General features: G+C 36.1%; 1 long non-coding RNA gene and 1 pseudogene across 1 annotated transcript; both read right to left on the bottom strand.

The window, feature by feature from the left end:
• Positions 1-45,659: 45,659 nt before the first annotated feature.
• On the bottom strand, positions 45,660-46,736 carry LOC103217048 (chloride intracellular channel protein 1 pseudogene; annotated as a pseudogene).
• Positions 46,737-102,693: 55,957 nt separating this feature from the next.
• Positions 102,694-236,790, bottom strand: LOC140712670 (uncharacterized). Its single transcript, XR_012094384.1, has 3 exons — positions 236,530-236,790; positions 203,093-203,131; positions 102,694-103,185 (listed from the first exon to the last, which is right to left on the bottom strand). It is a non-coding gene; the product is annotated as an uncharacterized lncRNA (long non-coding RNA).
• Between the last annotated feature and the right edge of the window lie 51,568 nt (positions 236,791-288,358).

The raw sequence follows: 288,358 nt of genomic DNA, 5'->3' as shown, positions 1-288,358 counted from the left end.
TCTTTTAATAGCTTTGCAATATTCTGTTGTAGGACTGTTTTCTACTGATAGATATTTAGAGTTTTTCCAGTATTTTATAATACAAAGTTACAATGAGTATTTGTCATTTTGGAATATGCTGGGATATATGTATTAATATGAAAATTATGTGAAAGTGCTGGGTTGATGGTTCTAGGTACTTATAATTTTGATAGATATTGCTAATTTGCCTCAACTGAAGTCGTACTATTTTACCGCTAGAAATTCTTGAGGGTGTCAATGTATCCTAAGGAGCATGGCAGAAAACAGATGCATGAATTGGGTAATATGAAGAAGACTAAGTAAAGAAATTATTTACAAAGTATGCGCAGGATACAGAAACCCCAAGGCTTTCCGTGGAATATATAGAGAGGTGGGGGTGAGGGGTTGAGGTTACCACTATGGGACCTGAGGGTGCAAGAGGAGGAAATACTCACAGGGAACTGAAGGCAGAGAGGGTTGTGTTCAGAGGGCCGCCTTAAAGGGGCTGTGAATTGGGGACATGGAGGCAGCCAGCCAGAAGCAAATCCTCAGAAAGGAAGCCTAGGGAGTAAATAATTTCAACTACACTCTCCTTCCTCACTCTGATGCCTTGCTGATACCATCCTTTGCCCAAACTTGACAGATGGCTAGAGATTAAACCAGACCCTTAATGTAATCCCCACAGGTCAGCCACCTGAATTACAGAGCAGCGTGGAGAAATGGGACTAGAAGTACAAACAGTACATCTCCAACTCAGTTGACCTCTTCACACTGTCACCGACACACTGGTCTACACTATTATTCATACTATGAACCTGAGCGGTGAGATATTATGTATACATTTGTCTTAATATGAGTGGGCAGTGAATCTTGTGAAATAAGTAAGAGATAATTTCATATCTTTTTTCTTTTTCTGGGTAGTATCTATTTCTAACCTTCCTCTTTTACATTTATATGTATTTTACTTTTTATTTTTGAAATGATTTTACATTTCAGAAGTTGCAAAACCAGTATGAAAAATAGTCAGAGTTCCTGTGTAGCTTTCATCCATATATGCAAATTGTTAACATTTTGGCATACTTGCCTTATCATTTCCGTTTTCTTTATCTCTCACTTTCTCTCTCTTCTTATATGTATGTGTAATTATATATCAGTTGGTCAGTCTAGTATGTGTGTACATATATACAAACATATCACTTGATGTGGTGAACCACTTTAGAATGGTTGCAAACATGATACCCTTTAAGTGAGTATTTTCTGAAACAAGGCATTTTTTTCCCACTTAGCTGTGAGTACAAAAATCAGGAAATCAATATTGTTCCATCATTACCATCCAATACTCAGACTCTATTCAAATTTGTCCTGTTGTCAACATAGGGTTATTCTTGTATTTGAATGTTGTTTCTCTTTAGTGTCCTTCAATCTGGTATAGTTCTTCAGTCTTTTCTTGTCTTTCATGATTGTATTAGTCAGAGTTCTCTAGAGAAACAGAACGAGTAGGATACTTATAGAGGTGTTTCTCTGACATTGCAACTTTGGTTCCAGACCACCACAGTATATTGCAATAAAGCGAGTCACACTTTTTTTGTTTTGTTTTTTCAGTGCACATAAAAGTTATATTTACACTTTGCTGTGGTGTATTGTGTGCAGTAGCTTTAGGTCTACAAAAGCAATGTGCATACCTTAATTAAAACATGCTTTATTACTAAAAAACGCCAGCAATAATCGAGGCTTCAGTCAGTTGTAATCTTTTGCTTGTGGAGGGTCTTGCCTCAATGACTGCTGAGTTATCAGAGTGGTTGTTGCTGAAGGTTAGACAGTTGTAGTAATTTCTTAAAATAAGACAACAATGAGTTTGTAGCACCAATGAACTCTTTCTTACATGAGAGATTTCTCTGTAGCATGAAATACTCTTTGATAGCATTTTACCCACAGTAAAACTTTCAAAATAGGAGCCAATCCTCTCAAACCCTGCTGCTGTTTTATCAAGTAAGTTTATGTAATATTCTAAAACCTTTGTCGTGATTTCAACAGTGTTCATAGCATCTTCACCAAAGGTAGACTTCATCTCAAGACACCACTTTCTTTGCTCATCCATAAGAAATAACTCCTCATCCACTCAAGTTTAAATGAGATTGCAGCAATTTGGTCACATCTTTAGTCTCCACTTGTAATTTTACATCTCTTGCACTTTCCACCACAACTGTAGTTACTACCTCTACTAAAGTCTTGAACCCCTCAAAGTCATCCATGAGCTTTGGAAGCAACTTCTCTCAAACTCCGGTTAATGTTGATATTTTGAACTCCTCCAATAAATCATGAATGTTCTTACTGGCATCTAGAATGGTGACTCATTTCCAGAAGATTTTCAATTAACTGCCCAGATCCATCAGAGAAATCCCTCCCTAAGGCAGCTATAGCCTTATGAAAAGTATTTCCTAAGTAATAAGACTTGAAAGCCAAAATTACTCCTTGATCTATGGGTTGCATAATGGGTATTGTGTTAACAGGTATGAAAACAGTATTAATTTCCTTGTACATGTCCATCAGAGCTCTTGGGTGACTAGGTATATTGTCAATGAGCAGTAATATTTAGAAAGAAAGCTTAATTTCTAAGTGGTAGGTCTCAATAGTGGGCTCAAAATATTCCTGTAAACAATGTGCTATAGAGCAGATGTGTCGTCATTCATGCTTTGTTGTTCCATTTATGGAGCACAAGCGGAGTATATTTAGCATCAGTCTTAAGGGTCTAAGATTTTTAGAATGGCAAATGAGAATTGGCTTTAACTTAAAGTCACCAGCTACATTAGCTTCTAAAAAGAGTGTTAGCCTAGTTTTTTTTGTTTGTTTGTTTGTTTGTTTTTGAAGCTTTGATGCCAGGCATTGACTTCTCTAGCTATGAAAGTCCCATATAAAGGATTTCTTTCAATAGAAGGGTGTTTCATCTACACTGAAAATCTGTTGTATATTGAAGCCTCCGTCACCAGCAATCTTAGCTAGATCTTCTGGATCACTTGATGCTGTTTTTACTTCAGGACTTGCTATTTTACCTTGCACTTTTATGTTATAAAGGCCTTTTTTTTCCCTTAAACCTCCAGAACCAAACTTTTCTAGCTGCAGCCTTTTCTTCTGCAACTTCCTCACCTCTCTCAGCTTTCATAAAATTGATAAGAGTTGGGACCTTTCTCTGGATCAGGCTTTGGCTTCAGAGAATGTTGTGGCTGCTTTGATCTTCTATCTAGACCACTAAGACTTTTTCCTTATCAGCAATGAGGCTGTTTTGCTTTCTTATCATTTGAGCATTCACTGGAGAAGCACTTTTAATTTCCTTCAAGAACTTTGCCTTTGCATTCACAACTTGGCTAACCATTTGGCACAAGAGGCCTAGCTTTCTGCCTGTCTCAGATTTTGACATACCTTCCTCACTGAGCTTAATTATTTCTAGCTTTTGATTTAATGTAAGAGAAATGTGATTCTTCCTTTCACTTGAACATTTAGAGGTCATTGTAGGGTTATTACTTGGCCTTATTTAAATATTGTTGTGTCTTCAGAAATAGGGAGGCCTGAGCAGAGGGAGAGAGATGGAGGAAAATAACCAGTTGGTGGAGTAGTCAGAACACACACAATATTTAACGATTAAATTCACCATATTTTATGGGCATGGTTCATGGCACCCCATCCCCCGCAGTTACAAAAGTAACATCAAAAATCACTGATCATGGATCACCATAACAGATATAACAGTAATGACAAAGTTTGAAATACTCCAAGAGTTGACAAAATGTGGCCCAGAGACACAAAGTGAGCATATGCTGTTGGAAAAAATGGCACCAATAGGCTTGCTTGATGCAATGTTGCCATAGACCTTTAATTTCTTAAATACACACACACACACACACACACACACACACACAAAATCTGTGGAGTGTAATAAAGCAAAGTGCAATAAAACAAGGTATACCTGGCCAGGCGCAGTGGCTCAGGCCTGTAATCCCAGCACTTTGGCCGAGGTGGGTGGATCATGAGGTCAGCAGATCGAGACCATCCTGGCTAATATGGTGAAACCCCGCCTCTACTAAAAATACAGAAATCAGCCAGGCGTGGTTGTGGGCGCCTGTGGTCCCAGCTACTCAGGAGGCTGAAGCAGGAGAATCGCTTGAACCTGGGAGGCAGAGGTTGTATGAGCCAAGATCACGCCACTGCACTCCAGCCTGGGTGACAGAGCGAGACTCCGTCTCAAAACAAACAAACAAAAAACAAACAAAAACAAAAAACAAAGTATACCTGAAAGGTATGCCTACTGAAACCTTACTTTCAGCAGGTTTACCTCAAAAACAATGCTGTGTTTATCTCATTATATCACATCAGGTTGTACGCAACATTGGTAATGTTACTACTACTGGTAGTTAAATTTTATTACTTGAGTAATACAGCTTCTGCTAGGCTTCTTCACTGTAGAGCTAATTAATAAAAATTTGTGCTCATTGATTAATGAATAACTAAGTATCTTGTGGGAATATGCTTTGAGATTTTCACTGAACAGTACAGTCCTTCCTTCCTTCCTGCCTTCCTTCTCTTCCTTCCTTCCTCTCTCCCTTTTTTCTTCCTTCTCCCCTTACTTCTTTTCTTCCTCCTTTCCTTCTTTTCTCTCTTCCCTACTTCATTCCTTTTGTCCCTCCCTCCATCCTTCCTTTATCCTTCCTTTTGTCCTTTCTTCATGTATTTGTGCTGATCAGGTTTTGTGCAGAGAAACAAGACACTAGGATATATATACACACAGACACACACACACACACATATATATATATGATTTATTATAAGAATATCACCAAATGCAATAGTGGAAACTGGTTGCACAGTCTTGTGAACCTTTTGTTTCTGTGTCTGGAGCTGGATTCTGAATCCTACAGGCCAATCAGGAAAGGTCAATGAACATAAAGTCGAGGAAGCAAGGATAAGCTAGAATCTATAGGGATAGAATGGAGTCCCTTGGTCTCTCATCACCTCCAAGCCTCCAACTTAGATTTTGGGATGTTCTGTGAGAAGAGTCAGTGCCCTTGACCATGTACCTCTCCAGGCACCAGAGAGATGGAGGCCAAAGATCTCACAGGAATTGGTGACCTGCAGACCTGGTTGCACCCTCTTGACACAAGGTGAGCCAATAATCTGAATGAGCTGTAACAGCATCTTGTTCCTTGCACCAACCTTTTAAGCATAAAGGAATACTTCTGTTCATATACTGGCTCATGCTAATTCAGAATTATGCAGGGAAGGGACTTCTTGGAAATGTAGTTACAGATTGGCCAGGTTGACACAATACAAACCCACCATGGTATTTATAACAGTATGAATTGATGAATTCCTATTTTACTCAAAGGATTACTATCTATTACAGCTATTATTTATTTTGATGCTCAAATTATTTCAGACTTGTCCACTGGAAGCCTTTCATACTAACCCCCATATTCTTTTGACATTTTTTCCCATTATTATTTTAGTATTTCTTTACTTTCTGGCACAAAAAGATGTTCCAGGCTTGTACCATTTGACCCAGCAATCCCATTACTGGGTATATACCCAGAGGATTATAAATCATTCTACTATAAAGACACATACTATGTATGTTTATTGCAGCACTGTTCACAATAGCAAAGACTTGGAACCAACTCAAATGCCCATCAATGATAGACTGGATAAAGAAAATGTGGCACGTATACACCATGGAATATTATGCAACCATAAAAAAGATGAGGTCGTGTCCTTTGCAGGGACATGGATGAAGTTGGAAACCATCATTCTCAGCAAACTAACCCAAAAACAGAAAATTGAACACTGCCTGTTCTCACTTATAAGTGGGAGTTGAACAATGAGAACATATAGACACAGGGAGGGGAACATCACACACTGGGGATTGTTGGGGGCTAGGGGGCTAGGGAAGGGATAGCGTTGGGAGAAATACCAATGTAGATGACAGGTTGATGAGTGCAGCAAACCACAATGCATCAAATATATCATATCAAAAATATATTTTTTCATGTAAAGTTTATATATTTATATGTTTATATATTCATAAATATATATAAACTTTATATTAAAATATTTTAATATAAATTTTGTGGCTTTTGTGCCTCAGAATTTAGGGTAGAAAAATGAGACAGTGAATATAATATTTGAGAATAATTTGAAAACTCAAATCAGAAGCCACAGAAAGTTACATGTGGAGTATGTAGGAGCTGCTTTGAGCCCAGTTCTTCATTCTGTTATATTTCTTCTAATATTTCCTCGCAAGGTTTTCTCTGTATCATAAGACTGGGAACTACTCACCTGTTGAGACTCAAAGCCTCTCCTTCTGGAGGAAGTCTGTGTAAATTCTATCACCAGCCAATTATGAATAATAATTCTCTCCATTATGCTCAGCTCTGCCTTGTATTTCTATAATATCATCTCTGTTAAGAATATATTTCATTTATGTGTTTTCATGTCATAGCCTCTACAAGACTAATTTACCGTAGGACAGAGATTATATCTTATTTCTCTTTGTGTTTCCAATGTCAAGTTCAGTGCCTGGCAAATGGTAAGTGCTCAATAAATGTTTGTAAGATGAATGAAAGAATTTGCCAGTTTCCCTTCAATATTATTGGCTTTTGGGTAATGAAAAGGGAGCATGTTTCCAGTCTAACCATTTAATCTATATTAATCTCTTCATTCCAACTATTAATGCAATGGTAAACCTGACTATCTTGGTTTTGTTCATGTAGTTCATTTTTTTGGCATGGAAAGGGTGGAGAGATGAGTTTCACGTGCTGGTTCTATGCCGTCCATCAGACATCTCCTGTCCCATGCCATGTACAGACACATTCTGTTCACCAGCTGCTGATTTCTGTTCATTCTCAGCACATTGTTTCCTGGGTCAATGGTGGCGGAGCTGCTGCTGCTGCTGCTACTGGTCTCTTTTCTGCTACAGTGTCCCCTAATCACATCACACAGATATAAAATGTGTTATCTATCCTCCCTTCTGTCCTCCGCCTTTCCCCCCCCACCCTTGAGAAATAATAGGGAAAAAGGAATATGCCTGCCAGTGTATGTTTTGTAAACTTTCCCAGTCCTCATGATTTAACCCCTAGTTTCTCTGTGAAGAGGATTAGGCACTCCTTAGAGACACCGCCAGAATTTGGAATTGGAGCTAGTGCTTGGAGCAGATTTAAAAAATCACTCTGGGGATTTAAATTTGCATATATTTAAATATTGGGGTCACAAGGTTTTACCACTAAGCCTGTAAAGGTGAATGCACTACAATTAATTAATTATTGCAGCAACAATGTTCACATTATAATTTGCTGATAAGGAAAGGAAAAAATGGTATGAAACTTAGAAATTTAATCTGTCATCTTTGTCACAACCTGGCTTATGAGGGGCGGCCTCATGAGATTCTCTTAATATTACTTTTCTCCCCTTGAGCTATTAAGATACTTGCCTCCCAAAATCTACCTGAAATTTCTAGCACTTCAACCAGTATAACCTTTGAGTAGACGTGGCCTCTCCTGGCATCTTAAGTCCTCCCTACCTTCCAGGCAGTGAAGAAAGGATACTTTTGGGAATTCTTCATTCAAATACTAGTATAGTCTTGAGGGGGTGGAGTGGGGAGGCAGACACTTAGATTTCATGTCTACTTGCCTCTATTTTAAAGCCAAAGCACGGTTGGCATATGCTCTCTGATCATCATTAATTCATTTTTTAAAAGTTTATTACTGTTATTAAGGAACTTAGCAGTCAATAGGCACTGAGGCTATGCAGAGACAGGGCATAGTGCCTGCTTGCCCTGAAGAGCTGCAGTCTGGAAGGAAAGGTGTATATGCAAACCAGCTTTTGATTGCCCTCCACAAAGATCAAATTTTAATGTGCCCTCTACAGAGCAAGCACTGCAGGAACAATGAGCAGCTTCTTTCAGTCTAAAGTCATCAACGAGGTCTTCCTCAAGGGAGTAGCTCGTAGGCTAAGTGTCAAAATGAGTTAGTAAGGAAGAGTACAGGTAAGTGTTTAGATATATGTATGGTGTTCGGATATGGATTGTTCAACAACTGTAGATCTTGTATGTCTATTGGGTAGGGGTCATAGCAATAACTGAGATTTATTAAATACATAATAGTAGATCCCTTATGATGATATCTTTACTTCTCTTCCAAAACATTGATGGCAGGTATTTTTTATCATAATCTACCCATTTTAAAACATAAGGAAATTGATTTCAGAGTGGTTCAGCAACTTGACAAAAACTAAGTGTATAGAAGAATCAGGATTTGAATTTAGAACTTTCTTTTTAACCATAAATGTTTTAGTATTACAAATATATGTTAGGGAAAAGAATTTAAGAGGGGGTTAGAAATGTAGAGAGATGAAGTAAAAGAAGAAGGAAGTAGCATATCATGAAGTATTTTGTGGACCAAATTGGGAATCTTGGCTTCTATCCTGAGAGTAACAAAGTGCCTCTAGAGAGCTTTCAGCTAGTCAATGGCATGATCTGAATTTAGAAAGGTGTCTCTGGCTACAGGTTTAGGAGGGCCAAGCTCATAGGCAAGGAGACTTGTTATTGAATTGATTCAGTTGAGGTATGACAGATGAGTTTGCATAGCTCATTAGTAGCAGATAAGCCACACCAAAAAGTCATCTGCTTTTATAATCATCTTGATCTTACTTCCTATTCAGGTCTTTGGTATCAGCTTGTTCCTCTTATTCCACTCTAAGCCATTCCTTCCGTTTTTTAATTGATTTCCTTCCAACCTGCTGAAGAGCTCTTGCTTCTGGAGCCTTGCATTGGACTTCTTATTAATTTGGCATTGCCAAACCAGCAGTTGTCATTTTGATAATTTAATATTTACCTCACTGAAGTAACCTAGGATTTGTGATCTAACTTGAATGTATTACTTTTAATTTAAATATATATCAATCATAGATTTGAAAAATGTGCTTGCATAATTCTTTTTACCTTGTAAAAACATGTGATGCTTATCTCTATATGCAATTACACCTACTGCCTGTGCAACACAGAGAACATTAAGACTCTACTAGCTCAATTCTTTTCAAGAGAATGACAGTAAACTACCATTTTGAACATGGGAAAAAGGAAGCTGTTACATAGCATAGCTGGCCAAGGATAAGATCTAGAAATCTAAGTGGTAGGAGCATGGCAGTAGGTGGTAAGTCAGACTGGATCCAGAGTTAGGGGTCTGCAAAGGATTTGGTGGCTATGGGTGATAAGGAAAGCCATAAATTCAACCCAAGAATTACATGAAGGTTGGAAGGTTCAGAAAAGCTTTGGGAGATCAAAGCATCAGTTAGGCAAGCTGTTAGAAGTAGACCTAGAACTTTAAATGGGGGGAGGATGGTTTACTTTGTTTCCTCTTCTGTGTTGGCTTTTAGGTATGAGCTGCTCAGAGTCCACAGCTGTGGCTATGGACAGTGGACAAGTTAGTGTTCTCAATGTATAGCTTGATCCTCATGGAGTGAGACCAGAGCTCTTGGGTGGCTGGTCAGGAGCCTCTCACTGAGAAGACAACTGAACTTACTTCTTACAGTGGTGCCAAGATGATTGGTCTATTCTGAAAATGCAAGTCACAACCGGACAACCCAAATAAGTGTATGACAAGTCCTAAAGATCTTTATATAGAGCTCTGCAGTTTATAAAACTCTTTTCATAGACAGTATGTCATTTGATCCTTATATCACATCTGTAAAAATCTGTCTTTAATATTAATGCCATTATATTAATAGAAGGGCTTGGGCCACATCCTCTAACAACAAATCCTGTCTCTCATTGAAAGACTCTGGTGGGAGGGATAGTGTGGGAATGCTGATTGGTTTTCCTGGATCATTGGAATTATTATTTGGGAATGAATACCATTTTTTTGTTAGCTCTTACACATTTCTGACTCTTCCATATCTTACAGAAGAACTGTCTCAAGTATTAACTGCTTTATATCCCCTGAAACATTTCTAGTCAGAAGTGATTGCTCTCCTCTTTGGCCTTCCATAGCACACTTCCTTTGTGTCTTTCTGTGGCAGTTATATTATTTTGCCATGTGTCATTGATTTTGTATATGCCCATAAGCAAAGTTTATATCTTCTTCCCAAACCCAGATATAGTAATATGCTTAACACCATGAATATATGCCAGCTGTATTCAACAAATATGTGAACATGTCAGAAAATTCCAACTGTATTTGATTCTTCTTCTAGTGTTGAAGGCTGGGATTGAAATACCAAAAAGCATTAAAAAAAAAAAAAAAAAAAAAAGACCAAGATAGAGTTAGAGATGTATTGATAAAAATGTCTACTTTGTTTTTCATTCTCGTACTTGAGGAGTTTAATACATCACCTTTTAGAATTGAATATGTTTAGTTAACACTAGCACATGCAGACTCATTCATACGTATGAAGATTTTATTTGACTTAAATGCTCACGGTGTTCAATAATATCATAACTTTCTTTTCGTTGGCAGAAAGGTGGCCAAAGGAGATGAGATATAAAGGGATACAAAGCTAGAAGTTAGTTATACAGGTGGGAGAGAGGTCCTGATATAAATAATTTTTACCAGGCTGGGCGCTGTGGCTCATGCCTGAAATCCCAGCACTTTGGGAGGCCGAGGCGAGCGGATCACAAGGTCAAGAGTTCAAGACCAGCCTGACAAACATGGTGAAACCCCATCTCTACTGAAAATACAAAAATTAGCCGGGTGTGGTGGTGTGCACCTGTAATCCCAGCTACTCAGTCAGGAGGCTGAGGCAGGAGAATCTCTTGAACCCGTGAGGCGGACGTTGCAGTGAGCCAAGATTGCGCCACTGCACTCCAGCCTGGGTGACAGAGTGAGACACCGTCTCAAAAAAAAAAAAAAAAAAAAAAGAAAGAAAAGAATTTTTACCTAAGGGATCACAGGAGAAACTAACACTGGGAAGGAGACCTGAAGGATGTGGGAGGACAGCCATGCCTAAAAAGCTCAGAAAGGCCTTTGGATGTGGTCTTCACATCTAGCAACCCTGTACTATGTGTAGAGAATCAACCTGTGGATCAAGATTGAGTAAAAACAGCAGATTGCCAGCTCCAGGTGCAGGTTATTGAAGTCGCCAGCTTCACTGGGAAATCAGGTAGGGATTTTTCTGTTTTGTTTTGTTTTGTTTTGTTTTGTGTGTGTGTGTGTGTGTGCGTGTGTGTGTCTGTGTGTGTGTGTCTCAGATGGGGTCTCACTCTATCGCCCAGGCTAGAGTGCAGTTGTATGATTTCGGCTCCCTGAAACCTCTACCTCCTGGGTTCAAGCGATTCTCCCCCTTCATCCTCCCAAGTAGCTGGGATTATAGGCACCCACCACAATGCCCAGCTAATTTTTGTACTTTTAGTAGACACGGGGTTTCACCATGTTGGCCAGGCTAGTCTCGAACTTCTGACCTCAGGTGATCCACCTGCCTCAGCCTCCCAAAGTGCTGGGATTAAAGGCGTGACTCACCTCACCTGGCTCAGGTAGGGATTTCTATGTTCTCTCTGGTGGGTTTGATAGTATTTATTTGTAATTCTTTAAACTCTGGTTTCAGGACCAACAGCTTCAGCATCAGCTGAAACTTGTTAGCAAAGTAAATGCTCAGGTCCCACACTAGACTTACAAATCAAAAACTTAGGCTGGAGCCCAATAAGTGGGTTTAACAAGCCTTCATAGTGATTCTTATGCTCACTACAGTATGAAAGCTAGTGAACTAGAAGAGAGTTTACAAAGTGGGTTGGGGTAAGGCTAGGGAAGGGGATAAGTGTTTAATTAGAGATGCATAGGAAAAGAGTTTTTAAAAAATTAGACTGAATGAGTTAATTCCAAGCAGAAGGCCATGACCCTTAAAGCTCTTGGTTAATTTGATGATGAGAAAATCAGAATTAGATGCTTTCATATATTGGCTATCCCTCCTTCTTTAGCCAGGCATCTTGAAGTCTCTGGGTGAAGCCAATATGGAAAGTCCAGTTAGGTTAATTTTCTAACTCTTGGCCCTTGTGTTTCATAAGACAGCATTTCATTTGGCATCCCCTCTGAGGCTCTGGTCACTCACTGATTCAATTAAAATCTAAATTTGGATGAGGCAACTTTTCCATAAAATACTATAATACTGATACATGTAGAATGCATTCTTCTTGGTGTTGACTTCTCAGGATTGGATCTGTCTACTTACTGGATTAGGCTGTGGTAGGGGAGTGGCCTGCCCTGGGTACCAAGGAAAAGCTTGACATGGAGAAAAATCTTCTCTCATTTGGAAATAGGACGATGACAACAAAAATGTTGAAAATATTTTTAAAATTTAGTTTGATGGAAGGTCAAGCAGAGATGCATAGGTTCAGAAATATTTACATCTGAGAACCAGAAAATAATTGGAACAGAAATGCCTCTGCCCCCTCCCACCTTTTCTGACTGCTGCTTAGTCATGTCCAAATAGTCTGAAGTTTCTGTACAATCATCTTGCTAATGACTGTAATTCATCACAAGAGGTGTGTAGTTTTGAAAATGAAATATGACTATATATTTTGGAGATTGATAGTGAGTGCTTATTTATTGATTATACTCCTAGTGTAAAAAAAAACAAATATTGCAGAGAAAAATGTATTTTTCAAGGTCCATCACAATAGCTGATATAACTTGATACGTGAAACTACCTGTGACTTTACTTAAAAGATAAAAGAAAGCTGATTTTAGCTGTCATTATGCACCTTTTTTTCAAAAACAATTTTGAGAAAACTTAAAGACATATAGGTCAAATATTAGTAACAAGAATTAAATCAATATAAAGGAAACAAATCAATATTCTGACCATGAAGTTTCATACATTTGCTATCAATGGGCATTAGTTTGCTTGTGAGTTTCCTAGTAACTGTGGTCAAATATATATATATAATATATAATATATATGAGAAGTCTCAAAATTGTCAATGAACAACTGATTTTAAAATCAAATTTAAAAAACAAATTTATTGTTTGGAATTTTATGTAGAAAGTGCAGAGTAATATAATGAATATTGCTCTTTACAGTAGTTTTAAAATAAATGCAGAAATGACTGTCATGTGGCTTTTTTTTAAAAAAAAAAAGAGAGATGGGTAAATTTAAGGTCAGAGCATTTAAGAGTATAATTCAGAGATGGGGAATTATTACATGGGAAGTTAAATGAATAAAGTTCAAATATGGAAGCTTCCTGTGATTCTTAGGAGATATAAGATCAAAACAGAGAATACGTATATTCGTTAGAACCTCTTCTCTATTGCTTCTCTCCAGAAAACTTTAATTAGAAGTTAAAGTGGTATCAGTTTAAAGTCATTCTAATTTCTGATGTGCAGATATGATATGATACTGGCTTAATATAATTTCATATAATACAACTTCATAGACTTTTTAGACCAGAAGGACCTTAGGTAGGGTTGTCATTCTGTTAATGAAAATGAGAAGGTGAAGTGTATTCTCGGCCAGTAGAAAAACATTCTACCATTAAGGGAGAGGAAACTATGAGGAAAATATCTTCAGGTTTTTTTTATTTTTATTTATTTATTTATTTATTTTTACAGCACTTGCTAAAGCACTGTAACTATGGACTAGTGGCAGAGAAAAGTTTGACCAACATAATTCTCTCTTTTTTTTTTTTTTTTTTTTTGAGAGGGAGTAGTCTTGCTCTGTCCCCTAGGCCAGAGTGCAGTGCCACTATCTTGGCTCACTCGCCTGCTGGGTTCAAGTGATTCTCTTGCCTCAGCCTCCCAAGTAGCTGGGATTACAGGCTCCGCACCACCATGCTGGACTCTTTTCTTGTATTTTTTTCCAGCGGATACAGGGGTTTCTCCATGTTGGCCAGGCTGGCCTCAGTTCCTCCTGACCTCAGGTGATCTGCCCATGTAGGCCTCCCAAAGTACTGGGATTACAGGTGTGAGCCACCGCACCTGGCCCAACCGACATAATTCTTTAAGCAGTGCCTCTCCCTTCTCAACAGAAAAACCAAGAGTTTATTTCCACATAAATGACACTAAGACATTATTTAAAGCTTTCTTTAATCAAAAGTTAGTTTTATTAACTTGTGATAGTGAGATGGGTTTTCATTCACACCAGGAGCGGTGGCTTACTCCTGTAATCCCAAAACTTTGAGAGGCCGAGGCAGGCAGATCACTTGAGGTCAGAAGTTTGAGACCAGCCTGGCCAATATGGTGAAACCCCGTCTCTACAAAAATACAAAAAATTGGCCGGGTGTGATGGCACGTGCCTGTAATCCTAGCAACTCAGGAGGCTGAGGCAGGAGAATCTCTTGAACCCAGGAGGTAGAGGTCACAGTGAGCTGAGATCCTGCCACTGCACTCCAGCCTGGGCGACAGAACGAGACTCTGTCTCAAAAAAGAAAAAAAAAAATCACTCACTTGGGACAGTGGGATAAATAGACAAACGAATGCATTGATGGGGGACTTTCAGAGAAAGCTGAATCTTTGGTTAAACTAAGCCAGTCCAACTCTTGTTTCTCTTTTTAATCCCTTAAGAATTCCACATTCTTCAAATAAAAGCAACTTCCTCCCAAATGACTTTTCTTTTCCATATGCATTGAAAATCATCCAGTCCTAGAGAATGTTTCAGGAAATTTAAGGAATTGTCAGCAGTATGCTTAACTTACTAATTAATTGTACAAAAAAGAAAAAAAAAAAAAAACCAAAAAAAAAAAAAAAAAAACTATTTGTCCTGATGATTGGAATGTTCACATTTAATTTGCCAAACAAAAGTTTAAAAAATATATCGTTAGAAATGCTACAGGCTTTGTAGTGTGGCTTTCCACTGGCTGAATGTTAGAGCAAAACCAAATGTTTATTAATTCTGTCACACTGCTAATAGAACTGTTCTTTTGATTCAACAAACAGAAGCCTGTGTTCTTTGGATGGTTATTTTATTTCCCATGGAGTCTGCATGCTGTTGGCTGACAATCATAATGGCTATGTATCTATTTGGCTCTACTGGAAAATAAAAAAGCAATTTTTAAAATTTGTTTTTGCAATAGTTCTGAAATACATATTCAAAAAGTCTTGAGAAAGTTTCTGGAAATTATTTTTTTTTCCTGAGACACATTTTTTTTAAAATTGTAGAACTGCTAAAAATCCTAAGATAAAGACCAGTGATGGACAGATGAAGTCTCGAGTGTTTTTCCAGTTGCATTTAAGATACCCGCTTGAATCAATCATTGTCTTCTTTAATATATTGTTTTAACTATTTTTTTATATATATATATATAGAGAGAGAGAGAGAGAGAAATTGAGAGAGACAGAGAAAAACATTAACCTACCTACCACCCTCCACCCATATATACACCACATTCCATGGTTACCGTCTTACTCAAGAGGATAGGAATAATTAATAACAAAGCTGCCATGACAGGACAGGTATAGAGTGTGGTCAGTCACACAGAGTGGAGCACAACTCTTAGGTTCAAATGTCCTCTCTGCCCTTTTGGCCGTGTGATTTTGGACAGATTACTTAATCTCTCCATCCTTTATTTTCCTCATCTATGAAGTGAGCATAAAGATAATATAACTGTGACTCTTCTGCAAAAGTGATATGAAGATTAAAAGTTAGTTCATGGAAGAGCACCAGCAGCCCATAAGTTGTATCCTTGCCCTTGATGCCTTAATGCGATGCGTTTCTGTCCTACAGTTTAACTTTGCCTGGATGCACCTTTTCCTAGGAGCATTCAAATGTAAGTGTACTAAAGTTTTTCACCTCTTAAATTCTTCTGTTTTCTTTTTCTTTCTCTCTTTTTTTTTTTTTTCTGAGACAGGGTCTCAATCTGTTACGCAGGCTGGGGTGGTATAGTGGCGCAATCTCGGCTCACTGCAACCTCCGCCTCCTGGGTTCAAACAGTTTTCCCACCTCAATCTCCCAAGTAGCTGGGACTACAGGTACACACCCCCACGTCCAGCTAATTTTTGTATTGTTTGGTAGAGACGAGGTTTCACCATGTTGACCAGGCTGGTCTCAAACTCCTGACCTCGAGTGATCCACCCAGTTCGGCTTCCCAAAGTGCCGGTATTACAGGCATGAGCCACCATGCCTGGCCACTTCTGTTTGCTTTTTATCATTATTTTTGCTCTACTTTTAAACCATTAGCTTTCATTTTTTATTTCCTTTATTAATTGCTCACCCTGCAATTTTCTGATTTTAATCTGCTGCAAACTGAGAAATCAGATTATCAACCCAGTTAAAATTTTAAATAAATTGGGAGTAATTTGATTTGGAGTAAGAACTTGAAGGCTTCCCTCTGAGTAAAGCAAATCCTCTTGACCACATAAATTTTGTACTTAGTGTTTTCTATTTCACTTTCCAGGAAATTTTTTGCTTTTAAAAGTAAAGGTGTTGCTATTGAAATGAAATATGGAAATTTTTTTTTAAGTGAAGTGTTAGATAAGTCACTTTGGAGAAAATGAGGTGTTGTAATATTAAAATAAATTTCCTTCTGAATTTACTTTTGTTCATAGAAAGCCTGGCTACAGAGTGAAAATGAGCTAGAAGAGGTAGTAAGTCACGTGTAACAATATTTGCTACAGGAGTATATGAGCAACCTAACAAATAAATGAATTTAAATATCACTTTGACTACATTTGAAATCCTGTGTGGCAATAGGTTCACTACCTCCCACTTCGCTTCCAGAAAATAGAATTGATCACTAGGGATCACTACAAAAATTCTCAGATTGTCTTCCCAGACCAGGAGCGGCTAAATTTTGGAAATGCAGATTTTCTGCCTCATCTTAGACCTATTGACTCAGAAACTCAGGGTGGGTCCAGCAATCTGTATTGTAACAGTCCTTCTAGGTAATTCTGATGCAGGCTAAAGTTTAAGACCCAATGGCCAAGGCTGGCAGTGATCAAGCCTGATTACATATTAGAATCACCTGAGGAACTCACAGCCCCATAAATTCAATTATTTTAAGAGAACAATCAAACGCCTCAGGTGATTTCACTTTAAACAAAGTCAACGTCTCTAGACCATGCTTACAAGCACCGAGCAAAGTAAGTCACTGTTGCTTAAAAGCTATACTTTAAAAAGGCTCTGCAATAGATTGAAAGTTTGTATTTCTGGAAATTCATATGTTGAAATCCTAACCCAAGTGATGGTAATAGGTTGGGCCTTTGGGAAGCTCTTAGGTCATGAGGGTGGAGCCCTTATGAAAGGCATAAAAAGCGCCCTTATAAAAGAGGCCCAAGAAAGCTCACTAGCTCACCATTTGAGGACACAGCAAAAGACAGCACCTGTGACCCAGGAAGTGGCCATTCATCAGACACGGAACCTACCAGTGCCTTGATTTTGAACTTCTCATTCTCTACAACTGTAAGACATAAAATTATGTTATTTATAAGCCACTTAGTCTATGGTAATCTTTGGTCCGTGCACTTTTTATACTAACATTTTACTATGTTTGCTTCAGCATGGAAGATATCTATTAAAATGCAAATATTATCCGTGAGAGCTGATATCCAGAATTAATATGCATTAATATATTTTATCCTACTAATCTAGCAGTTCTGTAGCAGTGTTTCTCAAATATTAGAGTACATCAAAATCATGCGGAGGCGAGGTTAAACAAAGCTTGCTATGCCCCACCTTCATTTAGAAGGTCTGCAGAGAGACTCAACCATTTGCATTTCTAGTAAGTTCCAGGTGAGATAGTGATGCTGGTCCTGGGAGTATAAAAACTATTGCTCCTTGTAAATTTGTTTAGGTTCCTTGTAGATTCTGGATATTAGACCTTTGTCAGATGGATAGATAGATTACAAAAATTTTCTTCTATTCCGTAGGTTGTCTTTTCACTCCGATGATAGTTTCTTCTGCTGTGCAGAAGTTCTTTAGTTTAATTGGGTACCATTTGTCAATTTTTGCTTCTGTTGTAATTGCCTTTCATGTTTTTGTCATGAAATCTTTGCCCGTGCCTCTGTCCTGAATGGTATTGCCTAGATTTTCTTCTAGGGTTTTTATAGTTTTGGGTTTTACATTTAAGTCTTTAATCCACCTTGAGTTAATTTTTGTATAAAGTGTTAAGAAATAGGTCCGGTTTCAACTTTCTGCATATGGCTAGTTTTCCCAGAACTGTTTATTAAATAGGGAATTATTTCCCCATTGCTTGTTTTTGGCAGGTTTGTTAAAGATGAGATGGTTGTAGATGTGCAGTCTTATTTCTGAGATCTCTATTCTGTTCCATTGGTCTATGTGTCTGTTTTGGTACTAGTACAATGCTGTTTTGGTTACTGTAGCCTTGTAGTATAGTTTAAAGTCAGGAAGTGTGATGGCTCCAGCTTTGTTCTTTCTCCTTAGGATTGTCTTGGCTTTATGGCCTCTTATTTGGTTCCATATGAATTTGAAAGTACTCTTTTTTTCTAGTTCTGCGAATAATGTCAATGGTAGTTTCATGGGAATAGCAGTGAATCTATAAATTGCTTTGGTCAGTTTGGCCATTTTCATGATATCAATTCTTCCTATCCATGAGCATGGAATGCTTTTCCATTTGTTTGTGTCCTTTCTGATTTCCTTGAGCAGTGCTTTTAAGTTGTCCTTGAAGAGGTCCTTCAAAAAGTGGGCAAAGGACATGAATAGACACTTCTCAAAAGAAGACATTTATGCAGCCAACAAACATATGGAAAAAAGCTCAACATCACTGATCATTAGAGAAATGCAAATTAGAACCACAGTGAGATAGCATCTTATGCCAGTCAGAATGGCAATTATTCAGAAGTCAAGAAACAACAGATTCTGATGAGGCTGTGGAGAAATAGGAACACTTTTAGCTGTTGGTGGGAATGTAAATTAGTTCAACCACTGTGGAAGACAGTGTGGCAATTCCTCAAGGTTCTAGAACCAGAAATATCATTTGACTCAGCAATTCCATTACTAGGTATGTAACCAAAGTACTATAAATCATTCTGGAATATAATCATAAAGATACAGGCATGCATATGTTCATTGCAGCACTATTCACAAGAGCAAGACATGGAATAAACCCAAATGCCCATCAATGATAGACTGGATAAAGAAAATGTGGTACATATACACAATGAAATACTGTGAACTCATAGAAAGGAATGAGATCATATTCTTTGCAAGTACATGATTGGAGAGGCAAGCCATTATCCTCAGCAAACTAACACAGGAATAGAAATCAAACACTGCACGTTCTCACTTATAAGTGGGAGCTGAACAATGAGAACACATGAACCCAGGGAGAGGAACAATGTACACTGGGGCCTGTTGGGCCCAGGGTAGGAGGGAGAGCATCAGGCTAAATAGCTCATGCATGTTGGGCTTAATACCTAGGTGGTGGGTTGATAGGTGTAGCAAACCACCATGGCACACGTTTACCTATGTAACAAACCTGCACATCCTGCACATGTATCCCAGAACTTAAAATAAAATTCGAAAACAAAACAAAAAAGCATTGCTCCTAGGAAACACAGACCTTGACAACTGGGATTCAAAACAAGCTTTTCTGAGAGGGAAAGGAAGTTACCATGATGATCTCCAAATAGGAGACCTGAGCAACAGGGAGGTCACCCTGGGGCAAAGAAATAGAAGAGTAGCTATAAAAGAACCCAGTTTAATAGAAAACCATAAAATATTAATGTACCTTATAAGTTTTCAACCATGTAGAAATTTAAAAATCATTTTTGCCCAATAACTATACAGAAATTGGTAGTGGGCCAGATTTGGTCTGGGGAATATGGTTTGCCTACTTTTGAATTAAAATATTCTGCCAGTGTTGACATTTCAACCTTTTTTTTTTTTAATTTAATTTTTTTTAAGTTTTGTTTTCATTTTGCTTAGTTATATTACTAGTAAATCCCTAACAGGGAACCTACACTGATCCTATGCACTCAATGGATATTACTTATTTCTTTTTTTTTTTTTTTTTTTTTGAGACGGAGTCTCGCTCTGTCGCCCAGGCTGGAGTGCAGTGGCGCAATCTCAGCTCACTGCAAGCTCCGCCTCCCGGGTTCACGCCATTCTCCTGCCTCAGCCTCCCGAGTAGCTGGGACTACAGGCGCCCGCCACTGCGCCCGGCTAATTTTTTCTATTTTTAGTAGAGACGGGGTTTCACCATGGTCTCGATCTCCTGACCTTGTGATCCGCCCGCCTCGGCCTCCCAAAGTGCTGGGATTACAGGCGTGAGCCACCGTGCCCGGCCTGGATATTACTTATTTCTAAAAAGCTAATTTAAATAATATCTATTGGATATGCATGGATTTCTGAGAGGGAAAGGAAGATATCATGATGCTCTTAGGTGGATTTTAAAAAGTCTTTTTTTTTTTTTTGAAATTATATGCTCTCATGCTTGTATTTGATAAACTTTCCTATTGTTTCTAAAAAAGAAAATTACATGATTATGATTAAAATAGTTTAGCTAATAGCATTAATTTCTGATTTCCAAATTTTTATCCAGTATTTTCCAAAATGTATAGTGTAGCAAAATGGAAATAGAAGCATGCTTAAAAATGCAGACACCTGGGCCTTAGTTTTGTAAAATTTTTTTAGTAAACCTGGGATAAAGCCCAGAAATGAGCAATCCAGGTGATTTTGCTGAAAATGATCTTTTTTTTTTTTTTTCTTTGGTGGTGTTTTAAAAAAACTTTTTTTTGCTTTATATATTTAGGTGCTCTGATGTCAGATGTATGTATTTATAATTGTTAGGTCCTCCTGGTGAGGGTGGAATTTCTTATTCAGGATAACTCATGGCCTTTCCTACTAAATATCTCTGAAGATTTAGAGGTAAAATAGAAATATTTTTCTTTCTGAAAGTAATTCAAGTATACATTTGCTTTGCTCACGGGATGATCTTTTGAGACCTCATCAGAAAAATAAAAACAAAAATTGTTTAATTTTCTATGTTAAGATCTTAAGATCAGATTCTTTTAAATTGAACACTTTTTAAAAAAAGATATAATGCTCAGGTTTATCTAAATTTAGGAGAGATGAGAAACTTTTTATAGGTCCACTACTCCCAGCTGTAGAAATCAATTCAGTTGGCAAAGAGTACATGGGAACATGCACTCAGCTGCATTCTAGCGATTCTCATGACTGTTCAGCTTTCCATGTGATGATAGCTATCATATTCCTGCAATACTAATGGAAATGTCTACTGATAGTGGTGCTATTACGCTGTTGACAGACTAGTGTGATCAGAAAACATATAGCACTTCTAAAAAAGAAAAGAAAAGAAAAAGAAAAACTATCAGCAGTTGTTGGGTTACTTTTAATTTTCTTGTTCCTTTTGTAAACTCCAGTCTAGGACCCAACATACATTTTTATGCCAAGGTAGTAGCAAGTTTATAATGAGCCTTGAGTCTCCCGGCATAGGAGCAAAGATTGCTTTCCCAGGTATCTTCAAATAAGAGTTTGGTCAGTTAATTTTCAGGGGAGTTGGGGTGAGGGTGTGGGTGGCGGTGGTTCCCCTAAGAGACATAGCTGTCATATTTAAACAGTTAAGCGAATTAGGAAAGCTCTTGTAGTATCTACTCACTGGGAAGGAAGAAAGGAGTCCAGTTCTCAGAATCTTTTGTTTTATTAAAAACAAGTTTAGCAAATATATCTATTATGAAAGAATACTACCAGAGGAAGCCCTTCTTTCTAGAAATCTATGCCTATCGAATCATAAAAGGTTTCAGTTGAGGATATTTAGACAAGACTATAAAGACATGCTTGATGTTTTAAAAATGTGTAATGTATTAACTCAAAATTTTCACCTACATAAAATATTGTGCTTCATGAAAGCCTAGTGATATGCCTACAGAATAGCCCATCATGTTCTGGGAGATGTTCTGGGAGAGTTTCCTCCAAATCCTCTCTTCATTCATTTAATCTGTCTGTGAATTGTACTAAAAGTTGGTGTGCAACTGAAATGGGCATGTCATAGGTTGGCTGTAAGGGGCGCTGTGTTGGAGTCACTTCCTTAAACTGCACATCAGTTTGAATGGGCTGCCTCTTGTCTTAGTTGGCTTTGGGAACATTCTTTTTTTAATAATCATGTTTACTCAGACATTCAACCTTGTCCTCATATTTGGTTCCTATATTCAGCATAGAGAAAGATAGAAGTAGCTGCTTGTTGAGACAGTTTGCCAAGTTTCAGGGTCCCCAGGGAAATGTCTTCAGTAGAACACTCCAGAATATTTCCTAATTTTGATGCTGTAAAACAGTTAGTATTCAGCTCAGGCTGATAGGCAATTCTTGTATTCACGCCATACTAGGTGTTATACTATAGAAGGCATAAAAACACGTTTCAAGCAGTATGTTTTCCTTCCTGGCATTTAGGAAAAACTAAACTCGGAAAGTTTTAAATGTCACTCTGGATTTGCTTGTTTTCTATAGCAGAGGGTTATTTGTTAAGATCATAAAGATACTTCTGTGAATGGTACCTTATCAAAAAAAGAATATTACTACCTCTCATTTTGCTACCGTGCCTCTTTTTCAGCAATAATATACTTCTGATCTTGGTATAAATGTCATATTGTGTGAATATGCAAACATCACATCCGCCTACATATGTTCTGTTGCTTAGTAATTCTTGGCATTGGAGCACAGTGAATTCTGTGCCTAATAAATGAGATATCCATCAGAATGAAAAATGAACTATGTTAGTCTCTTGAATAAGATATCTCTATTTCAGATTTTAGTTTTGAAAGTAGGTTGCATTGTTGTGTATGGTAGTAAAGAAATTCAGAAGGGAATTGAATTCAAGGCTAACATTTGTTTACTTATTCATGAAAAAATGCCCACCATTTCTTAAGACAGCCAATATTTCATTTAAAGTACTTAGATTTTTAGATAGATGAGGTTTTATTTGGAAAATTTAAAATTTACTTTAATCTGTAAAAATATTTCACAGTAAAATACCTATATAATTATTATTGTCACCCTTTTCAACTCTAAGCCCATGTCCCTTTTTTGTAACGTTCATTCATAAATCTCTGTAATATGAGGTTTTCACTAGGGATCCATCAGCAATTTCAAATCATTGAATTAAAAGATATCTCTCTATTAACACAATTTATTATTTCTCTGAATTGGAGAGACACTACCTCTGCCCAATTAAATATACTTTTCTCTAATTGGGACTTTGAATCTACCAAACAGGGTACCAGATTTCATATTTTAAAATGTCACCCTCCCCACCGAGATGACTTGATCATCCCTGTTTTCTCAGTCTTCACCTTGTGCTAAAGACGGGTGACACAAAGATGAAAAGATACCACCCCTCTCATTCAGAGTCTCATGCTCTTGTGAAAAAGACAGATCTGTACTTTGTTACAGTAGACAATGTGACCAAGCCACCAAAAAACAACAAAACAGATACAGAATCATTTTAAAAAGAAAACAAGAATCAGATGACTCATGAAGCCCTTGTTCATGCTGAGAAACATTAAAATAAATAAGTAAATAAAATATTAAAAATAAAAGACAGGAGATTGAGGAAAACAGTTTGGAGGGAGTTGTTTGTTAATAATACTTTGAGTCATAACCTCTTCCAAGGTGGGAGAAGTATAGGGTGTTCCCCACTCTACCACAAATCAAGAGCAGGGCCTTTAAAAGGACTACTAAGAATCTGATACATGAATTCTTCAGTGTTTGGAAAGGGTGTAGAGTATACTGCTGGGAAAATCGAAACAGAGGTTCACCTCAACTCCCTGAGTTTGCAAAGTCTTCAGTAGATCAGCTGTTTACCATGTCATAGGATAAAGCCAACAACAACCTTAACTAAATACATATTTTATATCCCTTACCTCAAGAGAACATGGAGTAAAACTATGTATTATCTTTTATAGCCAAGTTATTTTTACTTCAGCTGAAATACTGTGCTTCTATGCCCTGGCCTGAGTTCTGAATGCTGAAAATCCTGCTCTTTCTCTTCACACGTTGTCTGTTGGGTACTTTACCCCTTCTCATAGTTCCAGCTACCTACTATGGGAAGATGGTTTTCAATTCTTTATCAATATACTCTTGACTCATATCTAATGACATATGTGACTGTTATAATTGGCTGTCCCATGGGTACTTCAGATTTCCATTTATACAAGCCTGAACTAATAATTTTAAAATAATTCTTCAATTTGTTTCTCCTTTTATGTTCTATCTCACACGGATAACACAATTATCCACCCAGCTGTCACCAAATCTAGAAGAGTAAGAGCCAAATTTAATACATAGGTACTTCTTCACCTTTCAGTTCCTATAAATTACTACCTAATGTTATGTCTCCCATTCCCTTTTCCTCTCTTATCTTCATCACAACTAGGATAGTCTAACTTGTCATCACTTGTCTAGACTCTCCCTTAACAACCTTCTTGCCTCCATTCCTGTTCTGCTAAAATTTATCTTTAATAATATTTCTAGAGTAAGGACTTTTCACAGAACAAAAATCTGAACATGAAATTCCCTTGATTAAAATTTATTCAGTAATTTGTTAAAATTTAAGCTCTGGAGGTGATAAACATTGCTTTTTTGAATTTGCTCCTTCCTGTACTCTCGCCAGATCTCCTATTACCCTTTGCCTTTTACTTTATGCTCATGCAACCTATACACCGTCTGTAGTTCCCACCTACATCATGCTTATGTTCCTCCTGTGTTCCTGTTCTCATGCCATTTTCTTTGCCTGAAATGCCCTCTCCACTGATACTCAGGTTAATGCTATGAAGCTCTCACTAAATGTCCTGTGTGCAGTGGTAAAATTTACTCTGAACACTTTTATTTTTATCTTTGCACTGTCTTAATTTTTGTATTTATTTGCTTGGGTCCCTGCCAGACAGTGTTGCTTTTGAATAACCAGTGCATAACTAAGAACTTAATATATTAGAAGTGTTAGATGATTGAATGAGTTAATACATAAATGTCTACTATCCTGCTTGGTCTTTTATGCTCTACATGTATACTTCCTGTGAAGGTATAGAGAGGTAATATTTGAACCAGTAGGCCCAAAAGAAACTCTAGGTAGTTGATCAGATAGAATACACCAGTGCCATGACAGAAGTGATACTGAAAGAATTGTAATTTTGAAATTATCTGTGATATGGGTAAAAAGAAAGAAATATGAGTCAAGAACAAGAGTCAGGAGATCTTGGCAGTTGTCCAAGATGAGTATATTTAAAGGGGGATTGGAAAAGGAAATAAGTGTATTTGAGATACTATCAGGAAACATTCAGCCAGAAAAACTGAGTATATCAGCTGTAAGTGGTAGTGAAGAAAAGTCTTCACTATGCTAAGAAGGCTTAACTATATGATTTGTGACTTCTTAAACATGGGTGAGTTATTGAGAAAAGATGTTTAATCTCCCTGGACTTGGAAAGATTCTAATTTATATGGAATTAACACTATTAGACATATTGACATTTGTAGTTTTTCTATTTCTACCATGATGGAGTAACTGGTATTGATCCTGCCCTTTTGCTGTAGATGATTAAAAAAATAGATCAAATACAAAACAACTGATTTCAGATATTGGACAAAAGATGACAGAACTGTTAAGCCTAAGAGAAAGGAAATAAGTGAGCTCTATAATATCCCTAGCTTTCTTCATGGAGTCACTTTCTGAATCATAGCATGGGGGATGGAGGGATTCAGGAGAGAAAGAAATCATAATTTGGGAAATTGGGTTGGGATGAGGCAGCTTGAATTTGCAGGATAGAATACCGAGGAGCAAGAAACTAGAAGGAAAGAGCTTCTGAAATATGCACAAAAGTTGCCTTCAACCTGTCACTGAATCATAATGTATGCATGTACAGAGAGAAACTTTATGAAACAAACTATGATCAACTATCAAGGAGCTATAAGTTGAACAATTCCCAGAGCTCACAAAAAACTGCGAGTTTCCATTATGCAGAACGGAAAGACCTCGTTGGGTAACTGAGGCATTAGATAGTACCCCAGAAAGGTGGAAGCAGACTACGCTTGAGTAAAGCCTACTCTAAATCAATTTCAAAAACATGTTATGAATATATTAGGCTGATTCATGAGTAATAAAGTGAAAGATACAAAGTTAAAATGGATAATACTTAAGGTGAATATTAGATGAAAACTCCCTAAAATGCAAACTGACCCAAGGGGAAAAAAAGTAAAAAAGGAAAAAAAATGACCAAAAGCCCCCCCCCCAAAAAATAGCAAAATTAGCACAAAATTATAAAAATTAAAAATCAAAATGTAAAATTGTTTAATAAAAATTTTAATAAAAGTTAAATTAAGTATTTACAAAATTTAAAAGTAAAAAAGAGCAAAAAGGAAAAGGAAAAACTGAAGGAAAAAAAAACATTTATAAACAAATGGCTTTATATCCAATAATGAAATTGAATTTACAATTAAAAATGTTTTCACAAGGCCAGGCGCCGTAGCTCAAGCCTGTAATCCCAGCACTTTGGGAGGCCGAGACAGGCGGATCACGAGGTCAGGAGATCGAGACCATCCTGGCTAACACGGTGAAACCCCATCTCTACTAAAAAATACAAAAGAAAAAAAACCTAGCCAGGCGAGGTGGCCGGCACCTGTAGTCCCAGCTACTCGGAGGCCGAGGCAGGAGAATGGCTTAAACCCGGGAGGCGGAGCTTGCAGTGAGCTGAGATCCGGCCACTGCACTCCAGCCTGGGTGACAGAGTGAGACTCCGTCTCAAAAAAAAAAAAAAGTTTTCACAAAAGAATTCCAGTCATATCATAGATGGTGACACCGATGAATTCTATCAAAGGTAAAGAAAAAAAATACCAATTCTATAAATTCATTTTTCCAGTAATAGAATGTAAGTGAATACTTTCTAGCTCATCTAATGAGGGCAGTATCAACCTTAAACTAAAACTAGGCAAAAACATTACAAGAAAACAGTATTAGAGTTTGATATCCGTATGAACTGAAATTAGATGTAAAAATCTTTAAATATTAGGAAATCAAGCCCAGCAATATATCAAAAAGATAATAAATCTTGATCAATTGGAATTTGTACCAGAAACACAAAATTGGATTAACCACTGAAGATTTATTAATGTAATTTAACTTGTTAATAAGATAAATAAGAAAAAGTAATAAACAATTCTAGTCAGCTTACAGGCCAGTCACCAATTTTTGTAAATAAAATTTTGCTATAACCCAGACATACTAGTTTAAGTGTTGTTTATGGTTTTGTGTTACAATGGTAGAGCTGAATATCTGCAACAGAGCTTGTAACTTGTTAGCCTAAAATGTTTACTACTGGGCCCTTTAAGAACGAATTTACCAGTTGGCGCGGTGGTTCAGGCCTGTAATCCCAGCACTTTGGGAGGGCAGAGGCAGGCGGATCATGAGGTCAGGAGATCCGGACCATCCTGGCTAACACGGTGAAACCCCATCTCTACTAAAAATACAAAAAAAAAAAAAAAAAAAAAAAAAATTAGCTGGGCGTGGTGACGGGCACCTGTAGTCCCAGCTATTCTGGAGGCTGAGGCAGGAGAATGGTGGGAACCCAGGAGGTGGGGCTTGCAGTGAACCGAGATTTCGCCGCTGCACTCCAGCCTGGGCGACAGAGGGAGACTCCGTCTCAAAAAAAGTGAAAAACAAATAAAAAACAACTTTTCCAACTCCTGCACTAAAGAGTAGGACAGAAAGAAAGGGAAATATTATACAGAGATTGGAAAGGAAGAAGTAAATTGTCTTTATTTCAGACAACGTAATTATATAATCATATACAAAGAAAATCCTAGCTATTCTATAAAAACGCGCCTAGAAATAGTCAGTGAAAGTCACAGGAAACATGGTCTAATTTTAAAACTCAGTCTCTTTTTAATATTTTAGCCAGAAAGGCTTTAACTTTAAACACTTAACAAATCGTATTATTTTATGATAGCACTGAAAAACCCAAAAAACTTAGGTATACATAAATTAACAAAATATTTACAAGACCTGTAGAGTAAAAAGAACCATACAATGTTAACAGAAATAAACTAAATACAAAAATAAAAATAAAGAGACATACCATGCTCATGGATTGGAAGACTCAGAATTGTTAAACGTGGCAGTTTTTTCCAACTAATTTATAGATCCAATGCAATACCAATGAAACCTATGAGCAAGTTTTTAAATTATTTTTATTTTTTGGTGACAATTTATAAACTGAATCCAAATTCTAAAGAAAAGCAGAATTGGAAAATAATACTATCTAGTTTTAAGACTTACCAAAAAATTACATTAATGGAGTGAGTAGTGTTATTTGGTGTAAAAATCAATGAAATAGAATACAAAATTCAGAAATAGACCTTTTTTGACAGGAAGAGTTACATCCTTGGAGTTCAAGTTACAGATAGAAATTGCAGATATTACGTTTCTGGCACAATACCCTAAATATCTGTCTGGCAGTGGCACACATGTTTCACATATATGTTAAACATAACAATATGCTGGGAATTTATAGTACCTCTCCTTACTTAATTTATTTGAATTTGTTATAATCTTAACCAGACACTGAATCTGTAATTTGATTACATGAAAGTAGATGAACATCATTCTTTTGGGTAAATAAGATTTACCCAACTAACAATTCACATTGTACATTCTTACAAAAAAGTATATTGTTATATTGACAATTTAAATATAGCACACAAAAATCCTGTGATTTTCGTGTATATTAAATTATTTTTGAAATATGTATTCAATGTAAATGTGGAAGCCATAATTAGTAAAACTTTTACAAATATTTCTGATTTTTTATATTTACTCTAAGTTGCAAGAACAATTTACTTAACATATTACCAAATGTAAATTTAAAAAAACCGATTATCTTGAAAGCAACAAGAGAACAATACTTTACATACAGAGAAAAGGCAATTTGAATTCTGGCTGACAGCTTTTCAGAGACAGTGGAGATCAGAAGACAAACTAAATGTTTAAAGTGTTAAAAGAAAGTAAGTAAATCAGTGTTCTATATTCAGTGAAAATATCTTGCCAAATATTTAAGTTCAAACTTTAACTTGCGACCTTGTTTCTTCTACTTTTTTAATCAAAAAAAGAGGTTTAAAGAGTTGTTTTTTTTTAATCACCCAGACTGGAGTTCAGTGGTGCAATCTCGGCTCACTGCAACCTCCACCTCCCAGGTTCAAACTATTCCCCTGTCTCAGCCTCCGCAGTAGCTGGGATTACAGGCATGTGCCATCATGCCTGGCTAATTTTTGTATTTTTAGTAGAGACAGGGTTTCACTATGTTGCCCAGGCTGGTCTCCTGACCTCAGGTGATCCTCCCACCTAGGCCTCCGAAAGTGCTAGGATTACAAGTGCAAGCTACCTACCACACCCAACCAATAATCAGTAACAGAGTATTATTAGCAATCTTGAAAATAAGTCCTAATTTTCCAGACTGGACAGGAGTCTAAAATATATACATACACTCTACAGGCTGGATCTAAGCAAGAACCCCCTGACACTGAGTTTATTTGTAAAATCAAGCATAATATGTATAATTAATTCTAGGCAAAAAATAGATAAATAAAATAAATGTCTCCCCACTAAGAAGAATGTGGAAATAAATAGTGTGTTAGCCTTTCAGTATCTGAACATTAAACATCTGATACACTCAAACAACTCTGCATGCTCTGAAACCCTGCTCACAAAGCAGTTGTCAGATAATTAAGTGGTTTTCCATGTATATCTGCCAAGAAGAAAAATGTAACAAATATGCTCACACAAATCTTACATCTCATTTAGCAATATCAATTTTTGTTGTTAATTAATAAACTGGCATTCTACTTGATATATCAGTTTCTCAGAAGCTTGGTTAACACAAGTTGGCCTCCTTGAACATTATAATTTTATCCCCGAATGATCAATTTTCTGTATCTTTGAGACTTCTCTGAAACCTGGTTTTGCCATCCAAGAAATCTGTAAAGGATGAATAAAACCCTACACTCCTGATTATTATTTTTTACTTTTTATTTTATATAACTTTAAACTTACAAAAGAGTTGACAGAAGAATCCAAGGGACTCTTATTATACTGTTTCCCCAAATTTAGAAATTGTACATTTTTTTGTCATTTGTTTTATCATTTTTCTCTGTATACAACCTACAGATCTATGTGCACATGTGTGCATATCAAGCATTGTTTCTAATAATGTATTGGAAATGTTGAGTTCCCTTTCTCTTAAATATTTGTGTATATTTCTTAGGAAAATGGGTAGTCTTTCATGTAACAGTCCTATTAGCAAAATCAGTAATTATCTATTATCTAATCTATAGTCTATGTTCAAATTGTTAATCATTACAATGATGTTCTTTATAGCCTGTTGTCCCATCCCCCTGTCCAGTGTCAATCCATTTAGTAGTAATATCTTCTTTAATTTTATTATATCTAATAGTTTTTCATTCATTTTTTTCCTTTTTAAGTTTGACATTTTTGCAGTATGCAAAATGTACAGTATAATATCTCTTAAAGATTGCTTGATATCTCCCTATGCATTTTTACTAAACCACAGAAGTGATGTGCCATTCTTAGTCAAGAGGCATTATGATATAATGTCTCAATTACAGTTATATAAATTTTGATCACTTTTTAAGGTGGTGTCTAAGAGATTTCCTTTTTGTGAAGTTACTGTTTTAACTTTTGAAATTATCCAATCACTACATCTCCAATGGCAATGCACTGTCCTTTAACATCATAGACTGGTTGTGTAGGTTTTTAAATCTATGTATCAATCATACAGTATGTATTCCCCTTGTATGCATTCTTTCGGTTTACATTTTTTGCGAGACTCATCCATGTAAGTATGGCATTGCTATTTGATTATTCTCATTGCTATATAGTATTTCTGTGGTGTGATATACCATTTGTTTAATCACATTACTATATAGATTATATTATTGTGCTGTATAGGATTTCATTGTTGTGATATGTATGCATTCATGAGCAATTGGTACATTTCCAGGCTTCATTATTAAAAATGTGCTCTGTAAACGTTCTTATAAACATCATTTGGAGAATCCATGTACACATTTCTGTTGGGTATATATGTCTAGAAATGAATTGTTGAGTTGTACAGTATCCATATATTTAGCACTGGTAGATAATTTCAGAGATATTCTGAAGGGCTTGCATTAAAATTACATGAGAGTTTCAGGATGTCTGAAATAATACCATTTGTATTTCCTTTCAATTTTGTCTTTTCTTTCTTGCCTTGTTTTTGCTAGGACCTCCAAAAAATGTTAAGTAGCACATTTGTCATGAATGAGATTTGAATTTTTATTAAAGGCATTTTCTTTATCTATCGAGATGACAATAGCTTTTTCACCTTTTTTATCTTAATGCATTAAATTATATGATTTGATTTTCAAGTGTTAAGTCAACCTAGAATTACGAGATTGAAACTACTGAAAATAATGAATTATCCTTTTTGTATATATCTAGATTTCGTTTGTTAATATTTTATTAAAGATTTTTGTATCTTTGTTCAGGAGAGAGATTGCCTTCTAATTTTTTTTCCCTATAATGTCCGTGTCAGTTTGGTATCAAAGTTATGCTGGTTTCATAAAAAGTTATGAAAGGGTTCTCTCTTTTTCTGTTTTCAGAAGTGTATATGTCATATGAGAGAATTTTTTTAAATTTGAAAAAACTCAATGCTAAAACTGTTTGGACTCTGGGTATTATATATAGGTTTCCAATAATTGATTCAATTTATTTGTTTGAGATAAGAATATTCAAATGTATCATTTCACTTTCTGCAAATTTTGGTAAATTGTATTATGTGATAATACAGGTCAATGAAATTGTTATTTTTTGCGTAAATTTTATAATATATTTCTAAAAAATTGTCCTAGGGTCTCTAGTGATTTCTACTTTTTTTTTCTGATATTGATAATTTGCATTGTCACCTTTTTCTTATCATTCATGCTAATTAGTTATCAGTTTTATTAGTATGTTCAAAGAGCCAACTTTGGTTTTTCCCTATTGCAACTTTATTTTGTACTGTTAATTTCAAATGTATTATTTTCTTTTTGTATATATTTAATTTGCATTTTTTAAAGATTCTATTCATTTATATTTCTTTCTGGTGCTTTCACTGAAGACTATACATTTCTCTTTGTTTAACTGTATTCACAAGGTTTAGTGTGTCATATGTAATTCTTAGTTTTCATTTGATTTAAAATATATTTTAACCACTAATGTGACTTATTCATAGACAGAAGTTTGGAAGCATATTGTTTAATTTCTAGTTTTAATTTCCACTTTCTGTGATTATGGAAATTTTCTATATCTGAACTGTCACCTCTAGTAATTATTACCCATTTATGGCTACTGAACTCTTGATACATGATTGGTGCAACTGAGAAGCTGAATTTTAAATTTTCTTCTAAATTTTTAAAAATTAAATATAAATAGTTACATGTAGTTAATGGCTTCTCTATTTGTCAGTATAGCTAGGGCTTTCAGCAGTCTAACTTCTACACTGATATACTGAAGAGTGTGTTTACTAGATTTAGAAAAAAAAAAAAGACAAAAAACTGAGATTGGTGTTTTAAAATCTCTTGATCTGGGGGAGAATGCAAAGTATACTGTGGAGGCCAGATACAATTCTAATTTTAGAGTCAGAATGGGAATTAAGAGATCCCTGATTAAACCTTGACTACTCTCCTATGGAGTAGCTGATTTTGTGATCAATAATGATATAGTAAAATAATATCCATTGTGTTAAACAGCTCTGGTTACGTGATTTATAAACCTTAAGTATGATAATTTGATAAATGGAGGAATGGGAATTAAGTCTAGTATGACCTAAGAATGCACTGCCAAAAACATCAAAGCCGTCCTTCAATTTTTGTATGTATTTTGTCCCTACCTTTCAAATTCAGCATTTAGAAGAGAGATCTTATTTCTCCTTGCTCCAGGTTGTAAATTTTCCTAGAGTAATATCTAGGGAAAAAAATAAATGAGAGAGGAACAGGAAGGACAAAGAAGAAGGAAAGGTTGAATTCAGTAAATAACTGGGTTTGCAATTAGAAACTATGACATATGGGCTGCATATAAATTAGAATTCAATTATCTTTTTGAGGAAACCATGATTACAATCCTCCTACCTTATAATTATCATTATACTCTTCTTTGTTATTGGTTAAATATTTCAATGACTTACTATATCAGAGTTTCTGTAATGTTGAGTAAATAAATGATTTGCACTGATGTAGACCTTCAGTAGCTGAGAAAATATTATCTTTCACCGAACTGAAGGTGATTATAATTATTTCCAAGGAAAACTCATAAAATTATCACCTTCTTGAAAAGGAACTCTAGCAAGTCCTAAGTTTCAGAGAATAAAATCAAATCTTCCAGTTATAAAAATAAAAAGAAAAAATCCTCAGGGGCCCTGTGAACAATACTTTCCAAAAATAAGGCTCTTGTCTTTTGGTAACACATCAAAATTTCACCATAGTGTTGGTAACAGCACAGGGAAAAGGATGAAATAACTTTAAGAATACTTTAGAGCTTGGGGATAAAAAGTCCTTTCAGGATAAAAGTCCTTTAGGATATTGTCACATTGGTAGAATACCAACATTACCGTTCCTTTATGAAATGTCACCGTCAGAGAGATTAACTTTAGAAGTATAGGATCACAGAAATGTTTCTATTGATGTTGGCTACTTTGTTGAACTCCAAAAATGTGTCAAGAGTAACAAATCTATCTGACATGTCCAGTCAAGGATCTGTTTTAAGCAGAAACCATGGCTTGCAGGACATTGTTACATTTTAATTTTGTTTTCCAATCACAAAAAGGAGTCTTTGTTTGCAGTCAAGATGAACACCTGTGTAATCCCTAAACGTTTACAGACATGTCTTTAAAAGTTCTATGGTACAGTTAAGATTTAATCTATCAAAGTGGTATAAATAATGCAGACATAGCCTTGGGTGCCAATTTTTCCCACAGTAGATAGAAAAACATAACAGTAAGAACTTCTTTGCTGATTTTCCTATAGCTCAAATAACACTGCCAAGAAGGGCAGAGGAGAGCAGTGTAATTCTAGAGATATAGCCTTGACGTTATTAATAATGTGCTAAAGTCTAGAAAATGAAAATATGGTCTGCAAAGCTAAAATTATGCAGAAGAAATAAGAATCAGATGGTTTCATGCTCAAAACCTTGGATCTCATTTTGAAATTTTTATAATTGAAAAGAAGTGGTTTTAAGAATGGTCAAGCTATTTTGTACCTAAGTACTGACCTTTCATATTCTTTCCATGTAATCTGAGGGCATTTCAGTGTTTATCCAATCTATAAAAACACTTCTGTTTTCATGAATGTGGAGATACAACCTAAATTTCAAACCAACCATTAATTAAATATGAAATCAGATGTGCAAAGCACTGTGTTGACTACTACAATGGATAGTGAGAAGTGTAACATGATTATGAGAGGTGAAGCTAGCTTGACTTCCTGGGTCAAGTGGAGACTTGGAGAACTTTTCTGTCTAGCTAGAGGACTATGAATGCACCAATCAGCACTCTGGGTCTAGCTAAAGATTGTAAATGCACCAATCAGCACTCTGTAAAAACTCACCAATCAGCGCTTTGTGTCTAGCTAAAGGTTTGTAAATGCACCAATCAGCACTCTGTAAAAACGCACCAATCAGCGCTCTGTGTCTAGCTAAAGGATTGTAAATGCACCAGTCAGCACTCTGTGAGAAGGACCAATCAGCACTCTGTGTCTAGCTAAAGGTTTGCAAACACACCAATCAGCACTCTGTAAAAACAGACCAATCAGCACTTTGTGTCTAGCTAAAGGTTTGTAAACACAACAATCAGCACTCTGTAAAAACACACCAATCAGTGCTCTGTGTGTAGCTAAAGGTTTGTAAGTGCACCAGTCAGCACTCTGTAAAATGGACCAATCAGCAGGAAGTGGGTGGGTCCAAATAAGGGAATAAAAGCTGGCTCCTTGAGCCCCCAGTGGCAACCCGCTTGGGTCCCTTTCCACACTGTGGAAGCTTTGTTCTTTCGCTCTTCACAATAAATCTTGCTGCTGCTCACTCTTTGGGTCCTCATTACCTTTAAGAGCTGTAACACTGGGAAAGTCTGCAGCTTCACTCCTGAAGTTGGCGCGACTATGAACCCATCGGAAGGAAGAAACTCCAGACACATCTGAATACCTGGAAGGAACAAACTCCGGACACACCATCTTTTTTTTTTTTTTTTTTTTTTTTTGAGGCGGAGTTTCGCTCTGTCGCCCAGGCTGGAGTGCAGTGGCCGGATCTCAGCTCACTGCAAGCTCCGCCTCCTGGGTTCACGCCATTCTCCTGCCTCAGCCTCCCGAGTAGCTGGGACTACAGGCGCCCGCCACCTCGCCCGGCTAGATTTTTGTATTTTTTTAGTAGAGACGGGGTTTCACCGGGTTAGCCAGGATGGTCTCGATCTCCTGACCTCGTGATCCGCCCGTCTCGGCCTCCCAAAGTGCTGGGATTACAGGCTTGAGCCACCGCGCCCGGCCCACACCATCTTTAAGGGCTGTAACACTCACCGTGAGGTTCCTTGGCTTCAGTCTTGAAGTCATGGAGACCAAGAACCCACCAGAAGGAACTAATTCTGGACACAATTACACTTACACATTAGGTTCTAATCCTAAAGATGATTAATATCTAGGAAGAAAGATAAGGAGAAAGTATTTGAATAGTAACTAAGATTCAAGGCAGGAGATTTGAAAGGGAAAGAAAACAATTGTTTTGGGTTGGGTTGTTCTAGAAAAATCTCCTTGGTGAAAGAAAACGTGAGATTTGATAAACAAAAAGGTTAGTGCTTTTACAGTCATGTATCTCATAATGACGTTTCAGTCAACAACAGACCACATATGTGACAGTGGTCTGAAGGATTCTAATACTGTGTTTCTACTGTACTTTTTCTGTGTTCAGATACACAAATATTTATCATTGTGTTAAAATTGCCTGCAGTATTCAGTACAGCAACATGCTGTACAGGTTTGTAGCTTAGAAACAGTAGGCTGTATCACATAGCCTAGATGTGTAGTAGACTACACCATCTAGGTTTGTGGAAGTGATGTTCATATAATGATGAAGTTGCCTAACAATATGCCTCAAAAACATATCGCCATTGTTAGGTGATAGATTATTGTAGATGAGATGGCAGAGACATTCTCGACAGGAGCACTGATGCAGAGTTGGAGAAACCGAGCAACAGAAGATAGCCAATTTTAGCTAGAGGAATGGATTTATTAGCGGAATAGAGAAATTTCTTTGAAGATATTCACCGCCCCCCCCCCACCCCAAAGAGTGTAGAAGGGCTGTGTAGTAAATTTAAGACATTTAAAGGCCAGATGCGGTGACTTACGCCTGAAATCCCAGCACTTTGGGAGGCCGAGGCGGGCAGATCATGAGGTCAAGAGATTGAGATCATCTTGGCTAACATGGTGAAACCCCATCTCTACTAAAAATACAAAACATTAGCCAGGCATGGTGGTACGCACCTGTAGTCCCAGCTACTCAGGAGGCTGAGGCAGGCGAATCGCTTGAACCCGGGAGGCACAGGTTGCAGTGAGCCAAAATTGTGCCACTGCACTCCAGCCTGCGTGACAGAGCGAGACTCCGTCTCAAAAAATAATAATAATAATAATAATTAACTAAATAAGTCTTTGAAATGATCACCTTTACAGATAGAAACCAGCACAAATATTTATTGAATAAATAGATTATCACTGGATATTTATTATCAGTAAAGGTCTGTATAGAAACAAAAATAGGCTAACCTATAGCAGATACATTTACAGTAGAATTAGAGTCAAGGTGAGGTGCTAAAAGAATGCAACTGCTCCTTCTGTGGCTACACATGCAGGAGATGGAAATAAGATAGCAGTCCAATTCTCTTCTTGTAGAATGAAAAACCTTAAGTTTTCTTGAAATTCTCTTTTACCTAGTGCCTGCAAATTCCTGTTGCTTAGCACACGATCTTCCCTTCTGAAGATAACCTTATATTTCTTTCTTCTGTCTGGAGGACAGACATCTATGTTGCAGGTCACCTTCTGAAAAACTATCTCTTGATCCCTCTCAGGTAATGTTAATTACCTCCTTTTTTGCACAAAGAAAGTAGGCACTGCTCTTGTTATATTGCACATTCCGAAGTACGACTTATTCTTTCAAATGTTTATGTCCCGTACTTGAGTCTTTCTAAAAATTAATCTATTCTTGGCACAATATATACTTGCTGAATATTTATTGAATTAAAAGCTTTCCAGTAACATAATGCCAATAGCATAGGAGAAACTTACAAAACAAGTTATCCCTAGAAAATGAAAGATTAAAAAATGGCCGAAGGATTACTGGCCCTTTGATAATGGTTCCTTAGTATCTGCACAGAATAAAGATGGAAGTGCCCATTCCAGCTTTACTTGGGAATTCTAGATTCAGCCATTTACTAAAATACTTTCATTTTATACATCTGTATTTCGTAATGTGTAATATATAATGTAGATATAGATCTATATTTCATATATCTATATGTATACACATGCATATATGTTCATATGTATACATTATGTGTATATATGCATGCATGTGTATTATATATAATATCGATGATCTCTCATTTTCTATACATATGCATTTTTAGTTGATAGGGGTATCTGTATAAATGCTGTGCTTCTGCCAGCATGGCTCTCCAAACAGGTTCCACAGAAACAAATGAAATAATCAAAACAACCCCTGTTCCTCCTTCAGCCACGTTGTTAGTTACCTGTTGAGTAATTTATTTTGCTGAGGATTTCAGAATCCTAAGATTTAGAAATGAACAATAAATAGATAATCTATAGAACAAATCATACAATAAAGTTAATAATTTAAAACAAGAAAAATACCCAGAATATTTCTACTTAAAGATAAGCTTTTCATATCTTAGGGCATTTTACTTTGTTTTGTTTCACTCTGAAGATCCACAGCTGGATTTCAAAGGTTTGTGCACTCCACTGAAATCATGTGCTACATTTTGCAATGTGTAATTTTTCTTAGGAAAGGTTTCTGGCCTTTGTTTTTGTAAAATTAAACTTTCAAGATCTATACCCTTCAAAATATTCTATTTTGTCCATTTAATGTGTTAGACAGTGGGATAAATATTTGATAATGATAGTAAATATAGTAATACTTTACATATAGATAATAATTTCAAATTATTCACTCTAAGAAGTAGGGTATTTTCAATATTCATTTTGATAATGAAGAAATTAAAATTCAGATATCAAGCATCTTGCCTAAGTAAAGTGAGTTTTTACATGGTAAACAATGAAACCATGTCTCCCATCTACAAATCTGCAGCTCATCTCAGTAGGCTTGTTCCTTGCCCCACCAGTCATGTGCTCTTCAGGAATTTCTCTTCCTCCATCTGTTTTCCTATACACATGAGCATGATCAGTTCTTGAACAGCTTGTCCAACTGCTCCCTGTCCCACTTCCTACCATGGTTCCAGGTCTTCTGAGCATAGAAAAAAAAAACAGATCAACAGAATTGATATTTTGAGCTGGCAATCTGGAAGTCAGAATGGTCACACTTCATTGTTGGGTCACAGTGGTGGCACAGAGGAGTGCAAACATAATTATCAGAAAGAGCTTTGTACTGGAAATTTGGAGGCAGAGGTACAAGAAAAGGAGTGAACTTAGAATAAAGCAGGGAGGAGAAAGGCAAAAAGAGAGATGTCAGCTGGTGTCATGGACCTAGGCTCAAATAGAAAAGATTCCTTTTCAGCACTAGAATTGTAAAACCTTACTAATGCTGGGAGAGCCTGTTCCCAGTAGCTTTTAGTGACTGTCTCTATCAGTAACTGCTCTTTAAATCATCCTCCCTAGACAAAAGAAATGCATCAAAGGAAGGAGTAAAGAAGTTGAGGCCAAAACCGTCCATCTGACCTAACTCCCTAGGGAAATCTAAAGCATCTTAACTCTGCAGTGCCACCTTTGTACTGCATGGATTCTAGTCCATTGCATCTTTGCAAGGCAAAATCATCTTTATTATTTTTCTCACGCAAACCTGACATCCTTTGTCAGAGTGGGAACATGAGTGTTCCTTCCTCCTTCTTCATCCTCTTCCTGGAAGCTTTCACCTGCCAAAACTAACAAAAGCTTTTGCAATGTAATGTAAGCCTGAAGGAGACAATACTGTGTTATGGTTCCTGAGGACCTGAGATGTATCTCATTCATTCTTTTTGTTTACATTAAGAAATTGAGGTCCAGAAATATCATATCACCTAATTGGAGGTACATGCCTTGGGCCTTTGGATCTCTAGCTCAGACATACCTGCTCTGTACTGTGAAATGTTCAGTACATACATTGTCAATAATATTGCTTAACTGACTGACAGAAAAGGAAGTTAGTCACTGCTACTTATTCTTGGTATTAAGTTCAATATGTATATTCTATTTATCCAGAAACTTATTGACATATAAATTCAGAACCCCTTGGTATTTATTTTTCATATCAGTACATATATGCACCAGATTAATCACGTCAATATTTATTCCTACTTTGGACCATTTAGTTTTCTGTCTTACCAAGACAGGCATTGTGATTGGGCATATCCTAGGATACAAGCAGTTTCCACAAATCTGTAGATATTCCCCACCACTAAGGGAATAATATGCTTTGTAAACAAATGCTGTTTGTGTCCATGAGGACATGCAAAAGCACTACAATGTACCTCATCAGGGTATCTCAACACTCCTGCCTGCTTAGTCTCAGAGTCCTAGGCATTGGTGGTGAAGAAAGGGTGGAGACAGGAGAGAGAATGGGCAGTGTTAAGTGATACCTGAATTGACCTGTAAAGTCAGAGTAGATATCAAAGAAAAATTGCAAAGCCAGTGAGGTTTTTCTTTGGAATTTTTTTTTTTTTCATTTCCAGATGTCTATTTTAATCAATAAGAAAACTTCATGTCTGCTGAACTACTGGGGTGCTGATCCCAAATGGGCTTCTGGCTGACCTAAACCTCACTTTCTCTGGTGTGTAGCACTGAAGAGAGAGCAAAGTCCTCCTGAGAGGACTGCAAAACCTTTGCTCTGCCAAGATAACCAGCACTGTTTCATTTAAGAACCTTTGGGAACAACATTTGTCCAGCATTGGGAGAGATGGCCCTCCCAGCATCAATTTCCCAATGATAGACATGGAACATAACTTGTATCTCTAAGACACTGAAATTTTGTATCCGTGTTTTACAAAATCTTAAGCATAAACTAGCCTTTCCTAACTAATACATTCTTCCCCCTTTTTTCCCCTCCTAGTAAAAAGTTAATGGACTTCTGTTTTTGGAACAAGAGATTAGATTAGCTGACCCATTGTCTTGGTCAGCTAAGGACACTATAGCAAAATACCATAGCCTGGGCGGTTTAAACAACAGACATTTATTTCTCACAGTTCGGCAGACTGGAAGTCCAAGATCAAGACGCCAGAATATCTGGTTCCCGGTGAGAGCCTTTTTCCTGGCTTGTAGACAGCTGCAGGGGTGGGGTGAAGATCTTGTGTTCTTTATTTCCTTATAATGGCAGTAATCCCATCATGAGGGTCCCACTTTCAGGACCTAATCTAAACTAAATTGCCTCCCAAGAGCCCTACTTCCAAATACTATTACATTGGGAGACAGGGCTTCTATACATGAATTTTCTGGACACATTCAGTCCATAGCACCCACATATTACAACTAGTAATACAGGCAGAGTGAACAGTGGCATTCTAACATCAATTTAGTTGGAGGCAAAGCAGTGCATCCTATTAAAAACAAACCTGGTGAAATTAGAGGGAAGAATGAGTGAGTGGTTCTTCCATTTAGAGGTGGCTGAGGGGCACCATGCATAAGAGAAATGATGTTAAGTGACATTTCCTAGATTGGCATTTCATCCCAATCTACACTAGATGAGCAAACCTGAAAATTTTCTTAACTTTCCTGAGCCTCAGTTTCCTCATCTGTTAAAAAAATATATATATTTCTCATATTATTGTTAGGAGGATTAAATGAGATAACACATATAAATTACCTAGCACAGTGCTTGGAGATTAGCAATAAATTTAATAAATAGAACAATTACTTTTATATTTTTTAATGGTTTTTAAATCTCATCTCAATTCCTGTCTGATTATAGCCATGCATGCTTCAGCAGTGTAAAAATAATTATTTTCATTCATTTGAATGGCTTACCACTTTTGCCTAATGATGTGTAGCACAATAGTTGTTATACATATCATTAAATATGTGTCTGATTAATCTTGTTATAATTTTAATTGCAACATGAAATTCCTCTCATGCATACTCAGCCATCAAAGGATGTAGTTCATGAAACATAGCTGGCTACTGTCAACCTGAAAGAATTACAGGGAACATTGATGACATATAGTATATATCATAGACCTGAGAAGAGTGTCGTACAAAAGAAAGAACAAATTTAGAAGTCATGTACACCAAGAACTGAAAGCTTTACCCAACCATTGTAATTTATTCAACTTTATTCTAAGAGTTTTTCTCTGAAAAATGTGGCTAGTGATACGCACCATGTAGGATCTTGTGAGGAATTGAGATATTTTATGTAAAATGATCAACAAGGACCTTGGAACACAATAGACAGTTAATTATATTAGATATTACTACTTTCATACTATTGGACTTTAACTTGGAAGGGACTTCCAGAAGTCCATAGTATTAACCACCTCTGCTTCAAAGGCAAGATGTTGTCACTTCCCCCACTCTCATTTTCTACGAACGCAGGGTATAAGACACCAGTGTGATTTGCCCAAGGTTAGGCAGCTTGCAAGTGAAGGAAGTAGAAGCTGAGCCAGCAATGGGTGCCCCACCTCTTCCTTTACTTCCTCCTTTCACTCAGCTCATGCCCGTGGCTGGCAAAACAACCCAAAGCACACATTCTTCTGGTGTTGAGTCAGTGGCATCCTGTGCCTTCCCAAAGAGAGGAAGCACATTTGAGTCAGGAGGAAATGGAATTGCCAAGTAGGAAAAGAAATCCGAGAACAGAGGACAGCCGACCTGTTCTGTGCTATAAATGTGGCAAAAAGCCACATTAAAATGATTCTGCAGACTTGGTAATCTTGAGAAAATTAAAGTGTGTCAGTATCTGAATCTACATCCCTCCTTCAGGAAGGAAACTAGAATGACTCCCTGTTAATAAGAGCCTGTCTTTATAAGGCCTAAACCCTAAGTTTCCCAGGAGACCTGGCCTTCCTTTTGGGTGTCATCCCTGAATACTTTCTTTCTCATTGAGGTCTTCTTCCCCTGAGTCTGGCTTAGTGTACAGATGGAGCAAGGAATCTGAGCTGTCCCAGATGCTGGCTGCACACTGTCACTGTGGTAGTGACTGCTCATTCAAGGACCACATCTAACATGTGCAGTCCCATCTCAGAATGGGTAGCTGCTTTCCCAGAAAATTTAGTGCTGGTGCATAAACCTTGACTCAGAGCCCTATGAGACTGATAGAAAAGTCAGACTTGACTACTCGATTTCTTTCCTTTCTATTATCATTGTGACCTAGTCTTCTCTCTGAAGCCATGGGGACAGCATGTTATGGTGGTTTGAACCTTGGTATAGTATCTCACTGGGAGGTGAGTCACTTTTCTTTTCAGATGTTCCAATAAAAGGGTCATTACAAGGAAGAAATAAAAGACTATGGCTGAATAGACTAGATATACATTAGGTATGAGGAAAATGATAGTGTGCCTTTATTTGCTGCAAAATAAAAGCTAAGTCTAGAGAAAGAGAGCTATAATAAATATAAATATTTCTGATAATTTCAAATGGATAGGGGTAAAGATAGAGGAGAGTGCTACTTCCCCGTCATGTTGAATATCTCATTTTCTATAACTATAATTTAAAATTTATGAATTTATGAAAAAAATAATAATTTAAAATAAAGTTTATATGGAGAAGCAGTGTGCCTTTAGAGAGTTTTTTATATATATATATATATATACACACACACTAGGTATTAATTCATTTCCATTTTAATTGAAACGACTTTTCATACATCAGGAAAACCTTTAATAAAGGAAGCAAAACTAGACGTTTGACATGACACTTTGTGGATGAATTTGGAATATTGAAGCAATTTGAGGATAAATATTTTTCTGGTTATGATAGAATCAAGTTATGATTTTTCTGGTGATGAACTTGTGGTTTGGAAGATTAAGAGCATTGTTGCCAGAGGAGTTGTTTTTTATCAGCTTGGGAAATTTTGCTGGGTTCTTCAGTAAGGTCCTGGCAAAAGCCAGTCTCATGATTAAAGCTGAGAATCCCAAGATGCTCCATGAATTTTTTAAACCTAAATATGTTCATAATAACAAAACACATTGTATCTCAATGTCCTTCATAACAATTTTGGAGAAGTGGGGAAGCAGTTAACTTCTTTTTTTCTGCATTAAGTGTCAAAGAAGGGGAAAATGTGCTTTTATGTAGGTTCTATAAACGAAGTTCTGAAACATTTTCTAGAAGTCATATCATCTATACTACCAAGAGTTCAGTATGTTTTGTATACAGTTTGTTTGTATCAATACACCCACTTAAAACACCATTGATGCCACAAAGACTTTGAGAAAAGTAACACTGTAGAAACGTTGGTGTGAGCCAGTATTGCCTGTTTGTATGGCCTGATGATTTCAAGCCTACTTGGCACATAAGCCATATGGGACTGTTCCTGGGATGTGATTTCCATTTGGGCTCAGTCCTATGACTAGCTGATAAGGGCTACGGAAATGTATATGAGAGGAAAGTTGTAGCTGTTATACACTCATCTAGATAATCAAATGGAGGCACTTATGGATGAATAGCTACAATTTCTGTCTACCTTGAAAACTACTGAGGAAGATGAAATGGTCAGGGTCAATAAGTGGACCCATACAGTTCAAACCTGTGTTGTTCAAGGGTCAACTGTATAGTACTTGCAGTTTTCTGGAAAATGTGTTAAACTTCAGTTGAAAAAGTATGGTTGCTGCAAAACAATCCAGGTACAATTCTGACCATGTTCTCTTGTTTCTTTAAATTAAAGGAAGACGTTCACAAACTCCTTCCCTTATCTCATAGCCCAATTTTCAGGAAGTCTAGAATTGTGCTCTTGTCTCATTTGCCCTCATTTTACCAGTGAGGAGACAGTTTCATAGCATGAGAGGGATAACTACTGAGCTAGGTTAGCAAAAATTATTCACATAAGAGAAGGCTCTTGGGAACACTGACAGGATTGTTACCTAGTCCTTCTTTTCTTGGGTCATTATGAACTTTAAAAGGAAATCTATGTTCCATCTCTCTTGTTCCGTGTTCTTAAGAGTGAAGCAAGAAGCTTTACTACTTAAAAAAATGCTGAAACAGGGCATACCTACTGTATGTCAGGCACTGAATTTGTGCTAAGGATACAGCTGTGAAAAAGACAAACATAATTTACATTCACAAATGCCACTGTGAAATGATAAGCGAACAAATAAGTGGTGAATGTGTAGGGGACTAGTTCTTCCATGGCAAAATTACTCCTATGGGAACTTATAGCAAAACAGTTAAAGTATAGTAAGGTTATCTTTTATAAAATTAACCTGAAGTAACTATAGAATTTTGGAGTTGTAGGCCAGGTGCTGTGGCTCATGCCTGTAATCTGAGCACTTTGGGAGGCTGAAGCAGTAAGATCACCTGAGGTCAGGAGTTCGACACCAGCCTGGCCAACATGATGAATCCTCATCTCCACTAAAAATACAAAAATAAGCTGAGCATGGTGATGTGCACCTATAATCCCAGATACTCAGGAGGCTGAGGCAGGAGAATCACTTGAACCTGGGAGACAGAGGTTTCAATGAGCCAAGATCATGCCATTGCACTCCAGCCTGGGCAACAAGAGTAAGACTCCATCTCAAAATAAATAAATAAATAATAAATAAGGAAGAAGAAGAAGAAATTTGGAGTTATAGACCCCCTTTGTGAGAGGCTTTGGACAGATATAGACTCTCTGGCCTGTTTAGGAAAAGAAGGGAAATCAGTTTCCTACTGCTTAACAGATGACTACAAACTTAATGGTTTCAAACATATTATCTTCAAGTTCTACAAGTTAGGAGTCTTATAGAACTAAAAGTATCAGCAGAACTATGTTCCCTCTGGAAGGTCTAGGGAGATTCTGTCCTTGCCTTTTCTAGCTTACAGAGCAAGCTTGTCCAACCCGCAGGGCACACGTGGCACAGGATGGCTTTGAATGCGGCCTAACACAAATATGTAAACTTTCTTCAAACGTTGAGATTGTTTTTTATGCGATTTTTTTAAAGCTCTTCAGCTATCATTAGTGTTAGTATATTTGATGTGTGGCCCAAGACAATTCTTCTAATATGGTCCAGGGAAGCCAAAATATTGGACACCCCTGTTCTAAAGGCTTCTGACCATCCTTGGCTCATGGCCACATCACTCAACTTCTGCTTCCAGTCTCACATCTTCTTTGCCTCTAACTCTCTTGCATCCCTCTTTTACCTGTAAGGACCTATATGATTATACTGAGCCTGCCTATATGATATAATCCAGGATACTCATCTCAGCATTCTTTTTTTTTTTTTTTTTTTTTTTTTTTTGCGTAAAAACACTTGATTTTTATTCTGTATTTTATTATTGAAATATGTTGTCCTACCCATCCCACCCTACAATAAAAATCTCACTCAAGCCCCCCATTTCTTTCCCTCATCCCCTCTTCCACCACACTATTCCGGAACAAGTGATCCAGGATTACCTGACCACTGGCCATTTTGGAGTGTGTCCGTTGGGTAGCAATGTGGAAACCACCAGGGCCTTTGTGAAGAAAATGGAGGGGGTTGAGGGAGTCCCAGGAGGGGCTTATTTGAGGGCCTTGGCCACTTGCTCATAGGCGAGCTCGATCTCCTCATCATCTGGACAGGTGGAAACGAATTCTTCCCGCGGGTAGGCATTGCTCGAATACCGATGCGCTCCCCGGAAGGCCTCGGGGATGGTGAATCCCCGGTACTTCTTACACACCACCTGTACTATGTGTAACTTTGGCAACAGGTTGCAGTCAGCCAGGGTGAGCTCGTTGCCATCCTGAAACTTCCTCTGAGAGACACCTTCATCTTCAGCACTGGTTTCATCCACTTCTTCTGGGAGGGAGGATGTTAAGTAATTGTCTAAAACCTTCAGGGCTTTCAGGAGTCCCTTCTCCAGATTATCATTGAGTGCTGGGTTTGAATTCTTGATGTAGGCAGAAAATTTGGCAAATATGTCCAGCCCAGCAGTGTTGGACTCAGGGTTCAGAGCTGCTAGCTTGGGGTACCTGGGAGGGCACAACACTGCCTCCAGAAATTCCTCAATCTTGTTGGTGTCTGTGTGCACTTCAGTGCCATACAGCAGGAATGGGAGCTGCCCTCCTGCACTGCTTCTGCACTGCACAGCTTCTGCACTGTCTCGGTCCGCCTTTTGGTGTCAACGGTGGTAACATTGAAGATGACTCCCTTGAGCCACAGTACCATGAACAGTCTCTGGGAGAACAGGCAGTTCCCAATCTTGGCCCCATCACTGCCAGCCTTCATGAACAATTCGACCTGCGGTTGTTCTTCAGCCGTGGTTGCGTCGGGGACCAGGAAGTGGCCGTCGCTGGGGGAACTGAGAGGGGCTGGGGCCAGGGAAGGCAGGCCTCACACTCAGGGATTCTCTCCCCTAGACCCAGGGCTGTCCCTTCAGCGCAACATAAGCTCAATCAGACCCTATTTGCTCCCAAACTCGGCCTCCTCACCAGCCCAACGCACCCCACACCCAGCTCCTCCAGCTCGTCCCCTCCCGGGCTGAATCAGAGAGCCTCAGCATTCTTAATCACATCTGTGAAGTAATTCTTTGCCGTGTAAAGTAATAATGACGCATAAATTCTGGGGATTAGGAGGTAAATGTCTTTAGGGAGGAAATTGTGTCACCTAGCACAGAACATAGAGTGAGAATTAAAAATGTTTCAATTTAACATCTGTTGGGGATGGAATGTTTCTGTAGCCCCCAAATTAATATGTTGAAATCTCAAACCTTAATATAATGGTGTTAAGAGGTGGGGTTTTGGCAGGTAATTAGGTCCTGAGGGGAGAGCCCTTATGAATGATTTCAGCACCCTTATAAAGGGGTTCACAGAGAACTCTCTCATCCTCTTCTCACCATGTGAAGATAAATGAGCAAACAGCCACCTGCAGCTCAAAAGAGAGCCCTCACCACAACCGAGCCATGCTGGTGCTCTGGTCTTGCACTTTCAGCCTCTAGAACTGTGAAAAATAAATTTCTGTTTTTTATTAGCTACCCAGTCTATGGTGCTTTGTTATAACATCTCAACCTAAGACAATAATTAATTCAGGTCTTAATTGTTTGAAATAGATAAATATAGATGGAAAGAGATTTTAGGTTGAGTTGGAGGAAATGATCTTCACACTCATTACTGTCAGTTTGCATCAGGCTCTTTTACAGTCTACATCTGTGTTTAGACCTTGTTCTACTTACAGAATAGGCACGAGTCCTAGTGATTGCCCTTCAGATACCTTCAAAGGGCAGTTTAACTATAAATTGGAACCATTCTTCTTTTGGAATAAATCAATAAAAATAGGGGGATCTCCTAATAATAGGGCACTAATTGCTGAAAGAACAGACCAAAAAATATTTAATATATTTCCGTCCTGCGCCAATTATGAGAGTAAGTGAAAAGAGTATACACTCCAAAGCTATTGGTCAAAACGTGATAAAGAAAATAAATGCTTACATGGTCTTCCAAATTAAAAGCTAATGTAAAGGTTGGATATTAGATTTTCTGATATATATTATATTGTACATACCAGAGAAAGAGAATCAATAGGTGATATATATTAGAGATACATACACACACACACACATACACTCTCACACACACATATATATGAGATTTAGAAAGAGACTTATTTTGAGGAATTGGCTTATTCTAAGGAGTTGTGGAGGCTGACAAATCTGAAATTCTTTGGCCAGACTAGCAGGCTGAAAATTCAGGTAAGAGTGAGGTTGTAATCTTGAATCCAAAATCAGCAGGGCAGGCCAGCAGACTTGAAATTCAGGTGAGATTCCCATGTTGCAGTCTTGTAGCAGAAATCCTTCTTTGAGAAACCTCAGTCTTTGCTCTTACGGCCTTCAACTGATTGGATGAGGCCCACCCAAATTATGGAAGATAATTTGCCTTACTTAAAGTTAACTGACTGTAAATGTTAACTTACATCCACAAATACCTTCACTGCAGTATCTAGACTAGTGTTTAACCAAATAACTGAGCACCATAGAACCTAGGCATGTTGATACATAAAATTACCATCACAATGCCCAAGGCTGAGAGCAGTATTCTCATTTCTTTGATTGGGGCAGTGAGGATTTTTTTTGAGCAGAAAAGTCTTGAGAATTAGCAGTAATTCTCACTACTACCACTTATATTACTAAAGGCTGGCATTTAAATACAATAAAAGAAGTCAAATATTTTTTAGAACTGAAAATTGGGGAAATATGAGATTTTGTTACTTATCATTGTATATAATTTCTTAGTAATGATTACTACTAGAACTACTTTATTGCACAGCCATCAATTCATGTAGAAGGACATGGGCATAAATCCCTGTGTTGATTAATTATTTTGGGAGCCTGGAATCACCTTGAATTAATCAGCCAGGTTACTTTAGAATATAATATATGACATTAATTTTATGATACTATGACAACTATGGAGAAACCAGCTGATTTGAAAATGGACCACCTATCACATTGATAAATAGAAACTGCCCAAATGCAGAGGAAATGTTGACTTAGAGAAATTTACAGATGTTGATGTTAATAAAAAATAGTTCCTTCATATTAACCAGATAATTTTTAAAAACTTGGAAAGATTAGGAGCTTAAATAAGTAAATGAAGCTGAGCTTAATGCAGAGAGATGTTTTACTAGTTCCCTTTTGAACTACTTTTTTAACTGAAAGAGAAAATAGACTTTTAAAAGTCACCAGCATAATTACTTTAAAGATAACAACTGATGCTCATCTTTGTACCTGTTCAGGTACTATCTACTGGCATCATGCAGGAATGCTGGGCCACAGAACCAGGATTTCTATATAGAACCATATGCACATATATATCCTATACGAGAGGATATTGATGATAGAAAACATTTGATTTCAAGGTAATTGAGTCTGACTTTGTATTCTATATGGGTGTATGTGTGACAGAGAGAGAGATTTATCTTAAGGAATTGTCTCACGTGCCTGGAGGCCTGGAAAATTCCAAATCTTCAGAGTAGACTGGCAGCCTGGAGATCCAGGGAACAGTTGACTTTTGAGTTTAAAAGTAGTCTGCTGACAGGGCAGTCTGCATTCTCATAAGGCCTCCAACTGATTGGAAGAGGCCCATTTACTTTATGGAGGGCAGTCTGCTCCATTCAAAGGCCACAGAGTTAAATGTTAATCTCATCCAAAAAACACCCTCACACAAACATCTAGAAGCATGTTTGACTAAATATCTGAGAAATGTCTCCAGCCAAACTGACACATAAAATTAACCATCACAGATTCTTAACTGATTTAAGCTATGAGTTGGAATCACATGTATAATGGGAATACAAGTAAGAACAGAAGAAATGAATGGATAATATGAAGTTCTTCCAGATTGGATAGTCATGTTTTATTTCCCAAGAGCTCTTTAGACCTCATAAATGCAAGTACAACTCTAATATTAACTGTAATAAAAATGACTTTATAAAGAGAATACATTGGTGGAGTAGCAAGAAAAGGATGTCAGCTCAGGAGGAGACAAAAGGTGAGTCTTTTTAGCAAGTAAAACAGCCCTATTCATTTCCTCCCTTATGGGTGCCTCCTGTCCCTCCTCTGCACCACTGAACTCAGCTGCTCAGTAGCATGCAATGCTCAACTCTCTGCTTCTCTGCATGCCCCTTGTGCTCCTGACAGCAGAAGGGAAGGCTCTTGGAGAGACATTGCCAGCAAGATGCATTTCTAAGTTGGGAGTAGCGTACTACAACAGAGGCAGCGCTGAGCTCACCATCTGCAACGCCTACTTGTATTCCAGTCAGGTTTGTCTACTGAGTCTTCCTCACTCCCCGCTGTGCCATCAAACTGGCTGCGGTAAGAGATAAAGATACTTGTGTTTTTTCCACCACTGACCTATAATCAAGAACCATAACGATGAAGCATACTAATTCTAATCAGCAAAGGCCACTTGTTTACTCATTCGCCTTTTGCCTTTGTGATGTTCAACATGCATCTCCAATCAGTCAGAGATGGAATGTGGATTTGATTTGGAAGGACTCCAGGCTCCTGTGCATTCTGAGCAGAGGCACCAGACCCCACTGCTAGGCTGTTCTATGCCTGTTACAACTCTAAATCTCAATAGAATGCTGCTACCACCAGCCAGTCCTAGTACTCACAGTGTACCCAGATGAAAGCAAAAATAAAAAACTTTTCAGATTATTCTTAATTACCTTCCAAAATTCAAGGAAGATTTCCATAGAGAGAAATTAAGCCATTGATTCTATCAATTTATATCTGATGCGTCTTGGAAAATGTGGAATTAGATGTCATATGAAGGCCAATGGCATTGAAGTCCTTTATAGACCTTTTTTTTTCATCTGAAAAGATGATTTAGTTACATTTGAACAGGAAGATGAATTAAATGAAGTTTTAAAATAATTTCTAGGTATAGTTCTTTAACATTCTCTCATAAGGACCTTAGGGATAAACAAAAAAATACACACAATAAACATGCCTTCTATACTATTCAAAATTAATTAACCAACTAAAGTTCTCAATAAAAAGTAGTTAATTTAACTATCAGATTCTTTCTTAATATGGCAAAGCAGTCTTGTTTAATGTGCTTACATTTATTCTTCTATTCCCTAGGCCAGTAGTGTTCTTCATCTCCCTTTTATCTTGCCAAAATCTATTAATGAGTATATTTAAGTACACAAACATTAGGTTAGGAAAAATATTAACATATATAGTAGCTATTCACAATTATCCAGCCATAGCTTAGCCTTCTTTCCACCCTTTGTATACTACATGGGCCCTTTTATTAACTTACAGATTTTTTTCAAGGTAAGCATTAAAATTTTTTCCTAGCAGACTTTATGTTGCTAAGTAATATTTGTAGGTTTGTGTGTGTGTGATGTTGCTAATTTGCAGGTGGATATTGCAGGTTGAATCCCTAAGGATTAAAAGTAGTCCCTAGGGATGCCAACTCTGAAAAAATGGTTGGCTGGTTTTAGTTAAATATATCCAAATATATCAAAATCTTAATTTTGTGTTATGTATAGGTCTTTGAAAATATTTCCCTAGATTTAATAACAAGTTTATAGTTTCTTCTAAAATTGTAGAGTTTTTCACAAAAATTTAAGTGTTTAAACCACCTGGAATTAATTGAAAGGTTTATCATGTTCTATTGTTCTTCTACTTGAGTAGTCAGTTTCTGAATATTGAATCTGGTTTTCAAATATTTAATATTATACAGATATGTGACTTATTTCAAATTGTGAAAATTCAATATTTATCAGTGATCAGTTTGTTGCCACTCAGCCCCTAAATCATACTTGAAAATCTCCTCTGTTATAATACACTGGAATCTTCAACATTTCTTCTTTTTCTTAAAATTTATTTATAATTTAGTTTTTCCATAAGTTATTGAGGTACAGGTGGTACTTGGTTACATGAGTAAGTTCTTTAGTGGTGATTTGTGAGATTTTGGTGCACCCATCACCCGAGCAGTATATGCTGCACCGTATTGTAGTCTTTTATGCCTCACCCCCCTCCCACTCTTCCCCCAAGTTCCAAAAGTTCATTATATCATTCTTATACATTTGCATCCTCATAGCTTAGCTCCCACATACCAGTGAGAACATATGATATTTGGTTTTCCATTCCTGAATTGCCTCACTTAGAATAATAGTCTCCAATCTCATCCAGGTAACTGCAAATGCTGTTAATTCATTCCTTTTTATGGCTGCATAGTATTCCATCATATATATATACACACATACATACATATACACACACACACATACACCACAGTGTCTTTTTCCACTCATTGATTGATGGGCATTTGGGTTGGTTCCACAATTCTGCTATGGTGAGTTGTGCCACTATAAACATGCATGTGCAAATATCTTTTTTAAATAATGACTTATTTTCCTCCCAGTAGATACCTAGTAGTGAGATTGCTGGATCAAATGGTACTTCTACTTTTAGTTCTTTAAGGAATCTCCACAGTGTTCAGCATAGTGGCTATACTAGTTTACATGCCCACCAGCAATGCAGTGGTGTTCCCTATTCACCTCATCCACGCCAATATCTACTGTTTTTATTTATTTATTTATTTATTTATTTTTTGATTATGGCCATTCTTGCAGGAGTAAGGTGGTATTGCATTATGGTTTTGATTTGCATTTACCTGATAATTAGTGATGTTGAGCATTTCTTCATATATTTGTTGGCTATTTTTATATCTTTGAAAATTGTCTATTCATGTCCTTAGCTCACTTTTTGATGGGATTTTTTTTTTTTTTTTTTTTTTTTTTTTTTTACTGATTTGTTTGAGTTCATTGTAGATTCTGGATATTAGTCCTTTGTCAGCTGTATAGATTGTGAAGATTTTCTCCCACTCTGTGCTGTGGATTGTCTGTTTACTCTGTTGATTATTCCTTTTGCAAAAGCTCTTTAGTTTAATTAGGTCCCAGCCATTTATCTTTGTTTTTATTGCATTTGCTTTTGGGTTCTTGATCATGAAATCTTTGCCAAATCCAATTTCTAGAAGGGTTTTTCCAATGTTATCTTCTAGAATTTTTATGGTTTCAGGTCTTAGGTTTAAGTCCTTAATCCTTCTTGAGTTGATTTTTATATAACGTGAGAGATGAGAATCCAATTTCATTCTCTTAGATGTGGCTAGTCAATTATCCCAAGACCATTTGTTGAAAAGGGTGTCCTTTCCCCACTTTGTTTTTGTTTGCTTTGTTAAAGATCAGTTGGCTGTTAAGTATTTGGGTTTATTTCTGGGTTCTCTATTCTGTTCCACTGGTCTATATGCCTATTTCTATTCCAGTTAGTACCATGCTGTTTCGGTGACTATGGCTTCATAGTATAGTTTGAAATCAGGTGGTCTGAAGCCTCCAAATTTGTTCTTTTTGCTTCGTTTTGCTTTGGCTATGTGGGCTTTTTTTTGGTTCCATGTGAATTTTAGAATTGTTTTTTCTAATTCTGTGAAGAATGATGGTGGTATTTTGATGGGGATTGTGTTGAATTTCTTTCTAATGGGCACTATGTTCAGCTTTGTCAGGAGAGGGTGTCTGAGGAACATTCCAGTAAGATGGGGACTTCTCTTCTGAGTTCTAGTGTGTTTCCATCTGCCACTTCTTGCTCCTGCTGTGTGGTTGTTCAGTAATGTGGGTCACCCAGAGTGCTCAGGCTCTCGGCAACTGTTCAACCATGGCCTGGGCCCAGTAGCCATCTTTCCAGAACCATTTAGATGAAGGTAATGCATATGCCAGGCCTGTTCTGGCCCAGGTGACCCAGAGGCTTCTTTGACATGGGGAGGCTACAGCCACACCTTTCAGCTCCGGCCTTTTGGGAGAAGAACTCACATTCCAAGTTTTCCCTTCCTTGGATACCCTTCCTCAGCTCCAGGGTACTCTGTAGGGATCATTTTATATTTTTATAGTCACTCTTCTATCAAAATAATAAGTATATTAAATTTCCCATGTTTCAATTTTTGTGTATTTTCTAGTTCCTAATTGAATCCAGCCTAATGCAAATAGCACTCGGTTTCCAATGGATCTGTAATTCTTTTGCTGTCATATATTCACTGTTGTGGTTGTGGGGTGGTTGTCTGCTAACTTGCCTTTTTGTGTTTTTTTTCCCCTATGCCAAGTCTTAATTATTCCATTGCTTCTCTGCCATTTTTAAACAATTTAGTTACTAAAAAATTCAATTAAATTTACTGTTTATATAAACTCTATATATTTAGTATATATATAGAATATATACTAAAAAATTCAATTAAATTTACTGTTTATATGTAAACTATATAGAGTAAACATAAACATATTTAACTAAATCTAAAATGTGACATATTTAATTAAATTTAATTAAAATATACACATGTATTTTGATTATCTATATACAGCTGCTTAATATGATATCCATTGTGTTTTCCTTTTATTATCATTCTTTAAACTCTTCTTGATTTCTACTTGCCCATTATTCTTCACATTAATTTTAGAATCAAATTTTCAAATTCTTCAAAAAAGTTAACTGATCAATTGGTATTTAACTAAAATTAAATTAATTTAGGGAGAATGATCAGATTTATAATACTGACTCTTCCCATTTGTGAACATAGTACTTTTTTTCCAGAAACTTATTTTGTTTTTGCAGATCTTATTTGTCTTTTAATTTAAAAATTATTATTTTTCTCCAAAAACTTATTTTGTTTAATCTACTCTTAGGTAATTATACATTTTTTGATATTCTAATGAACAATTACCTTTTAACAATATATTTTCTGATGAATAAGAAAAGTTTTCAAGTGTTTATATGTATCTTGTACCTAAGAAGCTCACTGAATTCTCTCATTAGATCTAAGTTTTGTTAGGAGATTCTTTTGAATTTTCTAAGTACACCTTCATATTATTGGCTATTAGTGGCAATTTTTCTTACTGTTTTCATTTTTTAAATTTCTCAATCTTTTTTATCTTGTTTACTTAATGTAGTCAATACAATGTTTAATAGAAGTGGCGATATGCATGCTTTGTCTGTTCCTGATTTAAAAGGAATAGATCTAAAATTTTAACGCAGTATATTATTCACTAGAAGTTTTGGTCATATATCTGGGAAAATTCACTAGTATTACTAGTTTCCTATCAATTTTGAATCAAAATTAAGAGTTGAATTTTATAAAATGCTTTTCTCTGTGGAGATAATTATATGATCATAATGATAGCTTAAAGCAGAAGATTACATTAATAGATTTTCTAAAATTAAAACATCCTTTATTACTGACTGTACTCAATCATAAAAGATGTTTCATGATTTGATTCCTTTGATTCTTTTAATTAGTACTTTTGGATATGTTCTTATAAGTTTAATTACCTAATAATTTGGCTTTCTGACTCTGACTCTGTCATTGTCCAGTTTTAATACCAAAATGTTGTAGTATTATAAAATGAGTTGTAATTTTATATTTTTCTCCATAATCTAAAACTCGATGTATAAGAAAAAAAAAATTTATTAATTGAGGGTGCTTTTTGTGAGCATGAATTCAGGAGCATGGGAATGAAAATCAACTATGAGTTTCTTGAAACCACTGAGATTATAGTTTGTTATCACAGCTTGGCCTAGTCTATTCTTACTGATTTTATAGCCAAATTCCAATTGATTTTCTATTGTTTTTAATTTGAGACTCTATCCTTCAATTAATGGTTTGAATATAATAAAATTTGCTATGGTTTTTGTTTTACTTGGCCTTCTTCAATATTGGGCTTGCTTCATACAATATATTTTTCTTGCCTGTTTTTTCTAACTCTCTCCCTTCTATTGAATTGTTAATGATTAATTTATTTCACTTTTTCCACAGTTTTCTTGTTTGGAGCTCATTCAATTTTCATTATATTAGTAGTTGGTGTTAAAATTTTAACATGCCCAATTGTCTTAATAATGTCATCTTAATAATCCCTAATAATCCAGTTTATCTCTACTTAGTCTAAAAAATTCAACAGAACTTAAATTGTTACTGCAATTAATCACTCTCAAATTGTTGTCTAGAATTTTAGTTGTAATTTTAATTTCCTTTAATTGATAATTGTGATTCAAAAAAATATTTAGACAATTTACCTAAAAGTTTTATTTTTATCAAAAAGACAGTCTGTCTAAATACCCAAGTTCATAAATTCTTCTAAAATTCTAAACATTTTATGTAGAATTTTATAAGCAATTTCTTTCCTTATTCCTTCTTATAGGTTTGTTTTTTATCTAATTTATTTTTTATCAAGAACATCTATTAATTGGCCTTTCAATCAGAATCTGAGTGGTAAATTATCTCTTAAATGCCTTCATTTGTATTAATATTTGAAACTGTTTCACTGGAACTTTAGAATTTTAGGCTGTTATTTTTATCTCAGCTTTTTGAAGATATTATTTTATTGTCTTCTTACATTTTTGCCAAGAAGTAAACTGTTAGCAATTTTGATTCCTTTGTAAACAACCAAGTCCTTTTGCTCTTTAAAAATTTATCATTTGTAAAACTTTTCTCTTTTTTTTAGATCCTGCATTTTCTCCATAATATATGCAGGTTTGGATCTATATTTATTTATTGAGTTCAATATTTATTTTGCTTATTTAATCCAATAGTTTATGCCTTTCACTAATTCTTGAAAAATTTCACCTATTATTTCTTTGATTTTTTTCTATCCCCAATTAACTCTTTTCTCTTTTATCAACCTTTGTTGAACTTAAGTCGTTCCACTCATTTTAGCCTAGGTGGTTGTTCTGTTGTGTTGTCTACATTCATGTCTCTCTTTTGCTTCCTCAATAATGTAGCCATACCCAGCTTCCAGCTTATATATTCCTTTTGAGTCCAGCTTTATTTGATGTTAAATTGTTACAAAATCTTACTGATATTAATGATCATATCTCTAATGTCTTTAAGTTAATTTGATTTCCCTTTAAATCCTTTCTATTCTTTTTCTTGGTGTCTTTTAGCTTATAGGATTCTATTACTTCTTCCGCACTTTAAATAATTTTTTAAAAACCTATTTTTCACACACTTTAGATTGCTTTATTTCACAAGTTTTTTTGTTACAAGTTCTTCTGTTTGATGTATCTCCTCTCTTCATCATGGAAATATTTTTAAGGAATTTCTTTAATTTTTGTTGTTCTCTTTTCTTTGCGTGTGTTCTATGAGCGTGAGATTATGAAAACGGGATTTCAGAGTAATTTTGGTTTATAACTGCCAGTGCCTTCAGAGGCTTACTTGGTCTGGTATCAGTCTTTAGGTAAATTTTTTTGGGATCTCTGCACCATTCATACAGTGTAAATTTGAAATGTATACATGCAGAAGACAGTCTTGGGATTTCACTTTCTGCAGAGACTTTAAAAGAAATACAGAATCCTAGTCAGACACAGAAACATAATTGTTTCTTGAGACTTTTCTGGGCCTGAGGGTACAACTTCTCTAAGTCAATTTTCACCAAGTAGGAAGATTTCCCAGGGTTCAAATCTCATTCAGCGATTACAGTTCCAACCCTGAACACGTCCTCTTCCCCTGCCTGTGAAATACTATCCTGATCTTGACATGTTGGGCTCATTTTAGACCTCATATTTCCCTCATCTCTTGTTTTCGATCTCATTCTGAAGTGTTGCCTCATGTGTTTTGTTCTTCTGACTTCAAGTTCCTGAGACTTGGTCATTTTTTTCTGTCTTTCAAGGTTAGCCAAGTATTTTCTTTACTTTTGTTTAATTGTCATAGTCAATTAATGACTAAGACAAATGCCTTAGTCAGCATTTGTAAGTGTTTGGAATGAGGTAGAAGTCTGCATCATTTCAATTCACCATGTTTTGAACTTGAATTCAGTCATTTTTAAATACATGCTTTCTTTAATTTTTTGCTTAATTATATTTACATAGACTGTGAATTTTTACTGCCTATTTTCTATCAGTAAGGTTCTTGCCAAATATGAAATAAATCTCTTTCTGAAGTATTAGTATTATCTTAGGGTTCCTGCATCATTGTCTAAATAATGTAGAGTTGTTGTTTTATCACTAGCATTTAGTATTGGGTAGTATATTGATTTATTTTTGCTAAATTGAGAGGTAATCTAGAACTCAGATTTACTATACCTATGTCTACATATTATAGTGGCAATTTGTTAATAAACTAATGAATTCTATAATGTTTGAATTGTATTGGAAAATCAAAAGAATAGCATTTAAAAAGGTTTTGATGTCCAAAAAAGAGGTCAGATACTTAGAATATTTTAAAAGCAGTGTTTAAATAAAGGTACATAGCTCAGAGTCTGACTTTATGTCTCATAAACCCCCTCTACCTTTTTTATGTTATAGTGTTGGTCTAATTTAGGTGCTGACTCTTGCAGTCACAGCTCACAGGGGCTGGAATAGAAACTGAGAACATTAGATTGTCAACTCCCAATGAGAGCTGTGTCAGGCAGAATGAATGAATTCTCATGTTAGCCTGATCATTACATTTTCTCTATATAGATGAATATATAAAAATAAAAATGATTATATAATTGTTAGGTTATTTTGGAATCAGAACAAGAAGGGGTTTTAAGAACTTTTTGAATATTTAATATCATCAGGGCTCAAAACTTGACATGTCAATTCCTTTCATAGGAATGTATTCACTCAATGGACCTATACTCACATTCATCTGACACTAGGTCTTCATTCATAGAGCTGTCATTGCTTATGTGTTCTCAATGGCTCCTCTCTATCTATGATTCTATTGCTAAATCACCTGACTTGGGGTTGCCATCTGCCATTTTGAATCACATCCCTATTTTCAATCAGGTTCTGGCTAAGTTTTGTTAACCTTGCAGTCATTTTCTCCCCTGAAGGCAACTGACTTTGAAGTACTGCTGCTGCCTTTTTCCACCATATTATTCCTATAATTAGCTGCTGAGATTTACTGAACTCTTCCTATGGAGGCACGTGCTATACTTTTTGATACTCACTCTCTCATTTAAACTTAGAAAACAAATATGAAATAGAAAATATTATACCTATTTTGCTGATCTATAGATTTCTGAATGACTTGTCTGTCTAGTAAGATAGTAGCAAAAAGTCAAGAGTTTATACTTAGGCAAGTATATTTACTCTAAAGCACTTCTACCTACTTTCACAATAACTGGCTCTTGGAACCACACTTTATGACACTAAATCTTAGTATATTAGATCAGGACTGTGGTGATTATTCTCATTTTAGGTGAAGAAATAGATCTAGAAGTCTGTATTTTATCTAAAACCAAAATCCAATTAATTACTAGCCAAGCTGGGACTAGAACCATGACCTTTAGACTGCTAGTCCTGGGAATTTTCCAAAGTTATACTCTCTTCCTTATTTTCCTTCTACAGCTGTGCTGCTTCACATGTGAACCATTTAATTTGCAAGGTTGCCTGAAGAGATGAGTCATGAAATTAGTTTTATATTGACTAATGGTATTTATTTATCTATATAGACACATGTTACACACATGTGAAGAAATGACTACTTCCATCATTGCCAGGACATGGATGCTGAGTTTTTCGGATGTGAGGATGGGTGGATGGGTTTTCTTTCTTTCTTTTTTTTTTTTTTGAGACTCACTCTGTCACCCAGGCTGGAGTGCAATGGCGTGATCTCAGCTCACTGCAACCTCTGCCTCCCAGATTCAAGAGATTCTCCTGCCTCAGACTCCTGAGTAGCTGCAACTACAGATGCGTGCCACCACACCCGGCTAATTGTTTTGTATTTTTAGTAGAGACAGGGTTTCACCATGTTGGCCAGGATGGTCTCAATTTCCTGACCCTGTGATCTGCCTGCCTTGGCCTCCCAAAGTGCTGGGATTACAGGCATGAGTCACTGCGCCCAGCCAAGTTTTCTTTTTTTCTTCTTTTTCTCTAAGCTATCCATCCTTTTTAACCCAGTGAGCAAGTATGAACATTTCTCACACAGTCTGAAAAATTAGGATTACAAATTCTGTGTTTCAAATAAAGCCTTAAACAGACAAACAAAGTAAGTATAAAAACTACTAGCTAGTATTCAGCTGTCTATAACTAGCTAAATATCTCACTAGGAGTATTCACTTTTTCTTATATTCTGAATGGAAAGTTTGCGGCTTTGCACAGCATGGATACTTTCTAGTTAAAATTCAGAAGCATTATCATTGTCCAGCTGAGCTGCTATGTGGGTCAACCATTCCAAGACTTCATCTTTTTTATTTTTAAAATGACTGAAATAGTATTGTAAAGAATTCAGTCCTTTGAAGCCAGCAATATATAGAAATTATATGACTGTAATCCCAGATGGAAGAGTTTTTTGGTTTTGTATTTAAATTTTGAGGGAACATTATGCCTGTGCAAGATGTCAGCTTGGCAGGTTGGAAGATCAAAGTTCTTTGTTCATGTACAGCATATATGCCAAAGCTAAGACATCTCTCTCCTACCCCATTGTGCTACTAACTCTTAATAATAGCTGCCAATTCCAGCCAGGCAGAAAGCAGTTAAGTGCCCATGTGCATCCCTCCTTCGTTGAGTCTGACAGGCAAGGTGACATTGTGATGATGCATTACCGATGATGGAGTTGCAAGGAATTGAACAAACAAAGCATTAGTATCCTGAGTAGTAGCCAAACAACATTCCTCAAAAAAGTCATCTCGTCAGGTCCCCTCAAAGACTGAGAACCCTGTAACTTCAAGGATAGATTTTCAAACTTTAGAATTGACTAACCAATGTAAAATCTAAAATATGAGCATAGTATTTTTTAAGAAATGAATGAAGTCTCTCTCTCCCCTTTTCTTTGCTTTTCATTTTTAGGGAGGATAGGTCAACTGTATGATAGATTTGGGTTTTTTTTTTTTTTTTTTTTTTTTTTTTTTTTACAATACTTAAAACATAATTTTCCATTAAAATTTGATGTAGTCTGCTCAGTTATTTAAAATTAAGCAGCTGACAAAGTTTGGTTTCATCATTTAAAAAACTGAGAGGCTGTTTTTCCTAACAGAAACAACCACTATTTTAAAATTTGGGCTGAAATAAAATGAAATTTATTGACAAAAGGTTATTGTAGAACAGTTTGGCAAAATGCAAAGGTCCATTCTTTACCAATTTCAACTTGTATAAAGAAAATTTTCACGTGGTTAACTAACAAATATTTATTCACTACCCACCCATGTGCCAGTTTCTGTTAGGTATTGAGGTTATGAAAGTGGTTTCTGAGGAAGGGCGCAGTGGCTCACGCCTGTAATCCTAGCACTTTGGGAGGCCAAAGGAAGGCAGATCATGAAGTCAGGAGATCGAGACCATCCTGGTTAACGTGGTGAAACCCAACCTGTACTAAAAAAAATAAAAAATAAAAAAATACAAACAAAATTAGCCAGGCGTGGTGGCGGGCGCCTGTAGTCCCAGCTACTCGGGAGGCTGAGGTAGGAGAATGGCTTGAACCCGGGAGGTGGAGGTTGCAATGAGCCGAGATCCCACCACTACACTCCAGCCTGGCTGACAGAGCGAGACTCCATCTCAATAAAACAAAAACAAAAGTGGTTTCTGCTTCTTATGAATTTACTCTATGGTGGGAGAGGAGATACATATGAATAAAGAGAATGGTAACACACCAGAGACAGTAAAATTAGAAAGAAGAGGTGACACAACCCTACCTGGAAGAGGCATCAGGTAATACCATCTACCAGAGGTAACAGTGGAGCTTATCTTACTGGATAAGACTGAAGTTGGCCATGCAAAAGGGAGGGGATTCAAATCCTAAAACAGTCATAGTACCACAAGAGCAAGCACTGCTAGAAATAATCTCATCTAAGTAAACCAAACTCCCTTTTAGAACTGCAGTCTGAACTTTAGAACTCCCATCTCACCAAACTCCCTTTTAGAACTGCAGTCTGACTTGGGAAAAGTCTAGGTTTTCTACTAATTAAAAGCCCAAACTGGGTGATACTTGTTAATTTGTGTTGCAGTGATCATATTCTTTGTGTTTTCTTTGCTTTTTAGTATTGTCTTATTTGACAAGGAAGGAGCTAATTTTGTTTCATTCAACTTTTTCTAGGCCCCTAGTGTGTATTATGTCTAACTCAATCAACTATTTTTTTCTTTGTACTGATCTGAATACAAGGAGTTTTCTATTAATTTTGACAGTTCATTGAATCTTAAAAGTTTGGTTCAAGGTTGGATTAATTATATATTTAGATCTAGAATTTCCTAATGTCAAAAATAATGTTCCATTCTAATTACTGTTAAGAAAGTTGTATATATATTTCCAATGGAAGGAACTTACTTTATTGAGATTTTGCTGTCACAATGCAAATAATTATAGATAAGATAGCTCTTGGTGACTTGTGTTTGTAAGTAAAAGGGACCATTTACTTTTTCTAGTTTTGTTTATGATTTTTCACATTTCAGTGAAACAAATACTTACCTTCAATTCAAAATGCAGTTGCTTTTATCATTTACAAAGCATAGAGTACAAAATATTCTTTCCTATTCACAGATTAGTTTGGAAAATGAAAGAAGTTGGTCAAACTTCAGGTCCTTGAAAATATTAAAACTTAAAGGTGTTTCAAAGCCTCTAAATGCTAAAGCTTTGAAATTTTTCATATGCAAATTTTAATGGTGCATCACATAGAACTTTAAGAAATCAGAGAGCTTTTTTTTTTTTTTTTTTTTTTTTTTTCCGTTAAACACAGCAGCATTTTAGGATAATGTGTGCTAGCTTCTCTGTTTGTGTAACAGTTTCTGAAACGGATCTTTTCAAGCATAGTAACGGGTTTGAATTGTGTTCGCCTAAAGGCTGTGAAAACCAGAAACTGTGAAATGGAGTTCAAGCACAGCCCTTTCATAGCTGGCAGAAGTTCAGCTATAGTTTTGGGTAGTTTGGTCAGTGGTTTCAACAAATACTTTGAAAATTTTATCTATATATAAGCATTCTTTTACTGAGCTGTTGTAAGCGAGTATTGAAGAGTAAATTCTTTATTTTTCCATCCATTATGCACTTTCTACATTTGTGGGAATAGAGACCACTCATTGAATACATTTACTGGGTTCACTGCCAATTGGAATGTATGAATAATTGATACACATTGGATTTACTATCTTTCATTGCAAATCCCTTTACACATTATACCAGGATTATGGCTTAGGAAATGAGGTGGGTGTGAACCACACTTCAGAAGTCCAATCTTATTATTCATTGCTTCAAATACCTCTGCTTTATGTATTTTTTTTCCGAAAGTTTAATTCAACTATAGAAATAAGATGAAAAAGCAAAAAAGATCTGTCCAAACTGTGATCCCACGCTGTTTCTTCTAGTCTTCTGATTTTCTGTTTTGAATTTGAAGTTTATGATCAAATCTAGTGGGCCAAAAGATGTCATAATTAAAACTATGGTAAAATTCCCCTGGACACCCTTTCATTCAATAAACCTTTATTGAAGCCCTGCTTTTGACCCAAAGCCATTAGAATGTATTAAATCACTCAAGGAAACTGTCAAGCAAGTTCTGGGGCCAAGAATTCTTTATGATCTCTTATTTGAAGGGTGTTCCAAAGTTCTTCATATCCTAATGCTATATTATAAGGTTTTAAATTTCTATTGGGATTTATGATTTGTAAGCCTTCTCACATGTAAAATTATATCCATTTCAGAAAGAGAGAGCTATAGTAAGTATGTGGATTCCAATTCTGAGCCTTCTTCTTGCTGGGAAGGTAAATTAATTGCTCCTGTTCCAACTTCAGCAGCACTTTCAGCAGTGGCTACATGTTCTGGTGGCCTCAGCTCTCCCTGAATGGATACCTGAGGTCACATCCATAGGATGACACTGGCTTTGGGTTTCCTTTCAGTTTACCTCCATGCCTAGGAAAGTTAGGGGTAGTTTTTTGCTTTTGCTAAAACTTGGGCTCCCTCAGATACCCCTTAGCTATTTCTGCTTTTCCATTACCTGTGTGGACATTTCTTGAGTTTAAATTCTCTCTGTTTGAAATACCTAGAGTGGTATTTGTTTTCCTGACTGATATACTTCTTTACACCTCCAATCCCCAACCCCTTGACAATGAAGATAAAAAAACAACTTCAGAGGGCTGTTTTGAGGATTATGCTAGTGAAATACCTGAAGGATGAAGTCAGAGGATGGAATAACAGACAAACCAGCTGTGGGGGAAGGGTGTCATGGTGGGAGAGCAGCTAGAAAAGGTTGATAGAAAGAAAAGAGCATTTACTCAGGACTTCCTTTCTCCTGAGCACCCTAATTTGGTTAATAATCTTTATTTTCATTTTTAAGATGAGAAAAATGAGCCTTGTAGATTTGAAGCAGAATACCATTTATTCTATGGAATTAGAACCCCAGTCAGTTCAGACTCTAACTTTATATATGTTTGGTTTTCCTGCCCACCTTGATGACTGCTTTTGGGAAGTAAATGATGTTGAATTAGACAGGCTCCATTTTTAGGTATGGGATTTGTAGTCATTGACAAAATGCAGAACAACATTTTTTTTAACTGACCTTTCCTCTTTGTTTACATGAGTTAAAAAATACTATTTAATTAGAACACACACATGCTTTGTAGAAAAAAGAGAGTAGTTTTGCATAGGTTTATGGGGTATTAACTATTCCCTAGCATTCTGGTCTAGAAAACCTCTCAGGTCATGTCAAATCTCCAGTTGTTTACATATTTTAGCCCTTTGCCAAGATGATTAAGATGAGTCATAAATCAGAAATGTTTTGCTTTTAATTGCCTATATTGTCCATGTAAATGCCACCTTAAATTACCACCTGTTTCCCTTTTAACTGTAAGATATTTTATGTGCAGTGTCCAGTAACTCATTTTCTATCATCAAAAATAAGTCAGATAACAGGTTCACAAATTATTTGTGGAAAATACACAAATCTCTGATTTGAAAAAAGGAATACCTTAAGTAAATATGCCAGGTGTGGACGCTAGATACAGTAGCAGGTGCAAATTCTCACCTTAATTTTTAAGTTGGTAAACCTTAGAAGGACCTTAGAAGGTGGAGAAGTGTCTATGTGATAAAAAATAAAGATCATCAACATTTGTTAAAGACATTCCTTTGAGGTTTTGGCAGTTTTACAGGCCAAATGATGTAGTTTATGTAAGGAAAATTACATGGAAAAATGATTTAATAGCATGACAGGATACATGAAGAGAATTTCAAAAGCTATTGACAGCTGTGGAGAGTGAGCTCATATTTTGTGGAATGGAGCAGGGAGAACAGGTGGGCACAGACCTCAAATTTCCCATATGTGAGATACCTGGGAGGTCTACTGACTGCTGGGAGAAGTGATGATTTAAGGGAAGGAAACCAACCAGACACATGTAAATGAGGGAACCAATATTGATAAAAAAGGAATCTCAAGGAATGTGGACATTATTTCCAATAATTTTGTTCATGTTCACTTAATTGATTTTTACTTTGTTTCCCATTAGATGTTTTGTTTTTGCATTTATTTGCCTAGGGCCATACCACCCTGAATGCTCTCCTTATGTTTACAGACTGAGCAAAGCTTAGTCAGAAGTTAGGTTGGGTAAAAAAGACCACCTAGGAGAGTTGTGCATGGTATCACTTAATGCCAAAGTTGCTGATGCAATAAGAAAACCATGAATATAATATGGATTCTAAAGTTAGAACCTAAAAAACAACAACAAAAAAAAACGAAATTCAGATAGAGTTAGAAAACAGTTGTATGACCTTTGATTACTGTCCTTGAATTATTCTACTTAATCTTCATTTGTTGTTTATATTATAGGATATTATTTGAGGAAATTAATACGTAGCATTTGATAGCTACTTGATCCCCAGCACTGGGCCAAGTAGTTCACATGACTATCTCATTTAATCTCACAGTAACTCTTCGAAAGATGCACTGTAATTACTCCTGTTTTGCACATGAGGAAACTGAGGCTCAGGATCTTTAATCTATTAGTATAGTTATAGAGAGCCCAATAAGAACAAAAAGAGACAATGGATGGGATTGGTGGATAAGACAGCCTGTGAAACAGTGCCAAGGTTTTAACATTTTTCAGAGTTTAATAACTTCTTAAAATTTTTAAAGTTAACTTAGAGGCTACAGGAGTAAGCAAATACACTGCCACAAAGAAGCCATCTTTTGGGCAAAATGTGCCTCAAAATACCTTTGGTACTACCTGAAGAAATAAAGAGGTTTTTTTAATCATAAAGGGATAGAGACCCCAGGATTCATGCCAATCTCCAATTTATTTAAAATTCTTCCCACAATTTCAACATCCTGCCAGCACTGACTGTGAATGAACGTGGCTAGGAGAATACATAAATTGTGGCTGCGCCATTAATCAGGTGCAATCTTTCAAAGTATCATAAATTTCTGTGATCAATGTCAAGTCTCATTTTGATGACTTAGGGACTAAACCCATGGATCAGCCTGACAGAGACAAATAAGAAGCTAAATAGGGATGTGATAGTCTGTTAGGGGTGGGAGATACTTGTTAGATTTTCAGACATGTCATTTATTAAAAACAAAAATACTAGACTGGATCATTTGAAACTCTTCGTGTCTCTCATCTATGATTCCTTATGCTTATAAGTAGAATTTTGTGTCATTTCTTGCAGATTTTATTTCTTTTGATTTGAAATTGAAAATATTAACATTCAAGTAGTTATTTTTCAAAGCATATATTATTTCTGGCAGCGTTTCAAAGGAACTGAATTAAAAACAGTACAAAATTTGTATTACACAGTTCTTTCTTGTGAGTTTATACTTTTACTCAAAGAGTCAATGAAAACTTTTAGGGTTTTTTTAAATCATTTTTTTCTTACAATGCAATAGTACTAATGACTTCAATTTGAAAATTTAATAACAATAGGAACAGAAATAGATATTTGCCTTTTTGTTATTATATTACTAGTAAGTCTTCTTAAAGATATTCAAATATTTTTTTAAATTTATTTTTTTGAAAACCAACAAAATGTCATCTGTGGTTAATGTCGAGTAACTTCCCTATGATAATTCATTATTACTCAAGGTTCAGTAGTGCTTGGTTTAAAAAAAAAAAGTTGCTCTATGTGTCTATGGTAATACATGGAATGAGAGGCATTCACAGTTGTGGGAAACCAGCAGAGTGAAAGGTGGGAAGCTGTCACTAAGTCTCAGTCTGCAGAACGGAAGTGAAGTGGTGGATCTCAAGAGTCTACTTGGGAGCTGCCACAGAACTCAAGTGCTTCTAGGAAGTTCCAAATGACTACTGTAGCCAGGTGCACTGAGATATCTGGTTGACAAGAAGCCATGTCAGCTATCAAAGCTGCCTATAGCACCTAAGTGAATATTTTGCAGAAGTTCACCCTGAAATTCCTTCAAACTTCACATCTGACATGTACTCACGTGTCTGGGTGAATCTGCCTCTGGTGAATATCGTCATTTTCTTCCCTTTTACTTTCTGAAGTTCACAGAAGTGACTGTCAGTGATGAAACTAACTATACAGGAAACCACACAGGGAAAAGGATTCTGGGGAATGTGGTTCTAGTCTTCTCTTCTGCAATGCAGAGAAGACCATCAATGGGAGTGGCAATGATGTTAACCTGACAAGAGTTAATCCAGCACAGGGACTCATATTTCATCTCAGCATCCCTTGACACTCTTTTATCCACATTTAAACTTCTGCCTACTTCTACCACCAACAAATCAGGATTTTAATATGACACATATATACACATATCCCTCATATGACCAGAGACATGCTCACCTTCTCTGGAACATGGGAGGTTTCAACGGCCCATATGTCACCATTTCCATCTCTAAATCATATTCATTTCTTTCTTAGTCCAGTCAAGTCTCTCTCTCATGTCCTGTAACATAAATACCAGATTAAAAGGTTAAGGTTATGAATACAGTATATATAGAAAATAAGGTAGAAGACTTGCCTTTTTACTTCACAGTGATCAAAAGGAGCTACATTTGTACCCGATAAAGCAATATCAGGTATCATGTAGAGATCTTGGACATTGAGTTTGAAACTTTGACCACTTGGGTTGTTTCCTTTGGAGAGGATGAGTGTATTTGCCTGCAGTAAGAAGAGGAAACCCAATATTTGGTAGCCAAAAACCAGGCATTTTGTCATTAGAGTTTATCAAATATTTCTGGTCCACTTGAACAAATGGTGGGATTGCATTCCTCCCATGCTTATAAGTAGGTGTGGCCACGTGACTTGTTTTAAACAGTGGAACATGAGTGGAGATGATGTGTGCCATATTGGTCTGTGAGCTCCAAAAACCAGTGCAAGATTTGCCATTCTTTCTCTTTCTGCCCCATAGATTCTGGCAATGCTATACATACAAGCCACTCTATGAACCTGGGTTTTAGAATGGGGATGATGAGTAACAGAGCCTGACTTAGGCTCTGATGAGCATATGATGTACAGAAAAGAAACCATATTTTACTATATTAGGCAACTGAGATTTGGGTGTTGCTTATGATTGCAGCTTAATATATCCCATTCTGAATAATATAGTCAATATTAGTATGAAAATAAATATATCAAGTTTAAAGTCCAAAGCTTTTAAATACTTGAAGAGTAAAAGTTAGAAAATGATCTTGACATTTAATGCAGCTTAGAAAAGAGAAGGACCTAGAATTGGTTTAATATATTTCTGATTGTATCAAGGTTTATTAGATAGCATAGCTATTTTTCATAAGGTTCTATCACAGTCCAGACTATGGGTCATGACGGGTTAAAAATCACCATGGAAGTGATCTACCTACAAAATATTTGGAAGTACTGCTTACCGGCAATTTTCTGTCCTGAGGCTCATGACAGTGAGCTGAACCAATCAATTGTAAGCATAGGCCTAGCACTGTTCCAGGTGGATGTGGACATAGAGAAGTAGAAGTCTTATTCTTCTTGTGAAAGTTGTCCAAAATCGGGGGGCGGAGCAAGATGGCCGAATAGGAACAGCTCCAGTCTCCAACTCCCAGCGCGAGCGACACAGAAGACCGGTGATTTCTGCATTTTCAACTGAGGTACTGGGTTCATCTCACTGGGGAGTGCCAGACAATCGGTGCTGGTCAGCTGCTGCAGCCCGACCAGTGAGAGCTGAAGCAGGGCGAGGCATTGCCTCACCTGGAAAGCGCAAGGGGGAAGGGAATCCCTTTTCCTAGCCAGGGGAACTGAGACACACAACACCTGGAAAATCGGGTAACTCCCACCCCAAAACTGCGCTTTAAGCAAACAGGCACACCAGGAGATCATATCCGACACCTGGCCGGGAGGGTCCCACACCCATGGAGCCTCCCTCATTGCTAGCACAGCAGTCTGTGATCTACTGGCAAGGCAGCAGCGAGGCTGGGGGAGGGGCGCCCGCCATTGCTGAGGCTTAAGTAGGTAAACAAAGCTGCTGGGAAGCTCGAACTGGGTGGAGCTCACAGCAGCTCAAGGAAACCTGCCTGTCTCTGTAGACTCCACCTCTGGGGACAGGGCACAGTAAATAATAACAAACGCAGCAGCTCTGCAGACGCAAACGACTCTGTCTGACAGCTTTGAAGAGAGCAGTGGATCTCCCAACACGGAGGTTGAGATCTGAGAAGGGACAGACTCCCTGCTCAAGTGGGTCCCTGACCCCTGAGTAGCCTAACTGGGAGACATCCCCCACTAGGGGCAGTCTGACACCCCACACCTCACAGGGTGGAGTACACCCCTGAGAGGAAGCTTCCAAAGCAAGAATCAGACAGGTACACTCGCTGTTCAGAAATATTCTATCTTCTGCAGCCTCTGCTGCTGATACCCAGGCAAACAGGGTCTGGAGTGGACCTCAAGCAATCTCCTACAGCTACAACCTACAGCTGAGGATCCTGACTGTTAGAAGGAAAGCTATCAAACAGGAAGGACACCTACACCAAAACCCCATCAGTACATCACCATCATCAAAGACCAGAGGCAGATAAAACCACAAAGATGGGGGAAAAGGCAGGGCAGAAAAGCTGGGATTTCAAAAAATAAGAGTGCATCTCCCCTGGCAAAGGAGCGCAGCTCATCGCCAGCAACAGATCAAAGCTGGACGGAGAATGACTTTGACGAGATGAGAGAAGAAGGCTTCAGTCCATCAAATTTCTCAGAGCTAAAGGAGGAATTACGTACCCAGCGCAAAGAAACTAAAAATCTTGAAAAAAAAGTGGAAGAATTGATGGCTAGAGTAATTAATGCAGAGAAGCTCACAAACGAAATGAAAGAGACGAAAACCATGGCACGAGAAATACGTGACAAATGCACAAGCTTCAGTAACTGACTCGATCAACTGGAAGAAAGAATGTCAGCGATGGAGGATCAAATGAATGAAATGAAGCGAGAAGAGAAACCAAAAGAAAAAAGAAGAAAAAGAAATGAACAAAGCCTGCAAGAAGTATGGGATTATGTAAAAAGACCAAATCTACGTCTGATTGGGGTGCCTGAAAGTGAGGGGGAAAATGGAACCAAGTTGGAAAACACTCTTCAGGATATCGTCCAGGAGAACTTCCCCAACCTAGTAGGGCAGGCCAACATTCAAATCCAGGAAATACAGAGAACGCCACAAAGATACTCCTTGAGAAGAGCAACTCCAAGACACATAATTGCCAGATTCACCAAAGTTGAAATGAAGGAAAAAATCTTAAGGGCAGCCAGAGAGAAAGGTCGGGTTACCCACAAAGGGAAGCCCATCAGACTAACAGCAGATCTCTTGGCAGAAACTCTTCAAGCCAGAAGAGAGTGGGGGCCAATATTCAACATTCTTAAAGAAAAGAATTTTAAACCCAGGATTTTATATCCAGCCAAACTAAGTTTCATAAGTGAAGGAGAAATAAAATCCTTTACAGATAAGCAAATGCTTAGGGATTTTGTCACCACTAGGCCTGTCTTACAAGAGACCCTGAAGGAAGCACTAAACATGGAAAGGAACAACCGGTACCAGCCATTGCAAAAACATGCCAAAATGTAAAGACCATCAAGGCTAGGAAGAAACTGCATCAACTAACGAGCAAAATAACCAGTTAATATCATAATGGCAGGATCAAGTTCACACATAACAATCTTAACCTTAAATGTAAATGGACTAAATGCTCCAATTAAAAGACACAGACTGGCAAACTGGATAAAGAGTCAAGACCCATCAGTCTGCTGTATTCAGGAGACCCATCTCACGCGCAGAGACATACATAGGCTCAAAATAAAGGGATGGAGGAAGATTTACCAAGCAAATGGAGAACAAAAAAAAGCGGGGGTTGCAATACTAGTCTCTGATAAAACAGACTTTAAACCATCAAAGATCAAAAGAGACAAAGAAGGCCATTACATAATGGTAAAGGGATCAATTCAACAGGAAGAGCTAACTATCCTAAATATATATGCACCCAATACAGGAGCACCCAGATTCATAAAGCAAGTCCTTAGAGACTTACAAAGAGACTTAGACTCCCATACAATAATAATGGGAGACTTCAACACTCCACTGTCAACATTAGACAGATCAACGAGACAGAAAGTTAACAAGGATATCCAGGAATTGAACTCATCTCTGCAGCAAGCAGACCTAATAGACATCTATAGAACTCTCCACCCCAAATCAACAGAATATACATTCTTCTCAGCACCACATCGCACTTACTCCAAAATTGACCACATAATTGGAAGTAAAGCACTCCTCAGCAAATGTACAAGAACAGAAATTATAACAAACTGTCTCTCAGACCACAGTGCAATCAAATTAGAACTCAGGACTAAGAAACTCAATCAAAACCGCTCAACTACATGGAAACTGAACAACCTGCTCCTGAATGACTACTGGGTACATAACGAAATGAAGGCAGAAATAAAGATGTTCTTTGAAACCAATGAGAACAAAGATACAACATACCAGAATCTCTGGGACACATTTAAAGCAGTGTGTAGAGGGAAATTTATAGCACTAAATGCCCACAAGAGAAAGCAGGAAAGATCTAAAATTGACACTCTAACATCGCAATTAAAAGAACTAGAGAAGCAAGAGCAAACACATTCGAAAGCTAGCAGAAGGCAAGAAATAACTAAGATCAGAGCAGAACTGAAGGAGATAGAGACACAAAAAACCCTCCAAAAAATCAATGAATCCAGGAGTTGGTTTTTTGAAAAGATCAACAAAATTGACAGACCACTAGCAAGACTAATAAAGAAGAAAAGAGAGAAGAATCAAATCGACGCAATTAAAAATGATAAAGGGGATATCACCACCGACCCCACAGAAATACAAACTACCATCAGAGAATACTATAAACACCTCTACGCAAATAAACTGGAAAATCTAGAAGAAATGGATAATTTCCTGGACACTTACACTCTTCCAAGACTAAACCAGGAAGAAGTTGAATCCCTGAATAGACCAATAGTAGGCTCTGAAATTGAGGCAATAATTAATAGCCTACCAACCAAAAAAAGTCCAGGACCAGATGGATTCACAGCTGAATTCTACCAGAGGTACAAGGAGAAGCTGGTACCATTCCTTCTGAAACTATTCCAATCAATAGAAAAAGAGGGAATCCTCCCTAACTCATTTTATGAGGCCAACATCATCCTGATACCAAAGCCTGGCAGAGACACAACAAAAAAAGAGAATTTTAGACCAATATCCCTGATGAACATCGATGCAAAAATCCTCAATAAAATACTGGCAAACCAGATTCAGCAGCACATCAAAAAGCTTATCCACCATGATCAAGTGGGCTTCATCCCTGGGATGCAAGGCTGGTTCAACATTCGCAAATCAATAAACATAATCCAGCATATAAACAGAACCAAAGACAAGAACCACATCATTATCTCAATAGATGCAGAAAAGGCTTTTGACAAAATTCAACAGCCCTTCATGCTAAAAACGCTCAATAAATTCGGTATTGATGGAACGTACCTCAAAATCATAAGAGCTATTTATGACAAACCCACAGCCAATATCATACTGAATGGGCAAAAACTGGAAAAATTCCCTTTGAAAACTGGCACAAGACAGGGATGCCCTCTCTCACCACTCCTATTCAACATAGTGTTGGAAGTTCTGGCTAGGGCAATCAGGCAAGAGAAAGAAATCAAGGGGATTCAGTTAGGAAAAGAAGAAGTCAAATTGTCCCTGTTTGCAGACGACATGATTGTATATTTAGAAAACCCCATTGTCTCAGCCCAAAATCTCCTTAAGCTGATCAGCAACTTCAGCAAAGTCTCAGGATACAAAATTAATGTGCAAAAATCACAAGCATTCTTATACACCAGTGACAGTCAAACAGAGAGCCAAATCAGGAATGAACTTCCATTCACAATTGCTTCAAAGAGAATAAAATACCTAGGAATCCAACTTACAAGGGATGTAAAGGACCTCTTCAAGGAGAACTACAAACCACTGCTCAGTGAAATAAAAGAGGACACAAACAAATGGAAGAACATACCATGCTCATGGATAGGAAGAATCAATATCGTGAAAATGGCCATACTGCCCAAGGTAATTTATAGATTCAATGCCATCCCCATCAAGCTACCAATGAGCTTCTTCACAGAATTGGAAAAAACTGCTTTAAAGTTCATATGGAACCAAAAAAGAGCCCGCATCTCCAAGACAATCCTAAGTCAAAAGAACAAAGCTGGAGGCATCACGCTACCTGACTTCAAACTATACTACAAGGCTACAGTAACCAAAACAGCATGGTACTGGTACCAAAACAGAGATATAGACCAATGGAACAGAACAGAGTCCTCAGAAATAATACCACACATCTACAGCCATCTGATCTTTGACAAACCTGAGAGAAACAAGAAATGGGGAAAGGATTCCCTATTTAATAAATGGTGCTGGGAAAATTGGCTAGCCATAAGTAGAAAGCTGAAACTGGATCCTTTCCTTACTCCTTATACGAAAATTAATTCAAGATGGATTAGAGACTTAAATGTTAGACCTAATACCATAAAAATCCTAGAGGAAAACCTAGGTAGTACCATTCAGGACATAGGCATGGGCAAAGACTTCATGTCTAAAACACCAAAAGCAACGGCAGCAAAAGCCAGAATTGACAAATGGGATCTCATTAAGCTAAAGAGCTTCTGCACAGCAAAAGAAACTACCATCAGAGTGAACAGGCAACCTACAGAATGGGAGAAAATTTTTGCAATCTACTCATCTGACAAAGGGCTAATATCCAGAACCTACAAAGAACTCAAACAAATTTACAAGAAAAAAACAAACAACCCCATCAAAAAGTGGGCAAAGGATATGAACAGACATTTCTCAAAAGAAGACATTCATACAGCCAACAGACACATGAAAAAATGCTCATCATCACTGGCCATCAGAGAAATGCAAATCAAAACCACAATGAGATACCATCTCACACCAGTTAGAATGGCGATCATTCAAAAGTCAGGAAACAACAGGTGCTGGAGAGGATGTGGAGAAATAGGAACACTTTTACACTGTTGGTGGGATTGTAAACTAGTTCAACCATTATGGAAAACAGTATGGCGATTCCTCAAGGATCTAGAACTAGATGTACCATATGACCCAGCCATCCCATTACTAGGTATATACCCAAAGGATTATAATTTATGCTGCTATAAAGACACATGCACACGTATGTTTATTGCAGCACTATTCACAATAGCAAAGACTTGGAATCAACCCAAATGTCCATCAGTGACAGATTGGATTAAGAAAATGTGGCACATATACACCATGGAATACTATGCAGCCATAAAAAAGGATGAGTTTGTGTCCTTTGTAGGGACATGGATGCAGCTGGAAACCATCATTCTTAGCAAACTATCACAAGAACAGAAAACCAAACACCGCATGTTCTCACTCATAGGTGGGAACTGAACAATGAGATCACTTGGGCTCGGGAAGGGGAACATCACACACCGGGGCCTATCATGGGGACGGGGGAGGGGGGAGGGATTGCATTGGGAGTTATACCTTATGTAAATGACGGGTTGATGGGTGCAGCACACCAACATGGCACAAGTATACATATGTAACAAACCTGCACATTGTGCACATGTACCCTACAACTTGAAGTTTAATAATAAAAAAAAAAAAAAAAAAAAAAAAAAAAGAAAGTTGTCCAAAATCGGGGTATAACTAGGATTAAGTCACCAATTTGCTGGGAGAGGTATATCACAGTAAAATAAAAAAAGGAGACAAATGAAAGGGTCAGTCTGAGTTTTTAATATGGTGTTATTTAAGTTTTGAATTCCAATTTCAGCTTATGAAGAGTGGGGATATAATGACTATAAGTTTGTTGTGAAGCTTAATCAATATGTCACAGTAGCTGCTCAATAAATATGTAGGGTTTTTAATATTCATCTTTGTTAATTTTATTCTGAATGTGCATATGGAGTGTTTGGGATCAGAGATGGATGGCTTAGTAGTTACTTAATAGTAAATAACAAGTGTATAAGCCTCCTTCCCCCACTGCTTGTCCTCAGGGCAATCTAATGATAATCAATGGAAAATTTTTCCCACCTGAGTAGCCAGACAGTACATACTCAATAAATGAGGAAAAAAATGACTTTTCTCTGCTTATAAAAGGAAAGGAGGAAGCTGTCTCTCTCCACTCCTAAAAGCATCTTTTCGGAAATGTAATGGGCCTCAATCCTAACTTTCATTTGATGTTGTTATTGACGGAATGCTTTAATGTATCTGTAGACATATATTTATATCAATTATATATGTTAATCTTTCAGCAAAAAAGGGTGGTTAACTTTCCCAATATTTTTCAGTAACACATAGAAAGCCTTCAATCACCCAAGTCCCATGGAACAACCTTTTCCTTCTTAAAATCCTATTAACTCAACTGTTTGGCAGAATTAAAAATAAGAGTTTCAGCAACTGACCATGTCTAGAAGGCATTGATGTGTGGCCAAGGCAATAGGGCAGTAGCTGCAAGATGTTTTCTTCTGAATCCAACTAGAAAGTCATAGATCATGAGAAACCCTTTTCTAGACAATGTGAAATTGAACAGGAAAATACACTCTAATTACGGGCCTACATAAATATCCAAAGCGAACAAAGAGCATCAGTCAGGAGGCTATTGTCTTCCTAATTATGTTTCAAATTGGAAATGGCAGCTTGTTTTCTTCCTCACATAATAGTTCTCTAAATAAATTGTCTTCTCCCTCTGTCTGCTGTTCTCTTGAGGATTTGGTTATATAGGGATAAAGAACTTCTGGTTGTGAAAAGTCTGGGTTATGAGCCAGCTAGCTTCCTATGCCAAGAGAGAAAGTGGGAATGAATGCTGAGGTTATGACATGTTGTAAACCTGACATGTTTAGCAATTCCATTTGTTGTGATTTGGGTACTACAGAAGACTTTTGTAAATTGTATGTCTTCTCTGATGGTTAGAATATTGACATAGTGTACTGCAATGAATGGCTTTGCTTCCTGAAAATCACATATGGACTATTTGATAATACCCCTATCTTAAATTGCCTTAGTATTTCTTCAAACTAAGAATGTATCTGATGGAGATTTAAGAGAATAATGTTCATTAGTATTAGTTAATTCATACCATCAATTTGCTTTGTCTTTCTCCATCATATTTTACAAAAAAAAATTCTTAACTTTAAAATTTGATACTAAAATATTTTTCTGTTTTGCTTAATGACGTTCTTTAATTATGAATTTCTTCCATTTTTGTGAATATTACTGAGTTTAAGCTTTGCCAGTGAAATACCATCTCAATTGTAAGGTAAAAAATTTAGATAATTGCCATCAAATATCTGGGGTTGGATTTTGCATGACTAATCTCTCCCAAGCTTGTTTGTTTATTTTTAGTATTTTATTTCTATATTCACAGAATTTGCTTTTATTCTTCAAAGTGGCAATTAACTGTTATTTTATATGATTAGGCTTACAATATTAATCATTATTTTGGTTGTAGCTAATTTCTGTCCAACTAAGCACCTTTCTAAATTGTTTCTAATTTCCTAGGAATGTAATTTTTAATATTTGTTGATATATAGATATGTCCTTAGGAAGGTTTGTTTTTGTGGTCTAAATGGTCTTATAAATCTTTATATCAAAAACAAATGGTAGATGATCCTTGGTAGATTTTTATCTTCAAAATACCCTGTCTTTCAGTATGAATAATGACAAATGTAATGTTTTGACAAAGTGAAATTACAAAAACTAAAGACATATCATAAAATACTAAGAAGCAAAAGCTTGAGACACCTTTAAATGAAAGTTACAGAAGCTTAATTCTCAAGGAAGTTGACTCCATCAATGTCATTTTCCTGAGAGGTAACTGTAGCATGGAATATATTGTGATAAATGAAGTAACCGATCTAACATGGTAGTGTCAAAATGGAATACAAATAGTAAGTATGTCATTAGTTGAAACTCTTTTCTAATTATTTTGATATTTTTTAAAATCTATTTTTTTTTTTTTTTTAAGTATTGCTAACTTTCACTCTCGATTGATCACAAGGACACTTGCCTGGGCTCAGTTCATGTTGAAAGAGGCTTCCATGTGAAAGTGTAAATGCGCCTAATACATCTTTATGCTAGAAGATAGAAGTCTATGTGTTAGAAATACTTATTTTCTGTACGTATACAATCAGAGAAGAAGACAAAAGCTGCACTGGTTTAGCTGTGTGATTCTGTTCAATGGCTTTGCCACTGGGGTCTGCAGAAAGGAAATAAATTGAGAATAATAATGATAGTCTTCAGCAATCTTGTTATCTTTCCTCATTTAAATTTTAGCCAGATTAGAGTGAAGCTTTCCCAGGGAGACAGAGCATTAGCTATAGTTTTTGCACAAATAGACTATAGCTACAGAGAAGAAAAGGGAGCTCATCAAATGCTAGACATGAATTTGGTTTAGAACTTTGAAGACTCTGAAGCGAAAATGATCTAATCAATAACCTCAGGGTTATTAAGAATTAGCACGGTCTTTCATTTTCTTCCCCCTCTTTCCCACTTGTGGTTTTATCTTAGAATCTGGACTCGCTTCCTCAAACTTAGGCATTTCTTTTCTTGATGAACCATGTCTAACATGGTGCCCATATATCTTCAAATTCAGAGTGAAGATTTGGGTTTCTGAGCAATCTGTGACATTTTTTAAAAATTTCTTTTTTAATTATACTTTAAGTTCTGGGGTAAATGTGCAGAACGTGCAGGTTTGTTACATAGGTATACATGTGCCATGGTGGTTTGCTGCACCCATCAACCTGTCACCTACATTAGGTATTTCTCCTAATGCTATCCCTCCCCCAGACTCCCACCCCCCTGAGATGCCCCAGTATGTGATATTCCCCTCTGTGATACTTTTTATAAGGTAAAATTCTCTGGATTCAATTAATGATTCATGAAGCACATAACTTGTTAAAGATCAATGGCAAGAATGACTATTGGTTTTGAATTTGACATGATAAAACTGCAACTGATCAGGTAGAAAGTAAAGAACAGTGTGAAGGCACACCATTTTTGCTCATAGGTGTTCCTACTGTTCTAGAACAAGCCATACTACATTCACAAATGGGGTGGAATACCTGAGAACACCTGATTGGTTAGTGACGGGCAGTAGAGATGAAGTTCTCTTTCCACTTATGAAACCCCAGCTGGGATAAACAGAATATCCCATACTCCCCCAGTAAGTATGTAAGAGTATGTAATTACTAATGTAGATAAGGCATGACATTTTCATCTGAGATTTTTGATCATCTTCCTAATGGGCTAAATCTTTTCAGATATCATGTCAGGTTCCCCTACAATAAGAACAAAACAAATGAGCACACTCTTTTCTTGTTAAATCAAGTGTAATGAAACTCATTTGCCTAAAAGTTGGAATGGGGTTGTGTTAGGAACTAAAGTAATATCTAAATTTTAATAACAATGGATAAAATATAAACAGGCCTAATATCATCTCTGTTAGTTATTGGCAACCAATTAATGCCTCTTGAATTTTCCTGTAGCCTGATCTAATTCAGATAGGCTAATATATAAATTTTCTTCTGTCTTATACGTATAGATAAGACCAAATACTCATGAAAACAATTAGAAAACTAATGATGGGGTTTAAACAATAATGTCCCATAAACGGAATGCGCCTTGAGGGTCTCAGTAATTACCTATTGCATTTTGTACAGTTGAAACAAGTTTTTAACCTTCATCTAAAACAGGTCCGGTGAATTAATGCTAGATTTAGCTCTAGTAGAGAATGCACAAATTCACATAAATGGATCAGACAGTGTTCAACTCTTTATTAAAATATTCTTTCGTAGCATTTTAAAACATCAAGGACTCATGTGGCACATTTTTCTAGTTTTCTTTACAATGTATTAGTGTGATAGGTACGACAACTTCCGATAAAAACGCAGGAATCATAAACCTTTTTGCTCACTAACCCTGACTATCAGCTATCCAGTTATTCCGGAGTCACAAGCCTTGACTGTGCTGGAGATTTTCTTTCAGATGTACTTTGAGACGAATAATGTTTTGTGTGATGAATCTGCTGTTTGTATTTTGAAAATGGTTATCTGGGCAAAGGGTTTTTCAATAGAAAGCAGCAGTGATGAATCCAGATAAACTGAAAGCTGCTAAGCTTTTTTTGCAACTGACAGTCAGAGTGATTTTTGATCTTTAGCTTTGTATAAAAGGTATCTTTTCCCAGAGATATTCCTTAATAAAATTAGCTAATTATATGTATACCTGTGTGTGGGTGTGTGTATGTGTGTACATATGACAGAGGCAGACATGAAGAGTGTTATACTCTCAATAGTGAGTTATGGAATAAATGTCAAATTTGCTTCATGTTCAGAATATGAAAAAACATGGGAGAGATCAGACTATGGCTTACACGGGTCACATATGCTACATGTTAGTGATAAACTGTTACTCACTAACAAACAGAGTTTGAAAACTGAAGCAATAGTTTGTGTACTTGATGTTATGTTGGATAGATCCTCAAATTTTCATGGATGCATTCACAAGCTTCAGATTCACATTTTATTTCAGAAGAGAGCATTGCAATGTTTTTTGTCTTCTTTTCTTTTTTTTTTTTTTTTGGTCAAATTAACCCAGATTTGCAAGGAGTTTGTGTAGAACACAGTCTGTAGTTTAACGGGAAAATACATTCCAGTTTTTCAAATAAGTTATAAATTAATCAAGATTTGAATAATTTCTATTAGTTTGCATTTTTATAAACTACACTGGGAAATGATATATAGTGTTTGAAGCATGTTCTGCATCAGTTGTGATATAAAACTAATAAGATGGAAAATTACTTTGAGAAGAAAGCGAGTTCCGTATTAGATAATTGGCCCTTTTTATTGAAAATTATTCAATAAGTGAATGACATTTGGGAAATTCAACATTTATGATGCTGAAATAATATCTCTTTATACAGAAATTTTTAATTTAAAGAGTTTTTTTTTTTTTACTATGTAAGTGGAATATATTATATGGAAGCAAAAATCATAAACTTATCTCAGAATTTCTTAAAGTAAGCTTTATGAGGCACCGCATACTCAGAATTCACAACATTTTAACTTTTATTATCATTATTTTTCTTCCCAGGTTTATGGAAAATAAGATTTTCTTCCCTTTAATTTTCTCCAACACTAATTTTATCCTGAAATGTTAACAAGTTTCAGAAAGATAGAAGTTTCGAAATGTTTAGACAAATATGATATTATTTTAGAAAATGTGGTATTCATTGATGTGTTAATTTTGTCCCACCCTAAAACAATTAAGTTAAATTGCTAATAAATTTATGAATTCTACATATGTTATATGCATATCCATATGGAATTTTTATTCAACCCAATATCTGCCCAGTAAGTTGTCAATAAATTTTCATGAAGAATTAGTTGCACTAAGATTATAGTAGAATCTAGTACCTAGAAAATTTGGTCACAAGCATGAAAAGCCCCCTCCTCTTTTTTACTGTCTTTCACCCCAATGTGGTCTTGCTGGTTAGTTGGTGACAACTTTCTGATGATGCTGCTATTAATGTCTTCTTGCTTTTGTTAGCTGAGGTTTGTTTTTCCTGACCAACCTACTTATTTTGTATTTCATTTATCTCCCGAAATATCCTTAGATCTCTGCTAATTATTTTTCTTCATTTCTCTTCTATCCAACCTCTTCTTCAGAATTGACCTCAGTTCACTTTAATCTGAAATACAAATGTGTAAACCAGTATTTTCTGCCTCATTTTCTTTCCTCTGAAATATATTTATCAGTCAATACATATTCCAGTTATCCACCTCTGAGTGTAAAGAACTTCCACTGTCCCTCCCAGATGCTGTGAGTATAGGAATTCACAAATACCTGTGGGTGCTAGAATCCTAATAATGGTAATAATAAAACAGTTAATATATATTGAGCACTTACTATGCCAAATCTGGACTAAGTGATTTATACAGATTTGCTCATATGATTCTTCCAACCGTATCATAAAATAACTGCTATGTTTATCTCCAATTTATAGTCTAGGAAACTAAAACTTAACATGATCCACCCAGGTAAGAATTGACAGAGGTAATGTTTGAATCAGGGTTACTGGTCTCTAGAAACCACATACCTCTGTAGGAAGGACCCATGTCCCACAGAGAGGCAGGATATCTGACTAGTTTAAAAAATAATAAATATGGCCTTCAGACTTATTGCCTATAGGGATCCTCACTCAATAACCACATACAAATTCATACTTTATTAAGTAAATATTTTATTATTTATTGAATAAATGTCTTAAGTACTATTGAAAGTATTAAGGTGAGTCATAAACAAAATTGATAAAGTCATGAATATCATGCAGCTTTCATTCTAATGGACAGGACAGATGGTAACTGCAAATATAATATATGCATTATGCCTGGTAGAAGTAAGTTCTATTAATAAAAATTAAGCAGGATAAAGGGAAATAGAATTGTGCAGGGGACTAACATTCTCTCCATTTATTCTCTGATACGGTGCCATTTGAATAGAGAACAAAATAAACTGAGGGGGTGAGCCATGAAAATATCTAGGGGAAGAGACTACCAGGTAGAAAGAGTGGTAGGTATAAAGACCTTGATACATAAGCACACTCTGCCTGGTGCTTAGGATAAATAATGAGGACCTTGAGGCTGCATTAAAATGAGCCAGAGGAAGTACAGCACAAGAGGTCAGAGGAAGAGAGGGGAGCTAGATCATGTAGAGTCTTGTGGGTCATAGCAAGCTCATTAGAATTTACCTGGAAAGAGCTGAGAAGCCCCGTAAATCTGAGGCTTTTGACCAGCTTTATTAAGTATCTGACTGCTGTATGGAGAATCAACTCTAAGGAGGCAAGAATCTGCCGAAAACCATTGCAATAATTCAAGTGAAAGATACACGTGGCTTAGAATAAAGTAGTGATGGGCCAGGTGCAGTGGCTCACACCGGTAATCCCAGCACTTTGGGAGGCCAAGGCAGGTGGATCATGAGGTCAAGAGATTGAGACCATCCTGGCCAACATGGTGAAACCCTGTCTCTACTAAAAATGCAAAAATTCGCTGGGTGTGGTGACACACACCTGTAGTCCCAGCTACTTGGGAGGATGGGGCCAGAGAATTGCTTGAACCTGGGAGGCAGGGGTTGCAGCAAGCCAAAATCGTGCTACTGTACTCCAGCCTGGTGACAGAGCGAGACTCCATCTCAAAAAAAAAAAAAAAAGGAATAAAGTAGTGGTGCAAGTGATTAATACATATACACAATACACACACATTTGCATACATACATAAATATAAATTTTATGTTGAAATGAAATGCATGTTACAAAGCACACATCATAGGCATACAATTGGATGAATTTTTTTCTGTTGGGAATACTAGTGTAACTAGCTGTCACATTAAGAAACAGAACATTATAGCCCTAGAAACTCCCACACGCTAAATTGTAGTCATTACATAGGCCACCTTTGGCAAAGATAAGCAGTGTTCTTACTTGTTATGACAAATTCTTTAGTAAAGGACCAGAGAGTACATTTTTAGGCTTTATGGACCACATGTGGCTTCTGTCACAGTATTCTTTTCAGTTATTTTGATAGTTTTTCTATGTGTACAATTATATGTTAGAAATCATTTATGCCATCAGAAATTTGAGAACTTTGCTCTTCACTCTTCTACCTTCCAGAAAAATAGACAATTTTGAGCCCAAAATCTTTCATTTCCAACTTGTAAGCCCTAATATGAGGCAGCTTTTGATCCAGAGACTTGAGATTTTTTTTCCAAAAAGAAAAGTTATCTGCCCCATTCTCCTTCCAAGACATATGTGGACTCTGTTACTCAGTTTTGTCTTCACTGAATTATCCTAGCTATCAATAATGAATTGATCAAAACAATGAATGATAAAGTCTTTACAATCCAAATGCTATTCAAATACTGCTCTTCTTTTAGAGAATAAAGCAATAGCTTCACTCAGTTCAGATTGCTCAGAGTCTGCAGCAGTCACTTGTAGAATCAGATGTTGGAAATTCCAGAAGCCTGTCCAACACCATGATAGTCTTGATCTAATCCAGAAGTACACTTTCCTCAGAATCAATATTTTAAAATATTATATTATCTGAGACTTAAATGTTAGACCTAAAACCATAAAAATCCTAGAAGAAAACCTAGGTAATACCATTCAGGACATAGGCATGGGCAAGAACTTCATGTCTAAAACACCAAAAGCAATGGCAACAAAAGCCAAAATTGACAAATGGGATCTAATTAAACAGCTTCTGCACAGCAAAAGAAACTACCATCAGAGTGAACAGGCAACCTACAGAATGGGAGAAAATGTTTGCAATCTACTCATCTGACAAAGGGCTAATATCCAGAACCTACAAAGAACTCAAACAAATTTACAAGAAAAAAACAAACAGCCCCATCAAAAAGTGGGCAAAGGATATAAACAGACACTTCTCAAAAGAAGACATGCATACAGCCAACAGACACATGAAAAAATGCTGATCATCCCTCGCCATCAGAGAAATGCAAATCAAAACCACAATGAGATACCATCTCATACCAGTTAGAATGGCAATAATTTAAAAATCAGGAAACAACAGTTGCTGTAGAGGATGTGGAGAAATAGGAATACTTTTACACTGTTGGTGGCACTGTAAACTAGTTCAACCATTGTGGACGACAGTGTGGCGATTCCTCAAGGATCTAGAACTAGAAATACCATTTGACCCAGCCATCCCATTACTGGGTATATACCCAAAGGATTATAAATCATGCTGCTATAAAGACACATGCACACATATGTTTATTGCAGTACTATTCACAATAGCAAAGACTTGGAATCAACCCAAATGTCCATCAGTGACAGACTGGATTAAGAAAATGTGGCACATATACACCATGGAATACTATGCAGCCATAAAAAAGGATGAGTTCATGTCCTTTGTAGGGACATGGATGCAGCTGGAAACCATTATTCTGAGCAAACTATCACAAGAACAGAAAACCAAACACCGCATGTTCTCACTCATAGGTGGGAATTGAACAATGAGATCACTTGGACACAGGAAGGAGAACATCACACACCAGGGCCTATTGTGAGGAGGCGGGAGGGGGAGGGATAGCATTAGGAAATACACCTAATGTAAATGATGAGTTAATGGGTGCAGCGCACCAACATGGCACATGTATACATATGTAACAAACCTGCATGTTGTGCACATGTACCCTAGAACTTAAAGTATAATAATAAAAAAAAGAAAAATATATAAATAAAATATTACATTATCTAAGAAAAGGAATACCTGACTACCAAGACAGTTTTAGATACTTAGAAGGGTTCCCTAGGATGCTCATTACTACTTCACCAGGGATGTAGTAATCATACCTAGACAATACACTTGCTGCAATCCCAATCAAAATACCACTGTCATTCTTCACAGAGCTAGAAAAAATCCTAAAATTCATATGGAACTCAAAAAGAGCCTGCATATCCAAAGCAAGACTAAGCAAAAGGAGCAAATCTGGAGGCATTATATTACCTGACTTCAAACTATACTATAAAGCCATAGTCACCAAAACAGCATAGGACAGGTATAAAAATAGGCATATAGACCAATGGAACAGAATAGAGAACCCAGAAATAACACCAAATACAGTCAATTGATCTTCAACAAAGCAACCAAAAACATAAAGCTGGGAAAGGACACCCTATTCAATAAATGGTGCTGGAATAATTGGCAAGCCACACATAAAAGAATGAACCTGGGTTATCATCTCTTACCCTATACAAAAATCAACTCAAGATAGATCCAAGACTTAAATCTCAGACCTGAAACCATAAAAATTCTAGAAGACAACATTGGAAAAACCCTTCTAGACATTGGCTGAGGCAAAGACTTCATGACCAGGAAACTAAAAGCAAATGCAATAAAAACAAAGATAAATAGATGGGACTTAATTAAACTAAAAAGCTTCTGCGCAGCAGAATTATTACTGAGTTTCAAGAATGTGTGAGGCCAATACCCTTGTCAAAAGGGATCCCTAAGTTAACCCTCAGGTTCAGTGATTTGCTAGAACTCAAAGAAGTCAGAAAATCTGTTTTACTAATGGTTATGGCTGATTATAGTGAAAGAGAACAGACTAAAATCATCTAAGGTCAAAGGCTGATAGAGCAGAATCCAGGAAAGACTAAGTTCAAGCTTCTATTAATAGTTGTTCTCTCCTAGTAGAGTCCCACAGACAGCACCTAATTCTTCCAGCAACAATCTGTAACAACACAAATGGGGTGTTGTCAACAAGGTAAGCTCATCTGAGACTTGGTGTCCAGGATTTTATTGGAGCTTGGTCAAATAGGCATGGCATGCCCATGAGGCTGACCTTAGTTTCTCAGCCTTCAGCCCTTCCAGAGGTCAAACTGATATTATGTGTCCCAAGGCTCCAACTATAACTTAACATTGTTAGCATAAACTGCCTCACATGGCCAAAGGCTCCACGTAAACAGACACTCTTATGAGGTACCATATTCTAAAGGCTTAGATGCTCCTAGGAGCCATTCCGGGTCCCATCCTTCCTTTGGAATGGGCAAGGTGTAGACACCTCAGACCTGCTGAGTCAACCTGTCCCTGCACAAGCGTATTTTATTGCTCAAATTTAGGAGATGCAGCCTTTATACAAGATCTCTTTCCATAAATTTCCCAAGCAGAATAACTCCAATTTGAGACCACAATTTTATCCCACATATGAAAGAGCTATCTTTCCCACTTCTGGTTGAAATTCACTTATCTCCTGTCTACCTCCACCAGATTATAGCACGTTTTATTCTATGAAATGCTTTGCTATTGCTATATTATTCAACATTTGAAGGCTCTGAAGAACTGACTCAGTCAGATATTGCTATGCAACACACAACCACAAATATCTCCGTGGCAAACAGTACTAAGCATTTATGTCTCGCCCTGGCACCTGTGAAGTGGCTATAATTATTTTGCATCTGTGAGAAGCAGCTCTGTTCCATTTGTCTCATTTAGAGTTCCCAACTGGAAGGGTAGTATCTACCTGGGGTTCGTTTTTCTCATGGCTTTAACAGAAGCACAAGACGACAAGCATAAGGGCTTAACCATATTTCAAGCCTCTACTCATGTCACACCTGTTAATATCCATTGGCCAAACTAGTCATATTGCCAATGCCAAAGTCTAGGGACAGAGAAGTACATGTCACCAACCATGTAGGCCATGGCAAAGGAATGGATGAATAATAATTCCACAGGTAAGTGAAGAATTGAGAGGATTATTTTACATACCTCCGAGGACATAGTGCAATGGAAAAATTTAGGAAGTTTTTCAAATCCTGGTTTGGCTACTTGTTCACATACATAGATGCAGTTACTCAGCATTTTCATTACTTGGTTTTCTCATCTGTAAAAAAGAAATAAAATAATTATTCAGAATTTTGTTGTGATGATTACAGATGTTATATATGAAGTGCCTAGCACAGAGTCCTGATAATAGGTACACAATTAATGATAACATTTATTATTATAATGAAGATGTCTCAGAGCTTCCTCCTCAGAAGGACTAATGAGGATAATAACAGCTGATATTTATTGAGTATCTACTGTATACTCACTATTATCCTAAGAATGTAACAGGTAGAAATTCTTTCATATGATTTCTGTGTGTGTGTGTGAACAAAAGAAGGTGAGAAAAGCTAAGAAACATGCCTAAAGTTAGCTTTCATTGTGTCTAAAACTATCTCAAAACCAAGTGGCTTAATATAACAATTGTTTATTTTGTTTATGATTTTATGGGCCAGCAATGGCTGGACTCACCTAGGTTGCTTTTCTGGACTCATCTGGATGCAGGCATGTATATGCAGTCAGCTGCTTGGTTGGCAAAAGCTGTCTATTCTAGAATGGCCTCAGCTGTTATGGCTCATTAGTGTTCCAGTGACCTCTCATCGTCCAGCACAAGAGCCTCGGCTTATTTACCTGGTGGCTGGGAAGGGTTCCAAGACAGCAAGTGGGAAAGCTTGCTTGAGGCCTTGGCTTCTGGTGTGTCATCACGTTTACCTCTTTCTATTAACCAGAACAAGTTACAAGACCAGTCCAGACAGAAGGCAACGGAGAACAGAATCCATCTCTTAATGAGAAAAGTGGCAAAGTCACATTACAAAGAGCATGGAGACAAGAAGGAATAAAGGATTATGAGCCAATTTTCTAGTTTACTACAATCTGCCTCTGGCCACAATTTTCACTTTTCTACCCATGTACAACAACCTCTTCCTTCTCATAGGATCCCTAAAATTCTCATGGAACTATGACATCAGGCTTGAATTCTAGAATTCAGTTATCCATTTAAAGTTGAGAGGAAGCCCATTAAATGTAAATGTTTTTGATCCAGAGAGTCATGAAATTTTAAAAAATATATGTCCCATAAACATCCGACCTGCAATATTAATACAGGGATAAGGTAACTGATAAATACTGCCATTCTGAAAGAAAAAAAAATGGGAGGTACATAGCAATTACTGGTCCATTGGAAATTTAAAATCTAGGTAGAAAAATGTTGTTAGGCTCCCCTACCTGTTAGGAGTAACTATTTGTTAAGGCAAGGTGGTGTTTTTTGGGGGTGGTTTCCCAGTTCTTTGTTTTTCATGACTATTGGATCTTGACTCTGCTCTCTAGAACATTCTCTCTTTTTAATTTCCTTCCTTAGCCTTTTGAAAAACGTTCTCAGTCGGCTTCTGGATCATAGAAAGTTGCACCCACAGAGACCTTTTTGCAATTTAAGTAAAATCATTCTTTCAAAATTCATGTTGATGGCACTTTTATAAATTCAGTTTCTTCCAAATCATGGTGGACTTACTATGAGTTTAATTTATGTGCATGTCATTTGTTGGAAAGCCATACCCTGATTGTTTTCAAGACATGCCTCTCTGTATAGACTTATTTACACTGGGATTGGGCTTCTGTGAGACCATACTCTTACAAAGTTGAGGAGCTGTATTTTTTAGTTTGAGAGAGAACTAGACAACATATAAATTCTTTCAGATTTCTTAACAAAGGATTGCGGAGCTACACCCTTGAATTGATTTTTTTTCTTCTTGATGCCTCATTTTACTTTGAGAATTTTTACTGGATGGAAAGACAGAAGATATGAAACAATTATATTTTCCCACCCAGAAAATTCTGTCCCCTCTGTGTTCCCTCAAAATTCTCCTTGCAAGCTGGCCATGTCTTTATTTAGACCATTTCTTTCTTCTTGTACCTATATGTAGCTAGGACCAACCATCTGACATTTCAACATTCTGTGGAGGTCTCTTTAGCCAAAATCAAAAGTTCATTATATACACTGGCCATCTTTCAAGTTTCTATAGGCAACACTTTTGACAATTATTTTATTCTCAAAAATACAGATCACCATTTTTTTCCTAACCTCCAATAACAATTTGATTTTTTTTCTCCGCATTTGCTAAGAGTTTGTTTGCCATTTTTCCATCCTCTGCTCAGTGCTTACTGCCAATGGCACTTATTTTAGATTTTTGTTATGGCAGCACCTCAATTCTAGGAACCAATTATTTCTGCATCAGTTAGCTTTTGCCATGTTAAAAAAATCACACAACTTCGCAGCTTAAAACAACCATTTCTTTTATTTTTCAGCACATAATTCTGCTGGTCATTAATATGGACTGGGCTCAGCTGAGCTTGTGTTTGCAGTCAGCTGCCAGGTCAGCTAGGGACTAGAGGTCTAGAATGGCCTCAGCTGGGGCTGCTCCCCTTGGTTCTGTGTTTTCTCATCATCCTGCAGGATAGCCTGGGCTTGTTCTCATGGTGACCGGTAGAGTTTCACGAGAATGAAGAGAGGCAAGCTAAGGTTTTTGGGGCCTAGACTTGGAGCTAGCACACCATCAATTATGCTGCATTTTATTGACCAGAACAAGTTACAGGGCCAGCCAAAATATAGGAGAATGGCAAATGGACTCTAGATGTTACATTGTAAAGGATATAGATATTCAGAGTACAGAAGAATTAGGGATCCTCTTCCAATATACCATACCTCTCACTATTAGTAAATTTTGTTACCCTTACTGTTTTCTCAAAAACACTATTAAATTGGTATTATTCCGTGCAAAAGTATGACTGTGGCTTCACCAAAACTTTTCTGCTTCCTTGAGCACAGACACTAATTTTCTGACCACACAACCTGCCTATATATGTATTAATATCCTACTCCCGGGCCTTCTCACTGGTCTACTTGTTTCAGTAGGCAGTTCCCAATCTGACTTTTGCCTACCTTCCTCTCTCCATCTTTGTACAATTCTAACTGGTTGAATCCAGGCCTGTAGACTTGCTTGTCTTTGGGTGGCTTCTGATCTTCAACCACCTTATAAGCAACAGCAGCACCAATCAGTCCGTTGTTTGAAGGAAGGCCCACTTACGTAACTCCTGGCATGCCCCACCTCAGTGATGATCATGTTCCATAGTCCCCCCTTCCATTATGCGCCTTCTTCTGATCACCTCCACTACTGGGCTTTTCTCATGAGTTATAAGTTATCTAAAAAATTGATGTGTCAAATATGTAATTTTATTTTCTTAATCTTATTGTAATCTATGGAGGACACGTCTAATTTGATTTTCTTGTATTTTATCATAAAAATTTCTTTTTATATTTTTGCTTAGAAGGTATATGGGTAGGACTGAATAAATAGGTGATAGGGCTTATTATATAACAGAAATTAATAATTGATTTACCTCATGGTCAATTAATTAATTTATTAATAATTACCTAATTATTGGTCAATTTTCTCAACATTCTACAGAAAAGAGAATCATATTGATTTTGTACAGAAGTAGAAGATTTTGCCAGAATGAAAATCTGCTTCATCAATCATCCCGTAATTTAAAGGGTACAACCATCTAAATATAAAAATATTGGAAGAGTTGCTTACAGTTCTTTAGAGAAGCACCCTGAGCTGAGTGAGTCACTCTACATTTAAGCTCTGATTGGATTGGCTTGACACCCCCAAAAGTCAGAGCTCTATTGGGCAGAGTTCATGAGTATTATCTCAGAGGGGACTTATATTCATAAATGCTTACATATGACTTTTACAGTAGCCTCTGGCCTAATCCTCTGTGGCTAGGATGGTATCTATTTTAACACCACATATATGCTCTATTGTGTAATGTGAAACAGCTAGTAAAAGTAGGAAAAATTTGTTGAAAATATGTTCTTCAAAAACTAGCTATGCAGAGAAGAGAAATACAGCTCCTACCAGTTCAATGGTGTTAACTCCATGAGTTAGGCCCAAATCCTCTTTTCAAGCCCAGAAATTGTTATAAACGAGATGTGAGGCTTGGCTACTTCTTTGACTTTCAAGTCTCCAATCTTTATTAAGTTTGATTTTCATCCTTTTATTTGTGTTTTTATGGATAGTTCTATAAAGGAAATATGAAACCTACTTAAGAACATTCAAAGAAAATGGTGAAGATACAGAATTACACCAAAAGGCCACATGTTCATTAGGATGGAGAATAAAATCACAATGTGTCTCAAGATCTATTTAAAACTCCATTTATGAATATTTGCTTTTTCTCTGATTTTTTTCTGAGAGCATAAAATAATTTTGAGATGATTCTGAATGTTTTAAGTTAAAGAAAGTTTGCGCATTAAGGGCACAAGAATCCTTTATAGTTCACATAAGCACACACGCACACATACACACATACTAACACACATTTATTCCTCTTTCTAATCTATATTTGTTGGCCAACAGTATAGATGATGAAAAGGATATCCTCCCTCATTATATCAAATAGCACCACCAGCTTGGCTATGAATTTTACCCTGAAATAAGCAACATACACACACATGCACACATGCATACATCTTTCTTTAAGTAGAAAATAGCCCTAACTCTGATTCAATTCAATAACACATACTGTTACAAAATTAAGATATAATTGAGCAGCATTTTTGAGAGTTGATAATGCAAAATTGATATGTTATACTTTTCTTACTGCCCTTGATGTAATATTTAGCAAACCAGTATTTATTATAGGAATAATGGTAACACAATTGACAACCCACTGGGATAAATGGGTATGTTTAGTTATATAAGTTATGGGAATTGCCTGTCATACTAGTATACCCATTTTAATTTGAGCTCTAGTGGAAAAATCAATGCTTAGAAAATGCAAGAGGGAAACAATGACTACAACATTTTTTTAAATGTCTAAGATATTACATGGTTATTTTTTTTGTAAGCAAAACTGAATAAGGATAGCTTTATTTCCTAGAAAAAGCTAGATATAGTCCTAAAATAAAGTTGCACATGATTTTAAAGTAGATTCTCATTCATCTGTGTTCTCTGGCCTTTATTAACATTAAGTAAAATATGTAATAATTTGAAAGTAAAAATTGAAGAAGAGTTCAACTTCAAAATGAAAATACCTCGAAATAAACTCCTTTATCCCCATGAAACATTTATTTTGCTTCATGCATGTTAGTTCATAGGCTTTCCCCCTTGAGTCCCCAGTGTAACATTAAAGAGAATTTAAACATTTCTTTCTCAGCATGGAAGCTTACGAGCTGAATAAGATGGTAACATGAGCAGAGACTCACAAGGTAGGCTTCCCTTCCCACCTCAGATCAACTTGCAGATTGGCATTCTCCTATATCAGACCTCAGGACGATATCTAGTCAAAATCTTTACTTGTCCAAGAAATTGTGTCATCCAAGAAATAAACATACCCTCTAATCTCTTCGCTGTAAAGTAAATGAGCTTTCAGAACAATTACGATTATACAGAGTTAAACTTAAATGCCTTAATGTGTACAACAAAGTTAGTTTAGAGATAGTGCCAAAGGTTGATATGTGAAAGTCAATATGTCTCTTGTCCTTTGGTGAAGACATGGAACACAGGGTTTCAGGAACAGAATTAAGCTTCCATTTCTGGACGTATGATGGAAGCTATGTCTTATTCATGGAGGTCATAAACAAACCCAGGAAACAAAATCAATAATTTTTGGAATTCTCTAAGCCATGAAGCAGTACACTTCTGACCAAGAAGAATCACCTGCTGTGGAGATTTGGTCTGGGCCTGATACGTTTGCACTGAAGTCTTCTCTACTCAGATCAGGAAAAAATGTTTGAATGGGGGTGATTCAATTCAGAGGGAAACACAGAGAAGCAGTTTGAGAATTCTCTCATTTTGGCCTGCTATATATGATATATAAATTTTTGGGTTTTTAGGAGTCTGTTTAGGAAAGATATATAGAATGTAGCATGCTATAAAAATAACTGGATTAATTGGTACATTTTGTTATTCCACTTATTGAGAAAATGGAATCCAGATTCTAATTTTATTGACAATTATGGCATTCCAGTAAAATTTTATAGTTGATTGATATACCTATGTAGATTTATGTAACAAATATTTGCCTTAATTTTATGGTATGCAGTGGATCTCATGTGAGGAAAAAAAAAAAAATCTACCTTAAAACTGCTCTTTGTAGCTTACTAAGAGATCTATTTTCTCCCAAATTTACATAAGCACAGAGAAGGAAACTATTCTAGTGTGACTAATTGTAACAGTAATCTGTCCTGTTTTTGGAGCATGCTTTTGTTTGTCAGATATACCATATAATATTACAGCTAGCCATCTCCCCCGACTCTCTACTCCCTAGAACCAGCAGCAGGTTACAAATAAATTTGACCTGAATAAGAATCCAAATATAAAAAAGGAATATTAGCAATTTATTTATAAAGTACAAGTTTATTATAATAGTGATATTTTGATAAACTTCTTGTATCAAGAAGAATTATGGGCTGGGCATGGTGGCTCATGCCTATAATCCCAACACTTTGGGAGGCCAAAGAAGGTGGTTTGCTTGAGCTTATGAATTTGAGGCCAGCTTGGGCAACATGGTGAAACCCTGTTTCTACAAAAAAATAGAAAAATTAGCTGGGCTTGCTGGTGTGTGCCTGTCACCCCAGCTACTTGCGAGATTGAGATGAGAGGATGGTTTGAGCCTGGGAGGCAGAGGTTGCAGTGAGCCCAGATTGGGCCACTGAACTGCAGCCTGGGTGCAGAGCCAGACCTTGTCTCAGAAAAAATACCAAAAAACAAAAAACAGAAGAATTATGAACTTTACTTAGTCATATTTCTACAATTATATTTAGTCTTAAACCAGGAATGTTTTATGAATAGATTTAAAACACTTGAAAATGCATTGTTTGGCATTTTACAATGTGTCTTTACTAGTGTATTAGTGGTTGATAAAGTGCACATAGGCAAGTTTATTTTTCGTGTAGCTAAACATGATTACTACAAATGAGGAAAAAATCTCCTCAATTCTTTCATTGGACTTCATGATTCATTGAGTAGCATGCAATGAATAGCACCAATTTTTACTGGCAATATCTTTCTAATATCTTTATATAATGAAACAAGTAGCTCCAACAAAGTGTTTTTAAAAATAATATATGTGACTATAGACATCTCTAGTTACTATTTTAATAAACTTAGAGCAGATATTTACAACTGCTCTATTATGAATGTTGGTTAATATAGAGGAATTTGCATAAAATAGTATATTCTTTAGATCTGTTGAATTTTGTTTTTTAGAATAATATACCACTTTGTCTTTATAGTAATTTGATGCTATTGAAATAAAAAGAAATCCTGTTGAAATTTAAAAAAAAAAAGGTTGGATCTGTCCATCCCAACATTAAGAAAATGTAGAGTGAATAAATCTCATAATATGTCTAACTTTTGCATGTAAATGGCTTCCATTGAGAACATATAAATTAAAATATTCTTAGATTTTATAGGAAAAATAATCCTAATTTCTTACTAGAAAGGATATGTAGAGAGAGGCAAATCTGTGAACCAGAAGGAAGCAGGGCTTGTTGTCAGTCTTGATTATTGCCTTGATTCCATGTTGAAATTTATTTAATATGGGTTATTATATTTAATTATTAATGCTTAATATGTGCTTACTATGGATCAATCACTTTATAAAAATTTACCTCTCATAATAAACCTCAAACCTATACTACCAGAAGTGTATTAAAATGAAACTTTTTACTTTCCTGTTGTCTTAGTAGATAAGATTAGCACTTATCTAATATAAAAGATAAGTACCCACTATTGCAAAGTGAAAGTGAAGCACCAGATGACCTTGGGAGGACAATCCAAAAAAGTGACTTTGTATAAGGTTCACAGTTCTCAAGCATCACCCACCTTTAGGCTATAGAAATGAAGGCTAAGGATTCAACCAGAGGGTGTAGACATTAAAGGCGTGAATTCTTTGAAGAGAATGTGTAGGCATTTCCTCCTGGGGCTCTCTGACTGGGTGAAGAGGATGTGAGGATGCCACATAGCAAGCAACCACCTTTCCCTGAGAGTAGGACAAAGAGACGCTTCTATGAATTCAGGTAGGCCATACGTATTAGTGTTTTATGCTGCATATGAAATTTCCACAAACACAGAGGCTTAAAACAATGTCATTTATTATCTTCAAGTTCTGTAGATCAGAAGTCCAGCTGGTTTTTGTAGCTTTTCTGCTCTGTGTCTTACATAGTCGAAGTCAAAGTATGGGCCACAGGTTCTGATCTGCAGTTTCTGGGAAAGATCCTACTCCCAAGCTCGTCTAGGTTATTGGCAAAATTCATTTCCTTGTTTTAACAGGACTGAGGTCCCCATTTTCTTGCTGGTTATCCTGGAGACCATTTTCAGCTCTTACAGGCTACTCTCAGGTCCTTGCCCTGTAGGTACCCACATCTCAGCAACAGAGAACTTTCACATGGAATTCCTCTCGTTTCAAATTTCTGACTACTGCTTCTCTAATCAGCCAGGATAAACTCTGTTTCTAAATGGCTCATGTGATTAGAATGAGTCTACCTGGAAAATCTCTCTTTTAAATAACTCGAAGTCAACTGATTAGTAATCTTAATTACATCTATAAAATCCTCTGTTCTTGTAATGTAATATACTCATGGGTATGATATCTGATGATAGTCACAGCCCAGAGATTAGGGGAGGAAATCTTGGACCATTTCAGAATTCTGTCTACCTGTGGGAGGAAGCTGGTCAGGGATGAGGCAACCCCAGCAAAAAGAGGCTGCAGTTTTAACACTGGGTGTTCTAGATAATTAATGAATATACCTATTTGCTTGATAAAATAATATGCATATATTCTCTAGTTCCTGGAGTTGGAATAAACAGTTGCGTATATACTGATCATTTTTGTAGACTATGCTTAAGTCACTTATATGCTTTGATACACACTGTTAAATTGCTAGTAGAAGCGTGTCTTAATCAGGATAAGCTTAGTTATGCTGTGAAAACAAATAACCTCACACTCTTAGGTACTTAAAACTGAAAAGGTATATTTCTTGATTACACTGCAAGATACTTCTCAGAGCAGCAGGGGAGGTGGACTCCTTCATGTTGTTCTCATTAAATGACCAAGATCACCGAGCAGGCACTACTGGAACATTTTATTTCACTGAGGTGGGGGGGTAGGCAAGTTGTAATAGAATATGTAGCATGTTATTTCTAACATTTTGTTGGTTAAAGTAAGTCACATGGCCATGCCCAATTTCAGTGAGGAAGGAAAGTGCAATCCAAACAGAACCATAGTCTTGCTAAAAGCTCTAATGACTGTCTCAAAGACAATTTGGAAAAATCACTCAAAAATTAAATATATGTAGCTCTTGACCTAGTGATTTCTAAATGAAATGAAGTCACTGGTTCAAATTACATTTATATTATGGCACAAGCATGTTTCTGTGTTATCTGTAATAGCAAAAGGTAAGAAAATACTCAAGTTGTAGAAAGTTATATTAGATCCATTCAATGGGATACCTTGCAGCCTTTCAAAAGTAAGATGTATCTGGATTAACATGAAACTATTCCAAGATCATACTATTGAATAATAATCAAAGTGTATGTGTGTGAGAAGGTGGTGGTGATTATTGTGGGTGGTGCCGGGGCCAGGGATAATACATACAAAGCACTTACAATAGCGCATGGCAAAAATAATAGCAGTTAACACTCACATGCAATTTACTATGTGTAAAGTGCTCTTCTAAATGTTGTACATTCTTTAAGTCATTTGATACTCATAACAGTCATTTGAGGTGGTATTATCTCAGTTTTCAAATGAGGAAATTCACAACAGAATATATTCATGAATAATTTCTAGAATAATATTTAAGAGAATGTCTGTAAAGAAAATGTATCTCTGGGGAGTGGGACTGAGAGATATAATGGGGCTATTTTATGATTTACTGTGTTGCTTTCTGTTGCTCTTAGAGTTTTTATCATGATGACATGTTACTTTCATAGTAAAACTCAAACTCTGGTAGTAAAAATATGATGATAATGAGCCAATGGGAGTTGTTCCACTCCTGCTAGAGTGTATTTGTGCCTTTGCACCCTGACAAGGGGGAATTTTTTCCTATGGAGAGAGAATATATAAGACATAAACATTCAACTGCAAATCTTCCCTTTTTCCTAATGAAGGAAAGTCTGAGTTTGTCACTCTTTAGTCCAGATTGTCTCTTTGGGTGTGATGATCCATGGTAGGTTCTGTTACTGTCCAATATCTCCCCCTCTTGTGGGATGCTACCTCTCTTGTCTATGACAGCAGGCTTGGCTGAGTGCTGGCTTTGGAAGTGACGTGTACTGCTTTCAAACAGAGGCTTAAAGAGTCACTGTGAGACTCTACTCCTGCTCTTTTCTGTTTGCCATGGGAAGAGCAATATAGAGACGGGGGCTACTTCTTTAGCCTAGATCTTGGAGAGACAAGAACATAATTGCAGCTGTAGGAATATGTAACATGGGTGAGAAATTAGAGATAAATTTTTCTTCTAGAAAGCCACTGATGCTGAGCCATTTGCTACCATAATATAAACCGGTGAAAGCTAACACAAGATCTCATAGAAATAATAGGTATGCAGAAGTAGAGAAAATATACCTTCTGGACACTTCTGGAATGCAGGCTCTGGGACATTTCAGCATTTTGTGCTTTTTGTTATTTTTGTGTTATAGCATTTTGCTCTTGGATCTTCAATACCTGACAATCTCTATTTTGTTCTTCTGAAAGAAGAAAAATGTGTATTGTCCTACTGCTTTAATATTGGCAGGCTAGTAGTGGAAGACTTGTTACACAATTTCAATGTGATTTCTCTTTCTGATTGTAGAAGATTTACTTGTTCTACACATCCTGTTATTGAAAAAAGTGGCAATATTACAGCAGTATAAATAGTTGCAGTTGTATTTCGTTTTCAATAGCTCATTTCTCTAAGTTTCTCACTTAATTGCAAAATGTTGCAATCACTTTAACTTTATTTTTTTATTATCTAAATTAAATCATAGGTAAAATTATCAAGGTTTTTCCCTAGACATTCTATTATTTCATTTCACACAAAATATTTTATGTAAATAAGTACTTGCAATTTTGTAGTTTGATGTTAACTCTAAGGAATGTCCTGCTTTAATGATTGAATTGTAAGCTAATACCCAAGGAGTCATGCTATAAGTTAATTTTTCCAAAACTAAGTATAATTTTCAACTAATATAAAAAATTTGCTAAGTTTTTTAGACTTTCACTCATTAATAAGAACAATTTTATTTTCTCTTAATGGAGTTTAAATAGTCGTTTATATCTTATCAAAATAAGGATAATAACCTATTTTATATCTCTATTCCAAAGATCCATTTAGACACCAATTTTTTAGCTTAAAGTGATACACTGATTTCTGTTGGTTTGTTTATTTCTGTAGTTACGCTATCCATTGCAGCACTATTAAAAACACTTCTGAGATGAAGAGTATTTGGAGGATTGTCCTTGTCCCTAATCATACACAAGGCAGCACTTTAGAAGAATTGTTGATTGAGAAGAAGGAGGCAACTCTGCTCCAATATTCAAAAAAACAAAAACAAAAACAAAAACAAAAACAAGCTATCTAGGGAAAATATCCTTTATTACAATCAATCAGCAATTAAGTGCCGACCCCACTGCACAACCTGGTGAGAAGACTGCCCTTCTCTTCCACATTTTATATGGGCTCTAAGCCCTTCTGTGGGGCAACTGTTTAAAGACTAATCCTTTTATCCTGATTTGCAAATACAGTTTCAGTAGGAGGGCTGCCTGAGAACACCATGCGCTCTAGTTTGAATATGGTATGTCCCTATCAAAATACACATAGGAGCCCTAACCCTAGTATGGCAATTTTGGGAAGCAGAGTCTTTAAGAGGCGAGGCCTGTTGGGAGGTGTTTGGGTCATGGGGTGGATCCCTTGTGAATGGCTTGGTGCTGAGTGAGTTCTCACTTTGGGAGACTGGATTAGTTCTTGCTGGAATGGATTAGCTCCTTTGCAAGTAGCTTGTTTATAAAGCCAGTCTCTCAGGTTTTGCACCTTCACACATGTCTGCTTTCCATTTGACCTTCCACCTTGTTGTGAAGCAGCACCAGAAGCTGAACAGTTACTAGTGCAATATCCCTGGAATTTTCCAGCCCGAAGGACTGCAAGCTAAATAAATCTCTCTTTTTTATGAATTATCCAGTCTTAAATATTCTGTTATAGGAACAAAACAAACTAAGATATCACGTGATTTTTGCTATGCTTTACAAAGTCTAGAAGGTATTCTAATGGCCACACATTAAACTGCATTGGAGGACCTAGGAGGCTTCAAGGATAATCCTATCTCCCCTCTTTTGCCTTCCGAAGCCAGTAATAAAGAATTCAATAGCATTCTAGGGAAGCTCTGTGGGCTCTCTAAAGGTAACAGGGAGTTAGATGGCCTATAGGAGTGGTTTTTGTTGTTGTTGTTGTTGTTGCTGTTTTAACAAATAATTTATGGCCAGAACTTCAATTTCAATCTAAAGTATATGTGTTTTAGTTAATATCAAAAATATATTATAGAGGAAAAATAAGATCTTTGGTGGTTAATATATAACATGAGTTATTCTACTTTGCACATTTAAGAAATATTTTTAGGATATACATATGAAAACAGAAAAGAGTTTCTATGATGAAGATACACGTTGATTTAAAACATTTTTAATCTCAATGACTGGAATAATTATGTTTTAAGGAATGGGGCATTCAATTATGAATCAAATTTGTTATTGCTTAATGTGATTCTGAATGTGGTATTCCTGGATTACTTTTTGTAGATTTTATGTTAATAATAATTTTAATTTGTACAACACTTTGACATGAGAATCATTCAATTTATAGTTGTAGTTCTTAAATTTGTTAGTAATATATTTAATGTCAGGTAGATTTCATGCCAAAGACACAAGAACAGACTCGAATGGAAATAATATAGTATCTTGGGGGATGGCTTTTGAGTCTAAGTCCTCAGGGAAAATCTGAGTAAAAAGAGGAATGTAGTCGCTGAAAGAGCTGTAGGAATCCATTTTCTGACATAAATTTTCTAAAATAATGTATAAATTCAGGAAAAATAATATAGGAAAAATAAAATATTAAAATATTCAATTTGGTTGTAACATGTTTTTAACTACATGAGAGAGCAAACTCTCTCATGGCCTCTAATAATTTCCAACTTCTGGTTTTTTGTTTTTTTTTTTTTGAGACAGTGTCTCACTCCGTCACTCAGACTGGAGTGCAGTAGTGCGATCTCGGCTCACTACAAGTTCTGCCTCCTGGGTTCACGCCATTCTCCTGCCTCAGCCTCCCAAGTAGCTGTGACTACAGGTGCCCGCCACCATGCCTGGCTGAGTTTTTGTATTTTTAGTAGAGACGGGGTTTCACCGTGTTAGCCAGGATGGTCTCGATCTCCTGACCACATGATCCACCTGCCTCAGCCTCCCAAAGTGCTGGGATTACAGGCGTGAGCCACCTTGCCCGGCCATCCTGGTATTTTTACTCTTGTGTAATCCCCTCCCCTCAAGTGTGGGCTAGCTCAATGACTTGCTTCTAATCAATAGAAAAGAGTGAGATGGGATAGAATAGAATGGGATTTCTCTTCTGTGATTAGTTTACAAGAAACTAACTTTCATCTTAATAGCTATAGTCTATAGTTAATAGCTTGATAGTCTATAAAAGATTATTCTTTATCCTGGCTGTCATATTTACCAAAAAGGGTAAATATCTTGCCACGTGGCAAGAAAATGAGGCTTCTGGCCAGTAGCCTCCTAGGAACTGAGGCCCTTGGTCCCAGAGCCCTTGAGGAAATGAAGTTTTGCAGACTTCATTTAAGTAAGCACAAAGTGGATATTTACCCAGTTGAGCCTTCAGATAAGCCCCAGTCCTGGCTAATACTCTGATTGCAGCCTTGTGAGAGACCTTGAAACAGAGGATGCAGTGGTGTGATCTTGGCTCACTCTAATCTCCACCTCCCAGGTTCAAGCAATTCTCCTGCCTCAGCCTCCGAAGTGCAGGCATGCACCACCACACCCAGCTAATTTTGTATTTTTACTAGAGATAGGGTTTCACTATCTCAAACTCCTGACCTGCTGATTTTTGCACAAATGCCTGATGCACAGAAACTGTGGAATAAATGTTTTAAGCTGCTAAGTTTGCACTAATTTATTACACAAAAATAGATAACTGATACAGGTCTTTTTATTTTAATTTTATCATTCATCTTGTAATTAATTTCTTCAGTATGGCATGGTTCAAAAAAATGTATATTGTGTGCTGTATATTTAAGTAAAATTCAGTGTAGAAGAGGAATTGAGATAGAGTAGTAGTTCTCAAAATGTCACGTGCATCAGAATCACTTGAAAGACTTGTTAAAATGGTTTTTTGCTCCTTTCCTCTAGGTTTTTGATTCATCAAGTCTTGAGTAGTTCCTGGGAATTCACAGTTCTAAAAAGTTCACAGGTGTATTAGTTTCCTATTGCTGCCCTGACAAATTACCTAAAATTAGGTGATTAAAACAATACAAATTTATTATTCTATGATTCTGGAGATCAGAAGTCAGAAACAGGTCTGCCTGGACTAAAATCAAGGTGTTCTCTTTCTGGGTGCTCTAGGAGAGATGTTGTCTCTGTATTAGTCCACTTTCACACTGCTGATAAAGACATACCCAAGACTGGGCAATTTATGAAAGAAAGAGGTTTAATTGGACTTACAGTTTAATTGGACTTACCACATGGCTGGAGAAGCCTCACAATCATGAGCAAAGGCAAGAAAGAGCAACTCATCTCTTATATGAATGGCAGCAGGCAAAGAGAGAGCTTGTGCAAGGGAACTTCCCTTTTTAAAACCATCAGATCGTATGAGACCTATGCACCATCACAAGAACAGCATGAGAAAGACTTGCTGCCGTGATTCAATTACCTCCCACCAGGTCCCTTCCACAACACATGGGAATTCCAGAAGAGATTTGGGTGTGGACGTAGCCGAACCATATCAGTCTCCATGCCTCTTCCAGCTTCTAGACACTGTCTGCATTCTTTGGCTCATGCTTCCTTCCTTCGTCTTCAAAGTGTCTTCATCAAAGTAGCATCTTCAAATATTAATATCTTTCTGACTCTGACCCCTGACTCTCCTGTGTCTGTCTTTCACTTATAACAACTCTTGTGCTTACAATGGACCCATCTGGATAATTCAAGATGCTCTTTCCCTCTCAAGACCTTTAATTTAATCACATCTGCAAAGTTCTGTTTGCCATGTAAGGTAACGTATTCACAAGTTTCCAGGAATCGATTGTGGACATTTTTGTGGAGCCATTAGTCTGCCTGCCACATCAGGCAATGTTAATGCTACTGGCCCAGGGACCACCCTGTGCATATCACCGGTTATAGATCACTGTAAAGACCAAGCTCCCTCTGCCTTGGATTCTGTTTGCCTCACCATGCCATCCCCTTAGCCTTATCATCCAAAGATTCTACAGAAGTGATTCTCTTTGTGTGGACTGGAAGCCCCTTTCCTTGGTACTCATGTATATCCCACAAGCAGTTTCACTTGAATATAGGAAATTTTGTGCTGTGTCGAAGGCAGCTGAAATGCTAATCTATCAGACCACTTGTTATGGTTTTTAATTTTATCTATGTTTTACCACAGCAAAAATCTTTTCTTTGATTATATGATATTTTGCTTTTTTCTGAGTTAGACAAATTCCAAAATAGGTTTTGAAGCTCTCTAAAGTGTTTCCAGGACTAAATGAGTTTCAAAGATCACACCACTTAAAGCAGGAATGATAATATGCTAGAATTATCTACTATAAACACTTTGCTCACATTTTTATCTTTTATTTTCCTAAAAGACTTTGATTATTTTTTCTTGTAGTGTGTATATGTTAATGTGGGTATTTATTCTGGCATTTAAATATGCCTTGACTGTAAAAAAAAAAAAATCATTACTTTCCTATTAATGATTCTAAGAGGGGTATAATTGTTGTTAATCAGTTAAGTTGATTAAAACTGAAGGTTTAAAAATAAATATATTATCTGGCCTCTTATGTCACCTTATGTAATAGCACAATTTTAGACTCTATGGTATATGTGTGTCTATGTCCATATCACAACATATCCCCTATCTGAAAGGGCAGGAAATACATCTTTAAATTTAATGTCTACCTATTTTCCCTCCTTAGCATGCTCAGGAGCTATTGTGGTTTTAACCTTTATTAGGAATTCTTTCTCAATTGACTCACACATGGTATGGTTAAAAATTTCAGGGAGTTTGCCACATTTTGTTTGGGAGAACTAGGGATGTTAAGGGTTAAAAAGGACTCTAGAATCTTAATACATGCCATAATGTATTACTGTTTTATAATCAGCTGTTACATGTAGTTATGGAGTTAAAGTTTCACACTTTGTTAAGTGAGCCCTTTAGTAATCTTCTATCAGTCTTTATATTCCAGAATATTTAGAATCCCTTTGGATATAAACACTTTATTCATTTCTTCCTCTGAGTCATGCTCCCACACCAATACAGCAGCAGATGTCCAGGACAGTGTGGTCTCGTTTGCACCACTGTGTTCAACACTGGTAGTGGTTGCTATCTGGAAAAAAAAAAAAATTAGCCACATTTTACTCTCAACTTGTATCAGTAATTTGGGTTTTCATGAGTTTGGTGTGTTGGTTCGTTATGCATGGCATAAAAATAAAAAGTACAAGTCTTTTCTATTTTTTCCAAATGAAAGATAAATTGGATTTAGAAGCTCATGTCTGACTAAATGCTTTTGTCCACAGAGCTGTTAACAATGGAAAATACCTAAGTATGGAAGGGAAGTAAAAGTAAATGGACCTCATTAAAACTTCCGAGGGATACCTCTGGCTATTTGACTTCCTCCCATACAGGGGGGAAAAGTTCAAAAAGTAAGGAAAGTCCCAGGCTGTTGTCAACAAAACTATCACAAGACATTTTTGAAGGATTTTAGGTTTGTCATGTCTGAATTAACTTTTGAATGAAAAATAAATTTGTGTTAACTTTATTTAAACAGAAAATTGTATAATAAATCTGCAAAATCAATCATTCACAGTATAAGACTCTTCAGAGGAGAAAGGGTTATGGGTGTGTGTAAAATCTCTCTTATTTTTTAACAAATATTTTTGCTAAATTTATCTATGTTGCTCTGTGAATTCATTGATTCTATTGCTATTTTTCAAATGAGTTAGTATATGTGATTTTAGATTGTTTTTAGTTGTTTAAAAAATACATTTTAGGGAAGTTTCCCATCTTGTGAAGTTGTAGATGTTACTGTGGAATAGTTGTCATTTTCTATTGCTAAAACTAATATCAATATGTTTACTTTAAAAATCAATGTTTTTATGAAATGCCAGAATTATAGATGTGCTTATATATTGAAACTTTAGTAAAAGAGACTCAGTAATGTGCATTTATTACCCTCTTTCTATTACATTTAAAGCAGATATTTTCTGAATATTTTTTAGATTTAAAGACACTTGCTCCTCCTGAATTATTTTAGTCCATCTCCAGGGAGTTCTTCTGTTGCCGACTTATCGGATGTGAGACAATTTACATGCTATAAAAATAAGTGAAAGTAATGTGATGTGTCAGATTTCTAGTGGCGTATGAGTCATCATCCTGTTGGCATGGCATGAAGTTTCATAGAAAAACAATCTTATATTATTGCTGAAAATTAATTAAAATTAAAGCCTTTTTTATAAAAGAAAAAACATGATAGATTTAATTCCTAACTAAAAATGAAAAGCTTTTGTCTCTTAGTATGCTTCTATATGAAAATTGTTCTTCCTCTCTCTATTACTTATTAGTTAATATATATTTATTAAGCACTTGCTATGGATAAGATTGGGCACTCGGTAATGAAATTGCAAGGAGTAATAGATAACCAAGAATCTATAGATTGTAACTTATCATTGACAGAAGAATGATACACATACAAAGAGTGCTAAGAAAGTTCAAGGAAAAAGGAGATAATATCCAACTAGGGCTTAGAAGGAAAGCTTAAAAAGATTCCAGCAAAGAAACCACCACTTGAATGTAATATCATAATACAAAAACAGGCAGAGAACAAAAAAATTGCACAGCTAATATTTACCCTACTTCTACTATGGGCATTAAGCCACATTAGGAGACTAAAGAAAATGTTATCTATTTATATTGATACATTTTCTTCCAAAAAGTTAAAATTATCAATAAGTCCACTTAAATTATGGATTCATATTTAATATTATTAATGATAACCCTTTGTTTAACTGTAAATTATGCCTTTTGCTTTGAATTAATGATAATATCCAGATACCAGTAAGACAAATTTTTAAATTTAATCTTATCTCAATTTTCCAAATGTATATTGTAGTGTGTCATTTGAAATATTTATATATAAATTATATCTAGATGATGATGAGTATAAATACTTAGAAATAAGTAAATATGCATATATTAGCAGGTGTGTGCTAAAAAATATTTTGCTGATAAATGGAGAATGATCACTATAATTTGGTTCTTTTTCCAAAGCAAAAGATATGCTTCTTTTCCCAACATCAGTCAAACCTCTCTTATCATTCAGCTCTTTCAGAAAGCTCGAACTTCTTAATCCCTTGCTAGATTACAAGTGAACAGAATTGATTGCTGTCTATCACCATTTCCTAGGACATATGCGGTGTTCTTTAAGCCGTGACTCCTAAAGTCCTTCTCCCTAAAATGTTCGTGACCTTAATTGGCCTACAGATAATTGATATTTTATATTATGCTAATTATTTATTTGTGCTGTCTTATATCCTCCAAAGGTCTGTCCTCATACCTACCAATTCAGTCTGTAAAATGTTAGAGACGAAGAGCTGAGTCACTGGAGCTTTGTGGACAGTTATAGTTAATGAGAATTCACCAACACATGTACATTTTAATACCCATGGAGCTCTATAGAGTTTGTTTCCTGTACAAGTCATTGCTTTCTCCTGTATAAATGCACAACTTTTCAGTTAGGGGGCATATTACAGAGGGAAGGGATCAACATGTGATGTGTGTGATGGAAACCACAGTGCTATCATTTCCTGAACATCTATTTTATGTAACATAGTTAATGATGACAGCAAAATCCAAAATATCCCTTTTTACTATGTGCAAAGATGGATCTTCGTAGCCATGTATTTTGTATGTTTAAAAGGACATGTGAACAGTGTTTCCAGGAGAATGAGGCAGAAGCTGCACCAGGGTAGTAGATCCCTCAGCTTGACGTGGAAAATGTAAAAATCTCAGGCACCACACCATATCTCCTGAACCAGAACCTCAAGAAGCAGGGCCCAGGAATCTGCATTTCAACAAGCTCTCAGATGATTCTTATGTACACTAAAGTTTGGGAAGCACTTTTGGAAAAGAAATAGTGATTTAGGTTGCCTCTTCAGAATAGATGTGAAATTTTTCCAAATTCTCCGGGAAACTATGTCAAAGGGTTCCTATGAGCCTCCATGACTCACTGATGCATTTTAAAGCTAAAAATGAGTTATTCACATAATATTTCACAGCAGTGAAGAATGACATTGTGATTTCTCAAATTGGTGGCAAATAAATCCAGATCAAACTGTATTTTGTGGAAATATATTTGATGAACAAATAAAATACAAAAATGGTTAAGTGTGACCCATGAAGAAAAGCAGATTAGTCTGTACTAATGACCACAACTATGATAAAATAATGGACTGGACAGTAATGCTTAACTAAAGCTACTTATGCTTTTGTTTTTCTCTCAAAGAAGAAAACCATACCTCTTCTGAGAAAGGTGAATCTAGATACCAGATATAGGAGGGAAAAGAAGGCCTTAGTAATGAGACGTCTAAAAGTTAAATCAATAGGAGTTAAATATTTTCAAAACTAATTTTGTCAGTACTGTTCATAAAACTACAGGCCCAAGCTTGTTTACATGTGAATCAGGTTTAGCTTGTTAATTGGTATTTGGCATTTGTTTCTTCTTGAAACAGTAAGATGCCTAGACAGGGCTGTATGAGAGAGAGCAAGAGACAGAGGAGAGAAACAGCAGTGCTTAACCGCTTACTAACACTGATCCTATTTACTGTGTGTCAGTTTGTCATCCTTGGTTGAACAAGGAAAATATGCCATGTAGAAACTGATAGCCTCTTTCCCTGAATTAAGCATGTTTGTATACAACCATTTACATTTTCAGCAGGGAATGGCAAAATTTATGCCACTTGTTATGTATTGTATCTAATTCAGACTCTAGCAATCTAAGGGCTGTTTATAGTTTCATGAAAATAAATATTGCCCAATGTGAGAAATAAGATTAGCTATCCTCTCATAGCACAGCTGCCCTAGTGGACCATGCAGCTTAATGTAGTAGATGGAAATCAGGAAACTGGTTCTACCCCCAGCTGTACCTTTAACTTCTCACTTAACCTCTCAGAGTTTTATTTTTTCCGATACTTAAAACTAAGGTATTAAATGATTGTTAAAAATGCTATGATTCTGTAAACACTGACAGTGATCACTTTTGGGGCACAATGACAGGGAGGCCTGGCCAGGAAGGATCTGATTTAGATCTAAGTCCAAGAGAAATTCAAAATCCAAAATTTAATCACTTATCAAATGAAAATTATTCAGGAACATAGTGCTAAATTCTGATTTAGAATTTCTTCTAAATCATACTCAACAGTGGAAAATTGAAAGTTTTCCCTCTTAGATCTGGTAAGAAAAGGATGCCCACTCTTGCCCTGCCATTCAACATAGTACTGAAAGTCGAAGACACAGCAATGAGGTAAGAGGAAGAAATCATAGTCATCCAAATTGGAAAGTAAGAAGTTAAATTTTCCCTGTTTGCAGTTAGCATAATCTTATAGGTAGAAAACTCCAAAGATTCCACTAAAATACTGTTAGAACTGATAAATTCAGTAAAAGTACAGAATACAAAATCAACATACAAAAATCAGTAGCCTTTCTACAAATTAACAACAAACTATCCAAAAGGAAATTAAGAAAACAATTCCATTTACAATAGCTACAAAACTATTAGGAATAAATCTAACCAAGGAGGTAAAACACTTATACAGTGAAAACTGTAAAATATTGAAGAAGGAAAATTAAAAAGGCATAAATGAATAGAATAATACCCTGTGTTCATTGATTGGAAAAGTTAATATTGTCAAAATATCCATATTACCCAAAGCACTCTACAGATTCAATACAATCCTTGTCAGAATTTTAAAGACATTTATTACAGAAATAGAAAAAACAATCCCAACATTAATATGGAGCCAAAAAAAGACCCCAAATAACCAAAGCAATCTTGAGCAAAAAGAACAAAGCTGGAGTTGTCACATTATCTGACTTTAAAATATACTACAAAGCTATTCAATTAATTTTTTACAGAGGTGCCCCAAACACAAAGCAGGAGGAACAGTCTCTTCAATAAATGATGTTGGAAAAACTGGCTATTCATATGGAAAAGAACAGCATTAAAACCTTGTCTCACGATGTATACAAAAAATCAACTTAAAATGGATTCAAAACTTAAATGTAAGACCTAAAGCTATAAAATTACTAGAAGAAAACATAGTAGAAAGGCTCCATGACATTGACCTAGGCAATAACTTTTTTAATATGGCCCCCAAAGCCCAAAATAGACACGATTGTTACCCAAAAGGCAACGAAAGCAAAAATAGACAAATGGGATTACATCAAACTAAAAACACTTCTACACAGCAAAGAAAACAACACAGCGAAGAGAAAACTTATAGAATGGGAGAATATATTTGCAAACCATACGTCTGATCAGGAGTAAGTTAATATCCAAAATATGTAAGGAATTCAAGCAACTTAATAGCAAGAAAACAACCCAATTTAAAAATTAACAAAGGAGCTGAATAGACATTTTCCAAGAGAAGACTTACAAATGGGCAGCAGATATATTTTTAAAATGCTTGTTACTAGTAATCAAAGAAATGCAAACTAAAACCACAATGAGATATCATCTCACACCTCTCAGAATGGCTAGCATCAAAAAGATAAAAGATAAGTTTTGGCAAGGATGTGGGGAAAAGGAAATCTTTGTATACATCAGGTGAGAATGTAAATTAGTACAGCCATCATGAAAAAGAGTATAGAGACTCTTCAAAAACTTAGAACTACCATATGATCCAGAAATCTCACTATTGAGTATATACCCAAAGGATATAAAATCAGTATATCAAAGAGATATCTGCACTCACTTGTTCATTCCAGCATTATTCACATTAGCCAAGATATGAAATCAACCTAAATGTTTATCAATAAATGAATAGATAACAATGTTTGGTATATATCCAGCCATTAAGAAGAAAATCCTGTCATTTGAGATGACATGGATGAACATCAGGATCAATACGCTAAGTAAAATAAGCCAAGCACAGAAAGATAAATACCCCAGGTCTCACTTATACATGAGATCTAAAAAAGTTGAACTCATAGTAGAGAGTAGAATGGTGGTTACCAGAGGCTGGTGGCAGAGATAGAAGGTTGAGGAGATGTTGGTCAAAGGATACAAAATTTTAGTTAGATAGAAGGAATAAATTCAAACCTATTGTACAACACAGTGACTCACCCTTTACTTATTTCTTAGCTATTCCTCCTCCAGGTTATCAGACTCGGTCACAGAATTCTGGTGTTTGAGTTCCCAAGCCAAGTGCATCCACTGTCCGTCCTGCACACTGACTGGGGAATACCAGATTTTAGATGGGGGTGGGGGTGGAGTAGAAAAGAGCAGTAGTCTTCATGATTTTCCTGAATTTCTTTCTTTTGCCACCTAAACTCAGCTATTACCTTTCAAGGCAGTTTTTCTATTAATATAATAGTATACTTTCATTTTAATTCCATTTGTAAACTTATCTAAATCTTACCCAGTAATATTAAAAATTTTTTTTTTAACATAACTGGTATATTATTGAAAGTCAATTAACCCTGGATATGTGGGTTTATTTTTGGACTACAGTCATTCCTGTTTTATAAACCTCCTATTTTTATTTATTTATTTATATTTTTTTTCTAAAAACAAACAAAAAACAAATGGGATACATGTGAGAACGTGCAGGTTTGTTACATAGGTATACGCGTGTCATGGTGGTTTGCTGCACCTATTGACCCATCCTCTTAAGTTCCCTCCCCTCACCCCCACTGCCCAACAGGCCCTGTCATGTTGCTCCCCTCTCTGTGTGCATGTGTTCTCAATGTTTGACTCCCACTTATGAGTGAGAACAGGTGGTGTCTGGTTTGCTGTTCGTGTGTTAGTTTGCTGAGGATAATGGCTTCCAGCTTCATCTATGTCCCTGAAAAGGACATGATCTCATTCCTTTGTATGACTGCATGGTATTCTATGGTGTGTATGTACCACATTTTCTTTATCCAGTCTATCATTGATGGGGATTTGGGTTGGTTCCATGTTTTTGCTATTGTAAATAGTGCTGTAATAAACATACATGTGCATGTGTCTTCATAGTACAATGATTTATATTCTTTAGTTATATACCCAGTAATGGAATTGCTGGGTCTATTTCTGGCTCTAGATCCTTGAGGAATTGCCATACTGTCTTCCACTGTGGTTGAACTAATCTACATTCCTACCAACAGTGTAAAAGTGTTCCTATTTATCCACAGCCTCACCAGCATCTGTTGTTTCCTGACTTTTTAATAATCACCATTCTGACTGGTGTGAGATGGTATCTCATTGTGGTTTTGATTTGCTTTTTTCTGATGATCAGTGATGTTCAGCTTTTTTTCATATGTTCGTTGGCTGTGTAAATATCTTCCTTTTGTAGTAGGACAAGCCACAAACAAAACCCTCAGACACTGAGTTAAAGAAGGAAGGGCTTTATTCGGCCGGGAGCATTGGCAAGACTCCTGTCTCAAGAGCCAAGCTCTCTGAGTGAGCAATTCCTGTCCTTTTTAAGGGCTCACAACTCTAAGAGGGTCTGCTTGAGAGGATTATGATTGATTGAGCAAGCAGGGGGTACGTAACTGGGGACTGCATGCACTGGTAATTAGAACGGAACAGAATAGGACAGGGATTTTCACAGTGCTTTTCTATACAATGTCTGTAATCTATAGATAACATAACCGATTAGGTCAAGGGTTGATCTTTAACTACCAGGTCCAGGGTGTGGCACTGGGCTGTCTGCTTGTGGATTTCATTTCTGCCTTTTAGTTTTTACTTCTTCTTTCTTTGGAGGCAGAAATTGGGCATAAGACAATATGAGGGGTGGTCTCTTCCCTTACTTTGAGAAATGTCTGTTCATATCCTTTGCCCACTTTTTGATGAGGTTGTTTTTTTTCTTGTAAAAATGGTTAAGTACCTTGTAAATTCTGAATATTAGACGTTTGTCAGATGGGTAGATTGCAAAAATTTTCTCCCATTCCATAGGCTGCTTGTTCACTCTGATAGTTTCTTTTGCTGTGCCGATGCTCTTTAGTGTAATTAGATCCCATTTGTTGATTTTGGCCTTTTTTTTTTTTTTTTTTTTTTTTTGAGACAGTCTCACTCTGTCACCCAGGCTGGAGTGCTGTGGCATGATCACTGCAACCTCTGCCTCCCAGGTTCAAGCAGTTCTCCTATCTCAGCCTCCCTAGTAGCTGGGACTACAGGTGCACACAACCACACCTACCTAATTTTTGTATTTTTAGTAGAGACAGGGTTTTACTGTATTGGTCAGGCTGATCTCAAACTCCTGACCTCAAATGATCCACCCACCTCGGCCTCCCAAAGTGCTGGGATTACAGGTATGAGTCACTGTGCCCGACCCAATTTTGTCTTTTGTTGCAATTGCTTTTGGTGTTTTTGTCATGAAATCTTTGCCCATGCTTATACCCTGAATGGTATTGCCTAGGAGTTCTTATAGGGTTTTTATGGTTTGGGGTTTCACATTTAAGTCTTTAATCCATCTCGAGTTAATTTTTGTATAACGTGTAAGGAAGGGGTCCAGTTTCAGTTTTCTCCATATGGCTAACCAGTTTTCCCAGCATCATTTACCAAATAGGAGATGCTTTCTTCATTACTTGTTTCTGTCAGATTTGTCAAAGATCAGATGGTTGTAGATGTGTGGTCTTATTTCTGAGGTCCATGTTCTGCTCTATTGATCTATATGTTTATTTTGGTAATAATACCATGCTGTTTTGGTTACCATAGCCCTGTAGTATAGTTTGAAGTTAGGTAGCATAACGACTCCAACTTTGTTCTTTTGGCTTAGGATTTTCTTGGCTATATGGGGTCTTCTTTGATTCCGTATTAAATTTAAAATAGTTTTTATTTTTAATCCTGCAAAGAATCTCAATGGTAGTTTGATGGGAATAGCATTGAATCTATAAATTACTTTGGACAGTATGGCCATTTTCATGATACTGATTCTTCCTATCCATGAAGATAGAATGTTTCTTCATTTATTTGTGTCCTCTCTTATTTCCTTGAGCAGTGGTTTGTAGTTCTGCTTGAAGAGGTCATTCATATCCCTTGTTAGCTGTATTCCTAGGTGTTTTATTCTCTTTGTAGTGATTGTGAATAGGGGTTCATTCATGATTTGGCTTTCTGCTTGCCTATTGTTGGTGTAATGGAATGCTTGTGATTTTTGCACATTGATTTTGTATCCTGAGACTTTGCTGAAGTTGCTTATCAGTTCAAGACGTTTTGGGGCTGAGATGATGGGTTTTTTTAAATATAAAATCATGTCATCTGCAAACAGTAACAACTTGGCTTCCTCTCTTCCTTTTTGAATACCCTTTATTTCTTTCTCTTGCCTGACTGCCCTGGCCAGAACTTCCAATACTATGTTGAATAGGAGTGGTGAAAGAGGACATCCTGGTCTCCTACTGGTTTTCAAAGGGAATGCTTCCAGCTCTTGCCCATTCAATAGGATATTGGCTGTGGGTTTGTCATAAAGAGTTCTTATTATTTTTAGGTATGTTCCATCAATATATAGTTTATTGAGAGTTTTTAGCATGAATTTTATCAAAGACCTTTTCTGCATCTATTGAGATAATCATGTGGTTTTTGTCTTTGGTTCTGTTTATCTGATGGATTAGGTTTATTGATTTGCATATGTTTAACCAGCCTTGCATCCCAGAGATGAAACCAACTTGATCGTGGTGGATAAGTTTTTTGATGTGCTGCTGGATTCAGTTTGCTAGTATTTTATTGAGGATTTTTGCATCAATGTTCATTGGGGATATTGGTCTGAAGTTTTCGTTTTTTTGTTGTATCTCTACTTAGTTTTGGTATCGGGATGATGCTGGCTTCATAAAATGAGTTAGGGAGGAGTCCCTCATTTTCAATTGTTTGAAATAGTTTCAGAAAGAGTGGTACCAGCTTCTCCTTTTGTTTCTGGTACAATTCAGCCGTGAATCTGTCTGCTCCTGGGCTTTTTTGGTTGGTAGGCTATTAATTACTGCCTGAATTTCAGAGCTTGTTATTGGTTTATTCAGGGATTCAACTTCTTCCTGATTTAGTGTTGGTAGAGTGTATGCATCCAGGAATTTATCCATTTCTTCTAGATTTTCTAGTTTATTTGCATAGAGGTATTTCTAGTATTAACTGATGGTAGTTTGTATTTTCATGTGGTCACAGTGGTGATATCCCCTTTATCATTTTTTATTGTGTCTATTTGATTCTTCTTTTTCTTCTTTTTTATTAGTCTAGCTAGTGGTCTATCTATTTTGTTAATTTTTTCAAAAACCCAGCTCCTGGATTCAGTGATTTTTTTTTTTTTTTTTTTGGAGGGGTTTTTGTGTATCTCCTTCAATTCTTCTCTGATCTTAGTTATTTCTTGTCTTCTGCTAGCTTTTGGATTAGTTTGCTCTTGCCTCTCTAGCTCTTTTAATTGTGATGTTAGGGTATCAATTTGAGATCTTTCTAGCTTTCTAATGTAGGCATTTAGCGCTGTAAATTTCCCTCTTAACACTACTTTAGCTGTGTCCCAGAGATTCTGGTACATTGTCTCTTTGTTCTCATTGGTTTCAAAGAACTTCTTGATTTCTGCCTTAATTTCATTATTTACCTGGGAGTCATTCAGGAGCAGGTTGTTCAATTTCCATGAAATTATGTGGTTTTGAGTGAGCTTCTTAATCTTGAGTTCTAATTTCATTTCACTATAGTCTGAGAGACTGTTCGTTATGATTTCAGTTATTTTGCATTCTCTGAGGAGCGTTTTACTTCCAATGATGTGGTTGATTTTAGAATAAGTGCCATGTGGCACTGAGAAGAATGTATATTCTGTTGATTTGGGGTAGAAAGTTCTATAGATGTCTACTAGGTCCACTTGATACAGAGCAGAGTTCAAGTCCTGAATATCCTTGTTAATTTTCTGCCTTGTTGATCTAATACTGACAGTGAGAAGTCTCCCACTATTATTATGTGGGAGGCTAAGTCTCTTTGTAGGTCTGTAAGAACTTGTTTTATGAATCTAGGTACTCCTGTATTAGAGGTATATATATTTAGAATAGTTTGCTCTTCTTGTTCAATTGTTCCCTTAACCATTATGTAATGCCTTTTTTTGTCTTTTTTTATTTTTGTTGGTTTAAAATGTGTTTTGTCAGAGACTAGTATTGCAACCCCTGCTTTTTTTTCTTCTTCTTCTTCTTTACATTTGCTTGGGAAATTTCCTCCACCCTTTATTTTGAGCCTATGTGTGTCTTTGGATGTGAGATGGGTCTCCTGAATACAGCACACTGATGGGTCTTGACTCCTTACCCAATTTGCCAGTCTGTATCTTCTGATTGGGGCATTTAGCTGTTTTACATTTAAGGTTAGTATTGTTAAGTGTGAATTTGATCTTGTCATCATGATGCTATTTGGTGATTTTGCACACTAGTTGATGCAGTTTATTTGTAGTGTCATTGGTCTTTACGTTTTGGTGTGTTTTTGCAGTAGCTGGTACTGGTTTTTCCTTTCCATATTTAGTGCTTCTTTCAGGATCTCTTGCAGGGCAGGCCTGGTGGTAACGGAATCTCTTAGCATTTGCTTGTCTGGAAAGGATTTTATTTCTCTACTTATGAAGCTTAGTTTGGCTGGATATGAAATTATGGGTTGAAAATTCTTTAAGAATGTCAAATATTGGCCCCCAATTTCTTCTAGCTTGTAGAGTTTCTCCTGAGAGGTCTGCTGTTAGTCTGATGGGCTTCACTTTGTAGGTGACCTGGCCTTTCTCTCTGACTGCCCTTAACAATTTTTCCTTTATTTTGACCTTGCAGAAACTGATGATTATGTGTCTTGGGGTTGATCTTCTTGTAGAGTATCTTAATGGTGTTCTCTGTATTTCCTGAATTTGCATGTTGGCCTGTCTTGCTAGGTTGGGGAAGTTCTCCTGGATAATATCCTGAAGCGTGTTTTCCAGCCTTGTTTCCATTCTCTGCATCTCCTTCTGGTACTCCAGTCAATCATAGGTTCAGTTATTTTATGAAGTCCCATATTTCTTGGAGACTTTGTTCATTCCTTTTCATTATTTTTTTCTCTATTCTCATCTGCATGTCTTATTTCAGCAAGGTGGTCTTCAAATTCTGATATCCTTTCTTCACTTGGTGGATTCAGCTGTGGATACTTGATGTTTCATGAAGTCATCATGCTGTGTTTTTCAGCTCCATCAGGTCGTTTATGTTCCTCTCGAAACTGGTTATTCTAGTTAGCAATTCCTCTAACCTTGTATCAAGGTTCTTAGCTTCTTTGCATTGGGTTAGAACATGATCCTTTGGCTTATCATAGTATTTTATTACCCATCTTCTTAAGCCTACTTCTGTCAATTGTCCATCTGATCCTCCATCCAATTCTGCACCCTTGATGGAGAGACGCTGTGATCATTTGGAGAAGAGACACTCTGGTCTTTTGAATTTTTGGCATTTTTTCATTGATTCTTTCTCCTCTTCATGAGTTTCTCTAGTTTTGGTCTTCGAGGCTGCTGACCCTTGGATGGGGTTTTTGTGGGGACCTTATTGTTGTTGTTGATGATGTTTTTGTTGTCACTTTCTGCTTGTTTGTTTTTCTTTCAATAGTCAGGTCCCTCTTCTGCAGGGCTGCTGCAGTTTGCTGGGGGTTTACTCAGGCCCTATTCATCTGATTTGCTCCCATGCCTGGAGATGTCACTCAAGGAGACTGGAGAGTGCAAAGATGGATGCCTGCTCCTTCTTCTGGGATCTCTGACCTCAAAGGGGCTAGAAACTGATGCCAGTAGGGTCACTGCTGTATAGGGTATCTGACGACGCTTGTTGAAGCGTCTCACCCATTTGGGTGGTGCAGGGAGCAGGACCCATTTAAGGAAGCACTTTATCCCTTGGTGGAGGGGGTGTGTTTCACTGAGGGGAAACCATCTCATCTGGGCTGCCTGGATTCCTTAGAACTACCAGGAGGAGAGGCTAAGTCTGCTGATCCTCAGAGACTGTGGCCACCCCTCCTGCTAGGGACTCAGGCCCAGGGAGATCCAAATTCTGTCCCTGAGCCTCTGGCTGAAGCTATTGGGCTTCCTGCAGGGAAGCACCCCCCTACCCCCACCCCAATGAGGAAGGATGGGTCAGGGTCATGCCTGAAGAGACACTGGCTGCAAACTACTACAGCTGGTGTGTTGGACTGTGGAGATGAGTCTTGGGACCAAGCCGTCCAGCCTCCCTGGCTTCAGCAGGGGAAAAGCACAGCCTGGAGCTGTAGAAATGGGTGCCACCCTTCCCCCGCCCAGGGAGCTCAACGTGTTAGGCAGTTGCCAGTCCCATTGCTGGCTGCTGTCCCTCCCTCAAGAAACACGAACAGCTTAGACAGCAGACAGCTGCAGCTGTGGTGCTCACGGTCTCCCTTCACCCCCAGGAGTTTGGTGGGCTTAAGCAGATTCCAGAGCTGAGCGTTGGGACGGTAGGCCCTGGTGGTGTGGGTTCGTGAGTGGGATCTTCCAATCCGTGGGTCCCGCAGTTCCATGGAAAAAGCACAGTTTCCGCAGCTGAGTAACATCCTCACTCACCACCTCCCTTGGCTGGGGTAGGGTGTTCCCCTGCCCTGCGTGGCACTCAGCTGGGCCACAGCACCACACTGCTCTTCCTTCTCTCCGTGGGTCACACCAGCTTTCTAGTCAATTTTGATGAGAGAACCTGGCTACCTTGGTTGCTGGTGAAGGATTCATACACTTATTTATTTATTTATTTATTTATTATTTTCCATAGGAAGCTCCAAATGCCGCTGCTTCTAGTCTGCTGTTTTGGTCCTACCCCCCTCCATTTGTTTTTTTTTTTTAACTTTCTAATAACGTAGTTTAGGACAAAAGGCAAAGTCTTTGATGTCAGACATACTTAAGTTTTAATTGCTAATTGAGGTTATTTGGGCAAGTTTCACAATCTCTCTGAGACTCTATTTTCTCATCTATAAATTGGGGATTATTATTATTGGGTTGCTAAATATATGGTAGACTATGACTGGGGGAAAAACATGCAAGTATTTAGCTGTGGCACCACCAACATTTCCTTGACAGAGATATGTAGATCCTTGACCATCTATGGCCTGTGCTATGAACTGAATGTTTGTGTCTTCTCAAAATGAATGTGTTGAAGCCCTAACCCACAATGTGACTGTGTTTAGGGACTGGGTCTGCGATAAGGTGATGAAGGCTAAATGAGATCATAAGGGTGAGGTCCTAATTTGATAGGACTGGTGTTCTTACAAGAAAAGGATGAAACACCAGAGTGCTCTCACCATCATGTAAGCACCAAGTGAAAAGGCAACCATCTGCAAGCCAAGAAAAAGGCCCTCACTGGGAGTTGAACCATACCTTGATCTTCGGCTCCTTAGCCTCCAGAACTGGGAGAAAACAAAGTTGTGTTGTTTAAGCCACCTGGTCTACGATATGTTGTTATAGCAGCCCAAGGTGACTAAGTTAGCCTCTCCACCAATTTATGGTATAAAAGGCAGTGCAGCCATGTCTCTGAGCTGGTAAACTTCTCACTATGCACTGGTTGCAGCAGCTACTGAATTTTGACCATACTCCAGGAGAAGGAGGAGTCACTGAGGACAGTATCCACTTCCTTTATCTTGTATATTTTTGGTTTTTTGCACTAATTTTTGGTTTGATAGTGGAAACACTTTAAGCCAAGTCCCCATCATCATTCTTCCAATTTTTTGAACATAAATCAGCCCTTTGTGGACTAGCCTAGTCAAATGTCTTAAAGGAGGTAATTTTTTTTAATTCAAATTTAGGTGCAGAAAAATATCACATGACCTCTTTTTACCTAAAATCAAATGAAATATGATTCTGGGCTTCCATCACACCAGGTGTTTAGGTAGTTTAGTCACTGGAATTATTGCTTCTCCCACTCTTTCTGCCCTGGAACAGTTCCCAGGATCTTAAACAGAACATTACACTAAGGTGAGGCCTCCCAATTTCCATATGCACTAGTCACTACTAAAATTTTCATTATCTGAACCTGCAGGGTCCTTCAAGTTGATGATTCTGCTTTGACATTAAATGTAGTGAATGGAATCTTTGATGAGTCCTAGTAGCACAGACCACCCTTGTAACTTGCTGTAAGTCCTGATACTCTCTTAGGGTATCCAAAGGGTATGAGGCTCAGAGTCATAATTTTTATTCCCTTTCAGCTCCCAAGAGGATTCTCCTCTCTTCCCTTGAACTCAAGGACCTCCTCGGGGTACCCAACCCTTTCCCTACTCCTTTGGATATGATTTAGTGGGACCCCCCATAATGTAGACCTTGAAAAGCAAAATCCAGAAAAAGAATGCAGTTGACTTTCCATATCTTTGGGTTCTGTATCCATGGATTCAACCACCTGAGGATCAAAAATATTTGGAAAAATAATTACATCTGTACTGGACATGTATAGACTTTTTCTTGTCATTATTCCCTAAATAGTATAATACAGTTATTTATGTAGTATTTACATTGTCATAGGACCTATAAGTAATCTAGAGATGATTTTAAGTACAAAGAAGGATATGCAAATATGCCATTTTGTAGCAAGGACTTGAGCATCCTTGGATTTTGCTATCTGCAAGAGGTCCAGAACCAATCCCCCAAGGATACAGAAATTTCCAGACAATTCTGCTTTGGAACTTTCTTCACAAATCCTTCCCTTGACAAAGTCTTGGCTGTTACTTAGTGGAGAAAGAAGAACAGAAAAATTAATTTAGAACAAAACACAAATATCTCCATAAACTTCTGTATACATAGAGAGAGTAGCAATTGGAATATATTACAAGCTAAGGAAATGTTATTTTCTTTCTTCCTATTCTTTATTTTTTTCCCATTTTTCCCCAAAATGGTACATCGATTAGCTTGAAGGCAAAAAAAAAAAAAATAGTGGGGGGTAGGGGGCTTAATCTTAGCTGGCAAAAAAAAAAAAAAAAAAAGAAAGAAAAAAGGAGGGGGGAGGCCTAATCTTAGTTTAGTTAATCTTAATAGTGACCAGGTTAAATAACACTTTAATATATTAAGGTAATATTAAAAGATAGCTCTTGTCTGTCTTCATTGACTCTTTTCCCAACAGATTTCCAGACCTTGCTACATGCAAAACCCAGTGCAATGAGGAGTCTGAAGCCTCGTTTTTGATGTTCACTGCTGTCAGCTTTTAATTTTCACTTTTCACTCTTCCCTTTGCCACTTTTCCCTCTTCCCTTTGCCACATCTAGGTAAGCTGATAAGAAAGTCTGGGTGCTTCCTCCTTTGGCATCTGTGAGAGAACCAAACCACATAAACCTCTGTTCACCCACGGGAACTCTCACCCAAGCCCCATCCCCTAGCCACAAAAACAAAACCCAAAACAAATAAAACACAGTTTATTCTCTTTCCTTTTCCTCTTAAGCCATTTTGAACATGTTTAAAAGATTTGCCCTAATCTCCCCCAGAGACCTCAAAAATGTAAGTAATACAACTTTTCATACCCTGTTGGTGTATGTGGTATCATCAGTCTTGATGTTGGAACCACATTTTGGGTGGCAGTATATCTGCCTCTGTAGGTAACCATAACACTCACAAAGAAGATGCAACTCAGAGAGGGGGTGGGAGGAGAAAGAAAGAGAACGCCAAATTATGTAATTTAAATTACAAAATAAGTTATTGAAATTTAAAGCACACAATAGTTTTGAATCCAAAACAAGTTTGATATGCATGTCCTATGCTATTTGATTGTAAGAATCCAGAACCTGGCAACTTAGAAATTAAAATTTATACCTTGGCCTCTAGACTATGAAAAAGCACTAGATACTATAAAAACCTTTTTTTCTACCCCAATCAAAATTCCAATCGGCAGATGGAATGAAGAATTTTAGGAATGAAAGGCACTCTACTTGTTCAGCCCCGGGGGATTTAATCCCAGGGAGTTGTGATAGAATCACCCATTGAGATTAAGGGGCTTCTTCCTCAGTGTTCAGGGTGTAGTCCAAGGAACGTGCCTCTAAGCGAAGTCTCACCTAACATGGCACTAGAAAAATATGCACCTGCCACTGCCACCCTTGTGTAGCATGGACATAGCAGCTGACAGAGAAGCAAAGATGAAAGGTAAGTAGCCAAGGAAAAGCTGGGAAATTTGAAGGGTCAGAGAGATCTGGGATGAGGCCAATTAACATGCACTGTAGCATTAACCCCTAAATACCAGTGACTTACAACAATAAATACTTTTTTCTCACTCAAGGATCTTCAGGTCAGCTGTGGTGGGTCTGTTCTAGGCTGTTAGTCAAGTTCAGGTTTACTTGGCATGTTTTCTCCATGCAAGGGCTAGTGACATAGTTTGGATATTTGTCCCTGCCCAAATCTCATGTTGAAATGTAATCCTCAATGTTGGATGTGGAGCCCGGTGGGAGGTGTTTGGATCATGGGTGTGGATGCCTCATGCCTTGATGCTGTCTTCATGGTAGTGAGTTCTCACAAGATCTGGTCATTTAAAAGTGTGTGGCACCTCTCCCCCCAAATCCCCCTGCCCCCACCAATTTTCTGTCTCTTGCTCCTACTTTTACCATTTGATACGAGCTCCTGCTTCACCTTCCACCATGAGTAAAAGCTCCCTGAGGCCCCCAGAAGCCAAGCAGTGTTGGTGCTGTGATTCCTATACAGCCTGCAGAACTGTGAACCAATTTAACCTCTTTTCTTTATGAATTACCCACCCAGTCTCAGGTATTTATTTATAGCAATGCAAGAACGGCCTAACATAGGCTGAAGGGACAGCTGCTAACTTAGGCATGCTGTCCTTCTGATGAAGGGTGAGTGCAAGCAAGATAGAAGAAACTCACAAATCTCCCATGTAGATCTGACATATGGTCACTTCTCTCCATGTTCCATTGGACAAAAATATAATCAAAAGGTTTCCAGAAAATACAATCATATAATAATTAGAAAATTGGGCACATTCCAGAAAAAAAAAATCACAGAAATAATCCACTGATGATTCTTAGATATATTTCCTGAGAAATTTTCTGTGGATTTGTATAGTAGTTGAGATTGTATTATGCATGTAGTTTTACTTTTTTCCTTTTGTCCACAGTAAATATGAACTATACTTTTCCTAATTACTTGTCCTTGGGGACAAGCAATCACTTCTAATTGTTTCTAATTTTTAGATTATATCTTGCTGCATAAACATCTTTTTTTTTTTTTTTTTTTTTTTTTTTTTTTTTTTTTTTTGAGACAAGGTCTCATTCTGTCACCCAGGTCACCCAGGCTGGAGTTCAGTGGTGTGATCTTGGCTCACTGCAGCTTCAACCTCCTGGATTCAAGCCATCCTCCCACCTCAATCTCCCAAGTAGCTGGGACTACAGGTGTGTGCCATCACACCTGACTAATTTTTGTATTTTTAGTAGAAACAGGATTTCACCACATTGCCCAGGCTGGTCTGGAACTCCTGAGCAAAAATGATCTGCCTGCCTTAGCCTCCCAAAGTGCTAGGAATACAGGCATGAGCCACTATGTTCAGCCTTGCATAAACATCTTTATGCGTGAAACTACAAATCATGAATCTGAAGTAAAATTAAATAATCAGTTTCAACTTCCAAGGAATTTGAAAGTCCATCTATTAGGTTGAACTGTATGAAATTACTGATACTTGACAATGGACCTTCAAAAACAGCAATTTCATATATTTCAAACAAAATAAATGTACATTATTGTGCTACATAATGACATTTCAGTCAACAATGGATTGCATATACAACAGTGGTCCCATCAGATTATAATAGAGTGAAACATTCCTGTTGAAATCATCCCTATACATTTTATTAAATTAATCAAGGAAGAAAGGAAGGGTAGAAATGAAAATAAACCGAGCTGCAGCACATTCAGCATTAACCATCAGGTCAGAGTGCTCTCTGACCCACTACCTCACAGTCGTTTGCCCCAGAGTTACATGGACCCCATCTCAAGGTTATAGTCCCCCTTAACTGCTCTAAAGATAACAACTTAAGCATTGTGAGGCATTAAGTTTTCCATTCAAGATATTCTTTCAGATCCTGCCTACTGGCAAAACAAATGTTAAAGAATGCAATTTCCACATTCTATTGATTTCATTCTCCTTGCCCCAGTTAATCAATGACCCCAAATTTTCCGGCCCCATGCTCTCCATGACCACCTTAAAAACTCCAGCCCAAAACTCCTTGAGAAGACAGGTTTGTGGGTTCCTCCCATCTCCTTGCTCAGCTGCCCTGCAACTATTAAACTTTCTCTGCTGCAAATCCTGCTGACTCAATGTATTGGGATGTTACTGTGCAGTGGGCATGCAAACCTGTGGTCCTGTAACACTATTACCTAGTACCCTATAAACATCATAACGTGCAATGTGTTACTCACATGTTTGTGGCGATACTGGTGTAAAGAAACTTCCTGCACTGCCAGTCATATAAAAGTACAGCACAATTCTGTGCAGTACATAACACTTGACAATTATAATAAATTGCTCTGTTACTGGTGAATGTATTTATTATAGTTTTATTGTTATTTTAGAGTGTACCCTTTCTACTTATTAAAAACAATTTTCTGTAAAATAGTATGCTGTGTTACCCTGTCAACAGCCTCATTCATCTCAATGTTTACCTGGTCTCTTGATTGCATCATTTTCTCTTACGTTTGGTTTAAGTATTATTATAAAACAGTCAAAAATTTAAAAAAAAATTAAAGAGTTTATAAAGTAAAAATATTACAGTAAGCTAAGGTTAATTTATTATTGAAGAAAGAATTTTTTTGTAAATTCAGGGTAGCCTATGTGTAGTGTTTATGAAATCTACAGAAGTGTAAAGTAATATACTAGGCCTTCCCATTCACTCAGCACTCATTCATTGACTCACCAAGAGCAACTTCCAGTCCTGCAAGCTTCATTCATGGTGAGTTCTCTATACCGTTGTATCATTTTTTATATCTTTCATATAATATTTTTAGTCTTTCTATGTTTACATATATTTAGATACACAAATATTTACCATTGTGCTACCATATTCAGTACAGTAATAGGCTGTACAGATTTGTAGCCTATGAACAAAAGGCTATATGATATTGCCTAGGTGTGCAGTGGGCTATACCATCTAGGTTTGTGTAAGTACACCCTGTGATGTTCAGACAGCAATGAAATCACCAATGACACATTTATTAGAACATATCCCAATTATTAAGGGATTTGTGACTGTATTTTAGAATGTTCTTATGCCTTAATTTCATCTCATGATTATCTCTCTTTAATTAAATCTGTTTTCTTAAGCATGAATATTATAAATTAAAGTCAACTCATTTGTTTGCTTTTCTGTTTCCTTTGACTTGTATTTAACCACAGATTTTGTTTAATCAAGTTTTACAACACATAAACTTAATAAATGTAATCTACAGTGTTTTGCCATGGGTTGGCAGAAGTGAGTGACCTTTGAGATATAACCAATTCGTTATAGGGAGGAAAATTGACACTTAAAATGTTGATAAAATGAGGCTATTTTTTGAACATTAAGATATGGGATCGATTTTCTTAAAAAAGATTTTATGACCAGAATAGATAAGAAATGCTAGTGTGTCTTCTAACTCTGTTTAATTTAAATGCCCTATTTTGACAAAGGCAGCTATCCTGAATTGTCACTGCACCATATGAAAACACATACATATAAGTATTTTGTTTTGTCTACCTAAATGTTATTGTTGTAATATTTTTGCCTCATTACATTCATATATATTACTAATGCAGTAGAAGGATTGGAAAACGTGCAATTTATAATTTACTCATACTACCAAAATAAGTTTTAATATAAATAAATTGAGAAAAAATAATTATATTTAAATATTTTTATTTAAGAAATAGCTAAAATATATAGTCAGCAAAATTTTATGATCTATTAGAATACCCCTCTGGGTATATTCTAAGTATTAATATGTATTGTTCATTATACTTGTTTATATATATATATTATGTTTTTAGTTATTCCTTAAAAACAGTTTTACAAGAAGCAAATTTGCCAACACATATTTTACTTATGAATTATTACTAGGTTTGTTTGTAACAGATAAATGTAGCTTACTCTACTGAACTAAAAGGGAATCTAAAGTAGGAAAAGTTCTCAAGGCCTTATAAATGTCTACAGGCTGGAAAAGTAGGATAAATACAAATATTGCTTACATTGACTTCTGTGGCAATATTTTTAAGGGAGACTCTTTAACAAAGGGTAAATATATAAAGAGGCTTTGAATAGTTTTTTAGTCAGACATATAATGCTTTGGTGTTCTGGCATCACCATTACCAATATTTGTGTAGTACTTTTAGCTTTAAAATAGTGTATCATTCAATTTTTTATATGATCCCAGAAATGGTGTGTTTTCCACACTCACAGAATCAATGTTATAGGATAAGAAGAGGCCTCAGATATTCTTTAATCCAATAGCCTAATTTCACACCTGAGGAAACTGAGTCTCAAAACATTGACACCATTTGTCCTTATCATTGTTGAAAGATTAAATTTATTGATAAATCTCAGCTGATTTCTACAGTTTATCTCAACAATGAGACCGTGCAATATAAAAACAGAAGTGCTAGCAGAGTTGCAAGACAACATACAGGACACCAGATAAATTTGAATTTCAGATAAACAATAATTTTTTTAGCATACATAGTTTCTATACAATATTTCATATATACTAAAAAATTATTCTTTGCTTATCTAATTCAAAATTAACTGGGTATACTGAGCTTTTATCTGCTGAATCTGGTGACCCTACAACAAGGGTTGTTGCAAATAGCCTATATTAAATCAAAACATTAAAATGCTTTTGTTTCAAAGCTTCAGACAAAAGTCTGTTGAAATCCAGTATTTCATCCATTAGATGAATCAGCTTCTTTTTTCTAAGCTCATTTTCAGAAAAATAACCTGTTAATTTTGAGGTTATAAAGCACCTTTATACAGCACCATTGCTGTATAAAGGAATAATAAAAAGATACAATTTGATATATTTTTGATAACACATACAAACTGGCTAATTAGAAATGACATTAAAAAAGCACAAAAGTGTTAATATTGCCCATTGGTAGCTCTGATGCAATTTTGAAGGGGAAATTACATTTTATTCAGTGCTTACTATGTACCGGTCACAAAATCTCTTTGAGAAAGGCATTATTATTCTAATTTCAGAGATGAGAAAGCAGAGCTGCCTGGAAATGAAATAACTTGCCATTTATTCCACCGAGGGGTGGAATTAGGTCTCCAAAATCAATCCATTTGGAGTCAAAAGCTTATGGTCTTTCTCCTGAATTAGACGATTTGATGAAAAAGGAATTTGGAAACATTATTTGTTGCCTTCTCAACATTTATCCACTTACTCCTCCATATTCTCTTTGTCCAATATCTTCTTTGCCAACTGAATACTGATTTTTTTTCAGTTCCTCAGGAAAGGCCCTTATCCTCAACTCTGGCTGTATATTCTGACAGTTTAAATCATCATAGTAATTTTTCCTTTGTTAGTGATTAGACTAGGGTAGTTAGTCGTTTGAAAACTTCAGTGTATGTCAAAATTACTTGGAGGGCTTGTTAAGTTACAGATTGTTGGATCCCAACCTGACCTTCTAATTCAGGAAGTGTCACATGAGGTGGGAGATTTTGCATTCCTAACAAGTTCCCAGTGAAGGTGATGATGCTGATAGGGACCATGATTTGAGAATCACTATTTTAGGGGTAGCTCTGTGACCAGTTGTGGCCAACGCGATGAGAGAAGTCTTCTGGGAATTGTTTCCTCATGATTCAAAGACAATACATTTTCTTATTACTTGAAATTATTTGTACCATGCTCTTCTAAAGTAATCCTACTTGATGCAAGAGAATTAGAAGTTATTATCCAAGTTATCACTTGTAAGTCTTAGCTGCTCATGAGATGATTGATTTGCTAATCTATATTTCATTATAGATTAGCAAATCCTGTGGCATGTATGTTTACAAAATATTTAGCTTCTTTGTTAGAGGTAGTTATCACATTAAAAGGCTATTATAAACATGTCTATCATAGGTAGCCAAAATAAATAGAATATATTACTTTGTCACAAAAATCCTATTGTTAGGCTGTGCAGTATATTGAACACATGCTCTGAAATGTGCATCTCTAGACATCTAGTTTGTTTTGTGGGCGGTTAAAGGGTTTCGGCACTAGACGGTGAACATATTTTATTTAGTAGCTAAGTATTGCCGACCAAGGATTTCCAGGCATTCTGCAGGCATTCGAAAACATATATACTCAATATAGTTACTTTGAGGTTATTTTAATGAAAATATTGTAATCACATGGTTTACATGATCTATTCTTAAAATACATTAAGTATAGTAGTTGTATTTGAAACAAGAATCAAGGCAAACCTAAACTCATCCAGGAATGCTCATCATTTTAGCTGAATGAATATGTGGCTTCACATGCTGTTTAGTTTCTGTGCAAGAAATGCTGACCACTGCTGCTCTTTCTGACTCTGCTAACACCAATGTCAAGGTTTGCTTTGTACGTAACTAAAAAGTCACAATTTTTATTTTTAATAACTAGCTATTTCATTTTAGATTGTCTGTTCTTCGCCTGTACTGAGTTGATGCAATGGAACATTTTTGTGTTATACCATTCAACCTCTAAAACAAACACTAGTCAAACTAAACTCAAAGGAGAAGTGCATCACATCCTTTTAGGCTACTTGTACCATGATTATTTCTGCTCAATTAAATTTACCTCTGTTACCTTGGTAACCAAACTATTAGCTTGCTGCCAACATATTTTTATTTCTCCTTGTATTATTTTGGATATCTGCATTTTGTAGCTTCCCCATAAGGTTCTCAAGCCAAGTTTTTTATAAACTCAGGTCCTTCCTTGTCTATTGAACTTACATTATGTATCTCCTATCTTCCACTTAGAAAAGGAAATGGTAAATCAATTTTGAATAATTTAAGCAACGCTTTATTTAAAAAAAATATTTTTCATGTTATTAAAATGGTCTCACTTTCCTCATTTGTTTCCTTCATAACTATCATTTCACAATTAGTATTTGCCAGACACTATTTAAACACTTTTCAAATATTAACTAATTTAATTATCATAACAAGCCTATGAAGTAATACTAGAATCCTTAATTTATCAATGAGGGAAATCAGAAACAAACATTATTTGAGTTGCCCAGTTCAAACATCTAGCAAGTGATAGAGGCAAAATTTGAACCCAAACATTAGTTTTAAACATCTGAGTTTATCAGTGTTACATAAATAACAATTGGAAGTCCTCAAATAAATCAGTATTGTTAAGATAACAATTTACTGATTACATTTAGGTAAGTCTTTTGACTAATGCTAATCCTAAAGACCAATAATCTGCTCCTGAAAAATCATTGAATCTTCTATTTTTTAAATGTGAAAATGTGAAAGTAATTTATTCCCAGTCCACCACATAATCTTAAGCAGTTCTCCAAATATCACTAAGATATACTTAGACACATTTATAACATCTACCAAGGATTTCTGCAGAATATAAAGCATGAAAAACACCAATTACCTAACTATGTGACATTTAATGAACTCATATTTGGGCTTTGCAATATGCAACAATACTGAACAATAATAGATGTGAATTCTTTTTCTTCTACATGGAAATGAATGAAGTGTGATGTAAAACATGAATATGTTAGAGCTACATAATGAATGCAAATAACTCTTAGCAATAAAAAATAAGTAATAATGTAATTAACATTGGAACTTCCTAGCAGAAGAATTGCCTCAGTGGCATTTGGCAGCAAGAGAAAAGGCATATTTATCATTAATATGGAGTAAAGATGATAACACATCCTAATATATAGTGTATTTAAACAAGATAAGCACACGATGTGATTCTATCAGAATACCTGAGACATGACTATTTGGTACTAAACATCTTCTCCCTTGGTCTCCTGTGTGACTTAAAGGTTTCCCTGGTGCATACATAAACATTCACGGTAATAGGCTTTCAATTAGAGTAGTAAATTTTGGAGATTACTGTTTTTGCAAGCCATCAAAATACGTATTTGGATGATGGAATTTCAGATAACTTCAGATTCTTTTATTAGCTTCAACTTGTTGGAACATGAGTTATAAGCGCATTCCCTGGTTTAGAAAAGAAGACACTAATTCTTGACATAAAGTTTTTGATTAATAGAGCAAATTGTTGGCACATTGGCTTTTGAGTGATTTTCCTAGATTTTCAAAGGGAGAATGCCAATTCCTTTTTTTTTATATTTAAAAGACAAATACTTTTGAATAAAGTTAATTTATAAATTGAGATATCATGTGTTATTCCAGTCATCAAACTGATATGAAATCAAGTGGAGGAATAGGGGTTTTGTGGTAGGTTGGATTGATTGCATTACAAGTCCAAAATTTTTATTGGTAATGAGTAATACTTCTCAGTTTGGCTTAGATTTGTATACAGTTTCTATAAAATGTAATAGAAGTACAATGTAATAGACTCTACTTTATTTAAAGGAAATCTCTCATGACCTACCTCTGTCTTAATGTCCAGTATGAGGAATGGAGTTTGCTGACTCTCCCCTGCTGCCTTAGTTGAACTCCCATTTAACCATTCATGGAATTATTCCCTAAAAACAGTGAAGCTATTAGGCAGTCTTAGGAATGGGCTATAACTTCAATTATTATAAACTTAGGCTCTTTAATGTTATTGTTTAGATGAAATGTAGACATTTGTTATAGGTTTAGGATTAATAAATTCCTAGTATATTTTTAAATTTTATTTAAATTTAAATATATTTTTTAAATTACCTAATTGAAATTTAGAAATTCTATAAAGTAGATATATTATTTCAATTTTACAAATAATAAAACTATGTCTGAAAGGGTTTTAAGCCCAATGTGACATATCCAATATGTGGGTGAATCAGATTGATTCAATTATCTGACTCCAAGGGATTTCAGGTGCATTTTCAAACCCTGAAATAGGTAGGGTGAAGTCAATTTTACAGTAAAATGTCTCTTAAGGATCCAATGACTTTCCTGTAGTTCAGTTATATGTCTTAGAGAAGTAGGAACAAGTCTAGTCTTAGAGGATATGTCCTAATCCACTCTTATTACACAGGTGCAATCATAAAATAAACATAGAATAAAAATAAATTATTTAAATAGCAATGATGATGCATGTTAGAGTTCTCTAAAGAAGTAGAACACATAGAATATAGTTGAATAGATAGATATACATAGATCTCTATATAACAGGATATTTGTTTGGGGAATTGGTTCACCCAATTATGGAAGCCAAGATGTCCCATGGTATGCTGTCTGTAAACGGGAGAATCAAGAAAGCTAGTGAGGTAATTCAGTCTGGGTCAGAAGGTCTAAGAAATATGTGGGCTAATGATGTAACTTCCAGTTCAAGACCAAAGACCTGAGAACCAAGGATATTTTATTAAAGTCATGGATTTAAATGTGATTTTAAAGTTTAACTGGAAGAGATTCAACACAACCCTCTCAATTTCTATATGAAGACTAAAGCTCAGAATGGTGACATGATTTAATTTAGGTCACACTTATAAGTAGCTGCAAAGTAGGACTAGACTCCCAGCCTGTTAACTCTCAATCAAGTCACCTTTCCCACTGAAGAGGGGCTTTTTAGTCTTTTTACTCAATATACATATACTTTACTAAGGGTTCATAGAAACCTGTCACAACAGAGTCTGTACATTTTCCTTTCAAACTACCTTTCCTCAAATGAGCCTTGGCCCTTAATCCAATAAAAATCCCTTTTTACTGCTAGGTGAACACACCTACTATGCATAGACTACCACCCTTTACGATTATGTCAGAGTTTTTTTTTTTTTTTTAATCTGCATTTGATTTATCCTGCAGGTTATCCTAAATTTCTATCAAGGGCACTTCATTGAATTCCTTAGATTTTGGGGAATTATTAAAAAAAATTCTATATTTAAAATAAGTGATAAAAGTATATTTGGACAAAAGAGGAAAAATTTTGTCAAATTTTTCTGCAAAAATAGGCTTATGCCTGCAATGAATGCCCATGTGCAGGCAGCTCTTTGAGGGAATCACTCTTTGTGGAAGCTGAGGAGACTCACAGATGTCGTGTGCCTTGTGAGCACTGGTGCTCACTTAGTTTATTGATGGCATTTTGTTGTATTGATCAGAGAACATGATCTAGCTCCTTTGCCCTGTGGTACTTTCCAGATTGGTATAAACTTTTTATTTTTCTTCTGATTTCTCTTGCCATCATCCATCATTTCTCACTTTTGAGGCAGGCACAGCATTTCTGTGGTTTGATCTCTTGCCCATGCTTTTTAGTTTAGACATATCACCCTGGGGTAGGAATGTTTCATCTTTTTAATGATCTTCCTTATCTTTATTAGAGTGAAAGAACATACTCTTAAACACTTTTTTTTTTTTTTTTAAACTAAGACACCAGAACAACAATGTGTTCTGGTGAAGAGCCTGGGAGAGTCACAGCAAAAAGGTTCTGTCTATTGCCATCAGTGATTACAATAAGTTGATTTCATGCAGTTTGTTTTGAGTGGTGGTAGAAATTTAATTTGTCATGCTTTTCAATTAAGGAGGTTCCAGACACTTGCCATACTTTTCCTTATAATTTATCACAAGAAGTTTTTTGCCTGCAAAAACATCAAAGAGAGTTTTGATTAAAAAAAAAAAATCCTGTGGGGTTTATATGTCCATTGCACGGGCAATAACTATCCACTTTATTGCCATATCTATCATTGCTTCATATCTATCAATGCTGGAAATAGAAGATTTAGAGATTCCGATGCCTTAGATATGATTCTCTCCTTCCCCTGTCACTTTTTCTTTTCTAAAATGTTTCTTTTTTTTTTTCTTTTCTTACTTCCTCTACTTTTATTATTACCTCGTGCCCATCCCCTCTCAGCTTTAAGGTTTGAGGCTCAGCAGGTGTTAGTGAAGTTTCTTTTAAACATGTTATCCTCTGAAAGTCATAATAAGCTTACACAGTAGAAAAGATTTTTAAGAGGCAGTTCAGTGACTGCTTCTAAGACAACCATTATAGGCACCTGGGATGCCATTTGTCTAAAGAGCTCTGACAAGGATTTTCTGCAAACCCTGGTAGTATCATCTGCACACCTTGGACAACTCTCAGTGCCATTCACTTGCTAATTACTTATAGAACAGAGATGATGCCCTTTGTCAAACAGAAGTCTTCTCTGACTAATTTAAACACATTTTTTTTTCCTGTTTAGTTTTCAAGGAGATAGAGTACAGGTGATCAAGGACCTTGTGATAGATAATACTTCAAATATTTTTAAGAGTTAGCAAACTTTCATAGGACTTTGCTCTATTCTAAATAGTCTTCAATTTCTTTCATATTTTCCTCCCGGGTTTGCTCTTTTTCATTTATGTTATGTCTTCCCTGTCTTATTCTGGCTATTTCCCCAGATTTCTGTGGTTTGATGATTTTCAGAGCTTCTACAATAAAGATTGAGATGGATTAGAACAACGGCAAGTTTGCTATCTTAGTTGAGAAAGAACTTAGGTTTTAAGGAGAGAAGGACAAAGTTATCCAATCACATGTGGGAGTGAAAAGGAAAAGGATTCGTTAGGATCAGATTCTCAGCACTAGCTTATGACTTATCAGGAGGTGTCAGTGTGAATTTTAGCACTTTGGCCTACTGTTCTCTCACAGAAAGTAAAATGATGTATTTCCCAAAGATCATGGTTTCTTAATGGCAATAAAAAAACTGTAATTCAGGAGCTAATAATCAATGAGTAGCCAGTGACTTAATAGTGAAATGGCTAGCTTTTGGTTTTTCTCCCAAAAGAAAAATATAGGTTTCAACTATGCCTTTTCATATCCCACTTAAAGTAGAGAATCTATTGGAAGTTTCCTAGCAAAGAAAAGGGCAGCTCTCCCCAATAAGCTAGTCTGGGAGAAGGATATTGGCAACAATAGCATAATATATTTCTGAACATTTGTGACTTAAGCACCAAAATTTGTTGAGTTAGTTGACACATTCTTTGCTTAAGAAGAACATTATTGCCTTTAATTCATATGATTTTTTTCCCCTAAGAGGTGAAGAGAGGGAGAGAAAATACTATAAACTTGGTCGAAATAAAAATTGTATCTCCAGTCTGAACCAAAACACTTTGTTTTGTAACCACAAATTACCAGGTCATTATGACTGGGAACTTTTATATTCAACCCTAGGCTCATTACAACTATAAAATAAATAGGAAATTATGACTAAATTCATAAAGCTGATATAAAGCTACTAAGGATTTTATTATGACTTGAATATTGAAACAGTTTTTGAGGTAACGAGCACAGGGATTCCTTAGCATTCTAGTCTCTCATTTCCAAGAACCCTGAAACTCCATATAGTTAAAAAGATTCCAAAAAATATCTTTTCCAATCAGAACTCTGGAATAGCCTTGATATCAGAGGCAGCATGTGCAAAAGTAGAAGTGAGCAATGGGAAAGACTGAGGGAGGATTGAAGTGATACAGGAACGCTATGCCAGTTTCCCTTCTTAGTTATAGCTGTGGTGATTACCATGAGTCCAGCTCAATAAATAAGGGGAATGAGATTCTGTGGAAATTGCCATCCATGCATTATAGCTGGAGAAAAGGAGTGGATACTGTTGCAAGACATTTCTCAGGACTAGGAGCCACTAAAACTTTTACAAGCAAACTTGTTTCTAAGGTCTGGACAAGAGGGATTTCCATTTGGATTAAAGCAATCCAGGCCAGCTGTCAGTAATAGTCAGCCTAGACCACTGGTTCTCGGCTCTCTATGCACATTCGGATCACTTGGAAAGAATTTAAAAATACGAATGCCTGGACCTCACTTGCAGATATTCTGATTTAATTGGTTTGGAGTGAAGCCCAAGCATTGGTATTTTTAAAAAGCTTTCCAAATAACAGAGAGAGGACTGGTTGTTGTCATGGCAGAGTAACAGACTAAACCTTCTGCCAATAACAATTATTAAAGCTGGACAAAATATAAAAGACAAGTATTTGAAGGCAACTAAAATAGGGAGGTATAAATTGGAAAGATGTGATCCTTAAAAGAAGGGAAACGTATTAGGTGAGTTCAATGTATACCAAGACTTTTCCCTGAGGACAACCCTTAGATCCTCAAGATGCAGGTAAATCCTTCAATAAGCAGCAATCTTTCTGGACTGAGAAAACAGAGATCAGAGTGGTAGTTTGAAAGGGAAGCTGAAAATTGAGAAGAAAAACATCAGAGGAAGTCGCCGAGAGTACAGTCCCAACATCTGCATAAAATTCCTTTTCAATAGTTAGCTGGCTCCCAAACTCTGCATACCCAGGGTTGTACTCTACAGAACTCAGCATAAAGAAATAGTTTGGCGGGTGAAGAGCTGTGCAAAGACTAGAAGCTACCAGGAGTAGGGAGATGCAGTTTGGAGTTTTTGTCCTGACAAATCAGAGGGGCTTGGTAAAAAATGTTCAACTTTCCTTTGAAATCTCAGAAGTACTATGACTTAAGGTAATGGGAACAAATAAAGTAGGCCAACCCTAATGAAGCTTAAATCTCAAACTCCATATTGTCAAAGTGATATGCTGCTACTCTTTCTTCCTGCTAAAGGAGAGTTTATATTTGGAGGAATAAAACTTCATATAGAGGTTCTACATATTTTCACCTACAATGTCCAGCACCCGGTGAAAAAAGCAAGGAGAAATTTTGGCTCTGGTCAAAATTGGAGTAAAATAGAATTGGAGTAAAGTTGGAATAAAACGAAATGAGATTTACGTTGTCAACTGAAACAATACAAACATCTGGAAAATATATAAGAAGCAACAATATTTAGGATATTACACATCAGTCAAAGGAGGAGACCATTGCCTGAGAAAGAGGAAGCAAAAGAGGTAAACCCTTTGATGGAATCAGTTTACCATCTTAAGAATGTTTCTAAGCCACGGCACAGAAAAGAAAGACCTCAGCAAAGTGAAAGGGACTTCTTAAGTTGAGGAGCCTTTGCTACGATTCCAAAAAAGGCAAAGCAGCAAGAGTTTATAGAGAAAAATACCAGACAGAAGAGAGCTGCAAATAGAAAACTCCAGAGATTTTTTTGATGGTTTCATATAATACATAATGACTGCTGATCAGTGCATGGTCTATGGGTACTATCTGTGGCCAGGAAAAATACCCTAAATAATTAGAAGGAGCAATGACTGAAAACAGTGGGTCAGAAAGAGTGGCTGTTTCCAATAGATACATTGGGAAATTTCATAATGCACAAAGAACTGGTTATAGCACTCAGTCCTGGGGAAAATTAACCCAAAATTAAATGCCAGCCTGGTCCTGCCTAAGTAAGTTTAAAAACAACACACATATATATCAAACAGCTTCTAAGTAACTTCATTATTTCCCAAAACAAACTCCAAAAATATTTATGACAATTAAAAAACCCAGCACCTATAATGTAAAAATGCACAATTTCTGATATCCAATCAAAATCATTAGCATGCAAAGAAATAAAATATAAGCCATAGTGGAAGGACACCCTGTTCAACAAATGGTGCTGGGAAAATTGTAGAGCCACATGTAGAAGAATAAAACTGGATCCTCATCTCTCACCTTGTACAAAAATCAACTCAAAACGGATCAAGGACTTAAATCTACGACCTGAAACTGTAAAAACATTAGAAGATAACATTGGAGAAACACTTTGTAGACATTGGTTTAGGTAAAGACTTCATGACAAAGAACCCAAAAGCAAATGCAACAAAAGCAAAGATAAATATACTGGACTTAATTAAACTAAAAAGCTTCTAGACAGCAAAAGAAATAATCAGCAAATTGAAAACCCACAGAGTAGGAGAAAATATTGACGATCTATACATCTGACGTAGGACTAACATCCAGAATCTACAAGAAACCCAGACAAATCAGTAAGAAAAAAACGAACAATTCCATCAAAAAGTGAGCTAAGGAAATGAATAAACAATTCTCAAAAGAAAATATACAAATGGCCAACTAATATATGAAATAATGTTCAACATCACTAATAATTAGGGAAATGTAAATCAAAACCTATAATGAGAATAAAAATAGTCAATTGAAACTAACCCAGAAATGATGCAAAGACTGTACTAATAGACAAGTGCATTGAAAGAGTTACTATGACTGGGTTCCACATGTTTAAGAAGGTAGAGGAAAGGTTAAATATATAAAGTATGCAGGATATTTAAGAAAAGACCCAATCTTAACGTCTACAGATGAAAATTGCAGCATCTGAGATGAGAAATGCAGTGGATGAAATTAATAGCAGATTTTGCATCAGAAAATAAAAGATTATTGAACTTGGGAGATATAGAAATTATACAAAATAAACATGGAGAGAAAAGGACTGAAATAAATAGGGCATTAGGAAACTTTGGGGAATCTTGTATGACTAAGCACATATTATTAAGTCCTCGAAGGAGAAGAATGAGAAAATAAATATATTTAAGGAAATAATGGCAGAAATTTTTCCAAACTTGATTATACCCTAGAAACCTATTACTATTAGGTTTCTACGGCTGCCATAACAAATTATTGAAATCTTAATGGCTTACAAGATTAAGAAATGTATTCTGTCACATTTCTGGGAGCCAGAAGTCCTAAACCAAAGAGTTAGGCCTGGAAGTTCTTAGGGTGGATCCTTCCCTGCCCCTTCCAGTTTCTAGTGGCTCCAGGCACTGCTTTGCTTATGATACATAACTTCAATCTCTGCCACTGTCTTTACATGTCCTTCTCTGTGTGTCTCCAATCTCCCTCTGCGTTTCTCTTACAAGGACACTTGCCATCAAATGTAGGGCCCACCCAAATAATCCAGGGTCATCTTGCCCTGAGATCCTTATCTTAATTGATCTGCAAAGATCCTTTATCCAGATAAAGTCACATTCACAGGTTCTGGGCGGTTTTCATAACTTTTGGAGAGCCAGCATTCGACTCACTAACACCCACAGATCCAAAAAGCTCAACAAATTCCCCTGCACAAAACAGGAGGAAAACTACACCAAGGAACATCATAGATTTATTTAAATTAGTGATAAAAAGAAAATGTTATAAATATCCAGATTTAAAAAAAAAAGCACATGATATACACAGAAACAAAGATAAAGTTGACAGCAGATTTCTTGTTTAAAAAAAAAAAAAAAGATAAAGAAAAAATACAAGCCAGGAAATAGTGGAGCAACCTCTTTAAACTATAGAGGGGGAAAAAACCTGTTTACCTATAATTATTTACCAGTGAAAAGATTTTTCAAAAGTGAAGATAAAGACTTTTTTAGACTTAAAAAAAAAAATGAAAGAACTAATCACTAGCAAGCCTGAATTACAAAAAATGTCAAGAAAATTTTCAAGAGGACTATAATACCCAATGAAACCTTGAACTTTAAAGCAATAATGAACATGGGAAATGTTAACTACATGGATTTATACACACACACACACACACACACACACACACACCCCTTCATAATATGTATAATAAAGACACACACACACACATATATATATATATAAATACATTTATTTATTTAAGAAACTGATCTTTGTATGTTTCCCAGGCTGGTCTCAAACTCCCAGCCATAAGCGATCATGCCACCTTAGCCTCTCAAATGGCAAGGATTACAAGAATGAGTCATTGTACCCAGACACATTATATATTTTAAACTTTTTTTTTTTTTTAAACTGCAGAGCAATATGTGGTGTGAGTCATTCCAGTGTGAATGCCATGAGTACAGGGGTGTACTGGTCAGGGTTCTCTAGAGGACCATAACCAATAGGATAGATGTATGTGTGAAGAGGAGTTTATTAAGGAGTATTGACTCTCAGGATCACAAGACGAAGTCCCACATTAGGCCTCCCACAATAGGCCATGTGCAAGCTGAGGATCAAGGAAGCCAGTCCCAGTCCCAAAACCTCAGAGGTAGGTAAGCCGACAGTGCAGCCTTCAGTCTGTGGTCAAAGGCCTGAGAGCCCCTGGCAAATCACTGGTGTAAGTCCAAGAGTCCAAAAACTGAAGAACTTGGAATCTGATGCTGGAGGGCAGCAGGCATCCAGCTTGGGAGAAAGATGAAGACCAGAAGTCTCAGTGAGTCTGCTCATTACACTTTCTACTGCCTGCTGTATTCTAGCCACCCTGGCAGCTGATTAGATGGTGCCCACCCAGAATGCGGGTGGGTCTGCCTCTCCCACTCCACTGACTCAAATGTTAATCTCCTTTGGCAACACCCTCACAGACACACCTAGGAACAATACTTTGCATTCTTTAATTCAATCAAGTTGACAATATTAACCATCGCAAGTCCACCCCTCATCAGCTTACATCCATACACATCTCCTGAAGTTATACATAACCTACAAATAAAAACAATAATAAGGTCATAATTACAGCTAATGTAATACAGCTATCCTTCATACAACCAGAAGCACACTAAGCCGTAACCTAAATGTTATTACAAAAATTTAACAACACTTAAATGCTGATACGAAGTTAATAGATCTTATGTTACATAATAAAGGAAAAGAAAAGTGAAGATACTTTCTTGTACAAGTGTATACAGGCACAAACATATTCTTTACAAAATAAGGTGGAAACATTTGCGACAATTACAGTCCTTGTTTCTGCACCCAGTCACATGGTCGTAGCTAGTATTGATGACTACCTTCTATTCGTTCTGTATTCCCTTTGCCTTCATCAAGCACCTCAGTGGGTTGTGTTTTTTACCTGGTAGAGTGATTCAAACCTTCATTCCTGAAGGGTCTGGGCCATTTGTAGTCCTGCCTGGATTGGGTTGTTGTAGTTTGCCATTGACCTTAATCACTAGGCATACTAAGGTAGGTAATACTAATCACGAGGTAATACTAAGAGACACCCTAAGGGACCTTCTGCATTTCACACATACTTTTCCTTACCTCCATTGTGGAGTAGTAGTCTGATTTCATCTTGATAGTCCAAGTCAATCACCCCAGACAACACTATAACCCCCTTCTTAGCCTGTTGAATCAGAGGTAGGAGAAGCTCAAAGTGGACAGGTGGCCATCTTAACTTCCAATTGAATGAAATCATTGTCTGTATACTTGTGGCAGCATTCCTCCCTCTTAAACTAAGACATCTAGGCCAGCAGAACATAATGTCATGCGAACAGGAAGCAAAAATTTTGCTTGTGTGTCACTAGGGGTGATGGTGAGTGGTGCCACTTCCACTTCCACCCCTGGATTCCTGGACCCATCAATCCTGGATATGGGGAAAACAGTGCCATATACTGGATTCTGATTCAGAACGTACATGGCCTTCTGGAGAACTTTGCCCCAGTCTTGCGAAGTATTGTCACCTAGATGGCATTGGGATTGTAACTTCAAAAGGCCATTCCACCATTCTGCCAATCTAGTTGCTTCGGGATAATGGGGAACATGGTAAGACCAGTGGATGCCATGAGCATGAACCCACTGCTGCACTTCTTTGGCCATAGAGTGAGTGCCTTGGTCAGAGGCAATGCTATGTGGAACACCATGAGGGTGGATAAGGCATTCAGTGAGTCCATGAATGGTAGTCTTGGCAGCAGCATTGTGTGTGGGATAGACAAACCTATATCCGGAGTAAGTGTCTATTCCAGTGAGGACAAACCACTTCCCTTTCCATCATGGGAGAGTTCCAATATAATCAACCTGCCACAAAATAGCTGGCTGATTACCCTGGGGAATGGTACCATATCTAGGGGATAGTGTTGGTCTCTGTTGTTGGCAAACTGGGCTCTCAATGGTGGCCATAGACAGGTCAGCCTTGGTGAGTAGAAGTCCATGTTGCAGAGCCCATGCATAACCTACATCCCTGCCACCATGGCCACATTGTTCTTGGACCATTTGGGTGATAACGGTGGGCTAGGGAAAGAGGCTGAGTGGTGTCCACAGAATGAGTCGTTCTATCCATTTGATTTAAAAATCATTCTCTGCTGAGGTCACTCTTGGGTTAGCATTCACATATGATACAAATATCTTCATGGTTTTTGACCACTCAGAGAGCTCTATCCACATACATTTTCCCCAGATTTCTCTATCACCAATTTTTCAATTATGCTGCTTCCAAGTCCCTGACCATCCAGCCAAACCATCGTCTACTGCCCATGAATCAGTATTTAATCACACAGCTAGCCATTTCTCCTTCTATGCAAAGTGTACAACCAGGTGCACTGCTCAAAGTTCTGCCCACTGGGAAGATTTCCCTTCACCACTGTCCTTCAGGAATGTTCTAGAAAAGGGCTGTAGTGCTGCAGCTGTCCACTTTCAGGTGGTGCCTGCATATTGTGCAGAACTATCTGTAAATCAGACCTTAGGCTTCTCTTCCTTTGTCAACTGATCATAGGGAAGTCCCCATGAGGCCATTGGTACAGGCTGGCGGACAGAAGGTAGGGTGGCAGGAGTGGAGAGCATGGGCATTTGAGCCACTTCCTCATGTAACTTACTTGTGCCTTCAGGACCTGCTTTGGCCTGATCACGTACATACCACTTCCATTTGATGATGGAATGCTGCCGTGCACCCTCAACTTTATAGCTAGATGGGTCAGAAGGCACCCAGCTTGTGACAGGCAGTTCAGGACACATGGTGACTTGATGAGACATAGTCAAATGTTCAGTTTCTACCAAAGCCCAGTAATAGGCTGAGAGCTGTCTCTCAAAAGGAGAGTAGTTATCTGCAGAAGATGGCAGGGTCTTGCTCCAAAATTCTAGAGGACTCTGCTGTGATTCACCTATGGGTGCCTACCAAAGGCTCCAAACAAAATCCCTATCTGCCACTGACACATCAAGCACCATTGGATCTGCTGGGTCATATGGCCGAAGTGGCAGAGCAGCTTGCACAGCAGCCTGAACCTGCTGCAGAGCCTCCTACTGTTCTGGACCCCACTCAAAACTGGCAACCTCTGGGTCACTTGAGAAATTGGCCAGAGTAACACACCTAAATTAGGAATGTGTTGCTTCCAAAATCCAAATAGGCCCACTTTCTTGTGCCTCTTTCTTGGTTGTAGGAAGGGCCAAACACAGCAACTTATCCTGCACCTTATAAGGGATATCTCAACAGGCCCCACACCACTGGACCTCTAGAAATGGTATTCAGGTAAAAGCTCCCTGAATTTTAGCTGGATTTACTTCCCATCCCATGACATGCAAATATCTCATGAATAAGTTCACTGTATTTGCTGCTGCTTGCTCACTGGATCCAATCAGCATAATGTTATCAATGTAATGGGCCATTGTGATATCTTGTAGAAGAGAAAAGTGATCAAGATATCTGCAAACTAGATTATAACACACAGTTGGAGAGTTGATATACCTCTGAGGTAGGACAGTGAAGGTACATTGCTGACCTTGCCAGCTGAAGGCAAATTTTCGGGCCCTGGGAATGGATAAAAACATATGCTCAATGACTACATACTCGGTAGCATATGTATTAATTTGCTCAAGCAATGAAACCACATCTGGTACAACAACTGCAATTGGAGTCACCACTTGGTTAAGCTTACAATAATCCACTGTCATTTTCTAAGATCCACCTGTCTTCTTCACAGGCCAAACAGGAGCGTTGAATGGGGATGTGGTGGGAATCACCACCCCTGCATCGTTCAAGTCCTTGATGGTGGCGCTAATCTCTGCAATCGCTCCAGGGATGTGATACTGTTTTTCATTTACTATTTTTCTAGGTAAGGCAGCTCTAATGGCTTCCATTTGGCCTTTCCCACCATAAGAACCCTCACCCTATGAGTCAGGGACCAGCTACTAAGTATCTTTATGTCAATTATGCCCTCTGGCACTGGGGAAATGAACACAGGGAGAGTCCGGGGATCCACTGGACCCACTGTAAGTTAGACATGAGCTAAAACTCCATTAATTACCTGACCTCCATAAGCCCCTACTTTAACTAGAGGACCACAGTGATATTTTGGGTGCTCTGGAATCAACGTCAGCTCAGAGTCAGTGTCCAGTAGTCCCTGAAAAGTCTGGCCTTTTACCAGAGTTAAAGGCCAGACGTCTTCTTGGGGAAAGATGGGAGAAGGATTAACAGCATAAATTGTTGGTAGTGTAGTGGGGTTCTTCCTCAAAGGGACTCGGCCTCCCCTTCATTCAAGGGACTTGGGGTCTGTAAACTGGTTCAAGTCTGGAAATTGATTAAGGGGCAATGATTTTCTATTTTTGTAATTCAAATTATTCCTTCATCCACAAAACCTGGAAGTTTTCTGCTTATACAAATTAAGAATGCAATACACTTCCTATCAGTTTCACTTCTAGGAACACTAGGATTAATTCGCCAATGCCTCAGCTCTACACAAGTCGACTATTCTGATTGCTGCTCTGCCTCTGCTGTCCATTGTGGTAACTACACCCACCTCAGCTTTGATGGTGGAGTGTCACCACTTGCCCCCTGCCACCTCTGAATCCAGTTATTCCCATTACACTTACATTTTTTAATTAATTGAGTAACTGTTGTTCCGACTTGTAATATCTGGCATACAGAGAAGTGCAATCACAGAGCTCTTCAGGGTTGCAGGTGCTCCTCTCACAAATCTATTTTGCAAAGTATTGGTGAAGGGTATGTCTTCTAGACCTTCTCAGCTGGGATGAGTACATCTATAGTGACTAACCCAATCTAGCATTCTCATATCCCTTAGCCTTTGGAGCCCTTCTTCTACATTAAATGAAAGGAGTTTAGGCATTTCTAGCTCACTCACAGTGGGCCATCTTTTGATCCATAGTTCAGCTAATCAAGCAAGTAAACTATTAGAACCTTTTTTTTTTTTTTTTTTTTTTTAAACTCCCCGAGCTACAGCATTAAATGCAGGATCCCTGCTTAGTTGGCCCATATCAATAAATTCAGCCTGATCCAACTTAATGTCCCTTCCATCATTATCCCACACCCTTGATATTCCCATGCCCGTTCTCCAGATTTCTGCTTATATAAATTAGAAAACTCAAGCAGTTATTTTGGAGTGTAGCACACCTCCTTGTGTATCACACTCTGAACCTCACCTCTAGGGGCCTGCTGGGACTTGAGTCTAGTTATAGGTATAGAAGCAAACAGGGGTGTTGCAGGTGGGTCCTGAGGAGAGCCAGCATTGTCTTGCCTGGCAACTCCCTCAGGGGAGACCATCACTGTTGCCTCAGGCAGTGCATGGGTAATCTCCTTAGACAAATATGGAAAGGCTAATGGCAGCATGGTTGGTGGAGGGGATGTTTCTACCACTGGGGGTGGGCAGGCGGTTTCCTCTGGCCAAAAAGGCTCATCAGAGTTTACAAGCTCAGTATCCCCAGCTTCATCAGGTTCCTCCCACCGATCCCCATTCCAAGTTGCAGGGACCTATTCTTCTCCAGTCAATGCCCTCACTTTAACACTAGACACCTGGCGAGACTGAGTGTGCACCTCTCTTCGCAGGTCAGCCACTCTCATGATAAGAGCTTCTGTCTGATTTTCTGCAATTTCAGCCCTTTGTCTACAGGAAATAAGATTCTCACTCAGGACAATCTTAGAAGACTTGAGACTCAGTTTGTGCTTCTGAAGCTGGGAGTTAGAATCTCTGTGCTCATCCTTTTCTTTTGTCACTTTGTCCAGTGAACTTAAAAGCAACCAGCCAACTTTATTTTCCTTGGCTCTCCACAAATGGTCAAAGGTATTATGTATAGAGTCACTAAACTCCTTGCTGCTCACAAGTGGTGAATCAGGAGTATCAAATGCATTTATTTTACATAACTCTCTAAGCAATTATTGCCAAGGACTATCAATGTTTTCCATACTATTAGAAGTAGAGTCCTTAGCATTTTAAGGTCTAATCATATTAAGCAGCCAACTCCAGAAACTCCAAAACCAACTAAAGAAATCCATTCTTAAAATTCTGCTCCTCTAGAATCAGTCTTGGTACCAAAATCTGTATTAGGGTTCTCTAGAGGGACAGAACTAATAGGATAGATGTATATATGAAGAGGAGTTTATTAAGGAGAATTGATTCACACAATCACAAGGTGATGTCTCACAATAGGCCTCCTACAGTAAGCCGTGTGCAAGCTGAGGATCAAGGAAAGCAGTCCCAGTCCTAAAACCTCAAAGGTAGAGAAGCGGACAGTGTAGCCTGTCTGGCCCCAGATCCCTGATAAATCCCTGGTGTAAGTCTAGGAGTTCAAAAGCTGAAGAACTTGGAGTCTGATGTCAGAGGGCAGCAACCATCCAGCACAGAAAGAAAGATGAAGGCCAGAATACTCAGTGACTCTGCTCATTCCACTTTCTTCTGCCTGTTTTATTCTAGCCACACTGGCAGCTGATTAGATGGTGCCCATCCAGAATGAGGGTGGGTCTGCCTTTTCTAGTCCACTGGCTCAAATGTTAATCTCTTTGGGCAACATCCTCACAGACACACGCAGGAAAAATATTTTGCATCCCCAATCAAGTTGATGGTCAATATTAACCATCACAAGGGACATTCTCTCTCTGTGTTCACCACTGAATATCCAATTTTTAGAACAGTGACCAACAAAATATTCTCTCAATAACCATGTATTAACTGCATGTTTGTGAAAACAAGAACAAAGTGCAAAAACAATTCCAATTCTTCTCAAGTTCCCTATCCTCTGTTGTATTTGAAAAGGGGGGGAGTTCATTGCCTCTAATTTCTAAATTAGATTTTTTAGCAAGATGTCCCAACATACATGTCTCACCATAAAAACGGGCATTATGGATGCAAATGTAGAAAAATGTCTTCAGAAAATAAACGTGTGTTTTCCTCTACTCAAAAGACAGAGGGCTCACAGAAAATTCTGCTGCTCCAACCTTTAGGAAAGGGCCTCTGTTAAAGACATGCTTGGCATTTTACTATCAAGAAAAAGTAAGTAAGTTGCAGTTGTTCTGAAGTTCTAGGGTCTGTTGGCAGCAATCTCTGTTTTCTAGAAAAAGTGGAAATAAACAGCCACTGGTGTTTAAGGGTTAAAAATTTAGAACTTGCCCAAAGAGTGCAAGCTACTAAGGAGAAAAGATATAATTAAGTCATTTATTCTTTAAATGTATGACCCCGTTATCCACAACGAAGCTTCACTGTCCAAGAAATATGAAAAGAAGAGATCTTTGGTACCAAAGCTTATAAAGTAATGATAGTGCAAGTTGGTGGAACAAAGTAAAGAGTCCAGGCTCTTGCTTTTAGAAAAACTGACATTCTAGGATACGTCTGAGGTCTGCGAGGCTCTGAAGAACAGGGAGATAGCAAAGCAGTAACCAAACAGAACTCATCAAAGCACCTGGCTCTGGTCAGGACCATGGCACGGGGAATTCAGTTGTGCTGCAAATATGCCACCCACCAAACTATTGGTCATTGCAGGCTTCTGAGGCTTTAACCCTCTAGACCAGAAAACAATTCCACATGACAGTACCCACCATTCCTCATGGATTATGCAAAAATCACACCTCTGCAATCTCCCTGGTTGCTGTGTTTGCTTGTTGAGTATTCTTTAAAATACTTGAGGCTGGACTGTGTGATGTAGTTAGTAGCATGTGAAATATCCCAATTCAGAATCCATATTCTAGAAGTAGCTAAGGCAGAAGCTGCAAATATCAATATCTGAGTCTGTGCTGGAGATATCCATAGTTAACAAAAGGAATATTAGATATGACTTTTTGAATTGTAGGATTAGTGTTGTTCAGAGTAAGGTGAGTTGACTAGATACGGTGTACCAGCGTCTAATTCTTTCTTATACAAATCTGGTTAAGTAGGGATCTTCAGACAAGTGTCCAAGGTCAAAATTGTGTTCTGTCCTGCTCTGCACACTTAATAGAGGATTCTGTCTCCTAACAGAATTTGAAGGTTAGCTTATCCTGTCTCTAGTATGTTATTAAATCATAATTGCTTTTAGGCAATTATTTTAGAAGTGTTGCTTACCGGAAACCTTAAAGAGATAGGAGGTGGGGACTACATTAAGCTTCTATGCAAATTGCATATTTTTTGTTCCTGTAGAACACACAAAAAAATGTGTACATGTATGCAAAAATTGGAACTGAGACTTGCTTTCATTCTAATATTCTGGCTTGTGGAGAAGGGGCACCTACTCTCAGCTACCTGTAACCACTGGGGACTGCCTGCCCCCTCTGAAAGGAACCCAACCAGCCAAGAAAAGCTAAATTTCACAGGTGGTTTTTAACAGTAGATGTGAGCTCCTGATTCTGGAGAGAAGCTTGACATATTGGTTTAACCTGAACAGGTGAGAAAATAGAGAAAATAACTCTACTTCTGGGCTTTAAAAAAATGTTAAAAAATAGCCTACATTCTGATTATTCATGGGGGATGAAGGGAAGAAGCAGCAGGCTAGGTTTCACTTTAGATACTTAAATATTTTTTAATACAGCAAATATATTTATTTCATAATATTTGTGTATGTGAGTGTGTGTGTGTGAGAGAAAGTGATATATATATAGAGAGAAATGTGTATGTATGGATATTTATATGCATGTAAATCTATAGACAAATTCACAGCATATTAATTTTAGTCTAGTGTGATTTTTTTTCTTTTAGTTGGGATTGGAGTGAACACCTGATTTACTTACTTGATTTATTACTTGTCTTCAGGTGTGAATTATTGCTAAAAAAGAAAGAAGTCAGCTTTCCTCTGTCAACTACTATGCCAGTGAATTCTTTTTCAAATTTAAATCTAAATCAAACAATTCCTTTAAAGAAATGGTGTTACAAAGCCATGCATTGTACAATATCTGCCTGCTTATTTGACACTGCATACATAGGCAATATTTTGATTTAGTTTTTCTTCTTATTAAGACCTGTGTAAAGACAGTTTGCAATAACAATTTAGAAGTCATCTGTAGTTATAGAGAAAGTGATATTAAAATTCTGTTTCCTAAATCAGAAAATATTTTCTGCATGTCTACTATATGCCACATACTATGTGCTAAGAAATGACTTGATGCTTTGCAGTACAAGTTTAACAAACAGCCTTTCCTTGTGACAAAATCTGAAGATGGCCACAAAAATTTATTTTCCCCCAATAAAAGGGCACACTTAGTTTAATTTATGTTGATCTTTATCTTCCCTATTAGTGCCTTCCTTTTAGATAGGAAGACCCACAATTTTCTGGTGCTTCAGGTTATCTTTATCCATCTTATATTCATGACCAGGGAAGAGTTGTATTGCAATAAAGGTGATGTCATTTCCCTATGTGGCCTTGGGCAAATACCTAATTTCTTTAAGACCCTGTTATGGTTTGGCTGTGTCCCCGCCCAACTCTCATCTTGAATTGTAGCTCCCATAATTCCCACGTGTAGTGGGAGGAACCAGGTGAGAGGTAATTTAATCATGAGGGCGGGTCTTTCTTGTGCTGCTCTCATGATAGGTGAATCAGTCTCACAAGATCTGATGATTTTTAAAATGGGAGTTCTCCTGCACAAGCTCTCTTGCCTGTTGCCACATAAAACATGACTTTGCTTCTCCTTGCCTTCCACCATAATTGTGAGGCCTCCCCAGCCATGTGGAACTGTGAGTCCATTAAACTTCTTTCCTTTATAAATTACCCAGTCTTGGATGTGTCTCCATTAGCATTGTAAGAGCAGACTAATACAGATCCATTGGTCTCTGTTGGAAATAGATAATAATATCTACTTCTTATTTGTATTCGAACATATTTGAGGAAACCATGCATATAAACCTCTTAGTATAGAACATCTTAGCTCTCAATAAATATTAAGTGCTTTTCCTGTTGAGATGTGTGTGTGTGTGTGTGTGTGTGTGTGTATGTGTATGTTCATTGTCACTACCAGTATCATCTTCATCATACATCTTAACTTAAAAGAAGGCACTTCATTTTTAACGTTATTTTTGTTACTTGGACATCGCATTGAAATAATACTAGTATAAAATTGTTTGTTTGCCTATAATTGCTTTAGTTTTAAAATAGAGCCACTACATGTACACAATAAAAAACTTTTGCAAATCAATAGGAAAATGACAAATATTCCAGAAGAAAAGCAGTTAGGACTTAACTAATAAGCACTTCACAAGACAGAGTATCCAAATGTCTGACAAACATAGGAAATTGGACTCAAACTCATTAGAAATTAGGAAAATACAAAATGAAATTACAATTAGATTTCAATTCATATCCTCCCTAAGGACTGAAATAAAAATTACTAACAATTCCAAGTGTTGTCAAAAGTGTAGGAAAACTGAAATTTTCGTACATAGCCTTGGGAATGTAAGTTGGTAAACTTACATTGGAAAACTTTAGGCGTTTTCTATTCAACCTGACCATTTACCTGTCTTAGGACCCTCAGTTATGTACCTAACAGAAATATATGCACTTATACCCTAAAAAATATGTGTAAGAATGTTCACAGGAGCACCATTTATAATTGATCAATAAGTAGAATGAGGAAATAATTTGTGGTGTATTCATACTATTGAACAGTATACAGCAGTGAAAATAAACATTTTGCTACAAGTAACATCATGGATTAATGTCACAGTCATAATCACAATAATATGATGAGTAAAAGAAGCCAGATACAAAAAGAGTATATGGAATGTGAATCTATTCTATAAATTACAAACCCAACAAAACTAATCAATGGTGATGGGAATCAGAACAGTACTTCTCTTGGGAAAAGAAGTAGGAAATAGGAGGGAGCATACTGGGTACTTATGGAATGCTGACAATATTCTATTTCTTGTTCTGAGCAAAAGTTATATGTGTATGTTCACATTCAGAAAATTTGTAGAGTTGTATGATTATTTTGGTGTATAATAAAATGTTATTATATATTAGGTACTTTTCTCTATTTGTTATATTTTTATTTTAAAAGTATAGAAACAATGAAATAATGGACCTGCCCACAGGCAGTGATGTAATTCACTTCAGCTGTGGAAAGAAATCTGTTTATGATTTTATTTATTTATTTATTTATTTATTTTGCAGATATTGGGAGGAGAGTTTGAGAGGGTGATAGACTGGAAGTGTTAGCATTAACTTGGTAAAAAGAAAATGGAGGAAATGGTAGCTATTATACAAAATATTTTTCAAGTTTCTAGATTCAATATGCATAGACTTTTCTGATGTTAACAGTCACTTGTCAGATGAAGGCTTGCCTTATGCTTGTAGGTAAAACTTAAAAATTCGCTTAGGGATTTTAGAAGATCAGAAGATATCAACTCTGCCATAATCCTTATTTCTGCACACTGGCTCCTGATCTCTGAGGAGGCAGACTCCAAAGCTGAGCTGTCTTCTGAGTGCTGTGTAATAAAGAGCTACCTCCCGAGGCAGATTCCGAACTGTGGAACTCTGGCCTGTGATACTCAGGTGCCCCTCTACTCCCGCATTTTCTAGATTGAATATTCTTGTGTAAAGGAGGTTAGAAAAAAGCTACCTATTATCTTCTATGAATAAAATATGCGATGAATAATTTTTATTCCGCTCTTACCATAGATCAGGTCTTAAGATGATCCTGTTTCTCTTGACTCTTATTTTACTTAATGTGTTCTTTCTCTGTTTTGAATCATTAGCAATTCTGTGGAGTCTATCTCCAAAACATGGCCTGAGTCAGTTACCCCTCCCTGCTGCTAGCACCCTGGTCCAAGGCATCTTTGTCTTGTAGCTGAGCTGCTGCACTAACTTTAGTGCTGGTTTCTCTGTCTCTAATCAATCCCTTATACAAAGTTCAAGTTCTCAGAGCTCACCCTTGTGGCACACATAACCCAGGGTGGGAAGCTCCTGCTTTATGCATGGAATCCAGGGCCACGTCTGTGCCATCCACGGACCCGCAGGTCCTTCTGTGGACCATATTGTATCAAGTCTGATATACCGCTGAGTCTTTGGGTGTACTCTTTATTTCTAGCATTTTCAGATTCCTCTTAATTAGCTTGTCTGCGTATATATTTAAATCATATTTTCTTCCTTGTTTCTAAATTTAAAATAGGAAGGGGAATATCTCTATTCCTCAGTGTGACATCTTGACTGAAAGTCTCTACATATTTACATTGACAAAGTCACAAGACTAAGTCACAATTCACTGAAAACATTTGAGGTCCCACTGCATTTTCTCATGTATTCTTATTTCTCATATATTCACATTTAATATTATAGACTATCTTAGATAATATGATTCCTAATTTTTCCTGTAGATAAAAAAGATGTTTTTAAGATAAAAAGATGAGCCTGAATAGTTTGACTTACTTAAGATTGAATGCTTTTAAAAAAAATAGTGATTTTATTTATGCTAACATGCCCTTCACAGGAAAACCATAGCAACAGAGAAGGTGAAAGAAGATGGTAAAGAAAATCACCCAGGGCTGGGTGCAGTGACTTACGCCTATAATCCCAGCATTTTGGGAGACTGAGGCAGGAGGATCACTTGAGTCCAGAGTTGGAGGCCAGCCTGGGTAATGTAGGGAGACCCTGTCTCTACAAAAACAAACTAACAAAAAAGGGCTAGCTGGGCATGGTGGCACACACATGTAGTCCTGACTACTCAGGAGGTTGAGGTGTAAAGATCACTTGAAGCCTGGGAGTTTGAGGCTGTAGTGAGCTATGATTCCGCTACTGCACTCCTGCCTGGGCAACTCAGTAAGACCCTGTCCAAAAAAAAAAAAAAAGAAAAAAAAAAAGAAAGAAAAAAAACATACCCTAAATTCCAACCTTTAGAAGTAAATATTATCAATTTTAGATCGACGTCATTTCAGGCCTCACTCATAGATTCATAGATATTCACTTATACTTCACACATAGAAAACAAAATAGAGGAATAATCAAAAGACTGAGATTTTGACATTTTATTCTGCATATTATTTTCTAAAAATAGCATTAAACTTATTTTAACATATATAATAATTAGATATTAAAATTTAAACATTACTTAATACAAAATACCTAAATTTTTCCCTAAATTAAAAAGATAAACACAGAAATTAGTTTTTAAGGTAAAACACAGTTTACCTTGAATGGTACATTTAAACTCTCATTATTGATAAAATGAAGGCATTTTCATTTACACATATTTCTATTTTCATTATACCATTTATTGATTTTTAAGTTATTTAACTCCAGTCAAGATTAAAAATATTAACATTGCAAGGCATTATTTTTATCTTTACAGCCCTAATTTTTTACAACACCTTCTCTCATTTTAAACTTTGATTCTTCTCTAAGTTGTTTGGTTTTATTTTAGAGAGTTTTTTACTTAAAGTATTCATTAATAAATATATGACAAGGCTTTTGTTGCAATGTCTGTTGTTTTATATTTAATGAATACTTTAGCATATTAATCAATGTAGGTAGAATTTACCACAGTAATAAAATGTTTTCTATTTGTCTCATCTATGATTTCTTTTCTTTGCCTTATTTTTCTGCATCTTTTGCATTATTTTATCATGATTCCATTTTACAGCAACTTTTGGCTTTTGGGCTAATTTTCGTTGTGATATTTAAGTGGCTATTTTAGGTTTTATAGTATAGTAGTCCTCCCTTATCCAGGGAATGTGTTTCAAGACCCCCAGTGGATGCCTGAAATCACAGATAGTATCGCACCCTATACACTCACTGTTTTTTCGATCTGCTAACCAACATGGCCACTAAGTTACCAGTGGACGGGTAGCGTCTACCACATGGATATACTGGACAAAGAGAAGGTTCACATCCTAGGGGATGTGAGGAAGGAGCAGGATAGGGTGAGACTTTATCACACTACTTAGAATGGCATGTAATTTAAAACTTATAAATTGTTGATCTCCAAAATTTTCCATGTAATATTTTTGGTTGACAATGAGTAACCAAAATACACATGGAAAGAGAAACAGCAAATAAAGGAAAGCTACTGTATACACATTTAAATGATCATAGCTTACTTCAAGTGACAGTATAGTATTAGACTTCAGGTATAATATTAGACCTTAACGGCAGCGTGTTTCAATTCCTCCACTCCAGCTTTTTCTAATGCGATTTAAAAACATTTTACCCTGAAATATCTAAAAATGCATCTGAAATAGGTCTCATTAAGCTAAAATCATTCTATCAGCAGAATTGTGTTCCTTCTGGAAGGCCTAGGAGTGAAACTGTTTTGCCTTTTCCAGCTTATACAGGTGACCTGCATTCCTTGGCTCATGGCGTCCTGCCATCTTCAAAGCTAGCAATGACCGGTCAATGTTTTTTATACTGTCTCATGCTGACATTCCCTATCTTCCACCTCTCTCTTTCACTCACAACCATTCTAATAATCACAATGTGTCCACCTGTGTAATCAAGGATAATGACCCCATTGCAAGGTCAACTGATTAAGAACCTTAATTCCATCTGCCATCTTAATTCTCCTTTCCAGTGTAACCTAACATATCCACAGGTTCCAGGGATTAGAATGGGCACATCTCTGTGATGAGGGTATCTTACACTGTGTACAACATGATTTTTGTGTTAGATAATCAATTATCACTTAAGGATATTTAAATAATAAGAAAAATGTATTATTTAATTACATAATTTTCTTCATTCTTTTGTTTAAATCCAGATTTGTACATGGTATCATCTTCCTTCTGCCTGATGTCCTTTACTTTTTCTTCTAGTACATTTTGCTGGTGATGAATCCTTTCAGCTTTTGCATTTCTAATAATGCCTTTATTTCACTTTTGGTATTGGAAGATTTTTTTTTTTTTTTTGCTCAGTAAAGAATTCTAGATTGACTGTTGTTTAATTCTGTATTTTAAAGATGGTTCTCTTCTGACTTCCAGGTTAGATTGTTTTTGATGAGATGTCAGCTTTCATTCTTATCTTCGTTTCGCTGCACTTATGTGTCTTCTTTTCTTTGGTCTGACCGTTGTTATAATTTTTTCAAAATCATTGATTTAAAGGTATTTGATTATGGTGTACTTTTTAAAAAAATTTAGATTCAGAGAGTACATGTGCAGATTTGTTACATGGATATATTGTGTGATAATGAAGTTTGGACTTCATTGAATTCCTCACCCAAATAGTAAACATAGTACCCAATAGGTAATTTTTCAACCCTCGCTCTCCTCCCTCCCTTCCCCAATTTGAAGTCCCCAGTGTCTGTTTTTCCCATCTTTATGTCGTGTGTGCCCAATGTTTATTTCCCACTTATAAGCAAGAGCATGCAGTATTTGGTTTTCTGTTTCTGTGATAATTCATTTAGAATAAAGGCCTCCAGTTCCATCCATGTTGCTGCAAAAGACATGCTTTTGTTCTTTTTTATGGCTGCATAGTATTCCATGGTATGTGTGTACCACATTTTCTTTATCCAATCCACCATCGATGGAAATCTACATTGATTCCATGTCTTTACTATTGTGAATAGCACTGCAATAAACATAGAAATGCACATGTCTTTTTAGTAGACTAATTTTTCTTTTTTTTTTTTTCTTTTTTTGAGACAGAGTCTGACTCTGTCACCCAAAGTGGAGTGCAGTGGTGCAATCTTGGCTCACTGCAACCTCCACCTCCTGGGCTCAAGCCTTCCTCCCACCTCAGTCTCCTGAGCAGCTGGGACTACAGGTGCATACCACCATGCTCAGCTTTTTTTTTTTTTTTTTTTTTTTTGTATTTGTTGTAGAGACAGGGTTTCTCCATGTTTCCCAGACTGGTCTTGAACTCCTGAGCTCAAGCTATCTGCCCACCTTGGCCTCCCAAAGTGCTGCAATTACAGGTGTGGGTCACTGTGCCCAGCCTGCTATTTTTCTTTTATTGTATGTCCAGTGATGGGATTGCTGGGCCAAATGGCAATTCTATTTTTAGTTCTTTGAGAAATAAAATGAACGTCCCTTTGTGTAATTTTCTTCTAGTTTATTTAGCTTGAGGTCTGTTGAACTTTTTTTTTCTTTTCTTTTTTAAGATGGAGTCTCGCTCTGTTTTCCAGGCTGGAGTGCAGTGGCGCAATCTCGGCTCACTGCAACCTCCACCTTCCGGGTTCAAGCAATTCTCCCTGCCTCAGCCTCCCGAGTAGTTGGCATTACAAGGGCCCACTACCACGTCTGGCTAATTTTTATATTCTTTTAGTAGAGATGTGATCTCGCCATGTTGGCCAGGCTGGTCTTAAACTCCTGACTTCAGGTGATCCATCCCCCTCGGCCTCCCAAAGTGCTGGGATTGCAGGCGTGAGCCACTGTGCCTAGCCAGTTGTATTTATTATTTTCATCAAGTTTGAGACATATTTGACCATTTTTTTTCCTGAAATATGTTCATATCTCTCTTCATTCTCCTGTCTTTAAGAGTCTCTTGTCACATGCATATTAGGCCACCTGATGGTGTCCAACAGAACTGATTTTTTTCATTTTTTTCTGTTTTTTTTCTGTTTTATTTTGTATATATTTCATGAATATGTTTTCAAGTTCACAAATCTTTATTCTGCAATATATAATTGGCTCTCATTCTAGTCTCTTTTTCATCTCAGAAATGATAGCTTTCTAAAATTTTGATATGGTTCATTTTTTACCATCCACATCTATATTTATCATGACGTGATAAATCCTTCTTCTAACTTCTTGAATATAGCAAATATATTTATAATGACTGCTTTAATGTCTTTGTATACTAATTCTGTCATCTGTGTCATTTCATTATTTTAATTGATACTATTTTCTTCATTTTTGATCATAGATAACTGGTTCTTCGGTTATCTAATCATTGCTGTTAGATAATAGAGAGCATCAATTTTACATTACTGAGTTCTATGGTTGCAATCCTAGAAATATTCTTGAGTTTTTTTGGGACATAAACTACTTGGAATCAGTTTGAATGCTAAAGTATCGTTTTTAGGTTGGTGGCAGAATATTACTTAGTGCTAACAGTATTTAGTGTTAATTTTATCTTTCTACTAAGGCAAAGGTCTTCCGAGCATGAATTATGATATTTTACTCAGCCTGGGTTACCATTTGAAGGCTTGATTAAGCTAAAATATTTACTTTCATACTCACGTTGCTGTGGGCAGGAGGCTTCCGTTCCTTACTGACTTTTGGCCAGGGGCCTCAGTCTCTCGGTATATAGGAACCCTCACAAGGTTGACAGAGTGTCCTCACTTCATGGCAGACAAGTTTCCTTAAGTGAAAATCTGAGAGAGAGCATTGTGAAAGCCACATTTCGCTTTAGGTCTCTATTTGGTCTACACTGGGAATTCATACTCCATCTTTTCTGCCAGAGTCAATTTATTAAAAGCAAGCCACTAAGTATAATCCACACTCAAGAGGCTGGAAATTAGGCCCTAACAGAAGAAGATAGTTCATGTACATAATTTAGAACCACCATAGTCAACCTTCTGGCCTCCAGTTACAAACATTCTTATCACGTGCATTTTAAATGCATTTACCTACTCCAAGGCCCCCACATTTTCATCCTTTACATGCCCACCTCAAAATTCAGGATCCTGGCTTCTAAACTAGGTGCAGGCATGGATGGGGCCTCTTGGATATAATTGCTTAAATAAAGCATTTCAAGTATAGCTTCTTTTAGATCTGTGAATTAACAAGACCAATTACATGCCTCCAACACACACAACAGTTAATGATGGGATAGGCAAAGGACAACTGTTCAAGGAGAAGGGAATGATGCTCCACCAAAGTCAGAAATATCCAAAAATTTGTGGACATATTTTTAAACTACCAGACCCCTGAAAATAATTAACTTTTGGCATTTATGATCATTTTATGTTCACTGTCTTATTTTTCTTGCAGTTATTAATGATATAAAAATTATAAGCCCTTTGGATCTCCCCCTTCATCTAATGAAACGTTGTGTTTATAAGTAGAGAATTTCACTCTTGAGGTTATTCTTCAGGTTCCAGAGATAATTTCCTGAGGCTCCTTTCTTACTCCTGTTTTATCTCAAAATTGGGGTAAGAATACTCAAGATTTCGGAATTCATCTTCTTTGCCCACCACTGTTACTGTGAGTGGGAGTGAGCATAGTTAATTCTGCCTCACTCCACAAGCATTTCTATGTTTTTTTCCTTTTGGGCACCATCAAAGAATATGTCAGGGGGTTGTGCTTTCTTCTTTCACAGGGCTGTCAGTGAGTTTTGTCTAGATCTAACTTGATTTTTCTATTTTGTTTCATTTTGGAGGAGGGAGAGTCTGTGACATGATGTGATTTGACTTGTTGTCTTTCCTAAGGAAGGATCTCATGAATTTTAAGTGAGAGGACATGGGCCTGGATCAGGATCTGCACTTTTTTGTGTGACCCTATTTTAGTGCTCTCTCTCCTGCTGACAGCATGCTCCTGAAAAATGCAATTCTTTTATTCAAGAACGTATTCATAAAATGGAAAAATCATAGTTTCCAAAGCTGTAAAGTGCCGTATGAAACTTCACTCACTTATATATTGATTTCAGTATACGGTATCCCAAGCTTTCTGATTCAATGTTTATTTTAGTTGTAGTTGAATGAGAATAAATTGCAGTTGCTACGTATATCACTTACTTCAAAATACTTCTAACTTTAGCTTACCTAGGAAGCATTAGGCATGTTTGGGCAGAAGTCAAAGACACACCTGAATTTTTCTCATATTTTCAACACTCAAAGCTGTTAATACAGTGCTACCTTCAGATTCTACTTTTTTGAAGTACGTAGCATTCAAGCCTTTTTATTCTGAAATATAACATATTTTAATTTCTCTTTTCTAAAGATTATATAATTTGTATCTTATTCTCACATCCATGATACAGATATGATACAGAGTGGATAAAAATTAGAATTACAATTTGAACTTCAAATTGTAGTCAACAGTGTTAAGAATCTATGTTGACTTTGTTTTTCTTTATAATATTTATAGTAGTTTTTTTTTAATTCAATCTCTTATTTGACAATAACAAACAGATTTTTTTCTTTTTTATAAATGGAGTCACTAAGGTTTATAAAGGTTTTAATGTATTCAATGACAAGCTGCGCAAGATAGTGTTAGGTCAGGATCTGAGATTTTATCACTTTTAGGATAGTTCTACTCCCCAAATCTCATCACATCCTTGATTCATGTACTTTAGTCTATATAGCTGTAGATAGCTATAGATATAGGTGTAGATTATAATTAGCCATTTTAATATATGCATGTTTTTCTAAGAAGCCAAGATGAACTCATAATTTTTCTTAATTATGCAATCCTTTGGTTTTGAGAATTGGTGACATTAACTGAGAGCAGAGAGGTCTGTACTTCTTACTATTTACTGACTTTAAAGATGTTTTGATGAGGGCTTCTTATCTGCTTTTACTGATATAAGATAGAAATAGAATACAAGACTAAAGGGGAAATATTTTTCATTCAGTGACATATCAATGACATGAATGATGGAATAACTTTTCCCTTATATCAGTCAATTACCCAGAAACAATGAAAAAGCTTATATTTTTAGATAGCTTTTACCTACACTGATGCCTGAAATGAGAGGATAATACGGCTTGGAAACGGAATATGAATACTAGATTTAAACACATACAAGACATAAAAAATTACATTTCTTTTGCATCAGGCTACCTACCACCTGGTAATATCATGGAACCATTCTTATAGTAAAGAGTAAAAAATTATACAATGATAGACGGGAATATGGCACTTTATATGAATTTGGTTTTAAAACAAAATATTTTTTAAGTACTTTAAAAAATCAGATTAAAGTTTGGCTTTGGAAGAGAGATAAAATGAAGGTACTATCTTTTTTTTTTTTTTTTTTTTGTGAGATGGAGTCTTGCTTTGTTGCCCAGGCTGGAGTGTAGTGGTTCAGTCTTGGCTCATGCAACCTCCACCTCCTGGGTACAAGTGATTCTCCTGCTTCAGCCTCCTGAATGAGTAGCTGGGATTACAGACATGCACCACCTTACACAGCTACTTTTTGTATTTTCAGTAGAGACAGGGTTTCACCATGTTGATCAAGCTGGTCTCGAACTCCTGACCTCAGGCGATCTGCCCCCCTCAGCCTCCCAAAGTGCTGGGATTACAGGGGTGAGGCACTGCGCCCATCTGGAAATATCTTTTTTAATAGAAGACATTAAAATTATGTAATGAGAGTAATTGACACTTCTACTTTGTTTCAAGATGAGGTAAGAAAGATTGGAGTTATAATGGCTTTCACTGAACATTAGGCAACATGGAACTGTGAATCCCAAGAGAAGGGACATAGGATACATAAGTTCTGACTGGAGGCAGTTTCCATGTCTGATTGAAGGGAGTCAGGGCTCAGTCAGAAACAGCAGTCTTAAGGACTTGAGGAGAAAGTTATGGTCTCTGCAGAAGCAGAAGTTCCTAAAGAGATATAACAACAAAACATATTTCAGAGCTTAAAACAATACCCTACCAAAGATTCTAAGCCTAGATGGGGCCGGGGTGGGGGGGAGCGGGAACTAAAAGTACAACTGTCTTATTTGCAGTTTACACAATTATCTAAAATTTTAAGGAATCTATACAAATAATCTCAGAAGATCATAAATGAATTTAAGGTCAATATGTAAGACTCTATTGTACTTCTATAAACTAGCAATAAACAAATTGCTATTAGAAAATAGTTTGGTAGTTTCTTAAATGTTTTAAATGTTAACCTACTATATCATCCAGAAATTAAACTATTAGTTATTTACCCAAGAGAAAATAAACATTTTACACAAAGATTTGCTTGTAGATATTCATGTAGTTTTATTTCTAATAGTCCAAACCAGAAGAAATTCTCATGTGCTAGATAAACAAATTATGGTACAGTATACAATGGTATATTACTTAGTACTTGAAAGGAATGAGCTATTGGTACATGCTGTAAAATTAATGAATCTCAAAATAATTCTGCTGAGAGGAAGAAAGCAAGATGAAAAAGGAGAGGAAGAAAGAGATGAAAAAATACTATATTCTTCTGTTAATATAAAATTCTAGGAAATGCAAACTAATATGACAGAAAGCATGGAGATAGTGTAGGGAAAAAAGCAAGAAGGGGCAATAGTGAGGAATTTTAAAAAGGCACAAAGAAATGTTTGGGGGTGATGGCTAAGTTAATTTTTATTGTAATGCAGCAGGCCAACAAAGTAAACATTAAAGAAAGAATTATTAGTAGAAGAAAGGGGATATTTCTAATGAATAAGACATCCCAATGGAATGATAATAGACCAATTAAGTCATAAATGTGTATGAATTCAATAACATAGCTTTATAATCTATAAAGCAGAACTATATAACTAAAAGGAGAAATTGACAAATGCATAATCATAGTGAGAAACATTAACTCATCTCTCTCAAAAGCTAATATAACAAGCAGACAAAACCTAAGAATGGGTTCGGTTTAGAATATCAGAAGACTACATGAGGAAAACATGTCATATGCAATCGACAATGATAGACTATTGCATCTAACAATATAAGAATTTACATTGCCTTCAAATGTCCATTTAACAAAACTGACCATATGCTGTTCCAAAAAGGTAGCTTCAGCATACTTCCAAAGATACATATTATTTAATGAATATCCTCTGATCTAAAGGAATTACACTAGAAATCAATACTGAACTATTAAACAGAAAAAACTGAATGAACTAGAAATCAAACAATATACTTAAAAATAAAGTCAAAAATATAACTTAGATACATTTATAACTTGGTAACTTGTGGATTGCATCAAAAACACTACTTATGCTAAAATATGTAGCCTTAAATGCACATGTGGGAAATACAGGCTGAAAAATCAGTGATATAAGCTTCTATCTTAGGAACCAAAAAGAAATGAACAGGAACAATAACAAACAGCAAAGCAAACCTAAGAAAAGTAGAAGAAAACAAATAATACAAAGATAAGAATGCTAATAAATAAAGTGGAAAATATTCAAGAGTTTGTTATATAAAAATATTGATAAAAAGCATGAACTTCAACAATAATTATCTAAAAAAAGATAAATCATAAATAACCAATATCAAGAACTTTAAAAAAGAGAGATACCTACAGATCCTATTGATATCAAAAAGATAAGAGGGGATTACCAGGAAAAAAAAGAAAAAGAAAAAGAAAGTCAATTTGAAAGGAATTTGGAAGAAGTGGGCAAATTTCTTGGAGAGGGACTTAGCAAAACTGACACAAGAAGAAATTAAATATCCAGATGGTCTTTTATGTGTTTAAAGAAATTGAGTCCCTTCTTTAATTCCATTTCATAAAGAAAACTGCAGCTACTGAAGCCTTTACCAGTGTCTTATTTCAAAAATTTAATGAAAAAACATTCCTTGAAAATAAAGAACACTTTCTGACCCTGTATAAGGTCAGCAAAATCTGCTTCAAAAGTCTGCCAAAGAAATTACAAAATAAAATCGAATAATTTGAAATAATATATTTCATAAATATTGGTATAAAAATCCTTATCAGCATAATCTCAAATCATCATCAAGTAGGGTTTACTTAAGGTACATAAAGATAGACTTTTGATATTTAATAAATGGAATTTATTACTAATTAGGAAAAATAATTATTTCAACAGAATCAGAAAAACTACAAAATTCAACACCAACTTGAGATACAATTTAGCAAATTAGGAATAAAAACTAAGTTCATTAAATTGATAAATTGTAGCTAAAAAAAAAAAAAACCACAATCAAACTCCATAGTGAAAACTGGAACCTTTCCTTCTGCTAATGAGAATGATACAAAAAAGAAATAAAAGAAAGCTGTAATTATTAACAAATAATATGCTTGTGTCTGTTGAAAATGAAAAATACGTTACATATGAATAACTTTAAAATGTAAATTTAGCAGTTTTGCTGGACACATGTCAGTATACAAATTTAATTATATTTCTATCTGCTGTCAATAATGAATAAAATTGTATTTTAAAAAATATAATACTACATATAAAACATAAAATATCTATGGATAAATTTAATATAAAATTTACACAGAGAACCAGAAAATAATTTTGAAAGATATTTAACATGCTGGGGCATGCCACTTTTTATTATGTACATTTTATAGATCAAAAGACTCAATATTGGAACAATGTCAATTTCCACAAATTCAGTGTCATACTAATCACAATTGTCGAAGTATTTTGTGAAAAATTAACAAGCTGATTATAAAATTTTTATGGAAATAAAAATTGCAAAACATATTTAAGAGATATTGAAGAAGAAGGCAAAATTGGAAGATTTTATTAGACATCAGAGTATTTTATAAATTAGATAGTGGGATATTGGCCAAGGAATAGTCCAATAGCATTGGACTAGGAAATAAAGTTCTAGAAATGGATTCACACATATGAAGTCATTAGATTGATGATAATGATTTCATTGCATAACAATGGGGAAAGGATTGTATTTTTAATGAATGATGCCAGATCAATTGGAAGGCCATATGGAAAAAGAAAATCTTTATCTCTACCTTGTATTACACAGAGAAATAAATTCCAAATGAATTGCAGAGCTAATTATGGGAGGTAAAACAATAAAGTTCATTAGATATTGAATCTGTTGAAAACAGTACAAGATCTTACTTTAAAAAAAAAATCACCTTCTCCTGTTCTTTTTATTCCTCTACCTAACACCCATAATTTATTAGCTCTTACTGTGTTCCACGTACTGTTCTGAGAGCTTTACACAGATTAACTATTTAATTATAATAACCCTATGAAATAAATATACAGTCCTCATTATATACCCAGATGGGGAAATGGAGACAAAGATTGATTAATGAAATTAACTAATTCATTCACTTATTTCTACTTGCTCCTCAAATGTTTTAAAATAGAATTTTAGCAAAGGAATCAGAAATCCTGAATCCCAAGCCTGGGCTGACTTGTTTTTTCTCTGGGAGACCAGGTTTAAGTTGTACAATCTGTTTAAGTCATACAATCTGTTTAAGCCTCAGTGTCTTCACACACACACAAAAGTGTAATACGCAGGGCTGTTATTATCTCTTGAAATTGTGAAGATCAAACAAGACAAACTTACATGAGAGCTCTATGAACTATAAATTACCATTTAAAATGTGTTAACGATGAAAGATACCCAAGAAAGAAAGGCAATGCAGTTTAGGAAGCACCAAGGTTTAGGAGTGAAACAGATCAGCATTTGAATCTCATCTTCTGTAATGATACGATATTTTCCAATTACCTGATGTTTCTCAACCATTTCCTCATATATATTGGAGGTAATAGCATGCTGTTAATACATGCTGGCTATTATTATGTGCCAGGTACTCTTCTAAGTGCTTTACATGTATTAACTCATTTAATCCTCAAAATAGTCCCATTGAGTAGGTACATGATTCTGATTTTCAGATGACAAACTTGAAGCACAGAGAGGTTAACTTGTCCAAGGTTACACAGTTAAGAAGTGGTAGAATCATTATTTGACCCAGAGTTAGTTTGTTATTGTTGCATAAGTTGATTGTGAAAATTGAACATGTGATATATAGAAAAATAAGTACTGTATACAACACAGTATAAAGACTCAAAAATGGTAATTATTGTTTTAATAAACTAAGAATTTATACCTCGAGGCTAAAAAGAAGAGAGCTATTGGAATAATAGAAAACAGAAACTAGAACTGAGGAAAATACATGGAGTTGCTTAAATGTTTGGCAAGGAAAAGGGGATACTTTGGATGATGGAGGAAGAAGACAGAGATGTGAAAAACTGAATAAATAGCAGCAAGGATGATGTAACTCACAAATAGGAACTATCTGCCCTAGTGACAACGAAGGCATAGTGGGTGTCTAGTGGGTTGCATAAATATCACTGAGGTTGTTATAAGTTGGTAACTTGTTGCCATGGTATCTTTAAACTCTCTTAGAGTATGTCCTGATAAAAGTCCTTAAATTAGCTTATCTTTTCAGCTTTGTGCACCACATAAAAGTTATGTGATTCTAAAGAGTGCTTATAAATAAGAATCTGTACATCATCAACCAACACAATCCTAAAATCCTCATGTGTAGCTTCATAGATTGACTCTTTTGAATGAAACAGAGCAATCTGTCACTTGACTTTTCTATGACATTCAAGATACTGAAGTTTATAAGTAAAGATTGATTTAGACACAAGTTTAATGAAATTAAAAATGTGTGATTAATGACATCTGTTTTTTAGGCATGATATCTGAAGTAAAATTAATGCCTTAACACATTACACTGTAATTTGCCTAGAAGGAAGGGTAAATTTGTTAAATTTTTCTTAACATACTTGATTTTAATGCCTAGTACATATTCGTTCATATAATTGAATTGGTCTTTATTTTTATCTCACTATTCCCTCCTGAATTTCAGCATTGTTTAAATATTGTGATTCCATTTTTCATCACCATGAGTTATCTGAGAATCCAGATAATATCCAATTTTATTAGTTAGCTTATTTTAAAAAGTCTAATATGAGCTTTAGCTGGTTTAGTGTCTAAGGCATTATACTATGCAATAAACTAGGGTAAATATTTTTCTTCTTTATCTTTTTCATATGTTAGAGTAAAAAAGAAGAAGGGAAATATATATTTCCCTGGCAAATAAATGTTGTTATACCATGTACACAAAATGTATACACTTACACACTCCAGAAAACTTTAAGATTAAAACAAGCTTCATTGCAAATCTACATGAAAATTAAACCTAAAAATATAGATACGTAACTTGAATCAACAGAAAGTTATAGACTCATTTTATTACTGCAGTAATAAATTTCCAATTCCTGTGGATATACATAGTTTTATGTTTTTAAGTACAATAGTATTCAGATATATTGAGAACAGCTGGTACATTATAGAATTGTGTCTTTCTTGAATTCAGACTGAGTAGTTTGAGTGTTAATATCCATGGTCCTTTATACCAAGGACTGTAATTTGGTCATATCCCTGTAGCAACCAGTAAGAAATGTCAGCAAATCCTCTTAGTGCTGTTTACTGTTCTAAACAGTATTTAGTAAGCCTAGGGATATCTACAAGAGCTTATACATATAATCTGGCATGATCATTCAGAAAGGATATCTGAATTGTAGACATGCACTTTCAATAAGATTAAAAATAATATCAGGTCCTTTTCTATCTCAATGCACTGTACTTACATGTAGTGAATAGGCAGAATTTTGTGGGGTTTTTTTGTTTTTTTTTTTAACAGTAGCCACTAAATTATACCAACTTTGGAATTTCTCTGTAGTAGCCAATTTAATTGAACAAATTACTTTTTTGTGAAATTAGAGATTAAAATGAGTGAACTAAATGGTTGATTAACAATATGCTGTGGATATTACCTTAACCAGGAATTCTTCATCTTTATGTTACACTCGCCAATATTATTTTTTTATGAATCACATAGAACTAAGCTATTGCCTCTGAGTTTTCTAATAACTAAATCAAGTAGTTCGAATTAAACACATACCCTGAGAATCTTGGCCCACAATAGAAAGTAAAGTGAAGGAAAAGATGGTTTGTTTCTATCAGTTTCCAAATAGAAGGTCAAATAAATAGAAAGTAATGACATGACAAGGAATATCTTTAAAAAAAAATCTCACAACAGGAAACTCTTGAAAGTTATGACACCGATTAGTTCTCTTTTTCCCAAATGCTGGACTCAAGCTCCTGTGGCTTGTGGTGAATGAAGGCATCATGGATAGAAAAGATTTTGGTTTGATTATTTTTAAAGATAGTCTTTCAACATCTTTCTGTAATTTTGAGCCTTGTATACTCATCATCAGGATATTCTCTCAACTAGAGAGCACTTACTATATGCTATGATTTAAGATTATCCCCTTCTTATCAAAGTCAGACATCATTATGTTGTCCCTCCCACCATTAACCCCCCAAAATAAAAAACTACATCACTACGCTGAAATTACATATGACCTCTTTTCCAGAATGTGCATTATTTGTGTCGGAGGGAGACTTCACTGCTCAAAAATATTTGGCTGACTTCTCACTATTAAAAGATAAATTTGGGCTGGGCGCAGTGGCTCATGCCTATAATCCCAGCACTTTGGGAGGTTGAGGTGGGTGGATCACTTGAGGCCAGGAGTTCAAGACCAGCCTGGCCAACATGACGAAACCCTGTCTCTACTAAAATTGCAAAAATTAGTCAGACATGGTAGCGGATGCCTGTAATCCCAGTTACTTGGGAGACTGAGGCACTAGAATTGGTTGAACCCGGGAGGCAGAAGTTGCAGTGAGCTAAGATCACACTACTGCGCTCCAGCCTGGGTGGTGACAGGGCAAGACTCTGTCTCAAAAACAAACATACAAAAAAGATAAATTTGAAATCCTTGGATTGGCATTTGCCAAATTCTATCATTTGAAATTTTTTTCTCCCACTACTTCTCTACACAACCTCCAGATGTCAGTCAAATTCCCCATCCTTTCAGGATCCCCTTGAGGAGTATCATAAAAATAGTTGCCATGAATCATGCCTTCCTGCATCTATACCACTTTGAAATATGGCCTTGCCTCTCCTTCCTCCAAAAGATGGAACCTCTGGAACCAGGACTGGCCTGGGAATTGCCTTGGTCATTCATATGTGACAGAGGTGATCTGAAGCCTATATTTCAAGAGACCTTGAAGTTTCCACCTTTGCCCTCTTGGAATCCTAAGAACAGCATGCTATGAAGTTGGCTTATCCTATTAGAATGTGACGGCCACATGGAGGAGAGCCAAAGTGTCCCAGAAAACAACCAACAATAATTTCTTCATCCTTCTGGGACAATCAGTCCTCCATCAGAAATCAGTCTCATCTACAAGCTCAGGTAAAACCAGCAGAGGAACTGCACAGTCAATGCACAGAATCATGAGAATGAGTAAATCATTGTTTCAAGCTTCTACGTTTTGGGACGGTGTATTAGACAACAATAAATAACAATAATATAAAGCAATAGATGATTGGCGTATAGTCCACTCTATAATAATTTCCTTGAATATCCATCATCATTACACTTTCCCCTTAGGAAATGTGTAGCACTGTGTATCAGCTAATGCTATCCTGTACTTTTCATATTTTAAGAAACTTCTATGTTCCAGTCATAATGTAAATTCTTTTATTATAGAATGGCATATTTTAAACAGAGATGGCTCCTTATTCTTTAAATGGTATTTAGTGTCCTTGAAGCCCTTTAGTCATCTGTTCAGATTAAATAAACCTGGTTGGTTTTGCATTTTATACACAGATTGTTCTTAAACTTTTAGAGAGAAAATACAGGAAAAGGGAAGTAGGAAATACATGAGAATATTTAAGTGTAATAGGTTTTATTCAATGTACACTTATTGATAATATGAATATGGAAGACAATACAAAGTTCTGCAATATACATAAAAGATCAAAATTTAACATCTATATTCAAAAATTTTTTCATTTAGACAGAATTTGGTAAACTATGGTCAGCTGGCCAGCTGCCTGCATCTGTAAATAAAGTTTTACTGGCTGGGTGCAGTGGCTAACACCTGTAATTGCAGTACTTTGGGAGACCGAGGCAGGCAGATCATAAGGTCAGGAGATCGAAACTATCCTGGCTAACACGATGAAACCCCATCTCTACTAAAACTACAAAAATTAGCTGCGTGTGGTGGCACAGGCCTGTAGTCCCAGCTACTCAGGAGGCTGAGACAAGAGAATCGCTTGAACCCAGGAGGCAGAGGTTGCAGTGAGCCGAGATTACACCACTGCACTCCAGCCTGAGTGACAGAGCGAGACTCAGTCTCAAATAATAATAATAATAATAATAATAATAATAATAATAATAATGTTTTAAAGACACATACGCATGCCCTTTCATCTGTGTATTGCCTATGGCTGCTTTTGTGTTACAATAGCAGAGCTAGTAGTTGGCTAAACTACTGTGTGATTTTCAAAGCCCAAAATACTTACTATCTGTCCCTTTAGGAAAAAGTATGCTGACCCATGTTTTAGTATGAGTAATAAATATAAGTATAATCAGAGAAAAAAATAAAATTCAAAAGGTGGCAGAGAGACAAAAAAATAAAATATTTTACAAGTATGAAAGAGAATATGACCGTTTTTGGCTAGAATATTTAGGAAAGGCTACATAAGTAAGAAATAATTTGATATGGGTAGTGAAATAAGGGTAATATTCTAGAAAGTAATTTAAGGGGGAGAAGTTTGAGATGAGGAAAAATAAAGAGAAGACACCTCGGGAGTGAAGAGGAAGATAATAAAAGAAACAGTTGAGAGTTAGGGAGAGAATTGAGATGTTATTATGACTTTGGAAACCAACAGAGAAGAGAATTATAAAGCAAGATGGTCCCCAGTGTAGACAGCTGCAGAGGGTATTATTTTAGTTCCCTAGAGCTGCTGTAACAAAGTACCAAGCACTGAATGGCACAAAACAACAGAAATGTATTGCTTCACAGATCTGGAGGCCTGAGGTCCAAAATCAAGTTTTCTACAGGCACATATTCTCTCTGACAACTCCAGGGAAGGATTCTTCCAAAAAATGCCAGCAATTTTTGGCATTTCTTGGCTTGTAGATGCACCACTCTAGCTATGTGGCAGTCTTTTCCCTGTATGTCTTTACATCTTCCCTCTGTGAAAGTCTGTCTCTCTATCCAAATTTCTCCTTTTTATAAGGACACTTGTCTTATTAGGACTCACCCTAGTGGCCTCATTTTAACTTGATCACTTCCGTCAATAATTTATTTGCAATCATGTCACAGTCTGAGGTACTGAAGATTATGACTTCAACATATCTTCCTTGTGGGACACAATTCAACTCCAAAAAGGTATAGACCAGAAAAGCTGGGGGGGCCAGGGGATGCATAGATTAGGTTATCGCTGGTGAATTTTGAAAAACTAACTTAAATTAGATTGGTGAGTTTTGGAACCACCTGGTTACTAGAAGCTGTTGTGATAGAATAATTTGTGAATAAATTCAAAACAATGAAAATAAAGATAAAGAGCAGAGTAGTTTTAGAAAATCATAGCATTAATATTCGTTTTAGGAGAGTCAATACCTTCACATAGAAAAAAAGAAATGGAAGAAATACAAGAGAATAAAACAACAGATTGAGCAAGTTTTAGATTTAAAGAAAGGAGAAAAACAATCATTATGACAGGCAGAGAAGAAAACATGGTAAGAAAGAAGGGTATATTTTTCCTCAAAGATTGAATAAAGAAAAGAGATGTCTCAAAAAGTCATGGAGATAGTTCCCATTAAATTCAAAATTTTCTTTTCTTTTCTTTTTTTCTCTTCTCTTCTTTTTTCTTTTTCTTTTTCTTTTGAGATGGAGTTTTGCTCTTGTTGCCCAGGCTGGAGTGCAATGGCACAATCTTGGCTCACTGCAACCTCTGCTTCCCGGGTTCAAGTGATTCTCCTGCATTAGCCTCCCAAGTAGCTGGGATTACAGGTGCAAACCATCAAGCCCAGCTAATTTTTTTTTTTGTATTTTTAGAAGAGACGGGATTTCATTATGTTGGCCAGGCTGGTCTTGAACTCCTGACCTCAGGCGATCCACCCACCTTAGCCTCGCAAAGTGCTGGGATTACAGGCGTGAGCCACCCCACCCAGCCAGATTCAAAATTTCTAACGAAAGTAGGATATGACATCATGTGCTTACAATAAAACAATAAAGAGTGTGTACTGGGCCTAAGGTCAGTGAAAAAGTGTAGGAAAAAAGCCAGCATTATAAATTTGCTTTGGTACCAACAGAAGATGAAATATATATATATATATATATGCTGTTTAGCAGAGCACTCCAAACTGAAGTTAGGGAGCATGGATTTGTAGTAAATCTTAGCATAGTTATGTGATTTTTTCTGCTAATGCTCAGCAGCCCCAGAGACAAAACAGAGGATGCAGACTGTAGGGATGTTTGAAACCTGGGGACCAGTAAGGAGTATTGCAAAAAGCAGTACTCTGCAGTAGAAGTGAATGCACAACATTTTTTACTTGGATGCCAGAGTTTGTTAAAAAGTCAGGGAAAATGATCAATATGGGATGAAATTGCGGATGAGAAAAAGGGAAACATCTATAGTCTGTGATGAGAACTGAGCCCAAATTTAGTAGAAGTGATTGAAAGAGGTGAGAAGGAGATTTTAAAGTTTGATGTCTTAGAGAAAGAGAATTGTTGAGTACTGATGAGGAGAAATGTGTGACTAGGCCAGCGTGTTGTTGCCATCAAGAGACTTTTGGGAAAAACAGGATTTAAAAACCCACCTTGATCTAAGTCATGAACACAACTTCAAAACACGGACAAAATGAACAAGTGGACAAAATGGACAAAAACCTAAAAGCCAAACTCCTTTTATATGTTTTTTTGAATGTGAGAATCTGAATGAAGTGAATGAAACATTTTCACCAGAAAAAGATAATTTTTCATATGACTATGATAGCTGATGATAGATTTTAAGTCAACGAAAAGATACATGCATGTTAATATAAGACTTTTTTTTTTTTTTGCTTTGCAAAACTGGAGGTTGGGTGGAGGAATTATTACAGAATGTTTAATTGTTAATGGGAAATTGTGTGGGCAGCTTGTTTTATTGCTAGGCAAATGTTAATGAATAAATGCCTGAGATTAATGGGTTTAAGTTGAAGTCATCTTTTCTCTTACTTTTCATATCATAAACTGTGAAGAATTGTATAGGGAGGATATGTTATCCTTGGCCTTGGAGACATGAATTATATAACGTTTCTACATGGTAAGTTGGTCAGAATGAACTCAAAGCAAGTACAAGCAGGAAAACGTCTTCATTTTTCTCTTCACCACACTTTTAATCAAGATCTGTCAAATCTCTCCTGCTTTAGACAGAATCTCAAATAGGTCTCATAACTTTCTTGTCTCATTTGACTATAAAAATAGCTTTATGTCCAATTGTTAAAATGTTCAGTCTATGTTTTTTTTGTTTTTGTTTTTGTTTTCATTTTGAGATGGAGTTTAACTCTTGTCACTTAGGCTGGAGTGCAGTGGTACGATCTCGGTTCATTGCAACCTCCACCTCCTGCGTTCAAGTGATTCTCCTGCCTCAGCTTCCCAAGTAGCTGAGACTACAGGCACTCACCACCATGCCCAGATAATTTTTGTACTTTCAGTAGAGATGGGGTTTTACCATGTTGTCCAGGTTGGTCTAGAACTCCTGACCTCAGGTGATCCACCTGCCTCGGCCTCCCAAAGTGCTGAGATTACACACATGAGCCACAATGCCTAGCCTAGTTCTTAAATTAAAATTTCCATCCCATGTACAATTAAAACATTTTCCCTCTTATTAGCTTAGGCATGATGTGTCTGACTTTTTAAAACCACCAGTAAGCAACATGGTAGGGAGTGGGTGGTCCCTTTGTTCATCACTTTTTTTTTTAACTTACTCTTCCCTTCCCACCTGCATCCTCTCTCCTCTAGGATTAGGGCAAGAGGTGATGAGGAAAGATTAGAAAAAGAGGCACAATCGTTTGTACTTCACTGATGCCACCGAGGTTTTCTGTTGGTTGACATTTTCTGTCTTTAATCACTGTGATGTGGCAGGCATTTGAAAAACTGAAATAAGTTTGCAGAATTTGGGGAGACTCCCCTGAGGTCTTGTTATACCCCTGGTGGGACACTCTTCCCCCTGGCAGATCTCTCTGTTTGACAGACTTCCTTAAAACACCTCATGTCTGCTACTTCCTGCATATACTTATTTTGCCCAAAGGATATTCATGTATCCTTGTCTCACCAAACTGAAGAAGACAGTTTTCCTAACTTCTGATTCCTTCTTTCTCCTCCTGCCATGCAGGCAGTCCAAGCCAGCTCCTGCTTTTAGACCTGTCTATATAAATAGCAGGCACCTCTCTCTATGTTTTTGTTTTCCCCTAAAGTCAGGTTTTCTCTGGAGCTTTCTCATCTTACTCATCTAAATGATAGGAAAAATATGGGCTGTAACAAATCTGTTGTGGAATGAGATGCCTCTCCCCTTCTTATAAGCACCCTAATCCTATAAGTAGTTCCTTTGGGGTGTCCATCACTTAACTTCAATGGGGAAGAAGGACTACATATCCCCTTCTCTCAACAAGAAGACAAGAGTTAAATCATTCTGTGTTTCTAGGAATTTTCTTTATAAATTAATCAGCCTTGAGCAGTTTTTTAACAGCATTGTGAAAACGGACTAATACAGAGGATATCTAAGTTTGTCATCACTTTCTCCTAAGATTACTGCTGAAAATGAGAATAACTCACAACATTTACAAAAAAATTTTTGGTAATGTTTTTATGGCTATAGATTGAGATTTCTATTGGTTGGTACTGACTACTACTTTCATTTAAGTGGGTATGTGGTCATATTTATATATTTAATATTCATTAAAAACTTCAGAGCAGATGAGTGCTTACATAGGTGGCACTTAATTCATGATGAAGAAATATGTGTGATTTTCATAATTTTACAAGAAGAATTTAAGTCCTCCCTTTAGTTTATGGAATATTTAATAAATAGCATTTACTATGTGTCAGACACTGTTCTAAATGCTTTATAATGGATTTAATTCTCATAACGACTCTATGAGGTGGTTACTCTTATCATTTTTATTTTACCAGAATAAACTGAAGCACAGGAATCTTGAGTTTGTGCAAGGTCATACCACACAAAGTGGTGAAGCCTGGGTTTGTGCAGAGGCAGTCTGACTTCAAAATGTGTGTTCTCACCATTATGCAGTGTGGCCGGTTACTTCTAAAGAGATTTAAATTAGATTAAAATAAAAGACACGCAAAAATACCACTAAAATAAAAATTGGAAAATTCAAAGTCGTGAAGTGAATGAAGGGAGAAATTACCATACTGAAGAGCTAAGTCCTAAATTTAGCTCAGGGTTTTCTAACAGGTAAATCATAAAGGAAAATAAGATAAATTACATACCTCTTATATCCTCATTCTCATATCAAAGAACTTTAGAATTTATTTGGATGAAGAAACTGTCTCTAGCTTTCAATAAGAAGAGGTTTATACAAGGAAGATCTTTTCATAAAAGATATCTCACATAAACTTTTTGCAGATTATATAGAAATTCTATTTCTATTGCATCTTATAACAAGAAATAAGCTGAAGATAATAATGAAAACATTAAAAATTTGTGAAGGAAGTTCTAAAATAAACTAATGTTTATTAACACACCTGAAAAGCCTCTATTCTCTTTTAATATAATGATATACTATAGATAGTATAGAGGAGCTCTTTTTATAAATTTTGCTTATCTACTTTCTGAAAGAATTCTCAAAAATAATTTATCCCCTTGTACATTTTAACTTGGCATCTTATTTATCTTATACTAAGTTTAAATAGTTGTAATGAATGTAATTTCTGAAATATAATTATTAATATTTAAAATAAAACAGTCAAATCATTATTTTAGTGTGCCCAATAAAATCTTATTACTCTAGTAATTTTATATCTACCAAAACCAATTTTAAGATTTATGAACCAGACAAAAATTTCACATTCTGCTTCAGATGTCCATTCTATTATACATATAGAATATTTATATTTTTATTGTTGAAAGTCTTTTCTTGATCAAGTTTTCTTATGTCTCTGCAACAGCAACCTGTCTATAGATATATTTATGTACATTTTTTATTTAAATTTAAATTCTAAACATTTAAATTAAGCAATTTTAAAATTTTCTGTACCACTGGAATCTAAGTTTTAAGAATTCTTTTTGGATCAACTACAATTGTGAGCATTATTTATGTTATCAGAACAAATATATAACAGATTTTGATAAATACTAAATACAGAAAACAAAATTACATTGGCAATGACTCAATGACCTTTTTCAATTAATTTATAAACTTTTGGATTAATGTTAGTTATTGATAGAATGTTACAAGGTTCGGTAGAAAGTAATTGCAAGAACAGTTTATGTGCCACTAAGTGCAAGACTTATAAAAATACATTAATGATTTTTGTGAGTCTACTTTTAGAGCAGGTCCTGTGAAATACTTCTCTAAGGATATTTTCTTATAAGTACAGGGATGTAGGGATGAAAAAATTTTCAAAATTCCATCTAAGTAAAAATAAGTACAGGTTTTCAGATTTCAATAAGAAGTCTATAAAAAATCATAAAAATGATTTTTATGAGCCTGAATAAGTGTTTGAGGAAATATGCAACATTATCTTGCCTTCAGTATATGGTCATTTAATTCAAAGATGTAATGTTGGTCTGTTGTAAATAAATGCAGAATATATATTATTCTGTTTGAAATCATGGCAAAAACACGTCACTGACACAGATACTGGTCAATGAGAATCCCCTCCCCAAACTCTTTCTCATTATTGAGAATGATAAAATTGTAGAGAGCATATACTTTGTAGCAGATTGACATTTGTATTAGTCCGTTTTCACACTGCTGATCAAGACATCCCTACACTGGGAAGAACAGGAGGTTTAATTGAACTTACAGTTCCACATGGCTGGGGAGGCTTCAGAATCATGGCAGGAGGTGAAAGGCACTTCTTACATAGTGCTGGCAAGAAAAAATACGGAAGAAACAAAAGCGGAAAACCCTAATAAACCCAACAGATCTCGTGAGACTTATTCACTATCATGGGAATAGCACAGGAAAGACCAGCCCCGCCATGATTCAATTACCTCCCCCTGGGTCCCTCCCACAACACGTGGGAATTCTAGAAGATACTATTCAAGTTGAGATGTGATGGGGACACAGTCAAACCGTATCAATATTTAAGACATAATTTTCAAATTTTAAATTTCTAAATATTTAGGTTGTTAACTAGATAAGCCTTACATTAGTGTGTCACTTGGATGAAATACATTTCCACTAACCTCAATGTTTTTGTTTTTAACCTCATGTGATACTCCGTCAAAGCAACAGATTCCTTAATGATAGTCAAGGGATAGAACAGATGAAATTATTAAACAGAAGTTATCAGTTCTACTATATCACTATAAAATATATCTAATTCACAGCACCCAAACTACATTTGTGAGATTCAACCACATTCATTTTTTTGGTATAGTATTCCATTCTCATGTCATTTTTCATCCTTAACAAAAATGCATAAAAGTCATAATTGCATGGTGACATAATTAAAGAAATATTCTCTGATAGCAATATTTGAATTCCCCTCTACCCCCACTTATTGGTACCTTATAGATTTTTAGCATTGTAAGGCATTGTGTAATTCTGAGATTTGAAATGATTGGGGTGTGTGATACTCTTTGGTAAGGTATGAGATGGGAGAGTGTGGATGAAGAGCTGAAAGCAGAAAACCTGCATGATGTTTTTATTGCTCCTACTTTCTCAGTCAGGTTAGGTTAGTTTTCTGGAGGATAGTGTATTTCTATTGAAGATCTAGAAATTCACTATATGAGACTTTGAGCCCCATGGAAAGTTTCTCTGTACCATTAGGGATGTATACAGACCCATAGATACCTATATCATACTAGACCATAGGTCAGATTGTTTAGTATGTCAGCTTAACTTTGGAAAGCTCTAGATGTTGAAGCAGAATTTCTCTGATGAATATTTAACTGTACAAATTTTGTACATTGGTTATATACCCCTCTCTTAACCGCTATCTTGACTTTAACATCACAGATTAGTTTTGTCTATTTTTTAAACTTTATATACAGCATATAGCATTTTTGTGAGTGAGGGTCTGACTCCTTTTTGTGAAATTAATTCTTGGGAAGTTCATTCATAGTGTATGTGACTATAGTTTATTTTAGTTTGTATTGCATTTCATTTTATGAATTTACCACAATTGTGAATTTTATAGTAGATGACAACTTCAGGATGCTTTGCATTTCAAACTTTTGTGAATGAGGCTGCTATAAATTTTCTGAAGTTCCTTGGTCTAGTGATGATCATTATCATTACCAGCCAATGTAGAGCACTTTGGTTCCTCCTCTTATCCCTCCTAGTGGTAGAGCTGGGTAAATTCCTTGTTATGGGAATAAATGCTCATAAAGAATGCTAAGTAGACTAGAAAACACGAAGCTACTGCATCCAATTATGACTGAAGAAAACAAATTTTATTTTACCAAAGCATGCTTACCAGTTAAAGCTGTTTCTCTACAAAATTCACATTTCAAAAATGTGATCAAAATTTGCAGCCATTTATTTACCTCATTTTAACTACGAGAATCTAGATATTTTATTGAAAAGGCAAATCATATGAAAAATTCCTAGAAATAGAATTATTGGATGAAAAAGCAGATATATTTTAAGACTTCTGATAAAGGAACAGTGACAATTTACACCCTATCACCAGTGTACTGGAATGCCAATCTCCCCTTGCTAATGCCACATGTTATTGATCATTGCCAATTTAATTGGCTGAGAATGGGATCTCTGTGTTGTTTTTATTTGCATTGCTTTGATTGCTAGTGATGTTGAACAGTATATCTAATAGTGAGACAGAACTTGAGTAAAAAAGAGAAGGAGGGGGAAGACATAATTAAGCTTGTGTGTGGTTGCTGTTTTTAATGTTCACATTCTAATTTCTGTTATTCAAGTGCGTGAAAATGATTTTGGATAAAGCTCCCCCCTTCATCAGCTGCTTATCGCTTCTTCAACTCTTTTTCTATTGAATTATCTCCCTATTTCTCTAAATTTCAGGTTTCTAGATGAAGCTGGAGGCAAGAGACATGGAGAGACATCTAGGACATGTGATTAGATGGGAACACATCACATTTGTGTTTCCTCATCGTCTTTCCTCTCTGAACTTAAATTATAATTCAGGGAAACATATACTGTGGTAACTATTCCATGATGCTGGAAAAATTACAACACCCCTAAATATTAAAATACATTTTGTTCTATTGCCTTGGAAATAATAAAACATAAAGGAACCACCCTTGGACAACAAAAAATTAATTGAAATCATTTTTCGTCATGTTTCATCTCCTTGTATACAGTAGAACTTTTTTTAAGTGTTGAAAGAATTAATAAATATAAATAAATGAATGAGCAAGTGAATGTCGTTTCTAAGTAACATTTACTTGAGATATATGAATGCCAGCAGAAAAAAAAACCATTTGTAATCGAGTAGGAAAATCTAAGCTAATTTAAATTTATTCTGTGTCCACTGTTTACTGAAAATCTTTTAAATTTGATTTATTAGGTAATCAGTGAGTAAAAAATTAATCTAAAAAGGAAATAATGAATTTCATTGGGTCAATTATGTGTCAGTTTATGTGCCAATACGGTTTGTCAAAAGTAAATCCAAGAATTTGGTGAGAAATTGCTGTTGAATATACAATTACTCTGACTTAGCTGGTAGTTAAATTAAACATTCTATGGTAAGAAAAAAGCTATTCAAAATATTATCAATGAAAAATCCACTTTGATAAATATGCATGATTTCAGAGATTAACCAGTGTTGTTACAACTAAACAACCAATCCTGAAATTTATAATAATAAATGTAGATGAAATATTAGAAGCACAATCATAACAGTAATAATGGAGTATCCATTGCAAAGAAGTCAGTTCACAAAATAGTAAGCATTTTGTTTCCATAAGGGATTGAGAAATGTGGAATTGGAGGGGAAATTCAAAAAGGATAGATAGGGACAAAGAATAGAGACCCACTCAGGTTAGCTTAAGTGATTGAAGATGTTTATAAAATAGATGCAGAATATAAAACATGAAAGTAACCTCTCTTAGCAGGCCTATGAAATATTGGCACACAATTTTAAACAAATTTTATGTGAGAAGTAAAATACCGAAATGCAAAGCAACTCAGGGAACTACTTCCATTGAGCGCAGAAATGAAAGTAGTTCTCTCCTCTAATGCTCTGCGTTATGAAGACGCAAATTATTTCCAGCTTCAACTTCAACAGCTCTTGCCCTTACAAACTGATTGATTCCTCCCTTCTTTTTTCGCCTGAGCCATAACATGTCTTTATGATTTCTGATTACTTATGGCTTATGTAGGCTTTGGTTGCCTCATAGGGTCTGCTTTTTGGCTTCTCTTTTTTTATGTATCCAAATTTGCTCAACATATCACCTGATTTCTCTTTTGTGTGTCACGGACTCCACACTCAGTGAGAGTATCTGATTAGATGAAAAGAGTCACAAAATATTATGTATCTCTGGTGGGACTCATGTCAGGAAAACTCAGGAGCCATTTCAAAAGAATCACCACTAGTACTTATTTGGTATTAAGTGTTTTGGAGTTTATCTTGAGAGTCAAAATATAGGCCAAAAAAAGTGCTGTCCTGGGGTCAAAATCCTTCACTAGTCCAATCATTTTGGTGGAGTTCTGAGATTATGCATCTATAATGACACCTTTAGAGAAAGGTTGTAGGTAAGATTGGTGCACTGGAATTTTCCTGAAGGAGATTATGGAACTGGTAGATTCTTTCCATGCTGTTCCTTTCAACCTATGTTAATGGTGACACTAAACATTTTGAAGACTCTGCAAAGATTAAGGAGCTGAAACTTCAGTATAGTTATTTTAACAGAAAATCATTTAATAAATTGCAATGCTATTTATCATCAATTATTTTGCCAAGAAGTTGTGGTTATAATGAATAACACCTGAATCAATGGCATATGGTATTAATATGTTGATACTTTAATAGCTTTTACGTAGTCAATCTATCTGAGTAACGTGCAGTGCTAAAACAAATGTTGACTCAACCCTCAATTTCCTTAGTACAATTGCACTTAAACTGCATTAAAATAATAAATCAAGCAAAAGACCACAGACATCAAAAAAAGGCTACTTTGTATAAAAGTTGAAATGACATGTTTAGAGGGGTACTTGCCTTTTATAGTAGAGACCCTTAGTGTAAAATAAACTTTAAATTTGGAAGGCAAAGAAATTGGTGATTTAGGGGAGGTTCGACAGTAGTAATTATTTTTAAGAGTAAACATAATAGTTTACCTTGAAAATATTTGGTCACCAAAGCCATAGTATTATTCTGTTTCTAGAACTTGAGACTCTTCCTTTCTTAGTAATCAGGAAGGTAAGTTTTCGGAGAAGGAGAAATGTGAGTTTCTCTGTGAGTTTTTCTGTGAGTTTTATTGTGTGCTCTTATGTACTGGTGAAATGTTTTCCTATTTAAGGTGATGTATTAAGTAGAGTGACATGTGACTGCACCATTCTTACACCTCCTTGTTAAATGACATACACTTCCATATACTATTTGAAATAATAAGTGAGCAATTTGAATTAAGTGTGGGTGTTAGTAGCATTTGCAGAATTTTCTACACTTTGCTCTTGGCTCCTGCAGTTAGACTTTTAACCATTGAAAAACTGAAGCTGTGGACATTTAAATTATGCCATTCCTGATTTCTTCACAATGCCAATATACAGCCAGCTTTTGCCATAAAATGAATATACAATTCAGTTTTGAGAGGAATGTCTGGATGGCCACACTAAATCTAGGATAGGGGATTATGCCCATTATTGCAAGTAAATCCCATTAATTTGATTAAGGAACAAGTGAAATACACAACCTCTTGGCTTGTGTGTGATATATGTGCTGCATCATTTTGTTCTTATCGATATGCTTCTTGATGCTTTCTTATGGGATTCTCTCTCAAAATCTCAAACTCCTAGAGGTTGGAGACCACTTTTTATATTTCTCAACACTCCTCCCTAGTGCCTGGTTCAGTGCCATGAACATAGTTGCTTAATGAATAATTGTTTTCTAGGTAATTATGGGATTATGCTTTAGAGGGTTCATGCATGAGGTGAGTTATTAAGCAGGTGAAGTCATATATGCCTTTAGTTTACTTTTAACTCTTTCTCTGTCCATTTAAATTTGTTTGCTAATAATGTTCTTTAAAAATACCTACAAGTCCTCAGGTATTTTTGCCTTGTGCGTTGTAAAAAAAAAATAACTATCATTTTTCTGGGAAGAAACCAAAGTTGAATTATGAGGTGACCCTGGAACTTGGAGATAAAGAAATTGCAAGCTTCAAACTGTCACGACTACTGACTCCCTGGGCTTTAGTAGGTGTTAGAGAAATTTTTCAGCATTGACAATTTTTACACCTTTTTACATTTTATTGAGTATTTTGAACAGTTTGTACATGACACTAACCAGAAATTGTTGTTAAGTGATAAAGTAGAAGCCTTCTGAAATAAAGCCGTGATGCTGTAGAGAATCTTAGATTAGCTAATCCTATTAGTAGCAGTGTCAAGAAAACCTGGAAAGGAGCACATGGTCACAGTGGGCACATACACCCACACTGTACCTGTTAGGGCAGTATAAAGGTAGCTTAAGCAATGTATCACAAACAGGCAAATTCTAGGCATGTCTTACTTGACATGTGCAATACTTACTAATATCGGCAATTGTTATTGACACTTAAACGATGGGAGATTTTACTTAAAAATTAGAAGGTCTGGCAATTTTGGTTTTGCATCTTAGCATGACTACAACTGGCAGGATTGGCTGGCCCTTTTTGATGAGGTAGGTACCTTTACAGAATGGTTATATATAATTCTAGTCCCCACGGTACCCACTGATCTTCTTTACTCATTTATGTGATCTGTCTATGACCTTTAGCTGCTGGCTTTGTAGATCACGTCTCAAGCTCACAAAGATTCCCTGTCCTTAGAAATTTCCAGAACTGACCTATGGGACATATCGAACTACATTCACAGCTAGAATAAAATAGTTAAAATTCATGCTGTTCAGTGTGGTAGCCACTAGATGGGCTACTTAAATTCATTAAAATTAAACAAAAATTTAATTCTGGAGTTGCATTAGTTGCATATCTAGTTGCATGTCACGTGCACATGGAGAACATTTTCATAATTGCAAAAGGTTGTACTGAACAAACTGGTATGGTTAGTAAAATCTTTACAAGTGACAATTACAAAAGAAAAGCCCTAAAATGATAGACTTCAAATGGAAAATTCTAAAGCACAAACAAATAAACAACTGGCACTCACTGGCTGAAGCACAGAGAGGATGAAGTATTTAAACAGAACATTTAAATCTTCCTAAATCAATTTAGGAGCACTGGCCTAAACAAATTGCATTCCAAAGAAAGGGAAGTATTTATATATGGAAGAGGAAAAACTACCACTGACAACAGTTGAGATGAGTTTCCAGAAGGAAAAACTGAAATAAAAAAGAAAAATTTAGCTGGGTGTGGCTCATGCCTGTAATCCCAGAACTTTGGGAGGCTGAGGCAGGAGCTTGAGACCAGCCTGGCCAACATGGTGAAACCCTGTCTCTACTAAAAATACAAAAAGTAGTTGGGCATGGTGGCGTGCACCTGTAATCCCAGCTACTCGGGAGACTGAGGCAGGAGAATAGCTTGAACTTGGGAGGCAGAGGTTACAGTGAGCTGAGATTGTGCTGCTGCACTCTAGTCCGGGAGACAGAGGAGACTCCATGTCACAAACATATATATATATATGATTTTAGATTCAGAGGGTGCAGGTACAGGTTTGTTGCCTGGGTAAAATAAAAGGTGAAATTATAAGAATAAAATAAAATTAATAATGTGCAAAAATAAAAGAAAAATTGTAATAACTAGAGATGAGGACACTTACTAATCTCTGGGTAGGCATAATTATATGATGGCTCCAAAAACATAGCTTAGGAACACTTCAGAAAACAATTGCATAATGGGCCAGCTTATGAGAAAACAAATAATGGCAAAGTATCTATTAATTAGACCACTATATCAAAAAATGTGATAGAGACCTTCAGGGTATGTTATTGTCTATTATCTTCCCTGATGGAGATTTGGCTCAGTGATCTTCAAGACCTCTTTTCTTTTTCTCTCTCTGCCTCTCTTTTTTTTTTGACGAGGAGTCTTGCTCTGGTCACCAGACTGGAGTGCGGTGGCGTGATCTTGGCTCACTGCAACCTCTGCCTCCTTGGCTCAAGTGATTCTCCTGTCTCAGCCTCCCAAGTAGCTGGGACTACAGGCACATGCCACCATACCCAGCTAATTTTTGTATTTTTAGTAGAGACAAGGTTTCACCCTGTTGGCAAGGATGGTCTTGATCTCTCGCCCTTATGATCCACCTGCCTTGGCCTCCCCAAGTGCTGGGATTACAGGCTTGTGTAATCTTGTGTGTCACCTTGCCTGGTCATTCAAGGCCTCTTAAAGCTTAAAAATTGGCATTAGACTTTTACTACTGAAAGAGGAATCTCCTTGAATGCAAGATTTAGAACAATTAGGTGGATGTATAGCTAAGTAAATAACTTTACCTAAAATATAATAACTAAATAGATGGTAAGTTACAGCACTCTATAAAATCAGATTATATGTTAGCTGTGTCATGTTTTCTATTTTTCTCAATGACTTGAATGAATGAATTCATAGAAGGCAAGCTTATCAAATTATCAGGTGACACAAAGCTGGGAGAAAAAGTTAATATATGCACTGTCGAATTTAAAATTTGAACAGATTTGATGTAAAAAAAAACTAACAAGATATGAGTTAAGAGGATTTTTTTAATTTTAAAGATGATGCTTAATGGAGAATTTTCTTAAAAAAGAGAACACAAACTTGTATTCCTTGAAAAGTTGTGAATTGCAGACTCAAGATTCAAACTAACTTGACAGCCTAGAATTCTGGGTAGAATTGAACAAGATGATTAACAGTAATCCGTGCTATTCAGCCTGAAATGAAACCAGCTGTGATGGTACACCTCCTCCTTGAAATGTGTTCTTCACTGCTTTCAGGAAATGGCACTCTCCGGGTTTTCCTCCTCCTCTACAGACCATTTCTCAGCCTCTTTTACTAGTTAGTTCACCCGCAACTCCTGTACCTCTGAAAATTGGAGAACCTGTTTCTGTACCTCCGTTTTCATCTCCACTGCTTCCTTTTGTGAGTGAGTTCTGATTCATAGCATTGGTTCCTTTATGTATGGGAACGTCTCCATTTTTAAATCTCAAGCCTACACCTGTCTCTGAACTCTGGGTTAATATATTCAGCAGCCTACTGGGATATGAATTCTCCACTTGAATTTCCACTAGATTTCTCATACTTAACCTAACTGAATTCCTAATTTTGTCTTCAAAACTTAACTAACTTTAGTTTTCTCACCTCAGTTAATGGTACTTCTATTCTTCCTGCAGTTCAGGACAAAAAAAAAAAAAAATTGGAGTCATCCTTGATTCCTCACATTTTCTAACACCTCAGATCTAATTAGTCAGAAAATTACCCAAAGATTTCTGATTCCCAGGTTTTCAACATCCCCAGTGCTGGCACTCTGATCAACTCTACCCTCATCTCTCACCTGGATATTGCAGTAGCCTTGCAGCTGGTTTCCTATGTCCACCCTTGCAGCATTCAATGTACTTTGAATGCTATAGTTCAATAATCCATCTTATATTTAGATAGATATTACTTCTCAGCCCACAATCTTCTAATGGTGTTCCTTCTCGCTCAGGATGTGCTCCTATTGTCTCTTTACAATGCTCTTCAAGTTGCTACTACTGCATTCCATTTCTGACCTAATGTAATTTTTACCACCACAGTGGCCCACTTCTATTTCAGGCCTGTTCCAGACCTGATCTCGCCTCAGCCATCTGCATCTTGCCTGTAATGCTTTTCTCTGAGATCTCGTTGTGACTCACTCCGTTATATTCTTCAATTTTTTATTCAGATATGTCTCTCTCAGTGAAATGGTCTCAATTCCTTTATTTAAAATTTCTGTTCCACCTAATGAAAACTTGCTTCCATACTTAAATTTTCTCTATGACATATAATACCTTCTGAACTAAAATATAATTTGTATATTTTATTATCTTTATTTCCCCTGACATAAATTCCATAATGACAAGGACTTCTTCCTGTTTTGTTCACTGCTCTGTCCCTCACTCTGAGAATAGTGTTGCCATATAGTAGGTGTGCAGTAATTATTTCTGAATAAATGCATCTTTATGGGAACAAATTAAAAAATGAGTAAATAAAGGTACTGTGAAACAGATGTAGGGTATAACATAACCATGTAAAATGTTCATCATCGTGAGGTCTCTAAAAAAGAAAAACATCCAAGTTTATGGGAATGGGATCCAGAATAAGAAATACAAAAACCCTCTGTTTTCCGCACCAGCACAAACTTTTTATTTTGCATTCAAACCTTTGAAGAGGACACTTGAAAAACATCTGTGTATCAAGAAGATTCTGAAGAGAATGTTTAAATATTTTCAAAAATAATTTAGAGATCATAGATATAATAGAGTAGGAAATTGGAAAAGTTGAATTAAATTAATATACTTTACATGTTTGAGGTATTAAAAGAAAAATAAATTAATCTTATAATGAGTAGATTCAGAAAGAATAGCTAGTAATAGTAGGTGGAAAATGCTGATGGGAGTTCAACATTTGAAAAGTTGTCTTCAATATTCTATACAACTAACATTTTTAATTGTATGATCTATAATAGTAGGAAGCTTCCTTTTCCAGGGAGAGCTGAAGTATATGGCAGACGGTTAACTGTGTAGAAAATTATTGAATGAGATGTGCATTGAATGGGAGGTGAGGCTTGTAGATCCCACTTGAAGTCTTATATTGTATATTTGTTTTCTATTAATAGACATATCTATGTACAAATAAGGCTATATGAACAGCTATATGTGTAAGTATATTAACATATGTATCTTGCTTCCATACTTAAATTTTCTCTATGACATATAATACCTTCTGAACTAAAATATAATTTGTATATTTTATTATCTTTATTTCCCCTGACATAAATTTCATAATGACAGGGACTTCTTCCTGTTTCGTTCACTGCTCTGTCCCTCACTCTGAGAATAGTATATCTACATATATATGCATGTATATGCCAGTTTTATTTATTTTTATTTATATGTATATCTACATATATATGCATGTATATGCCAGTTTTATTGATATGGACATTAATTGTACCCTGGTGACCACCTCATTGCATACAAAACTCATCTTGTAATATCAACCTTTGCCTAAGCTCAGAGTTAGCTACTACAACCTGTTCTCTTCCATTATTTTCTCTTCTGTAGGGAAATGAAATTTCATCCACAAAAGTCTTTGGATAATAAGCATAACTTTGGGCTTTTAAGATCAAATCTAGGTATGCTGTTAAGTATTTTTACCAGACATTACTTACTGCTAAACCTAAGTTTTAAATTATCTCTAGTATAAATCATTTTCTACAGAATACACAATTATAATTACAGTTCTATTTTACAGGACATATTTCTATTGTATAAGTTAGTTCTTAAACTTTTCCAAATTCATGTAATTTTCTGGAAATGACAAACATCTATTAATCTTATGAGTGTGAAGTTTGCTTGTTGAAACATGGGGTTATCTTTTGTTTACTGAACTAGGTCAAAGGGAACGTGATGACAAAAAGTCAATGAGCTGGCAAGATGAGTAAAATTCTGTTGTCTCAGAGAGCAGATGTTAAATTTATTATCTCCGCAAAACATGTAAGAATGTTAGGTGAGAATTTTCACTTGTACTTTAGAAAAGATTCCCTTATGATTGAACTGCTTGCAAAAGTTGATGACATGATGGTCAAAGAATCACCTAGTTTATTGGGTTTAAACATTCACATGGGTCAATGTTTACAAGAATAACAATTTTAAAATGACTCCGTACCAGTGCTTCTTAGATGTTAAAACACATGAGAATTATCTGAGGAGCAACATAAAAATGAAGATTTCTGGGAGTGACCTGTAGAGGTTCTGATTTTATAGGTCAGAGTACGGCCCAGAGATATGCTTATTAATGAGCATGAACCTCTAAGGTCTCTCTACTACTATAGTATAGGTTGTCCACGGATCACGCTTTGCTTAATACTATAAACCTTCATGTAGATCCATATTTTTAAATCAAAGGTATCTTTTGTATGCCGGATTCACAATATATAGTTATGGAGAGAGTATTAGTCCTTTGGTGTTAAGGCTGAGACTTATTTTTTTCCTACAGAATGTGTTTATTCTAATGAATCATTTCTTGTCTTCTAAAATGTATAGGGAAAAAAACAGCAAAACAGTCTTTCCTAGTGGTGGTTGGCTCACTTTACAGATAACATTTTTGGGGAGATAGCACCCTCATGTGGTAACATGATGCTACAAATATTCTACTATTTTATTGTATGTGTTGAGCAACCACAAGCTAACAGTTGCTGGTAACTTGTACCACCAACCCATTGCATCATATTTCTAAAGAGCTTTTAGAGCAACTTTTTATTAAACCTAAAGAAGATATTCATGTGCAAAAATTAATACATTCCCACTGTATATTTTCATATTCCAGTAACTGTGGCTTCCTTTATTGAGTCAAGAAACCTGTATCAGTGTTTCTGTTAAGTTATAATAAATGACTGCACCACATTAAGCTTCTGGGGACACAGCTCATCAGCACACAAACACAGCATTCTATTATTAGTCTAGTGGTTTTCCTGGACCACGGGAATAATTTCATTCTGCTCCAAAGTCACAAGTATCAAGAATATTCTAAGATTTAGGGAAAATTTTGAATAAACACTAATTCAAAACAACAATAAATATAATTTTTCACATAAATACAACTGCCCTGAACTTGAGCATGAAGTGCTATGGATGAAAAACATTTCTGCAGAAGGCAGATATCCTGCTCACTTTATGCTGTTTGGGGAACACCAGAACTTCTAAAAAACAGAAGCAATAACTCCAGCCGAAAGAATAACAGTAACCCTACTAAAAAAAAGGATATTGGAGTCAAATATACACTCTTGATTAACATATACAATAATGTAAGGGAATTCTTGTGAATGCTTACAGTGAAATTGATAAATCATTTAAAATAAAACACTCACCATTTCAGTGTCATAATTGGCCATGACTGCTATATAAGGAGGGGAGTTCATTTAACATATACCTCCCTTCTCCCAGTGTACCCAGAAGTTAATCTGATTACACAGTGACTTCTCCAAAATTGTATCTTTCTTGGAAAAGTGTTATTTTGCTGTGTTTTTAAAAGCATTACTTTTTTTTTTCTATTGGGTATTTTCTTTGTTTGACAAATGTCACTTACCCCATAGTTAAAGGTTTTCTTTTAATTAGTTATAATATAGATTTGCTTTTTCTTAATACCACTTCAATAAAAGCAAGAAGCATGTGCTCATTATAAATAATATAGTAACAATTAAAAAAAAGAGAGAGAAAAGTACATCACCTGTTAGAATCTCTCCTTCCCACACGTCCTTGGGATAATGGACAAGTGTGTGTGTTTGGTGTGTTTGAATTCAGTATTTTCATTCACGCAAAGAATATCTTTACAAATAATTACAATGTATATAGAGAAAATATATATGAGTATATATACACCTTTATACTTGTGATCAAGTTGTGTGTGTGTGTGTGTGTATATATATATATTTATATCTTTTGACATTGTACCAGGAAAATGTTTCTGTTAATCAAATGTTCAAAACTCTAGTATATGAATATATATAACAGTTGCTGGTATCTTGTACCACCAACCCATTGGATCAAATTTCTAAAAAGCTTATATATACTCTAGAGAGTACACTATAAATATCTATATATACTATATCTATATGTCTATATATACTATATATATCTATCTACTATATATCTATATATACTGTATATCTATATACTATATATACTATATATCTATATATTATACATCTATATACTATATATCTATATATATACTCTCTAGCGAATATATATACTCATGTACATATGTACTCATGTAAACATATAATACATATGAAACTCATAATATATATACCCTATTAATAGTATATATTTATATGCTCATGTAAGGATTAACATTTCTTTAGCCATGTTTTTAAAATTTGGAGGTGCTTTGAATGTTTTAATAGTAATAAATAGTTTAATAGTATTTATCACATGGATTATAATCTTGATTATCATCATTATATCATGATTATCATAATCAGTGCTATGAATAACAAATCAGGAAAATAAGAAAGCTTAAGAAAACTATAATAATGAAGGTAGTCATAGAGAAGATTCATTAAGAATTTGAATAAAAGTTTATTAAGGATTTGAATCTAACAATACAAATGATTGACATCACCATGTATGAGGAAAAAAACATTCATAATGACCAAAAACAAGAAAATCTGTAGTTGATGGTGTAAACTGGCAATTCTTTAGCTACACAGCATGTAATTGACCTAAGGCAAGGGAGTGACAATTTCAAATATATGAGGCTCGGGAGTTATACAATCCAGACATTCTTCTGAAAATTTTACTTGACATAGCTCAGCCAAAAGCAAAAAAAAAAAAAAAAGGAATTATTGAATTAATCAGTTTAATATGTGAGTTGATTTTATTTATTATCTTTCCATTCAGCTTGCATTTTCCTGATGGCCTACAATTAGCATTCACAGAATTCTAAAATTAACTTATGATTTAAATAATTTTCTAAAAGTTTATTTTGTAAATATCAGAACACATACTAGAAACAGAAAATGAAAGTTATATGACATAATGTACTAGAAGGAACACCAAATTTTAGCAATCAGAAGGCTGTAGCCTTAGTTTATAAGAAACTTAATTTATTCAAGTCTATAAACATTCCTAAATGCTGGTCTTTTAGACATCAGCTGGTTTTTAAGATAACCTCTATTCTGCTGATTTTGCTGCTCTTTAAAATAGTTCCTTGATTACTTATTCATAACATGAGTTAATGTTATTAATCATATGTATCACTGAAGGATAATACTTCAAAAATGAAGTAACACTTTTTAATATAGGCATTAGCATCTGCCTAGCTTATTACGTTTCTAATAAGAATGAGAACCCTACATTACAAGCAACAATATTATCGGTGTAGCCCAAGACTGTCTGTGGCCTTGCAGGAAGCAGGGATCCAGCCCCCTTATTCACCTATCTACTGCCAATATCCCACCCAAAGGCTTACTCCACGCTTGCTATTTCGTAAACTGTTGTGGAATTCATCAATTGATTAGCTAGTTAGTTAAAAAGGAAACTTAAAAAACTTTTCTAATAGTGGAAAGGTCTTAGTATTTGCTAAAGGAAAGAGGATTTGTTGAGAAAAGCCAAGTCTACTCATTAAAACTAATTATGTTAATATTAAACATTAACTTAGATATAAGCATATTTGAAAAATTAAAAGTAATCAGATATAGCTACAATGTGGGTCTGTAGTTAGCAACAACTTTTTTCACAAAACAATGACAGTCTGGCCAGCTGTTCACCAATTTCCCTTCCTTCTCACATAAACAGGCTGTAATATTCTATACCACACAGCACAATAGTTCATACTAGTATGGCTCTATCTTTGCATCTGAATATATTTATAAATTTCAAAGTTTTGAATCATTGTACGTGCAACTACTGAAAGAACAGCATTTAAACTATGATCTTAATCAATGGCATTTCTATGGCTCTTGCTTTTACTTTCCATTTGTGATTTATATACACTGTAAGCAAATAGAGGACAGTCACACTCACAGCATTTGCAAACTTCTTCTTTAGCATCCTATAACATGCACATTATGTTTTTGTTCAATTTCTTTTTTCCTGCCTTTGAGCACTGAATCTGAGTCAGACCGTTGACTGTATTCATGAAAATTTGTAGAAAAGTAATGAGTTTTGTAAGTTATGGCAATTCTGTTATATTTGATTTTTTTAATCTGTATCTAAGTCTTCCTTTATATTACTGATAACTAAAGAGAGGGGTCCCTTAATTGAATTTGTGCACAATATATGTTTTCTACTTTCTCTGATTCACTAGCTTTTTTACTTGGACAGCACTTCCCGTGCCCCCTCTCCCCACCCCCCACGCACACAGTTTCATGATCTGTGAAAGAAGAGAATTAAATAAATATCCTCAAATATCTGTTTTGTCTCTAAAATACAGATCTGAAAAAAATGTTAAATTAAAACATTTGAAAATGCCATTTTCTAGGTCAAATTGTTGAGTATTGACATTGTATATGATTTGATCTGGTAACTGAATATTTTGTAGGCCTAAAAGTATCTTTTAACTTTGTTTTAAACAAAAACAAAGAATATTTGTCTTTGTTTCATGAGGTGGCATTGCTAGTAGACACCTTTGAGATTATGCCCTCTTTTTCTTTCTTTATTAACCTGGAATTCTGAGCTCTATTACAGCAGGGACTCTGTTTCTGTTTTATGCCCCAGTGCCTGGAACAGTGCCTGACAAATACTAGACTCAGAGTAAATGTTTGGTGAAGGAATAGTGTTGTGACTTAAAATGATCAAATTTTACAGAATTGTAATTATTAATAATGATGATAATCAGACATGTTAAAATACTAGAGTAGATAATACCAAAGGTGAAATTTTTGACAGCTCTGTTAATGGGAAGGTGACAAGTTAATGTTAGCTAAAATAATCAAAGGTGTGGCACATCAGACAAAGATGTAAAAGCTGTGTCAGGTTAGTTCAGGGCTTACACGTGGTTTTATGAATATTTATTTTACAATTATATGGATTTTTATAATTACAAATATTTTTTCATATTAGAAAATATAAACATACAGACATGTTTAAAGGAAAAAAATATTTATAGTGTTACTACCCAGAGAAAATTATAAAATCAGACTCACATATGTAGCTGCTCACGCCATGGTCATTTTCCCATGTGATTAAATATTCTTTGAAATATTTTTTCATATTTTACTTGGATGTTTTCACACATAAATAAAAGTAGATAAACAAACATATACTCATCATCCAGATTCAGCATGTATCAAGGTTTGCCTGATCCCTTGCTGCATCTATCTTTTTTGCCTTTTCATTTTCATATTTTAAAACCATACCTAAAATTGTCATTGAATCTCTATATACTTTAGTATGTGTTTCTAAAAGTAATATGGCCATTTAACACAGCCACGATACCAACAGAATTTTTAAATAAATATTTAAGGTCACCTAATACTCACCACATGATTGAATTGCTCCAGTTATCTCAAAAACATATTTTCACAGCCAGTTTCTTTGAGTCACAAATCAAAGAAGATCTATACATTACATTTGGTTGTTAGTTCTCCTTAATCTGTTAATCTTCAACAATCACCCTTGCCTTTTTTATTTTTTCCTGCTATTGACTGTTACAGAGAAGGAGTTGATTCTTCTGTGAAATATTTTACATTCTGGATTTGTGTGTTTATTTCCTTGGTGTCATTAAACTTTTTTGTTGTTGTTATATTGGTATACTCTGGAAATGAAAGTTAGCTCCAGAGACTGGATGAGCTTCAGTTCAACTACTTAAGGCCCATTTTCCTATTGTAAAATTCTCCATCAACTTTTTATCTAATGTTTCAACTGCTGATAATAATTGCCTGAATTCTGTTATTATACTTGCAAAATAATGATTTCGTAATACTATAATTTCTCCCACATATATTAGTTACAATTCTTTGGTTAAAAACTTTCCCCTTTCAGCTGGGCGCTGTGGCTCATGGTAGTAATCCCAAACTGCCTACTTTGGGAGGCAAAGGCAGGTGGATCACTTGAGGTTAGGAATTAGAGATTAGCCTGGCCACCATGGCAAAACCCCATCTCTACTAAAGATACAAAAATATTAGCTGGACTTGGTGGCACGCATCTGTAATCCCAGCTACTTGGGAGGCTGAGGTATGAGAATCACTTGAACCCTGCAGGCGAAGGTTGCAGTCAGCTGAGATCACACCATTGCACTCCAGCCTGGGCAACAGAGGGAGACTCTGTCCCAAACAAACAAACAAACAAACAAAAAAACCTTTCCCTTTTCAACAAAGTGTTGTCACATTGAAATAGAGTTTGTAAAAGAAGAGTTAAATGCTTAATTTTATTTGCCATTTTCACTCAGGTGTTGATAATTTAGATACCTCCAATTCTTATTTCCACTATTTTACAGTACTATGAATTATTATACATCATCATTTATAAATTAATAAATAATAATAATAGTTATAGATAGACTATCATAGATAGTTATAGGGGGCAGATTAAGTTATAGGGGGCAAATTAAGATTTTTTTATAGCCTTATTTTTGCTTAGGACCCATGTTCTTCTAAGCATGTATAGTCAAAATTCTGTGCTATAAGGTCACTTGAAATAATTCCTTTTTCTGATGCAATGAAATTCATTTATTTCCATTTGTTTCTAATTTTTAGGATTTTTTTTTCCTTCACTATATATATTTAATATAATTCTTGAGTTAGGATTAACTCTGCCATCTTTGTATTTATTTTCTCTTTTTTTCCGTTTATTTTTCTTTATCTGTTCTCTTTGGATTAATCAACTATTTTTGATTAAGTAGCAGTATTTTTCTCCTATAATTGTTTATGGCATTTTTATTATTTTTTAGTTATTACATTGGAGATTTTCAAAAGAGATGTTTTTAACTTGTCTACTTTGATGCAGGACATTTGCCACTTCCCAAACAATGTAAAGCCTCATAACAGTTAAACTCTTTTAACCACCTCTGATACATTGTGTTATTGATATTTACTTAGTTTTATATATGTTATAACTTCCACAGGGCTTTATTTTTACTTTTATTTTAAACAGTATTTACTTTGATTTCAAAACAACATTTCTTATACTCTTCATTCCTTTCTACAGTTCCATGCTTCCATGCGAGATAATTGTCTATAGCTTGAAGAACTCTTATCAGTATATCTTAGAGTTCAAGCCTACTGGTGACGTGTGTGTGTGTGTGTGTGAGAGAGAGAGAGAGAGAGAGAAAACATCTTTTTTGACCTTCCTTTGTAAAGAATGTTTTTATTCCATGTCAACCTCTAAGTTGGCAGAATATATTCATTTCTTAATCTTTAAAAATAGTCTGTTGCATTCTGACTTCTGTAGCCACTGTTGAAAAGTCATCCAACTTCTGATTGATGTTTATATTTTGATAATAACTTTATATTCTCTGGTGGCTTTGACATTTTCCTTTTATTTTGAATGTTTAGCAGATTAACCCTAATGGGACCAAGTGGGTTTTTTGCGTTTATCTTGCTTGGAGTTTTCTGAATTTATCTAATCGTTGGGTAGATAACTCACCAGATTTGGAAAATCATTGACCACAAATTCTCCAAATATTGCTATTTTTTTCTCTCTCTCTCTTTGTTTTTCTTCCAGGACTTAAATTACATGTATGTTAGAACTTTTGACTGCATCACGTATCTCTCCTAATGACGTTTCCCTGAGTTCCCAAGACCTATCCTCAGCTATTTTCAGTCTCCCATTCAACCCATTCAGTGAGTCCTTACATTTCAGATGTTTTTAAGTTCTAAAATGTCCTTTGATTTTACTATAGATTCTACATCTATGTTAAATTATTCTATTCATTCATTTTTCTGTCTTTTCTTTCTTCCTTAAGATACTAATTACAGCTGTTTGTCTACTTGCCAAAGATAATATGTAAATCTTCTCTGTGTCTGATTCTATTAATTTCTTATTATTTGAAGATTAGTTGCATTTTCCTATTTCTTTATATATCTGATTTTATTTCACTGTAAGTAGAATATGGTATTTCCAGTATTTAGGCTCTTGTTCTTACAATATTCCTCAAAACTATTGGGTTATTTTACAATGCAGTTAAATTACCCCAAATCACCATCATTTTAAAAAATTAATAGAATTCATTTTTAGAGAAGTTTTAGGTTTACCGAAAATTGAACAAATAATACAGAGAGTTCCCATATTACTCCCTAGCCTTCAGACAGAGATTCAGTTTTCCCTATTAACATATTTACTTAGTGTGGTAGTTTGTTAAAATTGATGAACCAATGTTGATAAATTATTATTAACTAGAGTCCATACATTAGGTTTCACTCTTTACGTAGTTACAGTTCTGAGATCTGACAAATACCTAATGACAAGCATCCATCATTACACTATCATATGGAATAATTTCACTGCCCTAAAAAAAACCCTGTTATCTACCTTTTCATTCCTCCCTCACTCCCCCTGCTTAACCCTTGACAACCACTACAATCACTGATCATTTTACTGGTTTTTTTTTTTTTTGGCCTTTTCCAGAATGTTATACAGCTAATATCATGTAGTAGTTAGCCCTATCCAACTGGTTTCTTTGCTTAGTAATATTCTTTTGCTTAAGTTTCCTCCACATAATCTTATGGCTGGACAGTTTCTTTTTATCACTGAATAGTGTTCTCTTGTATGACATACTACAGTTTGCTTACCTATTCACCTTTTGAAGGACATATTGGTTGCTTTTAGTTTTTGGCAATTATGAATAAAGCTGCCATAAACATTGAATGGAAGTTTCTTTTGTGTGGAAATACATTTTTTTTTTCCATTTGGGTGAATACTTAGGGTCATGATTACCAGATTGTTTGGTAGGACCATTTAGCTTTGTAAGAAATTATCACTCTGTCTTCCAAAGTGACTGTACTATTTTGCATTCCCACCATAAATTCATGAGAGTTCCTGTTGCTTCACATCTTTACTAGTGTTTGGTTTTGTCAACGTTTTGAATTAAGCGTGTAAGGGCATCTTATTATGTCTTAATTGGCAATTCCCTAATGATAATGACATTGACCATCTTTTCATATGCTTTTTTTTTTTTTTTTTAACCACTTGTATGTCTTGGTTGAGATATCTGTATAGATTTATTGTCCATTGTTTAATTAGGTTGTTTATTTCTATTGTTTCATTTTAAGGGTTTTTTTATTTTAGAAAAAAAACACTTTATCAGGTATATGTTTTGCAAAGATTTTCTCCCAGTCTGCAGCTTGTCTTTTTTCGAGCAGTGTCTTCATAGTGTCTTTCATAGAGCAGAACTTTTTAATTTTAACAAAGTCCAATTTATCAATGTTTTCTTTCATTGTTAATGCTTTTGGTGCTGTATCTAAAATGCTGTTACAAAATTGAAGGTCACCTAGATTTCTCCTGTTATCTTGCAGAAGTTTTATAGTTTTGCATTTTACATTTACAACTGCTATCCAGTTAACTTTGTGAAAGATGTATGGTATGTACTTAGATCTTTTTGTTTGTTTGTTTGTTTGTTTGTTTGTTTTTCCATGTAGATGCCCAATTGTTCTAGTAGCACTGTTGGAAAATATTATCCCGGGCCAGACACGGTGGCTCACGCCTATAATCGCAGCACTTTGGGAGGCGGAGGCAGGCGGATCACAAGGTCCGGAGATTGAGACCATCCTGGCTAACACGGTGAAACCCTGTTTCTACTAAAAATACAAAAAAATTAGCTGGGCGAGGTGGCGGGCGCCTGTAGACCCAGCTACTGGGGAGGCAGAGGCGAGAATGGCGTGAACCCGGGAGGCGGAGCTTGCAGTGAGCCGTGATCGCGCCACTGCACTCCAGCCTGGGGGACAGAGCGAGACTCCATCTCAAAAAAAAACAAAAAACAAAAAGAAAAAAAAGAAAAACATTATCCCTTCACTGTTAAATTACACTTGCTGCTTTCTGAAAGGTCAGTTGATTATGTTTGTGTGAGTCTGTTTCTGGGCTCTCTTTTCTATTACACTGATGTTTTATATTTGTCTATTCTTTCACAAATACCATTCTTCCTTGATTACTATAGTTCTATATATGGCTTGAACTTTAGTATTTTCAGTTATAGTATTTCAGTAGTTGAAGTTGTGTATTGAACTTGAATATTGATTATCCTGGGCCTTTGCTTTTCTGTATGGAATTTTGAATCAATTTGTGGTTTTAACTGGGATTACATTGAATTTATAGATCAAGTTGGAAAGAACTGGTATCTTGACAACAATCAATCTTCCCATTTAAGTGTATGGAATATCTCTCAATTTATTTAGATCTCCTTTTATTTCTTTCATCACAGCTTTATAGTTTTCTTCATACTGAACTTCATGTTTTGTGGACTTATTATGAAGTATTTCACTATTTTTATGTGCTGCTAATGTATATGATATTGTGTTTTTAATTTCAAATTATAATCGTTCATTCAGTATATAGGAAAACAATTGACTACTGTATATTAACCTGTTATTGTGCAACCTGGCTATAATCACTGATTAGTTCCAGGAGGATTTTTGTTGACTCTAGGATTTTCTATGTAAATAATCCTGTGATTTTCAAACAAATATAGTTTTATTCCTTATCTTTACATCTTTTATTTCCTTTGCCTGTATTATTCCTTTACCTAGGACCTTTGATATGAGGTTGAGGATGAGTGGTGAGAGGCAACCTTCTTCCCTTGTACAAGATTATAGGGAGGAACTATCTAATTTCTCAACATTAAATAGGATATTAACTGTAGGTTTTCTTGTAAACTTTAAAAATCAAATTCAGAAGGTTATTTCATTCCTATTTGCTAAGAGCTTTTTCCATTAAGTAGTAGTGTATACTTTTTCTGAATCTAGCAATACAGTCATATGATTTTTCTTCTTTAGCCTATTGATGTGATGTATTAAATTAATTGATTTTTGAATGTTTAACCAGCCTTGTATACCTGTATAATCCATCTTGTGTAAGGTATAACTATTTCCTACATTTTTGGATTTGATTTACTAATATTTTGTTGATTGTTGTACCTTTGTTAATAGCACATATATGTCTGTAGTTTTCTTTTCTTGTAATGTCTTTATCGTATTTTGGTATCAGGGAAATGTTGGCCTCATGCTGGTCTCATAGAATGAGCTAGGAAGCATTTTCTCTGCTTCTATTTTCTGGAAGAGACACTAAAAAATGGTATCTTTCTTTCTTAAATGTTTGATAGAATTCACTAAAATTCAGTAAAACCATCTGGACTAATTCTTTTTTGGAAGGTTATTAATTATTGATTCAATTCACTTTATTTAATAGATATTGGCTTATTTAGATGATCCTTTTCTGAATTTTGGTAGATTGTGTCTTTCAATAAATTAGTCCATTTCAATTAAATTATCAAATTTATAGGCATAAAGTGTTACTATTTCTTTATTGTGATTTTATTGTTCGTGTATCGGTAGTCTTAGGCCCTCTTTTAATTCTGCTATTAGCAATTTGTGTCTTCTCTGTTTTCTTTGGTTATTCTAGTCAGAGTTTTATAATTATATAGAAGTTTTTTAAAGAATCACCTTTTTGTTTCACTTATTTTCTCAATTGTTTTCCTCTTTTCAATTTTATTATTTCTGCACTATTTATTATTTCTTTTTTTCTACTAGCTTCAGGATTATATTGTTCTTTTTTCTCTAGTTTCCTATGGTGGAAGCTTAGATGATTAATTTTAAATCTTTCTTCTTTTCTAAGATAGTCATTCAATGCTATATGTTCCCTCTAATCATTGCTTTTGCTGCATCTCACAAATTGATATACTTTCATTTTTCTCAAAATATTTTTTAGATTATCTTCAGATTTTCTTGACCAGTGTGTTATTTGGAAATGTCTGGTGTAATCCTATTTCTCCAGTGACTTCTGCTCTTGGTCATCTGTGACTCTGTATCTGCTTATTTCTTGAGTTTCCCCCTCCACCCCCCAGGGCAACAGTTTGGCCTGTGACCTTAGTTTCCTGATGGACCTAGGGAGAATTGTTGGCTTTTACTTTATTTGTCCCTTTCCCTTTCCCTTTCTTTCCTTTCCTTTCCTTCTTTCTTTCTTTTTTTTTTTTTTAATGGGTCTTGCTCTGTTGCCCAGGCTGGAGTGCAGTGGCATGAACTTGGCTCACTGCAACCTCCGCCTCCCAGGTTCAAGCGATCCTCCTGTCTCAGCCCCCCTAGTAGCTGGGATTACAGGCATGTACCACCATGCCCAGCTAATATTTTGTATTTTTAGAAGAGACTGGGTTTTGCCATGTTGTCCAGGCTGGTCTCAAACTTCTGACCTCAGGTGATCCACCCGCCTTGGCCTCCAAAAGTGCTGGAATTACAGATGTGAGCCACTATGCCTGGCCTTGGCTGTTCTCTTATTGTGAGGATGGGAGTGATAGTTTCCAAGGTCTTTGCATGTCAGGGATTAGATATGACTTTCATAATTTTCAGGTTTGACTTTAGCCTTAGTATACGTGTTCTTCAAATTTGCCAGTATTCTTAGGATGTGGTCTTACTTCAAGGTCTTCACCTTTGTGAGATTTCAACTGAAAACCTGAGGTATTCTCCAAAAATTCTGGCAGGAATTGAATTCCGATTTCTCCTTGGCACTGTGTGTATCTGAAATCTGCTCATCTCTTCAGCCTGTTATCATTAATCTGTATAACAGAGTCCATTAATAATACCCTGTGAAGTGGAATTGTTACACAGATAGCCATTTTGCTACCTTGGATGCTGATTTTTGCTCCCACACCCAGTGAAACTGTTACTGAAATACCAGGAGTTTGGTCTAGGTCCTGCTGCTCACCACACAGAAAACCAATCACTAAGATGGTGAGTATTGCCAAGGAAGAAGGCTTTAATTGGGTGCTGCAGCTGAGAAGATGGGAGATCAGTCTCAAATGCACCTTCCTGACTGACTAAAACCAGGGGTTTATATAACAGGCAAGAAATGTAGCAAGGTGTTAGAAAGCAAGAACTTGGGAGGGGCAAGGAAGCAATCATGGTGAATGAGGGGTCTGGTATCTGGTGCAGTGATCTGGTTTCAATTCTTTGACACTTTTTTGAGAGGCCTAAAGGTTGTTCCCTGTAGAAGGAACTCAGATAAAACAAAAGTTCCAAGCTTTTTAAGACCAGAAGGGCCAATTATTATGTTTATCTAAAAATAACTGTCTGTGGGACTCTTGGGCTGGTTTCAAAACTATGACTTTCTGCATGGGCTCATCTTTCTTGCAAGATAGTGTCACAGGGTCCTTAGTGTTGCTTCGCCAGCTGGAAACCTCTGTGGCCCATGTCACCTTCTGCTTTAGTATTGCTTGCGCCTGCTGGACCCATTCCACCCACCTGGCCTGGCAGGCTGCACTCGGCTCACATTACCAGCCCAAATCTCATGCCTGCTAAGGGCGAGCCAGGTGAGGAGCAGTGACAGGCATGTGAGCAAGCAAGCACTGGGTGTGGCCATTGCACACAGCCAGGCACACCAGCTGCTATGGTGGTGCAGGCAACTGCAGGTGCTGGCACAGATGCCAGCTCCATTCAAAGTTACAGCTGGACCAGACATACCTAAAGCAGCTTTTGCTGCGGGCACCAGCACCTGGATGAGGGGAATGCAGTGGCATCTGAAAACTCCGAGACACCAGGAACTACAGAGGCCCAAAGACAGTGTTACAGCATGTCACAGCCATGGCTTGGGGAGACCCGAGGTCTGCACTCCCAGAAAGGCTACAGCTCTTCTCTCCTTGCAGCCTGCAGCATGGTGAGTGATGGGGCAAGTTTCTGGGGGGCGTGTTTCAGTACATTTGTGTTATACCTCTTTCAGTCCCTTTGCCCCACTCTGGGCCACAGATCCTGGGCTGACTTGGTTCCGCTGCTGCTTTCCCTCACATGGGATGGCCACCCAGTGCCAGCAGAGGACTAGAGTGTTACAGCAGCTCTGGCTCAAGGAATCCCAAGGTCTGGGCCCCCATAACGTCAGCACCCTTCACTCCTGCAGTCTAGGAGTGTGTCACTGCCCACAGCTCAGCGAGCCAGACAGCAATGTGTAACAGCTCCTTGTGCTCCTGGGTCCTGAGTTCTTGTCCCATGTCAGGGAAAAATGAGGTTATGTGGACAACTGGAGGGTGAGCAAGGCAGAGAGAAACTTTATTGAGTAACAGAACAGCTCTCAGGTGACCCAAAGTGGATTGTTCCTTTCTGCAGACAGGTAGTCCCAATGAGTATCTGAGTCTGGCTGAGTCTGAGGGTTTTATGTGCTCAGAATGGAGGAATTGTGTGCTGATTGGTCCATGGGTGGCTACGCAGACCTGGAAAAGCACCATCTGATTGGCTGAAAGGCATCAATGAAGTTTTTATTCCAGGTGGCAGACTCCAGGCTTCTGGTTGTCCTTGGCTTGATGGTGGGGTTTCACCAGGGACTCAACCCTTCCCACCTAGGAACCTGTCTGCCTCCTGCCACCATCAACATGCCATCCATGGCACCCAGGCTGTCTGTGCTGAGGGGTGCCTGCAGGCCCACGCTAAGCCACTCTCAGCCTCCCGTCCTCCCTCCCATGCTCCTCAGCTCCCAAAATCTGGAAGGGGCCTCATGTGTCAATGCTGCCCCAAGCACATGCATACCCAGCCAGGTAGCAACAGTTTCTAGGCTTGGCTACAACTTTTCTCCACACTGGAGCAGGCATTGAGAGTGGGGAGAGGCCAGGGAATGGGAGCAGGCACTTCAGAGCCTAGGGGGAAAGGGGGCTTCCCAGGTCCCTGAGAGCACAGGGATGCCCAGGTCCAGAGACATGGCTGGGCAGCTGCAGCTGTACCCAGGTGTGCAGGCTCTCACCCCACCACCTCAGTAGGGCGAGGGGTTGCTGCTGGGATCACCTGTTCCTGATTCCTACTGACTCAAGGGAGCACACAGCCCTGACCATGCCTCCCCACCTCCAGCTGTCATCCTCACAGTGGCCACTCCAGATGGGCTGACACTGCCATCATAGTTTCTAAAAAATTTTCAGAGAGAAAACCAAGATGTCACCTCTTGTGCATTTTTTTGTCCAAATAATGTAGCACTGTGTTAGTTGCTTTCTGATGCATGAAATAAGTTGTTTTATATATCTTGTAAAGCTTTTATTTATTTTTAATGGTGATGGTAGGCAAACGGGGGTTAAGTCCAATATTATGTATTCTGTCATGGCTAGCATTCTTACTCTTCATAGTTTGCCTAAATATAGAATCTAGAAGTGATAATTTATTCTTTTTCCACTTTGAAGCTATTACTCCAAGTACATTAAGATTATGAAGACTAAACTAACCATAGTTAGATTATTTATGAAACTAATGAACTAAGAATTACCATTTTAGTAACTTTTACAGGTTTTTTTTTTTTTTACTTTTTAATCTACACCATGGATATAGAAACACTCAACCTTTTCACCTTCTAGGATTATTGTAAAGAAGCAATATTGGATAAATTACTTCAAAATACATCAAAACCATTAATATCTCTACTGATATATAATATCATAATTCAAAATATTCATTTTCCTCTCTTTAAAAGCTTTCCTTTAACTTCATGTTTTTGGAAATTTAACTTAACATGATTTCATATGCCTTGTTTGGAGTTTTCAAAATTCAAAGTCATAGCAAAGGTCTTTATCTTAGCAATAGCAGTTATGAATGAAGGCTTGCTCTGTATAAATTCAAGCAGTGATGTAACTAATTTATAAAAGTTCGGATGTATCTGTGCTATAAGTTTAATTGTGTTTCCCCCAAATTTATATGCTGAAGTCCTTAATTACAGTATCTCAGAGTGTGACTATTATTGGAGATAGGGTCTTGAAAGAGGTAAGTCAGTTAAAATGAAGTATTTGGGTGGACCCTAATATGATAAGACTGATGTCCTTATAAGAAAAGGAAATTTGGATACAGACAAGTACAGAGGAAAAGCAATGTGAAGAGACAGGGAGAAGGCAGCCGTCTACAAGCTACAGAGAGAGGTTTGGAATAGATCCTTCCCTCCTGGTCTTCTGAAGGAACCCACTCTGCCAGCACCTTGGTCTGGGACTTCCATCTTCCAGAATTATAAATTTCTGTTGTTTAATCACCCTGATAATGGCACTTTGTTATAGCAACCCTAGGAAACTAATGCAACCTGCTTAGTGATAACTAAAACATTAAAATTAAAAAAATAAGAGATGTAATTTTACATAGTGGGAATGTGATAAAATCACATTTTGTGTTTCAATATACAGGGTTGTATATGCAAAAGTATGTATATTGTGATTATAAAAGTTTTTCTCTTTCAAAGGCAATGTTTACTATATATTATTTTTGTCCCTACAATCTGACTTATGGTTATAGGTGCCAAATAAAATACAAGTTCATTTTATCATCATAATAAGCATGTAGAGTGCATATCATCATTCCCGTTTTATAAAGGAGAAAACTGAGATCCAGCAAAGTTAATTTATTGTCCACAGTCACAGAATGAGTAATTGAAAAAAACTAAAATTTGACCCAAATCTTTTCTACTCCAAGTCTAAAGCTCTTAACTGCTGCACTTCACTGAGTTCTGGCTCCTTTTTATTGCTTTCACAGCCAAATTCTTTAGAAATTACCTCTTACTTTTACCTCCATCCCCACCACTATTCTCTTTAAAATCTATAATCTAAAAATTGTTCTTCCATCTGTTTATGCTTTTTTTTTTTTTTCATCAGGATGTTCCATCCTGCTTTTTGCTACAGTGCCTTCGCCTGCTCTGCCATTCACCACTGTCAGTTTAAATCCACATTGCTTTCAAATTCAGGACTTATTCTCTACAAAGAAATGTAACCCTCCAGCAGATGTTTTTTTCTTTTTTTCTTTTTTTTCTTTTTTTTGCTTCGTTAAGAATTCAGTCAATATCAGGAATTATTTTCCTAGAATTGTTTTAGGTGTGCATGTCTGATTTTTCCAGATTAAAAGTTCTCAGAAGATACAGACTCATCTTGTTCTTGATTGTGGCTCCACTGCTTCAGAGCTCAGCAACTGGTTTAAGACCAATGTGTGTCCTAAATCAACACCACTGTTCACCTTAATTTTCTCAAGTGATATGAAATACATGCATCACAGTTTTCTCATTTCGAAATAGAGGAGATCATCTTAATATTTTCACATTTTAAGCCACCAGCAATCTTGCTGAAAATAGTTACTGTTAGGCCTTAAAAGCTGCCTAACCCGCTTAATGTTTAATGTTGGCCCAAGCGAGTGTCTGAAAACTCTTAAACAGTAGAGAATTAGTTCCTTTAATCCTAGTTATAAAAATGATGATTCTCAGTCGAATGGAGAGGGTGAAAAGGTATGGAGTATTTAATCATGAGGATGTTATGATGACTCTCTTTATTTTTGAACCCCATCTTCATGTTTCTATTCTGTGACTTTTATAGCTTCCTACAAAATCATATTCCTCCACCTATATTCATAAGTATAACTATATATCCTCATACAGGAATGGGAATCAAGGCCAGTTAAACACCCATGGTGTTGCAAGTGTGAAGTAAAGCTCAAGTAAGTAGCTGTCTAACACCAGTCTCTGGCTTCCTCATTACGTGGCATTCTCCTGTGTGCCTAAGTGTGTTCACCTGCTGACTTCTTGTGAGAACATCAGCCATATCTGATTAGGGCTCAGCCTACTCCAGTATGACCTCATCTTAACTATGTCTTCAACAACTCTATTTTCAAATAAGATCACTTTCTGAGATACTTACTGAGGGGTTAGGACTTCAGTGTTTTTTTGGTTTGTTTGCTTTTTTGCAGGGGAGGAACATAATTCAGACCATAACAATATTTTGTTCGTTTTAGAATGATGGTTATTAATGTCTGTTTACAAAAGATTATAGTATTTTGATTTTACTTTTTTCTGTTTCTCCAAGAAACTATTAAACAAGAATTAAAAATGAGTTATGAGTTGGCATAACATTTATGGGTAGAAAACATTAGTTTTAAAAATCCATGCAAGTAAGATAGTAAGATATAAAATGCTGATTCAGCTTTTGGAGTTACAAGAAACCAAATCAAAAGCAGTTTAAAGTACAATACAACAAATCAAAAGCAGTTTAAAGTACGACAGTGGAGAAATAGGCAAATAGTATATAATATATTTGAGCTTTCTTACTTTTATTTAAATATTGATAAGAGAATACGATATTCAAATTTTTGGACACTTTCTCAATGTACCTTATTTGTTTGCTTATTGGTGGATAAAGCAATGCTGCTTCCTTTAACACGAAAAATAAACTGCACTTATTCATTTAGAAAATAAACATTCTAGAAACCACTTTTATAGATGATTTTTGTTGCAAAAAAGTTTATTTCACTAATATAACTTCCTATTGAAAACCTATGTAATAATAGTCAGAAAAATTAATAAAGTATTTGTAATATAGGATATAAATTGATTTATGTGGATTAATCTGACATCCCCAGATACTATAACCTTCCTAAAAAAAGAGACCTTGTCATTTACATATTTGGAAAGCTACATGATACTTAGAACAACATTAAAATTGAAATATGGGCTCAGGAAAACAACAATTTGTTGTTAGTTTTTTAAATTGCCATTACAATCTCATTTAAAATATATTTGATTGGGAAAAAAGTGAAACATCTCATTTAAATGTTTATTGGTACTTAAAACATATAACATGAGAAATGAGCTGACCACCCAGTCATGGTCTCAGTCCCATATTATAATTTCTCTCTTCATCAGTTGAGAATAGAGCTGAAAACAAATAATTATGTTCATTATTGCTACTTAACTGAGTCAACACACTGTTTCTAGGTTGGCTCCATTTTAGCTTTTAGCCTTTGAAATGAATACAATGTCTTTGTGTAACCGTTTCTAAGAGGACAGTCTATCAATATTTAATTTGACCAGCCAGAGAAAGCATTAGCATAGCATAAAACAATTTATGAGATTGGCTTAGTCTTGAATTTTCTCATTAAATGTAGTTAAAATTTATCAACAAAAGCATTCTGTGTGCATGTTTGTTATCTTAATAATTCCAATTAACTTTTGGTAATTGCTAAGAATCTGCAGCTATCTATTTTTCATTGTTATAGTTCTCAACAACCAGCAGAGAAATGAGTAAAATAAGCCAATGACGAGTAAAATTTAGTGTAGGTCAACTAAGTTTTTATTCTCAGTGGAGAATATAAAATTTATCAAGAAATCAAATCTGTATTTTTACAAATATTTGAAAAGAACCCAAAATATCAGTAAAACTCTACAAAAAGCATGAAAATCCTTTAGAATATTACATACACACACATCTATGCAGACACAGGTATGTGGTTTTTTTTTTTCAGACATATTCCTTATTATTACACCCTGATATGTATAACTCCAAGAATAGTATTTCTCCTGATAACAGGTCTACTCTTTCTGGCGCTTACTTTATATCACTTCCACAATGGACATAAATTGTGAGGATGAATACACTGAACTGAACTATATACATACCTCAGGTTAATTTCAACTTCAGTCAGTCTCATAGCACAATATGGTGCTACTCAGTTACCAATTGTTTATGTCACGAAACAATTAGCTTATAATAATAGTTGTAATGACAGGTTTTAAAACTAGATATTTTCTGCAGACAAAAATCTATGATCTGTTTACTACATGTAATCATATGAAATATAAATAGCGAAGAAAAGAAAAATAATGAAAAAAAACAGCAAGGTATTACCTGTGCGATTCAACCAAAAAATCAAATATGTGGCTGACCCTAGAAAAATGAGTGATTACAAATTGTTAATTTAAATTAGAAACACACTAAGTATTTACATATTATGTTATTTATAGATAAGGGATAACTTACCAGTTTGTTAAACAAAATAAATAATATATTTTGAAGAGCTACTGCCCCACATTATTCTGTAATGTAGAGAAGTAGTTTAAATTGACCAACTCTATAGCTAAAAATTGGTTCAAATTCCAAGTCTGTTATTTATTAATCAACTTCATTAACATCTCTGAGACTTTCTAAATCTGAAAATTGATTTTAATAAATTTTACCTTAAAAGATTGTTATCATGATTAAATAGGACATACTATGGAAGAATTTGGGACAGGGAGTGACTAATAGATCATGGTAATATTGGTTAGCTGTGTTTTTCTTCCATTCTCAAGGTTCACAACTACTAAGATATGTTTTATCATGCTTAAATGAGGAGAGAAAACAAAATCTTGGGCTTTTGAAAAATAGGAAGATTGAATACAAACTGCTTTATAAATCTGAGGTGTTCAAAGGAAAGTATCAAATTATAAATATTCTGGTTTCTAGGTAGAAAAAAATTTAATTTTATCCTGAAAATATGTAAATATGTAACCAATAATCTGCACAATATGTAGATTCTATTTATCAGACATTTACTGTATGTATTTGGAGCATGAGTTTTCCAAGATAAGGTAATAACATAAAAAGTGATCTCATGCTGGTGATATCTTTGAGTCGTTTGACATAATTAAACACAAAACAAATATAAGAAGTAACATTGCAAATATTTGTAGCATTTCAAGAGATAGATAACCCATATAAGAAAGATTTTTTTTAAAACTTTTAACTTCAGGGGTACAGATGCAGTTTTATTATATAGGTAAACTTGTGCCATGGGTGTTTGTTGTACAGATTATTTTGTCACCCAGGTATTAAGCCTAGTACCCATTAGTTATATTTACTGATCCTCTCCCTCCTCTCACCGTCCACCCCAAAGTTTGTGTGTCCATATATTTGCATCGTTTTGCTCCCACTTACAAGTGAGAACATGTGGTATTTGATTTCCTGTTTCTGTTTTAGTTTGCTAAGAATAATGACCTTCACCTCCATCCATGTTTCTGCAAAGGATGTGATCTTTTTATTTTTTATGGCTGCGTATTATGCCATGATGTATGTGTACCACATTTTCTTTATTGATAGGCATTTAAATTGATTTAGCGTCTTTGCTATTGTAATGGTGCTGCAATGAACATATGTGTTCATGTGTCTTTACAATAGAATGATGAATGATTTATATTCCTTTGGGCATATGCTCAGTAATGAGATTGCTAGGTTGAATGGTAGTTTTGTTTTTAGGTCTTTGAGGAAACACCGCACTGATTTCCAAAATGTTGAACTAATTTACACTCCAGCCAACAGTGTATAAGTGTTCCCTTTTTTCCACAACCTCACCAGCATCTGTTATTTTTTGACTTTGTAATAATAGCCATTCTGACTGTTGTAAGATGGTATCTCATTGCAGTTTTGATTTACATTTATGTAATGATTAGTGATGTTGAGCTTTTTTCATATGCTCATTGGCTGTGTGTATGTCTTCGTTTCAAAACAGAAAAATGAACAAGGAAAAGTTTGGAATGTAGAAAATATGAAAAACAGAGTTGTAAATAAATCTATAGTACAAGTAATCATAATAAATATAGATGTGTTAAAATCTTTTGTTTTAGATTCACAGAATTTCTAGTTGAATAACCAAAATTCAAGCATATGTTTAAAAAAATAAAATTTAAAATATCTAACATACAAAAACATAAATAGTCAAATATTGGATGAAATAAGGTATCACAGGCAAATGCTACTCTGGTAGCTAAATTAATCAAAGTATATTTTAAAGTAAAAATCATTATTAGGATTATACTACACATTAAAAACAGTGTTCAGTGTATAATAATGATTCATTGGTTACATGCACATAACAGCTTCTAAGTACATGAAGTGAATATTGACATGTGAAACAAAATAAGAAGTTTAACCAGTAGAACACAAAACAAATACAAATAAATATCCAATTTTATTTATTGTGTAGATGTCATTTTTCCAACCACAATTTAAAAAAGCTTGAAATAAAACACACCAAAAATGTAAACACTTGCATGTCGAAAAATGTTAAATCATACTTTTCAATAATTTATTAATCAAAGAATATGTTAAAATTAACATCAAATATTTAGAACTAAATGGTTAAAAAATCAAAATTTTAGTTTTCATAAAGCAGTATCTTAGTTATAGTATGATTCAAATGCATTTCATGAGAAATAATTGAAAATCTTATAATCCTATCCATGAAAAAAAAAAAAATAGCATTACACTTTTGTTTCTAATACTATTCTCCAGTAAAAGAAGCCAGAATACCTCAGAAAATGGCTGAATTGGGGGCTGGGACAGGGAATATACAGTATGAGCCTGTAACATCTTGTAATGACAGAAAATAAGAACGTGCTTGAAACCAAAATATCTCTTGTACTCCATAAATTTATACACCTACTATATACCCACAGAAATTAAAAGTAAAAAAAAAAAAAAGATAAAAAAGAATGAAAACCAAAATAATAAGTACATGATAAACAGACCCATGACCCAACTGAAAAAGCTCTCAATGGTCAAAGCTGTAACAGTTTAAGCACAAAATAAAGTATTATTAAATTGCAGCCTAAAATGTAAAATAAATATCCATGTACATGTACAGATATAAATAAATGATTAAATAAATAAATTAATGGGGGAAATAATAGATTAGTTTTGCATATTGAAAGAGTCCACATAGCTTTGTTGATGCTTCTCCTTTAGGAAAGTGGAGCATGATTTTCCAACCCTTGGATATGGAATGCACACAGTGACTTTCATCCATTCAGTACAATATGAACAGGGAGAATAAAGGAGAACTTTTCAGTGGAGAAACCTGACAAACACTACCTCAGTGATGTAACCGAGATTAATGTCATCAATAATAAGTCATACTGATATTATGTATCCCTAATATGACATAATGAGAGTGACACCCTAGCCTAACCATGAAAAAATGTGGGATAAACTCAAATATAGTAACATTCTATCTTTATTTGATACCTCAAATATATTCATATTTGGTGAATACCTCATAAGTACTCAAAAAATGCCAGCACCATAAAGTCAAGGAGTTACAGACAGAATGGTGTTCCCCAAAGTTCATATGTTGGTGCCCTAATCCCAATGTGATGGTATTTGGAGATGAAGCCTTTGGGAGGTAATTAGGTTTAGATAAGGTCAAGAGGAAAGGGCCTTTATGATGGGATTAGATTATTTATATAAAAAGACCAGAGAACTTCTTTCTTTCTGTGCCATGTGATGAACACAGCAAGAAGATGATTATCTGCAAACTAGGAAGAAGGATCTCACCGGAAACCAAATTGGCTTAGTTTGATCTTGGACTTCCCAGCTTTCAGAAATGTGAAAAATAAATGTCTGTTGTTTAAGCTGCCTGGTTTATGGCATTTTCTTATAGCAGATAAACCAAACTAAGACATACAAAAACTGAGTAGCGGTCACAGAATAGAAGAGCCTAAGACATGATGACTAAATGCAACCTGATATCCTGAATGGGATCCTGCAACAACAATAACAAAAGAACATTAGGTAAAAACTAAGGACATCTAGACAAAGTATGAATTTTAGCTTGTTATAATGCAGAAACTAAGGACATCTAGACAAAGTATGAATTTTAGCTTGTTATAATGCAGAAACTAGGGACATCTAGACAAAGTATGAATTTTAGCTTGTTATAATGCAGAAACTAAGGACATCTAGACAAAGTATGAATTTTAGCTTGTTATAATGCAGAAACTAAGGACATCTAGACAAAGTATGAATTTTAGCTTGTTATAATGCAGAAACTAAGGACATCTAGACAAAGTATGAATTTTAGCTTGTTATAATGCAGAAACTAAGGACATCTAGACAAAGTATGAATTTTAGCTTGTTATAATGCAGCAAAATTTTTTAGTTGTGACAAACGTACCACTGTAATGTAATATATTAACAAGAGGGGAATAGAGTATTATATTTTCTGTACTATATTTAAAACTTTTCAAACATTTTAAAACTAAATTCTGAAACCTTTCTAAAGGTTTATTAAACACAAAGATATTGTAAACCCAAATAAGTCTATCAGGAAATAATAAAAATTTAAAACATAAATATGTCATTTTTATCATATAACAATGAAAGATATGGCATATTGAAATTTGTTTGAAAAAGTCAATAAAACAGAAATACATCTCCCAAAATGGGTCTTGAAAAAAGAGAGAAAGCATAAATAAATACAGAAGGAATTAAATGGAAGACATAAATATAATTATGGCATTTTTTGTAATCACAATAAAATATCACACATATTATAGTATTTGAATATCTAAATATTTAGGCCAACTATATTTTTTAATTTTTTTAAACTTGAAAATTTAGACCAAAGAAAAATTTTCAAGAAAAACTATAATTTAGTAAAACATTACTGTGAAGAAACTGAAAGTGTGAATATATATTTATCAGTTAAAGAATAAAAATTATTAGCTTGTCATCTACAATCCACCACTCTCAGGCACACATTAAAACACCGGGTCTAGATAATTTAAAAGTTAAATATCATTAAGACTGCAGGAAATTGTTTTTTTTCTATGTCAACTTTCATGAAAAGAGAAAAAAGGAAATTACTCAAAATAATTACAAGAGGCTATAGTCTTAATGTTATTATAGTAAATAAAGTTATAGGCCATAATGATTTCTGAATATGAAGACAAAAATATTTAATAAAATACTAGAAAACCAAATCCAAAAATGATGTAAAAGTACACTATGACAAAGTATACTTTTTTCTCAGAGGATGAAAGATGTTTTAACATAAGAAATATCTCTGAATATTACAACAATTAAAAATTAATGGAGAAATTTATATTATTCTAGAAATAAAAAACAATGCAATTCAACATTTACGCATTTTAAAAACTTCTTAATATTTCAGGAATAAGCAGAAAATTCCTTTCCCTGATAAAGTTGTATACTAATAATCTATATTTTCTTTGATTAAAATGAAGCAATTATGATACAATGAAGAACAAAAATGCTTAAAATCATAGTTATGTAGTTAATATATTGGAGTGTTAAGAGCTATCTGAGTAAGAGAAGAAAAAATAACAGAATGTATGAGACTTCAAAAGGAAGAAACTGCCTGAAGAGAAAATCTGCAAAACTGCTGAAAAACATTCATATATATGAGAAAGTAGCATTCCTGTATGTCAGAAAAATGATTAGGATAAATCTTTTTACAAAAATAATGATTTATATAGTTAGCCAAAATTATATAACACCAAATAATATCCCTAACAAAAAGTGTAAGGTATTTGTAAATTGTAGTGTTGTGTTTAAATATATGAAAATGACAAAAATAAATGGAGAGATTAGCAATTATGGTTGGAAAGATTCACTATCATGAAAATAGCACTATCTATAAAGCAATGAGATGATGATTATATCCTAATAAAGTTTGTGTTTACAGAATTTGGCAAAAATCTTAAAATTGATATGAAAGGGAATGAGGCATAAAAAATAAGAAATATTCTTGAAAACAGGGTGTTACTTGGTCTTACTTTTTATTGATCCTGGTATTGCTGCCTTGTAAGTGGAATATTTTGTACATTAGCATTTAATACAACTTGAAATATTGCTGGTATTAGGTCTTGCTTTTATTATTTGTTTCTATTTATTTCCTCTGTTTTGTTTCTCTGTTTTTCTCTTCTTAATTTTCTGCCTTCTTAAGACTAAAAAAGGTCTAAAATGTTACCCCATTTGCAAGCAAGCTAACAAATTAGCTTGCTGTAATTTCATAGATTCTGGCAGAAGACATGAGACTCCAAAGTTAGAGATAGGGGTCTATTATTTACTGACAGCAATAATAGTAGCCATTGTACCAGCAATAACTTTCCTGGTTTCCTGAGACTCGATTTTCACAGGGAAACATGAAGAATGCCAGGTGACACCTGCAAACATAGTAAATTACATTATAGAAGAAACGTCCTAAGCTCAGGGTACCTGATTATTTTATAATACGCTGTAAATTTACCTGACCTTTGCTTTGGAGCCTAGACTGTGAATATGTCTGCCCATTGCTCAGAAGGAGAACACAATATCTCTATCTCATTTTTTTAAGGGAATTGGTCCTCTACTCCAGAGGAAGACACTATCTCTGTCTTCAGAGCTTACTTGCTCTACTAACATCCTTGCAAAGATAGTCTCGAATAAAGACAGTAGCACCTCTGCTTAAAAGATGTGCAGAAATGCCAGGTACTTACTGCAAGAGAATTGTCCTTCAACAATATAAACTCCTTGTGCCTACACATGGAAATATTTTATCTTGAATACATCACAACATTGGCTACTCTGATGAATCGTACAGAGTCTAGAACTCATTTTGACTCATGTAGCATTTAATTCTACTTACTGTCAAGCTGTAGGATGAGTCCTATTTGCAACATTGACCTTGACCATGCCCACAGAAAGCTGGACAAATCTCTTAAACTATCCAGGTCTACACTAGAAAGCTAGATGGCTTTCTTCTTCAGTTTCTGTATTGACTTTTTCACTTAACTGAGGGCATTGATCCAGCAGATATATTACTGATTGCATAGACTAGACCTTAGCCCATAAAGAAGAGCTCCAGTGCTATTCTAGTGCATAACAACCTTGGCCAATATATTGAGTCTCACCTGAAATACTTCCAAAACCAAGGTGGTGCCCTTGGTTCCTTAATGTCAGTGACACATTCTGCACCACCTCTTTAAGTTGGATGACTTCCATTATAAGAATAGTTGTCCTCACAATGTACACCAATAATGAGTGAGTTACTCCTATGGAAATCTTTCCTGGAAGGGTAGCCTCATTCTAGAAACATCTCTACAGTCATTTGAAGACCACAAGATATACTAGGCATATTTTCTTAAACACTTGAAAATCTCTTATGACCTCTTCTACAATGCAAATGATTTTATATATATATATATATAAATCAACTTTATGCCTAGCTCCCCTAGAAGTAAAACTGTCCTAGGTTTGCACATGTTGTTATAATGTTTGAAACCCCACAATGTATAAGCTACATGTTTTCACTCTGTAAGGGGGCACAGGATGATGTTGACTCAAATATGGCTTCCCAGTCAGCTAGTAGAACTTACGGGTTCACAGTTTCTTTTCAGTGACCATGACTAATGCTTTTTTTGTGGTGGGGAGGCGGACTAGGTGGGGGTACTGAGTGATACTCTAACTTGTATATTTGTTTAGAAATGATCTAGAAAACAGCAGAATATGTGACCAAATTTAGTTTCAAATTTAGCCAGAATCAACTGATGGGACTGGAACAGCAGCATCATAATCTAAGAAAATGTCAACAATGGTAAGGCAACAATAACACTGAGAAAGTGTTAAAAATTTGATGTAGTTAGTCTATCAGAAGCAGGCAGGGGCAAAACTTCATGAAGGATAAACATGCAATATGACTTCCCTCATTATAACATAAAATCTCAGCTTTTGGTAGGAGTGACAAATTTTGCATGTCATGATAGCCTCTGTAATCCTTTTTAATGTGTACCCTATGATAGTGAGTGTGCTGCCATGTCTGATACCATAATGGATTCTGGCAGCAAAGGTAGCAATCTAGGTGAAGCAGAATCAATCAACAGTTTGATTCTGGTTTGTCTTTTTGGAGAATGAACGTCTATACAAGTGGCCCAGAGAGGCTGATCAGCAGATGTAATTTGTTTTCAGAGTTGGTGGCCTCAGTTTCTTTATTTTTTCTTTTTTTTCTAAATTTTTTAGTTTTTTAAAATTTTTGTGGGTACATGGTGTACATTTTTATGGGGTACATGATATGTTTTGATACAGGCATGCAATGTGAAATAAATACATTGTGGAGAATGGGGTATCCATCCCCTCAAGCATTTATCCCTTGAGTTACAAACAATCCAATTACATTCTTTTTTTTTTTTTTTTTTTTTGAGACGGAGTCTCGCTCTATTGCCCAGGCTGGAGTGCAGTGGCCAGATGTCAGCTCACTGCAAGCTCTACCTCCCAGGTTTACACCATTCTCCTGCCTCAGCCTCCCGAGTACCTGGGACTACAGGTGCCCGCCACCTCGCCTGGCTAGTTTTTTGTATTTTTTAGTACAGACGGGGTTTCACCGTGTAAGCCAGGATGGTCTCGATCTCCTGACCTCGTGATCTGCCCATCTTTGCCTCCCAAAGTGCTGGGATTACAGGCTTGAGCCACTACACCCGGCCCCAATTACTTTCTTTATTTTAAAGTATACAATTAAGTTGTATACTTAGTAATAGGGTTACTATAGTAACCCTATTGTGCTATCAAATAGTAGGTCTTATTTATTCTATTTTTTTTTTAGCTCATTAACTATCACCACCTTCCCCCAAACCTTAACTACCCTTCCCAGTCTCTGTTGGAAACTACCCTTCTCAACCATCCTTCTACCCTCTATGTCCATGAGTTCAATTGGTTTGATTTTTATATCCCACAAATAAGTGAGAACATGTGAAGTTTGTCTTTCTATGCCTGGCTTATTTCACCTAACATAATGATATCCAGTTTCATTCTTGTTGCAAGTGACTGATCTCATTTTTTTTATGGCTGAATAGTCTCCACTGTATACAAGTACCACATTTTCTTTATCCATTTATATGTTGATGGAGACTTAGGTTGCTTCCGAATCCTAGGTATTGTAAGCAGTGCTGCAACACACATAGGAATTCAGATATATTTAAAATATACTGATTTCCTTGCCTTTGGGTATATACCTAGCTGTAGGATTGCTGGATCATATGATAGCTCTTGTTTTAGTTTTCTGAGGAAGCTCTAAACTGTTCTCCATGGTGATTGTGCTAATTTACATTCCCATCCACAGTGTACAAGGGTTCCCTTTTCTCTGCATCCTCAGTAGCATTTTTTATTGCCTGTCTTTTGGATATAAGCTATTTTAACTGGGATAAAATGATATTGTAGTTTTGATTTGCATTTCTCTGATGATCTATGATGTTAGAACTTTTTTATATGTTTGCCATCTGTATGTCTTCTTTTGAGAAATATCTATTCAAATCTCTTGTCCTTTTTTATTGGATTATTGAATTTTTTTCCTAAAGAGTTGTTTGAGCTCCTTATACATTCAGGTTTTTAATCTCTTGTCAGGAGGTAGTTTGTAAATACTTTCTTCCATTCTATGGGTTGTCTCTTCACTTTGTTAATTGTATCCTTTGCTATACAGAAGTTTTTTAACTTGATGTGATCACATTTGCCTTAGTTGCCTGTGCTTTTTGGGTATTGCTCAAGAAATCTTTGCCCAGAAATGTCCTAAAGATTTTCTCCAACCTTTTCTTGTAGTAGTTTTTTAGTTCGAGGTCTTAGAGTTAAGTCTTTAATCCATTTTGATTTGATTTTTGTATATAGTGAGAGTATAGGGGTCTAGTTTTATTCTTTTTCATGTGGATATCCAGTTTTCCCAGTACCATTTGTTGAAGAGACAGTGCATGTTCTTGGAACTTCTGTCAAAAACCAGTTCACTCTAGGTGTGTAGATTTGTTTCTGGGTTCTCTATTCTGTTCCATCACTCTATGTGTCTGTTTTTGTGCCAGTACCATGCTATTTTGGTTACTACAGCTCTATATATAATTTCAAGTCAAGTAATGTGAATCATCCAGTTTTGTTCTTTTTGCTTAGGGTCTGGATCTTTTGTGTCCTGGGTATTTTGTGGTTCCATATAAATTTTATGACTTTTTTTTCTATTTCTGTGAAGAATATCATTGGTATTTTGATAGGGACTGCATTGAATTTGTAAATTGCTTTGGATAATATGGACATGTTAATAATATTGATTCTTCCAATCAATGAATATGGAATATTTTGCCATTTTGTGGTGTCCTCTTCAAATTCTTTCATCAATGTTTTAAAGTCTTCATTATAGAAATCTGTCACTTCTTTGATTAATTCCTAGATTTCTAATTTTATGTGTGGCTATTGTAAATACAATTACTTTTTTTTTTTTCACATTGTTCACTGTTGGCATATATAAATGCTACTGATTTTTGTATGTTGATTTTGTATCCTGCAACTTTACTAAATTTATCATTTCTAATAGTTTTCTTGTAGGGTCTTTAGAGTTCAGAAAACAAGGATAATCTGACTTCTTCCTTTCCAATTTGGATGCCCTTTATATCTTTCTCTTGTCTAATTGCTCTAGCTAGGACTTCCAGTACCATGTTGAATAATAGTGGTGACAGTTGGCATCCTTTTCATGTTCCAGATCTTACTTGAAAGACTTTCAGTTTTTCCTGTTCAGTATGATATCAGCTGTGCGTCTGTCATATGTGGCATTTATTATGTTGAGATATGCTCCTTCTATATGCAGTTTTTTAAGGCTTTTTATTATGAAGGAATGTTGAATTTTATCAAATGCTTTTTTCAGCATTAATTGAAATAATCATATGGTTTTTATCCTTCATTCTGTTGATATGATGTATCATGTTCATTGATTTGCCTATATTGAACCATCCTTGCATCCCAGGGATAAATCTTTCTTGGTAATGATGAATGATCTTTTTCATGTACTGTTGAATTCAGTTTGCTAGTGTTTTGTTAAGATTCTTGCATCAATATTTGTCAGAGATATTGGCCTGTAGTTTTCTTATTTTGATGTGTCTTTGTCTGGTTTTCATATCAGGGTAATTCTGGCTTCATAGAATACATTTGAAAGTATTCCTTCCTCCTTTATTCTTCATAATAGTTTGAGTAGGATTAGTACTTTTTTGTTTTTTAAGTTTGGTAGAATTCAGCAGTGAAGCCATCAGGTCTGGGCTTTTCTTTACTGGAAGACTTTTTTTTTTTTTTTTTTTTTTTGAGATCAAGTCTCGCTCTGTCACCCAGGCTGGAGTGCAATGGCGCAATCTCAGCTTACTGCAGCCTCTGCCTCTTGGGTTCAAGCAATTCTCCTGCCTCAGCCTCCTGAGTAACTGGGATTACAGGAGTTCACCACCACACCTGGCTACTTTTTGTGTGTTTAGTAGAGACACGGTTTCACCATGTTGGCCAGGCTCATCTTGAACTCTTGGCCTCAAGTGATCCTCCTGTCTAAGCCTCCCAAGGTGTTGGGATTAGATTACAGGCATGAGCCACTGTGCCCAGCCAACTGGAAGACTTCTTATTATGGCTTTCATCTCATCACTTGTGACAGGTCCGTTCAGGTTTTGGATTTCTTCCTAGTTCAAACTTGAAAGGTGTATGTGTATAGGAATTTGTTCATTTCTTCTAGATTTTCCAATTTATTGGCATATAATTGCTCATAGTAGCCACTAATGATCTTTTGAATTTCTGCTATATCAGTTGTAATGTCTCCTTTTTCATTTCTGATTTTTATTTGGATCTTTTTTTCTCAGTATGGTTAAAGGTTTGTCAATTTTTTTTTTAACTTTTCAAAAAACCAACTTTGTGTTTCATTGATCTTTTATATTTTTTATTTATATTTCATTTATTTCTGTTCTAATCTTTAGTATTTATTTTGTTCTACTAATTTTGGGTTTGGTTTGCTCTTGCTTTTCTAGTTCTTTAAGGTACATTGTTAGATTGTTTATTTGAAGTTACTAACTCTTTTTGATGTTGGTGCTTATAGCTATACACTTCCCTTTTAATACTGCTTTTGCTGTATCCCAGAGGTTTTGGTATGTAGTGTTTCCATTATTATTTATTTCAAGTAATTTCTCAATTTTTTTCTTAATTTCTTCATTGCCCCACTGGTCATTCAGGAGTACATTGTTTAATTTCCATGTATTTGTATAGTTTTCAAAATTCTTGTTATTAATTTCTAGTTTTATTCCATTATAGTCAGAGGATACATTTGATATTATTTCAATTTTTTGAATGTTTTAATATTTGTTTCGTGACATAACATATGATCTATCCTTGAGAATGATACATGTGCTGAGGAAAAGAACTTGTGTTCTGCAGCTCTTGCATAAAATGTTCTATAAATATCTGTCAGGTCTATTTGGTCTATGGCGCAGATTAACTGGTGTTTCTTTGCTGATATTCCGTCTGGAAGATCTGTTCAATGCTGAAAGTGGGGTGTTTAAGTCTCCAACTATTATTTGATTGGGGCCTGTCTTTCTCGTTCTGGTAATATTTGCTTTATATATCTGGGTGCTCTTACATTGGGTGCGTATTTATTTAAAATTGTTATATCCTCTTTCTGAATTGACCCCTTAATCATTACATAGTGACTTTTATCTCTTGTTGCCTTTTTTGTCTTGAAATTTGTTTTGTCTGATATAAGTATAGTGACTCTTGCTTTATTTTTTCCCCCATTGGCATGGGATATCTTTTTCCATACCTTTATTTTAGCCTATGTATATCTTTATAGACAAAGTGTGTTTCTTGTAGGCAACAGATAAATGGGTGTGTTTCTTGTATTCAATGGACATTCAGCCAGTCTATATCTTTTGATTAAAGAGTTTAGTTCATTTACATTTAATGTTATTATCTATAAGTAAGAACTTACCCCTGCCATTTCATTATTTGTTTTCTGGTTGTTTTTAGTTTTCTCTTTTTTCTTTCTTTAATTCCTGTCTTCCTCTAGTGAAGATGATTTTCTCTGATGATATGATTTTGTTTCTTGCTTTGTATTTTTTTGTGTATACATTGTATGTTTCTTGGTTTGAGGTTACCATGAGGCTTGTAAATCCTATCTTATAACCCATTACTTTAACCTGATAACAACTTAACATTATTTGCATAAACAAGCAAAAAGAAGACTAATATTTACATTGACTTCCCCCCACTTTTACACTTTTTGTTGTTTCTACTTATATCTTATTGTACTATGTCATGAAAAGTTGTTGTAGTTATTTTTGATTGATTTTTTGTTTAGTCTTTCTGCTTAGGATAAGAGTAATTTACACGCCACAGTTACAGTGTTACAATATTCTGTGTTTTTCTGTGTACTTACTATTACCAGTAAGTTTTATATGTTCAGGTGATTATTTATTGGCTATTAATGTCCATTTCTTTCTGATTGAAGTACTCTCTTTAGCATTTCTTATAGGACAGATCTGATATTGATGAAATCTTACAGCTTTTGTTAGTCTGGGAAAGTCTTTATTTCTCCTTCATCTTTGAAGGCTATTTTCACCAGATATACTATTCTAGGTTAAAAGTTTTGTTCCTTCAGTACTTTAAATATGTCATGCCACTCTCTCCTAGCTTGTAATATTTCCACTGAGTAGCCTTCTGCCAGGTGTATTGGAGCTCCATTGTTTGTTATTTGCTTCTTTTCTCTTGCTGCTTTTGGGATCCTTTCTTTGTCCTTGACATTTGGAAGTTTGTTTATTAAATGCTTTGAGATAGTCTTCTCTGGGTTAAATCTGCTTGGTATTCTATTACCTTCTTGTACTTGGATATAGATATCTTTCTATAGGTTTGAGAAGTTCTCTGTTATTATCCCTTTCCATAAACTTTCTACTTCTTTCTCTTTCTCTTAGATTTGCCCTTCTGAGGCTATTTTCTAGATCCCATAGTCGTGCTTTTTATTTTTTATTCTTTTTTTTCTTTTGTCTCCCTGACTATATTTGCAAATAGCCTGTCTTCAAACTATTTTTTTTCTGCTTGATGAATTCTGCTATTAAAGGACTCTGATGCATTCTTCAGTATGCCAATTTTAATTTTCAGCTCCAGAATTTCTTCTTGATTCTTCTTAATTATTTCAATCTCTTTGTTAAATTTATCTAATAGAATTCTGAATTCCTTCTCTGTACTATCTTCAATTTATCTGAGTTCTCTCAACACAGCTATTTTGAATTCTTTGTCTGAAAGATCATATATCTCTCTTTCTCTAGAATTAGTCCCTGGTGCCTTATTTAGTTCATTTGTTGAGGTCATGTCTTCCTGGATGGTGTTGATGCTAGTAGATGTTTTTCAGTGTCTGATCATTGAAGAGTTAGGTATTTAGTGTAGTCTTTACTGTCTGGGCTTATTTGTAGCTGTTCTTGGGAAGCCTTCCCAGATATTTGAAAGGACTTCAGTACTGTGATCTTAGCTGTTTCTCCTGTAGGGGGCACCCCAAGTCCAGTAAGTCTGTGGTTACTTGCAGACTCATAGAGGTACCTACTTGCTTGATGGTCTTGGACAAGATCTGAGAGAATTCTCTGGATTAACAGCCAGAGACTCCTGTTCTTTTTCCTTACTTTCTCCCAAGCATACAGAGTTCTCTTTCAGTTTTGAGCCACCTGAATCTAGGGGTGGAATGACACAAGCACCCAGTGGCCACCACTACTATGACTCCTCCAGGTCAGAACTGAAGCCAGCTTAGCACTGGGTCTTGCCCAAGGCCTGAAGTAACCACTCCTTGGCTACTGCCTATGTTTGTTCAAGGCCATGGGGCTCCACAATCATCAGTTGGCAAAGCTAGCCATGCCTGTGTCCTTCCTTTCAAGGCAATGAGGCCCCCAGGCCTCAGGTGGGTCCACAGTGCCATCCAGGAGTCAAAGACTATAGTCAAAAACCATAGAAGTCTACATGGTATTTTATTGTATTGTGGTTGAGCTGGCACTCAGACCACAAGATGCCGTTCTTCCCACTTTGCCTTCCCCTTTCCGAAGGCAGAGGAACCTCATCCTGTAGCCACTGCCACCTCTGACCATGAGGAGTAGTCAGACTACCACCAATGTTCCCTTAAGGCCCAAGGTTTCTTAAGTTAGCTTGTGGTGAATGTTGCCTAGTCTGGGACTCACCATTCAGGGCAGTGTGCTCCCCTCTGACCAGGGCAAGTTCAGAACTGCCACCCAAGAATTAACCTGAAATAGGGGATCCCAAGAGCCCGCTTGGTGCTCTACTCCCCTGTGGCAGTGTTGGTACCTAAGGTGCAAGACAAAGTCCCCTTTACTTCTCCCTTTGCTTTCTCAAACAGAAGGAGTTTTGCCCTGTAGCCACCCCAGCTGGTAATGTGCCAAGTCTCTCCTGAAGCCAGCAAGTCTCAGTGGCTCATCAAGGTCCTTGACATAGTACCTGGGTATCATTGCTGGTTATTCGGGGACCAAGGGCTCTTCAGTTAGCAGGTGATGAATGCTGGCAGGACTAGACCCTTTCCTTCAAGGCATCTGGTTCCCTTCTGGGAGCTAGGGCCTGGAATGGGGGCCTCATGCCTCTGACTTGTGCCCTACACTGCTGTAGCTGAGCTGGCATCTAAGATGCAAGACAAAGACCTCCACACTCGTCCTTCTCCTCTTCTCAAGTAGAAGGAAGGGGTCTCTTTTGGAGCTATGAGCTATGCAGCCTGGGGTTAGGGAAGGGGTGATGCCAGTACTTCCTTGGCTTCCTCAGCTGGTGTCTCATTAGGTCACGTGTCCCCTGGTCCACTCTCTCTGGGTCTAGTTTAGCCCTAGGACATGACTGTGAGTTGCAGTCCTTATTGCCTAGACTGCCTTTCAAGTTTACTTAGAGATCCAAGAGCACTGTAGCTCTCAGTGGTGAGGTTTGTGAGAGCACTGAAGTTTAGCTCTCTGGGATGAGTGAGTCCCCTCTGGCTAGGGCAGGTTTAAAGGCCCACTCTGTGGGTGGGTGTCAGCTGAGTTTGGTTTGCTTTTCCTTTCTGCTATAATAGAACAGCACTGAGTTCAGTGCCTCACAATTGCTGTGTTCTGTGTTCTCCCGCCTCCAGTGCCTAGAGATGCTTTCTGTGCCCATACCACACAGCTGCTGCCAGGGGTGGGTGAAGGGTGGCATCAGCAATTCGGGACTGTTTTTTCTATCTCTTCAGTGCCTCTTTCAGTGATATGAAGTTAAAACCAGGTACTATGAGTGCTCACCTGAATTTTGGTTCTTGTGAAGGTGTTTTCTCTATGTAGATGGTAACTTGGTGTCCTTGAGGAGGCATTGAAGGAGTTTTCTGTTCACCATTTTGCTTTGCTTCCTTGAGGAGTTTCTTTAATCTTGCAGTTTATTATTTCCCAAGTGGCTGACCAAAAAGCTAAGGCATTGGCAGCATCCCAAGAGTCAGTAAAAATGTGACTTTTTCATCAAGTGGACAATGATATGAGAGCAGCCTTGAGTTCTGACCACTGAAAGCAGTCACACCTGCTTTCTATTCTGTATAGCTCATGATGAGGAGGTTGAATAGCTACAGTTGCTCAGTTGACATCATAGGGTTTCAACTTAACTAAATCACTAATGCAAATTAGTACTTAGCATTTAGGAGAACCTCTTCAAATGAAGGATACTACTGAATCAGCAACTTTTTTTCAGGTAGAATAGAGAGTAGAGCATAAAACTTCTTCCAAAGGATAGTTGCCACTTTTTCATGTAAAGCCAAGATGATGTTGGTAGCCAGGCTGGTTCTGTTCTTGTTTGTTTGTTTGTTTGTTTGTTTGTTTTGAGATGGAGTCTCACTCTGTCCCCCAGGCTGGAGTGCAGTGATGCAATCTCGGCTCACTGCAAACTTTACCTCCCAGTTCAAGCGATTATCCTGTCTCAGCCTCCTGAGTAGCTGGGTCAACAGGCACCTGCCACCACGCCAAGCTAATTTTTGTATTTTTAGTAGAGACAGAGTTTCACCATATTGGCCAGGATGGTCTTGATCTCCTGACCTTGTGATCCACCCGCCTTGGCCTCCCAAAGTGCTGGGATTACATGCGTGAGCCACCATGCCTGGCAGGTTCTGTTCTTAAATATATTATTTCCATTTGACAAACTAGATTAGTTGAGCCCTTCCTATCTTGTTAGTTATTGAGTTAAAGTTGAATATGCCAAAAAAGGAAATCAGGCTAGAGAATCACAAAACCTCCATGGATGAAACATTCAGTTTCTACAAGATCCTAGTAGCAAACTAATAGCTAAGATCAGAGGGATAATGAATTCAAAACCAAATTGTTGCCTCTGGATCTAGACTCTCCCTCTTTCCCAGGTGTTTTAACTGGCAAAATGATCAGTGGTAGAGATTTGTGTCTCAAAGAATTTATTATGGTTGAGGTGTTCCAAAGGTACTAGCTCTAACCTACACGTGGCCCTTGCAATCTGGATAGTCCCTTCTGCCACTTAATGAGCATGTATAGTTCAGACATGTAAAATACCAATAGCATTTATATATTTAGTAGTTGAAGACACAAAGATCTCATCAACAAGTTTACATTAGTTTCTCTTCCCTACTGTGAAGTCTTCCCAAGCCCCATTAGCTGATTCTTGGTATTTGCTACCCTACAGACTAGATAAGATGTTGATCAAATATAAGATAGGAACTTGTATCCAACTGAGCTATAAAGATTTGAGTCCCTTTTCTTCCTTATAGCTTCCCAGTATATTCTTATATGTGTGTATGACCTTTGGTCTTCTTTGGAGGCAGAAGACCTTAGTAATACTACTGATTATTTGTCCTCTTAAAACAGCCAAGGTCAAGAGTGGAAGTGCTGCAAGGTATCAGAGGGTGTGGAGGTAGGAATCAGCTCCACACCAGCATATAAGCCACATTTACTTTTGATATTGAGTGGCCAGTTGCTCACAGATAGAATTGTACTATTTTCTGATGTTTTCTATTCACCCAAGCCCCTTTATCCTTATTGCTGACAGCTCCCACCTTCCTGCATTTTTTTAATTGCTCTGGGGGTTTCTAGACTGAGAAGCAGGGCTAGAACTAAAATGAAGGAGTGTGGCACTCACTTGGGACACAAAATTTCTAAAACATGCCCAAAAATTGAATAATTAAGTAATGCTTTAAAGCAATATTTTAAAAATAAAAAATAAAAAATGCAAAATCTCCATGATGAACAAAATATCAGTATTTCAAAGATGCCATCTGAAGCTACACTTGCATGATTCATCTCATTTGCTCTGCTCTAATCCTGACCTGTCCGATTCTGTTTCATGGATACTATCAGAAGATGATGAGAGAGGAGAAAGAAAGAAATCAGTCAGGGAGGAAGTTAAGGTGGATCCTCAGTTGAATTCTTTTAAACAAAAGAACAGCCTGAAAAATCAAGCTACAGGCACAGATAAGGGACATTGCACAGTGGGGGCTTGCCTAAGACATGCTCACAGCCAGACAGAAAATAAAGGCTAAACAGGTGACTTGCCCAGAGATGCCCACAATGGGAAATTTCATCCCCTGATACATGCGTAGTAAGGGGAGCAAAGCAATATGAAGTAACTCAAGCTAAGGGCCCACATGTGCATCAGGAGGATGGGGTGGAGCTACCAGAAATTCATGCCTTATGCAAATGAGATACCCATCCCTCACTGGTTTCCAATAAATGCTTTTGGATTCAACTGTAAAAATGGCAACCTTCTTTTGGGTTCCCTTTCTACTGTGTAGAGCTTTCTTCTTTCGCTTAAACTTTCACTCCAACCTCTTCCTTGGTGTCTATGCTCCTTAATTTTTGTTAGACAAAGAACCCTCGGTGATACCTCAAATAATGAGAGACTGCTACATTGGGGTACATTGGTGAGACTATAACAGTGAGACTCCTGGTGTGAAGAGAAGCATTATTTTCCTTCTTCCCTTCCTTCCCTTCCTTTCCTGCCTTCCCTTCCTTCCCTTCCTTCTCTCTCTCTCTCTCTCTCTCCCTCTCTGTCTGTCTCTTTGTCTCTCTCTCTGAGGATCTTGCTCTGTTGCTCCATGCTGGAGTGTGGTGGCATGATCCTAGGTCACTGTAACCTTGAATTCCTAGGCTCAACTGATCCTACTGCCTTGGCCTTCCTAAGTGCTGGGATTATGGTGAGCTACCATGTCCAGTCTTTAAAAAAAAAAATGTCATGGCACAGCAAGAAGCATGAGCTTTATGTTTATGAGAGTTCATCTTCACCCTATATTTCATGACAGCAGTGTGGAGGGGTGCAAGGATATGCTGCATATCCAGAGGGTTTGGTCATGCCTGAGATGCTTTGGGCTTAAGGAATCTGATCTTTTATAGTGGATAGAAAATTTGTCTGACTTTCGCTTCAGAAAGAGACATGACTTTTATTATAGTGGACGTGAAATAAACCTGCCCCGTCTTCCAGAGGTGGTCATTCTGTCTTCAGAGCCTGCTTGCCGTACAAACATCCTTAAAAAGATAGGGAAAAGGCAAGCAATACCTTTGCTTGCAAGACATATAGAAATGCAAGTAAATCATAAGGAGTTGTGTCCTAAAGTATCCTCTAAAATATTCCAATTGAAGTGAATAACTTCTAAATCAGTAGGTTAAAAAGGGGGCATAAAGAAATAAAAGAATCTGTATTCAATCTAATAGAAGAAAAGAAAGAAGTGGGAAAAGCATTACAGAAAAAAATGTGACCAATAGGAAACAAAAAAATTTATAGAAAGTGTCATGTGCTCCATGTGAAGAGACCACCAAACAGACTTTGTGTGAGTGATAAAGCTTTTTAATCACCTGGGTGCAGGCGGGCTGAGTCTGAAAAGAGAGTCAGTGAAGGGGAATAAGGGTGGGGCCATTTTATAGGATTTGGTTAGATAAAGGAAAATTACAATCTAAGGGGGTTCGTTCTCTGGTGGGCAGACGTGGGGGTCACAAGGTGCTCAATGGGGGTGCTTTTTGAGCCAGGATGAGCCAGGTAAAGGACTTTCACAAGGTAATGGCATCAGTTAAGGCAAGGACCGGCCATTTTCACTTCTTTTGTGGTAGAATGTCATCAGTTAAGGTGGGGCAGGGCATTTTCACTTCTTTTGTGATTCTTCAGTCATTTCAGGCTCTCTGGGCATATACCTGCAAGCCACAGGAGATGCGATGGCTTGGCTTGGGCTCAGAGGCCTGACAGAGAGAATTCCACATATACGAGTAATCACAAAAAATTGTACCTGATTAAATTTACTTGTGAAAGAGAAATCTCAAATGGGTGAAAGAAAACGTAACTAAAGCTGTCTTATTCCCTCCTTATGGTTTCTATTCCCTATTTTTATTTATTTAATGAACAGATAGCACTTATTATTTCCCTGGCACAGTTCAGGCTGCTTTACAAATAATCTACTTTAATTCTCATGAAAATCAGAAGAGGTTGATTACAACCACTACTATATTACTCTAATATTATGACTCTAATATTCGAGTAATATATTACCCTCATATTAATATTACCCATTTGGCTGCTGAGAAAAATGAGACATAAAGAGGATAAATAAATTTCCCAAGGCCACCTGTTACTAAGTGGTCAAGATAAGATTTGAACCCTGGTATTCTGACTAAGGGTCTGCCCTCTTACCATATCTGCTTCCTTTTTAACTCTTTTAAGCGTATTGCTTTCCCTGTCCTATCCTGTTTCTCTTTTAACCCTGCCCCAGCCTTCCCTGGTTTCCCCAAATCATTCTATAGCTCAAAAAATGGAATTGCTAATGCCAGGAGAAAAACTAAAAATCACAGAATTGTTAGAGTTATACCTGGGAGTATTAATCACAAAGAACCTAGAATAGCTATGTTCATAACAGATAAAATAGACTCGAGTGAACTTACGAAAGAAAATTTAGAATAATTGTGGATGCACTGTGAAAGCTTACCTCACATAAAATTCTTCATGGCTGGGCGCCGTGGCTCACGCCTGTAATCCCAACACTTTGGGAGTCTGAGGTGGACAGATCACCAGGTCAGGAGACCGAGACCATCCTGGCCAATATGGTGAAACCCCGTCTCTACTAAAATACAAAAAAATTAACCAGGTTTGCACCTGTAGTCCCAGCTATGTGGGAGACTAAGGCAGGGGAATTGCTTGAACCTGGGAGGTCGAGGTTGCAGTTAGTCGAGATCACAGCACTGCGCTCCAGCCCAGTGACAGAGCAAGACTCCATCTCAAAAAAATAAATAAATTAAAATAAAAATAAAAAATTATTCATTTAAGGGGCACATTGGAAAAAGAAACCTCAAAATCAGAATCCCAAGTGCCTCAAAAATAAAGGGACATGTCTTTTATAGGCATGCAGAGGCTTCCAAGAAACTAAAGGATTTAGAAATAGCCTCTCCAAAAGAGTCCTTATAAAAGGCAAATAAAAACTTTAATTGATCATGAAAGAAAAAGAAAATATATGTTGACTGACTTAACTTCAACTGCACGGTTCTCTATCCAAGTTACTCTGAATGTAACCTTTATGCTTAGTTTTCTTTTCTCTGCAAAAGTAAAAAACAAACAAACAAACAAAAAACACTACACAAATGCCTTATAAATTTAGGCCTTTATATCAACCAGGCATTCTTTAAACATCTTTATACCTTAGTCATAACCTGAGTTTGGCCAGACACTGTGGCTCATGTCTGTAATCTCAGCACTTTGGGAGGCTGAGTGAGGAGTATTGCTTGAGGCCAGGCATTCAAGGCCAGTCTGGGCAACATAGTGAGACTTCATTTCTACAAAAAAACAAAATTTAAAAAAAAAATTGTTTGGACATGGTCGTGCACATCTTTAGTCTCAGCTACTCAGGAGGCTATGGTGGGAAGTGTCAGGCCTCTGAGCCCAAGCCAAGCCATCACATACTCTGTGACTTGCATGTATACGCCCAGATGGCCTAAAGTAACTGAAGAATCACAAAAGAAGTGAAAATGTCCTGCCCAGTCTTAACTGATGACATTCCACCACAGAAGAAGTGAAAATGGCTGGTCCTTGCCTTAACTGATAACATTACCTTGTGAAAGTCCTTTTCCTGGCTCATCCTGGCTCAAAAAGCGCCCCCACTGAGCACTTTGGGACCCCCACTCCTGCCCGCCAGAGAACAAACCCCCTTGGACTGTAATTTTCCTTTATCTACCCAAATCCTATAAAATGGCCCCACCCTTATCTCCCTTTGCTGACTGTCTTTTCAGACTCAGCCCACCTGCACCCAGGTGATTAAAAAGCTTTATCGCTCACACAAAGCACGTTTGGTGGTCTCTTCACAGGGATGCACATGACAGGAAGATAATTTAACGCCAGGACTAGGTTGCAGTGAGCTGTTCATGCCACTACACTCTAGCCTAGGCAACAGAGGAAAACCCCGTCTCTACCAAAACAAAACACCTGAGCTCAGAGAAATAAAGACTTCCCTGTCCTCCCTATCCCAAAGGCAAAACCCATAAATTTAATGAGGAATTTAAAATTTTCATTGGAACATATAATCTAAGATGCTCTGATCTTTATCAATTTATTCACATAATTTTGGGACCTGGAGAAGTCCATAAATAGATGGCTGAAACCAAATGGGAGGTCCATGGGAAAGATATCAAAAATCTAATAACCACTCAATTTTCCAGGGATGGACCAAAAAGGGCTAGAAAAATAGTGACTTCCAGGCATCAAAAATGCACGCCCGATTCATCAATCAGCTCCTTCCTAAATTCAGTAATCGAATTGAAAAACAATGGCTGGTTTGGGAAGTTACCAATCTGACAGAATTAGTCCCCCAAATATGCCTCCCTAACATTATTCTGAGCTGGCTATTTTTAGACCCTTTGTAAGAGAAATTTACATCTATAAAGGAAATCTCCATATGTAAGGGTGACTTCACTCTGTAAAAGAAAGAGAAGGAGGAGTAAAACACTAGAGAATGAAGAAGGCGTTGACTCAAAACTACACCACAAACCTTGCCTTCATTTAAGGTAATTTTCTTGGCCATCTAGTCTTAACTAGACTGTTACCCACACCATTTTTTATTTGGGTAAATATCCTTTTTTGGCATTTAGGCCTGGTGTCTAAACTCTGTGTCTTCGAGATGTAAATTTTCTATAATTTCTCCTCTAGAATCCTAGGGTTATTTCTTTAATATGCAAATTTTAGGGATATGCCTCATCAGAAAAAAAGATTTTTGAAAATTGGGCAAATGAATAACCTTAAAAGTCTTTTTCACAAATATTGATAAAAATCTTTAGCCATCTGGATGAATAATCTTAACTTGTTTCATCAGCCAAGACCACAGTTCGGATCCAGAAATATTCTTTTATAAACTAGTGCATTTTGTATTACTGTACCTGGCACATTGCTAAAACTTTAGAATGAAAGCTATAAGATCTGTTTCTGTCTGTATATTTATGTATGTCTATATGTATGTTATGCACATGTGATACTTTTTCTACTTCTAAATGAGTTTGCCAGAATTAAATTTGCAAAAGAGCCCTATTTACTTGGCTTATTTTACTTGATAAAGAAAAATAAGTGCTTATATAAATTATTTCCATAACGCTCAGAAATACAGAAACTAACCCAAATGTTTTTCAAGTGCACTGATCTGGGGATAATCTTTGGCAAATAAAAACCAGTTTCAGTTTGTTGGTTTAATTAAAACAGATATGTCTTCAGAGTTGCCAATATTAAATATGATACGGACACACAACTTTATTGCTACCTGGGTTTACAAGTCGAATAAATTTATGTTATCTCAAGGTAGTTAAGATGATAAAACTATGAGTTCAACCTAAGAAGAAATGTGAAAATGTAGAATACATTATTTCATGTGTATTAAGCACAGCAGCAAAACAAAACAAAAAGAACTATCTATTTAAATTTGTTAAGGTTGCTTTCTTGAGGATGGTCTATCATGCACACACTGTAAAAATAGTTAATAGGAAAATAACTTGAGACAGTGGCTTTCTTTGTCTAATATCTCATAACATTTTCATGGATTCAAATATAATTGTTAAGAACAAGTGAATTAAACAGATGTAAGAAACAAAATTTTATACATAAACCTTTCAAACATAATTATGTTTTATATATATCTATTTAAAAATAGCTTCTCAAATCGCCTTGTTAACCTCCACCATTGGAATTTTGCTAATTTAAGTTAAATTATGGATATTCATTGAATATATAGATTTTAAAATAAGATAAAGTATCTGAATATTAATTACTGAACATAGGTTTAAACTGATCTATTTTTGCCTTTTTATTACAGAAGAACTAAAGGAATTTGAGTCTGTTAGAAAACTTGTTCTGTGCCATAGTGAAAAATTGTACTATGAGCAATCATATGCTTCTCGACATTATGAAATGATGCAGTCATAGATTTGCCAATTTACAGAATGCTAATATGATAGACAGCTATTTTATGGTTTTTGTTAAAAATTAAAGGTACTAAGGTTTAAAAATTCTAATAAATATAGGTTAGCTAAAACAAGTAATAAGTGAAGCAACTTAGTATACAAAGAAAGTAAGACATGTTTTGGTAAGAAAAGCTATAAAGTATGAGATTTAGTTTTGTTCGTTCATCTGTTTTCTTAAGGGACAAATAGAGTAATATTTGGCCTAAAGTAGAATGACTTGTTGTTCTAAAAGAGAAGGAAATATAAGACAAAATCTAAATAAATATAAGTAAGTTGTAGAAGTTTTGTGGAAAGGGAATCTTGGAAAAGGAATTTTATGTGTGGTTAAGATGGCTAAGATTAGAATGTGTTTATTTTTATGTGTTCTTTATAACTGAGCTTTAACAGCAAAAGTACATTAATCCAAAACTAGAATTTAGTCTTCTCTGTTAAAATGACACAGTTTTCTTATTATATAGGTCTGCTCTTGGTAAGAAAGTGTGAAATATTTTTCCTTACCTTTTGAGTAATTTTCTTAGAAAATGAAAATTCTGTGCCTTAAAACAATTTCCTGTGCTTCATGTTATCCTTTTCTGGTAATCAGAAAACGGAGATTTCTCACTATTAAAAGAGCTTATTTTTTTCAATTATGTAATTAAAAATCTTTTCATTTTCATTTTGGTATTGTTTCACAGCGACTTATGATCATAGTTAATTGAGTCTCTAAACCATTTGATATTTTTGATAAACTTTCAAAAATAAAATTCAAAATTAAATCTTTTTTGACCTTGAATTTACTTTGGAATTTTCCAGATGGGTGCCTGAAATATCTCAAGTGAATTTGTTTTCTCTTCTTGCAAAAAGAGAGCTATTAAACTAAGTAGACTTATTTGATATGTTCAATTTGCATGGGAAGCCTTGTTAAAGAAATGATGTTTGACCTTCTTAAAGTTATATTTATATGGATATATGTTACTAATATAAATGTTACAGAATTTGTCTAAAATTCCTAGAACTCTTATGTGTCCTAATATAATGTGATTAAGCACAATTTTAGTTAATATATTAGAAAAGTGATATATTACAGGAATAAAATTTTCTTGCCAATTTTATTATAATAAACAAGCATCAGATCTTTAACCACGGCCACTTTAAGTCTTGTCACCCACAGGCAGCTCTTTGCAAATGCCTATAATCCTTAAGTGTTTTGTCTTCAAAGGGATTCATGGAAAAGACTGAAAAGTACAGGTTCTGGTAACTTTATTAACATACCATCAAACAGGATAATAATTTGTACAACTCTAATGGAAAAACTAGATTCATAAAACCGATAACCTTTGAAGCAGAATAAGAATCACGTAGGACTGAATAAATTGATGATTGCAATTTTTTTTGGAGACATTGCTAAATCTTTAAAGTTTTGTTTTTCATACTTACGGAAATATTTTCTCTTTTCTCTAAAGATACCTGTAAATTTCAGCAATTTGGTACCTTTGTAAACCAAAATTAAAGCAATACAATGTAATGTAAAAATTTGTTTTCTCTTCTTGCAAAAAGAGAGCTATTAAACTAAGTAGACTTATTTGATATGTTAAATTCTCATGGGAAGCCTTGTTAAAGAAATGATATTTGACTTCTTGAAATTATATTTGTATGGATATATGTTACTAATATCACTTGAGATATTTCAGAGACCCATCTGGAAAATTCCAAAATAAGTTCAAGGTCAAAAAAGACTGAATTTTGAAATTTATTTTTGGAAGTTTATCAAAAATATCAAATGGTTTAGAGACTCAATTAACTATGATCATAGGTCACTGTGAAACAATACCAAAATGAAATACAAAGATATCTTTGTAAACCAAAATTAAAACAATTTTTTTTTCTCCGTACCTGATTTCTCCAGAATTTGGAAACTATCAGTGAGTATTCGTGTTTGTAACCAGATATGATTATTTGTACAAGTTTTATAAGAATCTATTCTTAAAACAGGATACAATTGGAAACTTTGGTTATATTGCAATGACTTTGATTAAAATATCATATTTGAGAATGTGTATAGAATTAGATATGACCAAATAGTTTTAGGGAACTAAGTTTGACTTTATGGGGCCAAGAAAGCCCTTACAGTGGGGTGTGGCAGGGTGTCCTAGACTTACAGGTTGAGAGGTTGTTTTCCTGGAAGGCCCAAGAAACTTATGAATATTTGGGGGAACTTGAGGAGAGAAATTCACCCAAATCTGTAGGTATTGCAATTGAACTCTGATGGCAAGTCCTTAATTGTAAATGTCTAATCTGAGATTTTTTGCTTTTGTTAAAAGTTCCAGTAAAGCAGACTTAAAAAGAGCTCATATAATCAATCACTATTCTTGCTGCACTTTTGCAAGTAATCAGGCCAAGATCAATGAGACTAGAATCTTATTGTAATTCTCTTTAGTAGAAATGGGGGTGACTATATGGAGAAAAGCTCTTTTTCAGTAGAAAACTATAGTGCATCCATTATTAGATTCTAGTCCTGTTCATTGTCTTTGGAGTTTTGTTATTTACAAACAACAATCAGATAGATGTGGATTGGACTAGATCCTGATTTTTTTCATTTCCTCCAACATCTGGCTACAACTCTCCAAGCTAATGTTTGCAGTTTTCTGCCCCCCTTTTTACTTAGAATCACTAATAACAAAAGCTGCCTTTCTTCTGAAGCCCCACAAACTGAAAGTGGATACTTTCATATAAAGTTCAGAGGCCAACTTTTATGCCTGCTGCTGTGTAGGCCACTCAGGAATTTCACTGAGATAATTGAGACATTAACATTGCAAACCAGCAATATTGTCAGATTGCAACTGCCATACTCATTCCGCCATCTAAACGTGCTCCAAGCTCAAATCTAGAAATCTTCTTGACTAGCTGCCCTATCAACTCAACGACTAGATTAATATTTTGTTCTAGCCATTAACCCTTGCTTTTTTTTCTTGTCTTTCTTTGTTCATAGAAATTCCCAACTCATTCATCATTTGATTTACTTGACTTTAGCTGGTTTGGTTTTTAGAGACGTTGGCTAAGGAATATGTTCTAGTCTCTTTGTATTATCCTTCTGATAGTCATCATTGTAATCTTCCTGGTGTGCTATGTTCCATCAAGAGTCTTAAATGCATCCTTGCATCCATCAACCGTATGCCAGATGGTCTCACTGCTATTAGAATGACAAAACAAGAACCTGACATCCTGACTTACGAGTTCCACAATGACACAAAGGCAAACCAGGCATGATGGTGACACAGAGCAATAGTTATGCCAGAGTTTTGGTCAGTCCCTCATAAATGAGAGGCCGACCCAAAGAGGGGATTATTAAAATAATTAACTTAGAGGCTATTAGACTGAGGTAGCTCTAGTGCCTTAAGCAAACTGAAGTTCCCACAGAAGCAATTTGAAACCTAATTCATTGTAAAGGGTCACGTCCTAGAAAAACAAAACTTAAGCTTAACCAATCAGAAATTGCCAGCTAACCTTTAAATGGGGACTTTGAAGCTACTGCTCCACTTTAACCAATAAAAATTTTCTTTGCCTTACTTCGTAGTATACCTTATAAAAGTTTTCCCCTTATACCCCATCAGTGGAGCCCTGAACCTCTTGCATTCTGAAACTGTCTATTCATGAATTCCTATTGCTTGAATAAACTCTTGAAAATTTTAACGTGCCTAAGTTTATCTTTTAACAGAATATTATATAATTTATGAAAATATATTTGGGCGCATGCGCAAATACAAGAGGCGTATTTGTAAGGAAGGTGAATATTTAGACTGAAGTTTGCTAATAACTGCACTCAACAAGAAAAGAGGGAGGTTACCCTTTCATTTTCATTCTTAGTTCGCTTTATTAAGCGAAGTTTTAACTGGGAGGGTAGTGCGTGTCTGTAGCCTTAGTTACTTGGGAGACTGAAGTGGAAGGATGGCTTGAGGCAAGGAGGTCGAGGGTTCAGCGATCTACGATCGTGCCAGTGCACTCCAGCCTGGGCAGCAAAGCAAGACCTTCTCTCTTAAAAAAAAAAAATCTTTTGGAGTCACACAGAGTGGAGGATTGTTTATAGCTCAGATAATGATAATTGTGCCCAATATGCTATAATAGCGAAAATCTAAATGTAGGTATTAAATCAAGACTTTAGCACAAATATTATAAAGGTGACACTTTTTCCAATTCATGACTCTGTAAAGTCTGCAAAGAAAGATATGTAATTGGCAATAGCATTTTGAGTGACTTCTAGTTATATGTTATCCCCTTTTATTACTCTTAAAGAGACCAAATTTCTTCTGGTTGAAAGGGTATGTTGACTTAAATGTGAGAGCTATGTTGAGCAACGTAAGAATTATCATTGCTATTTGAGGGTTTCCACAACAACTTTGCTTTAAATACTCCCTTTTCTTTGTCCGGGGAATAAAGAGTTAATCTGAAAAGCAAAAGCTTGGGCGTTTGTTTATGTGGAGGTGACATGAAGTGATTTCCGTTTTCTAAGGTGCTATATTGATAATACCTACATCGCAACTCAGAAAGTACATGTTGTTCTCTATCTGTTGATCTTGTCTACACATTCTGCATTTCTAGAAAACACAATTATTGTTTTTGTCTGTTGGTATTTTTTTTTTTAATAATCTATTTATATACATTTTTATGGAATGTAGCATCTACAGAATGGAATTTGGAAGAAAACAACTGTTCTTTCTAGATGCTTTAGATTTTACTTTTCTTTAATATAGTTAGATTGCATGATAAACTTTAGGTTGAAAATAAAAATACAAAATAAATTTGTTTGTTCTTAGGATCTGAATCTACTTGTCTTAACAATGTATCACATGCCAATAGTTTGCAGCACAAGAAGATTATAAACTGATGGTTAGATGTTAATAACAGTAACACAAAACATTAAGGCAAGTGACATTTACATAAGTATCTTGATCTTAATACATGTAATTTACATATGAAAATTTAATCACCACAGAGATAAACAGCTGCAATGTTTAATTAAACTCTCCACACAAAATCAGCCTGCAAGAAGTAGTTTGTCATTGCTAATTCATCACAATTCTCTTAAGTATTCTTTAAAATAAAAATGCAAAATAAATGACTCTTATTGATAATTTAACTTCTGGTTACTTTGTATTTTAATTGTATCATCAAAGCCTGTTGAGAATACGATAAAGATTCTAGATTCATTTTCACTCTGTTTAGAAGGCAAAGAATAAATATATAGAAAACAAATGTATTTGTTTACAAACTTATAAGGGTCACTAGTACAATAACACTAAAGAATAATTTAAGAATGTTAATGTAAAAATAAGTCGTGGGTAATGAAGGGATGTAAGAGTCTTTCTCAATGGAGGTTTTAAAGAATGAGTGCATTATACACAGAAATTCATGCCAATATTAGCAAGAGAAAAAAATTGCCAGTTTAGAATAGATAAAACTAAAAATCTGCATTGAATTTTAAGATAGCAAAAACACTGACAAACAGAAAAGAGAATGGTTAATACATAAATGCTGTAAGAAAGTCATCTTTGAGAAATAAGACATAAAAGATGAAAGGTTTTGTTCTATATATCTTATTTGTATAAACAAGTGAAATCATTCATCCATTTAAAAATATAAGTACCTACTGTATGCCAGACATAAGGGTATACTGTAGCGTAAAAGAGGGACCTAGTCAGACAATGTGGCTCTCACTATGAAAGTGATATTTGTTGCAGCCTTTTCTTTATAGATATAGATTCAAAATGTATAAATAGAAGACAGTTTGATATAGTCATGTCAAAGTAAAGGGCTTCTGGTATTCAGGACTATGCTTCCCATCTCTAATGTTTTGCAGCTAAGTTCAGACTGTTGGACAACATTATAAATAAAATTCACATCACTCATTCAAGTGAAGATAAAATCAAATTGGAATTTGAAAGTGACATTGTTCATAAGCTGGTTCCTAGGATATGCTTTTAATGTTGAGAGCATCCAAGTTCTCTCTCAAAATGTTTTTCCAAATTAGTAAGTCTAAAAGACTGATCTAGAAGAAATAAAGGCTATCATTTCCAAATATACCAATAATACACTATTAATTATATTAAAAATTTCAATAATTTTATTTTCTCTTAAACTGAACGTTTGCATCTTTAAATTAAAAACACAGCAGATATTTTATAGTCTCTCATATGTAAAAAAATTAAGCCAAGACTAAAAAAAAATTTAAGAATAAATCATGTCATAGAGTGAATCACAGGCCAGAGCATCTCAATGACCCGTTATAAGAGAAAATTATTATATGCGTTTATATTTATTTCTATGTTTTATATAAAGCAATTCATCTTGGGTCTGGGGTTGCTCAGTTTCTTCTTTTCAAAATGAATAGTTTGGCTTAGACAATCTAAAATCTTATGCACTAAGTGTCCAGCAGTACGTGATTTTATTTCACATATTTAAATATTCAGAGCTATTTTTGGAAAAAATAATATATTGAGACAAATATATGGTATACTGTTCCTCTAAATTAGCTTGGCAAACAAATGTATTTTATCATGAAGACTTAAAAAATAATGCTTAACTTAACACTTTACAGTTTTGTGTGTGTGTGTTTGTGTGTGGAGAGAGAGATAAAAATATCTATATCTTTGCTGTTTATCTAATTATCTACTTATCTCTCTGATTTATTTATTTTGAATTCTTCTTACCCAAAGATATTAGAATCTGAAAATGATTGGTTAGCTAAACTATCAGGAGGCATAAAAAATGATACCTAATACCTTAAATATTTAGTTCCAATTATGAACATTTATTCAGCATTCTTTTGATATAATATCTAAGTCTGCTGATTGAGATTTGAAATGGACTTCCTTGCATAAACAAATGCTGTATTAAATGTTCTATAGTTTCAAGCTTAAAGGAGGCACAAATTGAAATATACTTGTACTATAACATGAGCAGAAAAACTCTCTTGATATGTGCCAAACTTTTACACTTGTCTCTTGCATGGAATTCGATATTTTTACAACCATATTTATCAGTTTGCTTTGTACCAAATTATTACATTATCCATGGAAAAATAGGCACATCTTGCAGAAGCTGATTTGCAGATGACCGCAACCAAAGGTCAAGATGTAATTCAAGTGTGCAAGCAAAAATGTACAAGTGTTGTAGAGCTTCATCAGAGATAGGTCAGTTCAGTGGAAATTGTTATAATTTTTTTATTTTATGTAATGTTCAAAACAATTCCAGAGAGATTAAGTGATTCACATGAGACTATGAAATTATTTTGATCTTCATAAAAATATCAAGGATATTAGGTGATTCCCATGAGGCTACAAAAAGTGGCAAAGTCTGAACTCAAACTCCGAGAAAACTTACATCTATTATTTTATGATATACATCCATAAAATCAATAACTTGGATTTTTCAAATGAGTTGTGAAAATGAGTGTAGAATTTTTTTTTTTTTTTTTTGAGACGGAGTCTCACTTTGTTACCCAGGCTGGAGTGCAGTGGCGTGATCTTGGCTCACTGCAAGCTCTACCTCCTGGGTTCACACCATTCTCCTGCCTCAGTCTCCTGAGTAGCTGGGACTACAGGCACCCGCCACCATGCCTGGCTGATTTTTTGTATTTTTAGTAGAGACAGGGTTTACCGTGTTAGCCAGGATGGTCTTGATCTCTTGACCTCGTGATCCACCCACCTCTGCCTCCCAAAGTGCTGGGATCACAGGCGTGAGCCACTGCGCCTGGCTGAGTACAGAATAATTTCTTTTAACTATTGTGCAACTATATTGAATGAAAAAATCACTGCCTAGTTATAGATATTGCAAAATGTGGTACCTAATTTTAAAAAGATATCCCATCTATATATCTTTTTAGTAATTCTGTGATACTTTAGCAGCCTACTCTTTTCCTGGAATACTATAAAGAAATTGCCAAAAACTAAGATGGTTTTTCTATTAGTATTAATGTGTTAGTGGATTGTTACTAAACCAGAATTCTCTCACAACAGAAGATGTAGCCTTGGGTTTAAATGTTTTTGTGTTGCATTTTTATTTTTTTTTAATCTTAAAAATTAAGTGCTTGATATGGTTTGGATCTGTGTCCTCACCCAAATCTCATGTTGAATTGTGATCCCCACTTGTCGGATGGGGGACCCGGTAGGAGGTGATTGAATTAAGGGGATGGTTTCTAATGTTTTAGCACCATCCCCCTAGTGATGTCTTGTGATAGAGTGCTCATGAGATCTGGTTGTTTAAAAGTGTGTAGCACAACCCCCTTTGCTCTCTCTCTCTGTCCTGCCACTATGTGAAGATATGCCTCCTTCCCCTTTGCCTTCCACCATGATTATAAGTTTCCTGAGGCCTCCCCAGCCATGCTGCCTAAACAGACTGTGGGACTGTGAGTCAATTAAACCTATTCTCTTTATAAATTACCCAGTCTCAGGTAGTTCTTTATAGCAGTGTGAGAACAGACTAATATAGTGCTGATGTCCTCATTTAAACTTTAATTTTTAGAATTTTTCTCTCTTTATAGTCTCAATGTCTTTTCTTTTTATGCTTCTTAGTTTTCCTTACTCTCATATATTGATATTTTATTCCAGAGAGCACATGATTCATTTCAGCTTTCAATTTTTTAGTTTCTATCACCTAACTGCTGTAAAGTGTAAGGTCAAGTCTTTAGGGAATATATTTTAAATACAAGGAGTTGGATTGGATTAAACGTAAAGGTGTCTCTTTCCTATCAGGTGACAGCCTCTCATAGTCTCACTCTTCTCTTCCTTCCCTCTATGATGACTGGGGACAAGATTGCTGAGTTAAATGAAAAGAACAAGAGTCTCAAATCAAAAACAGTATCTGAAGAGTTTGGAAATGTAAAATAATCTGTAGACATCAGAAGCTGTACATTAAATGTGTTACAAACATGAAGTGTCATTGCATATTTATTTGTGTATTTTGCCAGGACTATTGGGTCACAAATGATCCAAGCAATGTTTTGACAAAAGAAACCCATTTTAAATGTAAGTTTTATATAAGCTATGAAAGAAACAAAATTTAAATTACAAACTCTCCTCTTTCTTAGGTAAACATTCACTTCCCATTTCTTTTGGATTTGGTAGAATTCATTAAAATATTCTGTTATACATCTTAGATGGCTGCTTATGGGGAATGGACAAATTATTGGCCATTTTATTATATTACAAACTGTAGCAATTGAAGCAATAATGAATACTTTATTCTGTGTTTCTTTTTACCCCCATAAGATGAAAATGAGTCATGGAGAAAAATCTTTTATAAAAAAAGAAATATAATTTAGCTTACCTTTTCTTTTCTGGATTAGTGAGCCAAGCATTACAGCTGCCCATGTTGTCAAAATGCCATGGGAGAATTTAGTAGAAGAGAAGCCAATAATGTAGTCAGTTTCTGACATTTAAATAAATGTTTTTGCTGTTCTGTCAAAATTAATCGTTAACTTCAGCATTAGAAGCATGTATTTCAATAGTAGAAGGGAATTTTCTCACCATCATTTCATAACAAAAGTAACCCTGCGGCGTTATAAATATATATTTCAGACTTAGAGAAAAGATGGATCCCACAGGATATCTCTTCCCTCCATCCGCTGATGATGTCAGTGAGTCTCTGATTAGCTGCTGACATTTGAAATTATGGTGGGTCAGCAAGGTTAATGAAAGCCTTCTTTATATAGCTATGTCCCCATTGCCTCGGTGCCTTCCTGGGCTTTTGGCTTGTTTGCTGACCTCAAAAAGCAAGGCAAAAATAAGAATACACATCAAGAGAAGTACAGTTTGAGCACTCATCTATTGATGATTTCTAATGCTGCTATTTAATAAGAAAGAAAAAGGTTAATGAATAGTGACAACTTATTTAGGAATGGTTGAGTACAAAGGGTCTAGTTAATAACCTTAGTGAACTTATTGAGGATAAACTGTGTTTAGATGAAAACATTTCAGTAGAATTGGCTAGACTACAATTTTTCTGCCTTTAAGTGACAGAGTTACATAAATTTCCCATTTTATAATATTAAGTCATCCTCTGTTGAGGCAAGAAAAAGGTATAAAACTGAATTAGGTATCCTGACTCATCGATCATAGTTTCTTAGAGCTAGAGAGGGCCCTTGAGACCTAGTTTAGTGTTTTTCAAATTGTGTTCTGTGGCACTTCCAGGTACCCTGGAGTGACCTTGCAAGCCACCATAGTGGAGGGAAGGAGCATCTTGGGCCCTCATACCCATTCACTTTTATCATGCCACCTAGGTTGTCATGGAAGAAAGGCTTTGCTGGAAAAATAAAATTTGGAAACTACTGATCTACAACTAACACCCTCATTTTACAGTTGAGTAAATTGAGGTTTACAAAATATTAAATATCCCTTGACTTCTAATTTAGAGTTCTTTTGACCAAAATCCTTTTCTTTTTTTTTTTTTTTTTTTTTTTTGAGGCGGAGTCTCGCTCTGTCGCCCAGGCTGGAGTGCAGTGGCCGGATCTCAGCTCACTGCAAGCTCCGCCTCCCAGGTTCACGCCATTCTCCTGCCTCAAGACTCCCGAGTAGCTGGGACTACAGGCGCCCGCCACCACGCCCGGCTAGATTTTTGTATTTTTTAGTAGAGACGGGGTTTCACCGGGTTAGCCAGGATGGTCTTGATCTCCTGACCTCGTGATCCACCCGTCTCGGCCTCCCAAAGTGCTGGGATTACAGGCTTGAGCCACCGCGCCCGGCCCCAAAATCCTTTTCAGTATATTTTTAATTGCAGAGAAAAGGGTGCCATAGCAAAAATAATGTTTTGGATTCATCTTTCCAGTTGGCCTGAATCCTGAGACAAGGTGGAGGATTCTGCCTTGTGGAATATGGGGCTGAGTTCTCCCCAGCTATTTTTGGATCATTTTATCTCCACAAGTGGAGAGCTGGTTTGCAGTATCTGTACATTTACTTTCCTTTACATATCAGTTGAGGGCATGGACATTGATTCTGCAACTATAGAAACCTCGAAGGTCTCCAGAAAAGATCATCCAGTTCTAGTCTAGATATATTCACATCATCAACAACAGACATTAGCAACATTTCTACCTCCCATGGCAGGACAGGTGAAGGCAGAATTAAACTCCAACACAGATGCTCAAAATGCTGGGGAAGTGCCGGATGAACCAATAAAATAGTGATAGTTATTTTCATTTAAAATAGGAAAGAAATCATGCATTTCTATACGGCTTGACCCTGGACAGTGTGTCAGAAATCTGTGTTTAGAGCTGGGGTGCAGGAATAGGAAGAAACCTAGATGATGGCTCCTTTCATTTGGGGTTTGCTCTCACCTTATTGCAGTCAATGGCAGTTTTTACATGCCAGGTGTAGTGGATTTGGGATGACATGGGTGGTGGTGGTGGTGGTGGTGGTTGTTTTTAGAGACGCTCTCCCTTTGTTGCCCAGGCTGAAGTGCAGTGGCACGATCACAGCTCACTGCAGTTGTGACCTCCCAGGCTCAGGTGATCCTCCTGCTTCAGCCACCCAAGGAGCAGGGAATACAGATGTGCACCACCACCCTGGCTAATTTTTGATTTTTTGTAGAGATAAGGTTTCACCATGTTGCCCAAGCTGGTCTCAAACTCCTGGGCTCAAGCGATCCACCCGTCTTGCCCCTGCAAAGTGTTGGGATTAAAAGTTTGAGCCATCGTGCCCAGATGGGATTATGTTTTTGATCAAATCTTTATGTTACTATGTGAAGATACTGACAGTGATCATGGAAATCTTTATTTCACATAGACACTGTTTATTATTTTGTTACCAAATGTGTAAAAGTGTTCTCTAGGTTAATAATTTTTATCCAGAAAAAGTGTTCCCTATTTGCTGCAATTTTCTAGGATGATAAATGGCGTTCCGTAGCATGATATATAGCAGATATTTTTAAACTCATAAACACTCACACACGTGTGCACAAACCCACACCCACTCTCTTACACTTCACTGTTTTTTCAAGTTAAGATACATGGCTGAGAAAGTGACAACTTTTCAAAAAAACTGATCACATGAAGAGTTATTAGAAGGTGTTGGGAAAAATGCTCTGTCACTTATAAAATCTGTTACATGTTTGTCCATGTGTAACTAGAGTTAAGAAATAACACCTATTTTATAGCATTGCTATGAGGACTAAATGGAGTTACAATAGAAAACCTAGGAGACTGCTTGACTTGTAGGAAGTTTGTAATTACTGTTTGTTAAGATGACAATTATTATTAAAAACTTGGAAATTCATAACATTTTAAAACCTGCCAAGTGAAGAATTTTAATGAGCATTGAACTCATTTGTTATAATATTAAAATGCTACAATTTCCAATTAGTTTGTAAAAAAAAAAATGAGTGACATCAGGGAGTGTGGAAATTTACTAGATAAATTTAAACAAATAACCTTTGTGCAAATTGTGCATAATATTGAAAAATGGTTATAATTAATTAGAAGGTAAAAATACTGATGCACTTCTCTTACATCTATCTACATGTTCTTACAAAGTATGTTTTTAAGCTGCGACATACATTAAGACCAATGATTGAAATAAACCGAATCATGAATTTCTATGTAATTTAAGTGTTAAAAATATTTTTAAAAATAATATAGTGAATTTATTCACATTACTGTCACTAAAATAAGGTTGAGGATTTTTTTTGTTTTGTTTTGTTTTTTGAGACAGAGTCTAACTCACTCCGTCACCCAGGCTGGAGTGCAGTGGCACAATTTTGGCTCACTGCAATCTCTGCCTTCCAGAATCAAGCAATTTGTCTGCCTCAGCCTCCCAAATAGCTGGGATTACAGGTGTGTGCCACCATGCCTGGCTAATTTTTGTATATTTAGTAGAGACAAGGTTTCACCATTGTTGACCAGGCTGGTCTTGTACTCCTGACCTCAAGTGATCTGCCTGCCTTGGCCTCCCAAAGTGCTGGAGATAATGACAGGAGGCAGAAAAGAGTGGGTCCCTGGCAAAGCCCCATCCTGAAGCCAAAAAGTCTGAGACCACAGCCCAAAGTGAGAACTTATATTTCTCTTCTCCTGCTGAAATGTTGGCTTTTCCAAAACCACTTGTGGCCTGCCCCACCCCCCGATCCTGTGCCCATAAAAACCCCAGACTTAGCCAGCTGAATGGCGAGAAGCAGCTGGATGTCAGAGACTATGGTTAGATGTCGGAGAAGCGGCTTGAGGGCATAATTTTAGAGAAGAATCCAGCTGGAGACAGACAGACTGTAGGGGAATATTACCTTCCCACCCCGTCCCCTTTATAGTTCCCCTTCCTACTGGAGAGCCACTTTCATGGGCAATACAATCTCCTGCATTTATCATCCTTCAATTCGTTTGTGCAACCTCATTTCTCCTGACTGCCAGACAAGAGCTCGGGAGCCACAAGTGCAGATACAAAAGGCTATCACAGTGACCCTTTGCTCTCGCTGGTGGAAGGCAGCTGCCTCATACGAAAAGGAAGAGGGCCCACTGAGCTGTTAACACTTAAGCTGTTGGTGACCCATAGAGCAAAAAGAGCACTGTAACACTCTCTTTGGGGTTTCAGGGGTTGCGGATACACTCCCTAGATGTTGCCACAGGGCATGCTAGGCATGGAGCTCTTTCATTCCAGTATCCAAAAGCGCTCACCCTGGCTCCTGCACCTGCTTACCTGCATGGTCCCTTCTGCAAGGGGTGGAGCATAGCGGGTCCTAGTGAGTGGAGTTTGCTTCTGCCAGTGCTGAAGGAGACAGATGATTCCAGCATTTGTACACTCCAGTTCCTGCCTCATTTGCTCACACGCTCTCTCCCATGAGGAGTTGAAAGCTGCAGCCTGGGTAAGCGAGGCATCCCTGTCACAAGTCCCACAAAGGGGTCAGGGAAATATCCTGCTTTCCTGGGATTATGTGAGCCACCACACCTGGAAAGGTTAATAATATTTTTTTAAGGAGGACACAAAGATGTTGCATACCGTTAACAGAAACTTAAAAATCATTTAAAACATTGTTACTGTGTCACCATCTCATTAAAAATCTGGCTGGGTGCAGTGGCTCACGCCTGTAATCCCAGCACTTTGGGAGGCTGAGGTGGGTGGATCACTTGAGGTCAGGAGTTCGAGACCAGCCTGGCCAACATAGTGAAACCCCTTCTCTACTAAAAAAAAAAAAAAAAAAAAAAAAATACAAAAAAATTAGCCAAGCATTGTGGCTGATGCCTGTAATCGGTAGGCTGAGGCAGGAGAATCATTTGAACCCAGGAGGCGGAGGTTGCAGTGAGCCGAGATTGCACCATTGTACTCTAGCCTGGGGGACAAGAGCGAGACTTCATCTCAAAAAAAAATCTGTGTTTTATATATATTTTATAATGTACAAATCATTATTAGGGTCACAATTTATAAATAGGTTATTATTAATTTATAAATCAGTAAACATTCACAAGTAGGGATGTCCGTTCTAAAAAGTTTAAAGAAATCAGATGTGAGCCTTTTAAGGTGTGATAAAAATAGAAGTGATAACTAGGAGGAAGTGTGATGCTGGTTCTAGGAAGTGAGAAAGTAAAGAAACAGGGGCCTTCATCTTGAGTTTCTGAAAAATTGATGAATAGGTTGAGAGAACACAGAATGTTCTCACTGGGCTTTTTTGCCCTCTGAAGTAGAAATGTCCAGGATAAAGCCGAGGCCACTGCCTGTAGAGGGTGCAGTGGAGAAGCCTACTGACATCTGTTTATTAAGAAGAACTAAGCAGTTCTCCCATACATTTTCTAAATCCCAAACTCTCTGGTTTGTCTATATTAACAATGTACCTATTCTCATGTCTTATTTACTATAAAGATGAATTAACATTGTTAAATCCAGATTACAGGGGTATTTTATCTTGATAATTGATAGTTATTTGAATGTTGTATTGGTTTAAAATTGTGTAATCTCTTTATAAGAAGAAGATGTTCTCATGGCTATGTTTTCTCTACATCTTTAGAATATGGAATTGCATATCTCATAGGGGCTCCAGTTGATAAGGGGTTGACTACATGCATGCCTGGAAGCTCTTTGATAGAAGTAAAAGAAAAATTAGTAAATGATAAATCAACAAGCTTACTAGACATAAAATGTACAAAATATTTCAGAGATAATATGAGGTAGTAAAAACTATACTGGAGTAGGAATCTGCAGTCAACTTTCTACTTAATTTTATGACGTTCCTAAAAGCCCTGAACTACTTTATTTCTCAATTTCTTAAGATGGTTTTACAACTTAAAACAATTGATGAAATACCCTAATACCCTGTAAATCTTCTATCTCTAAAATTTTTTGATTAAAAAAAGATGGAATTGCATTTCTTGCCTAATCATTTATAATTGTTAGATTTTTCAAGAATTTTAAAAATGTATATTGACCACTCTGATCTCCCTCCCAATTCAATGTGGTTAAAGTTTCAGGGAAAAGGTGGAAAAATGGGAGATTGCTGCTAGACTAAATATTGGGGCTCATAATCAATATTACCACCACTCCCTCAAACAATTAATGGTCCTACAGGATACTCCCAGGATTTGCCAGTTTTCATCAGTGTTGTTTTCAGCGAGGATAGGAAAATATGTCTACCTCTTTATGGGGAGGAAAAAAAAAATAAGACACTGTAGATGATGTGCTCCATTCTTGTTAGAGAATTATCAATCTTAAATAAACAATTCTTGGAAAATTAATCAGTTCTATATAATTATTTTGTATAAAACTAACCCTGCACCATATGAAAGTAGTATAATTCTTGAAAAGAGGATAGTGAGTCTGATAATACTGGGGCCGAGTTCATTTAAGATAAAAGCCATTCTCAACTTGATTTTTCATTCAAAATATGTAGAATTTTTAACAAATAGGAAATGAACTTTGAGATGTTTTTCTTTTGATTCCTATGGGGAATAGTGTTTTTTTGGTGTGTGTTTCCATATTTTTCTGTTTTATAAAACAGTTGCTTTGAAAATACTTGAGATTTTGTATCCTACATAGAATATCGGAATTATAAGCAAAGTCCTCCCTTTGCTGCACTTACAAGCAAATGATTTGTAGAATTCAGCTTCTTAGATTTTCTCCTGCTTCCCTTTAATGTACATTTCCTTGTTCCTTGGAAAATAAAGCCAGCAGATTGATTAAATGGGAATTACGTCTTTTTTTATATAAAGGGAAAATACAGTAAAGAAGACCTAAAAAAATATAAATGCTTGGTTGACAGCTCAACATGGTAGAAATATGAAATAAACCACTTATGTGAATGAGAAACAGAGTTCTATGAGGGCTAGAGCTGAGTCCTCTGCCCAACACAAAATGCTGGATACTTAATTGTGACAGATGATAATTTTGAAAAAAAGAGAGTCACAACAGAATAAAATACATGTGGTTTTTTTTTTTTTTTTTTTTTCTTCTGCATCTGGGGCTTGTATAACAATATCTTTGCCAGAAATAGCTAAGTTGATATGGCATTTTTATGTTCTTAGGAAATTTGTATATGATATAATTTAACTAAATCAAATATGGAAAATACATTTCATCTTACAATCCAACTCTAGATGTTGCTGCATGAAGAGTTTGTTAAAAAATGATTCTAATACACTATACCAGCTTGTTGGGAAAGACCAATACAATCAATTAACAATATTTGCTTTGGTCATTTTTAGTCAAATGATGACATTCATTTTACATCCTACTGTGAGACTATTTATTAACTAGAACCATTTATAACATCTAATTTTTAAAATCTCATTTACAATGTCCATATATAATTGTGTGTTTGTGGGTATGTATGTGTTTTGGTAGTGGTGCTTCCAGATTTTTTTTGTTTTGTTTCATTTTGGTTTTGGTTGAAAAATGTTAAGGTAGTTCAGGAAAAATTAAGACATAGAGAATTAGATATTCATTACATATAGAACTTATAATATTTTTGCATCAGATTCTTTCTGACTTATTCCACTCAGATTTTATTGTTTTTATTTGAATTATTATATTCACACATGAAATGCCTTTTTGAAATGATTCTTAAGGAATTCTCCTGGATTTTAGTCATTTATCAAATACTATCTGTGATGATTTGAGAGAAACCAACTAGTGCTAAAGTGGAAAGAATATTCTGACTGTAGAAATATTTAGGAACAGACTATACTGCAGTGAAATAAGTTTGGTGTGAGGCTGGCTGTCCATAAGGAAGTATGAGGAGGAGGTAGAAAGGATGATGGAGGCTCTCGCTGTACAGGACCATAATATGATGATCCAAATTAGAGAGCGTCTTGGTGGGGAAAGCTCTGTTTCCCTTGAACCTAATTTGAATCAAATGGAATTTATTTACAATTTATGTAGTATTGGGCATCCTGAGTACTTAGTGTTATATTGTTCAAACTATTGGCAAGAGATAAAGAAGAACATGACTAGCTATCCCTATAAATAAGTTCCATCAAATACCAAGTCTGTGAAATTGACGTCATTTTTATCATCAGTAAAATGGAGATATTCATAAGGTGGTTTTGAGGATTGAATTGATTAATACAAATAAGGCATATGGAAGGTCAAAAAGTGAATCTGTTTTTAGTATTATTGTATATATAGCTAGGATTTGTCCCAGTAAAAGAGAATTTCATTCCTGAGGCTGCTGACTCAGGGATAAAGGACCATGAAGTAATTATAAAATATCATGAGGAACTCAAAGAAGTCAGTTGTGACCACGACAGTGTGGAATGATGTTTGTTGAAGCTCAGAGAAAGCGCAATGGAAATTTGGTTATCAATATTTTAATCTGCTTGTGGTGTCCTCTATGACTTTTGAGATGTCACAGAAACAAAGAACTGGGTAGACTGGTAAGTAGAGAGTCAGGAAAGACTAACTGCTTGTACGTTTCTTTCCCATCAAGCCCCTATAGATTATTGGGCCCTCAGAAACTCTCATGCAGTAACATTTGGAGATAGAATGCAAGCTGAATGTCCCTCACAGCTTTGGTTTAATTAAGTTCTATTATAGACAAACTTCCTAAGAAAGGAGGAATAATATGTGGAATTCTTGAGACTTGCAGTAGCTTGAACACGCTATGAGTCTTCAGAGAACAGCACATAGAGTTTTTTTTTTTTTTTTTTTTTTTTTTTTTTAATGCCCCCAGTTTGCCAGCACTGTTATTTTTGTTATGATGATGTGGGCATCTGCACCCTAATGGTTAAGATTCTTTTCTCACCAGATGTGGTCTTTCGGAAAAGAGTTCAAGCTACTTGGCAGGTCAGTGGAGGGGAAGTGAGCTTTTTCACTGCAAGTGCTCTCTTGATTTTGTGAATAAATGGATGACTTTACTTTCTTTCCAAGATTGTCAGTCTCTCACAAGAACTTATATTTAAATCATAATAATGATGCCATTTAAACTTCAGTTCATTCTGCCAGTGTTTGATTAGCAAGCTGGCTGAGCATAGAGATAGAGAGGATGGCAGATCTTCATTTCATCTAGGGTATTATTATAGCTTACACTGGCTCTCACATTACCATTATTATTATTGTTAATTGTTATTTGTGGGGCTGATAGAATTTCTACCATTATTCTAAGTGGGGAAGATGACATGGTCCCTTTCTGAGGGCTTCATGATCAAAGTTAAATAGATATTATCGCACTTCAGAAAGAAATGAGGGAGTTCCAATTCTGAGAGTTTTGTGTAGAAAGTTATAATTTAGATACATTTACCTGTGGAGAATTAAACTCAAAGGCATTAATACTGTACATTTTTGCATGCATAAGCTGCATCTGTGTTTGAATGTCTATATGTATTTTTATACATGGGCATAGCTCACGCTCATATTTGTGCTGTTATACTTTTAATAATAGGAGCTCCAGATAAAAATCTTCCGCAACATGCATCATTAAATGCAGGTAAACATCACTCACACACATTTTCTTGTCATAAACGTGATTACTGTCTGCCTTTAGCGCTTGCTGTGCGTAAGATTTTAGTTTTTGTTTTTAAGCATGGCAGGTGGAACAGCTTAAGAGTTAAGGCTTTGGGGATTCACCGAATGAAGAAGAATTACAAATTCACCTCTGCATCTTTCACTCTGAACAGTTACATGCACATGTTATGGACTGGTTAAATCAGAGGCTAATAATCCTCTCCTTTACTGATTTTGTAAAAACAAGTTTCACAGAACATTGAAAGGACATTTTGCTATATGTTTTTCCAACATAGTTGTATTTTTTAAGATACTTTTTAAAATCAGTTTTTACTTTAAAGAAAAATTGATCAGAAAATACAGAGTTCCCAACTATCTCCTCATGCACCAAACTCCCACTTGCAGCAGTTTCCCCTTTATTAACATCGTATGTTAGTGTGGCTCATTTGTCAAAATTGGTCAACAATATTGATACATTACTAATTACTAAAGGCCATAGTGTACATTAGAGCTCACTGCCTGCGTTGCACATTCTATACGTTTTAACAAAGAGATTATGACACATATCCAACACTGTAATAACACACAGAATAATTTCAGTGCTCTGGAAATCCCCTGGACTCTACCTATTCATCCCTCCTTCCCCCTGAAACTCTTAGCAGCCACTGATTTTTTTTAATGCCTCCAATTTTTACTTTTTCCAGAATGTCATATAGTTGGAATTACATAGTACTAGAATTATATAGCAGCCTTTTAAGATTGGCTTCTTTCATTTAGTAATATGTATTTAAGGGTCTCCTATGGCTTTTTGTGGCTTGATAACTCACTCCTTTTCCTTGCTAATTAATTTTAACTTTTTTGGATGTTCCACAGTTTGTTTATCCATTCACCTTTTGGAGGTTACCTTGGTTGCTTCCCCGTTTTGGCAATTATGAATAAAACTGCATGTGCAGGCGTTTGTGTGGACATAAGTTTTCAATTCCTTTGGGTAAATACCAAGAAGCACAATTGCTGGATCATATGGTAAGAGTATGTTTAGTTTTGTAAGAAACTGCCAAACTGCCTTCCAAGGTGGCTGTACCATTTTGCATTCCCACCAGCAATGAATGAATGTACCTGTTGCTTCATATCCTCACTAGCATTTGATTTCGTCAGGGTTCCAGATTTTGGTTATTTTAGTAGGTGTGTAGTGGTATCTCATTTTTGTTTTAACTGGCTTTTTCTAATGACATACAATGTTGAGCATCTTTTCATATGTTTATTTGCCAGTAATATATCTTCCTTGATGAAGTGTCTGTTCAGATCTTTTGCCCATTTTTAAATTGAATAGTTTACTCTCTTACTGTTGAGTTTTAAGTATTCTTTGTATATTTTTGGATACTAGTCCTTTATTGGATAGATGTTTTGCAAAGATTTTCTTCCAGTTTGTGGCTTGTCTTTTCTTTCTTGTAATAGTGTCTTTCATATAGTAGAAGTTTTTTATTTTAATGAAGTCCAATTTATCAATGTTTTCTTTCATGGTTTGTGCTTTTGGTATTATATCTAAAAAGTCTTCACCAAATCCAAGATCTCCTAGATTTTCTCCTCTGTTATTCTATGGAAGATTTATAGTTTTGCATTTTACCTTTAGGTCTGTGATTAACTTTTTATTCCACATAATTTTTGTACATAGATATTAATATTATATTTCAGTCCCTCATTCTTAAAAACATCTAAAGCTGTCACAAAGGATTTCTACTTTGTCTAAGACAATTTAGAGAATGTAGAATAGAATTCTAATTCCAAATGGTTAACTTAAGAGCAAATTGACTTTCTTAGCTTCAGTTTTATCCTATGTGAAATAGGGATAATATCATGTGTTTACCTTCCTCACTTGTATTTTTGCAAAGATCAAATCACATGCTGTTTATGGAAGCATCTTAAAAATACTAAAGAACAAGCCGTAAAATTAAGAGTTCCTTAGTGGAATTCCTAGACTCGCTTTCTCAGCTAAATACAGAAATATTAAAATTGATTTCAGAGCATGTAACTGACAACAAGGAACCCAAAATAAGAAGTAGTATGCTAAAGCAGCCTAAGTCACATCTGAAATATGTTGATAACTAAACTTAGTATCACAAAAGCCTTAAGTCTATGGCTATTACTGAATATAAAGATAAATTAGTCGGAAGTAATTATGATTTCATCATCTTCTTTAGGCTACGGTCATATCTGCTTGTTATTGAATTACCAGATTATACAAATACAATAACTGGAATAAAAATGAATGTAATTGGTTAAACTTACAAAATCAAGTGACTTTCTTATACCAGATCAGGTGCCTCCTTAACCTGTAAGAGGGGTAGAAAGTTCCAACTTTCCTTTTGAATTATGAAAAGGTTCTAGTGTCTTTTTACACAACAGGTCCATTTATTTAATGTGGTCTTAGTGATTACATTGGAATTCAAATGCAATTGAAAATTCTTGGCACCAATCAGTAGTTGGAAAAAAGGAATTTTCAACCTTCTAAAAGGTGAAACAATGTGATTAAAAAGCTCAGATATAGACAAAATCACTGAGACTGATATGAGCTATGAAATATGCTAGAGATGGCATTGTACACATCGAAAGACAACCCTTGGCTTTTATAGTCAGTGAATTTTCAGGCATAACTAATTACACATAAATTACTCCATGTGAAAGTGATGCCAAAATTACTTTCTCTTCCTTTTATTTTTTTTTCTTCTTCTCTTCCTCATTATTCTTACTTTTCCTTGTCCCTCTTCCTCTTTCTCATCCAATGGCAATTCATTCTCTTTCTCTCCTTATCCCCACATGTAACAACAATATAAAACTTGGACTGAATAATTTTATCCAGTAAGTTAAAATATAATCTGGGTCAAATAATTTGTAAATATAAATTCATGAATACAGCCACATGACCCAATGTTCCATCTTGTTTTTAATATATGTTTTATTTATTTATTAATTATATGGGGGCTTGAGGGCAAGAAAAAGGATATAATTACAGTCTTGTCCACATTTGTTAGAGTAGTATATGCAACATAAAAAACAAACAACAACAACAACAAAAACCATAGTCTTGCCATCTTGCCTTTGAATTCATCTAAGACCTTCTTGAATTGGATTACATTTTTGGTATATCTGACATATTTTCAAGGTGTTCTAAAGAGTTGTTTAAATAATGTTGCTGTTGGGAATTTAACTTAGCATTGGTAATTGGGCCAATGATAATACAAAACTGTGCAGAATTGCAAAATGCATCTGTCACATTGAAGAAAACTGTGTATTTCAGAATATCAGTGCATCTCAGAATATCAATGCACTACTTAGGCTGTTGAAGGACCACATAACTCTCATGCTGCTGGTGTGCAGGTGGAGCGTTAGTGTCACAGTTGAATAAGGCAGTTATTAAGTTTTGGAGCCCATGACTGACTCATATCTACATGCTCTCCTAAACTGAAGTTGTCTTGAGCCTGTTACTTCATCTTTGTTCTGTTAGGTTGGTGTAAAAGTAATTGCGGTTTTGCCATTACTTTTAATAGCAAAACCTGCCATTATATTGCATCAACCTAATAGAACAAATTAGGTTTGTGCAAAATGCAGGCACACATATTAAATAATTGTGACTTCATTCACAAGCACGGCTCACCTATATTACTACTGTGTGTGCCTGTAGCATGCACAGAGGAGAGGCAGCACAGGATAGAGGCTAATGAAAGAGCCACAATTGTCCTTTTGCTTCAGTGTAATTTAGGCAAAGTCAAATGAATTTCTGAGGAAGAGTTGTTTTCATTCTGCAAAGGTCCTATGCACAATCATGTTTTAACAAGATTCCCAATTTGCATTAGGAAAAGCTGACTGACTTTCCCACATAAGGCTATTTACTGCACTTGCCCTTTTGGTAACATTACTGTGTGTTTGCATGGAAGCCTATTATTAAATGAATAAATAGCAGGAAAATGCAATATTAGGTAAAAGAAAATGTTGGGCTTTCAAACAGCAAACAAATGTGTTGAAAAGTCTTATTCGTTAAATGTGGTTCTGTGGGCCTCTGAAAGATTATGAAAGATGTCAGAGAAAACTTGTAAATAATAAATAAGAACTTTTATTATGTGGCTACATGGACCTCACCAAAGAGAAACAATTTATGGAAATATGGTACAAGTTTTCTCTATCAGGTATAAAATTACTTCTACCATTTTATGTATTTCCATATACAAGAGAAGATGTTGCTGGGGGTTCAGCAGACAAGACTTTCCAGAAAAGAATTCCCAGTGTTTCTATTGCTCTCTTGTCTCCCAATGAGTATAAGGCTTTCAGTCCTCAAACCCTTCCTAATGAGCCACATTTTTTTTTTTTTTTTTTTTTGATAATCCACAGTAATCCACAAACTATAAACTTTTCTATAAAATTAGCAGTGGACTGCTGGGTGATATCGCAAATGACAAAAGGAAGGATGCTAAAGATTTTCTTCGGAGTCTTTTTGGCTCTTTGCCATTCTCTGGATGGTGGCCGATACAAAATCAGGGCCCAATTTTATGCCGATTTTGTGCCCCAGTTAGCAGTGCTAATTGGGGCACACAAGGAAATTGCACTCTGCCCTGTGGAAATTTTCAGTTAGTCAACTAAATCAGAAAATCATTGAGAGTACTAATCCATCACTCAGTCACTACCTAATTAGGTGCAAAATCTATGCTCCCTCCAGGAAGGACAAAGTGGAGACATGGGATCTCAATGATCAGTTGTTTGAAATCGGATCTTTTATCTTTTGTTACACACTCGTTTAAAAATACACGTGTGTGTGCTTTTGAGGGGTGCGGCCACTAGGATGTTTTAGTTAAAATTAACAGTCCAAGTATTATTAAAGTAGACAGGAGTAAAGGTCATTTGGTTTCCCTCACATTTGAAAGACATAGATTTTCTGAGAAAAAAAATATTTTTACACACACAGAGTATAAATACACTGATAAATTTAACAGCAAATGTTCCATATTTCAAAGGGTCAAGTTACAGTTTGGGTTCAATCTCATTGTCTTGTACGACAACCGTGTCTAATGAGAGGGGAGGAATTTTTGTCTATTTTAGTCACTGATGCATCACAAGTGCACAATCAATATTTTCAAATGAATGAGTGAATGGACAGATGATGCTTAGGCAATAATTGATCTTAAAATATTGTGTTTATATGCTATTTTAAGTTATAAAATAGTATCTGTGATGTGTCTGGTACCATGTCCATGGTACTCAAGAATATTATATATTTGGTAAAATGTTTCAGTAACTCTGAGAGACAACATGGCCTTTAAAATATCTTTACTTTTCTAGAATACAAGAAGGTGATTTGAAAAATTTTGCTCTAAGTTTCCCTCAGATTTTTGTTTTAGAGAAAATATAAATCAGGTAAAAGAGAAATATTGTTCTAAAATTAGAATTGTAGCTTAGAATCAATGTCTTTTTCTAAAAAGTAGTTAATTTTCTCTCTTGATAGAGTGCATAGATTTTTCTTTTTATTTATTTATTTATTTATTTATTTATTTTTGAGAAAGGGTCTTATTCTGTCACCCAGGCTGGAGTGCAGTCATGCAATCATGGCTCATTGCAGTCTCTAACTTCCAGGCTCAGGCAATCTTCCCACCTCAGCCTCCAGAGTAACTGGGAAAACAGGCATGTGCAACTATGCCCAGCTATTTTTTTTAAAATTTATTTATAGGAATAGGGTCTCCTTAGGTTGCTTAGCCTGGTCTCAAACTCCTGGGCTCAAGCAATCCTCCTGCCTCAGCCTCCCAAAGTGCTGGGATTACAGGTGTGAGCCACTGCACCCAGCCATAGATGTTTTTATTGTAACGTGCAAATCACTTTCAGCTCCAGAAAAGCTAGAATCTTAAGGAAACAAATTTTGGCAAAAATTATCGCTAGAATAAACCCATTTTTTTTTCAATTTTTATGTTTTTTAAACTGATGTATTTACTTGTAGATTTTAGTAAAAGATAATAGACAGTTTTAGAGAAAATTTTAAATTCTGAACTTGAAGAGCTAATTAAAATATTGCCTGAAGTAATGCATTTTAATGAGCTGAATCAGAAACCTTTCCTACTGGCATTACTTTAGTTCTCTTCCTACCTCTCTGAACTTCATATATCTTTGCTGGCTCTTTTTATCTTCTCTTGTTTTTTGTTTTTGTTTTGTTTTACCTGGATCCTTCTATTGTCTTTTCCTTACAGGAGTCACACACTGTAATCCATGATCTGTCTTCTGCATTCCAGTTCTGAAATTCCAAATTCCTAAGAACATTTCCAAATAAAAGTCTGAACAGAACATCTAGATCAAGAAATATTACTCTATTTCTATTCATTTTTCCTTCAAACCTTGCTTTTACTTCTGGCATTATAATATCTGTTAATTTTACATTACTTTCTGGAGTTCATCTTTGGCTTAAACCCTTTTGCCCCTTTTTCTTTACCTCACACTTTCAGGAAGAGTTCTCAATCCTGTTAATTTCTTTTTGTTTTCCAGAGATTGTGCATCCATCATTTTTATCCGTAAAGCTTTCCCTTATTCTCAGTTATTAACTTCTTAGGCCAGGACTAGACAATTGATTTTAACAAGTTCCACTGCCTCTGATGGCATAACTTCTGCAATAACTTCACACCAAGTTAATTTTCCAGATTCTATTGGAAAAATATATCTGAGATCATGTCACACTCTTGCTGAGTTACTAACCATTGCCTACAGATACCTTTTCAAAATCCCCTTTCTAGTTTCTCATATTCCATGTTCTGGCTATACCCTACATTCCCTGTCATATGACTCACATATTTTCTTCAAGCAAGCAAATAAAACAAAGCCTCAATATGATGTAATGGACATTCCCCAAAACAATGAGCTTTGAAACCTTCATTTCTTGTTCTCTCCACGTTACTGCCTCCTGTCTATCAAAATCTTATTCTTTTTTTAGGATTTATGAAAACATCACCTTTTCCCAATTCCTCCTTCACTAGATGTTTTAGGGATTGAAGGATGGGGTGGTGTGAGGAGAAGAACTCTTCAGGCCTCACATTATTCCAATAGCTCTTAGTAGAAGATAGTAAAAGAACACTTTAGAGTGTAAAGACTTAGAGATTATTTACAAGGGCTTAACAAATTCCTAATTTTAACTCAAGTTAACCTAAAGTTATAATCAGATATTGCCCATTCCGTGATTTCACCCTTCAGATAGTTACTTCTCTCTGAGCAGTTTAAAAAGTCTCAGCAAAATTGGTTGGTTCCTATTCTCAATATGCCTTTCACTCAGCAACCTGTTTCCAGTTCGATATCCAAGATGACTGATAAGCACAACATCTAATTGCAACTTTTCATTCCTCACTTGAGGCCTGGAGTAAAATTTTCTGAGTTACTAATAGAAAGATACCAAATAGAAAAACCCTTATGAAGGTAAATAAACTATAGAACATTTTTTCACTCATCTGTTAGCCATTCATGTGTCTTCTTTTGAGAAATGTCTCTTCAGCTCCTTTGCCCATTTCTTAATTGAATTATTTGTTTTCTTTCTATAGAGTTGCTTGAGTCCCTTATGTTATTTGCATATTAATCTCTAATCCCTTATCATATGTAGTCAAAGAGATGTCTGCACACCCATGTTAATTGTAACACTATTCACAATAGCCAAGTTATGGAATCAACCTAAGTGTCCATCAGTGGATGAATGGATTAAAAAATTGTGGTATATATACACAATGGAATACTATTCAGCCTTAAAAAAGCCATGTTGTCATTTGTGACAACATGGATGAAACTGAACATCAGGCTAAATGAAATAAGCCAAACACAGAAAAATAAACACCATATGATCTCACTTATATGTGGAATCTAAAACAATTGAACTCATAGAACCAGAGAGTAAAGTGGTGTTTACCAGAGGCAGGGGTAGGGGTGGAAGAAATGGGGAGATAATCACGAAAGACTGCAAAGCCTCAGTTAGGAGAAATAAGTTTGATTTTTTCTGAGGTCTGTTACACAGTAGGATGAATACAGGCACAAACTGCCATTATGATTTTTTTTAATACAATGTGAAAGGATTAGATTAAGCTAACTAACCTATTCATCACTTCAAACATTTGACATTTTTTGCTGTGAGAGCATGAGATTTACTTTCTTAGTGATATTGAGATGTACAGTACTCAATTATTAGCTATACTGTATAACTATAATTTGTCAGTGTATAATTTTAGAAACTTTAGAACATATTGTGCTTTTGTTCTATCTTCATTTGTATTAGGCTAATTACTATAGGATTACAACAGTCTAGCTCTTGCTGTATAGAATTCTTTTAGCAAAAGTATAAGAAGTCTAAATGTTCACAAGTGAAGGGAATGCTAACATACAAAATGGCTGAGAGCCCTTGGGTGGGCTGAAGCAAGATTTTACAAGGGTTTTCTGCCACATTTGCTTTATACAAGATACTCTTCTCCCTCACAATTAGGTCATATTCACATGGGATTTGTCATATCCTGCCTTATATCATAGGTATTTGTATACATAGCTTTTTCCAAAATTGTATTATAAAGTGGTGGAGAACAGAGACCAGATCTTATATATCAAAGCATTTAGAATGGTGATTGAACATGGGAGCTATTTAATAAATACTTGATGAAAGAATAAATGAAGAAATTGTTCTATGAAATTAAAACACCTTAGTGTCTTGTCTTTGTCTGCTCATGGCAGTTCTGTTACAGCCAGATGAGACCTGGACTTGGAGGTATAATTTGGGTTTGAATCTCATCCCTGCTCCTTTCCAGACTTGAGAGCTTTGGTAAGTTTAGGAATCTCTCAGAACTTAATTTATCCATTCATGTAACATAGATTTCATTTCCTTTATCTGTAAAATAGTAATGGGAATAATTTTACCTATATCATAAGTGGCTCAATAAAGTTCTACAGATGCCCATATAACAACTTCCCTGGCTTTGTGAACATTGTAAAGCCAAGTTATCTTACCCAAGGATCAGTGGTATTTTCATTAATGCCTATTACCTTATACCCAAACGTCTCAGTTTTAGGAACTCAAACCTCATCACCAACAAATCTACAATGAGATGTGTTCTGCCTCATCTCTGTAATTGCACTACCTAAATTGGAATACCGACTACCAATTACCAGCTTGATGACTTTGGACAAGTTTTAAAATTTCTCGACGCCTCATTTTTTTTTCCCATTTAAACATAAGAAAAATAATACCTACATAATAGAATTGCTGTATATGTTGAAAGTGTTAATTTGTTTAAGCTCTTAAAAAGGTGCCTAGCATACGATGAATATCCAGTAAATATTAACTACTGCTATATATATAATAATTTGTTTAATATGCATTTCTCCTGCTGTACCGCATCATAAGGGGGAGTAAACACATCTTTGTGTGTATGTGTGTGTATGTGTCTTCTATACGTTCAGCACCTAAAGCAGAGACACTCAATAGATATTAATTTGATGAATGGACATACTGTGGATGGAGAACTGTGTGGTCCTAGATTCGATGGTGACAGGAAGAGTAGCGAATGCAATAGTGATGAAAATTTTTTGCTTATGTATTAAATTTTAGAGTAAAAAAATGTTTAAATGATTGATATTGTCTACCTGGTTATTGTTACCTATTACAAAGATTACCACTCTGACATCAACAGAATTAATAGCATATAGTTATTGAATACTGTATGTGTGTAGAGCTTTCTGCTTGTGTGCTGGGAATACAGAGTTCTGTCACCTCACATTTAATGTCAAAAGGATTTAAATCTAGTTGGAGAAATAGACTAAAGAGAAAAAAAGAGCCAACAATGTGTGTTCCTCATATGCATGATGACTCCTACGGATCTCAAGTTTATGGAAGCACAATGAAGAGGTCACTAAATGAGTGTGCTTTTTAAGAAAAGATATCTTAGACTATACCGAGGAGAGAGAGGAGTTTTCCAATGACAATGACATGACCAAATGCATGACAAGAAAATGAATTGACTGTATGTGAAAGAGTACGTGGTCTCACTTGTGCAGAATGAAATGTGTTTAAGGTTGCATTTTCTTAGAATGTGGTGCTCAAACCAGGTTTTCTTTTTTTTTCTTTCTTTTTTTTTTTTTTTTTCACCGCAACCTCTGCCTTCTGGGTTCAAGTGATTCTCCCACCTCAGCCTCCCGATTAGCTGGGATTACAGGCATGCACTGACACGCCCAGCTAATTTTGTGTTTTTAGTAGAGACAGGGTTTCTCCATGTTGGTCAGGCTGGTCTCGAACTCATGACCTCAGGTGATTTGCTGCCTCGGCCTCCCAAAGTGCTGGGATTTCACACATGAGCCACTGTGCCTGACCTTCAAACCAGGTTTTAAGTGTAGAGAATTAAATTTGATTCTAAATAGAAGAATAATGTTCAAATGATGGAAACTTTAAATAATATTGGAAAAGTGAATTTTTTAGGTCAGAGCATAGTTCTATACAAATTGAATTTGAAACGATAAGCTAGATGGACAAGTATTTGTGCCCCTAAGGCAGAGGAAAAAAAAATGTTGTTGAGTGTTCGAAACCAGTAACTATATTTGTATATTGCTTGGATAGAAGTGATAGCTGGTTACATAAGCAAGAAAAGTCAAGAGTCGTAGAAACTGGGCTTATTTACATTTAAAGAGCAGTGGAGGAAACTGAGGAAGGCAAAAAGGAGGTTCAAAAAAGCATATTTTCCTATTTTCTTTCATAGAAACTGGGGAAAAAAAGAGTTTTTAAAATTCAACAATTTTCAAAATATCATATACATTTTTAAAAGTCAGGAATAATTAGATTTTAAAGAAATTATTAGATTTAGTATGGAGGAGTTGATTGATAGCATGAGAAAAATGATTTCATTAGAATGGTGTATAGATACTTAAGTAAATTATGGTAGAAATTGGATTAGGTCTTTGTCTATATTAGACTGGATTCAATTCTTTGTGTTGAAAATGAAGAAACTATTTATGTTGAGCCAAGTTTGAATATATAGGTTGTTATAAGTATGTGCCGAGGTTTATATGTAATGATGAGTAGTGTTGAATATTCGAAGACTGTGGTTCCCTGGTTTCCATGTAATCTCAATATCAGGTACCTTTGAAAGAAAGGTTATAAAGTTATTGTGTTTCATCTTTTGCTATAGTGAATGTAAAATCAGTTACTATTTCTAACATATCTTTTAAATCATTAAGTAAGATTTTAACAATTTGTGTGTGTTAAAATCTTATTTTTTTTGAAACAAGATAAAGGAATTCTATACTTTTAACATTTCATTATATTATTTTCATTAGCTATATCTATTTCTGTTGTATTGCTGAATCATCTATGGTCAAAATTATTTGTTCAAAAGGAAATACTGTCAATTTACACTTCTGAAGGTGAGTTTGGTGTTTTCCCATTTTCAGAACAATTTTTAAGAAAAAAGAGTATGTGGTCACTATTCTGTTTCCTCATTCTTAAGAAAAGATGCCAAATGAAGATTTTTTTTTTTTTTTTTATTGCGGCATATAACTAGGTGTCTTCTTCATTGTAAGCCCCTTGACCCTGCCCTCTCAGGAAAATTCTGGAAAGTTTAACATGTTTAATGGTCAGTATCCCATTCCCTGAATATTTGTTTCTCCTTAGTAGTCAGTTGCTGTCACAAAAGAAGCCCACTAGATGGTGGTAAAAGCACAAGCTACCTACTCTGATTTTATTTAAAAAAAAAAAAGTCTTCAAAAGGGAATGTTTACAATGTTTCATAGGTTGTATTTTGCCCATTTTTTATTAGATAGAGAAGAAGCAAGAAAAATAAAGTAGAATAGTATTTTCCATGAAACTTAATTGTAGTTATGAAGTGGAATACTTTTTGGCCCTAAATTATTTTCCAATGAACTGCTTTCAAAATTAAGTTGTTTTGTCAAAATAAATATCAACTAAAATGATTATGACTCATTGTGGCAAGTTTTAATGCAGATCAGAAAGTAATCCAAATCTGTCGGACTCATCATGCCTTTTTCTTCAGATACAAATGAAGAGTAAACAATGTTTTGGCAATTTTTAGGTTAATCATGTAGAACTGATTACTCTAGAAGAATGCTATTAACATTTAGTCAATTTATACCCTACAATAAGACAAATTAAAATTAATGTTGCTGTTTTTAAGATATCAAATGGGTCATGATTTTAAGAAAAAAGGAGAACTGCTGTAGAAAATGATAATGTCTCTGGGTCCAGTGAATCTAGTGACTTCTAAAAAACCCACTTAAATCTCTCTAAGAAAACAGGACAAATAATTAAGTAAATATAACTCTAAATGAGGGAGAGTGTCTGTCTTTAGTTTAAGCAGGTTGTCTTTTAAAGTGTAAAGAGGAATAACGATCCATTGTCAACCATGCTCTGTGGAATAGCAACAGTTAAATCTTGCAAATAGCTTAATAACGAAAGAAAGATCTTCTTTTTAGATAGAATGAAGTATCCTAACGAAGCTCTATTGCATAATTTTTCAATGTTTATAATAATTTCTTCCCTTTAGTATACATTTAATTAGTTCATTTAATACACTTTCTTGATGATATAAATATGTAAATATATTTTTTAAATAATTCACTTTGTTTATAAAGTAAAAGATATAAAGAAAATATGTAACTATTAACTTTTGATCAGGTCTAAAATAATACAAACTACACATTATGACAAATTATTGGATGGGAAACTTTTTATTTTGCTTATTTAATATCATCATAATTGTTCGCCTGCCATCTTTCCACATATAAGAATATCAAGTGCTTACAAGCTCCCACGGGGCCCTTACCTTTAAAATGCATTTAATAATAATAGTGAGCATCATTTAAGGGTCTTAAGGTGACAGCCATTGACCTTTCTACAGTCAATAATGTCACAGATCTTGGCTGAGAAGTCATTTTAAAAATATACTTCTTTTCATACTGGCATACACGTGACATCAATTTGAGCATTATCCATATCTGGCCATGATCAGTGGTGAATTCATCTATCTCTGGTGGCATGACTGTTGCCACAGGGCTTGATCTACTGAGGCAATTTTAAAGCTCTTTGGCTTTCTATGTTTTCTTTCTTGAACATAGCAGGAAGAAACCTGGGAAACCTCTTCCTGATTTAAAGGATGGTTAAAGTGCTTCCAGCAAAGGCCCTGTTGAAAGGCTTACTAACTCTGGACATAATTTCTCTGAAAGCTGACTCATTCTGCTCAAGCACCATTAGTTCTGAATAGGTTAGAAACAACTAGATCAAATCTAGAAATTAGGCCATTCTGGTTTTTAAAGGAGTACAACCCCTCTCTTGGTCAAGGGGACCCCAGAAAAAACTTAAGAATTGAATTCCCAGCCATGATGGTAAGGGAAGTGCAACATACCTCATTATATCCCTTCCCTTTTGGAGTTTAGGCACAACTGACCAGCATTAATGTTAATCTAGAGATCATAAGACTAACAAAACAAACTCTTTGAGACAACAAGATTCAAAATTATAAACAAGACCTAAAGCTGTGCAAGGCAAGGATTAAGTCACATCTGCAGGCCATCAATGTTACTACATAGCATCCTTAACTTAAAACATTTCTTTTTGCTAACTCCAGATTTTAGACAGAGCTTTACTTCTTTAACCAATTGCAAATTAAAGAATCTCTGAATTTACCCATAGCCTTTAAGGCCCTACCTCCACTTCAAGATAGCCTGTCGTTTTGAGCAAAACCAATGTATACCTTCCATGTACTGATTTAAGTCTTTACCTATAATTCTTGCTTCCCTAAAATGTATAAAACCAAACTAATCTGACTGCCACAGGTCAGGATCTCTTGAGACTCTGTATCCCTGAGCTACAGTCATTCATGTTGGCTCACAATAGACATCTTTAAAATATTTAACAGTTTTGCTTTTCCTTTAAGATTGTTCTGACTCAACATATGGATATGTAGCAGTGAGATGCCATTGGTCACTTACTCAAATGCCATCCCACCCCTGACTTTTTAAAAAATAGCTTTATTAAAGTGCAATTTTAAAACATACACTCTACCCTTTAAAAATGTGCAATTCAATGTTGTTTACCATATTCAATAAGTAGTGCAGCTGTGGATTTTAGAACATTTTCATCACCCCAAAAAGAAATTCCCTACCTGTTAGCAGTAACTTCCTATTCACATTTCTCCCCTACCCTCCAGACCTGGCAACCTCTAATCTACTTTCTGTCTGTATAAAGTTACCTATTCTAGACATTTTATATAAATAGAATAATACAATAGGTGGTTCTTTGTGATCAGCTTCTTTCACTTAATGTTTTCAAGGCATGTTGCAATATGTATCAGTACTTCATACCTTGCTATTGAAAAATAATATTCCATTGTATGGCTAGATCATGTTTTATTCATCCATTTAGAAGTTGATAGACATTTGGATTGTTCAGACTTTTGGCTATTATGAAAAATGCTGCGATGAACATTTGTGTACCAGTGTTTGTGTCAAAATAAGATTTTATGTTTTCATTTCTTGGTTATATACTGAAGGGTGGAATTGCTGGATCATATGGTAACTTCATGTTCAAGTTTTCAAAAAAATTATTTTTCTAAGCAGCTGCAACACTTTACATTTTTACCAGCAATGTATGAGAGTTCCAATTTCTCCACATACTAACCAACACCTGTTATTATCTGTCTTTTTTATTATAGCCATCCTAGTGGGTACAGAGTGGTATATCATTGTGATTTTCATTTGCATTTCCCTAATGGCTAATTATATTCAGCACATTTTCATGTATTTATTGTCCATTTGTATATCTTTGGAGAAATGTCTATTCAAATCATTTGCCTATTTTTCATTTGAGTTTTCTTTTTTTATTGTTCTTTTGAAGTACTTTATGCATTCCTGAAGCAAATCTATTATGAAACACATCATTTGCAGATATGTTCTTTCATTCTGGGGGTTTTTTACTTTGAAATGATGTCCTTTAAAGCAGAAAAGTTTTTGATTTTGATGAAGTTTAATTAATCTGCATTTGCTTTTGTTCTATTGGTTTCTTATTTAAGAAGACATTTCTTGACCTTAGGTCATGAAAATTTATTCCTATGTGTTCTTCTTACAGTTACACACTTTCAGTTCTTAAATTAAGGTCTATGATTCATTTGAGTACACTTTTGTGTCCACCTCTGGCTTTTATTCTAACTTCCTTTCTTTAGAAGGTAAAGGGTTGTCCTTGAGTAAAGGACAATATGTTTTAATTAATTGGTCAGTGGAAATAAGAATTTTAAACCAGGTAAAATCTGTATTCCTTTTTCTCTTTTTAGGCAGTGACTTTATAGTTGTCTAACATTATTCACTTTTTAAAAAATCTGTAGATTGATACAACCAACAGAAGTCCCTTTTAATATTAGTTAGAGAGACCTAGGATATGGAATATAATACAATTTTATTGTTTCTTATTTTTAAGGACATTAAATTTGGGTGGGCATAATTGAAGTCAGCTCAAGACTTTTCCAGGGCTAACAAAGAAGTGTAAGTGACAAGATGCCAGGGTTCCATAGAAAGATAATATAATCATCTGATAAATATGCATAAGGATAAGTAACTTCAAGTTGTAGGAAAAGCTGTGCCTGAAGAACTGCTCCTCTCAAATCTCTTTGTAAACTCCTATTTATAATGGAATATTATTTATTACAATAATTGGTAGATGGGCTGAAATGCAAAATAATTTTGAAATATGGTGAGAAGCATAACTTCTTCCAATGTATTGCCTTGAATAGGATTTGAAATGCAGCACTGCTAGCTCCTATGATACTGTCAGGCATCACTAGGTCAAGAGTGGTGTCCAAGATTCTGAAAACAGTCCCTTGTCTTAGTTCATTCAGGCTGCTATAAGAAAATACCATTGGCTGGGTGGCTTATAAACAACAAAATTTATTCCTGACAGTTCTGGAGGTTAGAAAGTCTAAGATCAAGGCACCAGAAGATTTAGTATCTGGTGAGGACCTGCTTCCTGGTTCATGGATGACCTTCTTCTTGCTGCATTTGCTGCATTATCCCATGCTGGAAGGCAGTAAGGGAGCTCTCTGAAGTCTCTTTCATAAGGGCACTAATCCCATTTATGAGGGATCCACCATTATGACTGAACTACATCCCGAAGATTCCACCTCTCAATATCTCACATAGTTGATTATGTTTTCAGTTTATGGATTTTGAGTTAAGTTATTAGGTTGTCACCATATGACACAAACATTAGTTTATAGCATTCTAATCATTTCTAAATTATACCAGAAGCCCAGATGGACTTAACAATAGGCAAAGATCCTGCCATGATCATACACAGCTTATTCATTCCCAGATGCCACTAAAACTTGCTTGCTACTTATTTTATTGCCAAGGGACTCTGACAGTCACTATAAAAATAAAGAAAATTGCCTTTTCTCAAAAATTAATTTAAGCGTTAAATATTTTTCTGTTCAGAACATGTCAATGCCTTTAACATATTTTATAAATTACAGTTTCTACACATTTGAAGTCATTGAGTAAAAAAGCCATACCTTATTATACATTTATGTGTGAAAGTGGGAAAAAGCAAATATCGTAATCTCATATGGGTAAGTAACAGACTTTTTAGGAAAATATAATTCAAGGCTCAGCAAAAGGGAGGTAAGAGGGTCCTGTTGCCTCTTAATCCAGAAGAAAGACAAACTGGGACTATGACATTGGTGGATATACAGTGGAATAAGAGTCAGGGGAAGAAATCCTTTCCCCTGCTCTTCAACGTTCTCATGATACAAGGGTGAGAAAAACCTTGTACTTACTTTAGTGCCCCCCTTATTTATGGGAGTTACATTTCAAGACTCCCAGTAGATGCCTGAAGCCACAGATAGTACCAGACCCTATATACACTATGATTTTCTTATACAGTAGTAGGTAGGTGGTATAAATGGCATGAATACATGGGACAAAGTGACGATTCTCGTCCTGGACAGAACAAAGAGGGACAGTGCAATATCTCGTCACACTGCTCAGAAGAGCATGCCATTTAAAGAGTAAAATTTATATATTTCCAGACCTTTCCATTTAATATTTCTGGTTATTTCATGGATAAACTGCAACAAGTGAAACCATGAATAAGTGGGGAACCACTGTAATGTGTAAAAGAGAGTACTTAGGCAGTAGAGTGAGAATTCTAATTCTTTGTGAGAATTCCAGCTGTAAAGGATATTTTCTAAGGGTGCAGGTGGCTAGCACCTGGTAATTCTGAGATAAGTTTGAAGTTTTAGGTAAACTAAAAGGAGGTCATTGCTTCAGTCAACCTGAGCTATTGGGATTTTTACTAGACAACTCAACTTGTATTTTCATATACTTTGTATTGTGCCCCAATTTAAAACTCAGTGCCCTCAAAAATAGCTTATTAGTTAATACTTGATGAATAAAATATGCAGTATCTATATATATAAAATAAAACAGTAACCATTTTACTTTCTGTCTGGGACTATGGCATTGCTGGATACACAGTAGAATGAGTCGGGCAAATAAATCCACCCAAATATAAAACCTAGAACTCTCATTTTTTGTCATTTTATTTTATTTTATTTTATTTTTGGTTGTGGGGGAGAGGGTCTCACTCTGTTGCCCAGGCTGGAGTGCAGTAGGGCAATCACAGTTCACTGTAGCCTCGACCTCCCAGGCTCAATTGATCCTCCCACCTCAACCTCCAGCGTAGCTGGGGCTACAGGCGCACAACACCAGCCTGGCTAATTTTTGTATTTTTTGTAGAGATGGGTTTTCACCATGTTGCTCAGACTGGTGTCAAATTCCTGAGCTCAAGCAATTTGCCCACCTCAGCCTCCCAAAGTGTTGGGACTGCAGGTGTGAGCCACCATGTCTGGCCATGTTTTTACGTAACAATTAATTTGCTGTACTATACTTCATAATAACTTATCATTTAGCTATTATTATCCCCATTTCTTGAGGTTCAATCAGTGATTAAATAAATTGTCCGATTTTATACGGATTAATTAGAAGCTCTGTAATTTTAACCCAGATTTGTCTGATTCCAAAGCCCATACTCTCATTTTGATTTATCAAGCATTAATTTCATAAAACTCTATGAAGCTGTACTCAGTTGTACCTCTTTTGATGCATTTAAATGTTTTTTATTTTTGTTCTACCAAATCTCCACTATGTCATATGAACATAGCTTTTGTCATGCGCTGTTACCAAACTCAGGGTTATAGAATTGGTCGAGTGGCAAGAAGAGCTGCCAAATGAGAAGAAATGATGAGATTTTCTATTCCAATCCATAGAGAGCAAGTTTGGAACCCGAATAAAGATAGATCTGAGGAGTGGAGTACAAGATGTTGTGTGTTACATCTTTTAATTTTTGAAAAATGTTTTCAGGAAACTCTATAAGCAGGAGGATAGGGAGAAGTTGATGTGAAATTCACAGGCATAGAAGGGAGGGAGTTGTTTCAGTAACTGCATAGTGACCTGTAAACTGTGAAAGATAAAAGGGATGTACAGTCTGATAGTTATTGGACTCTTTGTTTAGCCAAGAATCTCTTGGTTCACACCAAATGCTACTTAGTTACATAACTGAGTGATGCATAAAATGGAACTGCTCCTGGTTTTGTTCCCGTTATTGTTTAGTTGGGAAGTGTAATCAACATCCCATTTTCATGATTTCTGCTCCCTCAGATGTCTTAAATCAATGATTTTTGTATATCTCCATTTAATGTAGCTTAAGATTTGTAGTAATGTTTTTAAATTAAACTTTATGACCTTTGAAGTCAAAGGCTACATTTTGACTACGGCTTTACTCAGTGTATAATAAACACATCATGTATGTAATAACTACCCACAGTATTGGCCAAAAGCTACTGATTGGCTGTCTGCTAAAAGGAGAAGAGTGTGCAATAACCTGCATGTCTTATTTCTGGATCTGACTTCAATGTCTGCCCTTAATAGGTAGTTGGCTTATTTATTATTGTATCTATAGTACCTGCTTTGGTACCTGAAAGCTGAACACACAGAAAAAATGTGTGTTCTGCAAATGTCTGTTCTATGAATATTCTGCACAGAAAAAATAGATGAAAGGACCTCTCAATTTTCAACTACAGATTGGTTTCAATTAAATTTTGAAGCAGATTTTTATGGCATTTGGTAAAATTCAAAAACATCCCTGTAAAGTGCTTGACCCTGAGTCTGGTAACCAGTAAGCTCTTTCTGAAGCCAGAGCACAACGAAATTCTGGCTTTGCTGCCTACTAGAAGGCTGACTTCTCTATGCTTCAATTTCTGCACCTGTATACTAGGGAAAATAACAATACTTATTTCATAGTGTTCTTATGATAATGTAATAAGCTAAAAAACAATAAAGCATTTAGTACAGTGTTTGATTCATAATAAACTCTCAATTTTATTTTTATTACCTTCATAAAGACAGATTTCATTAATGACTAGAGAGATTAGAACTTCCCTTCAGGCAGATCATATGTAAATTAATCTTTTTTAAACAAAGGTGTTTGAGTTTCTTCAGAGAATAAAGGTATAATTGAAATGTAGAATTTTTTTTATTTTTTTTTATTTTTTATTTTTATTTTTTAAATTTATTTATTATTATTATTATATTTTAAGCTCTAGGGTACATGTGCATAACGTGCAGGTTTGTTACATATTATACTTGTGCCATGTTGGTGTGCTGCACCCATCAACTAGTCAGCACCCATCAACTCGTCATTTACATCAGGTATAACTCCCAATGCAATCTCTCCCCCCTCCCCCCTCCCCATGATAGGCCCCGGTGTGTGATGTTCGCCTTCCTGAGTCCAAGTGATCTCATTGTTCAGTTCCCACCTATGAGTGAGAACATGCAGTGTTTGGTTTTCTGTTCTTGTGATAGTTTGCTAAGAATGATGGTTTCCAGCTGCATCCATGTCCCTACAAAGGACACAAACTCATCCTTTTTTATGGCTGCATAGTATTCCATGGTGTATATGTGCCACATTTTCTTAATCAAGTCTATCACTGATGGACATTTGGGTTGATTCCAAGTCTTTGCTATTGTGAATAGTGCCGCAATAAACATACATATGCATGTGTCTTTATAGCAGCATGATTTATAATCCTTTGGGTATATACCCAGTAATGGGATGGCTGGGTCATATGGTATATCTAGTTCTAGATCCTTGAGGAATCACCATACTGTTTTCCATAATGGTTGAAATGTAGAATTTTCTAAGAAACAGAAAAATAAATGTAAATCATAGGGAAATAAATCAACTAAGACTAAAGAATATTTTACCAGCAAAGAAGAATTTATGTGAGAATATGCAGGCTTTTCTTTTTCCTCTATACCAGATGATGCAGTGTGCAAAATAAACTTATGTGACCTCTGAGGCCTGGGCCTGATCTTCTGCAATGGCAAGAAGAGTGAAGAGTTGTGGTCATTCATGTACTGATCATAAAAACCAGCCCTTGCTGAGCACTGACCACACGGCAGGGCTTATTTAGACCATGAGTCTAAGTGCCATACATTTTTAACTTATTGAATCATCACAACGAACCTATAAAGTAGGAACAGTTAATAGGATTATTTTGCAAATGACACTGAGAAAAAGATAAAGGTTTTGTGTCCAAGTCACATAGTAGTGAGGATCGGAACCCAAGAGATCTGACCACAGAGTATATTTCCTAAATAAAACATATTTTGCAAAATAATTTTTAAAAATATTTTATTCTTTTAGAGTTGTTTTAGGCTCTTAGAAAAATTGAGAGGAAAGTACAGAGATTTTCCATATATCCTCCTGACCTATGTATGGCCTCCTTCATTATCAATATTTCCACCAGAGGGGTACATTTGTCAGAGTTGAGGAACCTACATTAACACCTCGTGATCACCCAAAGTCCATAGTTTACATTAGGTTCACTCTTGGTGTTGCACATTTTATGGGTTTGGACAAATAAATGGTAACACATATCCATCATTACAGTATCATGCAAGAGTATTTCCATGGCCCTAAAAATCCTCTGTGCTCTGCCTTCTCACCCCTTTCCCCACTCCCAGCCCATGAAAACCACTGACCTTTTTATTGTTTCTGTAATTTTGCTTCCTGCAGAATGTCATATAATTGGATTCACACAGTATATATGATTGGCTTCTTTAACTTAGTAATGTGCATTTAAGGTTCCTCCATGTCTTTTGTGGCTTAATAACCCATTTTCTTTTTAGTACTGAATAATTTTCCATTGTTTGGATGTACCACAGTTTATTTCTCCATTCATCTTCTAAAGGACATCTTGGTTGTTTCCAAGTTTTGTCAATTATGAGTAAACACGAACAAACATTCATGTGAAGGTTTTTGTGTGGAAATAAGTCTCAACATTTTTGGGTAAATACATGGAGCTCAACTGGTGAATCATATGGTAAGAATATGTTTAGTTCTGTAAGAAACTGCCAAACTGTTGTCTAAAATGATTGTACCATTTTGCATTCCTACCAGCAATGAATGAGAGTTCCTGTTGCTCCACATTCTTGTCAGCATTTGGTGTTGTCAGTATTCCAGTTTTTGACCATTCTAATAGGTAAGAAGTGGTATCACATTTTAATACATTTTAATCTTACATTTTTTGACTCATCAGAGTAGGTACTTTTTAACTTCTGGATAAGGAACAGTCTCTACCATGTTTGGAAATTCATAAAGTTTTTGATATGGCCAAATATCTTTTCCATTTCAGGCCCTGTTTGAGGCTATCTATGCCTCCAGTGGACTGACTTGCTTCTTGTTACTGACAGAATGCTTTAACTTCATGTCTGAAATATGTGTATTTCTTAATCCTGCTCACATATCTGAGCCTCCAAGGACTTAATGTGTGACTTTTTATTTTTAGTTTTTCCTTCACCATTATACTTTCTATAGACTATCCAAATGCTCAGTAATTATGAATATCTACCTGTCTACTTATCATCTATTTGTATGTCTACTGTCTCTCCATCCATACACCCCTCCATTCATAAGATGTAGAATAAATGTCACCTCATCTTTTTCCTAGACTCTATACAACATAGTCATTTATGGATCCAGTAGTATGCACTGAGATGATATGATTCCTGGTATAGTTATCTATTATATTTTGGGCTAATACCTTTTAGCCTCTAGCTGCTAAATGACATAGGAGACTTAAATAAGTAAGATAATTTCCATTTCTAATAAAGAAAGTAATGTAATACAGAGACAAAAGTGCATATTAAAACAATTTTTGACTATTTTAAAACAATAAGATTTCACATTTGGATAGAGTTTCCAGTTTGCAATTTCACACAATTTTTAAATTTATTTCTGACTACAGCCCCGTTAATAATGTGAATATTGTCATTAATAATGAGGAATAATGATGGAGTGTCTCTGAAGGACCTGGAAATAAGGGAAATATTATTTTTTCTGCAAGTATTAATTTTTTAAATCAACATTTATTAGATAAGAGATAAGCAGAGACACCTAGAAGACTCAACTTGAACTTGATAGTGTATAGCCTTTTATTTAAAGAAATATTGCAAAATGGGGATTGACAAGAAATGAATATAAAGATGATATGATTACAGAGGATAATGTTGGAAATAAATACTATTTCAAACACTGTCCAAAAAAGAGAGGCTTAAAAAAATGGACTTGGACTATTACTACAACTTCATCGGCAAGATTAAGACATGTTATTATGACATTAAAATGTAAAGCTATGTGACTCTGATCTATTAACACTTTAGCTGTTTTTGTGTAGCTTCCATATTTGCCAAATAAGCTACTTATGCTATGGCCTCTGCTGTCAATCTGACAAGAGAGAAAGGACTGATTTTGCAGCTTTAGGGGTACTAGGTTATGGGATAGTTATTATATTAGTTGACTATTTTGGGTTGCAAGTAACAGAAGCCTCCTTGTGCTAACTTAAGCCAAAAATACAAAAACAAAAACACTAAATGTGAATATGTGAATGAATAACAAAGATGTATTCAGTAGATAGTGTGTCCTGGAACGTGTGAGACTGCATGCAAACTGGTCTTGGAAGTGGGTAAAAATGAGAACCTAGAACCACAGAGAACCTGTAAAATCCCTTCTCTCCAGCTCTCATTTTTCTTCTCTTTGCTGAAGCTTCCTTTTTCTGTCTCTATAAACAATTGCTTCAGTTTCCCTAACTACAAGGGAATTACAAGATTACTACTTTGTATTTCCCTAGCATACAGAGTTTAGTTATCCATACAAACATAAATTTTGTTTTCTTTATTTTTATTATTGAAGTATAATCAACATGAAATGAACTGTTCCTACTTAAAGTATATCATTTGAAAAGGCTTAATATGTAAACTCATTATTTCTTCACCACAACCAAGATAATGAACATATTTAACAACCCCCAAAGTGTCTTTTCCTTTTTTAATCCCTCCCTCTCTGTCGTACCACACTCTCTCTCCAGGTAACTACTGATTTTTTTTGTCAGTATACATTGATGTGCATTTTTAAAAAGGTTTTTAGCCATGTAAAAATACTATATGATTATTTTTTGCTTGTGTTTTGGTTTGGCTTCTTTTATTCTGTATAATTATTTTGATATTCATCCATGTTTTTGCCTGTATCAATGGGTTTATTTCTTCTTATTGCTTGGTAATATTCCATTTTATGTATATATTAAAATTTTCTAATTTGTACACCAGTGGATGATATTTGTGGTCTTACCAGAGTTGCTTTTAAAATATAAGCTGCAATACCTATCAGTATGCAAGTCTCTTTATAGATGCATGTTTTCATTTCCCTCATCTAAGAGTAAGATGGATGAGTCATATGGTAGATATATGTGTAATTTTATGAGAAACTGTCTTCCAAAGTAGTCGTATATTTTTCATTTCCACCTGTAGCGCTAAGAGTTCCAGTTCCTCTGTAGCCTCATCAAAACTTGTATAACTTACATAAGTAAATATTTTTAACTTTAGCCATTCAAGTAAGTGTATAGTCGTATCACATTGTGTCTAATATTAACTTGCTTAATAGTTAATGGTGTGCATCATTTCATGTGTTTATTTGACGTATGCATTTTCCTTGATTAAGTGTCCTTTCATATTCTTTTCCCCTCAAACAAACAACAAGCAGATTGTTTCCTTGTTGGTGATTTTTAAGAGTCTTTATCTCTTCTGGATATAAGTTCTTTATCAGAAATATAATTTGCAAATATTTTCTCCCAGTCTGTGGCTTGTCTTTTCTTTCTCCTAAAAGCCTTTCAAAGCACAGAAGTTTTTAATATAGAAAGAATCAAATTTGTCAGTTTTATTTTATAGATCATGCTTTTCGTGTCATATTTAAGAAAGCCGTGCCTAAGCCAAGGTCAAAAAGATTTTTTTTCATATTTTCATCTATACATTTTACAGTCTTAAATATTACATTTAATAGTATGATCTACTTTCTGTTAATTTTGCATATAGCATGCGGTATGAATCAAAGTTCATTTTTTTAAATATGGATATCCAGTTGTTCCCATACCATTTACTGAAAAACTATTCTTTCTCCACAGAATTGCTTTTGCATCTTTGTCTAAAATCAGTTGTCTATATGTGCACAACCCTATTTTAGAACTCTCTTCTGTTGCATTGATTTGTTCATCTATCATGATGCCAATACCACACATTTTGCTTATTCTTGCTTTCTAATATGTTTTAATATCGATTAATGTTAGCCCTCCAATTTTGTTCTCTTTTTTTTCAACAATGATTCCTGCTATTGTAGGTACTTTAATTTTTTATACAAATTTTAAATTCAGTGTGTCAATTATTACAAAGACAGTCTTTCTGAATATTTATTGGGGCTACTTTGAAGCCACAGATGGATTTGGGGAGAATTAAGACCATAAAAATTTTGAGTTTTTAGAATATAGAACTTGCATATGTTAAGCCACATTTATCCTTTCATATGTTATAGTTTTGAAACTATTGAATCTATGGTGTTTGTTGTTCCAACTTTTTTTATTTTTTTATTATTATTATACTTTTAAGTTCTAGGGTGTATGTGTACAACGTGTAGGTTTGTTACATAGGTATACATGTGCCATGTTGGTTGACTGCACCAATCAACTCATCATTTACATTAGTTAATTCTCCTAATGAAATCCCTCCCTGAGTCCCCCACCCCCCGACAGACCCCAGTGTGTGATGTTCCCTGCCCTGTATCCAAGTGTTCTCATTGTTCAATTCCCACCTATGAGTGAGAACATGTGGTGTTTGGTTTTCTGTCCTTGTGATAGTTTGCTGAGAATGATGGTTTCCAGTTTCATCCATGTCCCTGCAAAGGACATGAAGTCATCCTTTTTTATAACTGCATAGTGTTCCATGATGTATATGTGCCACATTTTCTTAATCCAGTCTATCATTGATGGACATTTGGGTTGGTTCCAAGACTTTGCTATTGTGAATAGTGCCACAATAAACATACATGTGCATGTGTCTTTATAGTAGCATGATTTATAATCCTTTGGGTATATCCCCAGTAATGGGATGGCTGGGTCAAATAGTATTTCTAGTTCTAGATCCTTGAGGAATCGTCACACTGTTTTCCACAATGGTTGAACTAATTTACACCCCCACCAACAGTGTAAAAGCATTCCTATTTTTCTACATCCTCTCCAGCATCTGTTGTTTCCTGACTTTAATGATCACCATTCTAAATGGCATGAGATGGTATCTCATTGTGGTTTTGATTTGCATTTCTCTGTAGACCAGTGATGACGAGCATTTTTTCATGTGTCTATTGGCTGCATAAATGTCTTCTTTCGAGAAGTGTCTATTTATATCCTTTGCCCACTTTTTGATGGGGTTGTTTGTATTTTTCTTGTACATTTGTTTAAGTTCTTCGTAGATTCTGGATATTAGCCCTTTGTCAGATATGTAGATTGCAAAAATTTTCTCCCATTCTGTAGGTTGCCTTTTCACTCTGATGATAGTTTCTTTTGCCGTGCAGAAGCTCTTTAGTTTAATTGGATTCCATTTGTCTGTTTTGGCTTTTGTTGGCATTGCTTTTGGTGTTTTAGTCATGAAGTCCTTGCACGTGCCTATGTCCTGAATGGTATTTCCTAGTTTTTCTTCTAGGGATTTTATGGTTTTAGGTGGAACATTTAAATCTTTAATCCATCTTCAATTAATTTTTGTATGAGGAGTAAGGAAAGGATTCAGTTTCAGCTTTCTACATATGGCTAGCCAGTTTTCCCAGCACAATTTATTAAATAGGGAATCCTTCCCTCAGTTTTTTTTTTTTTTTTTTTGGTGAGGTTTGTCAAAGATCAGATGGTTGTAGATGTGTGGTATTATTTCTGAGGGCTCTGTTCTGTTCCATTGGTCTATATCTCTGTTTTGGTACCAGTACCATGCTGTGTTGGTTAATGTAGCCTTGTAGTATAGTTTGAAGTCAGGTAGCATGATGCCTCCAGCTTTGTTGTTTTTGCTTAGGGTTGTCTTGGCTATGCAGGCTCTTTTTTGGTTCCGTATGAACTTTAAAGTAGTTTTTTCCAATTCTGTGAATAAAATCATTGGTAGCTTGATGGGAATGGCATCGGATCTATAAATTACCTTGGGCAGTATGACCATTTGACCATTTTCATGATATTGATTCTTCCTATCCATGAGCATGGAAAGGTCTTCCATTTGTTTGTGTCCTCTTTTATTTCATTGAGCAGTGGTTTGTGGTTCTCCTTGAAGAGATCCTTTACATCCCTTGTAAGTTGGATTCCTAGGTATTTTATTCTGTTTGTAGCAATTGTAAATGGGAGTTCACCCATGGTTTAACTCTGTTTGTCTGTTATTGGTGTATAGGAATGTTTGTGATTTTTGCACATTGATTTTGTATCCTGAGACTTTGCTGAAGTTGCTTGTCAGATTAAGGAGATTTGGGGTTGAGATGATGGGGTTTTCCAAATATACAATCATGTCATCTGCAAACAGGGACAAAATTTGACTACTTCTTTTCCTAATTGAATATACTTTATTTCTTTCTCTTGCCTGATTGCCCTGGTCAGAACTTCGAAAACTATGTAGAATAGGAGTGGTCAGAGAGGGCATCCTTGTCTTGTGCAGTTTTCAAAGGGAATACTTCCAGTTTTTGCCCATTCAGTGTGATATTGGCTGTGGGTTTGTCATAAATAGTTCTTATTATTTTGAGATACGTTCCATCAATACCCAGTTTATTGAGAGTTTTTAGCATGAAGTGCTGTTGAATTTTCTTGAAGGCCTTTTCCACATCTCTTGAGATAATCATGTGGTTTTTGTCATTGGTTCTGTTTATGTGAGGGATTATGTTTATTGATTTGCATATGTTGAACCAGCCTTGAATCCCAGGGATGAAGCTGACTTGATCATGGTAGATAAGCTTTTTGATGTGCTGCTGGATTCACTTTGCCAGTATTTTATTGAGGATTTTCACATTGATATTCATCAGGGATATTGGTCTGAAATTTTCTTTCTCTGTGTGTGTGTGTGTGTGTGTGTGTGTGTCTGCCAGGCTTTGGTATCAGGATGATGTTGGCCTGATAAAATGAGTTAGGGAGGATTTCCTCTTTTTCTGTTGATTGGAATAGTTTCAGAAGGAATGGTACCAGCTCCTCTTTGTCCCCTTTGTAGAATTCGGCTGTGAATCTGTCTGGTCCTGGACCTTTTTTGGTCGGTAGGCTATTAATTATTGCCTCAGTTTCAGAGCCTGTTATTGGTCTGTTCAGGGATTCAACTTCTTCCTGGTTTAGTCTTGGGAGGGTGTATGTATCCAGGAATTTATCCATTTCTTCTAGATTTTCTAGTTTATTTGTGTAGAGGTTTTTACAGTATTCTCTGATGATAGTTTGTATTTCTGTGGGATTGGTGGTGATATTCCCTTTATCATTTTTTATTGCCTCTTTTTGATTCTTCTCTCTTTTCTTCTTTATTAGTCTTGATAGCAGTTTATCAATTTTGTTGATCTTTTCAAAAAACCAGCTCCTGGATTCATTTGTTTTTTAAGGGTTTTTTTTTTTTTTTTTTTTTTTTTTTTGTCTCTATCTCCTTCAGTTCTGCTCTGATCTTAGTTATTTATTGTCTTCTGCTAACTTTTAAATTTGTTTGCTCTGGCTTCTCTAGTTCTTTCAATTGTGATATTAAGGTGTCGATTTTAGATCTTTCCTACTTTCTCTTGTGAGCATTTAGTGCTATACATTTCCCTCTACCCACTGCTTTAATTGTGTCTGTCCCAGAGATTCTGGTATGTTGTGTCTTTGTTCTCATTGGTTTCAAAGAACATCTTTATTTCTGCCTTCATTTCATGATTGAAGTCATTCAGGAGCAGGTTGTTCAGTTTCCATGTAGTTGTGCAGTTTTGAATGAGTTTCTTAATCCTCAGTTCTAATTTGATTGCATAGTGGTCTGAGAGACAGTTTGATGTGATTTCTGTTCTTTTACATTTGCTGAGGAGTGCTTTACATCTAAGTATGTGGTCTATTTTAGAATAAGTGTGGTGTGTTGCTGAGAAGATTGTATATTCTGTTTATTTGGGGTGGAGGGTTCTGTAGATGTCTATTAGGTCTGCTCGGTGCAGGGTTGAGTTCAAGTCCTGGATATCCTTGTTAACCTTCTGTCTCTTTGATCTGTTTAGTATTGACAGTGGGGTGTTTTAAGTCTCCCATTATTATTGTTTCAGAGTCTAAGTCTCTCTGTAGGTCTCTAAGGACTTGCTCTATGATTCTGGGTACTCCTGTATTGGGTACATATATATTTAGTATCGTTAGCTCTTCTTGTTGAGTTGATCCCTTTACCATTAGGTAATGGCCTTCTTTGTCTCTTTTGATCTTTGTTCATTTAAAGTCTGTTTTATCAGAGACTAGGTTTGCAACCCCTTCTTTTTTTTTTTTTTTTTTTTCATTTGCTTAATAAATATTCCTCCATCTCTTTATTTTGAGCCTATGTGTGTCTCTGCACAGGAGATGAGTCTCCTGAATACAGCACACTGGTGGGTCTTGACTATGCAATTTGCCAGTCTGTGTCTTTTAATTGGGGCATTTAGCACATTTACATTTAAGGTTAATGTTGTTATGTGTGAATTTGATCCTGTCATTATGATGTTAGGGCAATTATTTTGCCCATTAATTGATGCAGTTTCTTAATAGTGTCAATGGTCGTTACAATTTTGCATGTTTTTGCAATGGCTGGTACCAATTGTTCCTTTCCATGTTTAGTGCTTCCTTCAGGAGTTCTTGTAAGGCAGGCCTGGTGATGAAAAAATCTCTCAACATTTGCTTGTCTGTAAAGGATTTTATTCCTCCTTCACTTATGAAGTTTAGTTTGGCTGGATATGACATTCAGGGTTGAAAATTCTTTTCTTTAAGAATGTTGAATATGGGCCCCCACTCTCTTCTGGATCATAAGGTTTATGCCGAGAGATCTACTGTTAGTCTGATGGACTTCCCTTTGTGGGTGATCCTACCTTTCTCTCTGGCTGCCCTTAACAATTTTTCCTTCATTTCAAACTTGGTATATCTGACAATTATGTGTCTTTGGATTGCTCTTCTCGAGGAGTATCTTTGTGATATTCTGTGTATTTCCTGGATTTGTATGTTGGCCTGTCTTGCTAGGTTGCGGAAGTTCTCCTGGATAATATTCTGAAGAGTGTTTTCCAACTTGGTTCCATTCTCCTCATCACTTTCAGGTACACCAATCCAACGTAGATTTGGTCTTTTCACATAGTCCATATTTCTTCTAGGCTTTGTTCATTTCTTTTTACTCTAAACTTGTCTTCTTGCTTTATTTCATTAATCTGACCTTCACTCACTGATATCGTTTCTTCCACTTGATCGAATCGGCTATTGAAGCTTGTGCATGAATCACAAAGTTCTAGTGCCATGGTTTTCAGCTCCATCAGGTCATTTAAGGTCTTCTCTACACTGTTTATTCTAGTTAGCCATTTGTCTGACCTTTTTTCAAGGTTTTTAGCTTCCTTGCTATGGGTTAGAACATGCTCCTTTAGCTCGGAGAAGTTTGTTATTACCAACCTTCTGAAGCCTACCTCTGTGAACTTGTCAAAGTCATTCTCTATCCAGTTTTGTTCTGTTGTTGCCAAGGAGCTGTGATCCTTTGGAGGGGAAGAAGCGCTCTGGTTTTTAGAATTTTCAACTTTTCTGCTCTGGTTTCTCCCCATCTTTGTCGTTTTATCTACCTTTAGTCTTTGATTTTGGTCACCTACAGATGGGGTTTTGTGGAGTTTTGGTGTGGATGTCCTTTTTGTTCATGTTGATGCTATTCCTTTCTTTTTCTTTTTCTTTTTTTTTTTTTTTTTTGAGTCAGAGTCTTGCTCTGTTGCCCAGGCTGGAGTGCAGTGGCATCTCGGCTCACTGCAAGCTCTGCCTTCCAGGTTCAAGCCATTCTCCTGCCTCAACCTCCCAAGCAGCTGGGACTACAGGTGCCCACCACCACACCCAGCTAATTTTTTTTGTATTTTTAGTAGAGATGGGGTTTCACCGTGTTAGCCAAGATGGTCTCAATCTCCTGACCTCATGATCCACCTGCCTTGGCCTCCCAAAGTGCTGGGATTACAGGCATGAGCCACTGCACCTGGCCAATGCTATTCCTTTCTATTTGTTAGTTTTCCTTCTAACAGTCAGTTCCCTCAGCTGCAGGTCTTTTGGAGTTTGCTGGAGGTGCACTCCAGACCTGTTTGCCTGGGTATCACCATCAGAGGCTGCAGAACAGCAAATATTGCAGAACAGCAAATATTGCTGCCTGATCTTTCCTCTGGAAGCTTTGTCCCAGAGGGGCAACCCCCTGTATGAGGTGTCTATCAGCCCCTACTGGGAGTTGTCTCCCAGTTAGCCTACACGGGGGTAAGGGACCCACTTGAGGAGGCAGTCTGTCTGTTCTCAGAGCTCAAACACCATGCTGGGAGAACCACTGCTCTCTTCAGAGCTGTCAGGCAGGGATGTTTAAGTCTGCAGAAGTTTCTGCTGCCTTTCATTCAGCTCTGCTCTGCCCACAGAGGTGGAGTCTGTTAGAGGCAGAAGGCCTTGCTGAGCTGGGGTGGGCTTCTCCCAGTTTGAGCTTCCCGGCCACTTTGTTTACCTGCCAAAGGCTCAGCAATGGTGGACACCCCTCCCCCTGCCAAGCTGCTGCCTTGCAGGTCTATCTCAGACTGTTGTGCTAGCAGTGAGCAAGGCTCTGTGGGCGTGGGACCCACTGAGGCAGGCATGGGAGAGAATCTCCTGGCCAACCGGTTGCTAAGATCATGGGAAAAGCGCAGTATTTGGGTGAGAGTGTCCCATTTTTCCAGGTACAGTCTGTCATGGCTTCCCTTTGCTAGGAAAGGGAAGTCCCCCAACCCCTTGCACTTCTTGGGTGAGGCAACGCCTCACCCTGCTTTGGCTCACCCTCCATGGGCTGGACCCACTGTCCAACCAGTCCCAATGACATGAAGCAGGTACATCAGTTGGAAATGCAAAAATCACCTGTCTGCTGCATTGATCATGCTGGGAGCTGCAGGCTAGAGCTATTCCTATTCAGCCATCTTGGAACGGATCCTGTTAGTCCAAGTTTCAGTTGTGTGTTGCCAGTATATACAAATTCAATTAATTTTTGTGCATTGATCATTTCTACTGTGATATTGCTAAACTTAATAGTTATAGTAGCTTTTGGGTGGATCCCTCTACATTTTCTTTATATTATCTGTAAGTTATATTATCTGTAAATTAAATTATCTGTAAATCATATTATCTGTAAATATTTATTTCACCTTTAATTCTGTCTTTCTTAGTTGAATACCTCTTATTTCCTTTATGTTCCTTATTGCATTGGCTAGAAATTCCATGATGGACATCCTTTTCTTCTTCCTGATTGTAGGAGGGAAGCATTCAGTCTTTTAATGTTAAGTGTGCTGTTAGTTGTAGGTTTCTTTGCAGATGCCTTTTGTCAGGATTAGGAAGTCTTTTTTTTCTCTACTTTTCTTGGAGGATTTATCAGGAATGAATGGTAAGTTTTGTCAAATGATTTTTCTACTGAGATGATAACACTGTTTTGGAAATCCAGGTTTCGTTGCAATTCCATTTGAATTTTAGAATCAGCTTTTCCAATTCAGTAAAAGAGGTCTTTTGGTTTTTGATAGGGATTCTATTGTATGTGTAGATCACTTTGGGTAGTAGTGCCATCTTAACAACATTAGTCTTCCAGGTGAACATGGATGTCATTCCATTTATTTAGGTCCTCTTAATTTCCTTCAGCAGTATTTTATAGTTCTCTGTGTACAAATCTTTTACTTCTTTATTTAATTTGTTCATTCTTTAGGATACTGATATAGTTCGGCTATTTGTTCCCTTCAAATTTTATGTTGAAATTTGATCCTTAATATTGGAGTTAGGGCCTCATAGGAGATGTTTGGATCATGGGGGCTGATCTCTCATGAATGCCTTGGTGCTGTTCCTGTGTAGTGAGTGAGTTTTTGTTCTATCTGTTCCCATGAGAACTGATTGTTAAAAAGAGCTTCTCACCTCCCCCACTTCTTTTGCTTCCTTCCTCTCATCACGTGATACCTGCTACTCTGTCATCTTCTACCCGGAACAGAAGCAGGTGTTGTTGCCACTGTTCTTGTACAGCCTACAGATATGTGAGGCAAATAAACCTCTTTTCTCTATATAAATTACTCAGACTCAGGTATTTCTTTATGGCAACATGAATGGACTAACTCAGATGTTATTGTTTTGTCAAATACATTTTCTATACTAATTGAGATGATGATGTGGTTTTTTTTTTCTTTATTTATGTGATAGATCACATTCATTGATTTTCATGTTTAACCACTCTAGAATTCTGAGATAAATCCCACTTGATCATTGTATATGCTCCTTTTAGTATGCTGTTGTGTTGAAGTTGCTAGCATTTTGTCGAGATTTTTTTCATCTATATTAATAATGGATATTGGTGTATATTTCTCTTTTCTTGTGATGTCTTTATCTGACTTTCAGGTTTAAGTAGTGATGGCTTCATAAAATGAGTTAGGGAGTATTCCCTTTCATTTTCTGGAAGAGTTTGAAAATGATTGGTATTAACTCAAAGAATAATATTGGGTATATTTGGTGGAATTTGCCATTGAAACCTTCAGGCCATGGGCTTTTCTTTGATAGGAGGATTCTTGTTACTGTTCAATTTATTTCTTTCTGATAGGTCTCTCCAGATTTTCTATTTCTTCTTGAGTGCATTTTGGCAGTTTTTGTGTTTCTAAGAATTTGTCCATTTCACCTAGGTTATCTCGCTTATTGCCATACGATTGTTTATAGTAATCGCTTATAGTGTTTTATATCTGTAAAGTCAGTAGTAATGGGCCCACTTTCACTAAAATCATCTGATTTTAGTTATTTGTATCTCCTTTTTTTTTTTTTTTTTTTTTTTGAGATGGAATCTCGTTCTGTCACTCAGGCTGAAGTACAGTGGTGTGATCTTGGCTCACTACAACCTCCACCTCCCAAGTTCAAGTGATTCTCCTGCCTCGGCCTCCTGAGTAGCTGGGATAACAGGTGTGCGCCACCGCGCCTGCCTGATTTTTGTATTTTTAGTAGAGACGGGGTTTCACCATGTTGGTCAGGCTGGTCTCGAACTCATGACCTCTTGATCCACCTGCCTCAGCCTCCCAAAGTGCTGGGACTATAGACGTGAGCCACTGTGCCTAGCTTTGTCATTTTTTTCTTAGTTAGTCTAGTGTATTTTTTGGTAAATTTGTTTCTATCTGTGCTTATGTAATAAGTGTTTAACTTAAGAATAAACTATAAGTTTCATTGATTTTTCCCATTGGTTTCCTATTGTCTGTATTATGTCTGCTTTAAAATACAGAATGTTTCTGTTTTCTATGTTATGTCTGCTTTAATTCTTCCTTCTCTTAGCTTTGGGTTTAGTTTGCTTTTCTTTTTCTAGTTCCTATAGTTTTAAAATTACACTGTGGATTTGAGATCTTCTTTTTCTTTTTCTTTTTCTTTTCCTTTAAGAGACGGAGTCTTGCTCTGTTGCTGGAGTGCAGTGATGCGATAATCTGCAACCTCCACCTCTGGGTTCAAGCAGTTCTCCTGCCTCAGCCTCCCAAGTAACTGGGACTACAGGTGCATGCCACTACATCCAGCTAATTTCTTTTGTATTTTAGTAGAGATATGGTTTCACCATGTTGCCCAGGCTGGTCTTGAACTCCTGAGCTCAGGCAATCCATCCACCTCGGCCTCCCAAAGTGCCAGGATTACAGGCATGAGCCAACATGCCCAGCTGAGATCTTCTTTTTATATGGAGGCATTTATAGCTATAATTTTCTCTATATGCACTGTTTTCTATGCATCTCACAAAGTTTGGTATATTGTATTTTCATATTCATCTATCTCAAAGTACTTTTTAATTTCCCTTATATTTTTTCTTTGACACATTGTTTGTTTAAAATGTGTTGTTTAATTTTCTCATATTTGTAAATATTCTAGTTTTCTGTCAGTTATTGATTTCTAGTTTCATTTTATTATGATTGGAGAAGATACTTATACAATTTCAATCTTTTTATGTGATTGAAAAGATTTATGTGGAGACTTGTTTTGTGGCTTAATATGCGGTTTATATTAGAGAATGTCTTTGGTGCACTTGAGGAAAATGTGCGTTTTCTAATGTTAGAGTGTTGTGTAATAATTATGAATGTTAGGTCTAGTTGGTTTATAGTATTGTTCAAGTCACCTATTTCCTTAAAGATCTTCTACCTCGATGTTTTATTCTGTATTAAAAGTGGGTGAATACTGAAGTATCCAACTATTATTGTCGAACTGCCTACTTTGAATTCTGCTGGTTTTTGCATTTTGCTGTATCATTTACTGAGAGAGGGGTGTTGAAGTACCCAACTACGATTACATACTTGTCTACTTCTTTTTTTAGTATTTTCTTTATGTATTTTGAAATTGTACATAAAAGTGTTTGAACATTTGGATTTATTATTTATTCTTAGATAACTGACTTTTTTGTTATCATATGATGTTTCTCTTTCTTTGATAATATTCCTTTTCTAAATTCTACTTTGCCCAATATTAGTATAAGTCTTTCAGCTACTTTGCCCAATATTAGTATTACTCTTTTAGCTTTGTTTTGATTCATGGTTGCATGGTATGAATTGGTATGTACTTTTTCATTCTTCTGGTAACACATGTCTTTAAGAAGGTATGTATTTGTGTCTTAGTTTTTATCTCATTTAATAATCTCTATATTTACCTGATATATTTAGACCGTTTATATTTATTATAATTATAGATATGGCTGAATTAAAATTTACCATCTTGTTAATTGTTTTCTTTTTATTACATCTGTTTTGTTTCTTTTTTCTCTTTTTTTATGACTTTTCTTTCATTTTTGGTATATTTATTTTTTATTACAACAGCAAGCTCATCCTTAATTTCTGACTCATTTTTGTTAATTTTGTATCTTTAGGATTGCTTTTTATCTTCACTGTTGCCTTACTATTCATGCCTGGTTATAAAAAATTTTTCTTTAGTTGCCTCATACTTTATAATATTTATTTTTAACTAATCAGATTATATCTTTAAATATTAGCATAGCGCCTCATATGTAACAGCAGTATTCTATTTCCTCTTTCCATCCTTAACAATATTTTGTCATGCATTTTACTTTTACCTACTTGAAATATACACATACAGTACCCTTGCTACTATTTTTGTTTCATACATCCAGTTTTTTTAAAGCAATTAAAAATAAGGGGAAAAGTCATATTTATTTATATTTATTTATTTTCCTGTACTTTTCATTTTTTTAATGTAGATCCAAATTTCTACCTGGTATCATACTCTTCAAAAATTTATTTCAATATTTCTTGCAGCACATGTCTGCTGACAATACATCTCTCAATTTTTTTTTATATGAGAAAGTACATCTTCTTCAGTTTTAAAGATATTTTGGCTGGGTATAGACTCTTGGTTTAGCATTTTTATTTCTTTCAACACTTTGATGGCATCACTCCATTGTCTTTTGGCTTGCATGGTTTCTTCAATGAACAATATATTACTTTATTTTTAGTAATAGTAGTAAATAATAATGAGGATAATTCACTTTAAGTACAATTCAAAAAGCATCCAAATATTACTTATTTTACATATTTCAGTTTTGGTTTTTAACTCTTATATAATTCTTAAAGGAGTACATATACATACATACATACATACACACATTTTTTAAAAAAGAGATAAATAAATGTTGCCAATACAGTAAAAAGATCTTCTGTAAACATTATACATTGTTCCATTATTTTAAAAAAATTAGAGATTGTTGATGTTCTCAGTAAAGCATTTTTTTTGTAAAATCTTTAGGGGGATGAAATCAAACTACAGTAAGATGCAAATTTAAAGGGAACTGAAGAAAAATAGAGTGATATAAAGTTTGCCTTTCAAAAAAATTATATGGGGAAATGGAAAAGTGTGGAAAATGGTAATGAGAATAATTTTTAAACTGATTATGATAATATTATGAACATAGAATACCAACTTCAAGCATTTGTTATTTGCTTACTGTGCTGAGAACTTTACAATACTATTTCAGTTATTTCAGTCTTTATAACAATATTGTGAGGGAGACTGTATTAATCTAAATGTCCATAAATTAGAGACTGCTTAAGCAATTTTAGAATATTCATACTATAAAATACTCTGCCATCATTAAAAAGAACAAAATATAACTACATGGAAAGTTATTTAATTTATACTGTTGGTAAAGATAGCAAGGTACAGTGGAAACGTAACACTTATGTAAAACACATAACACATAAACCCCAAACAATATATTTTTTCTGTGGAAATATAAAAGTGAAAAATAGGGGGGGCGGAGCAAGATGGCCGAATAGGAACAGCTCCAGTCTCCAACTCCCAGCGCGAGCGACACAGAAGACCGGCGATTTCTGCATTTTCAACTGAGGTACTGGGTTCATCTCACTGGGGAGTGCCAGACGATCGGTGCTGGTCAGCTGCTGCAGCCCGACCAGCGAGAGCTGAAGCAGGGCGAGGCATTGCCTCACCTGGAAAGCGCAAGGGGGAAGGGAATCCCTTTTCCTAGCCAGGGGAACTGAGACACACAACACCTGGAAAATCGGGTAACTCCCACCCCAATACTGCGCTTTAAGCAGACAGGCACACCAGGAGATCATATCCCACACCTGGCCGGGAGTGTCCCACACCCACGGAGCCTCCCTCATTGCTAGCACAGCAGTCTGTGATCTACCGGCAAGGCAGCAGCGAGGCTGGGGGAGGGGCGCCCGCCATTGCTGAGGCTTAAGTAGGTAAACAAAGCTGCTGGGAAGCTCGAACTGGGTGGAGCTCACAGCAGCTCAAGGAAACCTGCCTGTCTCTGTAGACTCCACCTCTGGGGACAGGGCACAGTAAATAATAACAAACGCAGCAGCTCTGCAGATGCGAACGACTCTGTCTGACAGCTTTGAAGAGAGCAGTGGATCTCCCAACACGGAGGTTGAGATCTGAGAAGGGACAGACTCCCTGCTCAAGTGGGTCCCTGACCCCTGAGTAGCCTAACTGGGAGACATCCCCCACTAGGGGCAGTCTGACACCCCACACCTCACAGGGTGGAGTACACCCCTGAGAGGAAGATTCCAAAGCAAGAATCAGACAGGTACACTCGCTGTTCAGAAATATTCTATCTTCTGCAGCCTCTGCTGCTGATACCCAGGCAAACAGGGTCTGGAGTGGACCTCAAGCAATCTCCTACAGCTACAACCTACAGCTGAGGATCCTGACTGTTAGAAGGAAAGCTATCAAACAGGAAGGACACCTACACCAAAACCCCATCAGTACATCACCATCATCAAAGACCAGAGGCAGATAAAACCACAAAGATGGGGAAAAAGCAGGGCAGAAAAGCTGGAAATTCAAAAAATAAGAGCGCATCTCCCCTGGCAAAGGAGCGCAGCTCATCGCCAGCAACGGATCAAAGCTGGACGGAGAATGACTTCGACGAGATGAGAGAAGAAGGCTTCAGTCCATCAAATTTCTCAGAGCTAAAGGAGGAATTACGTACCCAGCGCAAAGAAACTAAAAATCTTGAAAAAAAAGTGGAAGAATTGATGGCTAGAGTAATTAATGCAGAGAAGCTCACAAACGAAATGAAAGAGACGAAAACCATGGCACGAGAAATACGTGACAAATGCACAAGCTTCAGTAACCGTCTCGATCAACTGGAAGAAAGAATGTCAGCGATGGAGGATCAAATGAATGAAATGAAGCGAGAAGAGAAACCAAAAGAAAAAAGAAGAAAAAGAAATGAACAAAGCCTGCAAGAAGTATGGGATTATGTAAAAAGACCAAATCTACGTCTGATTGGGGTGCCGGAAAGTGACGGGGAAAATGGAACCAAGTTGGAAAACACTCTTCAGGATATCATCCAGGAGAACTTCCCCAACCTAGTAGGGCAGGCCAACATTCAAATCCAGGAAATACAGAGAACGCCACAAAGATACTCCTCGAGAAGAGCAACTCCAAGACACATAATTGCCAGATTCACCAAAGTTGAAATGAAGGAAAAAATCTTAAGGGCAGCCAGAGAGAAAGGTCGGGTTACCCACAAAGGGAAGCCCATCAGACTAACAGCAGATCTCTCGGCAGAAACTCTCCAAGCCAGAAGAGAGTGGGGGCCAATATTCAACATTCTTAAAGAAAAGAATTTTAAACCCAGAATTTTATATCCAGCCAAACTAAGTTTCATAAGTGAAGGAGAAATAAAATCCTTTACAGATAAGCAAATGCTTAGAGATTTTGTCACCACTAGGCCTGCCTTACAAGAGACCCTGAAGGAAGCACTAAACATGGAAAGGAACAACCGGTACCAGCCATTGCAAAAACATGCCAAAATGTAAAGACCATCAAGGCTAGGAAGAAACTGCATCAACTAACGAGCAAAATAACCAGTTAATATCATAATGGCAGGATCAAGTTCACACATAACAATCTTAACCTTAAATGTAAATGGACTAAATGCTCCAATTAAAAGACACAGACTGGCAAACTGGATAAAGAGTCAAGACCCATCAGTCTGCTGTATTCAGGAGACCCATCTCACACGCAGAGACATACATAGGCTCAAAATAAAGGGATGGAGGAAGATTTACCAAGCAAATGGAGAACACAAAAAAGCGGGGGTTGCAATACTAGTCTCTGATAAAACAGACTTTAAACCATCAAAGATCAAAAGAGACAAAGAAGGCCATTACATAATGGTAAAGGGATCAATTCAACAGGAAGAGCTAACTATCCTAAATATATATGCACCCAATACAGGAGCACCCAGATTCATAAAGCAAGTCCTTAGAGACTTACAAAGAGACTTAGAGTCCCATACAATAATAATGGGAGACTTCAACACCCCACTGTCAACATTAGACAGATCAACGAGACAGAAAGTTAACAAGGATATCCAGGAATTGAACTCATCTCTGCAGCAAGCAGACCTAATAGACATCTATAGAACTCTCCACCCCAAATCAACAGAATATACATTCTTCTCAGCACCACATCGTACTTACTCCAAAATTGACCACGTAATCGGAAGTAAAGCACTCCTCAGCAAATGTACAAGAACAGAAATTATAACAAACTGTCTCTCAGACCACAGTGCAATCAAATTAGAACTCAGGACTAAGAAACTCAATCAAAACCGCTCAACTACATGGAAACTGAACAACCTGCTCCTGAATGACTACTGGGTACATAACGAAATGAAGGCAGAAATAAAGATGTTCTTTGAAACCAATGAGAACAAAGATACAACATACCAGAATCTCTGGGACACATTTAAAGCAGTGTGTAGAGGGAAATTTATAGCACTAAATGCCCACAAGAGAAAGCAGGAAAGATCTAAAATTGACACTCTAACATCACAATTAAAAGAACTAGAGAAGCAAGAGCAAACACATTCGAAAGCTAGCAGAAGGCAAGAAATAACTAAGATCAGAGCAGAACTGAAGGAGATAGAGACACAAAAAACCCTCCAAAAAATCAATGAATCCAGGAGTTGGTTTTTTGAAAAGATCAACAAAATTGACAGACCACTAGCAAGACTAATAAAGAAGAAAAGAGAGAAGAATCAAATCGACGCAATTAAAAATGATAAAGGGGATATCACCACCGACCCCACAGAAATACAAACTACCATCAGAGAATACTATAAACACCTCTACGCAAATAAACTGGAAAATCTAGAAGAAATGGATAATTTCCTGGACACTTACACTCTTCCAAGACTAAACCAGGAAGAAGTTGAATCCCTGAATAGACAAATAGTAGGCTCTGAAATTGAGGCAATAATTAATAGCCTACCAACCAAAAAAAGTCCAGGACCAGATGGATTCACAGCTGAATTCTACCAGAGGTACAAGGAGGAGCTGGTACCTTTCCTTCTGAAACTATTCCAATCAATAGAAAAAGAGGGAATCCTCCCTAACTCATTTTATGAGGCCAACATCATCCTGATACCAAAGCCTGGCAGAGACACAACAAAAAAAGAGAATTTTAGACCAATATCCCTGATGAACATCGATGCAAAAATCCTCAATAAAATACTGGCAAACCGGATTCAGCAGCACATCAAAAAGCTTATCCACCATGATCAAGTGGGCTTCATCCCTGGGATGCAAGGCTGGTTCAACATTCGCAAATCAATAAACATAATCCAGCATATAAACAGAACCAAAGACAAGAACCACATCATTATCTCAATAGATGCAGAAAAGGCTTTTGACAAAATTCAACAGCCCTTCATGCTAAAAACGCTCAATAAATTCGGTATTGATGGAACGTACCTCAAAATCATAAGAGCTATTTATGACAAACCCACAGCCAATATCATACTGAATGGGCAAAAACTGGAAAAATTCCCTTTGAAAACTGGCACAAGACAGGGATGCCCTCTCTCACCACTCCTATTCAACATAGTGTTGGAAGTTCTGGCTAGGGCAATCAGGCAAGAGAAAGAAATCAAGGGGATTCAGTTAGGAAAAGAAGAAGTCAAATTGTCCCTGTTTGCAGACGACATGATTGTATATTTAGAAAACCCCATTGTCTCAGCCCAAAATCTCCTTAAGCTGATCAGCAACTTCAGCAAAGTCTCAGGATACAAAATTAATGTGCAAAAATCACAAGCATTCTTATACACCAGTGACAGTCAAACAGAGAGCCAAATCAGGAATGAACTTCCATTCACAATTGCTTCAAAGAGAATAAAATACCTAGGAATCCAACTTACAAGGGATGTAAAGGACCTCTTCAAGGAGAACTACAAACCACTGCTCAGTGAAATCAAAGAGGACACAAACAAATGGAAGAACATACCATGCTCATGGATAGGAAGAATCAATATCGTGAAAATGGCCATACTGCCCAAGGTAATTTATAGATTCAATGCCATCCCCATCAAGCTACCAATGAGCTTCTTCACAGAATTGGAAAAAACTGCTTTAAAGTTCATATGGAACCAAAAAAGAGCCCGCATCTCCAAGACAATCCTAAGTCAAAAGAACAAAGCTGGAGGCATCACGCTACCTGACTTCAAACTATACTACAAGGCTACAGTAACCAAAACAGCACGGTACTGGTACCAAAACAGAGATATAGACCAATGGAACAGAACAGAGTCCTCAGAAATAATACCACACATCTACAGCCATCTGATCTTTGACAAACCTGAGAGAAACAAGAAATGGGGAAAGGATTCCCTATTTAATAAATGGTGCTGGGAAAACTGGCTAGCCATAAGTAGAAAGCTGAAACTGGATCCTTTCCTTACTCCTTATACGAAAATTAATTCAAGATGGATTAGAGACTTAAATGTTAGACCTAATACCATAAAAATCCTGGAGGAAAACCTAGGTAGTACCATTCAGGACATAGGCATGGGCAAAGACTTCATGTCTAAAACACCAAAAGCAACGGCAGCAAAAGCCAAAATTGACAAATGGGATCTCATCAAACTAAAGAGCTTCTGCACAGCAAAAGAAACTACCATCAGAGTGAACAGGCAACCTACAGAATGGGAGAAAATTTTTGCAATCTACTCATCTGACAAAGGGCTAATATCCAGAACCTACAAAGAACTCAAACAAATTTACAAGAAAAAAAAAAACAACCCCATCCAAAAGTGGGCAAAGGATATGAACAGACATTTCTCAAAAGAAGACATTCATACAGCCAACAGACACATGA

This window comes from Chlorocebus sabaeus, chromosome 10 (assembly GCF_047675955.1).
Source record: "Chlorocebus sabaeus isolate Y175 chromosome 10, mChlSab1.0.hap1, whole genome shotgun sequence".
Classification (NCBI taxonomy): Eukaryota; Metazoa; Chordata; class Mammalia; order Primates; family Cercopithecidae; genus Chlorocebus; species Chlorocebus sabaeus.
The sequence above is the reverse complement of the archived record's forward strand: the minus strand, read 5'-3'. Positions and strand labels throughout refer to the sequence as shown.